Source organism: Bactrocera dorsalis, chromosome 1, assembly GCF_023373825.1.
Source record: "Bactrocera dorsalis isolate Fly_Bdor chromosome 1, ASM2337382v1, whole genome shotgun sequence".
In the NCBI taxonomy this organism is placed as follows: domain Eukaryota; kingdom Metazoa; phylum Arthropoda; class Insecta; order Diptera; family Tephritidae; genus Bactrocera; species Bactrocera dorsalis.
In genome coordinates, this window is record NC_064303.1 from 20,484,363 (window position 1) to 20,742,362 (window position 258,000).

General features: G+C 36.1%; 24 protein-coding genes, 1 long non-coding RNA gene, 20 other non-coding genes and 14 pseudogenes across 62 annotated transcripts in view; 48 read left to right on the top strand and 11 right to left on the bottom strand.

The window, feature by feature from the left end:
* Window positions 1-36,870, top strand: part of LOC125776582 (uncharacterized) — a 187,825-nt gene extending 150,955 nt beyond the window's left edge. The window contains exon 2 of the long non-coding RNA XR_007421831.1: window positions 36,795-36,870. This is a non-coding gene — a long non-coding RNA (uncharacterized LOC125776582). The remainder of the gene's footprint in view (window positions 1-36,794) is intronic.
* LOC125776019 (5S ribosomal RNA) lies at window positions 7,196-7,321 on the top strand (annotated as a pseudogene).
* Window positions 7,687-7,812, top strand: LOC125776020 (5S ribosomal RNA; annotated as a pseudogene).
* LOC125776021 (5S ribosomal RNA) lies at window positions 8,179-8,304 on the top strand (annotated as a pseudogene).
* On the top strand, window positions 11,191-11,316 carry LOC125776022 (5S ribosomal RNA; annotated as a pseudogene).
* Window positions 11,671-11,796, top strand: LOC125776024 (5S ribosomal RNA; annotated as a pseudogene).
* On the top strand, window positions 12,151-12,276 carry LOC125776026 (5S ribosomal RNA; annotated as a pseudogene).
* On the top strand, window positions 12,635-12,760 carry LOC125776027 (5S ribosomal RNA; annotated as a pseudogene).
* On the top strand, window positions 13,115-13,233 carry LOC125775864 (5S ribosomal RNA). The gene has a single exon (XR_007421423.1). It is a non-coding gene; the product is annotated as a 5S ribosomal RNA (ribosomal RNA).
* On the top strand, window positions 13,583-13,708 carry LOC125776028 (5S ribosomal RNA; annotated as a pseudogene).
* Window positions 14,062-14,187, top strand: LOC125776029 (5S ribosomal RNA; annotated as a pseudogene).
* LOC125775978 (5S ribosomal RNA) lies at window positions 14,540-14,658 on the top strand. Its single transcript, XR_007421442.1, has one exon. It is a non-coding gene; the product is annotated as a 5S ribosomal RNA (ribosomal RNA).
* LOC125776023 (5S ribosomal RNA) lies at window positions 15,011-15,129 on the top strand. Its single transcript, XR_007421456.1, has one exon. It is a non-coding gene; the product is annotated as a 5S ribosomal RNA (ribosomal RNA).
* LOC125776034 (5S ribosomal RNA) lies at window positions 15,484-15,602 on the top strand. The gene has a single exon (XR_007421458.1). It is a non-coding gene; the product is annotated as a 5S ribosomal RNA (ribosomal RNA).
* Window positions 15,959-16,077, top strand: LOC125776044 (5S ribosomal RNA). The gene has a single exon (XR_007421465.1). It is a non-coding gene; the product is annotated as a 5S ribosomal RNA (ribosomal RNA).
* On the top strand, window positions 16,429-16,554 carry LOC125776030 (5S ribosomal RNA; annotated as a pseudogene).
* LOC125776031 (5S ribosomal RNA) lies at window positions 16,909-17,034 on the top strand (annotated as a pseudogene).
* On the top strand, window positions 17,396-17,514 carry LOC125775870 (5S ribosomal RNA). Its single transcript, XR_007421424.1, has one exon. It is a non-coding gene; the product is annotated as a 5S ribosomal RNA (ribosomal RNA).
* Window positions 17,870-17,988, top strand: LOC125775882 (5S ribosomal RNA). The gene has a single exon (XR_007421428.1). It is a non-coding gene; the product is annotated as a 5S ribosomal RNA (ribosomal RNA).
* Window positions 18,338-18,456, top strand: LOC125775893 (5S ribosomal RNA). Its single transcript, XR_007421429.1, has one exon. It is a non-coding gene; the product is annotated as a 5S ribosomal RNA (ribosomal RNA).
* On the top strand, window positions 18,802-18,920 carry LOC125775905 (5S ribosomal RNA). The gene has a single exon (XR_007421431.1). It is a non-coding gene; the product is annotated as a 5S ribosomal RNA (ribosomal RNA).
* On the top strand, window positions 19,270-19,388 carry LOC125775916 (5S ribosomal RNA). Its single transcript, XR_007421432.1, has one exon. It is a non-coding gene; the product is annotated as a 5S ribosomal RNA (ribosomal RNA).
* On the top strand, window positions 19,755-19,873 carry LOC125775927 (5S ribosomal RNA). The gene has a single exon (XR_007421435.1). It is a non-coding gene; the product is annotated as a 5S ribosomal RNA (ribosomal RNA).
* Window positions 20,231-20,356, top strand: LOC125776032 (5S ribosomal RNA; annotated as a pseudogene).
* Window positions 20,703-20,821, top strand: LOC125775938 (5S ribosomal RNA). The gene has a single exon (XR_007421437.1). It is a non-coding gene; the product is annotated as a 5S ribosomal RNA (ribosomal RNA).
* LOC125775949 (5S ribosomal RNA) lies at window positions 21,189-21,307 on the top strand. Its single transcript, XR_007421438.1, has one exon. It is a non-coding gene; the product is annotated as a 5S ribosomal RNA (ribosomal RNA).
* Window positions 21,663-21,788, top strand: LOC125776033 (5S ribosomal RNA; annotated as a pseudogene).
* On the top strand, window positions 22,135-22,253 carry LOC125775960 (5S ribosomal RNA). The gene has a single exon (XR_007421440.1). It is a non-coding gene; the product is annotated as a 5S ribosomal RNA (ribosomal RNA).
* Window positions 22,598-22,716, top strand: LOC125775972 (5S ribosomal RNA). Its single transcript, XR_007421441.1, has one exon. It is a non-coding gene; the product is annotated as a 5S ribosomal RNA (ribosomal RNA).
* On the top strand, window positions 23,066-23,184 carry LOC125775984 (5S ribosomal RNA). The gene has a single exon (XR_007421444.1). It is a non-coding gene; the product is annotated as a 5S ribosomal RNA (ribosomal RNA).
* Window positions 23,528-23,653, top strand: LOC125776018 (5S ribosomal RNA; annotated as a pseudogene).
* On the top strand, window positions 23,999-24,117 carry LOC125775995 (5S ribosomal RNA). Its single transcript, XR_007421448.1, has one exon. It is a non-coding gene; the product is annotated as a 5S ribosomal RNA (ribosomal RNA).
* LOC125776017 (5S ribosomal RNA) lies at window positions 24,467-24,584 on the top strand. Its single transcript, XR_007421454.1, has one exon. It is a non-coding gene; the product is annotated as a 5S ribosomal RNA (ribosomal RNA).
* Window positions 24,949-25,067, top strand: LOC125776007 (5S ribosomal RNA). The gene has a single exon (XR_007421450.1). It is a non-coding gene; the product is annotated as a 5S ribosomal RNA (ribosomal RNA).
* On the top strand, window positions 25,433-25,551 carry LOC125776016 (5S ribosomal RNA). Its single transcript, XR_007421453.1, has one exon. It is a non-coding gene; the product is annotated as a 5S ribosomal RNA (ribosomal RNA).
* Window positions 28,635-32,755, top strand: LOC105225632 (protein hook). The gene is made up of 12 exons (XM_011204181.4): window positions 28,635-28,814; window positions 28,907-28,972; window positions 29,026-29,450; window positions 29,694-29,978; window positions 30,041-30,292; window positions 30,376-30,565; window positions 30,643-30,764; window positions 30,826-30,944; window positions 31,709-31,761; window positions 31,830-32,006; window positions 32,068-32,170; window positions 32,244-32,755. Exons 1-12 carry the CDS (start codon window positions 28,736-28,738, stop codon window positions 32,374-32,376), a joined length of 2,004 nt encoding a protein of 667 aa, XP_011202483.2. The 5' UTR covers window positions 28,635-28,735; the 3' UTR covers window positions 32,377-32,755.
* A 28-nt stretch (window positions 36,871-36,898) lies between the features above and the next one.
* On the bottom strand, window positions 36,899-49,845 carry LOC105225633 (hairy/enhancer-of-split related with YRPW motif-like protein). Its single transcript, XM_011204184.4, has 6 exons — window positions 48,212-49,845; window positions 39,920-40,222; window positions 39,608-39,857; window positions 39,339-39,507; window positions 39,133-39,276; window positions 36,899-39,058 (listed from the first exon to the last, which is right to left on the bottom strand). Exons 1-6 carry the CDS (start codon window positions 48,258-48,260, stop codon window positions 38,396-38,398), a joined length of 1,578 nt encoding a protein of 525 aa, XP_011202486.1. The 5' UTR covers window positions 48,261-49,845; the 3' UTR covers window positions 36,899-38,395.
* Window positions 49,846-81,357: 31,512 nt separating this feature from the next.
* On the top strand, window positions 81,358-82,892 carry LOC105225634 (uncharacterized). The gene is made up of 5 exons (XM_011204185.4): window positions 81,358-81,740; window positions 81,797-82,082; window positions 82,141-82,444; window positions 82,502-82,569; window positions 82,630-82,892. Exons 1-5 carry the CDS (start codon window positions 81,460-81,462, stop codon window positions 82,822-82,824), a joined length of 1,134 nt encoding a protein of 377 aa, XP_011202487.2. The 5' UTR covers window positions 81,358-81,459; the 3' UTR covers window positions 82,825-82,892.
* A 701-nt stretch (window positions 82,893-83,593) lies between these two features.
* On the bottom strand, window positions 83,594-84,538 carry LOC105225635 (COP9 signalosome complex subunit 8). Its single transcript, XM_011204186.4, has 4 exons — window positions 84,380-84,538; window positions 84,160-84,221; window positions 83,929-84,107; window positions 83,594-83,873 (listed from the first exon to the last, which is right to left on the bottom strand). Exons 1-4 carry the CDS (start codon window positions 84,434-84,436, stop codon window positions 83,617-83,619), a joined length of 555 nt encoding a protein of 184 aa, XP_011202488.1. The 5' UTR covers window positions 84,437-84,538; the 3' UTR covers window positions 83,594-83,616.
* An 841-nt stretch (window positions 84,539-85,379) lies between these two features.
* LOC105225636 (serine/threonine-protein phosphatase PP2A 65 kDa regulatory subunit) lies at window positions 85,380-89,186 on the top strand. 4 transcript variants are annotated; one of them, XM_049461782.1, is made up of 10 exons: window positions 85,389-85,677; window positions 85,749-85,902; window positions 85,975-86,393; window positions 86,455-86,529; window positions 86,586-86,723; window positions 86,885-87,226; window positions 87,293-87,578; window positions 87,642-87,914; window positions 88,004-88,132; window positions 88,718-89,186. In XM_049461782.1, exons 1-10 carry the CDS (start codon window positions 85,594-85,596, stop codon window positions 88,720-88,722), a joined length of 1,905 nt encoding a protein of 634 aa, XP_049317739.1. In that variant the 5' UTR covers window positions 85,389-85,593; the 3' UTR covers window positions 88,723-89,186. The 4 variants fall into 4 exon arrangements, with proteins under 4 accessions (XP_011202491.1, XP_049317739.1, XP_011202489.1 ...); XM_011204187.4 differs by having other exon boundaries at window positions 88,779-89,186; XM_011204189.4 differs by lacking the exon at window positions 88,004-88,132 and having other exon boundaries at window positions 85,380-85,677.
* Window positions 89,187-93,443: 4,257 nt separating this feature from the next.
* LOC105225637 (lipase member H-A) lies at window positions 93,444-106,499 on the top strand. 2 transcript variants are annotated; one of them, XM_049461981.1, is made up of 8 exons: window positions 93,444-93,972; window positions 98,476-98,508; window positions 101,745-101,811; window positions 104,487-104,736; window positions 104,802-104,959; window positions 105,136-105,350; window positions 105,734-105,902; window positions 105,977-106,499. In XM_049461981.1, the coding sequence occupies exons 2-8, from the start codon at window positions 98,481-98,483 to the stop codon at window positions 106,116-106,118; spliced, it is 1,029 nt and encodes a 342-aa protein (XP_049317938.1). In that variant the 5' UTR covers window positions 93,444-93,972; window positions 98,476-98,480; the 3' UTR covers window positions 106,119-106,499. The 2 variants fall into 2 exon arrangements, with proteins under 2 accessions (XP_049317938.1, XP_011202492.2); XM_011204190.3 differs by having other exon boundaries at window positions 93,444-93,620.
* A 997-nt stretch (window positions 106,500-107,496) lies between these two features.
* LOC105225639 (WD repeat-containing protein 82) lies at window positions 107,497-108,667 on the top strand. Its single transcript, XM_011204195.4, has one exon. It carries the CDS (start codon window positions 107,594-107,596, stop codon window positions 108,545-108,547), a length of 954 nt encoding a protein of 317 aa, XP_011202497.1. The 5' UTR covers window positions 107,497-107,593; the 3' UTR covers window positions 108,548-108,667.
* Window positions 108,587-109,863, bottom strand: LOC105225638 (mitochondrial ribosome-associated GTPase 2). Its single transcript, XM_011204194.4, has 2 exons — window positions 109,717-109,863; window positions 108,587-109,653 (listed from the first exon to the last, which is right to left on the bottom strand). Exons 1-2 carry the CDS (start codon window positions 109,861-109,863, stop codon window positions 108,673-108,675), a joined length of 1,128 nt encoding a protein of 375 aa, XP_011202496.2. The 3' UTR covers window positions 108,587-108,672.
* A 99-nt stretch (window positions 109,864-109,962) lies between these two features.
* LOC105225640 (haloacid dehalogenase-like hydrolase domain-containing protein 2) lies at window positions 109,963-111,858 on the top strand. Its single transcript, XM_011204196.4, has 4 exons — window positions 109,963-110,117; window positions 110,187-110,483; window positions 110,543-110,762; window positions 110,822-111,858. The coding sequence occupies exons 1-4, from the start codon at window positions 109,963-109,965 to the stop codon at window positions 110,984-110,986; spliced, it is 837 nt and encodes a 278-aa protein (XP_011202498.3). The 3' UTR covers window positions 110,987-111,858.
* LOC105225641 (alanine--tRNA ligase, cytoplasmic) lies at window positions 111,776-115,283 on the bottom strand. 2 transcript variants are annotated; one of them, XM_011204197.4, is made up of 3 exons: window positions 115,130-115,283; window positions 113,903-114,914; window positions 111,776-113,828 (listed from the first exon to the last, which is right to left on the bottom strand). In XM_011204197.4, exons 2-3 carry the CDS (start codon window positions 114,895-114,897, stop codon window positions 111,920-111,922), a joined length of 2,904 nt encoding a protein of 967 aa, XP_011202499.2. In that variant the 5' UTR covers window positions 114,898-114,914; window positions 115,130-115,283; the 3' UTR covers window positions 111,776-111,919. The 2 variants fall into 2 exon arrangements, with proteins under 2 accessions (XP_011202499.2, XP_049317689.1); XM_049461732.1 differs by having other exon boundaries at window positions 115,136-115,236.
* Window positions 115,284-115,786: 503 nt separating this feature from the next.
* LOC105225642 (uncharacterized) lies at window positions 115,787-116,703 on the top strand. The gene is made up of 2 exons (XM_011204198.4): window positions 115,787-116,296; window positions 116,356-116,703. Exons 1-2 carry the CDS (start codon window positions 115,997-115,999, stop codon window positions 116,623-116,625), a joined length of 570 nt encoding a protein of 189 aa, XP_011202500.2. The 5' UTR covers window positions 115,787-115,996; the 3' UTR covers window positions 116,626-116,703.
* Window positions 116,596-117,116, bottom strand: LOC109579495 (dolichyl-diphosphooligosaccharide--protein glycosyltransferase subunit DAD1). The gene has a single exon (XM_019990039.3). The coding sequence runs from the start codon at window positions 117,012-117,014 to the stop codon at window positions 116,676-116,678; it is 339 nt and encodes a 112-aa protein (XP_019845598.1). The 5' UTR covers window positions 117,015-117,116; the 3' UTR covers window positions 116,596-116,675.
* Window positions 117,117-118,150: 1,034 nt separating this feature from the next.
* On the top strand, window positions 118,151-122,241 carry LOC105225644 (proton-coupled amino acid transporter-like protein pathetic). Of its 3 annotated transcripts, XM_011204202.4 has the most exons (7): window positions 118,152-118,575; window positions 118,665-118,730; window positions 119,314-119,461; window positions 119,517-119,862; window positions 119,941-120,483; window positions 120,632-120,804; window positions 121,884-122,241. In XM_011204202.4, exons 3-7 carry the CDS (start codon window positions 119,332-119,334, stop codon window positions 122,126-122,128), a joined length of 1,437 nt encoding a protein of 478 aa, XP_011202504.1. In that variant the 5' UTR covers window positions 118,152-118,575; window positions 118,665-118,730; window positions 119,314-119,331; the 3' UTR covers window positions 122,129-122,241. The 3 variants fall into 3 exon arrangements, with proteins under 3 accessions (XP_029405812.1, XP_011202504.1, XP_029405811.1); XM_029549952.2 differs by lacking the exon at window positions 118,665-118,730 and having other exon boundaries at window positions 118,151-118,575; window positions 119,520-119,862; XM_029549951.2 differs by lacking the exon at window positions 118,665-118,730.
* Window positions 120,825-125,790, bottom strand: LOC105225643 (protein fuzzy homolog). 4 transcript variants are annotated; one of them, XM_029549953.2, is made up of 5 exons: window positions 125,631-125,790; window positions 124,989-125,552; window positions 124,426-124,934; window positions 124,256-124,309; window positions 120,825-120,891 (listed from the first exon to the last, which is right to left on the bottom strand). In XM_029549953.2, the coding sequence occupies exons 1-5, from the start codon at window positions 125,706-125,708 to the stop codon at window positions 120,840-120,842; spliced, it is 1,257 nt and encodes a 418-aa protein (XP_029405813.1). In that variant the 5' UTR covers window positions 125,709-125,790; the 3' UTR covers window positions 120,825-120,839. The 4 variants fall into 4 exon arrangements, with proteins under 4 accessions (XP_029405813.1, XP_049317849.1, XP_011202503.1 ...); XM_049461892.1 differs by lacking the exon at window positions 120,825-120,891 and adding an exon at window positions 121,543-121,606; XM_011204201.4 differs by lacking the exon at window positions 120,825-120,891 and adding an exon at window positions 121,739-122,368.
* Window positions 125,791-126,969: 1,179 nt separating this feature from the next.
* LOC105225645 (exportin-1) lies at window positions 126,970-132,782 on the top strand. 4 transcript variants are annotated; one of them, XM_029549950.2, is made up of 7 exons: window positions 126,970-127,252; window positions 127,590-129,246; window positions 129,904-130,274; window positions 130,340-130,819; window positions 130,904-131,236; window positions 131,312-131,677; window positions 131,917-132,782. In XM_029549950.2, exons 2-7 carry the CDS (start codon window positions 127,734-127,736, stop codon window positions 132,064-132,066), a joined length of 3,213 nt encoding a protein of 1,070 aa, XP_029405810.1. In that variant the 5' UTR covers window positions 126,970-127,252; window positions 127,590-127,733; the 3' UTR covers window positions 132,067-132,782. The 4 variants fall into 4 exon arrangements, with proteins under 4 accessions (XP_029405810.1, XP_011202506.1, XP_011202507.1 ...); XM_011204204.4 differs by having other exon boundaries at window positions 127,607-129,246; XM_011204205.4 differs by having other exon boundaries at window positions 126,970-127,248; window positions 127,607-129,246.
* Window positions 132,783-138,415: 5,633 nt separating this feature from the next.
* LOC105225646 (alpha-N-acetylglucosaminidase) lies at window positions 138,416-145,427 on the bottom strand. The gene is made up of 4 exons (XM_011204208.4): window positions 145,279-145,427; window positions 141,532-141,692; window positions 141,048-141,448; window positions 138,416-140,586 (listed from the first exon to the last, which is right to left on the bottom strand). Exons 1-4 carry the CDS (start codon window positions 145,328-145,330, stop codon window positions 138,921-138,923), a joined length of 2,280 nt encoding a protein of 759 aa, XP_011202510.2. The 5' UTR covers window positions 145,331-145,427; the 3' UTR covers window positions 138,416-138,920.
* Window positions 145,428-150,462: 5,035 nt separating this feature from the next.
* Window positions 150,463-152,128, bottom strand: LOC105225647 (uncharacterized). Its single transcript, XM_029549937.2, has one exon. The coding sequence runs from the start codon at window positions 151,976-151,978 to the stop codon at window positions 150,470-150,472; it is 1,509 nt and encodes a 502-aa protein (XP_029405797.2). The 5' UTR covers window positions 151,979-152,128; the 3' UTR covers window positions 150,463-150,469.
* A 1,650-nt stretch (window positions 152,129-153,778) lies between these two features.
* Window positions 153,779-164,749, top strand: LOC105225649 (A-kinase anchor protein 200). 2 transcript variants are annotated; one of them, XM_011204218.4, is made up of 4 exons: window positions 153,779-153,992; window positions 161,315-161,486; window positions 162,134-162,526; window positions 162,610-164,749. In XM_011204218.4, exons 2-4 carry the CDS (start codon window positions 161,331-161,333, stop codon window positions 164,620-164,622), a joined length of 2,562 nt encoding a protein of 853 aa, XP_011202520.2. In that variant the 5' UTR covers window positions 153,779-153,992; window positions 161,315-161,330; the 3' UTR covers window positions 164,623-164,749. The 2 variants fall into 2 exon arrangements, with proteins under 2 accessions (XP_011202520.2, XP_011202521.2); XM_011204219.4 differs by having other exon boundaries at window positions 153,781-153,992; window positions 162,143-162,526.
* Window positions 164,750-169,784: 5,035 nt separating this feature from the next.
* On the bottom strand, window positions 169,785-189,695 carry LOC105225650 (chromodomain-helicase-DNA-binding protein 1). 2 transcript variants are annotated; one of them, XM_049461652.1, is made up of 10 exons: window positions 189,150-189,695; window positions 178,383-179,329; window positions 178,145-178,312; window positions 176,939-178,049; window positions 174,897-176,363; window positions 171,937-173,792; window positions 171,356-171,552; window positions 171,244-171,277; window positions 171,050-171,175; window positions 169,785-170,907 (listed from the first exon to the last, which is right to left on the bottom strand). In XM_049461652.1, the coding sequence occupies exons 1-10, from the start codon at window positions 189,156-189,158 to the stop codon at window positions 170,682-170,684; spliced, it is 6,141 nt and encodes a 2,046-aa protein (XP_049317609.1). In that variant the 5' UTR covers window positions 189,159-189,695; the 3' UTR covers window positions 169,785-170,681. The 2 variants fall into 2 exon arrangements, with proteins under 2 accessions (XP_049317609.1, XP_011202523.2); XM_011204221.4 differs by having other exon boundaries at window positions 171,244-171,552.
* A 506-nt stretch (window positions 189,696-190,201) lies between these two features.
* LOC105225651 (DNA repair and recombination protein RAD54-like) lies at window positions 190,202-194,316 on the top strand. The gene is made up of 7 exons (XM_011204223.4): window positions 190,202-190,383; window positions 190,445-191,708; window positions 191,772-191,925; window positions 192,469-192,612; window positions 192,690-192,951; window positions 193,018-193,181; window positions 193,253-194,316. The coding sequence occupies exons 1-7, from the start codon at window positions 190,381-190,383 to the stop codon at window positions 193,581-193,583; spliced, it is 2,322 nt and encodes a 773-aa protein (XP_011202525.2). The 5' UTR covers window positions 190,202-190,380; the 3' UTR covers window positions 193,584-194,316.
* LOC105225653 (protein ABHD13) lies at window positions 194,202-196,195 on the bottom strand. 2 transcript variants are annotated; one of them, XM_011204224.4, is made up of 4 exons: window positions 195,747-196,192; window positions 195,108-195,691; window positions 194,868-195,046; window positions 194,202-194,655 (listed from the first exon to the last, which is right to left on the bottom strand). In XM_011204224.4, exons 1-4 carry the CDS (start codon window positions 195,895-195,897, stop codon window positions 194,544-194,546), a joined length of 1,026 nt encoding a protein of 341 aa, XP_011202526.2. In that variant the 5' UTR covers window positions 195,898-196,192; the 3' UTR covers window positions 194,202-194,543. The 2 variants fall into 2 exon arrangements, with proteins under 2 accessions (XP_011202526.2, XP_019845592.2); XM_019990033.3 differs by having other exon boundaries at window positions 194,483-194,655; window positions 194,851-195,046; window positions 195,747-196,195.
* Window positions 196,196-196,604: 409 nt separating this feature from the next.
* On the top strand, window positions 196,605-198,911 carry LOC105225654 (myotubularin-related protein 2). The gene is made up of 2 exons (XM_011204225.4): window positions 196,605-198,253; window positions 198,321-198,911. The coding sequence occupies exons 1-2, from the start codon at window positions 196,708-196,710 to the stop codon at window positions 198,635-198,637; spliced, it is 1,863 nt and encodes a 620-aa protein (XP_011202527.2). The 5' UTR covers window positions 196,605-196,707; the 3' UTR covers window positions 198,638-198,911.
* Window positions 198,912-223,933: 25,022 nt separating this feature from the next.
* LOC105234129 (mucin-2) lies at window positions 223,934-226,493 on the top strand. The gene is made up of 2 exons (XM_011216439.3): window positions 223,934-224,081; window positions 224,163-226,493. Exons 1-2 carry the CDS (start codon window positions 224,066-224,068, stop codon window positions 226,352-226,354), a joined length of 2,208 nt encoding a protein of 735 aa, XP_011214741.2. The 5' UTR covers window positions 223,934-224,065; the 3' UTR covers window positions 226,355-226,493.
* A 3,104-nt stretch (window positions 226,494-229,597) lies between these two features.
* LOC105225655 (beta-1,3-glucosyltransferase) lies at window positions 229,598-245,817 on the bottom strand. Of its 2 annotated transcripts, none has more exons than XM_019990025.3 (9): window positions 245,734-245,817; window positions 242,942-243,029; window positions 238,639-238,949; window positions 236,962-237,095; window positions 231,801-232,083; window positions 230,534-230,666; window positions 230,247-230,442; window positions 229,920-230,184; window positions 229,598-229,823 (listed from the first exon to the last, which is right to left on the bottom strand). In XM_019990025.3, exons 2-9 carry the CDS (start codon window positions 243,003-243,005, stop codon window positions 229,656-229,658), a joined length of 1,554 nt encoding a protein of 517 aa, XP_019845584.2. In that variant the 5' UTR covers window positions 243,006-243,029; window positions 245,734-245,817; the 3' UTR covers window positions 229,598-229,655. The 2 variants fall into 2 exon arrangements, with proteins under 2 accessions (XP_019845584.2, XP_011202528.2); XM_011204226.4 differs by having other exon boundaries at window positions 245,378-245,817.
* Between the last annotated feature and the right edge of the window lie 12,183 nt (window positions 245,818-258,000).

Below are 258,000 nucleotides of genomic sequence, written 5' to 3' on the forward strand. Positions count from 1 at the left end.
TTCACAATGTAAAACATCAAAACTACCATAAATCCAATTTATAACAAGTATGGAAGGGCTAAGTTCGTGTAGAACCGAACATTTTATACTCTTGCAACTTGCAAGAATCAAAGTCGGGGAAATACATTTAGGTGGAAAACGTCAACCAGAGAATCGGAATCTAAGCAATTTTATAAATACAAATGTGTAGTATATGGGAGTTGGGGTAGAAACGACCCAATTTTATCTATTTTTGTCAATACCACATACTATTAAAACGCCACATACTAAAGAAATATTCCATGGGCTTGTTTAAGGTAACATACACACACACACAATCTCCAATCATATGGAGTAGAGTCAATCGAATGTTCGAAAATCCTGATAAGACTCTCTCTGTGGCTCTAAGTCAAGTTTTCACCAGACTTTACTCCATTAAAGCCATCACATACCATCTCACGTGGAAAACTTAACATCTCTGGCGTATATAGTCATTGATTTACGCCGCTTTTATTAGTTTTTATCAATAGCGTTATATGGGGAGTGAGCGGGGCTATCATCCGATTCCATCCTTTTACACACTGACGGTAGGAGTTCTTATATAATATTTGATAGGCGAATTTGGCTGTTGTAGCTTTAGTGGTTTAGGATATATGTATGTATTAGGGCGGGTCGATTTAAAAATCGCTCATTGCTCTATGAAAATCGTATTCTAGGGATCAAAATAAGAAACTTTGCCGAAGGAACCATACCTCTAAAACGAATTTTGATGTCCCCCAATTTGGGTCGAACTTTTGGGTAGGGGCAAATTTTGAAAAATCCCACTTTGACCCATTTAGAGTGCTCCAATCGAGTCCAAATGTATGACCGACCCCCACTAACTTTGGACGACCGATCCACGCATGCCAGTGGCACACCCCCTGGAATTTTCCTGAGGGGTTCCCCATACAATCATTTCAAAAAATCACCATTTTTGGCCTTTACATGAAAAAATCAGCTAAATGGCTATGTTTATACTCTCGCAACAAAGTTGCTAAGGAGAGTATTATAGTTTTGTTCACATAACGGTTGTTTGTAAGTCCTAAAACTAAAAGAGTCAGATATAGGGTTATATATACCAAAGTGATCAGGGTGACGAGTAGAGTTGAAATCCGGATGTCTGTCTGTCCGTCCGTGCAAGCTGTAACTTGAGTAAAAAAGTTCGAAGATGGGCAAAATCGGCCCACTGCCACGCCCACAAAATAGCGGAAACCGAAAACCTATAAAGTGTCATAACTAAGGCATAAATAAAGATATTAAAGTGAAATTTGGCTCAAAGGATCGCATTAGGAAGGGGCATATTTGGACTTAATTTTTTTGGAAAAGTGGGCGTGGCCCCGCCCCCTACTAAGTTTTTTGTACATATCTCAGAAACACAAAATTTTACGGAAAAAAAATTTTAAAAATTGAAAATGGGCGTGGCGTCGCCCACTTATGGACCAAAAACCATATCTCAGGAACGACTCGACCGATTTCAATGAAATTCGGTATATAATATTTTCCTAACACCCTAATGACATGTACGAAATATGGGTGAAATCGGTTCACAACCACGCCTTCTTCCAATATAACGCTAATTTGAATTCCATCTGATGCCTTCTCTGTATAATATATACATATGTACATTAGGAACCAATGATAATAGCGGAATAAAACTTTACACAAATACGGTATTTGAGCTGAGGTATCCCTTGTGGAAAAATTGTCGTGATCGGACTATAACTTTTCAAGCTCCCTGATATCGAACACGAAGAACTCGGTGCCTAACCTAACCTAACCTAATTTTTCACCGAAAATGTCGGTAAATCTCTCAGAATTTAATTCGAATTAATTTTACAACAAAAAAAAATGTGTAAATAACGGATAATGAAATCTCGATTATCACTTTATCATGCGAGAGTATAAAATGTTCGGTGACACCTGAACCTAGCCCTTCCTTACTTGTTTTTCTTTATTTTTATTTATTTATTTATAATAATATCTACTTTTTTCTCTAGAGATATTTATTTAGTCAGAACATATGTAAATGAAAAAAATAATTTAAGTGAGTTATAGAAAAAAAACTAAAAAAAATTATTGTTTGAAGTCTTTTTTACTTTCAAGTCTGGGCAATTTCGCACGGCTCTCTAATGTCGTCGCCATAACAGCCTCTACATTTTCCGGTATAACCCGTTTGGAAACGCTAGCTAGCAATTGAACATGTCGTTCCGTTCCTTGTATGTGTAATGGAATTTTTGGATCATTAAACGGTGGGGGACATCAGAATTCGTTTCAGAGGTATGGTTTCTTCGGCAAAGTTTCTTATTTTGATCCCTAGAATATGATTTTCATAGAGCAATGGGCGATTTTTTTGCCTCCCCACAATTCGACCCGGCCTAGTATGTATATATGTACATTAAACTTATTATAGGGCGAGTCCAAGCTCACTTTTTACATTTTTACGATTATCCGGATTTCAACTCGTCTCATCATCCTGATCTTTTATAAATATACAACGCTATATTTATCTCGATTAGTATTAGGTGATATTTACAGCTGTTAGCTGAACAAAACTATAATATTGTTACGAATTTACTCTTGCTAGTTTACTTTGTTAGGTTCGTATCTCTGGATTGACAAATAAAACCAACACTGTTTAATTTAATTCAACAATTCTTTATTTCACAACTCGTCTGCACTATAGCAGTTTACTCTTAGCACTGATTCATTACGTTGGCGCTGCCACGGCTTATATAGCCACGCACTTCTCGCTGATGCTGACGTGTCCTTCTAGAATATCGCGTCTGGAAATTACCAGAACATACGGCTATAGCCACGCACTTCTCGCTGATGCCGACGTGTCCTTCTAGAATATCGCGTCTGGAAATTACCAGAACATACGGCTATACGGCGCCAGACGCAAGCAGACAGTCGCGGCGCCAGACTCAGCAATTGTTTAACTAGACGAGCAGACAGTGTGGCGCCAGATGTCTACAACAAGACAAATGCTATTCCATATACCTACAGCTATTGTTCATAATCAGGGATGCATATAGTAATACAAATACAACTTAATACTACTTTTTGTAACACTGCCCTCCACTAAAGCCTAATCGTCCCGATTAGGCACAAATCCTCTTGAACCAAATGGGGCAAGCCTCTCCAAATGTACTACTTTCATTTTACATCGTGCTTTCCCATTTCTTTGTATGCGGTATACCACGTCATTAAGTCGTTTCATCACCATATAGGGTCCTTCCCAGGCTGTCTGCAATTTCGGGGACAAGCCTTTCTTTCGAAGTGGATTGTACAACAGGACCAGATCACCTTCTTCAAAACCTTTTGAATTTGCCGCTTGATCGAACCGGTCCTTCATCTTATTGCTCATCAGATGCGTATGCTGTCTTACCATTAGATGCAATTCATTCATTTCTTCCTTTAAGGCAGAACAATAATCTCCATCATTTCTTACAGCTGTAGGATTCGTTCCAAACTTAAGATCAGCAGGGAGTCGCAGATCAGATCCGAAAATAATCTTTGCTGGCGTGTAACCAGTTGTCTCGTGCTTCGCTGAACGATACGCCAGCAGGAACATCTGGATGCGCTTGTCCCAATTCCGTTGGTCTTTATCAACGATTTTCCGCAGATGTTCTTCGAGCGTTCGGTTGAATCTCTCTACCATCCCATCTGATTGTGGGTGTAACGCTGTTGTCCGTGTCTTGTGGATGCCCAATAATGTACAGACTTCTTGGAAAATGGAAGATTCGAAATTTCTGCCTTGATCTGAGTGTAATTCGACGGGCACTCCGAACCTTGTTATCCAATTTTCTACAAACGCTTCGGCTACTGTCTTCGCTTCCTGGTTTGGTAAGGCATATACTTCTGGCCATTTACTGAAATAGTCCATGACAACCAGTAGATATTTGTTTCCGGCCGTACTGGTTGGGAACGGACCTGCAACATCCATTGCGACTCGTTCAAATGGTGATCCCACGTTGTATTGTTGTAGCCTACCGCGACTTTTGGCTTTAGGACCTTTAGCTGCCATGCACTCTACGCAATTACTTATCCATTCTGCTATGGAATCTCGACAACCGATCCAGTAGAACCGTTGTTTAATCTTCTCTATAGTTTTTGTAATTCCAAGGTGCCCTCCACTAGGTCCATTGTGATATTCTTTCAATACTTTCGGGATCATGGACTTCGGTACTATGATCAGCAGACGAGACTGTTTGCCATCTTCGCTTTCCCAGGTACGATGAAGGTATCCATTAACGAGGTTTATGCTGTTCCATTGGGCCCAATATGCTTTTGCCGTTGGACTCTCGCTACTTATTTGTTCCTTTGGTGGTCGTACCCCATTTTCTTTGGCTATTATCAGCTTTGCAAGATCAGGGTTCTCCAGCTGATTGATTCTGATGCGGTGAGGAGTCCAATCATCTTCAGGTTCTATATTCAGTAATCGCACGTCGATTATACCTTCTTTTCCTTCTGATTTGGAGCAATGTTTACATTCCAGTGGACAAGGGCGACGTGATAATGCATCCGCATTTTTGTGGTGAATCCCCTTTCGATGTTCCGTTGGTTGATTCCGTTTTGATGGGTTTACCTTTATATTGCAATTACGAACAAAGTGACCCGCTTTTCCACAGTTGAAACATCTGCCTGTTGTATTTACTCGCTTTGCAGCAATTGTCTTCAGAGTCTTCAATATTTCTTCCATCAGCGCCGGTTGTTCCATTTCAACCCTTTGTACCTTGTGTGCTGGTTTACTTAGTAGGGAAGCTGTTTCCTGTGTGAGGGCGTGCGAAACCGTTTCAGCAAACGTTCTTTTTGGCAATGCATATGTGGCGCGTTTGGTGTCCACATCACGAATTCCATTTATGAAACATTGAATTTTTACCCTCTCAATGTAATCCACAGGTGCATCTGCATTTGCCAAATGAGCCAGTCGTTCTATTTCAGTTGCGAACTCTTGCAATGACTCGTTCATTTTCTGACCCCTGTTTTGCAGTTCGATCTGGTATATTTGTTTCCGGTGCTCACTACCATATCGTCTTTCTATCGCACTCATCAATGCCTCATAGTTGTCCCGTTCACAGTCTGGAATAGTCTGAAGGATTTCTGCCGCAGGCCCTTTCAATGATACAAACAAGGACGCCACTTTGTCCGCTACATTCCAGTTATTGGCCATTGCTGTCTTTTCAAACTGAAGTTTGAAAATTTGAAATGGAATACTTCCATCGAATGTGGGTGCCTTCAATCTTGGATTATTTGTTGATGGTGCAGGGCCATGCAGTTGCAGTTCTCGCATACGATTACTCAGTTGAAGAAATTCTGATCTTAAATTTTCTTCGTCATTTTTTATTGTGCTTAATTCGTCTTCAAATTTTGAAAATTTCTCTTGCACTTGTGTATTATTTTCTGTAATCTGTTGTACCAAACGCTTTTCTAACTGCGTATTATTTTCAGTCATTTGTTGTGTAAGGCAAGACTTTAACAGCGATGTATTTTCAGCTATTTGTTGTGCCAGACGATTTTCTGTTTGCACTGCATTTTCTGCCATTTGCTTAATAGCCACTAACAACGTGTTCATGTCTACACTTGATGATGTTCGTTGTTCTTCTACTTTCTCTTCTACCTTTGTAGAAGTTTCTGGCCCAACAAATTCGAACTCGTCCACATTAATTCCATCCGCTTCCATTGCTTCACGTAATCGTGCCTGCAGATCCGCCTTTTGCCCGCTTATCGGCAAATTACGCTCCTCCAGTTCCTTTTTTAATTGCTGAATTCTCAATTCTCCGAATTTAACCATCTTGAATTTGGATTATTTGACAATCCCACTTCTGACACCAATTGTTACGAATTTACTCTTGCTAGTTTACTTTGTTAGGTTCGTATCTCTGGATTGACAAATAAAATCAACACTGTTTAATTTAATTCAACAATTCTTTATTTCACAACTCGTCTGCACTATAGCAGTTTACTCTTAGCACTGATTGATTACGTTGGCGCTGCCACGGCTTATATAGCCACGCACTTCTCGCTGATGCCGACGTGTCCTTCTAGAATATCGCGTCTGGAAATTACCAGAACATACGGCTATACGGCGCCAGACGCAAGCAGACAGTCGCGGCGCCAGACTCAGCAATTGTTTAACTAGACGAGCAGACAGTGTGGCGCCAGATGTCTACAACAAGACAAATGCTATTCCATATACCTACAGCTATTGTTCATAATCAGGGATGCATATAGTAATACAAATACAACTTAATACTACTTTTTGTAACAATATTCTGTAGCAACATGTTGCAAGAGTACAAAATAATCTACCTATTTATGTAATTGAGTCGAAAACCGGGATAGATACTGAAATTTAATAAAAAACTTGGTTATATTTGAACTATTCTTCAACTAACACCAAATTACAGTTGAATAAAATTATATACATACATTGCCTAGCTATTTACATGTATTTTTTTACTCTTGCATAATGCTGCTACAGAGTATATCACCAGTCTGTCTGTTCGTCCGTCCATGCAAGATGTAACTTCAATAAATATTGAGATATCTTGATGAAATTTGGTACACATTTTACGAAAAAGTAAGGATGAATAGAGAACATATAGTAATATGAATTAACGTCAATACACTCTATCATAATATTTACTATTAGCAGTTTACACCTACGACCACTATACTTGCAACTCAGAATCTTTAAAACAAAGTATCTTCACCTAAATTTTATATTACAGAATACTATACACTAACTACATATGTACATACATATGTATTTGAATGCCACAGAAACAGTTGAGCGTGTTGTTGGCTCCCAACAACCTTTTTGTTTTAATTTCCTATTTCTTATTTTCGTTGTTGTTTTTTTTTTTTTTTCAACAAAAATATTTACATACTTATATGTATATATTATATAAATTTATCATTGGCATTGATAGCAGCACAATTGGCACAATACGTCATGAATTAGTATATTAGTATAGCACAGAAACAGTTTAACAGTTAAGCTATTAAACCGTTAAAAAGTTGAGCGGAAGAATATTCTATGAATCCTGTGGTAAAGACGGAATAAAAAGAATACCCCAGCTGTAGTTCCAATCCCGGTTGCCTATCTTTGAAAACACACTTTTTCTACGTGATACGTGGGTTACTCAAGTAGTAAACTGAAGGAAGTTAATATGCCAACGACCATACCACGCTGAATACATCGGTTCTCGTCCGATCACCGAAATTAAGCAGCGTCGGGATAAGGGCGCGGTTAGTACTTAGATGGGGGACCGCTTGGGAACACCGCGTGTTGTTGGCTCCCAACAACCTTTTTGTTTTAATTTCCTATTTCTTATTTTTTTTTTTTTTTTTTTTTTTTTCAACAAAAATATTTACATACTTTTATGTATATATTATATAAATTTATCATTGGCGTTGATAGCAGCACAATTGGCACAATACGTCATGAATTAGTATATTAGTATAGCACAGAAACAGTTTAACAGTTAAGCTATTAAACCGTTAAAAAGTTGAGCGGAAGAATATTCTATGAATCCTGTGGTAAAGACGGAATAAAAAGAATACCCCAGCTGTAGTTCCAACCCCGGTTGCCTATCTTTGAAAACACACTTTTTCTACGTGATACGTGGGTTACTCAAGTAGTAAACTGAAGGAAGTTAATATGCCAACGACCATACCACGCTGAATACATCGGTTCTCGTCCGATCACCGAAATTAAGCAGCGTCGGGATAAGGGCGCGGTTAGTACTTAGATGGGGGACCGCTTGGGAACACCGCGTGTTGTTGGCTCCCAACAACCTTTTTGTTTTAATTTCCTATTTCTTATTTTTTTTTTTTTTTTTTTTTTTTTTCAACAAAAATATTTACATACTTTTATGTATATATTATATAAATTTATCATTGGCGTTGATAGCAGCACAATTGGCACAATACGTCATGAATTAGTATATTAGTATAGCACAGAAACAGTTTAACAGTTAAGCTATTAAACCGTTAAAAAGTTGAGCGGAAGAATATTCTATGAATCCTGTGGTAAAGACGGAATAAAAAGAATACCCCAGCTGTAGTTCCAACCCCGGTTGCCTATCTTTGAAAACACACTTTTTCTACGTGATACGTGGGTTACTCAAGTAGTAAACTGAAGGAAGTTAATATGCCAACGACCATACCACGCTGAATACATCGGTTCTCGTCCGATCACCGAAATTAAGCAGCGTCGGGATAAGGGCGCGGTTAGTACTTAGATGGGGGACCGCTTGGGAACACCGCGTGTTGTTGGCTCCCAACAACCTTTTTGTTTTAATTTCCTATTTCTTATTTTCGTTGTTGTTTTTTTTTTTTTTTCAACAAAAATATTTACATACTTATATGTACATATCTTCTTCTTCTATCTTCTATATAAATAAAAATGAATCGCCAAAATGTATGTACGCGCATCACTTTCATACGACTGAACCAAATTTAATAATTCTTTTTTTAAAATGTTCGTTGAGGTTCAGGGATGGTTTATGCGGAGAAAAAAACTCGAAAAATTGCCGGAAAACCCCTAAAAGCGGCCCTTTTCTTTTTCCCATAGAAACGAATGGATGTTTGTTTATTAGCAACGCTAAGAGAACGACTGAACCAATCTTGATGAAATTTGCAGAGAATGTTCTGCGTGGATTGGGGAAGGTTTAGAAATAAAAAAACCTGTATGTCATTCATGAGGAAAAGTCGGAAAATTGAAAAATATCAAAAAGTTAATTTTTTCCATACAAATTTTTTATTCAATTTTTTTGTTTTGGTTTTCAATTATTTAAATCTTTCAAATTTGGCGTTTGCTTCAAAAATTTTCTAAAATTATACAGTGAAAATGTTATGTGTTTTTCACACAAAGTGATCAATTATAGATTGAAATTTGTCACGATGCCATGAAGAGGTCGCGCTAATATCGGTCGGCGTTCTTTTTGGCATCAACACATTAGCAGCCCAAGGCACATGAACGAGTGCTCCCAGGATGCGATGACATTCGTACGGTATTATGGGTCGCGATCAATCAGAAAGCGATCGTCACGATGTCACAGCAAGACTTTTCAAGCAACAGCTTCGATGGACATTATCTTGAAGCAACGCATATATGGTGCTGTTAGATGCTAGATGTACCCTGTTGAGTGGCAAAAGAGAGGTTTGCCGCACGCACACATTTTTCTTTGGATGGTGGAAGGTGATTACACCAGATCAAATTGATGAAATCATTCAATCATGCGGCAATTCCTGATGCAAAGAAAGATTCAGTATTATACGAAGTGATGAAAACCAATAAGATTCATGTCAATAAATGCACGAAACAGTATCCACGTACTTTTCTTTCGGAAACACAAACTAGAAATGATGGATATCCACTCTATCGGCGTCGCTCACCAGACGACAACGGCAGAACATTTAGCATTCAATTAAGAGGCGGGAGTATCGAAGTTGACAACACATGGATCGTACTATATTCTCCACTGTTGTCTAATTCATATTCAAAACTCATATCAATGTTTAGTATTGCAGTTTGGTGTAATCGATAAAATACGTTTGTAAGTACGTCGCCAAAGGACGCAACATGGCGATTATTGGTCTTGAACGATACGGTCGATACGTGAACTGCAATAAAGCGCTTTGTAGGATATTTACTTTTGCAATTCATGAACGTTTTCCGACTGTTGTGCGTCTCGCAGTTAAAATTAACATTGACGAGTTTTTTGTCAACTTTCGTCAGTGATTCGTTTGTGAGAACATTGCTCTATTCGAAAATGCCTTGGTATTATACATGGAATGCATCGTCGAATAGTTACGCAGAAAGCAAGGCCAACCAGTAGATTGACATCCAGGTGTCTTATCAACTAATGCATTAGGACGAATTTACACAATCCACCCGAAAAACGACGATTGTTTCTATCTTCGGTACATATTGATTAATGTACGCGGTTCAACTTTATTTGAGTCATTGTTTACTGTGAATGGTATATGGGAATATGTGAAAGTTTTGGAGAAGTAAGCCAGCAATTACAAATGCTGGAACACGTTAATCACTGGAATGAAAATTAAGTTCGCATACTTTTCGATATAAACATCGACATTGTCAAAGAAGTTTTACATCGTCTTCGCTAAAAATTGGAAATGGTACAATATCGGTTGATACTTCCGGTGGTTCGATATCAAATCCATCTTCCCTTTATCAATTCACGAAAGATGAACTCATCACAAATGTTCGGACATTGGCCAAATTATCGTAACTGCGATTCCTTAAGTGCACGTGCAATGTTAGCTGCCAAAAATACCGATGTTGTTGAATTCAACTGGAAGATTCAAATTCAAATTCCCGCAGACTTGCGCTCATACAAATCGATCGATCGTATGAAGACGACGCCGTGAATTATCCAGTGGTAGTACTAAATTCTTTGGACAGGCTTGGTATGCCACCGTATCATTTGCGTCTCAAAGTAAGATCCGTCGTTATTATATTTCGCAATCTTCAAGCGCCGAAAGTGTGTAATGGAACCTGACTGATTGTGACGCACCTATCGAATACAAGGAGGAGAATGCTTGATTCTACGAATTCTTTTGAGGTCTAAGGATTTCTCATTTAAGTTCAAACGTATTCCGTTTCAGGTGAAAATTGAATTTGAGATGTCAATCAACAGGACATAAATATAGTCGCATAGTGTGAGGCATAAATTTGGAAATGCTATGTTTTTCACATGGCCGTGGCGTGCTCACGAGTTGAAAAACCATCTTTTCTGTACACCGGAACAGAAACCGAAAAATGTTGTTTATAAAGCTGCGTTACATTGAAAAAAAATGAAATGAGAAATGAGTCAGAACTTTCTTTTCATTACAAACCATATCATTTACATACTTATATGTATATATTATATAAATTTATCATTGGCGTTGATAGCAGCACAATTGGCACAATACGTCATGAATTAGTATATTAGTATAGCACAGAAACAGTTTAACAGTTAAGCTATTAAACCGTTAAAAAGTTGAGCGGAAGAATATTCTATGAATCCTGTGGTAAAGACGGAATAAAAAGAATACCCCAGCTGTAGTTCCAACCCCGGTTGCCTATCTTTGAAAACACACTTTTTCTACGTGATACGTGGGTTACTCAAGTAGTAAACTGAAGGAAGTTAATATGCCAACGACCATACCACGCTGAATACATCGGTTCTCGTCCGATCACCGAAATTAAGCAGCGTCGGGATAAGGGCGCGGTTAGTACTTAGATGGGGGACCGCTTGGGAACACCGCGTGTTGTTGGCTCCCAACAACCTTTTTGTTTTAATTTTTTTTTTTTTTTTTTTTTTTTTTTCCAACAAAAATATTTACATACTTATATGTATATATTATATAAATTTATCATTGGCGTTGATAGCAGCACAATTGGCACAATACGTCATGAATTAGTATATTAGTATAGCACAGAAACAGTTTAACAGTTAAGCTATTAAACCGTTAAAAAGTTGAGCGGAAGAATATTCTATGAATCCTGTGGTAAAGACGGAATAAAAAGAATACCCCAGCTGTAGTTCCAACCCCGGTTGCCTATCTTTGAAAACACACTTTTTCTACGTGATACGTGGGTTACTCAAGTAGTAAACTGAAGGAAGTTAATATGCCAACGACCATACCACGCTGAATACATCGGTTCTCGTCCGATCACCGAAATTAAGCAGCGTCGGGATAAGGGCGCGGTTAGTACTTAGATGGGGGACCGCTTGGGAACACCGCGTGTTGTTGGCTCCCAACAACCTTTTTGTTTTAATTTCCTATTTCTTATTTTTTTTTTTTTTCAACAAAAATATTTACATACTTATATGTATATATTATATAAATTTATCATTGGCATTGATAGCAGCACAATTGGCACAATACGTCATGAATTAGTATATTAGTATAGCACAGAAACAGTTTAACAGTTAAGCTATTAAACCGTTAAAAAGTTGAGCGGAAGAATATTCTATGAATCCTGTGGTAAAGACGGAATAAAAAGAATACCCCAGCTGTAGTTCCAACCCCGGTTGCCTATCTTTGAAAACACACTTTTTCTACGTGATACGTGGGTTACTCAAGTAGTAAACTGAAGGAAGTTAATATGCCAACGACCATACCACGCTGAATACATCGGTTCTCGTCCGATCACCGAAATTAAGCAGCGTCGGGATAAGGGCGCGGTTAGTACTTAGATGGGGGACCGCTTGGGAACACCGCGTGTTGTTGGCTCCCAACAACCTTTTTGTTTTAATTTCCTATTTCTTATTTTTTTTTTTTTTTTTCCAACAAAAATATTTACATACTTATATGTATATATTATATAAATTTATCATTGGCATTGATAGCAGCACAATTGGCACAATACGTCATGAATTAGTATATTAGTATAGCACAGAAACAGTTTAACAGTTAAGCTATTAAACCGTTAAAAAGTTGAGCGGAAGAATATTCTATGAATCCTGTGGTAAAGACGGAATAAAAAGAATACCCCAGCTGTAGTTCCAACCCCGGTTGCCTATCTTTGAAAACACACTTTTTCTACGTGATACGTGGGTTACTCAAGTAGTAAACTGAAGGAAGTTAATATGCCAACGACCATACCACGCTGAATACATCGGTTCTCGTCCGATCACCGAAATTAAGCAGCGTCGGGATAAGGGCGCGGTTAGTACTTAGATGGGGGACCGCTTGGGAACACCGCGTGTTGTTGGCTCCCAACAACCTTTTTGTTTTAATTTCCTATTTCTTATTTTTTTTTTTTTTCAACAAAAATATTTACATACTTATATGTATATATTATATAAATTTATCATTGGCATTGATAGCAGCACAATTGGCACAATACGTCATGAATTAGTATATTAGTATAGCACAGAAACAGTTTAACAGTTAAGCTATTAAACCGTTAAAAAGTTGAGCGGAAGAATATTCTATGAATCCTGTGGTAAAGACGGAATAAAAAGAATACCCCAGCTGTAGTTCCAACCCCGGTTGCCTATCTTTGAAAACACACTTTTTCTACGTGATACGTGGGTTACTCAAGTAGTAAACTGAAGGAAGTTAATATGCCAACGACCATACCACGCTGAATACATCGGTTCTCGTCCGATCACCGAAATTAAGCAGCGTCGGGCGCGGTTAGTACTTAGATGGGGGACCGCTTGGGAACACCGCGTGTTGTTGGCTCCCAACAACCTTTTTGTTTTAATTTCCTATTTCTTATTTTTTTTTCAACAAAAATATTTACATACTTATATGTATATATTATATAAATTTATCATTGGCATTGATAGCAGCACAATTGGCACAATACGTCATGAATTAGTATATTAGTATAGCACAGAAACAGTTTAACAGTTAAGCTATTAAACCGTTAAAAAGTTGAGCGGAAGAATATTCTATGAATCCTGTGGTAAAGACGGAATAAAAAGAATACCCCAGCTGTAGTTCCAACCCCGGTTGCCTATCTTTGAAAACACACTTTTTCTACGTGATACGTGGGTTACTCAAGTAGTAAACTGAAGGAAGTTAATATGCCAACGACCATACCACGCTGAATACATCGGTTCTCGTCCGATCACCGAAATTAAGCAGCGTCGGGATAAGGGCGCGGTTAGTACTTAGATGGGGGACCGCTTGGGAACACCGCGTGTTGTTGGCTCCCAACAACCTTTTTGTTTTAATTTCTTATTTTTTTTTTTTTTTTTTTCCAACAAAAATATTTACATACTTTTATGTATATATTATATAAATTTATCATTGGCGTTGATAGCAGCACAATTGGCACAATACGTCATGAATTAGTATATTAGTATAGCACAGAAACAGTTTAACAGTTAAGCTATTAAACCGTTAAAAAGTTGAGCGGAAGAATATTCTATGAATCCTGTGGTAAAGACGGAATAAAAAGAATACCCCAGCTGTAGTTCCAACCCCGGTTGCCTATCTTTGAAAACACACTTTTTCTACGTGATACGTGGGTTACTCAAGTAGTAAACTGAAGGAAGTTAATATGCCAACGACCATACCACGCTGAATACATCGGTTCTCGTCCGATCACCGAAATTAAGCAGCGTCGGGATAAGGGCGCGGTTAGTACTTAGATGGGGGACCGCTTGGGAACACCGCGTGTTGTTGGCTCCCAACAACCTTTTTGTTTTAATTTCCTATTTCTTATTTTTTTTTTTTCAACAAAAATATTTACATACTTATATGTATATATTATATAAATTTATCATTGGCGTTGATAGCAGCACAATTGGCACAATACGTCATGAATTAGTATATTAGTATAGCACAGAAACAGTTTAACAGTTAAGCTATTAAACCGTTAAAAAGTTGAGCGGAAGAATATTCTATGAATCCTGTGGTAAAGACGGAATAAAAAGAATACCCCAGCTGTAGTTCCAACCCCGGTTGCCTATCTTTGAAAACACACTTTTTCTACGTGATACGTGGGTTACTCAAGTAGTAAACTGAAGGAAATTAATATGCCAACGACCATACCACGCTGAATACATCGGTTCTCGTCCGATCACCGAAATTAAGCAGCGTCGGGCGCGGTTAGTACTTAGATGGGGGACCGCTTGGGAACACCGCGTGTTGTTGGCTCCCAACAACCTTTTTGTTTTAATTTCCTATTTCTTATTTTTTTTTTTTCAACAAAAATATTTACATACTTATATGTATATATTATATAAATTTATCATTGGCGTTGATAGCAGCACAATTGGCACAATACGTCATGAATTAGTATATTAGTATAGCACAGAAACAGTTTAACAGTTAAGCTATTAAACCGTTAAAAAGTTGAGCGGAAGAATATTCTATGAATCCTGTGGTAAAGACGGAATAAAAAGAATACCCCAGCTGTAGTTCCAACCCCGGTTGCCTATCTTTGAAAACACACTTTTTCTACGTGATACGTGGGTTACTCAAGTAGTAAACTGAAGGAAGTTAATATGCCAACGACCATACCACGCTGAATACATCGGTTCTCGTCCGATCACCGAAATTAAGCAGCGTCGGGCGCGGTTAGTACTTAGATGGGGGACCGCTTGGGAACACCGCGTGTTGTTGGCTCCCAACAACCTTTTTGTTTTAATTTCCTATTTCTTATTTTTTTTTTTTTTCAACAAAAATATTTACATACTTATATGTATATATTATATAAATTTATCATTGGCATTGATAGCAGCACAATTGGCACAATACGTCATGAATTAGTATATTAGTATAGCACAGAAACAGTTTAACAGTTAAGCTATTAAACCGTTAAAAAGTTGAGCGGAAGAATATTCTATGAATCCTGTGGTAAAGACGGAATAAAAAGAATACCCCAGCTGTAGTTCCAACCCCGGTTGCCTATCTTTGAAAACACACTTTTTCTACGTGATACGTGGGTTACTCAAGTAGTAAACTGAAGGAAGTTAATATGCCAACGACCATACCACGCTGAATACATCGGTTCTCGTCCGATCACCGAAATTAAGCAGCGTCGGGCGCGGTTAGTACTTAGATGGGGGACCGCTTGGGAACACCGCGTGTTGTTGGCTCCCAACAACCTTTTTGTTTTAATTTCCTACTTCTTATTATTTTTTTTTTTTTCAACAAAAATGTTTACATACTTATATGTATATATTATATAAATTTATCATTGGCATTGATAGCAGCACAATTGGCACAATACGTCATGAATTAGTATATTAGTATAGCACAGAAACAGTTTAACAGTTAAGCTATTAAACCGTTAAAAAGTTGAGCGGAAGAATATTCTATGAATCCTGTGGTAAAGACGGAATAAAAAGAATACCCCAGCTGTAGTTCCAACCCCGGTTGCCTATCTTTGAAAACACACTTTTTCTACGTGATACGTGGGTTACTCAAGTAGTAAACTGAAGGAAGTTAATATGCCAACGACCATACCACGCTGAATACATCGGTTCTCGTCCGATCACCGAAATTAAGCAGCGTCGGGCGCGGTTAGTACTTAGATGGGGGACCGCTTGGGAACACCGCGTGTTGTTGGCTCCCAACAACCTTTTTGTTTTAATTTCCTATTTCTTATTGTTTTTTTCCAACAAAAATATTTACATACTTATATGTATATATTATATAAATTTATCATTGGCGTTGATAGCAGCACAATTGGCACAATACGTCATGAATTAGTATATTAGTATAGCACAGAAACAGTTTAACAGTTAAGCTATTAAACCGTTAAAAAGTTGAGCGGAAGAATATTCTATGAATCCTGTGGTAAAGACGGAATAAAAAGAATACCCCAGCTGTAGTTCCAACCCCGGTTGCCTATCTTTGAAAACACACTTTTTCTACGTGATACGTGGGTTACTCAAGTAGTAAACTGAAGGAAGTTAATATGCCAACGACCATACCACGCTGAATACATCGGTTCTCGTCCGATCACCGAAATTAAGCAGCGTCGGGATAAGGGCGCGGTTAGTACTTAGATGGGGGACCGCTTGGGAACACCGCGTGTTGTTGGCTCCCAACAACCTTTTTGTTTTAATTTCTTATTTTTTTTTTTTTTTTTTTTCCAACAAAAATATTTACATACTTATATGTATATATTATATAAATTTATCATTGGCATTGATAGCAGCACAATTGGCACAATACGTCATGAATTAGTATATTAGTATAGCACAGAAACAGTTTAACAGTTAAGCTATTAAACCGTTAAAAAGTTGAGCGGAAGAATATTCTATGAATCCTGTGGTAAAGACGGAATAAAAAGAATACCCCAGCTGTAGTTCCAACCCCGGTTGCCTATCTTTGAAAACACACTTTTTCTACGTGATACGTGGGTTACTCAAGTAGTAAACTGAAGGAAGTTAATATGCCAACGACCATACCACGCTGAATACATCGGTTCTCGTCCGATCACCGAAATTAAGCAGCGTCGGGATAAGGGCGCGGTTAGTACTTAGATGGGGGACCGCTTGGGAACACCGCGTGTTGTTGGCTCCCAACAACCTTTTTGTTTTAATTTCCTATTTCTTATTTTTGTTGTTTTTTTTTTTTCAACAAAAATATTTACATACTTATATGTATATATTATATAAATTTATCATTGGCATTGATAGCAGCACAATTGGCACAATACGTCATGAATTAGTATATTAGTATAGCACAGAAACAGTTTAACAGTTAAGCTATTAAACCGTTAAAAAGTTGAGCGGAAGAATATTCTATGAATCCTGTGGTAAAGACGGAATAAAAAGAATACCCCAGCTGTAGTTCCAACCCCGGTTGCCTATCTTTGAAAACACACTTTTTCTACGTGATACGTGGGTTACTCAAGTAGTAAACTGAAGGAAGTTAATATGCCAACGACCATACCACGCTGAATACATCGGTTCTCGTCCGATCACCGAAATTAAGCAGCGTCGGGCGCGGTTAGTACTTAGATGGGGGACCGCTTGGGAACACCGCGTGTTGTTGGCTCCCAACAACCTTTTTGTTTTAATTTCCTATTTCTTATTTCTTATTTTTTTTCAACAAAAATGTTTACATACTTATATGTATATATTATATAAATTTATCATTGGCATTGATAGCAGCACAATTGGCACAATACGTCATGAATTAGTATATTAGTATAGCACAGAAACAGTTTAACAGTTAAGCTATTAAACCGTTAAAAAGTTGAGCGGAAGAATATTCTATGAATCCTGTGGTAAAGACGGAATAAAAAGAATACCCCAGCTGTAGTTCCAACCCCGGTTGCCTATCTTTGAAAACACACTTTTTCTACGTGATACGTGGGTTACTCAAGTAGTAAACTGAAGGAAGTTAATATGCCAACGACCATACCACGCTGAATACATCGGTTCTCGTCCGATCACCGAAATTAAGCAGCGTCGGGCGCGGTTAGTACTTAGATGGGGGACCGCTTGGGAACACCGCGTGTTGTTGGCTCCCAACAACCTTTTTGTTTTAATTTCCTATTTCTTATTTTTTTTTCAACAAAAATATTTACATACTTTTATGTATATATTATATAAATTTATCATTGGCGTTGATAGCAGCACAATTGGCACAATACGTCATGAATTAGTATATTAGTATAGCACAGAAACAGTTTAACAGTTAAGCTATTAAACCGTTAAAAAGTTGAGCGGAAGAATATTCTATGAATCCTGTGGTAAAGACGGAATAAAAAGAATACCCCAGCTGTAGTTCCAACCCCGGTTGCCTATCTTTGAAAACACACTTTTTCTACGTGATACGTGGGTTACTCAAGTAGTAAACTGAAGGAAGTTAATATGCCAACGACCATACCACGCTGAATACATCGGTTCTCGTCCGATCACCGAAATTAAGCAGCGTCGGGCGCGGTTAGTACTTAGATGGGGGACCGCTTGGGAACACCGCGTGTTGTTGGCTCCCAACAACCTTTTTGTTTTAATTTTTTTTTTTTTTTTTTCCAACAAAAATATTTACATACTTATATGTATATATTATATAAATTTATCATTGGCGTTGATAGCAGCACAATTGGCACAATACGTCATGAATTAGTATATTAGTATAGCACAGAAACAGTTTAACAGTTAAGCTATTAAACCGTTAAAAAGTTGAGCGGAAGAATATTCTATGAATCCTGTGGTAAAGACGGAATAAAAAGAATACCCCAGCTGTAGTTCCAACCCCGGTTGCCTATCTTTGAAAACACACTTTTTCTACGTGATACGTGGGTTACTCAAGTAGTAAACTGAAGGAAGTTAATATGCCAACGACCATACCACGCTGAATACATCGGTTCTCGTCCGATCACCGAAATTAAGCAGCGTCGGGCGCGGTTAGTACTTAGATGGGGGACCGCTTGGGAACACCGCGTGTTGTTGGCTCCCAACAACCTTTTTGTTTTAATTTCCTATTTCTTATTTTTTTTTCAACAAAAATATTTACATACTTATATGTATATATTATATAAATTTATCATTGGCATTGATAGCAGCACAATTGGCACAATACGTCATGAATTAGTATATTAGTATAGCACAGAAACAGTTTAACAGTTAAGCTATTAAACCGTTAAAAAGTTGAGCGGAAGAATATTCTATGAATCCTGTGGTAAAGACGGAATAAAAAGAATACCCCAGCTGTAGTTCCAACCCCGGTTGCCTATCTTTGAAAACACACTTTTTCTACGTGATACGTGGGTTACTCAAGTAGTAAACTGAAGGAAGTTAATATGCCAACGACCATACCACGCTGAATACATCGGTTCTCGTCCGATCACCGAAATTAAGCAGCGTCGGGCGCGGTTAGTACTTAGATGGGGGACCGCTTGGGAACACCGCGTGTTGTTGGCTCCCAACAACCTTTTTGTTTTAATTTCCTATTTCTTATTTTTTTTTTTTTTTTTTTTTTTTTTCAACAAAAATATTTACATACTTTTATGTATATATTATATAAATTTATCATTGGCGTTGATAGCAGCACAATTGGCACAATACGTCATGAATTAGTATATTAGTATAGCACAGAAACAGTTTAACAGTTAAGCTATTAAACCGTTAAAAAGTTGAGCGGAAGAATATTCTATGAATCCTGTGGTAAAGACGGAATAAAAAGAATACCCCAGCTGTAGTTCCAACCCCGGTTGCCTATCTTTGAAAACACACTTTTTCTACGTGATACGTGGGTTACTCAAGTAGTAAACTGAAGGAAGTTAATATGCCAACGACCATACCACGCTGAATACATCGGTTCTCGTCCGATCACCGAAATTAAGCAGCGTCGGGCGCGGTTAGTACTTAGATGGGGGACCGCTTGGGAACACCGCGTGTTGTTGGCTCCCAACAACCTTTTTGTTTTAATTTCCTATTTCTTATTTTTTTTTTTTTTTTTCAACAAAAATATTTACATACTTTTATGTATATATTATATAAATTTATCATTGGCGTTGATAGCAGCACAATTGGCACAATACGTCATGAATTAGTATATTAGTATAGCACAGAAACAGTTTAACAGTTAAGCTATTAAACCGTTAAAAAGTTGAGCGGAAGAATATTCTATGAATCCTGTGGTAAAGACGGAATAAAAAGAATACCCCAGCTGTAGTTCCAACCCCGGTTGCCTATCTTTGAAAACACACTTTTTCTACGTGATACGTGGGTTACTCAAGTAGTAAACTGAAGGAAGTTAATATGCCAACGACCATACCACGCTGAATACATCGGTTCTCGTCCGATCACCGAAATTAAGCAGCGTCGGGATAAGGGCGCGGTTAGTACTTAGATGGGGGACCGCTTGGGAACACCGCGTGTTGTTGGCTCCCAACAACCTTTTTGTTTTAATTTTTTTTTTTTTTTTTTTCCAACAAAAATATTTACATACTTATATGTATATATTATATAAATTTATCATTGGCGTTGATAGCAGCACAATTGGCACAATACGTCATGAATTAGTATATTAGTATAGCACAGAAACAGTTTAACAGTTAAGCTATTAAACCGTTAAAAAGTTGAGCGGAAGAATATTCTATGAATCCTGTGGTAAAGACGGAATAAAAAGAATACCCCAGCTGTAGTTCCAACCCCGGTTGCCTATCTTTGAAAACACACTTTTTCTACGTGATACGTGGGTTACTCAAGTAGTAAACTGAAGGAAGTTAATATGCCAACGACCATACCACGCTGAATACATCGGTTCTCGTCCGATCACCGAAATTAAGCAGCGTCGGGCGCGGTTAGTACTTAGATGGGGGACCGCTTGGGAACACCGCGTGTTGTTGGCTCCCAACAACCTTTTTGTTTTAATTTCCTATTTCTTATTTTCGTTGTTGTTTTTTTTTTTTTTTCAACAAAAATATTTACATACTTATATGTATATATTATATAAATTTATCATTGGCATTGATAGCAGCACAATTGGCACAATACGTCATGAATTAGTATATTAGTATAGCACAGAAACAGTTTAACAGTTAAGCTATTAAACCGTTAAAAAGTTGAGCGGAAGAATATTCTATGAATCCTGTGGTAAAGACGGAATAAAAAGAATACCCCAGCTGTAGTTCCAACCCCGGTTGCCTATCTTTGAAAACACACTTTTTCTACGTGATACGTGGGTTACTCAAGTAGTAAACTGAAGGAAGTTAATATGCCAACGACCATACCACGCTGAATACATCGGTTCTCGTCCGATCACCGAAATTAAGCAGCGTCGGGCGCGGTTAGTACTTAGATGGGGGACCGCTTGGGAACACCGCGTGTTGTTGGCTCCCAACAACCTTTTTGTTTTAATTTCCTATTTCTTATTTTTTTTTTTTTTTCAACAAAAATATTTACATACTTATATGTATATATTATATAAATTTATCATTGGCATTGATAGCAGCACAATTGGCACAATACGTCATGAATTAGTATATTAGTATAGCACAGAAACAGTTTAACAGTTAAGCTATTAAACCGTTAAAAAGTTGAGCGGAAGAATATTCTATGAATCCTGTGGTAAAGACGGAATAAAAAGAATACCCCAGCTGTAGTTCCAACCCCGGTTGCCTATCTTTGAAAACACACTTTTTCTACGTGATACGTGGGTTACTCAAGTAGTAAACTGAAGGAAGTTAATATGCCAACGACCATACCACGCTGAATACATCGGTTCTCGTCCGATCACCGAAATTAAGCAGCGTCGGGATAAGGGCGCGGTTAGTACTTAGATGGGGGACCGCTTGGGAACACCGCGTGTTGTTGGCTCCCAACAACCTTTTTGTTTTAATTTTTTTTTTTTTTTTTTTCCAACAAAAATATTTACATACTTATATGTATATATTATATAAATTTATCATTGGCATTGATAGCAGCACAATTGGCACAATACGTCATGAATTAGTATATTAGTATAGCACAGAAACAGTTTAACAGTTAAGCTATTAAACCGTTAAAAAGTTGAGCGGAAGAATATTCTATGAATCCTGTGGTAAAGACGGAATAAAAAGAATACCCCAGCTGTAGTTCCAACCCCGGTTGCCTATCTTTGAAAACACACTTTTTCTACGTGATACGTGGGTTACTCAAGTAGTAAACTGAAGGAAGTTAATATGCCAACGACCATACCACGCTGAATACATCGGTTCTCGTCCGATCACCGAAATTAAGCAGCGTCGGGCGCGGTTAGTACTTAGATGGGGGACCGCTTGGGAACACCGCGTGTTGTTGGCTCCCAACAACCTTTTTGTTTTAATTTTTTTTTTTTTTTTTCCAACAAAAATATTTACATACTTATATGTATATATTATATAAATTTATCATTGGCGTTGATAGCAGCACAATTGGCACAATACGTCATGAATTAGTATATTAGTATAGCACAGAAACAGTTTAACAGTTAAGCTATTAAACCGTTAAAAAGTTGAGCGGAAGAATATTCTATGAATCCTGTGGTAAAGACGGAATAAAAAGAATACCCCAGCTGTAGTTCCAACCCCGGTTGCCTATCTTTGAAAACACACTTTTTCTACGTGATACGTGGGTTACTCAAGTAGTAAACTGAAGGAAGTTAATATGCCAACGACCATACCACGCTGAATACATCGGTTCTCGTCCGATCACCGAAATTAAGCAGCGTCGGGCGCGGTTAGTACTTAGATGGGGGACCGCTTGGGAACACCGCGTGTTGTTGGCTCCCAACAACCTTTTTGTTTTAATTTCCTATTTCTTATTTTTTTTTCAACAAAAATATTTACATACTTTTATGTATATATTATATAAATTTATCATTGGCGTTGATAGCAGCACAATTGGCACAATACGTCATGAATTAGTATATTAGTATAGCACAGAAACAGTTTAACAGTTAAGCTATTAAACCGTTAAAAAGTTGAGCGGAAGAATATTCTATGAATCCTGTGGTAAAGACGGAATAAAAAGAATACCCCAGCTGTAGTTCCAACCCCGGTTGCCTATCTTTGAAAACACACTTTTTCTACGTGATACGTGGGTTACTCAAGTAGTAAACTGAAGGAAGTTAATATGCCAACGACCATACCACGCTGAATACATCGGTTCTCGTCCGATCACCGAAATTAAGCAGCGTCGGGCGCGGTTAGTACTTAGATGGGGGACCGCTTGGGAACACCGCGTGTTGTTGGCTCCCAACAACCTTTTTGTTTTAATTTTTTTTTTTTTTTTCCAACAAAAATATTTACATACTTATATGTATATATTATATAAATTTATCATTGGCGTTGATAGCAGCACAATTGGCACAATACGTCATGAATTAGTATATTAGTATAGCACAGAAACAGTTTAACAGTTAAGCTATTAAACCGTTAAAAAGTTGAGCGGAAGAATATTCTATGAATCCTGTGGTAAAGACGGAATAAAAAGAATACCCCAGCTGTAGTTCCAACCCCGGTTGCCTATCTTTGAAAACACACTTTTTCTACGTGATACGTGGGTTACTCAAGTAGTAAACTGAAGGAAGTTAATATGCCAACGACCATACCACGCTGAATACATCGGTTCTCGTCCGATCACCGAAATTAAGCAGCGTCGGGTTAAGGGCGCGGTTAGTACTTAGATGGGGGACCGCTTGGGAACACCGCGTGTTGTTGGCTCCCAACAACCTTTTTGTTTTAATTTTTTTTTTTTTTTTTTCCAACAAAAATATTTACATACTTATATGTATATATTATATAAATTTATCATTGGCGTTGATAGCAGCACAATTGGCACAATACGTCATGAATTAGTATATTAGTATAGCACAGAAACAGTTTAACAGTTAAGCTATTAAACCGTTAAAAAGTTGAGCGGAAGAATATTCTATGAATCCTGTGGTAAAGACGGAATAAAAAGAATACCCCAGCTGTAGTTCCAACCCCGGTTGCCTATCTTTGAAAACACACTTTTTCTACGTGATACGTGGGTTACTCAAGTAGTAAACTGAAGGAAGTTAATATGCCAACGACCATACCACGCTGAATACATCGGTTCTCGTCCGATCACCGAAATTAAGCAGCGTCGGGCGCGGTTAGTACTTAGATGGGGGACCGCTTGGGAACACCGCGTGTTGTTGGCTCCCAACAACCTTTTTGTTTTAATTTCCTATTTCTTATTTTTTTTTCAACAAAAATATTTACATACTTATATGTATATATTATATAAATTTATCATTGGCATTGATAGCAGCACAATTGGCACAATACGTCATGAATTAGTATATTAGTATAGCACAGAAACAGTTTAACAGTTAAGCTATTAAACCGTTAAAAAGTTGAGCGGAAGAATATTCTATGAATCCTGTGGTAAAGACGGAATAAAAAGAATACCCCAGCTGTAGTTCCAACCCCGGTTGCCTATCTTTGAAAACACACTTTTTCTACGTGATACGTGGGTTACTCAAGTAGTAAACTGAAGGAAGTTAATATGCCAACGACCATACCACGCTGAATACATCGGTTCTCGTCCGATCACCGAAATTAAGCAGCGTCGGGCGCGGTTAGTACTTAGATGGGGGACCGCTTGGAACACCGCGTGTTGTTGGCTCCCAACAACCTTTTTGTTTTAATTTCCTATTTCTTATTTTTTTTTTTTTTTCAACAAAAATATTTACATACTTATATTTATATTATGTATATATTATATAAATTTATCATTGGCATTGATAGCAGCACAATTGGCACAATACGTCATGAATTAGTATATTAGTATAGCACAGAAACAGTTTAACAGTTAAGCTATTAAACCGTTAAAAAGTTGAGCGGAAGAATATTCTATGAATCCTGTGGTAAAGACGGAATAAAAAGAATACCCCAGCTGTAGTTCCAACCCCGGTTGCCTATCTTTGAAAACACACTTTTTCTACGTGATACGTGGGTTACTCAAGTAGTAAACTGAAGGAAGTTAATATGCCAACGACCATACCACGCTGAATACATCGGTTCTCGTCCGATCACCGAAATTAAGCAGCGTCGGGCGCGGTTAGTACTTAGATGGGGGACCGCTTGGGAACACCGCGTGTTGTTGGCTCCCAACAACCTTTTTGTTTTAATTTCCTATTTCTTATTTTTTTTTTTTTTTTCAACAAAAATATTTACATACTTATACTTATATTATGTATATATTATATAAATTTATCATTGGCATTGATAGCAGCACAATTGGCACAATACGTCATGAATTAGTATATTAGTATAGCACAGAAACAGTTTAACAGTTAAGCTATTAAACCGTTAAAAAGTTGAGCGGAAGAATATTCTATGAATCCTGTGGTAAAGACGGAATAAAAAGAATACCCCAGCTGTAGTTCCAACCCCGGTTGCCTATCTTTGAAAACACACTTTTTCTACGTGATACGTGGGTTACTCAAGTAGTAAACTGAAGGAAGTTAATATGCCAACGACCATACCACGCTGAATACATCGGTTCTCGTCCGATCACCGAAATTAAGCAGCGTCGGGCGCGGTTAGTACTTAGATGGGGGACCGCTTGGGAACACCGCGTGTTGTTGGCTCCCAACAACCTTTTTGTTTTAATTTTTTTTTTTTTTTTTTTTTTTTTCCAACAAAAATATTTAAATAATTATATTTATATGTATATATTATATAAATTTATCATTGGCGTTGATAGCAGCACAATTGGCACAATACGTCATGAATTAGTATATTAGTATAGCACAGAAACAGTTTAACAGTTAAGCTATTAAACCGTTAAAAAGTTGAGCGGAAGAATATTCTATGAATCCTGTGGTAAAGACGGAATAAAAAGAATACCCCAGCTGTAGTTCCAACCCCGGTTGCCTATCTTTGAAAACACACTTTTTCTACGTGATACGTGGGTTACTCAAGTAGTAAACTGAAGGAAGTTAATATGCCAACGACCATACCACGCTGAATACATCGGTTCTCGTCCGATCACCGAAATTAAGCAGCGTCGGGCTAAGGGCGCTGTTAGTATACCGCGTTTGTTGGGTCTGAACAAATTTTTGTTCCTTTTTGTAAAGAATGGAAGTACTCCGAACGTTCGGAGTGAAAAAAGAAACACGTGTGTCGTTTAGTCCAGAGAACGTATATTTATAGAGAAGGTCCAACAACGGACAAAGCGTGTGACTGTCAAAAGCTAACAAAATGCGATGGGTGGCATTTCACCACAGCTGGCTAAAGAAGGAGAAACTTTAACAGTGGGCGCGTGAACAGAGCTGAGCATTCAATGAAAATTATGCTCAGAAAATATACATTCCTTATTACAGACGTATGTTAGTCTTTTGGATATAATTATACACGTTTACATGCAATCATATTAATTGATATGATTATCATTTTGCATATTTTTCTGATGCATGCAAAACTGATAACATTTCTAATAAAATTATGCTATTTTCAATTTTAGTTAATTTGCGAATAAGAGTTAATTTATTAAATATTTTATAATGTTTGATAATATTATATAATTTCATATAAATATGTATGAATATGGTTGTATATACATATGTACATATGTATATGAGATACCCTAAAACACTTAATATTATATATTACAACAATATTATACGTAAATCACATTTCATCATTTAAATTTTCATATGCATCTAGATATTAACACATAGTTACATACATACTTATGTAGGTAGAATTCAACTTCAAATATTATCATTTAGTAAAAAGTGTGCACGCACTGCTCTATATGTACATATGTACATATGCATATGTGTACGACATTGCCGAACAAATAGTGTATACACAAACCAACATACAAATATGCGTACACATGTAAATACAAGAATCGTTTCAAATAGCATCAAACATACTTATATGCGTACACATGTAAATATGTGCGTATGGCATTCCACACAAATAATGCATACACAACATACATACTTATATGCGTACACATGTAGATATGTCACCCGCAAACAGTACAAATATTGTTCTACAAAAACAACAATCGTCTAATATAGCATCAGCAGCGTCACCAGGTCAATATGGCAGCCAAATAGTCGATGCTCAAATTTGTAGGAAAGCACACAACAACAATATATTCATTCATGAACGCAAGCGCACTTTCAACAGGCAAACTCGCTTCATTTCGTAAAAGTAGACACCATTACATCCTCCCCGAGCACGCCTTTGCCAAGAAGCGTCTTTTCGCGACGATGGCAAAAGCTAAAAATCATAAATTGAACATCTTTCTGATGCTTTCTTCACAGAAAGAAGTGACAAAAGTGGCAACATAGGAGTTGTCGATTTATAATATTTGTCTAAATATTTTTCCGTGACTCGCAAAACTGCGTCGATATGTATGCAAGCTCATACATATGCATACATATTTACGCACGTTGGAAGGCGAAAGCTGTTACAGCGGCAAGGGAAGCGGTAACAATCGGCGATCGTTGTTAGTTTCTTTCGGGGCGTCTCGTCGCGTCAGTGCTTCGACAGATTGATGTGCTGAACACAGAACGCGACAGATTGCAAGCGCCATCTGAATCTGATATTGAAATACACACATTCTTAAGGACACAGTTATTTAGACAGCTGCACAACTACATAACTGTGTCCATATGAACGTGTATATTTTAATATTTGACAGATGTCGCTTGCAGTCTGCCCGCTCAATGTGTTCAGCATTTGACTCTTTGACAAAACGTCTGTTTCGGGCCATTGGTTGACCGTGAAAACAGAGATGCGAAAGATGCGTGCGACACTTGTTATTATGAATATATGTACATACATACATATATATGTGGCTCGCATTTGCTTTCGTAAACATACAAATGTGCCAAAGAAATAATATACATATGTTACATATGGAAATGATAACGAAATAATCCGATATGCATATTTCATGAAGGTCATCAATTTTCTTTGAAGAAATGAGATCATTTTGCACATCTTTTTCTACAAAGGTCTTGGTCTTTTAACTTGTTATCAAAACTTTTAAAGACCTGACCTGTAAATAAATATGTATGTATGTATGTATATATCTTATCAAACCTACATTAATTAAAGATTTACATCCATAGGTAATAATGCATGTATTTCCAAAGATTTTAAGGAATTCATCATGAAATAGCTCAATTTGTACGTACATAGATGTTTGTCTGCTTTGATATAAAATATATAGAAAATATACATACATATGTATGTTTGTATATAAATTATAAGCAGTCGTTTGCGCATTGTAAATATACCAATCTGTAAGCGTACATTTCTAACATTGAAATTACATATTTTTTCCCATTGGCTCTAATAACTACTCAGTTCTGTTATAGTCGTGCCCCTGATGTTAAGTGGTGAAATGCGCTAATAATTTTCTGTGGTGAAATGCACTCATCCAAAACAGTAAATATCCCAAAATTGAAATATCCCTAAATTTTTTGACATCGTGTGAACCTTCTCTATAAATATACGTCTCTGGTTTAGTCGAGATAGTGGGAAATGACTTGTATAGTCAAGTTTCAAACCAGAAAGGTAGTATAGACAGAGAACGTATATTTACGTTCTCTGGTATAGATAATTGCTTCATATTCAAGTTTCGAACCGTCGCAGAATTTGTTAAATTTATTATCGATTTTTCTGATAATAGGTTGGTGATGTTAATTATATCGATAGTCTTGCAGCTGTTTTACAGGAAAACTTCTCTCTATTTTAATATCTTTAATTGTTGCAATTTGTTTTGTTAAATTTTGTAAAGAAAATATAATGGAACGGGGTGATATGTGTCAAAGTTTAATTGAATGGTTTAAAACCCTCAATTTAACAGCTCCGCATTCCAATTTAGGTGAGACGAGTAATACTGAATAGAAAGTAGTGTCAATTTCTAAATACAGATGATTCAAACATACATATAAACTTCTTAAACTATATTTTTAGAGGAACTATCTGATGGAGTAGCCCTCGCGCAGGCATTAAATCAATTTGCTCCGGATGTCTTCACTGGTCTGTAATTATTCAAATTTAAATGTACAATATTATATTGACTAACGTTCTAGGTTCGTGGTTGTCGAAAATTAATTCGGGCATCAATTGGCGTTTAAAGATGAGTAATTTAAAAAAGGTTGTTGAAGGAGTGTATGATTATTATAGTGACGTATTAAGTTACTCGCTTGCGGACTTTGCACGACCCGATGCCCAGCGTATTGCTGAAAAATGTGATGCTGGTGAATTAGAGCGTCTGCTACAACTAATCCTTGGATGTGCTGTTAACTGTGCTGCAGGGCAAGATTATATTCGACAAATTATGTGTTTAGAAGAATCATTGCAAGCTAATATAATGCGTGCTTTACAAGATCTGGAGTCGACATGGCAGGGAGATTTCCCATCGCGCACGTCGCAAAGCATAACAAATTTTGATAATAAAATATTACAGGAAGAAAGAGACGCATTGGCTCAAAAATGTTTCGAAGCAGAAAAAAAGGTATTTCAAATATATTCTTATTTAATTAACTAGAGAACTTCCTCCTCGCTTTGCTTTGGCTAAGTTATACATTAATTATAACTATTCAATACAATATTTAATTCAATATAATATTTATGAATAAAAACGATTGAATTGATTTTTAACACAAAGGGATAGAAAGTATCCTATGCTCGGCCCCAGATTCTAAGCTATCTCCCCACCGATTTTCATAAAAATTTTAACACAAAATGTAACTTTTAGAATCTATTGCTGATAGAAGAAAAATCGAACATGCAGCAAGAGCTTGCAAAACTCCAGCTTGAAGTTCAACATCTACAGTCTTCAAAATCTGAAATTGGAGACGATGGAGTTTCTATCGGCCCCGTGCAAGCAGGATCTGTACGCTATTCCGAACTTAGGCGACAACTCGATCGTATGAAAGAAGACCTCTTACAGTCAGATGCCACTAGAGAAGATTTAAAATTAAAAGTTCAACAGCAGGAAAAAGAAATGCAAACCATGCAACAGCGAATCGATGAACTTACCGTAAGTAATACTATTGAAATTAAAAAAAATATATATTATTTTTTCTATATTTTTATATTTAGAAAAGTACTTCGGAATTAATGCAACTGAAAGATGAAGTTGACGTATTGAGAGAATCAAATGATAAATTAAAAGAATGTGAAATACAGTTAGACACTTATAAAAAACGTTTGGAAGAATATAACGATTTAAAAAAGCATATTAAAATATTAGAAGAAAGAAGTGCTGATTATGTACAGCAAATAGTGCAATTCGAAGAAGATGCTAAAAAATCTGCAACACTTAAGGGACAAGTGGAACTTTTCAAAAATAAGGTTTGCTATATACAACATTCATTGTTAGTATACATATATATATGTACTTATGTATGAGTAAAAAAAACATTACTTGCCTGCAGATTCAAGACCTGCATACACAACTTGATGGAGAAATGAGTAAAAATGTTAAATTAGAATTTGATAATAAAAATCTTGAAAGCAATATTTGTGCATTGCAACGTGCCAAGGAAAGTTTACTTAAAGAGCGGGATAATCTTCGAGAAGCTTTAGACGAACTTAAATGTGGGCAACTTTCGACAAGTTCTGGAAGTAAGTACAACTACACTTTAAAACTCCATTATAAATTACATTTCATTATTTTTTTCATCAAACATTTATTATTCAAGGCCTGAATGGAAACACAATGTCTAAAGAACTACAACCTACCGCACTTGTAGAAAAAGTACACCGTTTGGAATTGGAAAATAAAGCTTTGCGTGAAGGTCAAGGTGGTCAAACGGCATTAACGGTAAGTAAACATATATATGTAGTATTCCAACCATTCAGCAATGAAAATCTCTTGTATATAGCAACTTTTGGATGATGCAAATAAACGCAATGATAATTTACGCGAACAATTGAAGTTAGCCAATGAACGGATACTATCACTGTCGCATGCTTCACAGAGTGGAGATCCAAATCTCAAAGAGTAAGTTCTGTCTATACGCTCACAAGTATATATTTATATATTTATATCTTGGAAAGGGTAATTAGGTTTGCTAAACACAGAAGCAAATTTTGCAAACTTTTATATATACACTTATATAAATAATTAGCTTGACGAGCCATTAATTTATCCAAGTCCGTCGGTCTCTCTGTATATACGCAAACTAGTCCTTCAGTTTTCCAAATATCGATCTGTAATTTTGCACATGACCTTTTCTCTTTAAGCAGCTGCTCATTTGTTGGCATTGCCGATATTTTTGTTAAAAACAGGGCTACGATCTACGAACAAATCATTTCGATCAATCGCTATAGTAACAGCCGTCATACAAACTGAACGATCAAAATCAAGCCTTGCATGGAAACCTTATTTATTTGTAGAGATATTTACACGAAATTTGACATCAATTATTATTTAAAGCAATACATTTTTCGTTTTTTATATCGGATCACTATAGCAACTACAGTAACTGCCAAATAAACTGATCGATTAAAATTCGCTCCTTGTCACTAACTGTTAACTTTTTTATTTGTCGAGATATCTTCTCGAAATTTAACACGAATTATTGTCCAAAAAAAACCTACAAATCTCAGAACAAATGTTTTAGATCGATTCACTATAGGATATAGTTTACATACAAACTGAACGATGCAAATTACCTTCTTAAATGCGAACTTTTTTATTTGTGAGGGTATTATGGTTTTGTAGCAACCGAAGTTAATGCTTTTTCTTGTTCTTATTTATAACAGGTTTGAATTTGGCAAGCAAATTAAGCAACTAATGGAACTAAATGAACAAAAAAGTAAAGTAAAATACATAATCTTGCGAGTAATATTTTTGTTTTTAACAATTCAAAAACCTTTTTTTCAGCTTTGCAATTAGAGGAATCAGTTTCTCAAAATGTGTCTTTGCAAAATAAGATAACACAATTGGAAAATACACTCACCACTCGTGAACAAGATCTTTTGGCTTGTGATGCGAAATATAGAAAATGTGTGGATAAAGCAAAGGAAGTAATAAAAAGTCTTGATCCAAGGCTTGCCAATGGTATGCTAATTTCAAGCTGATTGACAGAATGAAAAAAAAATGTATGTTTCTTTTTTTACAGTTATCGATGTAAATCTGCTTGAGCGGTCGCAGGATTCTGAAGAAGAACCAAAAGCAGGAATGAGTACGTTGGAGGAGCAATTAATGACAACGGCTTTTTACAGGTCTTTTGATATAAATACTTGTTTTAGTTGTATTGCGTTCTGTTAACCTGTATTTTTATGTTTTATTTTACAGATTGGGCGTAAATGCACAACGTGATGCAATTGATGCTAAACTGGCTTTATTAATGGGACAGGGACAGACATTTTTAGCGCGTCAACGTCAATCTGCGCCCCGAAAATCACTAACGACATTTAAGAACAAATAAAATTCCTTTATATATTTAGTATATTTCTTCAAGTTAGATAGGAATTATACCCCGAATTATTAATACAAGTTGGCAATAGTAATTATTTAATATCATATCCAAAATGAGCGTATATTTTGCGTACCTATTTTTTGTATAATTATATTGGACATGCATTAACATAATTATTTATACAAAACTCCACAAGTTTTATACAAAGCAAACTTAAGATTTGCCAATAAGAAATAATTAAAATATTTCTTTGAATTCTTTGAACAGATCTTATCTGTACGCTGTTACCTTCATAAACACATTTAATTAATATATTATTGGTTGTATTAATTTTATTATACATTCACAAGTATTAAAAATATACATATTATTATATTTATTATTCATTTATATTTGTGTGTATTTTTTTTATAGATAACTGCCTTTTCTAGCGGTTTCGCGAATAGCAAATAGCAGTTTATAATATAATAATTAATAAATACTCATTGGAGCAAGAAAAAAAAGTAAATTTCGGTTGTACCCTTTGCAAACAAAAAAGTTTTCCATACAAGAATTTGGTTTTTATCTGTAATTTTTTATGGCACTTATGAGCTATAGTAGGCCAATAAGTACAATATGGTCGAAGAATATACCGTGGATAATATCCATGTTAAATTGGTTGAATATACAATTCGTCAAATAAAAATGTGCCACAAGGCAATAATTTTTGGCCGGTCAGTCTGTGACAGCTAAATGGTATCGGCGGTTAAAAAAGGACGTTTGCAAAATTTTATATCGATATCTTCGAAACCAAGAAACTATAGGTTGTGTATATACAAATAGACAGACAGAGGAGCATGTCCAGATTGACTACGATTTAATCGCCAACAACAACAACGGATTCTACGATATTTCGCCCCAAGGAGTGCGATCATTGCTTGGAGCTGATCCTATTAAATATAATATCTAAAAGTCAAATTTCTTCATTTTACGCAAAAGTTGTTGAAGAGCATAAAGAAACAAAAAAGTACGTTCACGAACACTTACTTACCTCACATTAAGCCTTGGGAGTAATAAACCAAGGGTTGCTACATGTTCTGTTATATAACACTGATAACTTATTTTCCTTTCACTAAACATAGTTTATTTTAATGCTAACAGCGTTCATAATAGAGCTTATTCCGCATTCAAAATCGACAATGATATATGTAGCACACTTGAAAATTATAACTTTTCGTTTTGCTTCCCGCAAGACATTTTTCACAATAATTAGTTGCAACGGCTAAGGCGAATTCAATTTGAAGTAACTCTGAATTCGCCTCGCCTGAAACTAAAGCTGAAACTTCATAATTCGCAAAAAAGGTGCCTTACTTAAATGGATGGGTAGAATATACACAAGTTTCTATAATTTATTATTTAAAGGAATTTACATAACTAACATTGTTTTGATTTTTACTCCAAGAGGAATACTTGAAACTACAAATAGCAAAAAAAAAATCAAAATTCAGCAGTCTTTGATTTCTGCTTAATTTATTCGCAGCATTCTAACTAGAAAGTTCTTATTGGGAAATTTTCAATGACGAATAACCTATTTACGCTTTTTAGATCATTTATATGTATGTATTTGTTTTTTAATTTTGTCTGGCACTCGAATTTGACATTTTAATACACCGGTATTTCCACAAAAGCCGTTTGAAACACATATGATAACATTATCTCTCATCGATATTAAAAATATTTTCATAATCAAATTATAATTATGAATTTAAACCATGGAATTAACATTTGATTTTTTGTTTAATTTTGTAATCCCCAAAATCTTATCTAAAACTAATTTTTAATCGCAAAGCCGTATTGAAAAATGTAAATGTATTTGGGATACGGGTTTAAAAAGAAATTTAATATGAAAAACCGAATTAAAAATTAATTTTTTAATCCGAAATACCAGATTGAAAAATAAAATTATAATTAAAAAAATATTTCCAAGCTTATAATTAAATACAAAAAAAAAAAAAATTGTTTCAGAATTAAAATTTGTTTGAGTTTGCATACTATTATTTTGAACCTTCAGTTTGCACTGGGCCGTCATCTCCAAGGATCACTGGTCGACAAGCTTACACATTCAAACAATTTATATTCTATAATTTTCAAGTTCTAATTTTGGGGTTAAAAATATAATTTTTAATTTTAAGTATTAAATTAAAAACTAAAACTTTCTAAATTAAATTTTTTTATTATAAATATATTTTTGAATTTTTAATTCTAAATTCATAAGAATAAAAATTGAATATTTTATGTCTAACCCCAGATGTTAGAATAATTAAAAATATAATTTTTAATACAAATTTTTTTTATTAAAAAATTTGCAAACCTGATTTAAAAAATGAAAAGTTGACGAAAAAATTAAAACCCCTTTCATCGTACAAAGTAACCGTCTAAAAACTTCTGATTTCTTTTCACAAAGACAATGTTACTTTCCAATTTTCACGTTTATCCCTTTAGAAGCCGCCTTTCAACAATACAATTGCAACAATTTTGTTTATAATTTTTTGGACAAATATGATTTATTTTATTTATTTTACATACATTCAATTTAATATCTTATACACATATGTTTATGCTAGTATGCCGCAACTAAAGTTGTGTATATGTATTTGTATGACTATATCTATTTTATGTACTAGTCTCTTTGGCACTGGTACGTTTCTACAATATGTAAATACAAATCTATATAGTCTAGCTTGTTAATAACATATTTGTAAACAAACCCTTTACTCATATATGTCTTTGTATTTTTTAAGTATCTTTATCTTTCAGATATCAATACTACACACATATAATATATAGCTGCTAAGCTTAAAATTAATAAAAAAATAAATAGCAAGTGATTTCAATTAATCTGTACATATGTACATATAGTATATTCATACATATATGATTAGAAAGTTTTTTGAAAATAAATATTTAACATAAAGCAACAGTCATTTACAGTAAGATTGTTATTATTATAAATTATGCCAATACATGTTCATATGTACATGTAACTATAAATGCAGATAACGTATTCTTTGGTGATTTTTAACAAAAAATTGCTTATTAATTAATCATATACAATAATATAACACAACTATAATTTTATTAATAGACATATGTACATACAATTTATATATATTTATGTTTTTTTTTTTTAATTCTAAACATAGTCTACAGTGAGTCACAAAAGGTTACAGCTACAATTCTCAAATTAAGCCATAACTTAACCAGAAATATACATAAACGATTTTTTATACAAATTTTTCTCAACTTATTCAAATATTAGGTTGTCAAATATCCCTTCTGCTCTTTTGCTCTTTATTCAATGTTTTATAAAAAGTATTACAGTGATCAGATTTAGTTCAAGTAGGCAGCGTTTCGTTCGTTAATCTGTTTCCACCTAAACGGCAACTTCATAATGCCGTCCTCGTAGAAGCCCCCCTTCCTATTTGCGAAGAACTCGAACAGCCACTTTTTTTGAGTTCAACTTTACACCAACAAGGGCTTTTGCCATGGACACGAACAGGTGGTAATCACTTGGCGCTATGTCCGGGCTATATGGTGGATGCGATAAAACCTCCCATCCGCGCTCCCGTAGCTTGTGACGAGTCATCAACGAAGTGTGTTGTGTGGCGTTGACCTGGTGAAACAATACACCCTTCTTGTTGGCCAATTCTGGCCGCTTCTGGTCGATCGCCTGCTTCAAGCGGTTCAGTTGTTCGCATTAGATGGTAGAATTAAGCGCCTGGCCATATGGGAGCAGCTTATAGTGGATGATTCCCATCTAATCTCACCAAACACACAGCAAAACCTTTCTGGCCGTCAATCCTGGCATGGTCACTGTTTGAGACGATTCACCGGCCTTCGACCACCACCGTTTTTGCTTGATATTGTCGTATGTGATCCATTTTTCGTCGCCAATCATCATCCGCTTCAAAAACAGGTCGAGTTCGTTCCGTTTCAGCAGGCGTTGATTCGGTCCAGAAGGTTTTTTTGCGTCAAATCATGCGGCACTCAAGCATAAAGCTTTTTTGCGTATCCAGCCTTCTGCAGATGGTTTAAAATGGTTTGGTGACTAACTCCCATGATCTGGGCGATGTCACGAGATGTCACATGCCGGTCTAACTCGATGTTTTCCATGATTTGATCGGTATTCGTCGTCACAGGTCATCCGCCGGCTGGCTTATCCATGTCGTTTTCATTTCACCGCTTTGAATCGTCAAACCAATCCTCCGCAGTTCGAAGTGATAGAGTACTATGCCCCAAAATAACATTAATCTCACGGAACGGATTTGCTTTTAAGGAAGGAAAACTTTAAAATAGCGCGATTTTCGGCGTTAGTGAACTCCATGTTTACACGTCTATAACTGTTGAACGCAATATCCAAACTAATCATGCATAGCGTCGTGTTGTAGGCTATGTCAAGACCTTTCAAAGGTCTTAGTATTATAGTACGAGTATTGCCTGATGCGAGCTCTGTAGCGCTTTATACATAGCCGCGAAATTCAAAAGACACAAAGGCGGAAAGGAGATTATTGACAACCTAATAGATATTATTTTTGCCCTGTAACGCAGAGTTCTGTTGCGATCGCGTAGCACATAATTATTGCCAGTTATCATAGATTATCTGATCTTGCTGATCTTGTACAAAAGTAGTTGATAGCTAATGAAAGCAGAGGAAATTAATCAGTTACCCTGATTCGAACGAAATGTTGACATCAGATTAAATAAAGCTTTTAGGTTAAGTACGAATTTCTGTTCACATTAGCTGTGATTAAGAGAATACTGTGCGAAACAAATGCAAGAAAAGTGGAACTATATAGAATTTTGCATTTGATCGTTTTTGGCATAATTTTAAGAAGACCAGGTTATACAAAAATTCAATCAAACATCAACAAACAAATCATGAAGTGCTAAGTTCGTGTTGAACCAACTGTTTATACTCTAGCAATTTTCAGGGATCAAAAGCGAAAAAATACCTTCTGTTATTGGTGACTAAATTGAATATTTTCGGCAAAAATGAGGAAAGAGTCTATTAGAGAAACTTATATCAATATATAGGGAGTAAGGGTCTTCAACCATGGTATAAGCCGGTTTCATTCATATGAAGGGCTAAGCCACATTAGGTTTAAGAAAACATATACATTTCATTGAAATGTCACATACGAGTATACGAGTTTATTGACCAACATAAATGGTTTTAAGTCAGTAGGAAAGAAATCATTTTGTATTACCGGAAGTTTGAAATTTTTATATTAGGTAACGGCTGTTTTCTTTTTAGATGTGTGGTTTTTAATGAGGCTTTTTCGGAGTTGGTCTATTTGAGAGCTGGTACTTGATTTGTACACAATTTGGTTTGCTGGTTCATTATCAACAGACTGGATAACGTGCTGCCTCAGAGACTCGCCCAAATGAGAATCGAAAAATATCGCTGCTATAAAGCAGAGTATCGGAGAAGACCCGAATGCACGCCATGATTATGATTTTTCGTGCTTGAATTGGAGAATATTGAAGTGGACGACCATTGGTCTCAACAAGGCGGCGCTACACAGCCAACGAAACAAACAAAGGGATAAGAGGCATATTAAAATTTCTCATCAAGAAAATAATTAGTGGCATAATTTTCACTCGAAATTATTGTGTTTTGTGCATACTAATCTTTAACCTTTCGAGCTGTTTAATAAGTATGTTATAATTTTGAAAATTTAGCAATAAAAAGAACATAAAATTATCCAAATGAGTTCCTGGGCAAGGTGCTGCCCTACCATTTTCATGTAATGCACAACGCTGATTAACTTTTGTGATAAGAATATAACATTATATGCAATTAATAATATATAAGACTGTACGAAACGTCTTTAAATTATTAACAAAAACGTATTTGTTTATAATTTACACATGTCTCTAACTTTAAATATATGAAAGTGTTTATATATAAGAAATCTTTGGTATTTACAATGTCACACGCTTGAAGCTTTGAATTCTGCATTTGAAGTAATCTGCATATTTGCACTGCTCACCATGGCCTCCACATATTTTCATCCTGCGGCTGTTGCTCTTGCCGTGCTAGAGCTTCATTGGGTCGCAGTAGATGCAACTGGTGTTGGGCGGCTGCTGCTGCTGCTGCTGCAGCTGCAATATTTGCCGAAAGAGGATTGCTAACCATGTTCAATTGTGCTGCTTCTACTGTCGATATTGCACTAGCGTCTAAGCGGGCTAGCTGATGTTGCTGTTGTGTGGCATTCTTCTGCGAATCGGTTGATGTCATCGAGCTCACAGAGGTTGAAGCAACAGAAGTTGCATTAGAGAGCACAGAGGCAGGACGTTCCATATTGATGTTACTAATCACTGGCGATGCTGTACTAGCAGCTGGCATACCATTTTCTTTTGCAGCCATAGTAGTAGCTGCATAGGCAGCAGCGGCATGTGCGGCCTCTAAAGCACCGGGTAGAGAACCATATGTGCTAAGTTTGCCGGCTATTTGAGCTGACAGTGGAGGCACGTGATTCATTTCGATCAGCCGTTCGAAGTCTGTGCGTGTGGTAATTGCATCCATGACAGGATGGGTATTTAGACCCAAGGCTGCTGCTAATTGAACATAGTGTGGAGGAAGTACAAGGATCCCTGTTGGGTCATTTACTTTAAGATGTTTGTATGTGTCCAAAACATTTGAACACAGCTATGTAAATAAACGAATAGATATTTAATTGATTAAGGTTTTTGTAACGGATAATTTATTAGACGCTTTCTCACTTTACTGCGTTCTTCAAAGTTCTGCACAGCATTGATATCGATTACGTTCGGTATATCGCCAGCAGAAATCATTGGCCGCATACTTGCATCACTTCTACTTGATCCTGCACTACCCTGAGGTCCATCGGGATTATTGTTCTCATCCTGTGTAGAAAATTAATTCGAAAGTTATTTTGTGTTGTCCTAAAAATATCGCATAGAATTACTTGTGAACCTAGGCGCTCCGAACAGGGTGAATTTGTGGAATGTGCTACGGGCGTCCCAGTAGGACTAACAAAATTTGCTTTGGATGTTAAAACATTCGAGGCGGCTTTACTGAAATCTAATGGGTTTGAGTCTTGGCTGCTATAGTCCAACGAGTTATCGTCCGGTTGACTGAAAAAGGTAAAGAAAATCATGTTTTAATATGGCCGTTTTAGGAGACACTACAAATCGTCTTAATAAGATAAATATTATTAAAGAATGCTAAACTTACGGTTTCTTTGGCGCAGTGTTGATATCGTAACAACTGCTGGATGGACTATCGGCATATGTCGCTGTGGAATGTGGGCATATCTCAATGTCAATTTCAGCAATACATTGGTCCAAATGTCGTAAAAGCCGCGCTTTTGACCCCGGTTCCGACAGCGAAGGAATATTTCCCAAAGGTGGCGGTTCGGGCGTGGCCAAGTAACGTGCAACCTCTCTAGCGCAGTCCGTATATCCGGCTCTATATTTATTGATGGCTACAAAGGTATACAATTAAAAAATAAAAATATGAATATAAAATAAGAGCATTTTGCTGTACTTGTGTCATCGAGATTACGGTGCCGCTGAAAGTGTCTCACTGTTAATTCGAGTATATCAGCTTTTTCCAATTTCGTGTGTTTGGTTTGTCCATCTGTGGTTTTTGACTGATTCTTTGTCGATTCCAAAATCAGAGCCTTTAGTATGGCCAAACTTTGATTGATACGTGCACGTCGTCGCTTTTCCATAAGTGGCTTGTTTGTTCGTTTCGTAATGTCCTGAGATGATGTTACATTTTGTGATGATGTGACTAGACCTATTGATTTTACTGCTCCTGTAGATGCTGACGCAGAAAATCCTGTTCCTGACAATTAAAAGCAAATTATTAAAAGTAATGTTAATTAAATTTTCATAAAAAGTGTTATACAATTTTTAAACGCAATAAAAATCGAATTTTTTATTACATACCATCTATGAAAATAGATGGGTCTATAAAGCCTTACTTAAAAAACGGAATATCTCGAGAAGTGTTAATGATAGCGATTTTGACCTCAAACCTTTTTTATAGCAAATAAAATTTCCTACAAGTTTGTCATGTACATTTGTTCTATAGCTCTTGTCATTTACGAGATATATATATATATAAATGTGGATTTCGTGGAAAAATCAGGTTAAGAGCTCCGTACTATCACGCCGGTGTGAGTTTCGACTTTGTCTCAATGGACAATTTTGTAGAGCGTTCAATTCTGAGGAATATGTGTCTAAAGTCAACGCCTCTGAGCTATAGAAATCTAAATATAAAAAACGATTGTCGTGTATTTTCAATGGAAAATTTCATGATGGGATTGAAAAAAGTGAACATCTAATCTACATATTTATTGTATATAAAAATTATGTGTCTTCTTGTTTGTCCGCGATGGACTCCTAAACAACTGAACCGCTTTGAGAAAAATTCAGCACACTGTGTCCAGTTCGAACCAACTTAAAAGATAGGATAGTAAAAATAATTCATAAATAATAAAATAAAATACAAATATAAAATAAAATAAAATACAGTATCAAATGAACGCTCTATTAAGTGGATATCTCCATTAACCATACACATTGGTCCGTCCCACAATTAGTTGATGTTTACTAAGTACAATCTATTGTATAAAGCGGACAACTCTATTAACTGGACAGAAAGGCTGATAACCAGACATTGAGAAAGCAGCCTTAAATTCGTTATTTCGTTCCTCAAATGATTTCGCCCTTATTCCTAAATAAATTTTTCACTGCATTATTAACTTAATATATGAATAATAGTATAAAATGTATAGCACAGCAACGCGTGGCCGGATCTAATTATCTAATCTATCTAATTTCAGATCGTTATCTCAAAAACTGAAGGACTAGCTCGTATATATACAGACAGACAGACAGACGGACAGACCCACATGGCGAAATCGACTCAGCTCGTCATTCAGCTGATGATTTAGATACATGTATATTGTATAGGTATACCGACGTTCCCTTTGACTTGGCTTGCCATTTCAATAAATGGTGGTGGTTTGACCCCTACACCCTTTGGTTTCAGCACAAAACATCTTACGTGCTGGGAAATTTTACTATCATTTTCGGTTTCAGCAACCCAAAATTAACAAGAAGCAGCCTCTAACATCAGAGCCACAAATTTTTTGCTTGTTGCTACTAAGTATAATAGTTTTGTTCACTTAAAGGTTGTATGTATCACCTCAAACTAATCAATCGATCGGTAGGGTTATACACATTGCCAAAGCCTTCAAATACAGTCAAACTCTCTCTAACTCGACTCCTTCCGAAAAAGCTGAATTTTTATCCAAACGGAGTATCGTAAACAGGTCTCTTTGAAGTTGCTTGATTGTGTGAATTCCGATCCCACATTCATGGAGAGCATCAGAACTTCCGATGAGACATGGGTTTATGAGTTTGACATTCCAACGAGTCAACAATCATTGAAATGGAACCCGCTTTCAGTCGATCGAAGAGATAAAACAAAAATCGCTGAAGGAGTTGAAGGTCATCCTAAAAAGTGCTTATGGAAAGAGTTTCGAAAACTGCAAAAATCGTTGGCATAAGTGTATTACATCTGGTGGGGATTACTTAAATAGAAGGTGACAAAAAAAAATATTGATGAATAATTAAATATTTTGCAATTACCGGGTACTTGCAAGCTGTAACTTCAGTAAAAATTTAGTTATCATAAGGAACCTTGATATACACTGTGCCAAAAAAATAAGGTGACATTTGAATTTAAACTGCGCGCGTCGAAGGATTTGAAGAATTATTTTTTTTTTTAGGTTGGTAGTACTGTCAGTCACATTTATGTCAAATTTCATGTCAAAATATTCATTAGTGTTTGAGATACGTGTAGATTTGTAAGCTGTTAAAAGTGAGTGTACCGTTTTTTGCGATGTCGAAATTTGTTGAGCAAAGAATTTGCATTAAATTTTGTTTACGGAATCAATTTTCTGCTGCGGATACGTTGAGGATGGTGCAGAAAGCCTTTGGTGGTGAGGCTATGTCTAAAAAAAATGTTTACAAGTGGTATAGTGAGTTCCAAGCCGGCCGTGAACGTGTCGAAGACGAAGAGCGTCCAGGGCGACCATCAACCTCAACCGACGAAGCTCACGTTCAACAAATCAAAGATTTGGTGTTGAAAAACCGTCGATTAACAATTAGAGACCTTGCTGATGAAGTTGGCATATCGAAAGGCTCAGCCAATACCATTTTGAATAATTTTTTGGGCCTCAAGCGCATCAAATCTCGACTTGTACCGAATACATTGAATTTCTTGGAAAAAAGGCGTCGCGTTGAAATGTGTGAAACGATGCTTTCCGACTACCAGGGTGTCATGAAATGCATTATAACTGGCGATGAGACTTGGATCTATGCATACGACCCCGAAACAACCGATCAATCGAGCGAATATCGTGTCAAGCTGAGACCAAAAAAATCGCGCCAAAGTCGCTCAAAAATCAAGGTCATGTTGACTGTTTTCTTCGATTATCGTGGTGTTGTGCATTATGAATTCCTTCCAACCGGTCAAACAGTCAACAAGGAATATTATTTGAACGTTATGCGTCGTTTGCGTAACGCTATCCGCCTAAAAAGGCCGGAATTGTGGAAAGACAATTCTTGGTTTTTACACCACGATAATGCACCATCCCATACTGCCCTCGTAATTCGTGATCATTTCACCAAAAACTCAACCCATATCGTTCCGCAACCACCGTATTCACCTGATCTGGCGCCGTGCGACTTCTGGCTGTTCACCAAGCTCAAAAGACCGCTCCGGGGACACCGTTTTTATACGATAGAGGAGATTCAAGCCGCAGCGAAGACGGAACTGAAGGCCATCCCGGAAAGTGACTACAACCAGTGTTTCGAAGATTGAAAAATCCGTTGGCATAAGTGCATTGCATCGGGAGGGGATTACTTTGAAGGGGATGAAATTGATTTGGAAGAATAAATAAAGAATTTTCAAAATAAATACAATGTCACCTTATTTTTTGGGCACAGAGTATATGTATATTCCTTTATTTAAGGGGTTAAGGGTAGTTAGAATTAAAAAAAAAATTTTGCATTTCGTTAAGTGTAATATCTTAAAAATATTCTCTGAAAATTTCACGTTGATCCGATAATTAGTTTTTGAGTTATTCGACAAATAACAAAGAGAGCTCGGGCACTTCAAAGCGCTAGTGTGAAACTTTAAACGCGTTTTTCTCAAAACTATGTTTTTTGAACTGGTGACAACTGTAACTCGAAAACCGCTCAGTAGATTTTAATGAAATTTATACAGCTTTTAGAATACATAATAAACTCGGGCCTGATCGAAGGATTTTTTTTCAAAAATTTCGATTTTTTAAGACCAATTAACTGTTGATTTTTTCGCAAAAATTTAGAAAAAAATTTCCTAAGGCCGCCATTTTATTAACACAACTATAACTTTGGAAAAAATTTTTTTTTTTTTTTTGAAATTCAACACATTCTATAATAATGCCATATTACTACTTTTGTAAAATAACACGATTTAATAGTAAAAAAAAGATACTGAAAATTCTCATTTTTTCGTGCCTCTGACTACCCCTAACCCCTTAAAAAAGTATGGACGAGTACGTAGATGGGCGTAACCGGATCACTGCCATGCCCACAAAACGTCAATAAAGTGAAACCAATAATTGGTTATTGAATATTGATTTGAAATGTAATTTGGATAGAGTATCGCAGTAGTAAGGAGCACCTGTGGGAAAAATATTTAAAAAAAGTGGGCGTGGCAACCTAATACGTTTAATGTACATATCTCTCAAATCGTTCAAGCAAAAATTACCAAATTCACTAACATAATTCTTATAAGAACTCTTAACGATAGGGTGCAAAAAAGAATGAAATCGGATCATAATCTGACTTACTCCCCATATAACGGTACTGTTAAAAACTACTAAAAGCGCTATAAATCAATAACCAAAAACTCCAGAAACATTAAACTTAACCAGCGAAATGGTATTATACATATTTTTAAGAGCCGGTGCCAAAATTGGAAACTGGGCGTGGCACCGCAGTCTTTTAGGTGAAATTACGTACTTCGGGACCTGCTCTACCAATAGCAACGAAATTCAATGCATGACAAAGTCTGAAAATCGGCGAAATAGGACTACAAAGGCTCCTTCTTCCCATATAAAAAAATTTTAAATTCCTTTTGATTCTTTCATATATCAATATAACGAGATAAAACTTTGCACGAATTGTGCTTTGAAGTAGGCAACCTTATGACAAAAAAATGTCCGAATTGAATCGCAACTGTCAATCCTCTAGGCGCCGAATATTCGGACCCCACTACCTATAATTGACTTTTGACAGAAAATATCGGTCAATGTGTGAGATATATATTTGAAATTTCAAGAAAATTATTTTTCGAACTTTCGGGTGACTTTATACCGCATTCAAGGTGCGTTATAAGGTAAACAGGACTTTAAAAAAAAAAAACAGAACAAATATTTTTTTCGGCTAAATCAATTTATTTTATTCAAAATAGTCTTAGTCAAAATAGGCTTCAATATAGCTTTTTGCACGGTCCTGAAGCATATCGAACGAGTTTTTTAGCTCGTTAGACGGTATGGCCAACAGTATGCCGGGCAAGCCTTTTGAATGGCCCCTACGTCTGCATAACGCTTTTCTTTCATGGGTAAATGCTTTTTTCCGAAAAGGAAGAAGTCGCACGGTGCCATATCAGGTGAATACGGGGAGTGGTTAATGGTTAAAATGTGATTTTTGGTCAAATAATCATCTTTTGAATGTTGGATTCTGAGCTATAGTAAGTCGATCTGAACAATTTCTTACATTATTATCTTAAAACATAACCTGCGCCAACTTTTGTGAAGATTCTCAAATGTGAAAGTTTTCCACACAAGAACTTGATTCCAATCGTTCAATTTGTATGGCAGCTATATGTTATAGTGGTCTGATATCGGCATCCGACAAATGAACAGCTGCTTGAAGAGAAAATGATGTTTGCAAAATTTCAAAATGATATGTTAAAAACTAAGGGACTAGTTCGTATATATGCAGACGGACATGGCTAAATCGACTCAGCTCAACATCCTGATCACTTTATAGGGTCTCCCACGCTTCCTTCTGGGTGTTACGTGACTTCGTGACAAACTTAATATACCCTGTTCTGGGTATAATAAAATTAGCATAATCCGTATTTGGGAATATGTTCTAAAATTTTTTGGTCTACATATGTTCTACAAATACTGTTGTGCGTAAGTGAAAATGAAGGTAATTCGTGACCAACAGATACTCGTAAACGATTACTTATAAATAGACCGAACTATAAAACTTTCGCAACCGATGTGAATTAATGTAATTTTCTGAGTAAGTCACTCTACAAAAAGTAACGGTTATTTGATATTTCCCCAGATTCCGACATATCCGAAACTCTGCTAACAATTATGTCAGCTGATGACAGAGTTATCTAATATTGATTATATGAACATAACTCGATATTACTAGTAAGCATTTTCAGAACAGAAGATACTGATATTCCATTATTAACACAAAAAGTATATGGATGGTGATCACAAACGTATTTGGTGATTAATATTCTATTAATCAGGGAAATTCAAACAATTTTCAAATATTACTAATTCTAATAAGAAATAAATATTTTTTTGAAAGGATGTAATATATAAGTTTTATTGTTTCTTGTGCTTAAAAATTTGCCGCTTAAACTTTTTGCCGCAAAACATAAAAAATGAATTCTTCCAAAGTGGGATCTCAACATACTCTATTTTAAATTCGATGATTTTAAGATCTTTGAATGTTTAATTGTGTGTTTTATCGTGAGTTTTTTTTTTGTTTTGTTTTTAGAATTTTTGAAGGATAAAACATACTGATGTGGTGGATATTATATATAAGACAACAAAAGTATTGAGTGAGGACCAAACGCGCCATTGTTTTAAGTTATTTATTATTGGTAATTTTAGTAGCCTTCCTTATTCCTTACTATAATAAATTAAGATAGTTAATTTATGCGTAATTTGTTAAGAATGCAGGTAAAAAGTCAAAGCCAAATTGATTGCTAAATTAATACCGATTTTTTCGTATTTCACCAGGCTATATCTTTAAAAATAACGTGCAAGTTTTTGAGTGCCAGCCTTCTGAATCAGTTCAATCAACTAGATTGGATTATCTGTAACCCGCGTTATTCCCAGAACTATATTTATACTCTCGCAACAAAGTTGCTAAGGAGAGTATTATAGTTTTGTTCACATAACGGTTGTTTGTAAGTCCTAAAACTAAAAGAGTCAGATATAGGGTTATATATACCAAAGTGATCAGGGTGACGAGTAGAGTTGAAATCCGGATGTCTGTCTGTCCGTCCGTCCGTCCGTGCAAGCTGTAACTTGAGTAAAAATTGAGATATCATGATGAAACTTGGTACACGTATTTCTTGGCTCCATAAGAAGGTTAAGTTCGAAGATGGGCAAAATCGGCCCACTGCCACGCCCACAAAATGGCGAAAACCGAAAACCTATAAAGTGTCATAACTAAGCCATAAATAAAGATATTAAAGTGAAATTTGGCACAAAGGATCGCATTAGGGAGGGGCATATTTGGACGTAATTTTTTTGGAAAAGTGGGCGTGGCCCCGCCCCCTACTAAGTTTTTTGTACATATCTCGGAAACTACTATAGAATGTCAACCAAACTCTACAGAGTCGTTTCCTTCAGGCATTTCCATATACAGTTCAAAAATGGAAGAAATCGGATAATAACCACGCCCACCTCCCATACAAAGGTTATGTTGAAAATCACTAAAAGTGCGTTAACCGACTAACAAAAAACGTCAAAAACACTAAATTTTACGGAAGAAATGGCAGAAGGAAGCTGCACCCAGGTTTTTTTTAAATTGAAAATGGGCGTGGCGTCGCCCACTTATGGACCAAAAACCATATCTCAGGAACTACTAATCTAATTAATTTTACAGCAAAATAAAAAAATATGTAAATGACGGATAATGAAATCTCGATTATCACTTTATCATGCGAGAGTATAAAATGTTCGGTGACACCCGAACTTAGCCCTTCCTTACTTGTTTTAAAATTAGTATGTTTTGATTAAATCAAATTTAAAAAAACCTCTTTTGTCGACAAAAATAAAACGAGAAAAAAAGTTAGCTGCGGCAGCACCGAAGCTAAAATGCATTCACAGGTGCATTTCTTAGGGCATACCTGTATAAAAAAATCTTAATCTTGAATGTGAACGGTTTGTATGGCTATATGCCAATTTCGTAAAGATATATCGTCAAATAAAAAAGTTTTCCATACAAAGACTGGATTTTGATTGATAGTAGCTGTAGCTATAGTGTTCCGATATTGGCGGTTTAAACAAATGAGCAGTTTCTTGAGAAGAAAACGACTTGTGAAAATTTTCTGATTGATATCTCAAAAAACTGAGGCACTAGTTCACTTATATACAAATAGACGGACATGACTAAATCGACTGTGTTCGTCATACAGATCATTTATATATTTTTTTCTAGGCTCTCCCAAGTTTTCTTCTTAGTGTTATAAACTTCATGATAAACTTAATATACCCTGTTCAGTGTATAAGGAATGGTCTAAACGGATATTATATATGTACAATCCAAGAATGTAACACACTAAGTTAGAACACAGAAATATATGAAAATGTATCGTTATATTTTTGAGTTCTTATGCCACAATTTTAACGAGCACAACAAACCAATTATAATCAATGATCCTGTTATCAATCACTGCAATTTTGTGTTTAGAAAATCATAATCACAAAAAATATTATACTCTTATTACCAGTTGATGTTTTACTTTTAGCATAATCCTTGTCGCGTTTTGCTGTCATATTGTCATGTTTGCCGAAAAGCGCCGCGTATCCGTAACTAAACAAAGAAACGAAATGTTGCAGATGCGTCCACGGTACACATGATCACCACACTGTTAAGAATCCACTTAGTCCATTAGCAAACAAGGCAAGTGGCTATCAAAGCCAACGTCACTTTGTCTTTGCCGTCTTAAGTTTGTGCGGAAATAGCAATGTCACAATCCGAGTACTCTACAAGTGCGTATGCATTGTAGGCGAACAACCGTCGCAAGTTAAACACAACGAAATTGAAAGCGCGCTGCTGACTCGTGTGTTTTAAACAAACTTGTAGGCTACAATTAAATACTACCACCCGCACAACTGCACCATAACCCGCATTGAGGCCAGACACAAACGGCAATTACGTCTGTAGTTACACTAGCACTGTGTCAGCGACGGTGCCGACGATAACGTGGTTGCGTTAAATTGCTTTAAGCACAATGCGTTCAAATGGAATGTTTCGCTAAACGATGTTAACCACGAAAAATAAGCAAATTCGAACGAAACGAAACGAAAACGTATCGAAGCGTCCACACGCCAAGACGTCGCACGACGAACTAACAGAATTTAAATCAAAACTGAATCATTATCCTTGGTGCTTTTCTAAATATCCTGGCCGCGCCGACGACTGCGACGACCATGCGCCACATACAAACATACAAATATTCATGTGAACGTATATACATATGTATGTACATATGAATGTGTATGCATGTGTGTCGAAGCGAATCACAACAGTGGCATGCTATGCCGCATGTCGCATACCGAGTCGACTCGAGTTCAGTTCAGTTCAGTTGAGTTGAGCTGAGCTGAGCGCGGCAGATTGGAGTCAGCTAACCACCAGCAAAACAACAGAAACGACTATAACAACAACAACAACAATAATAATAATAGCAACAACAAGTACAATAACAACAAAGAATACAAGAATGGCGCGAGCAATGCCAGTAGCAGTAGCAACATGCGCCAACGCCAAGTAATGGCAACATTCGCCAGTTTGTTGGTTGGTTCCTTGGTTGACTGGTTGTGGCAAGTTGTGTGCACGCGGCTGTGCCACTGGGGCGTTTGGGCGGCAACCGTTGGGACTTAAAGCCCGTGCAAAACCACGACGACGCAACGACTATGCCATCGACTTACGACCTGACACCAACATCGGCGTTGTTCAGCAAAACGAGAGCACCGCCAACACGGTGAAGAGGATGATGATGACGTATGTGATGTACAACGTCTGGCACTAAAATTGCAATATGACTACAAAGATTAGCTACATACGTACGTACGTACAGTAGTTTGATGTATGTCTCCGATTCGCCAGCAAAAGACAAGCAATGCCAATTGACAAATGCATTAGTTTAAAGCGATATACCCAATGCCATTCATTGTATTAATCTTTAAAACACTTAGTTGCATTAATAGTTTAGCATTTTATAATGTAGATCGTGATAGAAACGCATCATTTCGCATAATGTTTGCCAAACTAGCCCAACGCCCTCACAAACAGCATCACTTGGCATACACTGACTTTAAAGACAAATAATACAATATGCGTCGACTGCTGGGCTCCAGAGATGTCGTGTGGCTCGTCAAGCGCTTACACTACAGCCCACCTATTCCCATATGTGTACATACATATGTATGTATATACATACAACCGTTCAAATTTATAACAACGCAGAACGACGTTTAGAGAAACAAAAAAAAAACGTCAACATTGCGGATCTGCGATCCACACTGTCTAACACAGGGCCATACACACATTATGGTTTGGTAGCTTTTACAATTGCTGCTGAAGTTTCGTCTGCGTCTACGCTTTTCTGTTTCCCCGCCTCCGACACCTTCGAAACTGAAATTGCCGTTTACGTTATTTGCCGCCGCTGCTTGTTGAGCTCTTGGTGTCAGGGTGGAATTCCCTTGGCGTGTGTACTCAAATGTATTTCTCTGCTTTCCCTTCAACGTCTGACGCTTCTTTGCTTTTAGTCGCTATCGTCGCGCCTACTACCCAACCAACCGTGTAACATATATACATATGTATGTATATACATTCATACCTATAACGACAAGCCGTCCCAAACCGAAAGAAATCAACGGACCAACCTGACCAAACCAAACCGACGCATATCAAAACGTAGCCGACAAAACCCATTCAATTGACCGACTCACTGTCTCATCGTTCCACCAGTCTACCAACCCAACCCATATGCTTATACGTATGTATGTGCATATCCATATAGTCTTGTTAAACTACCCTTGCTTGCGTATGCCGCCCCTTGATGTATGACGTGCGCGCCAATACTCGTGCATCCCAAAAAGACCAGGCTGCTTGCCATCAACGCTACTGTTGAGTCGACGGCCGACGGTCGACCAAAAGCCGGGTGTGACATGAAAAGACGGGTCGGTGAAAATTGTGAGTAACTGGCGCACACTGCCAGTGGCTACGACCTATACCGCAAACACACACATATACATATTTATTGGTAGAGAGATACTACAGAGGCCAGCCGACACGCCGTCCGCATTGAACACATACATTATTCCGCACAAGCCAAATACACGTGCACACAAACTTGCACAGCAATTCACACACAAAACCTCATCCATACGTATGTTTGGATGTCCGTAGAGTCGAGTACACAGACGGTGTCGCACGAGCCAAGTACCTCAACAATCCGCCATCAACTTGCTCGTCTGCGGCCCGACCACCCGCATCCATAAGCACTACCCACGTTCAACCAAGTGGCAAACATAGCAGCGGGGCAACACAAGCGTAGGCACATTGCATGCAATCTAACAGCAAAAACGGCAAACGGATGCGCAAGCTGACTGCTTGCCTGCCAAGTGCTGCTTAGTCGAGCTTACAATGCACATAAACACAGAAACCCGAGCTTCACAGATCACATACAAGCAAACATAACTGAAGGCATTGGCGTGCGCACACACAAATTGTACATCCCTTGCCACAATCATAGCGTATAATTTAGAACCCGCGCGCACTTTGGCCTCCCCGGTGTTAACCTCTTTCCGTCGTTGCGCTCCTTCTTGTTCCGCCTTCAATTTACCGACTTGAACGACTTCACATCTGAAAGTGGCGTTCTGGGATGAAAACAGCAAACATAACACCATCCCCATAACCGCCACCAGCAATAATGCCAACAATAAAAACAACAACAACAACATAACAGCAGCAGCGACTACGACAACGACAACAACAACAAAAACAAAAGTCAGTGAAAACAGCAGCCAACAGCCAACAGCTCACTAGACTGCCATCCAAACCATGCAAGCATGCAGCCATCTAACCATTCAACCAACTGTGCACGTAGCCAGAAAGTAGGTAAGCAACAACCGCCGAATACACAGGCCACCGACCGCCGACCGCCGATCGCGACTATGATGTTAAGCTTTAGCAAACGACTCGTCTCAACTCAACTTGACTACCATTTACCATGAGCCATGTGCCGCAATGTCAGCCATCGAGGCACACGCTACGATAACAACCAAAGTACCGCAACAAATAAAGCAAAAGTTTAGCACAGTGCTGCAGCCAAGAGTTGCGCGCTACACACGGTATCGTTTATTTCGTTACAAACAGTGTCTGTGATGCTATATAGAGTGTTAAAATGTAGGAATAATAAAACAAACCTTGGGTATATAGAGCTTCACAGCTCAAATTAATACATACTAAACTTTTATTCAAATGAGCGTCACGGCTGTCTCCAATAAATTCCAACTGAACGTTGAGATTTTCGACCACTTTTTTCAGCAAAAGTGCGGCGTATATTCTCTTCAAAAGTGCCAATCGCCTCGGGCTTATCTGCGTAGACAAGCGACTTCATATTACTTCACAAAACATAGCAGGGGGTAGAAAAAAGTTGGAACTAACATCGACATTCACCTCCTTCAAGTCAGGCATTGACTGTAACAAAATCACCGACTTCATTTTTGAGGAAATATTTGTGGTCCAAACTGTGACTTTTTGAGGTTCTAGCGGCTCGTAGATTATCATCACTCCAACTTTATTTTGTTTATTAACGGTGGCCATCCCGTTTTAGGATCATTCATTGATTGTGCTACGCGCTTGATGGTCGATCGGCACCAAGATTTTCCGCAAAATCTTTAATTAAATGGATGAACGTTGCTGCAATTGTTACGCGCGATATCGGATGGAATCATTGAGGTCTTCTTGGATACTCCACAAGCAACAATAGCGTCTGCGATACGCACTGTATGGTGTTTCTGGTTATCTACTAGAGTAAAGGTGATGCTAAACAGATCCATGGTTTCTGGAATTACCTAATCTGCTGAGCGATTATGTCGACCGAAGTTTTTACGCAGCGCATTGCGTCGTGCAAACCGAACCAATATTTTGGTAATAAATTTACACCAATGGCAAACGTTTTTCCAAAGTAAGTGTGTTCCTTATGAAATGGCAAACCAAGCTGATTTTAAGTCAGCTGTCAAAAAGACCAACTCCGAAAAAGTATTGCCTCATTGAAAACGACACGTTTTAAAAACACCAGATAGGTTCATTATTGTTTCTATAAACTCCTATTCTGAGAAATATATACAAAATGAACAGAGAGCATCCGGTCGTTTATGGAACGAATGGGAAAAGTTTATATCATGGCTAAGCTGAAATTGTTTACAGTTCTGGGAATTTTGTAAAAAAGTGAACAGACTCTTGTTCGAATTGTAGGACCATTACTTGTGCATGTAAAATAGCGAAAAAAGGCTTTGCTTTGTATGAAGAGTAAAAAAGTGCCAACCAACAAAAAAGGCAAAAAATAAGAACATATCAGCAAAAAATAAAAGCAAACAACAAAAAAGTTGGAAACATTTGTAAGGGCAGAAAGAAAGTTATGCGACGGTGGGGTTGGCGGCGACTGTAGAAATATGCGGCACGGCATGGCATGGCATGGCATGGCAAGAAAGAAAAAATAAAATAAAATAAACGTACAAAATCGAATAAAAGATCCCCACAGGAAAAACGTGGGGAGGTACATATTGCCGCAACGGCCGGGGCATTGAGTGCACCAAATGCTGCCAGAGTGCCAGAGAGAAAAATGACTAAATCAAAGGAAGTGCGGTCGGAGTCCGGTATGCGACGAAGGGTGAAGAATGGAGTGTGAAAAAAAATGTGAAATTTGTGTAGCTGACGTCTGTGCGTGGCGTTTCAGTTATATGAGCGTGTGCATACATACCAACATACATTGTATAAATGTGCGTGTAAATGTGTATGTTTGATGGACAAGTGGGTGTTAGTTGCTCTGTTTGTGTGCGTGCGTGTGTTGGTCTGTTGGCGCTCGTTTGTTGTTTGGCAGCAACGTGCTTTTATGGGGTTTGTGCGCTTGTGCCTTGTAATGAATGTGTTTGACTGTGCGTTCATTTGCACACGTGGGCGAACTGCTGGCGCACTTCAATGCTAATGTTGTGTCGACTGTCGACTGCTGGCTGCCGACACTCAAGCCATAAGGCAACATTGCCGCGTGACGGAAAATGTCGGCGAGGCAATTGAATGAATTGCATGCACGTTATGTGTGTGTAGAAGCGTGTGTTCGACTTTTACTGGGCGCGTGAACTGAGGGTGGTTGGGCGCCTAATTCGTTTGGTATGAGAAACGGACGAACTGATAGTCTGTCAAATGAATGGTTGGTTGCCTGGCTGCTTTGCTGATCAGGAGAGTGGAAGAAGGAATGCGTGTTATGGCTGTAGAAAATGTGTACAGTGGTTAATACCGAATGAATATTTGTTATATTCTCAAATATGTTTATAGAATACATAGCAAAGAGTACAAAATTACTAATCGGTGGGGCTACGCTGGCTAGGTCATATCGTCCGCATGGACGAAAACACTCCAGCTCTGAAAGTATTCGACACAGCACCTGCCGGGAGAAGCAGAGGAAGAGGAAGACTACGTTGGAAGGACCAGGTGGAGAAGGACCTGGCTTCGCTTGGAATCTCCAATTGGCGCCATCTTGCGAAAAGAAGAAACGACTGGCGCGCTGTTGTTAACTCGGCTATAACCAATTATGGAAATTGGATGAACAATTTATCCTACTTCGATCCACTGAACTAAACGCTATACTCATTGCGTCGACAGTTTTCTCACCCCGGTCTTTTGAGATGACTACTGACTTAGCTATAACGCGCACCTTCAATTGGCGGTCTGGCAATATGAGATCGTGTACTCTACTTTTGTCTCGCATTCGTGGTAACCGGTGAAAGACCTCCCGATATTACTCTTTCTCTTTTTTTCCATTTTGGTAAAATTGTCAGAGGTACACTCAGGCAAGCGGTCACAACAAAACTAGGACTCCGTTTCGGCTTAAAACTAACAGTATCCGTCTATTAGACTATTCAATAGGAAATCTATTTTCCGATATAAGTTCTTATTAGACCGCTTATTTGCTTTACATCACATAAGCACGAGTATATTGATTAATATCAAACTTACCGTGCGATTCTGTAACGTGAGACAGTCTCAAGTCTCTAAATTTGAGATTGAGTCACGAAATCTATTACATTTCATCATTCAGAGATGTTTTTACACTTGAATGAAAATAATTATGTCGATAACAAATATTAAATTTTCTTTAACATAGTCAAAGAACATAATTACCAATAAAAATATAAATATATGTTCACCTTGCTTCATAATATTTACGAAATTTATGTAAAATTGATTTATTTTTAACCTTTTCGTGTTTGAGCTGTTTACAACATATGTATAAAAAAAAGACAATCGATTAATATCTATGATGATCTCTATTCAGTATATTCAAAATTGCAGACAAGAGTTCTTTTTAGTTTTGTGACCTGCTAACTATCAGGTCTCAAATTTGAGGCTATGTTTTGAGACTAACGCTAGAGACTTTTTAGTGAATAGTAACTAGTCACAAATTGAGACTTTACCTCAAAATGTCTCAAATAGAGACTAGAGACTGGTTACAGAATCCCGCTATTAATTAATTTACTAAAGTTTGAATAAAAAAAAATTTGTGGCAAATTAAAAAAAAAATTTATTTTTGTTTTTACATTGTTGAGAGATACTTTTACGTTGATCCCACTGTAGTTATAGTCATTTGGTCGGTCGCGTAGAAACGGTCGGTCCGTGCGTTGTGGGCTGTGATGAGGTGGGTCGTTCGCACGTTTAAACTGTCAACGATTGCTGGCTGCTTTGCTTAACAACTGCGCTGTTCAACTGCAGACGAAGCCCCGGATGAATGAACAAACAGGCCAACGAGGCAAAAACCAAATAAAAAAAAAAGAAAAAATAAAAGGCAAAACACAAAACAAGGGAAGATGCAAGACGACTGCGGCAATATAGTCTCGGCACGACTGTTATAAGGACGCCAACAAAACAACAACAACGCGACAACAATAATGCCAAAAAGCAAAAACAAGTGGCAAAAGTAGTAGGTGGCAGCAATGGCAGCCAGTCAACCATCGTTTGTCGTTTTTTGGTATTTATAAGTAGTGTCGTTAAGATGGGGAGGGCGCATGAAATTGCGTTCAGCTTCGGGTTGTAGGCTTGTGGGTTCGGTATTAGAGTCAAGTACGGTGAAAAAAGCACGCGCGCGCTTCACACCAAAACAGACCAAAGAAACAAATGGCGATTGTGTGTGACACACGCCTGCACACACCCACACATACGCACACGCGCCGCTACACACAACTGCACTAAAGTATGCAAACAAACTTACAAATAAGGATATGTGTGTGCGGTTGTATGAATGCTTTGGCGTTTTATTTATGTGATTGTACAGTGAGCATTGTGTGTGGACAGACGACTCTGTGGTGCTGATCTGGTGCCAAATGTTTCTCCTGCTGTAAAATGATATCAAGTTATCCATGCGGGGAAACGTTCGTACTTTTGCACGTTCACGTATGTGCGTGTATGTAAGTGTCTTCAGCCAGCCCCACAAGACTGCACAATTGCGGCTATTAGCGTATTCCTTTTTGTTGTTGTTGGATTAGAGACGCAGGATTTTACCTCTGGAAGACCGTTCTGCAGATAGTAATGCACGGTGCTTGTACACATGTGTATGTATGTATGTACATATATGTATATGAATGTACCTATGTACATATTTAGACTCGAGCAGAAAAGTTGCTAACTTCTACAAACTAAATCGCGGATTAACAATAATTATAATGCACATGCGTTTTTGGAACTTCATTTATTGAACTTTGTATATGTTGAAAAAAAAACCCAAATAAACTTATTTCCACAACTAAAATAAGGTTTTCTTTTCTTTCCGGCATTCGAAGTGTAACCAATTAAAAGAAACATAAATTCGGTTTGGAAAATTATTTTTATTTATTTTATAGTGCAAAATGTGTGAAAATAATCATAGATTCAGGACTAATTCACTTTTGCTCGATATGACCACCTTTTGCCTTAACTATGGCCTTGAACCGGTCAAAAAACGAATCGCAAGCTGCCCGAATGTGACTTTCTGGCCACTCACGGACAATGGCTTTCTTCAGCATCTCGAGACTGGTGTATATCTTTACTTCGGACCTTGCTCTCCAAAATGGCCCAGAGAGAATAATCCATTGGATTCACATCTGGTGAATTCGGGAGCCATTGAGTGGTCGTAATGAAGTTCGGATGAAGTTTTTCAGCCATTCTTGGTTCATTCGCGCTTTGTGAGACGGTGCTGAGTCTTGTTGAAACGTCCATGATTTGCGACCGAAATCTTTGTTTGCCCACGGCTTCAAAGCAGCCTCCAGAACACTTTCCCGATAATATGTCGCATTTACTTTGACGCCAGGCTCGATGAAAACAATTGGAGAGCGCCCATCTGCGGTGACAGCGGCCCAAACCATTATTTGTGGCGGGTGCTGCCTCCTGGTGGCCAACCGATGACTTAGATTCTCGTATGAACGGTCGGTCAAGTAAACCCTATCGTTTTGAGAGTTTACGAATTGCTCAATTGAAAGAATGTTTTCATCAGAAAACACAATGTTCGGAATTTGACCGCTTTCGGCCAAGCGAAGCAACTGCTTCGCTCTCTCAAGTCTTACTTGTTGCTGCTTCGGTGTGAGATCATGGGCCTTTTGGAACTTGTAAGGCTTGACCTTGAGCTCATTTTTCAGTATGCATCGGATGCTGACTGAATTTTGTGTATAGTTTTAAATTCCATCTGATTCTTTCACTTTCCAGTACACAAATAGAAAAATAAAATTTACTCTAATAATTCTTCAAACAAAAATGTTGAAGGCCCCAAATACCAAAAATTTCGAATTCATTTCCCACGAAAACCCATTCACCGAATTTTTTTTTCTAGGTTGGTATGATAGTGTAACATCATATAATAATCATTATACATATATAGTACACACTTGTCTTTCTGAAGTACATAAACAAAGGTTTTTTGTGCGGAATCAAATCTGGTGCCGAAACATTCAGAATGCTGGAGAAGGCTTTTCGCGAGCAAGGGTTTTTGATTTTTTGATTATTCATAGAGAGCCGAGAATGCGTTGACGACGAACCACGTCCAGGACGGCGTTCAATACAATATTAACTGATGATCAACACGTCAATAAAATAAAGGTATTGGTGCTTAAGAATTGACGATTAATATTCAGAGATCTTACCGACATTTTTGGAATATTAGAAAGATCAGTGAAAACCATTTTGAAAGATCATTTGGGCCTAAGAATAGTGAAAGCACGATTGGTTCTAAGATCACATAATTTCAATTTTTCGTGAAACAGCGTCGCGTTAACATCTATGAAACAACGCTCTCCTACTCCTCTACAAGGATGTCATTAAACGTATTATTACTAGTGATGAGTCTTGGAAACAGACGATCAATTGGCAGAATATCATGGCAAAGGTGAGCCGAAGTCGAAAACACCACGTCAAAGCTGGTCAAAAATCAAGGCTTTGTTGAAAGTTTTCTTCGATTATCGAGGTGTGGTGCACTCCAACAACAAGCAACAAATGACAATAAAGTGGTCATCGAGTTTTAGATGATATGGTAAATCAGTTAAGCAATACTCACTTCAATGGAGCATTTTATCTCCTAACAAGATTCTGCTCCAGCACACGCGGCAAAAAGCAATGATTCAATTGCACCAATTGCAATGCAATTTGTCTAAACCATCATATTCAACAAAATGATTCCGACGTTGAAGTTGTAAAAGGTATGCTCATACCTACTAATGAATAATTGAATTAAATATGTCTGGTTTTAATTAGGTCAAAATAACTGACAACAAAAACTGCCTCAACGAAAATCTGTTCATCAAACAACAGGAAAAGTGATCAAATGTCGATATAGTAGCAGTGCATTTCAAAAACTGTCGTAAATTTTTGATATCAGATGATTGGTAACCCGTTTTCCCTATAGATGGTGTGAACAGGTAATTTTGACAGCTGAAAACATAATTATTTTTTTAAAAAATGAAAAAATGAATAAAAACAGAAAAATTCCAGTAACAATTGCGGCTCTATGTCGTTAAAAGTTTGGACTCAGCAGTGGTGGATTAGGCCACAATCAAAGAATCGTTCCGCCTGTGGATTTTATACCACATTTAGATCCAAGGTGGTTTCTGAGTTCACTAGTTCCTGAGGATGACTGTGGAATTTTTATTGGCGTGCTTTATCCCATTTGTTTACAAAAAAATACAGGGTTCCGTTAAGCGATCTTGGTCGGTGAAAGATTGGCGGTAACACTAAGCTATGTAGCCATGGGCAATAACTTTATGAGCCTGGTGAGTGCATTTCTATTCGAAAAAATTACCAGTTGTCGTGTAGTGCATAAGTGCAGTTGAATCTTTTCGTGCATCAGGAAAAATAGTAAAGTGGATTCTAATAACATTCCCAACATTCATGAGGAATGGACAAATATATCGGAACGTTTTTACCATTGATGGAATTTCCCTAAATGCTGTGGAGCATTGGATCGGAAACACATTTCATGCGATTCATTGTATCTCAACTAGTATAAGAAATAAAATAGCATTGTTCTGTTCTCTATAGTTGATGCCGACTATACATTTTTGTTTGTAGAATTTGGAGCTTAGGGTCGTTAATCTGATGGAGGTTTTCGCAAGGTAATACTACGAGTATTACAAAATAATAAAATTTAGTGTAAAAACGAGTAAGAAAGGGCAAAGTTCGGGTGCAACCGAACGTTTTATACCTTGCAACTTGTAGGAATCACAGCCAGGGAAATATTTAAGGAGTAAAACATCAACCAGAGTATAGAAATCCAAGCATTTTTATATATACATACGAGTATACTAAATATAACTCATACATTGTCCGCAATAAGCTCTCTCATATCATCTCGGTGGTAAAATTTAATATCTGTAGCGTATTAGTTATTGATTTATCGCGCTTTTAGTAGTTTTTAACAGCACGGTTATATGGGAATTCAGCGGGATTATCCTCCGATTTCACCCACTTTAACACCGTCGGTAGAAGTTCCTATAAGATTTCCACTGAGCCAATTTGGTTTTTGTAGCTTGAGTAGTTTAGACGATATCTACATTATACTTGGTAGAGGGGGGCCACGACCTCTTTTTCAAATATTTTTTTTTACAGGTGCCCATTGCTACTGCGAACCTCTTTACTAATTTAGGCCATATAAAGGATCGCAAATTCGGTGTGAGATTCGTGGTGGGAGAGACACTCCCTCGCCGAGTACTGGCATTCACTCCGATGGATAAACGTCTAGTAGCCATAATCCGCATCAGAGCGAAACTCTTGAACATATCGCTGATTTGTGCCAACTCCCTGATGGAAGAGAAGAAGCGCAATTATGAGAGCTGTTCCGCCACGATATCAAAATCGTGGTTGGCGACTTTAACGCGAGGGTGGGCAAAGAAGGTATCTCTTTCACAACTAACGGTAAATTCTGCCTCCATGATGAAACATCTTCAAATGGGTTGAGGCTGATCGACTTCGCCGGAATCCGAAATATCATTATCTGTAGTACTGGATTCCAGCACAGAAAAATTCATCAAGCTACCTGGCTGTCTCCGGATTGAAAAACCACCAACCAGATCGATTATGTTGTGATAGACGGAAGACCCGTTTCCAGTGTTCTAGACGTGCGTACGCTCCGAGGTGCTAACATCGACTCGGACCACTATCTTTTTGCATCCAAGACACACACCCGACTCTATACAGAAAAACCACCAACCAGATCGATTATGTTGTGATGGACGAAGACACGTCTCCAGTATTCTAGACTGTTGCAGCCAAGACACACACCCGACTCTATACAGAAAAAAACGTACGACAACAAATACAAGGAAGGATTTTCTACTCCACTTGCACTCCTGCTCTCTGAGAGCACTCATCAACAACTCAGTATAAGGGAACTGTGGGATGGCATTTCAGGCTCCATACGTACAGCTGCAAACGAAAATATTAGTTTTCTGAAAAGGTAAAAGAACAGCTGGTACGTTGAGGTGTGCGGTGTCTCGCAAAGAGTAAGAGGCCAAAATGCGTGAGTACGAAGAGCTTAATAAACTGGTCGATTGGAGTAATGCTCGAAAACTCTACGAAAAGATATGGCGACTAACAGAAGATTTCAAGTCTGGACCATACTCTTGTAGAAGCTCCAAAGGTGATCTAGTGGTCGGCCGAGCCATTCAAATACGGCGGCGAAGAACTGAAAATGCATTTGGCTGAGTTTGGTATCCCTTATCCTGCGACTTCTTCAATCTACTGATGGAGAAAGTTATTCAAGCTGTAATTGAGAAGTAAAGTCCTCTTTTGACGAACAAAGACCAAACTTTACAAGTCAGTTATTATTCTCGCCGTGCTATATGGTGGACGATGACAACATCTGATGAGTTGACGTTACGAGATTTCGAGGCAAAGGTTCTGCGGAAGATTTATGGTCCTTTGCGCATTGGCAACGGCGAATATCGCATTCGATGGAACGATGAGCTGTACTAGTTATACAACGACATTGACATAGTTCTGCGAATTAAGAGACAGCGCATACGCTGGCCAGGTGATGTAGTCTATTTGGATGAAAACACTCCAGTTCTGAAAGTATTCGACGCATTACCTGCCGGAGGAAGCAGAGAAAGAGGGAAAACTCCACTTCGTTGGAGAGATTAGGTGGAGAAAGATCTCGCTGCACTTGATATCACCAATTGGCTCAAAATTGCAAGAAGACGAAACGATTAGCGCGCTGTTGTTAACGTGCCTATAACCGTCTAAGCTATGTCTACGACATAAAGTAAGAAGAAAAATTAAAATATTTTAACACATTCAGATGTGCCCTTTTCACCACCAAAGCCACTTCCACATGAAGGTGTTGAAATGTAGTTTGTCATCGCAGCTGACAACGCGTTACCCTTAAATTGTGAAACTATTCAGCTTCCGTAATCAAGTGATGTCGGACAATATATTTAATTATAGGCTATCTAAAGTTAGAAATGTGGTTACATATGCGTTTCGTATACATATGTGCACCACTTTTTTGGATCTTCGGAAGACCAATGGACGTTACTCGATCACATGCGACAGCTATTGTCCTCGAGATTTGCAGATTACATAATTAGTGTGTGTGTGTGTATGTATCAGCCGTAGACAAAACCACAAATAGCATTACTAATCCACGTAATTGGTGAATGGTGTTGGGAGAAAATCGAATACTTCCATCAATTCGGCCAAGCAGTGTTTTGGGTAGGCTAGCAGTCAGAGCGATAAATGTCCGTGAAAGTTTTATTGAGTATTTCATAATTCCTAATGTAGAGATTGAATGGCAATATAATATTACGATTATATATTTTATAAATGTAAAACATTTTCATGGTTTAAGTTTGAATTCTATTTATCTTTATATAATTCATATATTATGTAAATAGTTATATAATTAATTTTATTTATTAATTATTACTATTCGCATAAGATGAAATTATTGCTAATTGGTTAATCCGCATACCCCATTGCTTCAAAGCTTTCGGAAACTCATTGGAATATGCCAAATCGCAAACGGCTTGGATGAATTTAGACGACTTCGGGAGGTACAATCGTTATTGTCCAAGGTGGGTGGTGTTGGCGACAGCAGTGAAGACATCGAAAATGGGAACGATAATCAAAATACGGAAGATGACGCAGAACGTTCGAAATTGTAATGTGAGATACAGCCCCGCTAGGGGAAATGTTGGATTTTATGTATTTTTGGCATTAAATTCCATTATCTTCAAGCAAATACTCTCTCTCAATTTCATTCGATTCCGATATCTCGGATATCTCACATATTGACCGATATAGACAGTATAAAGACAAACAAAACTTGGTAGTATATGGTATAGAAGTTAGGGGAAGTATTGACCTGATTTCAAATGTTTTTGACAGCAGAGCACATTATTATTAGGAAAATATTCCCTCTGAATTACAATATTATATCCATACCATATCCATCGATATTTTCGGTAAAAAGTCAGCATTGAACTTAAGTCCACAGATTCTGGTTGAATTTAGTAGAGTTGTTCCTTAGATATTTAAGTATAGTGGTGTCATCCATATCTACCAATGTTTACATCGCTTCATATGAAACCCATTCATACCATCTAGGTTGTGAAATTACAGCGTCATGAAATGTAATGCATAAAAATTATTTTTTTTTCTTTCAGTAGTTTTTAACATAATTATTATTTTGAGGGTGGTCGTGGTTAAGCAAAGCCATGTCAGCAAACTTTATCCCAAACCAGTTTTTTGAGTCAGCTTTAATTATTTGTGAGATATATACCTTAAATCTTTTGACCACTTTAAAAAAAATTTTGATTCAATTTTGCATTCGAAATTTCCACCCTCTTAAATGCATTGAGTAACGTAGAACTTCTTGGAAGACATTATGGGACACAAGAACATTCGATTTGTATTTAATGAAGCCACCGTCCACTATCATTCACCTCGATGACAGAATACTTCACCACAATCCACATATGTACAAGAAAAATTTTTCAACATCTAGCTTCCTTCCGTTTACGGCCTGTCGGATGGTGTATACCAATGGTACAAAGTCAACTCGAAGTTCGAAAATCTTTATATAAGTATATGGTGGCTAAGGGAAGTATTGGTCCGTTTGAACCCATTTTTGACATACTGACATACCATTATAAGAGCAGGATTATCCCTCTATTTCAGTTATACTATATACATATATCACACATTGACCGACATTTTCGATCAAAGGTCAACTATAGGTACCGGAGTGTAAATATACGGTACCTACGGGCGTGAACAGTTTTTATTGGATTTAAATAATTTTTAGTCAAAAGCTGGGACACATTTAAGACATTATGTGCAAAGTTTTATCCTGTTATATTAATTGCTTCTTGATTTGTGTACTGGAAACTGAACGAATCCAGTGAAATTTTGCTTTATGGAAAGTTGGCGTGATTGTCGTCCGATTTCATCCATTTCCGCAATGTGTCATAAAAATGTAAGAAGAATATCGCGTACTAAATTTTGTCGAAATCGGTTCGTCGGGTCCCGAGATATGGGATTTCACCATCGTCCAATTTTCTCACCAGCTCCCATAAAGCTCTCTGATAGTATCTCGGTGGTAAAATTTAATGTCTCTAGCATATTTAGTTATTGATTTATCGCGCTTTTAGTAGTTTTTAACAGTACCGTTATATGGAGAGTGAGCGGAGTTATTATTTGATTTCATCCACTTTCACACATTGTCAGTAGAAGTTCTTATAAGATTTGTACTCAGCAAATTTGGTTGGTAAAGCTTAAATGGTTTAGGAGATATGTACATTAAACTTGTTGACTCCCACTTTTTCATAAAAAAAATGTCCTCTGTACCAAATTACAACTTTTATTTTTAATTTAGTGCTTAGTTATGGCACTTTATATGTTTTTGATTAATGGTGATTTATGCGTCCGATTACGCTCATCTACGAACTCGATTTTTTTTGTACCAGGAACTTGTGTAGGAAATTTCATCAAGATATCTAAATTTTTACTCAAGTTACCGCTTGCATGCACCGGATTTCTCTGATCATTAATATATACATCTATCTATATAACCCTATATCTATTACTATCTTTCCAGACACTAATCCGTTGAAATCAAATCAACAATGGTATTCGAAAATAGCATTTTACTGACATGGATCCCTGGGCATATAGGCATCAGTGGAAACGAGCTAGTCGATCTTTTGGCAAAAGAAGCTGCAGAAATCAGTGCGATCGTACTGAAACCGTTCTCCGCTATGGGCACTTACACTTTACGAGAAAATTTACAGATAGAAGCTACTAGAAAACTCTTCCGGTAACCAGTGCCTGTGCTTCGAGAGGGGAGGCTGCTTCTGGGGAAATGTTAATACAAAAGGTACAAGAAACTAATCGATCTTCCAAGAAACAAATTAAGTCTGTTTTTGGAATTTTGAAAAGATCACTTCAGGCTAAGTTATGACCTGCATTGATTATGCTACAACTCCATGAATATGTTTAGCTTCTGTCACCAAAGACCATAGACACCAGAGATATACTCCTTGGTTGCTCCGCAATCGCAGAAAGAAAGAGTCAGACTATCGGGCAAATAATTCCGGTGAAAGAACACTTTCCAACCATTAACGCAGCGGCTTTACTGAACCTCTTTGATTTTACTCTGTTAAATTAAGTGTTGTGACGACAGCAGAGGACACAATAGACCACAGGCCACAGTGCATTCCTCAACTTTCAACTGGCTATCTATCTTTCCAATAGAGAATATTGAAGTCTTTTTATGGTATGTACGAGTATAGTAATTGAAAATTATATACACATTGTAATGTACTAGCTCGAAACAAGTATTTTTCTTAATTTTCTAGTTTACTGTTTATACTTAAGGTCTATAATGCTCTCAATATCACCGATACATCCGCCTATCCTGTCTTTAATTGCTGCTGCGAAACAAACAAATTTAAATAATACTACTTGAATATAATCTAACTGTAGTATACTATGTATTAGAATTCACTTCTTTATTTGATTGATTGCCTAACTCATCGCCTCTCACTATACTGTAGGTACTTATATTATCATACGACCGATTACCATCGTCGCATTGTGAGAAGTATGCGTACAGTGAAAGTAAACAGAAAAACAATTTGACCACAAACCGTAGCGACAGGGGAAAGGGCATTTTTAGCAAACAATCCATGTAAATGCGCACTGACGCCACTTAATGTTATACTTTCGCACCACTGGCGCCCGCACGCCACACACCAAAAGAGCGTGCACCACAACATTATCGAAATCATGAACATTGCTGTACAAGCGCTCCACAGTATAGCTGAATAGAGCCATGAATGACCTCACCTTCAACAATCAATTCCTTTATAATTACTACGCATCACGCCTGCCTTCTCGGTCCTTGCACGCCATTCAACTGCCAACGCCTGCGTTAATTCCCCTCACACGTACGTATGTATGTATGGATGTGTACGAAGCAATCGTGATGGCAAGCAGAAAATTTCGGTCGAACTCAAGCCGTTAGTTGGTGTCATGCGAAACAAAACTGACGCGTGTCTTGTATTTTATGAAGGGGTGGAAACGCGGATCCCCTGTGCCACACTCAAATGCTGCTTAATGAAGCAACGACTACGGTTCCTGTTTTAGCCAATTTGGTATGTAATTCTTTTACCATTACTGCTACTCTGACTATCCACAAGACCATTGCCCCATCCACAAGCGTAGTCATAAACATCGCTAATGCTGTTGTTGCAGTTGTTGCTGTCGTCTCTATTGACACCCGCCCATTCGTTGCGGCATCTTTTTTTTTTTTTTTTGATTCTATGCTCGTGTTGAATACACAAAAATACTAATGCAGCATAACATTGAAAGTTCACCCGCCATTACATTGCCCTGCCGACAGCACTTTTTGTCGTTCTTTTTGTTTTCAGTGTTTAAGCATTTTGTTGTTGTTGTTTGTTTTATTTTTTTTGTTTTGCCCTGTTTGGCACGCTCTTAGCTTCGTGCTCATAGCGTTAACGCCTGATGTCTGATAAAATGGCGTGCGCTGACGCGCCAAACCCTTGTCGTGCATATCCCGCTTAAATTTATACATTCGTCGCAAGTCAACCATCCATTCCATTTGCACAGCAACACTGTCGAGGCCACAGTTAGAAGCGCGTGACTAACAATCAGGTTCGGTCTGAAAATGAAATGTCCCGCAATTACCGCTGAGGCCACATCTAACGAAGCCGATGATTCCTTTGACAATTTCCCCCCACACACACATACATAAATTGCGTTATGCCGCCCCCTTTACATCCGTTTCTAAGTCCCAACACATGATGTCGCCAATCGTCTCCACCAACAATTTTACTGCGCTGTTGTTATCATGTCTCCAGTTCAGGAAACTTTCTCAAACCCTTAGACGGGTCAAAATGCCTACGCATAAATGGAAAATGTACAAATGTCTGTGTGCCCATACATATTTATATAAATAAGTGCCTACGTGGATACGTCCTTACACACAGATATATACATATGTATTTGCAAAAGTTCGTGCCACTGACTCGTTTGAACTGAGATAGCTGTGTCGACACAGACGCATCATTCGAAGCAACGACGGACTATGCGACCTAACCAGCGGCAAGCTAACTGGCTACTCGGCAGCTCGACAACCCAGCAGCCCAAGTTGACTGTTTAATCGAATAGTCCGACCGCAGTGCCATGGTATACGCATTGAAAGCCGTATCCTTTTCCCCATCTTTTGCATTGCCGTAAATGGGGTGGTGGGCTTAAGAATACTAGCCTTGTCATGGCACTGCTGTATAGCGAGAAATCAAAACACGCGCATCGTACTTTGGTATTTTTGAACAAAATTGTAAAGCCAACAATTACAATTCGACATACTATAAATACATACAACCATATGTATTGTAGTTTGGAGTTAGACTCAGTTTCAATTCATTGCCATTTCAAAAAAATCAAATTTAGAATTGAACAAACTTCCTTCCTTAAAGCTTCTAAAAAGAGGAACTGTAATATCGAGCTTGAAGGTTTAATCTCGAAAAATTCGTAAAATTGTGATTTGATTGTTGGGATCTTTGTATAGACGTTTAAATCAAATAAATTAAGAAATTGGCCTACTTATAGCCCAACGTGATGTCTACAGATCGTCACAGCTATTGATATATTGGTTCTCAAATATCTCTCTTCCATTTTTTGCTCTCTATTCAGTGCCTTATAAAAAGTGTAACAGTGATCGGATTTATTTGAAATATGCGCCGTTTCGTTCGATAACCTGTTTCCATCTAGACGACAACTTCATGATACCCCCTCGTAGAAGCTCCCCCTCTTTATTTGCGAAGAACTCGGACAGCCACTTTTTTTGAGTTCAACTTTACACCAACAAGGGTGTTCGCCATGGACAGGAACAGTTGGTAATCACTTGGCGCTATGTCCGGGCTATATGATGGAAGTGATAAAACCTCCCATCCGAGCTTCTGTAGCTTCTGACGAGTCATCAACGAAGTATGTGGTCTGGCGTTGTCCTGATCGAACACTACACCCTTCCTGTTGGCCAATTTTGGACGCTTCCGGTCGATCGCCTGCTTCAAGCGGCCCAGTTGTTCGCAGTAGATAGTAGAATTAAGCGTCTGATCATATGGGAGCAGCTCGTAGTGAATGATTCCCTTCGAACCCCACCAAACACACAGCAAAACCTTCCTGCCCGTCAATTCCGGCTTGGCCACTGTTTGGAACCGAAGGCCGGTGAATCGACCGTTTTTGCTTAATATTGCGTATGTGATCAATTTTTCGTCGCCAGTCACCAACCGCTTCAAAAATGGGTCGAGTTCATTCCGTTTCAGCAGGTGTTGATTCGGCCCAGAAGGTGTTTTTGCGTCAAATCATGCGGCACTCAAACATCAAGCTTTTTTGTGTATCCAGCCTTCTGCAGATGGTTTAAAATGGTTTGGTGATTAACTCCCATCTTCTGGGCGATGTCACGAGGTGTTTTAATTTATTGCCATATCAAATAGTTTCTGTCATTATATTGTTAGAATTCATTAACACACTGAGTCTTTTTAAAACTTGTCGGATTATTCAAGACTGGAGAGAGAGTACACAAAGTTCTTCATTTATTGTTTATTTAAATTATATTTTGTTCCATTTAGACCATGAACCATATATCGCGTTACGAGGTTATGTTTCGAAAGTTGTGACAAATTTGTACAGGACTCGATGGACACATGGTGCCTTAGTTTTTATTGTCTCAAAAGTTGTCCAGCTATACGGCCAAATTTGGGGCTGGCAATGTGTTATTTTCGGTTCCGATGTCTTCAGAACGAAGTTTTGAAATCTTCTAAAACTACGATTTCTGCAATATCTTGTGTACAGCAATATTACTGAAAACTCCTTCCCTAAGCTAGAGGTCTTGGCCTTCGTACCGAAAATGTGTACTAAATTTGTTTGTGTGTATATTGTTGAGACCGAATTATAAGTGCCGCACTTCATGCCAATCTCAAAAGAAATCTACTATACATACATATAGACGTACATTTGTTTATTTGTATATGTACATACATACATTCCGCTTGACTGTCTTTCGTTCAACCTTTTTGCTTCGACAACCAACTGCCCCGCAGTAACGCCCGTCTTTCGTGCTGCCTGATCAGCGCGTCTGATTGCGGCGTCACAAACCCTTGGCATTACAATTTCTCGCTTCACATGGGCGCACAAAAAGCCCAAGCGCCACACACCGCATTTTAGCACCCTTCAACAATAAACAGCATGTCACTTAGCTCAAACTTCAAAAGGACTGCCACACGGCTAACGCCGCCGTCGTCATGTCACGGTACGCCAATGCCGCAATCGCCTCTGGCATGCTCTCTCTGCTTTCTACATGGCTGTGTGCTTGTCTACCTTGTTGTTCGGTTTTGTTGTTGTTACGCCTAGCCTCCGCCCTCCTTAACTGTTGCTGTTAGCACATGACTACAACGACTGGTGTTATCGTCCTTGTTCTTGTTGTTTTTGTATTGCCACTGCTGCAGTTGCTAAAGGCTCAAAGGAGCATTGACAGCACGATTGCTAACATACAGTGGTCGCGGTAATGGTGGGAAACGGTAGTTGGTCCGGAATCAAGCGATAATAAACGTACACACAATCACTTATGTATATATGTATGTGTGTTTGTGTGTGTGTGTGTGAATATTACTCTTAAAGTGAACAGGACGTGTGGCAAGGCGATACTCAAGTGTCTGATTACAGGAAGCGTGTGCGCCATACAGTGAAGCAAGCGAACGATTCCTTTAGTTTAAACATTTAACCCATATATTTGTTATAATTTGTGTATCCTCGATAATAATATTCCAAGTGATTGAAATAAGTCGATTTGATTATAAAATAAGAAGAATAATCATCATATGTTTGTAGGGGTAAAAGCAGGGCCGTGCTGAAAAACCAGTACCCGGCTACGATTATAGTAAATATTTGATGAAAACAAATCTCGAAAAAATTAGACCTTTTTGAGAATTCTGTGTCCAGCAAGAATTGTCACCAATCCCTCCCTCTCTCTTTCACTGGGTATCTTCACATAATAATATTACTCTGAACTAAAAATAAAGCAGAGACATTACGAGTATGTTCGAATTATGAAATTGTTTGCAATGAACATACTTTCTTGATGTTCAGAGGAACGCTCCGTGGTAATATATCAAATAAAAATAATTTTCCTTCCAGAATGAGTGTTTTTCCAATGCGAAAAAGCTTTTGCGATTAATTACTTTTCAAGTGGGCAGACAATTTCTTCCACAAGCTTTCCGAGTTGGTCTGGGATGACTGAAAATGTTAGCTTCTCTGGAGAAAGAACTTGTATTTTTAAAATTATGAATTGTTGACTGTTATGGACCACCTACTTGAAAATTGTAGAAAAATTAACAGCTGCTGAGATTTATCTCTAATTGGAAGACCTCGATTCGCCTATGAAATATTTCATAATGATACATAGACAGATTCATTGCTTCATAAAAAAATATATACTCTTTAAGATTTAAATGTCGTCAACAACGCGGTATAGGGGAACTGTGGGAAGGCATTTAAAACTCCAAGTAGAGAAGGACCTGGCTTCGCTTGGAATATCCAATTGGCGCCACGTAGCGAAAAGAACACACGACTGGCGCGCTGTTGTTAACTCGGCTATAATCGCGTAAGCGGTACCTACGCCAGTAAAGAAGAAGAAGAAGCTGTACAATATTAGGATTTGGAAAAATAGTAAATATGGAAAAATATGTGTATACATTTTTTCAATTTGTTCCACTTCTAACTAACCACATGGAAATAAGTCGCTGCGGCTGCTGTTGTTCAGCTTATGCGCTGCCATTAACGATTCTGGGTATAAGGATTCCAAGTTGCACAAAACCGCTCACACTAAGAGCATTTACATTTACGCAAAAAATTGTAGTAATACCTAAACGGAGTCGAACAAGATAAGATAATACAGAAATTCTTTAAATTAATACCTTTACCAATTTCGTAAAGAGGCTTGAAAGTCACAATATATACAAAAAAAAACTGTTAATTATTACGTGATCTTAACACCCCTTTTGGATAGCTATTATTATCTTAATTAAATGAACATCTTCTTCTTAATTGGCGTAGACACCGCTTACGCGATTATAGCCGAAGTTTTCATTGGGTGTTTTTTTTTACGTGGCGGGTCCCAAACCTAGCGCACAACCCTATGTAGGGGATGTTTCGCCTTCTCACTTTAGCTCGCCTTAAAACGGATGTTCTTAGGCTACCCAGAGGATACTTGGCCAAAGACCGGAAGTCGTGAGCTGCTTGAGCCATATGTAAAAGAATCGTTTCTGGCCACTCCCAAGTGAATGGCGATCAGAGAACTTTCCTCACTTGCGTGAGCTTCTACACATGACCCCAACATATATTAAGAAAAACATAAAAAAAATTTATAAGAAGAAAATACTTATACATATTTAGGGGATTCACACATTGTCATAACAAACCGTAAAATCATATATTTTTACACTTGTTCAAAAAACGCTGTGTTTCCGGTTTCTTATTACTTATAACTTTATGAGACTATATGAAACCCTTAATTAAATTGTTGATACTGAAGAACTGAGTTCTTTTTTTTTAAGAGTTTTAATGGAAGTAATTGTAGGTGCCTCAGTCTCTTAAGTCTCACAACGTTTTCGTTTTAACACACACTGTTTGACTAGCCTTGGCACATTTGAATTCTTGTATAGATTCTTCTGTATTATCAATTTCAATATTCGTGGAATAAAAAAGGTCGGACGTTTTTTAGAATTCGCAATTTTTACAAGTTTAATTGAGATGTTAGATGTATCGAATCGTCAAATGTTAAAAAAAAATACTCAAAGTTTTATAAATATTCAATTTTTATCCTATTCCTAAATTCGTTCAGTCTAAATGAGTAACATCTCTGTGTAATGTAAGTAAGAATTCAAAATGGGCCCTTAGGTAAACAATCCCTGAGTCCGGTATGTGTCCCAATAGCCTTGATGGTTTGAATAACACTTATGCACGCAGAACGAATAATCTTCTCTAAAATCCATTGGCTTTACTTGCATTTCACACTTTGATGAACTTGAATCACTTACGTTTTCCAGGCTCAATGCTAGGACTCGCCTACAAAACTACTAGAGAGTTATCTACAATATTGAGGGTCGTACAAACTTTTTGCTCACCGCTGTACTTATAGCACATTTGGCCCTTTCCTAACTGCACACTTGTCAGTTTGCAAGCTTACTGCTTGCGTGCCTGTCATGACAATTCAGAAGCATTCATCGTCGCCGATCCCCCAAGCGCCACTCGTATATGAATGTCTGCGGTGTTTCTAAGTTTGCTGTGCACATATACACTTATACTAGCGGCAGTAAATGTATTGCTGTTCAACGATTTTGAGAGGACTATGTTGGGGGCCTATACACCCCCTTTTTCATCATTAGATTCTAATGCATTCTTTCCTCGGTGTTCTTACAATTAAATAGCCTTTAAACTTCTGATACGTATTTCTTGTGAAATGGCTCTGTTTGGAGGCGGCTTAAACTTTTACGTCCAGCTACTATAATTGGTTCGAAGTTTTAAACGAAATGACTTGATTTGTAATAATATATTCAACGGTGAAGTATTGGTTTGCTGAAATTAGTTATATACTTATATGTATTTATAATGTATAAAAAGTGCAACTTAAGAGAAATTCTGCAGGATAATTTGAAAGAGATTTTGTCCCTTGAAAATTTCATGAAATTTGTTCCTCGGGCCGATATGGTATATCGTCGTATCCTGTAACCACCTGATCTCGTCTCCAATCTCGGTTTAGTTTCGAAAACAACGATCAAAAATCAATATTGAAGGCATATTAGTACCCCAATTATGTATGTATATATTATATGTATATATTTTTCTTCGCAAACCGGAATTTTCAATAAATATTTTGGTTGCGCCTAAGAAATTCAAACATATACTACATACATTTACATTTGACATATAGACATACAAATAAACGTATATACATACCATAAAAACCAGCCAACACAACAACAATACCAACAGTCATAATAACAATGACAATAACAACAACAACAGCAACAGCAACCACTAGACGGCAACAGCTATAACACAAACAGCCACAGAAATAATGCTAACAAACACAAAGAGGCGAGGCGCGTAGCATCTGCACATTTTCTGATTCTGGCACTAACACTGACACTTTCTCTTTACACTTCGCGTCCCTCTCCTTGGCTATCAACTGCCGCCGCATTAATTCTCCCATTTAAGCTGTTGCTGTTGTTGTTGTTGTTCGATTGCTCCAAGTGGCTGGCAGTGAAACGACCGACTGACTGACTAACTGACAATCCGGCACTCTGACCCGCTGTCGTAGTCAACGACTGCCGTCGGTGGCGACAACGTGCTCCCGAACACCCTAAAGCGTGCAGCATACGAGATTATCGTGCGGCTGATGATGGCCGTGCGCTTGTGCATACACTTGTCGTTACTACCTTTGTTACTTATGTTGCAGTGAATGTTCGTGCCCGTGTATAAGTGTGTGTGTATGTACACACACAAAACCTAGTTTATACGCGTGTGTTCGCAACGCTTGACGAAGGCGACTAATTGGGTGTGGATGTGGGTGCTTAAATTGGTTATGGACTGGGGTGAGAAAAGCTTGACGGCAGCAGGTCGTCAGGCGGCCGCACACACACACACACACACACACACGCGCGCGCGCGCATACAACACAACAAATACTATTTTATAAGCGGCACGTAAAACTTTGTGGTGGCAACAAAGGACGCGCGGGTTGAATTACCATTTGGCAAGCCACAGTTGTTGCCAACACCAAGAGGTTTTGCACGCCGTACTCACCAACTCCTACGTGAGTAACTACGACTATTTTTTTGCGGCGGTGATGTCGATGTTGATATTACCATTGCTGCCATTGTTGTTGACGTTGCTCTTGTTTTTATGGCTGCCACTGCTGCTACCGGCTACCCACAGCCGTTTGGGATTTGCGTTGTGCTTATGCATGGACTGTTTCGTTTTTCGTTGCTTCTTTTTTGCTGAACTTTTATTCCATTTATGTATGTGCCTACACTGCGCTCCGCACCGAACCGACTGTCTACCACACACAGACTCAATGGTTTCTAGGTACTTGTTGGAGTTGGAGCACGTAACTGCTGCTGTTGTCGGCGTTATGGCGCTATAAGGCGTAGAAAAAAAGCAAAACGGCACCACTTGAGTGGTGTGGGATAGCAACACAACAGCTATGCTGCAGGGTATTCTGAACGAAAACAAAAATAAAACGAAATAAAAGCTTGGAATAAAGAAACAACTTGCAGGAAAAAGGAAAATAATAATAAATAAAAAAAAATGGGGATACGACTTTCGAATTGCGGCGAGTGCTGCAGCAGGTGCTGGAAACGCGCAGTTTGCCTGTCAGCCGCGAAATTGCTATGGGCGATTGCTGAGCACAGTAGGCGGGGGTGTGTTCGTAAATTAGGAACTGCACATCGTGCGGTCCGTCTGGCTTCCTACAAACAGTGACACATACATATACACACATCACAAAATTGTCGACACGCATCCATACATACATACATACATACATATGGACATTCATATTTATATGGATATAGAATAGGCGGCCTCCATTGAAAATTCGTACAAAATCACACCTTTATTTGACGGCTTCGTCTTTTTAAAGTTTTTTTTTTCATTTGTAGGCCAAACGCTAATTATGACATGGGAATATGTTAAATTGCCCCATTTATATGCTATATTCAAAAAATTAACTTTAAAATCGTAAGTTTTATGCAATTGCAATCGTGCATAATTTGATTCAAGTTTATTTTTGAATTATATTCCTATTTTATTATCCAAAACACCACTAGCGATTTTAAACAGAAGAAATCTTTAAGTATTTTACGACAATTTTGCAACGGTTGTTTTCGCTGGTCAAAATGAAGAAACTTTTGCTAACCAATCGGCATCAGTTATTTCGTCTCAACTTCGTCAAAAAGGAAATGACCTTCAATTTCGATGATTGGAAAAACATAATACTGTCCGATGGGAAATTGAATTGAACAGAACTACTTCGGATGGAAAACAATGGATATCGAAAATGAAAGCAAGCTGGTAGACGTGCAAGGCCTATTAAGCGCTCATTGAAGTTTGTCGGCGAAAGCCTGATAATTGGGGTTTTATAATTTCAGAAGATGTTGGGAAGCTGAGGAGAAGTGTAAAAGCGTTACATTGCTATTTTTGAGGATATACTTAAATAAAGTTTGGATTGCTTAGAAAAAGAGGTTGTTGCCCGGCATGTCTGGAAAACAGAGGAAAAAATTTTGTATGACCAGCGAAAAAAAAATTTTGACCTGTGGATTGACTTTAAATGCCGTATGAACATCTAATTTTTTTGTTGAAATCTTATTGACAGTAACTATTATTTGCAACAAAATGTTTTTCATTCCATTTTTAGACTTTAAACAGGGTTACGTTTGGCACAAAGTTTGTAGCACCAAGAAGGAAATGTTGGAGACCCTATACAAAATATATATGTATGTACATATGTATATTACAGCGGGTCGATTTATAGGGAGCCAAAAAACGGATAAATCACACATGCGGATAATGTTCTACTAATCGTTCTGAGCAACTTTGCCTTACAGACTATGGGTCTGAAACCGGTTTCCAGCCAGCTATTTTTGGAGCAAAGTTTTTAGGGATTATAAAAATTTGTTCATCAGTTTTTGAGATATTCGAATGAAATATAAAACGCAGGTGATTTTTGATATTCTATTGATTATTTGTGGAACTCGACCAGACTGGACAACTATATCACATATGTATATCCCATATAACCGATTATTCAGACTTTTAAACTTCGCCTTTACTTTTTATATGGAATATTTTTTAACTTAGCTATCCGTTTTTGAGTGGTTCAGCGATATCGGAAACCAACTTATAAAAGAGTGGATTTATTGAATCAGCTTATGATCGTTTTCTCAATACCCAGTTAATATTATGCTTAACCTCGGATAGTCAAACTGGATAAGAGCTTTAACTGACAGAACCATTTTCACCAAGTAGTATAGCCTTGACAGATGGCAGCGTTAATCCGGATTAATTCAGGAGTTAGTGAAGTTAACTCCGTTGCTTGCTTCCAATTAATCCTCAAATATTAGAGAGTTAGTAATAATTTATTGTGCATGAAAAACAAGCAACACTGACAGTTGCTTTTCAAGTTTTCAATAATAAAGCAAGAAGTTTTATGTTATGATGCAGTTATGGTCGGCTAACAACTGCAATGTTTATCTTATATCCATTTTTATTGAAAATATTATAAAAATGGCAATCAGTTGTTTACGAGAGTTTCGCAACTCGCATAGCTGGCGTCTGTCCCCTACAAATTTGGATCAGCTTAAGAGCGAAGTTAATCCGGTTTAACGCTGCCGTCTGTCAAGCCTATTACCTGTGGGGCGTAGTATGATCATAGTGAATGCGTGAGGAAAATAGTTGCATTGTAAACACGCAAAACAATGCAAACGGCAGGAGCCATGCATGTGCATGTCCAGACGAGGACTCTTTTTGCCGCCGTTTTTTGTAGCCGAGGGGCTAACGAGGAAAGACGAAGAGCTCGTGCTCGGGTGGCACGGTTTGTATTCTTTCAGGTAACAGCTCATTGCTACGCAATTCGGCATTTCTTTTCAGTCTAAAGTTTACCAGAAATGAACTGACAGATGGTTGCTAACCACATGTTGATACAACCATTTTTCAACATGTTGCCGATAAAGCTTTGGTTCAGTAAATCATTCCAAAGAATTTAAGATCTCTGTTTATATCTTGTACTCACGTAAATTAATATAATTTTTTCGTTTCCAAGCTGTCGGCTGTTGCAAAAGAGTATGTTTATTGCCTAACTTCCACTTTGGGGGCCTAAAGTCGTAGAAACAGTTTTTAATAAAACCTACCGTTTCTCATCAGAGATATTCAAACCTCCGAGATTATTTCGGCCACATAAAATACTCGTGGATCCGTCCACGCGTTGCTGTGGTATACATTTTATACTATTATTCATATAAACTATTCAATACAGTAAAAATTTTATTTACGAATAAAAGTGAAAAAGTGTCGGTGTAAGAGCCCAAGGAATTGTACTTGAGGTTTAATTTTGAATATGTTCAAAAAATAAATTTCATTAGGCTGCTTTCTCAATGTCTGGTTACCAGTCTTTCTGTTCAGTTAATATAATTGTCCGCTTAATATATTGGCACTTAATGAACATCAACAAATTGTTAGGCCGACCAGTGTGCATTTAATGGAGATGACCGCTTAATAGAGCGTCCATTTAATAGAGTTTTCACTGTATTTTTGATTTATGAATTGTTTTTACTATTCTATCTTCTAAGTTGGCTCGAACTGGACACAGTGTGCTAAATTTTACTAAAATCAGTTCAGTAGTTTATGAGTCCATCGCGGACGAACAACGTGACACGTAATTTTTATATAAAGGTTGTACTAAAAATCAAACATGGAGATATTTAGAATAACAGTCTACAAAATGTCCTGTTTTATTCAATGGAAATTTCGCTTTTGTATCAAACTTGATTTACATGGACTACTCAGAAACAATAATGTCGCCAAATATTCAAATATTGACACAGTCTATCAATAGATATGATTAAGGGGGTGAAACAATTACACTAAAGTTTTTTTCTCTAAAGGAATCTGTAATCAAGTTAGGATTGATAAAACAATTTGGAGGTATAAATATATTCTTTTATTGACACTCGTAAAATTTTTCGATGGAAAAGCTGAAAGGTGAACTCTCTGTTGGTCCTCAAATACGGTGATTATTGAAAAATACAAATGTTTAAACTGTACCGGAAAGTATACCTTGGAAAAGTTTAGTGTTGATAATCGAAATTTTCCAAGGTAACCATCAAGCACCAAATTATGAAGAAATTGTCCAAAATATGCTGACAAACTTTAAGATTCTAAGAGGAAATATGAATAACAAGTTAGATAATATTAGCAATAATATGGATATGTTTTTGGATAATTTAGATATTTATAGTGAGAAACTGTGAGAGCTATACCACTAGGATCTAAAATTGATGAATGAAAGTTATCAAGGATGATTGGATCGTTCAATTATGGAAGATTTCTGATGATCCTTAAAACGATATATTGTATAAAGATTTAAAAATAAATGAGTACAAATCTTACAAAATCATTGATAGTGTCAGGAATGTACCCAAACAACAAAACAACTGCAGACGAGTGTAATTTTTTCCATTAATGCAAAAATTATCACTTTTTGCTTTCATACAATGATTCTAAAGATTTTTTTACACCCTCCAAATTTTCTGAGGGTTATTTGAGAGGTCACGTATCATTTTACTTAATTAAAACTTCTACAATAGTAAACTTTTTTATTAGTAAAAAGCATAGGATGATGGAGTCATGTGTAGAAGTTCACGTTAGTGAGGAGAGTTCTGTGAACGCCATTCACTTGGCAGTGGCTAGAAACGATTCTTTTCCATATGGCTCAAGCAGCTCACGACTTCCGGTCTTAAACCAAGTATCCTCTGGGTTGCCAAAAAACATCCGTTTTAAGGCGAGCTAAAGTGAGAAGGCGAAACCTTCCCTCCCCAAGGTTTTGCGCTGGGTTTGGGACCCGTCACGTAAAAAACACTACCAATGAAAAGAAAAAAATAGCCTTGGATGAGAGACCCCCCTTTTGATCACGACCCCTGCCCTGTTAAGCATTACGATTTAAGGGCATGTACCTGGGATGTTCGGTCAGTTAATTAAGAAGATGTCGTTGCCCAGCTTGATGTCCTCGTTAGATAAAGGCTCTCATCACCGTCGTCCAAGAAATGCAATAAACGGGCTGTGGACTGAGGCGAGTAGATCCTTATGGCATTTACTACAGTGGTCATATAAAGGAGCACAAATTCGGTTTGAGATTCGTGGTGGGAGAGAGACTGACATTCACCCCGATGGATTAACGTCTAGCCACAATCCGCATCAAAGCGAAGGTATTCAGCATATCGCTGATTTGCGCTCACGCCCCGACGGAAGAGAAGGACGATGAAACCAAAGATGCCTTCTATGAGCCCTTGGGGTGCGTCTATGAGAGCTGCCCCAGCCACAATGTCAAAATCGTGCTTGACGACTCTTCTTTGGGCAAAGAAAGTATCTCTGACCCAACGGTCGGTAAATTCAGTCTCCATGATGAGACATCCTCAAATGGGTTGAGGCTGATCAACTTCGCCGTGGTCCGAAATATCGTTATTTGTAGTACTGGATTCCAGCACAGAAAAATTCATCAAGCTACCTGGCTGTCTCCGGTTCGGAAAAAAACCAACTAAATCGATCATGTTGTAAAAGACGGAAGACACTTTTGCAGTATTTTCGACGAGCGTACGCTTCGAAGTCCTAACATTGACTTGGACCACTATCTTGTCGCAGCCAAGATACACACCCGCCTCTGTGCAGAAAAAACCCACGTCAACAAACACAAGGAAGCTTCGACGTCGAGAAGCTCCAATCACAACAGGCAGCTGAACGGTTTCTAATCGACTTGCTCTCTGAGAGCACTCGTCAGCAACTCGGTATAAGAGAACTGTGGGACGGCATTTCACGTGGGATGAGATAGATACCGAGAGTTAAAGAGGCAAACACGACGCATTTGCAGACAAAAAAGTGAGAGGCCGGTATGGGCAAGTACGAAGAGCTTGACAAGCAGGCCGACAGGGGTAATGTTCGAAAATTCTACGAAAAGATGCCGCGTCTAACAGAAGGTTTAAAGGCCGGAGCATATTCTTATAGGACCCCCAGAGGTGATCTAGTGATTGATGCCCAGAGCATACTACTACTTTTGTTGACTCGGCTATAACCGCGTAAACGTTATCTACTCCAGTAAAGAATCAATGTTACCTTATGTACATATTATACAAAGGAACCAAAATTCCCATTCTGCATTAGCGGTTTTCCGCCGCCTTCGGTCTAACACCAGGGTGGCCTCAGTTTTTTCTCGTTGAGCTTCTTTTTTCATTTGGGGCCTTCAGCCAACAATAAAATAAATTAAACAAAATAACCGTAGTCTCAAGTTTTTTCTCGGAGAACTCCTTTTTATGTTTTCGACCTTCGACCACGCTCTTAAAAAATAACCCTGATCGATCTTGGTATTATTTATCAAGAGAAAAGAAATTGTGAAAAATGTTGCGTTACTCACGTTAGGAATTTTTAATTGCCAGTATAATTTTCTATTTCATTCATTTGCAAAATATGGTAACACTTATTTTTTGCTTGCAAACAATAATTTTGTTATTGTTTGAATGGATTTGAACCAAAGTTAAATATAAAAAAAAAGTTAGTTATACTCTATTAAATACAACACAAACGTCTAGAAACGAATTAGTGAAGTGTTGCTGGATATAAGTATAAATAAAAAAATAAGTTATAAATCAAAGAAGTGCGGTTCTTAAATATTAGGGGTATTCTCTTGCTCTTGCTAGATTGCAGATTGCAAAAATACTACACCGAAATATACAAGGGCACGAGAGCACCCATTGCAGAATCTAGTGATATATGAGCGACTGATTCAGTCAATTTATTGTAAATGACTATTGTGCATGGCTATTGTGAATTGGCGCACCTTCTGCATACATTTTTAACAAAAAAAAACTGTAACAAAACTTTATAATTTAAATAGAAATTATAAAATCTAATAAAAATTTACCTTTCTCAACAATTTAATACTATGTTCAGACCGACACTTAATCACACGATTTCGGCTGTTGAATGGATTATCCCACTAATCTTAAAAATTTATCAAGATTTCGCCATACAAAAATGACAGTTCCAAATCACTTCATTGAAATGATTTGAAACTGATCCACGCTAAATCTGTCCGTGCGACTCTGATTTTGCGCAATCTACTTGTCAGCACTGGAAAAATACTAGTCAGCACTGGAAAACTGTTACAGCTGATTTAGACACTACAAAGGGAAAAAAATGTAAACAAACAAATTTTTTTTAAAGCAATGAATCTAATTTCACCTGAAAATCGACGAAGCAAATGAAAAAATGCATCCATTATTTCTATTATATGGAAAATATTAAAAACAGACGGCTTTTATTACAAAATACTATATGACAATATTTTCTTTTGAGAAATATTAAGCGATGTGAATTCTTGAGTGACAATAACAGCTGTTTTTTGATCTTTTTAACGGCAGTGAGAACACTGTTGGGTTATGAAATGCTTAAATGTAATCTAATCTTTGAAAATTTCGGTCTGAACATAGTATAACGACGTAATATGTCTTTATGTAAAATGGCAACTACAACAGGTTGCAATTTTTTTTTGCGTGACATTGCACGCAAATATACATGGGTTTTGGTCTGACATATTTTACAGCCCTTGCAAATATTTTTCTGCGTGTGTTTGTTGTTGTGCCGTTGTAAATCTGCAATTCTTGCACCGTGCACCGGGTTTTGCAAGAGAAAGAGAATACCCCTATTGAAATTTTGAACTTTTAATGTACACAATATATGTATATGTATGTATATACGACCGATGTGGCATCCCTAAATAAAAGCGGCATTTTAACGTCAAATGTCAGAACTGCTAACTTGAGTTAAGGTTTTAAAATTTTTACAAAGAAAAAGTATTATTTGTTATCAAACATTTGAAAAATTATGGATGACATTGACGTTCTGGAAGACTTACTAATTTTAAAGGTGATTGCAAGTAGACAACGCCATGGAAACCAGGAGATTTTTAAAACTCGTAATAACCATGGATTTTACTCAAGCGGAGTTCATGTATTGGCCAAAAAGAATCCAGAACAATTTATCGAATCTACTAGGTTTACTTATGAGCAGTTCAAAGTATTGTTGAATTTGGTTGAGCCATATCTACGTAAGTACTCCCACAGAATTCCCATTGAGGCAGAGCAGAGATTGTACATAACTTTACAGTAAGTGCATTGAAGTAAATTGGTTTACTTTATTGTTTATTTTATATTATTCCTAGTTATTTAGCTCATGGCGGACCTGTTCGCGTATTATCTATAAAGTTTCGAATTGGCTTAGCGACAGCCAGATCCATAGTTTTAGAAACGTGTGATGTATTGTGGCGTGTTTTGGAAAGCCATTACATGAGCCCACCTACTGATGCGGAATGGAAACAAATTTCAGAGGATTTTTGGAATGTAACCAAGTTACCACATTGTTTAGGGGCAATATATGGTAAACATGTGCCAATAAAAGCCCCACCTAATGTACGTGCAAAGTATTTTAATAAACAACTTAAAAGCATCGTAAGTACATGAATGCCAAGATAACTAAAATGCCAAGATAAAAATTTTGCGCACATAGATTTTACTTGCAGCTTGTGATACCAGTTATACTTTTACTTTTGTGGACGTTGACGAAGATGGCGATGAAAGAGATGGTGGTGTGTTTAAGAATTCCCAGTTTAGAAATATGATTTTAGATAAATCTATGGATGCAACAAATTTGCCCAACTCAGACATAGTATTTCCTTACTACTTCGTAGCTGATGTCGCATTCCCTTTAGAGAGAAACATAATGAAACCTTATGAAACAGTTAGTGATGTCAGTGAGGAAGTGTTCAACCAAAGATTGTGTTGGGCTATAATGCGAATTGAGACTGCTTTCGGTAAAAAAATATACTGTACAAATGTATTGCATAATTTTCACAAATTTTACTTTTAAGATTTACTTACTTCTCGATGGAAAGTTTTGAGCAGACCCATATCCTTTTCGCCAGAAAATGCCAAAAAGGTAGTAGTATTACCAATTTGATTAAAAAAAAAAAATACAAATTCGTCTCTAATTTTTCAGATTGTATTAGCAACAATAGTACTTCATAATTTCCTGACATCCGGTAATGTGAACCATACTGATGCAGAGAAAACAAACAATCACAATTTAACGAGTGTAAACAGACACGATTTACTAACTTCTAATACGTCGAGTCAATTAGCTCTTAATTTAAGAAATGAACTTTGTGAATATTTGAATTCTTCTTTAGTATAAACATATGTATGTTTGTATATCAATATTAAAAATAATATAAATAAGAAAACGATTTATTTTAAAGTTAATATTTTAAAATATTTTTATTGTTTAAAAACTCTTACATTTAAGAATACCTCCGTAAATATAGAAATTGATGACTACGTACATTTGGCACACTGCTGTCCTCATCCTGGCAAATCCAACCGAAATGATTTTTGTTGATTGGCTTCTGTGGTATCGAAGTTCTAATACTCTTTACAAACACAAAGTATTCCATACAAGAAATTGATTTTAATTAGTCAGTTTGTATGGAAACTATGTATGGGGATGTTCGAGCAAGCGAATAACCGCGGCAATATTGCGACAGTGGTTTTTCTGCAGATACTCAGCTGATACTTATATTGCAACATTTTTGTGTCGAATATGATGCCTTGCTATACTGCCGCAGTGATTGAGACTCGAACATCCCCTATATGATAAGTGGTCCGATCTGTACAATCGATCTACATGCACTCTTTTACTCAATTCCGTGGTAGAACTTTGGTGGTAATTTTGCTTGTAAACCTTTTTTTTATTTTTTAACAGGGTTTAATCATAATAAGAAAAAAGTGGTTATAATAAGTTGACGGTATCAGAGCTTTCACGAGTTTATTTTTCAAATATTTTCATATTTTTTATATATTTTCAATCAAAAATCATTAAAAACAATTTTTTTAAGAAATTTACCATAAATACGTCATCATCCACCCGACCATATTTTTATATTCAATGATTATATACAGTACAATTTAACTTTCGAAATTAAAGTTTTTAATTTTCCAAAAATGAAACAAAGTCTGTTAATTTCAATAACAAATCTTCCGAACTTGCTGTGAATTCGGTATTTGGCGCTGGTTTTTTAGGAATAATTACTGCCTTTTGGTCTTCATTTTCGTATTTCCAGTCTAATGCATGGCAGGTTTGTTTTAATTCATCTCGAGATAAATGGGTAAGTTGCATCAGCTCATGTTCGAAAATAGATATATAAGCTTGACCAACTAATGATAATACATCACTCCGCATTCGCTCTAAAATATTATATTTAGATAAATATCAGCGATATAGGAATAAGTTTGTCATTACCAAAAAGATCCTGCATTATATGTTTAATATTTCCTGGCCAAGGATAATCCACTTGTCTGAAAAATTCGATGGCATTGTTAGCGATTAGAGCGCTCATTACCAAATTCAATCTTTCTAATTCGTTATTGTCTTTTTTTAATGCTTGTGGTATTCTTTTCCATAAAAATTTCGCATCAGCTCTGAAATTAAGACATATAATTTCAATGAATTTCTCTTATTATAAAAACTTACATTTTGTCCTGATAAAGATAAATGGCCAGCAGTTGAATGTAAGAATCCACGTCGATGTTCGTCTGCAAAATAAGAAATAATCATAAACTTCACTAATGTGTGTAAATATATAGTTTTAAAAACATATATCATACGGGTAATACCAAGTATTGTAAATACTATACATGACACGTAGAATTCATTAGATATTACCTCATATATCCTTATACACGATACTTACATTTAATTCCTCCAATTCTATTTTCTTCATTAAATCACTATATTTATTTTCCTGCATTTTGTAAACAATTCAAGTTTGCCAAAATATGCAAATGTTGATCGAGCAATAACAAATTATGGATTATAAACAAGAATCGATTAAATCAAAATATCGATAAAAATAATCAGACGTTTCCACCAAAAACAATGGTTCGTTCTAACGACTGTAAGAAGTAGAAGCCAAGAAGTAACAACCGCCAAGAAGTAGCAACGTCCAAGAAATTATTTACACCAACGATTGTAATAAAAATTACAATGTAAAGACAAGAAAATTAATCTTTACACAATGTAAGATGTGTTTTGAGTAATTTTTTAATTTTTTTATGCAATTTAACTTTTTTATCCTTAATTACCTAAGTATGAGACCGAACATGAGTTCAATATTAAACTTAAACTTTTCATAACTTTTTCCACTACAATTCTTGGTTTAAACAAGAATATTCAATAAAACTTCCATTACGTCTTCGTAACGGAACGTATTGTCCAATATTTTATATATGAAATAAATTCGAAAACAGGTTTTCAATATACATTTATAAAAATATACTATAACTAATTGACTAATGCTAGGAAAAATAAATTCATTTTCATCAAGTACATATGCGAATATTTAACTCCTTATTGGCTCAGTGAAAATAAAGAAAAAAACGATCTTAATGCTATTAATAATTTATTCCTATAACAATTATCGAAACTAAACTTTTGCTTTTTTCGAAATAATGCTGCATGGAATGGAAGCTCCAATCATAGCAATTTTGCTATAAAGTTCTGCTCAGAAAACATTGCGCTTTCTAGCTGAAACTCCAAAAAGAGGCGATAAGGATTGCTTTTGGTTAAAAAAATAAAAAAATAACTCATAAACATTACAATTCATTTACAAAACGTAATATTGATGGTAGAACACCATTCATTCGGACTATTGTCCGAAAATAATTTCTCGATTACTTTGTCGAGTATATCTTCCCTGCGTGCATGCATTCGGAATCCGACCCTCCTTCGGGTTTACATCAATCGTATGAAAGCATAAGAATTTAGTCTGAAAATTTTTCGGTGGATTAATTTAATCAATTTCTCAATTCGATTTATCTGATCAAATAATAGAGAACAACATTATACAAATTGTGCAGCAGTACAATAAATTTGACTTCCTCAACAGAAAATTGAACTTGTGAAAAAATGGCAGCAAGCGACAAATCTGTCGATGACTCCCTCTACCCGATCGCTGTACTAATCGATGAGTTGAAAAATGAGGATGTGCAGGTTTGAGAAATGCTTTAATTAATTTAGTTATATATGTTACCTTGACATATATTATTGTTTGTATTTATTAGTTACGATTGAACTCTATTAAAAAACTGTCGACAATTGCTCTTGCGCTGGGCGAAGAACGTACACGTTCCGAACTGATTCCGTTTTTGACCGAAACAATCTATGACGAAGATGAAGTACTTTTGGCATTGGCTGATCAACTCGGCAACTTTACAAGTAGGAATTACTTGATTCGGTCTAGAGAAATATAATGTGTGATTACATATATGTATATTTTTTTTTGTTTAGGTTTGGTGGGTGGACCAGAATATGCCATGTATTTAATACCACCTTTGGAGAGTTTAGCAACAGTTGAAGAAACTGTTGTGCGTGACAAAGCTGTAGAATCATTGCGTACAGTGGCAGCAGAGCATAGTGCCCAAGATTTGGAAATACACGTTGTACCAACATTGCAACGTTTGGTTTCAGGTGATTGGTTCACTTCACGTACATCAGCTTGTGGCCTTTTCTCTGTATGTTATCCAAGAGTTACCCAACCCGTAAAAGCAGAATTACGCGCAAACTTCCGTAAGTTGTGTCAAGATGAAACTCCTATGGTACGCAGAGCTGCAGCTAGCAAATTAGGAGAATTTGCAAAAGTCGTTGAAATTGAATATCTCAAATCAGATTTAATACCGAATTTTGTGCAATTAGCACAAGATGATCAGGTATGCAGTTTTTTGTGATGAAATCAAATGATTTTTATTAATTTTTTGAATTACTTTAAAGGATTCTGTACGTTTGTTGGCCGTAGAAGCCTGTGTTAGCATTGCGCAATTGCTACCTCAAGAAGATGTTGAGCACGTAAGAAAACCAAAATATTTATCCATTTAGACTGTTGCTTAACTTATTTATTACAGTTGGTTTTACCGACTCTACGCCAATGTGCCAGCGATTCTTCTTGGCGGGTTCGGTATATGGTGGCAGAAAAGTTTGTAGATTTACAGAAGGCTGTTGGGCCGGAAATTACACGTGTTGACTTGGTGCCCGCTTTTCAGGTTAGTGGACACAAATTTAACAATTATTATTACATTTTGTTGTTTGAGATTTTAAATTTAATTTAAAGATATTCATATTTCTCTATATATGCTCGGAATGTGTTATTTGGTCTGACTTTATATCCATGTATATACACAAATATTTTTGTTTGCCATTTTAGTATTTACTGAAAGATGCAGAGGCTGAAGTTCGTGCTGCTGTTGCCACAAAAGTAAAGGATTTTTGCGCTAATCTTGATAAAACCAACCAGGTCCAGATTATCATGAATTCAATATTGCCATATGTGCGCGATTTGGTGTCAGATCCCAATCCTCATGTAAAATCTGCTTTGGCGTCAGTTATTATGGGATTAAGTCCTATGTTGGGTGCGTACAATACTGTAGAACACCTTTTGCCCTTATTCCTTATACAACTGAAAGATGAATGCCCAGAAGTTCGTTTAAATATAATATCTAACTTGGATTGTGTTAATGACGTCATTGGTATTCAACAACTGTCACAGGTGATAATTAATTTGTCGCATTGGATTTTTTTATCCTAATTAATTTTTTTTTTCACTTTCATCTAGTCGCTATTGCCAGCTATTGTTGAATTAGCTGAAGATTCGAAATGGCGAGTACGTTTGGCAATTATTGAATATATGCCCGCATTAGCCGGTCAATTAGGGCAAGAATTCTTCGATCAAAAGCTTCGTGGCTTATGTATGGGTTGGTTAAATGATCATGTGTACGCCATTCGAGAAGCAGCTACTTTGAATATGAAAAAGTTAGTTGAACAGTTTGGTGCCCAATGGGCTGAGCAAGCTATTATTCCCATGATCTTGGTTATGTCACGTAATAAAAACTATTTACACCGTAAGCAATACTATTATTATATTTATTTAAAATAAGAGTTAAAAATACATTGTTTATTCATAGGTATGACTTGTCTTTTTTGCTTAAATATGCTCGCTGAGGTTTGTGGAACAGATATCACAACCAAATTGCTGCTACCTACAGTACTTCTATTGGCAGCAGATCCAGTGGCCAATGTTCGATTTAACGTTGCAAAAACACTACAGAAAATTTCACCTTTCCTTGAAGCTAGTGTTATTGACTCACAGGTGAAGCCAACACTTGAGAAGCTAAATGCAGATCCAGATGTCGACGTAAAACATTTTGCGTCAGAAGCGATTGCGGGTATCGCAGCAGGTAAAGAAACACTTTCCGGCGAACATATCTGTCGCTCACTGCATATGTACATAAGGATTTAGTTATTAATAACTTTCTATAATGCTTAGAAATGGAATTAGACATATTTAGAAGTGTTATTCCACCAGTTGAGGGTAAAGTGAATTCTGCAGCCTTAATGGCTAAATTGGCTGTCCAGCCGCCAACAGAACGTACCATAGAAGACGACGCATTTAATTGTTAGTTGAGTGAAATTTGAATTTATCTTTTTTATATATGTACATATTCATTCTGTTAAAGAATAATCTCATTTTAATTGTTGCAATCAATGTATTAACTGTCCGTTTTCCAATATGTGTCTGTTGTGCATTTTTACCATATGTGTTAGCTGGAAATTCCCATTGAATTTATCAGCTTTTAGGATTTGTCTGATATCTAGGCTAAGGCATTTCTATTGCAATGATTATTTACCAAAGAAAGTTAAAAGGGCAGTAATGCAAACATGCTTCTATTAACAATAATATTTTTTTTTGTTAATACCTTAGTGTTTGTTTTATCATTCTTAACGATAGATAAGTGTGTTAGGAATGACTGTGATTTTCGTTGTTAGAGAAAGTAAACAACAAGAGAACTTAAATGAAATAAGTCCATACAATATACAGGCGTTTATTTACTCGAAAATATATGGGTGTTTTATGTATAATAATTTTCATGCAAATGCTTGCATTACATACATACTTATGTTATCCATATTTTGTCTAGTCCTATTTGTTTTTGAAAGTGACTGTTTTAATGTTGTTTGTTTCTTTTTCTTCTATTTGCAGCGTAATCACTTAAAATTCAACATTTTCATTTAAATTTTTTTATCATTTTTTTTTAATTTAGCCGAAGTAAAAAATGGCAAGGATTAAATAATAATGGCTCAAAATGAACAGTATAAATTTAAATACCATCGCGAAGTCAACATACATTAAGAGCTGGTTTATTGAACGTTTGCAGATTATTACTGTACGAAGCAAATAATAAGAATATTACATATTTAAGCATTACATCAAATTATAACGATACAAACAAACAAAAAAATAAAAACGGATTGCACACAATCTTTTATTATTTAATATAAACTGAAATAAAAGTAAAATTTTAAGAAGTAGTTCACTCAAGTGCATACAATAATACAAATAAAACTAACTACAAATTGATGTTATTTATTTAATGTATTATTTTATATTTAGCAAACAATTGGGTATTAAATAAAGCTTACATTGCATTACAATGCGTCCGTAAATTATATGTGACATGTTCCTACTTAGCGTATTTTGTGAAAGATTAAAGCCTTCCGTCAACAAACTGATTGGACATTCTCAGTGTGGCTTTACACCTGAAAAATCAACAACTGACCATATATTCACCCTACGCCAAATCTTGGAAAAGACCCGTGAAAAGAGAATCAACACACACCACCTCTTCGTTGATTTCAAAGCACCTTTTGACAGCACAAAAAAGAGCTGTCCTTATGCCAGTATATCTGAATTTGGTATCCCCACAAAACTAACACAGTTGTGTAAACTGACGTTGAGCAACACCAAAAACTCCGTCAGGATCGGGTAAGAACTCTCCTAGCCGTTCGATAACAAAACGAAGTTTCGGACAAGGTGACTCCCTTTTGTGCGACTACTTCAATCTACTTTTGGGTAAAATTATTCGAGCGGCAGAACTAAATAGAGAAAGTACCATCTTTTATTAAAGTCTTTAGGTCCCCGCGTACGGCGATGATATGAGTATTATTGGCCTCAACACACACGCCATTACTTCTGCTTTCTTCAGACTGGGTAGGTAAGCGAAGCAAATGGGTCTAGTAATGAATGACGATAAGGCAAATATCACCATAAAACAAACAGTCGTCACACTCGCTCCACACATTGGCTCCCAAGCCACTATTGGCAGTCATAAATTCGAAGTCGTAGATAGTTTCCTCTATCTTGGAACCAGTATTAACACCAACAGCAATGCCAACAGGTGCTATTTCGGACTGAGTAGGCAATTGAGAAGAAAATCACTCCATCCTCCTCATTATTGCCGTTGTTGTTGTTTTAACGGGAATACTAATCCCCGTTTGGATGGTAAGGATCATTTGTGTTGTCGTCGACGTCATCTAACGGTAGGCCCAGGAAACGTGCTGTTTCAACGGTGTCAGACCAGAGGGAGGAGGGTGTTAGATGTGTGGGGTTTGTGGGGCATGCAAAGAGGTGGCCAGTGTCATGCGGAGACTCGTTGCATGCAGGACATACATTAAGTACATCAGGATCAAGTCTGGATAAGTAGGTATCCGGAACGAAGTTGCGCAAGGGTCACTCGCGTTTCTCGCGGCAGCTGGAGCTCTTCATCTGCTATAGGTGGTGGTTTGACTCCAAGAACGCCATTCACGGGAAGGGAGTCGGTGAAGGTGTTGATGGCTCCACTGTGAATGGCGGTCAGTACCTGTCGAAAGTCAGTTGCGTTCGAAGTCCGGTCGGCGTACGATGTCGTCGACGTAATTCAGGAATGACCTTTTGATGTTCCTAGGAGGCGGTTCCGCTCCAAGCAGGTGGCTGCAGGAGTGGTTTCTGCGAAAACATCCCAGCAGGAACTGCCTGGAGAGGAGTTCATTATGCTCCTTAACAGGGAGCATAAGCGTCTCACTATGTAGATGATCGATGGGAGACATCAGAAGGCATCCTGTCGCTGTCCGGAGTGCAGTATTTTGACAGGTTTGTAATTTCCTCATCTGCGTGCCACTGCATCCAGGCGACAATACGGGTGCTGCGTAATTGATTACCGGCCGGCTGTTTGCCTTGTATGTTGCCAACAACGTTTCTTTGTCTTTTCCCCATGTGCTGCCGGCTAGCGACTTGAGGATTTTGTTGCGGCTCTGTACTTTGGCGATAATCGCGGTCGTATGAGGAGAGAAGGAGCATAGACTATCGGGGGTTACACCTAAAATTTTAGAGTTATTGACAGTCGGAATTTTGACGCCGGCGACTGCAATATTAAGTTCAAGTCTATACTCCTACGTCCAGTTCGTAAATATGGTCGCTGTGGATTTGGTGGGGGAGAGTGTTAAATTCCGTGCAGTGAGGAAAAGAGAAAGGTTGGTGAGGTAGTTGTTTACCTTCGAACACATGCCATCGATTCCATTGCCCGACGTCAGTATCGTACAGTCATCAGCGTACGAGGTTATGGAAACCCCCTCTGGTGGTTGAGGAAGTTTCGAGATATACATAGAAGTTAAACTGTAACGGGAACCCCCTGTTTAATTCTTCTCTGTTTAGATGTTTCACCTCGAAATAGTACGGATGACTGACGACCGTTCAGATAGTTCATGGTCCACCTCTTTAGCCCTATAGGGAGCGTGGTTTTTTCGATGTCCTGCAGTAGCGTTGTGTGATTGACCGTGTCAAAAGTTTTTGACAGGTCCAACGCTACGAGGATCGTTCTTTCGCAGGGTCCACCTCGGTCATTATTCCCGTCCTGCTATATGGTGCAAGAGCATGGACGATCACAATAGCTTTTGAGTAGACGTTACGAGTTTTCGAGAGAAAGATTCTGCGGAAATTTATGGTCCTTTACGCATTAACCACGGCGAATATCGCATTCGATAGAACGATGAGCTAACCTAGATATACGACGACGTTGACACAGTTCAGCGAATTAAAAGACAGCGACTACTCTGGCTAGGTTAAGTCGTCCGAATCGACGAAAACGCTCCAGCTCTAAAAGGATTCGACGCAGTACCCGCCAGGAGAAGCAGAGAAAGAGGAAGACCTCCACTCCAATGGAAAGACCTAGCGGAGGAGGACCTGGCTTCGCTTGGAATCTCCAATTAGCGCCACATCGGCTATAACCGCTAAGCGGTGTCTACGCCAGTAAAGATGAAAAAGATGTTCGCAATTAAAATATATTGCAAACATTGAAGCTATAGAGTTAATTACTTTTATTTAGTTGATTTACTGAATCTAGCGTAGATTAAGTTTTCAAATAATTAACGCATATCAATTCGTAACTCCAAAATTGTTTGGAGAGTATTTGTTGTCGCTACAGCAACACTGACAGCCACCGTAAATCCATCATTGCAGAAGGAAAGACGTTTAACAACCGATAAAATGTAAGCCAGTTTTCTAAAAAAACTGATTGCTACTCGTTGTTGTTCTTTGAAACCGCTGAACTCTTGACGCTTTGTAATTCGTTGAGCTACAAATATGCTTCAATTGCGCTTTAAATAGGTACTGTAAAAGTTTAAACTACTACCTATCGACCATAGGTGTGTTTTATCTACAACGAGACTCTGCATAACATTAACCGTTTCTTTAAATGTCCTCGCAAAAACTCCCATCCAACACATCTTTACCTGTTACCTCAGCCCGCTGAAACAAGTTGACAACAATTGTGTTGATCGTTAAGTGTAAATATTCGTTTTTTCTGTAACCTTGCAAAAAAGAAACTAATTTAAAATCAGCAAGTTACGAGTATTACTAAACCCCTTGGATCCATTTTTATCAGAGGTGAAAAGTGTGGGAGTGTAATAATAATGATGTTCCATCATGAGATCTTGTTAACGGTGTATTGAAACTGTTGAGAAAAATTGCTATCACATAAAAAAGTTTTCCACAAAAGAACTTGATTTTGATCGGTTATCGTCTCATCAGATGTTATTGTTCGTGCATGGTGGAGAGACAGGACAGGAATAATGAGTGACTTATACGAGAAGAGTTTGGTTTTGGTTTATCGACAGAAGACTTTACTTCTCAGTTGCCTACTCAGTCCCATGTAGCACCTGTTGGCAAGAGTTATTCTGCGTTGACTTTCGACTTGACCTTGTTGTTGATGTTAATACTGGTTCCAATATAATCGAAATTATCTACGACTTCGAAGTTATGACTGTCAACAGTGACGTGGGAGCCAATCGCGAGTAGAATGACTGTTTGTTTAATGACAGGAGATATTTCGTCTTGCCCTCGCTCACTGCCAGACCCATTTGCTTCGCTTCCTTATCCAGGATAGCGAAAGCAGAACAATCAGCTAACTAACTAACTCTCTTGGTTTGATAATATTTTTAACTTTTTTAAATGAAATAAGACGTCTTTATCTGGAGTAGTTGGAGCACCGAACCGTTAAAGACGAAAGCTGTTTAAGGTATAAAAGGAAAACATGTATGTACTCAGAGATAGTTTAAGTGCTTATGATGCAGATGATAAAAGTGTCAGATTTCTCTATGAAGACCAAACAAATTAATACAAATTTTTCTCCACCAAAGGTCAGCATTCCAAACAATACTTCTTGGAAATCTAAACCCCAGTAACTCTAACACAAGTATAATACGAGTACTTATTCAATGAAATTCATTAAAATACTTAGGACCTTTGAATTTTAAAGTCTAAATATTTGATCACCCTATTGTCGATAATATTGACATACTTATTTAGTATATAAAAACGTTTAAATGCTCTCGAGAGAGCTCCAAATATGGAGCAACAAATTCCGGTTGGTTGCTTGCAATAGACATTCGTAATACAATGTGATCAGTGCTTGCTCAAATCTGCGACCGGTAACAACTTGTTGAGCAAACGCGTATATTTAAATTATTGTAGCGCGTAGAGTGGCACACGAAATTGTTTTGGCGTATTTTCCAAGTGAGCAGTGCCCAACATTAGTTAACAAATCTCAGAAAATATATCAAACAATTAACAGGTACTCATACATAAATATGTACTCAAGCATACTTCTGCTTGTCGCGTGTATTTAAAAGTTTATTTGTGGAAATAAAACGTTCATTTATGAGAGCGTATAAACTACTGTATATACATATGTACATATAAGCGTACATACATATGTATTTATTATTAAAGTTTAATATTACTTTATTGTTATTGGATCATTATGTAGAAACTTATAACAAACCAATAATTAAGTTGCCAAACCGAAAACTGATTAGTTCAGACAGCCTGTTATTGAAACGAATAACTGTGCAAGAATTTCACTGTGAGGTTGTATGTCTGAGCTAAGTTTCCTCTTCGTTGAGAGCTCAAATATAAGGACAGCTGTAAGTTGGTTAGAAACTGTAGCGGCAAGGTTAAATATGTAAATATTATTAAAAAATTGTCGACTTCAAAAGCCGAGTCAGCTAATTCAACTTTTAGTTTTTAACATGTTTTTCACAGTATCAAAATTGTATGGTAATGAACAAAATATTACTGAACTAATGGTTTTTTATTTTGTATGTAATTAAACTTGTGCAAAGTTCATTGTCTTATGAGCATTAAATGCAAAACGTTTCGGCGAAAGACTCTGCACATCATTGTTTTTATCTACACACATATACATATGTATTTGTACTTATGCATTTATTTATATGTACCTACTTTTTATACCATATTTATATATCCTCAAGATGTAAACATAAGAATGTGAGTATATGTACAGCTGTTGACAGCTAATTAGAAGCGCGACTTATTTTGAAGCAAATGAAATTATTTTCGAATAAAACACTTATTTTTACCGTTTTTTCACGCACTTATTAAACTTAAACTTTAATAGTAAAATTTTTAATTTAAAATCCGTTTTTTTTTGAAGATTTTAACAAAAATGTATGGAGTCAACGATTTGAGTGTGACAACTAATTAGAAGCGAAAATTTTTTATCAGCAAAAAATACTGCTATTAAAAAATATTGCTTACTTTCAGTTAGTATTTTGTTGCTTAACCCTTTTTCTTTAAAAGTGCTTCACATCGCCTGCGAATTGACGTTATAAGATTCTGACAGCCCAACACTAGTGTTGCTTGCCATGCCGTCCTAATTTCTACGAAAAGGACTTATATATTTGTGATATTTTTGATACCTATAGCTTTATGACATCAACCCAGATGTGTTCTCTTCAGATCACTCCAAAACATTCATGGAATTTTCAACAAAACACCATGACTGATCCTCCACCATGCTTCACTACGCGTGAAGAATATCAAGGATCAACTTGTTGATAGATTGGTCGGCAAACATGCCTTCGATCGTCAGGATCTTTGCGATTTATTTTGGTTACATCGCTCCAAACAACATATTTCCATTTATTTGTTGTCCAAGATTAAAAAACGTTGGAAATGTCTACGCATTGTTTAATATGAATTTTGATCAGACGTGGTTGGCGGCAAAACGATCTTCGCTGTTTTTTAATATTCAGAAAAATACTTCAATAAATTAAAAAAAAACTCCAATTCGGGCAAAAATTCCTGCAAATTGTGTCAAAAGCGTACAAGATATAGGGCGAAAATGGGTTTTTTCTATGGCTTTTAATAAGATGTCATGTAAATTTACTATCAATTTCCTCAAAAACCGTATTGTGAGAATTTCGAATCTTCAGAATTAGCGTGGCTTCTAGTTCCTAAATTTTATATACTTAATATCGAAGATATTTTGTAAAAATTCACTTTTGTTCGAATCACCTCATGAAACTTGTAGGTAGCTAGATAAAGGGGGGTGGCAGAACATCCTTGTCCCCGGGCGCCCGAAGTTGTACCTACGCCACTGCTTGAATTTTATGTAGAATGTCAGTGGAACTCTTTTTTTTTTTGGTCTCCTCGTAGTAATTGTGCGATATACATATTTCTGTTGAAGTTGTTCGGGTTTTTTCTTTGCGAGCAAAATTTAAAATGGTTTTAAAATTCTGTATATGCTTAAGGGCATTGAAAACAATTCCTTTTGAGCATTTGACATGTTTCTTTAAACCACTGTTTCTAATTAGCTGTCGCACTTAATTCTAAAAATAAAGAAAAAATAAAAGAACTTTAACTTGACAACTACAAAACAGAGTGAATTTAGTAGGACATAGAGTAACACAAACCATGCAAGACTTTTAGGAATATAAATAACGCTATATTAATAATTTTTATCATTATACTCATCAGCCACCTACAAAAAAGGGAGGGTTTCTAATTAGCTGTCAACAGCTGTACATATATGTACATATGTATATGTATATGCATTAGGGTGTCGGTTATTTCCCAAGTTGACTTTTTTCTTTTGCCATCTATCTTCTCTTTTATTTTCAATTTAGACCGTGACAAAATCATATTTCTCTTCCCATGAATATAATATAGGATATAGGATTGATATCAAACATCATTAAACAAGTAAATCTCCAACTTATGATTGACATATTATTTTTTCGTACAAACACAAATTATAAGTATATTCTGAAATTGTAGGCCAAACACATCCCCTTACCAAAAAACGGGTATGTGATATAAAGTTAGCTAACAAAGGCCAAAAACATAATAATGTGCCTTTGACTAGAGATATCACATGCACTAAACGATATATGTACATACTTATGTACGTATGCAAGGTATAAAGTCAAATATTCCATCGCTTCATTTGCAATGAACGATAGTCAGATATATTGAAATCAAATAGTCTCGTCATTCTAATCATCAACTACAACACTATATGCATAAGGTTGCGTGCGCTTAAACACTCCAAAAATAGGGTTTATCCTAATATATACATACATACATATATTGCAGTATGTGATTATTTAAACATACATAATATATTTTCATATTATGAAAATGTAATAAAAATACATATTTGTTGTTGAAATCGCATTGCACATTATCAAACGAACACCATGGAATTTAATCTTAAGTTTCGAATAATAAAAAAAAAAATGCAATTTATTACATTATAACTTTTTTTCGTACGCAAAAAATTGGATTTTTAAGTTTAAGGTTACTTAGTGCCGTCAGCGATTGTTCAATATTGTAAAATAGGGATCGGTGCCGCCGTGAAAAGTTCTTCAGACGCACTCGCCAAATATTAGATTTTTAGTGTTTCTTATCTATGTACATACATATACATACATATTTGGAAAATCACCGCCGATAACCTGAGGTGAAGTGGATTTGTTTATTATTTATAAACGTATTTATATATTTTTATGTACATTCATGAGTATGTGAGTAAGCAAATTAATTATCGCATATTATTTGAAATCTTAAAGATTACCTCACATACTATTTTCATCTGCCTTTTAAAGAAAAGGTAGAGTAATTTATAATTTTACATAATATGTTTATTATCCAAAATATGTACATATTTATATTTACTATATTTATACATTAATAAGGAAAAAAATTAATATAACGGGCTGTTGTAATTAAAAGATATGCACGTACACATGTACATACATATGTATATGAGTTGAATAGTATATATTATAAGTATGTATAAATACCAAAAAAAAAAACATTAATAATAATAAATTCGTAAAGTATCGATACTGAGTACTACTGGGATTCAGAACTAAAAAGTTCTTAAGTGCCCATTCACATACAACTTTCTCGCTTTGTGTGGCAGTCCATACTGAAACAACGAACGCATAAAAAAAAAGGGTTTGCCACAATGAACGCTTTCGGAGTTTCTCTGTAACAAAAATGCCGACGTTTGCTTTGCAAAGTGTAAAAAGATAAGCGTTGTCCAATATTTTGCGCCAAAAGTTTTTGTGGGATCGTACTCATACAAAACCGTACATCGAACTCTTCTCTCAAAACAAATGTCTGACGCAAAGCGGAGCAATAATCCTATGTGAATTGGTCATAAGAGTGCTTAAATTTTTAAAATATATCTTTTCCTAGGCACTTTTGGAAGATTTGTATTACAGATGGGCTATAAGTAAACTTCAAATTAAGACACAAAACTGTGCTACCGCCTCTGAAAGGTTTAATGTACATACATATCTCACAAACCACTAGGAAATACAGCTACACATTTAAATGTAAATCCTTCGTTATTATGTTCAGTGTACAATTTTGTTTTTGTAAAAACAAAGAATACCAGACCTAAGAGCTTTTAGGCGTCAAATTATTGTATTTGTACTAAACTTCCATTAAGACATATTTCCTGCCAAACTAAATAGTGAAAAAAGTATGCTGTTTTGGACGACAAGTATTTCATAAAAACTAGCTTTTCCGGGCATTTGAACATATTGAAAGGTGTTGTACACTTTAGTAATTGAAAAAGTTAACTCAATCATTTCATATATTCCCAAATACAACCTAAATAATGATTTCCGACTTTCCTGCTGTTTTAAAGCCGTTTATGTTGGTCAGTGTACTTACGTGATATTGACCGTAGTCTAATCCTCATACTCCTAATATAATGATGTTAATTACGATTCTCTGGTTGACTTTTTGCTCATATGCTTAATATATTGAATTTAGCCACCTGAAACACCTGAAAGTATTTCTCAGGCTTTGATCCTAGCAAATTGCGAGGAGTATAAAATGTTCGTTTGTTCCTCACTTTTTTATCATGCACTCTCGGAAATAATTCCATTTTTACCATAATTTTTTACGGTTACTTCTTTCATTTTTAATTTCGTTTTATGTAAGATCAGTAAATGAGAGTGTTGGTTGAAAAATCTATTACAAACGATGTTTAACTAGTTACACATCAGATTAATGCTTTATCTATAATCACAATTTATTCATTTATTACGTATGTAAAATTAGTATTACTTATTATTGTAATTAATTATTTTTATTATCTATTTTAGCCACTATGTTCAAAGCTGTCAAAATCAAGTCAAGTAAGTACCTAAAATTATTTATGCAAAATTTTAACTAAAAATTTAAGTAAATTGACTCTTAAACTAATTTCGAAGTTCGTAATGACTGACTGCACTTAGCAAAATAAGCAGAATATTGAAACTCACATTGGTATTTGGATTTCGATACTTTGTTGAACAAATTCAAAATCGATCGTTATTGTTTTTTGTAGCAGTATAAAAATATTTAAAAAGCTTAAGGCTCTGATGTCCAGTGGACTACATTTTGATACTGACTATCATAGACAATTGAAAAATCAAATGCGAAGTACAGTCGACGCTCAAACATTAGAAACACTTTGTTTTTGAGATACAAAAACTATTAAATAGTTTAAGGGTCTACTGTTGAGTTAAGGGGTTATATACATTCTTTGTTGAAGAAAAAAAGGAAAGTTTAGAATTTTTTTTAGGTATGTAGCAATTATTTCATTACACGAATGTTTTTATTTTTCGATAGTACACTTTATTAACAATGTTTGTGCGAAATTTCGTGAAAAAATATCAAATAGTTTTTCCTTGTGCTTGAACGATCGTTTTTATGTTTTTTTGTGCACACGGGAACGTTTTATGCAAAAAATGAACTTTTTGGTCACTAGAAATTTCAAAAAAAAATTAATTTCGGCGAAAAAAAGTTTGTGCGTAAAAAGTCGATCGTTCAAGCACAGAAAAATTTCATTACGAACATTAAAAAAAAAAAATTGAAGAAAATCGGTTCAGTATTTTTCCGCCAATCCATGTCACCGCAAAGTCATTTTTCAAAAAACACCATTTCGAGATATTCGTTTAAAGTTTCAAGTTCAGTTTGGGGCCGCGAGGAGGCGCGCGGTTAGAAGTGCTGTAACTTTTTTTCTACTGCTCGAATCTCTATGAAAATTTGAGAAAATGTTCTCAAGGAGTGGTTCTTTAAGATAAAGCAATAACAAAATTTCGATTTTTTGAAATTAAAAAAGGTATATAACCCCTTAATAGTCCGTGATCTAATTAACGCATATATTTTTATGTAACTAAAAAAATTAAGTAAATTTAGACAAATACGATAATTTTTAAATCTAAGAAATCACGTTCGTCGTTTTGAAGTTTATCAATTGCTGCAAGCACAGTGTTATCAATAAGCAAAATAGTCTTCGGTTGCAAATTATTTTCTTGAGGAAACCATTTGACCCCACAAAATTTTTAATAAGAACAGAACTTAATTTTTCTTCTTCTTTATTAGAAATTTTGTGAAAACAATCATGAAAAATCCAAAATGTCGTCTCATATTGTTTTTAAGTTGTAATGAGGTAGATTATTCTATTCAACAGTAGCACTGATTTATGTAATCCAGCAGTGTTTGCTCTAAGTAAGATTGGAAATCGTTCCTTCTGAATTTTATATCCAGGGTCCTGTTTTTCGAAAAAAACAGGCACATCTTTATACTGATTTTATTGTTGGGTCACGATCGGTGTGATTAAGCGATTTACTTTTACTATTAAACAGATTCAGTAGAGTTGAACTAGCCAAAAATGTACATACACTCGTGACCACGCAAATCTTACCACTCAAAATTTTCAAGTGTTGTGCATATATGACAATACTATACATATAGCGGTACTTTTTGCGGTATAGAAATTTTTTATTTAGAAATAAGTTACTAATCAAAAATATTAAAAACTAAAAACAAAACACATTCAGCTATAGATGAATCAGTTGAAAGATAGTGAGCTTTACAAAATGATCTCGAAAAGTAAGAGACTGACTTGCGATGAAATACTTTTTTATTTTTTTAATTTATTTTCATTTACACTATAATCGAAATTAATATTTTATTTTATTTCTTTTTTTTGTTTGAATCACGGAGTTTAGCAGGTATATCACTTTAAAAACAATAAAATCGGCCGTTTTTGTATAAGCAGAGAAAAGCTTTTTTTCTTGTTTTTTGTTCCTGTTACACTTGCTCAAAAGACAACTCTTAACAATTTTCTTACTCACATAATCATCAAATAAGTACAATGTGCAAATTGCTGAGATAACATAGCAAAGAATCTGTCAAAACTAAAGTTCAATCTGTAATGGTAAAAGTGTAGTAAAATTTTTGTTAAAATTTTATTTTTTGTTCGTGTGAGTGGAGTAAAGATCAGATATAAAAATCTTTTTATAACTCTTTTATTAGCTTCACCTGAATGTTTGTATTTTTGTACGTTTGTATATATGTATATTTTTAATGTTGTAGTGGCACAGAAACTGTATGGGACTTTGACAAAGAATCAACATTTTGATACCGCAAAAACATACAAAAAATGCCCCTTAAAGAATGCAATTAAAATCATCAACTATTCTTGCCGCCATTTGAATAAATCCTTAAAGAAAGTGATAACACCAGAGGTGGCTAATGGTTAAAAAAACTAAAAACAAACATATAAAACAAAAGCATATTTTACTAAAAAGTGAAAAATAGACAAAAAACTAAAAAGCAAACTTTCAAAACTCTTCAAACTCAAATGTAAAAAATAATTCTTAATATAAACTGACATTAATATTAACCGACGAATAATTGTATTACTTTGAGAAAAGTGCGGATTGTTTTGTACCATATTTTTCGTATTTATGCCTCATTTTTCACGAAATAAATTTCGGTCAATATTACTGTCAGTTTATATTAAGAATTATTTTTCACTTTTTAGTCTGAAGTGGTTTAAAAGCGTGTGTTTTAGTTTTCCAAACTATACTTCTAGTGATTCAAAATATCATCGTTATTTACAAAGAAAGGAAAATTGCATAGATTTTATGCGACAAATTAGTACACATACATATACAAGATTCCTACTCTTTCTTTCGTAATTAATGTAGTAGTTGAATAAGAAAAATAAAGATAAAAAACTATACTATGATAAAAATGACATAGTCAGTCCAGCTCATTCGTACCGTCCTTTTATATTCGTGAGATCTATGTGTGTTTCATGTTTCATCGAAATGCCTATATGTATATCCATTTATTAGTTAACTGTCGAAGATGGATTCGAAAAAAACCCATTTTAATCTGAACATGAAGAAATACTCGGATGGGTTGAAACTGAATCGCATACCAGACACACATCGATTAAAATCATGGTTTTTTACCGACAACGTAAAATAAAAATTGGCAATAATGAAGTGACGAAGTGGATACAATTTAAAGTTATTAGTTTCATAAAATATATTTTATAATTAAACGATTCTAATCTTCATATAATTTCTTACAGGATTATTAATGGGCTTGAAAACTGCTCATGCGGATCTGACAATTGCGAAGTTAATACACTTTTATGGGTAAGTTTTTATACCATCGCATCACGTTGAATAATACTTCCACTAGCCCCATATATGTATGTACATACATATAAGATAATAATTTTCAATCTTCTGTTTGGATTTATACCCATATATCGGCCAATATGTTATCTTAGCAAAATTAAGCATTTTATAATGTTTGGCATGTGATGTCGAAAATGAGTGAAATTTGTCCGTGAATGCCGAATATATTGGTCACATTATATATTATGCTGATCCAGACGTATTATATTTTATTGAAATTGAGTTGATATATTTCATCAAACGTAATATGGTTTAGCGTTTAGAATGTATCAAATTAGTCTATACCTTGATCTGGCACCCTTTCGCCAATTTAATGATATTGACTTGCATAATACATTTCTTATTAACTCAATTGAAAGATGGGTTTAATGAAGGAATTTAGTATAGGTTCTGAAACTGTTTTTAAGTGGAGAAATATTCATTTAATTCAGTGACATCATACTTCAGATTTATGTATTTAAGTTAAGATGTATAAACATTTAATTTGTCTGAATAATTTTAAAACCCTGGCCAACCTTGGCTCAAGTTCTTACGTGAATACTTTCAAATGAAAAGTTCGAAACCATTTGTCTCTTCTTTAACTAAATGCATTGCTTCATGCAAAAAACTGAGAGGGTTTGAGAGGGCTTTAAAGAAGCCGGTGTAAAAATTGGACGACGGGCGTGGCACGCCCACCCTTAGGTAAAATCACATACATATCTCAGAACCTGCTCGACCGATTTCAACGAAATTTGGTATATAACATTATATTTTCATATGGACGAAATCGGATTGCAGCCACTCCCACTTGCCATAAAACACAGTTCAAAAATTGATTTTTTCACCTCTTGAGCAAATTTTTTCAAATCAAACAAGACCTGTTTAAGCTCCTAAGGACATTAAAAAAACTTAGAAACTCCTTTGCTCACATGGGTGGGATAACTTGACTCTTCTCGTCATTAATAGAGGTACGCGAGCAGATATCATCAAAGCATGTTTTATATCATCGCCCTTATGGACTTCGATTGAAAATATAAAATTACGGGCAAATATGAGAACTCATCTTCATGGAATCACTGAGAGTGATTTTCCACAGCAACTGCTTAAACTTGGGGAACGAATTTTTCTCACTCCAAATTTAAACAGTAATTGTAATATTCTTTTGTATGAGTCTCTAGGCCAAATACCTGTAGTAAATAGTTGAGAAATTTTTATAGATGCAGTTCATTGGTTGAGTTCTAGGGCAATAGTGTCACCCAGAAATGATAGTGTCAACGAAATAAACAATCTAATTATTCAAAAAGTTCCCGGAGAAATACAAAAATACAAATCGATAGACACCGTGACTAATATCGAAGCAGCAGTCCATTATCCCCAGGAGTTTTTAAATTCATTAAACCTGGACTGCCACCACATGAATTGGCTTTAAAAAGTGGAATTCCAATTATAGTTTTGAGGAATTTAAGTCCTCCAAGTATGCGCAACGGGACGAGGCTGCTTATTAAGGAATTTAATATATCGAGGATTCCGATAATCTCAAGTGAACTGCCAATCCCATTTAAACGGCTTCAATTTCCAGTGAAAGCATCTTTCGACCTAACTATAAACAATTCCCAAGGTCAAACTTTCGAAATAGTAGGGCTTGACCTATTAAAAGAATGTTTTTAGGTTGGAGGTTCTAAGAATTGCTGCCACAAAATAAATTAACATCAAATATCTCAATAATTTATTTTTCAGGAGCAGAGAAAGTAAAATATATAGTAAAGGCCTTTTTACAAAAATTAAAAAAAAAAATAATAAAAATACAAAAAAATATACTTTGATATTCGAATTTCCTTCATTTAACAAATTTTTAATGACCTCACGCAAAAACTAGAAAGTATGTGTGGAAGAGTGTGTAGAAAATTATAGCTTTCGAAATGAAGCCGTGGCGGGCTGCTTGTTAATATATAAAATAATTTATGATAAATATAAACTATTATGAAAAGAAAATATTTGATTTAAAAAAGTTTATGCTTTTTGTGTTGAAAAACACCTTATTTTTCCAAGTGATGCTCTTATCGATATTATCTAAAATGCTATTGAGTTCTCATAGAACTCTCATAAACGCGTTCAGGATTTCTGACTCTTCTTCAGTAAGAACTGAAGATGCTGGAATTGTTGTTAGAAAAGATTATGGTAATAACATCTCTATATATTTTCATACAAAATTTGAATATAGAGCTCTTGGAGTATTAAAATATTTCGAATCGCATATTTGTGTAATATTGTGTGATCACTTAATTTTCGAAAATTAATTATTATTAATTTCTGTATTTCTTCATCATTCAAACCCTTTTTTATTACCACATATGTATATTAAAAGGTTAATGGAAGAAATCGGTTTTAAAATTATGGCATTGTGGTCACATTTAACGTTGCTAAATATTACATTTCAAGTTCAAGAAAACTTTTGGTAGTTTCGAACATTACCGCTATATGAAAGGTGGAAGTTATCTCAATTTCTTCTCAAGTTACTGCATGTGCTTACAGACCAACGAATAATGGGATAAACGAAATTCAATTCTTTTCATCACTTTGATATGATATATCCATTTCGAAGTAATTGAAAACTGTCAACACTAACAACATTTTCAAAAATTATATTACAGTCCAACGTATGCCGACAGCAACATTTTTAATATAGATGACTACAAATCATTGTTAGAAGATTCTAACTTCTCTAAAACAAAGAATACAGTACTATATATACATGGTTATCTTGAGGACGCGGACATTGAGAGTGTACATGTGATTGTGGATGCGTATCTTCAACGAAACGATGTCAATCTAATTATATTGGATTGGGGTGAATTAGCCAATGGAAATTATATGTTTGACGCTGTAGTCAATTGTAAGCAGGTAATTGATTTGATTAAAGCAACCGCAGTTTTATTCAAACACAATTAAACCAAAATTAATTAAAGCTTGCGTCCGTTTTGGCGAGAAATTTAATTGCCATGTTTGAGATGGGCTTGGACATAGACAAGTTTCATATAGTAGGACATTCACTAGGCGGACAAATGGCTGGCATAATCGGACGAGAAGTGTTCAGGCGTAACGGAAAAACGAAAAAACTTCCCAGGTATTGCCCGAAGTAGTACTTTTATGTAAAGGTATTCAAGTATTTTAAACATTTTTAATGTACTAATTTCGAACACTAGGAATACTAAAATAGAAAGTATACTTAAGACGTAGCAATTGTAAAATCTCCCATGTTTTGTAGTGTATAGTATAACTTGTTCTTAAATTTTTTCAAAGGCTTTCAGCATTAGATCCTGCATTTCCTTTATTTTATGGAACGTTCTCGTATCATTTGAGTAAACATGATGCAGAATTTGTTGATGTAATCCATACTGACGCCTGGATATATGGGGCTCCGGTAAGTACTGGGACCGCAGATTTTTGGCCCAATGGTGGTACGACATTACAACCCGGCTGCCCGAAAAGAAATTATAAGCTTCTTTCAGATAACGGTGAGTTATGTTGCGTTTCACATAAGATTATTATATAATCATCTATTTATAACAGCAATGTCCCTGAGTGACTATTCCGTAGTAAGAGATCAAAGCTTGTGAGATAATTTGAACATTTCACGAAATACAAAAACAAGCCGTTTGAAGAAAAAATTTCCAAGTTGCAAATGACAAAAATCTATATATTTTAAAAATAAAATTTAGACACCCCATTGGTCCATTTTTAACTTAAATAATTTTTTTATTCAAATTAATGTTTAATTTTTGTCATTGAAACGTAAAATATATTTCTTTGAAATGTTAAAATCCCTTAACATAAGTACTTCTTCATCTCCTATTTGCCAGGAACATTGTTAATTAATTCGACTTACCGCCTTTTCCAGATTTATCTAGTCATCGCCGATCTTGGTGGTTTTGGGCCGAAAGCGTCAAGAAGGAATTCCCGCACCAATTTTATGCTGTTAAGGCAAAGAACTGGGCCGATTTTAAAAATGGCAAATACGTCGATAATGAGGAGCAGCGTGTTGTGATGGGTCATGACTGCCCCACGAAGTACATACATACAATATTTTCTTTGAACAATGTGCAAATTTTTTTTATTTAAATATTTTATTTACATTTTTAAGCATTACTGGAGACTATTATTTACAAACTAATGGCATACAACCTTATGCAAGAGATATAGCTGGCATAACCTATGTTCATCCTGCAAAACTGGTTGGAAACAGTCCCACGGAGAATGAAGGCGTTGAGCCGTCGAAAACATAATACTTAGATCTTCTGCTAGTATTAGTATATGTCCAACAATTCTCATTTTGTATATAATCGTGTAAATATTTTAATGTGTATCATTTAATAACTTATATGTATGTATGTATATATTTACATTTTTACATCGCGAATTTTGGCATAACTTTTTATATACATAAATCTAACTATGTCACATTTCAAAAAAAAATTAAAAATATTTTAATTATTTTTAGTTAGTCGGCTATGTTAGCGGTGATCCGCCTTCAAAGCTCGATATTTTAAAAACAAATATAAATGTAAACTTCGATTGCACCGTTGCTACAGTACCCTTCACAAATATAAAGTTTCCATACAAGAACTTGATTTAGATCTGTCAGTTTGTATGGCAGCTTCATTCTATGGTGGTCCGTTCTGAATTTTGTACAGCTTCTGGGGAAGGAAAGGATGCGTACAAAATTTCAGATCGATATCTCAGAAACTATTGGTCTAGTTACGAAAATTAATAAATAAAAAATTAACACAATAGGATTTTTATGTTCCTTCAAGAACACAAGCACATAACATTACTAAAGATTAATCAAATCGCACTCAATATTGAAAGCATATCAAAGAATATACTATTGTAATAAATGTTTCTGAGTAAATACCCTGGAAGTCACGGTTACTAAAACTTCAATACATTGAAAAATTTGCAATAAAAATAAAATTTTCATATTTTAATCCCGGTGTTGAGATTAAAATGTTAGATTTTCATATTTAAATCTCAAAAAAATGATAAATGAAAATTTAATATCTATGCCAAGACATTTGGGCTTAAAAATTGAAAGTTGTATTCATTTTTTTATGAACGCAAACGCAAAAGAATTTATTCTAAAACAATTTTTAATCACATATGTATATGTATGTTTGGATTTCATTTCATTTTTTAATCCCGTAGTTGGAATTAAAAATCAAAAATCTGGTTTGTAATTTAAATTTTTTTTTTTAATTTTTAATCCAGTATGCGGAATAAAATTTTTATATTTTTAAAATTTTTTTAACACCGTATTTGGGGTTACAAAATAAAGAAAAAGAAATTTGATTGAAATGTTAAATCAATTTTTTTATGAGTTATTTGCAATCTTGGTTGCAGGGTATATTAATCGGATAGGCATTACACAATTTTATCGAAACATGATTGAGACTGTAGAAAAATTTATATAACTATTTATTTATCAATAATATCTCATAATTAGTCGGACTCAGTAAATTAATTAAACTGATTTGGTTGCATCTTCAAATATGTGTTATTAAAATCGTATTTTCAGAGAAATGTATGAATGAAATAGAAATGAAAATATACATATACATATGTATATCGATTGTCAGGTAAAAACATGACATCGTTAAAGTTATCGATAGCCGTGTGGTTATTGGACGAATCAGTTTTAATTGGCATTTCATCATTTACTACTAGTTGTTTACGTTTTAAAATAATATAAAAGTACGCCAAAATGAAAATGAAACTTATAGATTCCGTTGTGAAAAGTTTCAAGGTGGCAAAAGTTTTCCGTGAAAATACCGACAAAATTAACGCAATAGATTTTTCGCCGAATGGAGAACATTTGATTTCATGCAGCGAGGATGATCAAATTGTAATATACGATTGTGAGAAAGGAATACAATCTCGAACAGTTAACTCCAAAAAATATGGCGTGGATCTCATAAGGTTTACGCACGCTAACAATACTGCAATACATAGTTCAACGAAGGTCGATGACAACATTCGTTATCTTAGCCTCCATGACAATAAGTATTTGCGTTACTTCCCTGGACATACTAAGAAAGTAATTTCACTGTGTATTTCGCCGGTGGAAGACACTTTTCTCTCCGGATCATTGGATAAAACATTGCGATTGTGGGATTTGCGCTCACCGAACTGTCAAGGTTTGATGAATTTACCTGGTCGCCCCGTTGCGGCATACGATCCGGAAGGATTAATATTTGCTGCTGGTGTCAATTCTGAAAGCATCAAATTGTATGACTTGCGTTCATTCGATAAAGGCCCTTTCGTAACTTTTAAGTTATATCAAGAGAAAGAGTGTGACTGGACTGGTTTGAAATTCTCAAGGGATGGCAAGATAATTCTTATCAGTACAAATGGATCCATTATACGTTTAGTAGATGCCTTTCATGGCACGCCCTTGCAAACCTTTACTGGTTATCCCAACAACAAGGGTATTCCCATAGAAGCGAGTTTCAGCCCAGATTCTCAATTTATTTTCTCTGGAAGTACAGATGGACGAGTTCATATTTGGAATGCTGATACGGGCTGCAAAGTGTGTGTTTTAAATGGGGACCACCCTGGACCAGTACAGTGCGTACAATTTAACCCCAAATACATGATGCTTGCATCGGCATGTACGAATATGGCTTTTTGGCTACCAACTGCCGAAGATGACCAATAAAATATAACCAAAATAAATAAATGGTCTTATATACTACTATTACTTGAACTTAAGCTCTTAGTTTTATTTACTACGTATGACTGAATGAATAACAATAAACGTTGATTTTTTAACAAGTTATTATCTTATTTGTATAATTCATAATACTCGCGCATAACTCTTAACAATTCCGACAGATTTGCACCAGTTTTAGCACTAATAGGTATTACCTTTACTTTGAGTTCGTTTTGAAGATCTTGAAAATTATTTTTAGCTTCGGGAATATCCATTTTGTTCGCTACAATTATTTTTGGCCGTTCTGCTAAGTTTTTACTGAATTTTCTTAACTCATGCATAAGTTGTTCGTATTGGAGGGAAGGGTTATCTAAACTAGCATCCAAAACAATAAGTAACACTTTGCATCGCTCTGCATGCTTTAGGAACTGTATTCCGAGGCCTTTATTCAGATGTGAATCACGTATTAAACCTGGTAAGTCGGCAATTGCCAATTGAGTAAAGTCATCATATTGTACCATTCCAACGTAGGGTCGAAGCGTTGTAAATGCGTACGGAGCAACTTTCGGCTTCGCTCGTGTTATTGCATTCAGCAAAGTACTCTTACCAGCATTTGGTTGACCAATAAATCCTATATCAGCCATAGTTCTTAATTCTAAAATGTATGAAATATCTTCGCCTTCAGGGCCATACTCTGAAATTTTTGGACTTTTTTGAACTGAAGTGGCAAAGAATTTGTTTCCTTTACCGCCAACACCACCACGAGCAGCTACAAACATTATATTAACTTCACTTAAATCACCCACTATTTGGCCCCCTCTATTCCGTACAACCGTCCCCACTGGAACTTTCACAATTGTGTGCTGAGCATTCTTTCCGTGACAATGCTCACCTCGACCATTTTCTCCGGGCAATCCTCGGATTTTACTTAGGACATGATTAAAGTTACGCACGTCGGTCGAAGTTTGAAAAATTACATGACCTCCATTTCCGCCATCACCGCCGTCAGGACCGGCTCTTTCATTGCACCAGAGTTGTAAAAACGAGATGCAGCCATCGCCTCCCTTTCCCCCGATAACTTGTACTTGTTTGGAATCCACGAAATAAATTGGCTATTATAATTATCAAATTTTATTTAGAAACACATACATACTTATGTATTTATTTAAACCAACCTCTTTTCTGTTAGATTTCGGTTTTGTCGAACGCAACGCTTGTGGTACGGAATGTGTCTCTCTTCGCAATACAAGCCGTTTAGAATTTTTAACAGGAGAAATTAAAGATATTTTTCTAAAATATAGCAAACTTCGAGCAGCAAACATTTTGGTTTTTTAAACAACAATTGTTGCTATGTATGCAACACCCATGTGTTGTTCTGACTTGACATTCTTACCATAATCGAAATTTTGTTATCGGCTATTATGAGTGTGGGATTTGGATTTGGAGCGAGCATTTGTAAACATTTCTATTCGCGAAGAAGTTTAAACATGGTCATAAAAGCGGCTCTAATTGATTTAAGTGGCACTCTGCATATAGAAAATGAGCCGACTGCGGATGCTGTAAACGCATTAAAAAGGTTTTTACATAACAAATAAGCAATAAGCAAATAAGATATAAACTGCAACATCTTAATTATAACCTACAGGTTGCGCGATACGGATATTCAGATAAAATTTGTAACTAACACTACAAAGGAATCTAGAAAAACACTTCATGAGCGTTTACGAAAAATTGGATTTGAATTGGAAGCACATGAAATTTTTAGTTCATTGAGTGCTGCTGCAAATTACGTTGAGAAGGAGAAACTTAACCCACTGTACTTGTTAAGTGAAGACGCAAAATCAGATTTTCGTGCCTCAGATCCAAATCTTGAATTGGATTCAGTGGTAGTTGGATTAGCTCCAAGTGAATTCTACTATGAAAATTTGAATAAAGCGTTTAAGTAAGTTAGGCTCATAATAATGCAATACATTGTTTAGTTCTCATAGTATTTATCTACAGTTTACTTATGGCCAATAAGAATAACCGACTTGTAGCCATACACCAAGGTAAATACTACAAAAGAGCCGATGGTCTAGCCTTAGGTCCAGGAGCGTTTGTTAAAGGGTTGGAATATGCAGCGGCAGTAAATTCTATACTGATAGGAAAACCCAATGAATATTTTTTTAAAAGCGCCATACCTGAGGGTATATGTCCGGAAGAATGTGTTATGATCGGAGATGTCAGTAACATATTTATTCCATGAATATATATTATTAAAGCTTATCGTATTTTTTACAGGATCCGATTGACGACATTGCTGGTGCAATGAAGATAGGGCTCATAGGAATTCAAGTAAAAACAGGAAAATATTTACCAAACATTATAGTTCCGGAGCAACCAACAGTCATAGTAGAAAACTTTTCAAAAGCAGTGGACTGGATAATAAAGACTAATTTAAATTAAATTAAAAATGCAAACAAACTCGATACAATTTATTACGTATATTATATATAAAATTTAATTACTAAAATTTTAGTTTAGGGTTTTAATTCCAATAGTTAAAATTAGTTATTTTGCTTTGTTTTTATAATTCAGTAATATATTTACATATATTAAGGGTAATATTAAGGTTGACACGAAGGTCGCACATACCCATCAAATAGGGAACATTAGAGACCCTTTGAAATATGTATATTTTACATATATAAATTAGTAGCGTAACGTGCTGAGTTTTTTTTTAGCCGTGATACGCGAACTAGTCATGGAAAATTTGTTCACCTGCTTTTCTCAAGGAAATGCTCATTTCCCGGAATTTCCGATATTGGATCATTGTGGGCTATAGCTGCAATACAAACTGATCGATCATCCATCCAAACTCACCATTTTAATCTAAAACTTGTTTATTTGATGCATATTATTTATCGATACATTCTTCGAACAATCCTTCAGATCGGAACCATAACATGTAGCTGATATTCAAACTGATCGATCAAAATCAAGATAAATCTATTTATTTTTTATTAAGTATCCCCGATTCGACTTGAAGTGTGTTTGTACCTAAAAATGTTGCTAGAAAAAAACTAGAAACCCCTTTCTTTTTGATGCAAACCGTTGTCCGGCTACGTTGTCCTACCGAGGGCTTTTATTTTTAAGGGTGAGATCCCTTTTTGAATAGGGGCTGGATGATCATGTATTTGCTTTATATCCATGTTTATAATTCGTTTACTATAACCAATTACATGAAAAACTACATTTTTACTTTCGAATGTTTGTATAAGAAAGGCATATTTTTATTAAATGCAAAAGCCAAAAAATAAAATATTTGAAATAAATTATATCGCACAATTTTAATTTCTCAAATTTTAAATAGTAATTCCTTATAGGTTATTAACTTTATTAAGCACCAACTTTGAGTTTTGCAAATTCTGTAGCTACACGTATGACCTCATCTACATTTTCGTAATTTGTGCCAGAAGCTTGAGCAGATTCAGGTTTTCCACCTCCTTTTCCACCAATAACTTCACTCAACTGCTGCACCCATTCGTTGGCCTTTAGCCCCTTATTCACAGCACTCTTTGGCACTGAAGCCAAACAAAATATTTTCTTCGAATCGGGGTCAACTGATAAAAATAAAGCAGCTGCGTCAGGGCATAAGGCACGAACTTGCTTCAAGGCACCATCGAGTGCTTTAGTATTGTTATAAGCCTCAAATTGCTTTACTAACAATGTGGCTTTGGGGTTTTCTTGACAAATTTCCTTTGTTTTTTCAATTACTGTTACAGAAACAGCAGCCTTCAACGTTCGCTCCTTATCGTCGAGTGTCTTTTTTAATTGCTTTAGCAGATTGCGCATTTCGTCTTTCTTCACATATGGTATGATAGCTTGAGACACCTCTTCGGTCAATTCGACAATTTGTCTCACATAGTTCTTGGAGTTCTTGCCATCTTTATCATCTTCAATTGTAGTTTTTAACGTTTGTATTTGTTTATGAAGTTGATCATATTTCTCTAAAGCTTTTACTGCTTCAGGACCAGTAAGTGCAACGATACGTCGAATGCCTTTAGCGATTGCTTCCTCGCTAGTAATTACAAACTCCATCATATGACCCGAACGTTGTAAATGTGTACCGCCACAAAATTCTACTGATGTTTTCTCTCCGGCATCGCTATCGAGATTATTTTCAAGTTCTTCAACATTCACCCCAAACGATATAACACGCACTGGGTCGGGGTAGACCTCATCGAATACAGAGCGTAGTCCACGGATCTTCTTTGCATTGGCCAACTTTGTTTCTTTTGCGTATATAGGGACATTTTTATAAACAATATCTCGTGTTAATAGTTCTGCCTTTGCAACTTGCTCGATTGTCATAGCAGATTTGCTACTAAAATCAAAACGCAATTTATCTGGTACAACTAATGATCCTTTCTGATCAGTCTCTTTGCCTAGAACTTGAAGCAAGCTATGATTTAGAGCATGAGTGGCGGAATGGTTTTTCATGGTCAACCAACGCCGCTCAGTATCGATTTTAAGATCAATTTCATCGCCTACAGTGAACTCTCCATCAGCTACTCCAATATGTAAAATGTAACCGCCGCGGTTATAAACAGCATCAACAATGAATTTATCATCGGCATTATTAAGTTTAACAAATAGTCCCTTGTCATATATTTGACCACCACTTTCTGCATAAAAATTTGTTTGGTCTAAAATGATACCTGCCTTACTACCAGCTTCTATCTTATGCACGAATTGGTTCCCAAAACGTAATGCAAGTATTTTGGCAGTGCATGAAGTAAATTTGTAAGGTGAATCCAAATTTTCGGATTCAGCTTCATATTTGTATTTAAAGGAATCATTTGTGATTTGAATGGATTTAGATTGCAACTCGGAAATGGCATGTACATCTAGGTCGATTTCATCAGCTTTGGTAGTGCTCTTTCCTTGTGACATAATGTATGCAGCTTGTTTCGCTAGTTCATACTCTTCCATATTGATTTCAAGGTTTTTTTCTTCAGCCATTAACTGAGTCAAATCAACCGGAAATCCATATGTGTCGTATAACTTCCAGGCCAAATCACCAGGAATTACATTTTGGTTACTCAATTTAGCTACAGTACGATTGAAAAGATCTCGGCCGCGCGAAAGGGTTTTCAAAAACTGTGCTTCCTCTTCATTAATTATATCAATTATCTGTTGAGGATTTTTTCGTACCTCTGGAAACGCATCTCCAAGTAAATCTACCACAGTGTGAACCAGTGACCCAAAGAAGCCGGGCTTGGCATTTAGTTTCTCAGTAGCATACCTAAAGTAAAAATATAATAAATGTTCATTTTTTGTGAAATGATCTTGTTATCATCGCAAGGGGTTAATTCTTACCTTACAGCACGGCGAAGTATCCGTCTAAGTACATATCCTCTTCCGGTATTATCTGGCGTGCCACCATCAGCGAGTGCAATGGTTATTGTTCTGGCATGATCTGCCAGCACACGGTATGCCATGTCTATACCTTCCACATCTTCAGCACCCACACGACCTGCATATTCTGGTGCACCTGTACCCTCTTGTATGGCTTTGAAGAGCGGTACGAATAAATCAGTATCGTAGTTGGATCTTTTATTTTGAATTACAGACACTAATCTCTCGAAACCCATGCCACAATCGATATGTTTCTTTGGTAGTGGTTTTAGACTACCATCGGACTCACGGTTATATTGTATAAACACTAAGTTCCAGATTTCTAAAACATCTGGATCATCTACATTTACGAGTTCGGGTACACTACGACCACCAATTCTATCGAAATGCAATTCGGAGCAAGGTCCGCATGGTCCAGTTTCTCCCATTTCCCAAAAGTTGTCCTTCATACTGCCAGGTAAGATATGCTCGGGGCATAGCCCGAGATCTAACCAAATTTGTTTGCATTCAAGATCTGGTTCAAGCCCAGAAGCTTTATCTCCACCAAAATAGGTAACATATAACCGGTCCTTCGGCAGTTTCATACGTTCCGTTAAGAATTCCCAAGCCCATGTGCATATTTCTTTTTTAAAATAATCTCCAAATGACCAATTTCCAAGCATTTCAAAGAATGTGTGATGGTACACATCTTTGCCTACATCATCCAAATCGTTGTGTTTACCACCGGCTCGTATACACTTTTGAGTATTTGTGGTACGAACCCATTTTGCCATTTCACTATTAGGATCTGCCGTGCCCAAAAATATTGGTTTGAACTGGTTCATGCCAGCGTTGGCGAATAGTAAAGTGGGATCATCTAGGGGTATTGTACTAGATGAATGAACGTAAAGATGATCCTTCTCTTTAAAAAAGCCTAGAAAGGCCTCACGGATTTCATTTGCGGTTAAAACTTTCATTTCAGAAATGTTATGTTCTGTAAAAACAATATCAACAAATAAAATTACCACTTGCGACACGTGCTCTAAATATTGCACTTTCTATTGTGAAAGTGCATTCGTGTCACAGCACACATTCAAAATACTAATCAAGTGTTTTTTTTGATTTAGAGACGTTTTTAACTAATCAACTAATCGACTTCAATGAAAAGTATTTTGAAATGTGTTGCTGAAATAATTTAATCATGCTCACTTTTACCACAATTTCCAATAGTATAATTATTATTGAATTTCAGCAACCCGAAGGATGACTACTTCGATCATTTGGATATAAAAACGATATTGGTTTAAATCAGCTGTGATTCCATTAAATGCATATCAAAATCGATTATAACGAAATTACAACCATGCTAAAGAGTTTAAGAAACCTTACACAGTGTCTTCATTGTCGATAAACCTATAAATCGATTAATTTGACTAATTTATTAAAATCAATGTAAAAGTAATTTTTCTGATTCTATTCCTCCTCAAACTCTCAAAGAAAGATGTTCATGTCCGATCAATCAGTATGTGTGCAGGTGAGATTTTCTTGTGTAAAGGCTTTAAGTACGAACGTAAAATGAATTTCAATGTCGTGTAGTGCTCCTTATAACAAATTGATTTTTTTTGTTTGCGATTTGATTGTTTCAATAAGAGACAAGGATATTTATTGACTAGAAAATAGTGTTTTACTTTAATAACTGAATTTGCAAAACCTTCGGAGGTCATACCCCTCACAATGGTTATAGCAATTGCAAAATTTAACTGTGGTTGATAGAAAGCATTCAGACTAATAACTTTTTTTTAACGCGCGCCGAAGGCCACCAACGCGAATAGGAGACTATTTTACTATTGTGTAATTATTTAAATGTGGCCTTTTCACGTTTTTAGTTTCTGTTAATCCTTTGAACTATTTTATTACAAATGTATTATTGTAAGTTTGGCAAAATTTGAGATAATTATCTTTGTAAAGTGTGTAACAACCGTAATGAAGAACATATTGAAAAAGTGATTATCGGATTTTAAAATACAATCGATAAAACAAAAACCAACTTTAAAATTTTATATCAATATATTTACAATGTCCAGTAAACAAGGAAAATCTATCAACATTATTAAAAAGAACATTTCTCGAAAGTATGAAGGTAATCCTAACTTGAAATTAAAATGTGTAAAAAGTGACACGGATCGAATCAACCATATAGAGCTAGTAAAAGAGAAAGTTAATATTTGTCCTAATGAAAAACAATATAAAACACCTCAAATGAATACTATTTTGCGTGAAGTTAATCAAATTGAAAACGTTCAGTCTTTGCGCCCACAAGTATTTAAAAAGGACATCGATTTAACACCACGATCAAAAGCTATAATTGCTCCCAAGGTAAAAACTTCCATACATTTGAATACAGTTTTAAAATTTCAAACGATTTAATTTAACAGGTCACTCAAAGGCTGAACTTTAACACAGACCAAGTGGTGTTTAAAAATCTTACACCAATTAATGTTAATGACACAATATTGATTCAGAAGCAGTGCAGCGCAAATCCTAATAAATACAAAAAGACTAACAAAACACCATCGCCGGATCTCTGTCACTGGCTCGATCGCATACCATCGTTAAGACATGAAATACCCGAACCAGAAATTGCTTTAGAGTTTTGTGAAATTGAAATCGATCCATTTGAAAGTTATCTTCAGTTGATAAATTGATATTTTTTATTATTTATATATTTATAATGTACCATTATCTCATAATATATTTATCCAATAAAATTCATAACTACTAAATGTAGTATAACGTGGGCAAAAATAAAATCGGCAAAACCTCGTTCCGGAGAAATACCTACAAATATCGCTTTATTTTGTGGATTCGCCTGAAGCCGCAAACAAACTCCCAGTACGAAGCAGCTTACAGTACTTATAAAGCCTGACAGGAACGAGTTGAAGGGGAATGTGCCGACTAAACAACAATACGCGAACTGAATAACGCCGGTAAGGAGTACGTATGCCAAATAGGTGTCCACCAACTTTAGTTTCCGAGGGGTATTTTCGACATAGTCGTTATAATATTTTGCAACTATGCCTTTAATTCCAGTCATTGTGTATTTTTACGTCGTTCAACAAAAATATATATGCAGCAACAAATTTAAAAGACACGTAGAAATCAGGGTGGTATTCAATTAGAGATGGTAACTTTTTATCTAGCTTGTTGATGAAACGTCTTTAGCATGTGTCTACAATATTGACTCTATATTTCAATAGCAACCATATCTCAAACTCATATATTTCTAACTATAACAGCCCTATTCTGAAAAAACCTCACAATTTATTTCTGAAGTTTGTTTGTGAGCTTATTCTTGCTCAAACCTCACAAGAAAAAAGCACAGTAAACTCAGCACCATGAGGTGAAAAGCAATTTGCTGTGAACCAGGTGTTTTACAACAACAAATAAGCCAAAATAAAGAAATGGGTAGCCAATAAAAGTAATTTTGCAAATCTATTAAATTTGCTGCATATGTATAATTTAATTTGTTTTTAAAATTTCAAAATGTGAAAAACCAACTTAGCAGCAAGTGCATCATTACAACAAATTATTTAAACATAAATATCTTTTTATTCGCATGCACTAATATTTACAAATAAAATCGTGTCTTGTCTTATTTCTATATAAATATGTATGTGTCTTTTTATTCATACTCAGAAAGAAGTAAAATGTAGAAAAACTGTACGTTACATATTTATAGTAATACTTATATTTGTAATAGATAACGCAATTGGAACAAACACAATCGTTTGTGCATTGCGAGGTTTACTTTCAGACATCACAAATTTGAAAGGTAATTGTGAGCATTTAAGCAGCATAGGGAAAGCCTCGCAAATCACAAAACCCTCTCAATAGTGATGGTGATGGTTTTTGAGAGGGCACGAGGACAGGGTAATTAATCTAACAAAATCATAATAAAATAGGGAGACGATAATTGGCGGTATTAAAATTTTCTCATTGCAAAATGTAGCAAATGCTTCAATAATGGCCATTTAGGAATAAGAATTATTTCACTCTTCTCATCATTTAGCATTTTTAAAACTATTCTCATTGTTACGTTGTGTTAAAAATTTTGGTATAATAAACTAATAGAGATAGCTTCTTAATTTTTTCCTTGTGCTTCGTTCTGATATGCGGCGAAAATGACATCATCCTCTATTTGGGTCATGACGGGTTAAAAATGTGTTAGATGAATGGTAGCACTGGAAATCTTTTGTGTTTATTGTGGGAGTTGCAATTAATAACAGCAATCTGCGTAAATATTCAATGCTGTTATATTTTTTTGCTAGGTTTTAACAAGCCAGAATAAATATTTGTTTTTTCTTCGGGTGCAGATAACATAAAACTTTACCATTTATGTTGAATGCAGACAGTATCAAGCAGAAAATTTCCACTTTGCAACAGTATCAGTGCCAGACAGTGTTTCGCATTTAGTCATCGTTCTTATTGTTTTGGTATTGTAGCAAAATCGGAACTTGTAATTAGTAACTTTTTGGTGATAATTGAAGAGGAAACTGGGGAACAAGCTCCCACCTTGCTTCAAGGATTTTAATTTAAATATCATAATTAACAAATAATCAATGGAAGATATAACTCCTCTTACAAAACTTCAACAGGTTTGATAATTGATTTAATCAAAATCTTCTTTAATTTGGATATGTGCCTTTTTATTTGTTAATTATAATTTATGAATTTTTTATTCCAGTTGTAGAACCATAATAAATCTGTGATTATTACTTCCACATCAGTTTCGGTTTCTTTAAAATCAGATGTAAGTTTTAAATACTATTTTCTTTGCTACATATTGATTTTGTCAAATTTGTTTATCGCATTACAATAAACACTTATTTGAGTTTTATTGTGTTATCTTTATCAATTACACCCTTATTTTTATTTAATATTTAAAATGTAATTAGGGCGTATAATTGTAGTTTATTATATTTGTTCCAATAACACTAAAAAATTTCACTATTTGTTAGTTAATTATACTTAAAATTATGTGCACTATAAACAAATGAACTGTCTGTACGCAGCATATTGTATACATTACGTAAACTATTATCTATAGCCTTGGTATTTGCTATCCAGTATCTATTTGCTGTTAGTTATCACTCTGTGATATATTTAGCTATTTAATCACTTAAATAAGATAATTAACGTCTCTGTCTTTTTTATATAAAGAATATTCCTTAACAATAATTGTTTTCTGAAAATTCACAAAATTCCAAAAAGATATATGCATTTACCAATATTTATATTTTTTTTTTTTTTCGTTTTTAATTTGTATTATTTTCCCGAGTTTGATTAAATTACAATATTTTTGTTCTCCTTTATCATCCCTCATATTTTCATAGCCAATAAATAAGAAGAAAATGACCGAACGTCAACCTCTTTTGCTTCAGTCGGAAAATACTGCGTCGGAAGGCAGATATCCACCCCGACCAGATGTTCGAAATTCTCCTGAAAATACATTAGTAAATGTTCAAAGTGAAGAAAGCATTGGTAGTTTACGGTTACTTAATTTTATTCTTTGTTATAACATTCTTATTTCAAATAGCAGGCTCAAATGAGAGTTTAGACAAGTCCACCTATAATCCTTCTTTGCATCGGACTTTGGAGCATCCCACCTCGAATTTTGACACGTTAGTGCATTTACTAAAGGGTAACATCGGCACAGGAATTTTAGCAATGCCAGATGCTTTTAAAAACGCTGGCCTTTATGTGGGACTATTTGGTACGCTAATAATGGGAGCGATTTGCACACACTGCATGCATATGCTGGTCAAATGTTCTCATGAGCTCTGTCGAAGACTTCAACAGCCATCACTCAGCTTTTCGGAAGTAGCGTTCTGTTCATTCGAGACAGGACCCAGTGGCTTAAGACGTTACTCGCACATTGCACGGTAGGGTTAAGTTTTCCAACGTATAACCAACAATTACTTTTAATATATGCATATAATATCAAAACATCTTTATTTTAGGCGTATGATAACGACCTTCCTATTCATCACCCAAATTGGATTCTGCTGTGTATACTTTGTTTTTGTGGCATTTAACATAAAAGAGGTGGTGGATCATTATTTTCCACACAATTATGTAAATGTTAAAGTTTACTTAACACTTATTTTGCTTCCAATGATACCTCTAAATCTTGTGCGCAATCTCAAATACCTAACACCAGTGTCATTAGCTGCAGCAGCACTTACCGTATTAGGTCTAGCATTCTCATTTTTTTATATACTACAAGATTTACCTGACACGGACACAGTAAAGCCTGTTGCATCTTGGGCTCAGCTACCATTGTATTTCGGCACAGCAATATATGCATTTGAGGGAATTGGTGTAATATTACCATTAGAAAATAATATGAAAAGACCTGAAGATTTTGGAGGCTCAACGGGCGTATTGAACACTGGAATGACTATCGTGGCATGTCTGTATACCACAGTTGGCTTCTTCGGTTATTTGAAGTATGGGGAGAGTGTGAAGGGCAGCATAACTTTAAATTTACCTCCCGATCAATTGTAAGTTATGAGCATTTAAAATTAATATTATTATATGCAACAAATTAAAAAAAATAATTAGCTAGTGTAAGGCAAAAGTAGGCTCAGCACAATTGCAATAACTTTAATATTAATTATACATGTTTATAAAAGCCCATTCTTTTTATAGCATTTCGCAGATGGTACGCATAGCTATGGCCGTAGCAATATTCTTATCATACACTCTGCAATTCTATGTACCTGTTAATATTGTTGAGCCCTTCGTTCGCAATCAATGCGAGGACCAACGCACAAAAGATTTAGCATCGACGGCTCTACGGATTGTATTAGTTATTTTTACATGTAAGTAATCGTATATACATTTTTTTGGTCCGAACTTATTCAAAAATCTTGCATATTATATTACGACATAATTTGATAGCTCCATTCCTGGAATAGTGAAATAGTTAAACAGTTGCTTTAGACTTATACTTAAAAAATCGAGACATTTCGGTTATGTGTTTGCGATGAAGGTGAATGAATAGAGCGTCAATATCAACAACTTGCATGATTTTTTTTTTTTGGAAATTTCGCGTTTAAGTGACACTGATAACATGTTCATTAAATTAAGTTAGCCAATAAAATAGTTATAAGTAATATTTAAACAAAAAAGCGGTTATTTCGAAGTATTTTTCATATTAATTTAAGTATTGGAGTATTTGTAATTTTATACTCCTTTGAACACCATAAACTGAAAATAAGAAGCTATTTAGAATATGTCCTAAAAGCCACTGCACAGATTTAGGGTGTCGATTGGTAAAAAAAAAATTGCACGATGAAGGAAAAACGTATAAATTCCATTCCATTCACATCCATTCGCCAAAAAACGGCCCTTACTCGGTAACCTAGACCCGTTGTTGTTTAAATTGATAAAGTAAAACGTAGACGAAGAAGCTTAAGACATGCCAGAACACTGCACTCCGGCCTGTAACGGACTCTTGAAGTCTCCGGTCCAAGCACGACCTCGTATGCAACTCTCTTCACGTTTCCTGGGCCTACAGGAATGCTAAATAGTTATTCTTATTTCGTTTTAAAACGATTGCGGAAATAGTGCGATTAAGTTTGCCATGAAGTTTGAAACATTTGGAAGGAAACGTCGGAGACCCTATAAAATGTATATTTACATACATAAATTATCAGCATTTTAAATACTTTTGATAGCTTCTTATTCCTTTGAGTTAAAGTTCTTCACAATGTGTGTTATTGTCCCTGCGTATTTAAAAGCCATAAATAATTTATTTGTATGTATATATAATCTCGTAAAGTTACATGAACATCTAACAAAGTAATTTATATCAATATATTGTTGATCAATAGGAATAAATAGAATTATTTGGTAAGGGCAAAGCTGAATTTTATTAAAATTTATTGTTTATTTTTAGTTCTCCTGGCTGTTTGCATACCAAATTTGGGGCCAATAATTTCTTTAGTGGGAGCTGTCAGCAGTTCGGCGTTGGCGCTAATTGCTCCACCAATAATTGACATAATCACATTTTATCCTGTGGGTTTGGGCAAGTATAATTGGATATTATGGAAAGATATTGCAATTCTGCTCTTTGGCTTATGCGGCTTTTTCTTTGGCACTTATGCAAGCTTAGATCAAATTCTCAACCCTGGTATAAATTAGTTACTTATTTAAAAGACGAAACATGTATAAATTTAAATGTATCTTATCGAAAGCCGATAAAGTATAACCTACCGAGAATTGTAAGTAAAAAGTAACTCTTTACAAAAATAAGTAGTGTAAACAAAATTATAACAAACATATATGCTATGAATTATCTTAATTTTGAGCTGTGAAGTGCTATTTTTATTAAAATAAATTATTATATTGTTGTCCAGATGCATAATTTAGTGGATTTAATCTCTTTAAAAGCACAAAAAAACAATAATTTCTATTTATTAACCATGTTTTAATTAACAATGTAAGCTAAATTCTTTATTTATAACAAAAAGAAGCAATTAAGCTTATATTAGTTGCATAAATACAACTTCTGCACGTGCATGAGTTATTTAGAAGTTTTAACTTCCACAAATCAGTAAATGAAGTATATATAATATTCCAAACGCTATCCTTACTTCAGATTTGATGGAATCTGTATAAAATGTACAATGTGCAATAGCAAATTTAAAACCACAAAACAAAAAAGAATTTATATAAACAAGTAATAAAAGTACAAGCGCCAAATGCATGTGGATAATATGACATCTTACAAACCAAAGCATTAAATGTTGTAATATAAGTAGAAAATATAAGACATTACAAGAGTCACCCTGAATTCTCATTGTGTTTTAAGAATAGGATATTGTATTAACCCTGCCTACTCGATTTGATTTAAATATTGATTTCCATATTCAATGGTAACATTCCGTTCAATGTCAATATATAATTTATTGCTCAAATTCATTCATGAATATTGAGTAAGAGGCTATAGAAAGACACATTTTTGAAGTTCAGCCACTTGGAAAGAGGTACTAACAATATTAAATATGATAAATGCCAGTAAGTCAGATATCGACGAGAAAACTTATTTTGTAACAATATTGATATAAAAAATCCATACACGCAGGTGTTTTCTATCTGTATGTATTTTAATGTAAATTATATTCTCATTAGATTTTCCAATCAATACTCAATTTTATCTCTGTACTCTATTTATAAATATTTATTATTCGATTTTATTCGCATTTTTATAAAATTTTAATTCATATACTACGTGTAGAGAATTATTTTTCTAATTTATGATGTCAATCAAATAGAAATCGCATCTTGCCAAATAACGTTGACACTGATAATAGAGTTCTGGCAGGTTGTGTTACCTTGGACCATATATTCTTTTACAAAAAAAAATTTAATAAATAATGTCAAAAAACTTTTTTGTTTTTCTAATGAATTTCCAGTTTACATTTTGACGATTTTGTGTAATCTACAATCAATACTCAGTTAACACTCAAAAAACACATTTTCATTGGTTGAAATTCATAATTCAATTATATAAATCAAAACGCTTTTTCAATGATTGAAATTTTTGAATCATAAAAACAACACAATACCAAAGAAAACGGCTAATTTTCACATTATGGATCAAATTAATTTTCACGAATTGTTGTTTTTGGGCTATCAACACAATTTTACACATATTTGTCTTTGTTTTTGAGTGATAACTGAATCCGAATAATCATCTTCAAAATGTAAACAGAACATTGATGAAAAAGCAAATGATTTTGACATTAGGGAGACAAACACTTCTTTTGTAAGAGAAAGCATGCATGCATCGACACAACCTGTTTTTAATTAAATCAAGGTTGAAATATTTGAAAAATGTTATTTTAAATTTTAAAGCAATACAAATTATCAAAAAAAAAAAGAAAATTGGGAATTATTACATTAAAATATGAAAGCAACTGAGGAAAAAAAAACGATTTAATGTATTTTATGATAGTAACGTTTAAGTAATAATTTGGTATTATTTTTCCTCATTGTGCGCTAAAAATATTTAACAAATTGATAAAAATTTACGTCTTATGTGGTTATATACATATAGAACACTGACAATAACAATTTCCAAAATATTATACAGACTGTATCAATGTAAGAAACGATAGTTTTAATAGCTAATGTATTCTCAGACAATAAATTATACCTAAATATTACATGTATTAAATGTATACGTATATATGTTATATAAAATGATATATGTTCCACAAAATATATTATTTCAAATAATAATTATTATATTAAATTATAATTTACCAGCTAATTGTCTTGTCTTGTAGAATTGAGTATAGAAGTTTTTGGGCTATGAATCTGAAAAAAAGTAGTAATATGATATTAAAAGAGCTATGATTACTACTAAATATCTCACACATTTGTATACATACTTCTTTTCCTTTTAATATACTAATTTCTGAAATATAACATACCTCATTGCTGGTGTTGGAACTGATGACATAAATAAGATAAAAATAGTGTTTCCAATGGTATCGTAATGAGCATAACACTTGTGGTAATCCAAGCACCAATATTGGTCCACTGGTTCAATACAACGCGAACGTATTTGATCTTCTGTATGCACACCACTAATATTTTTATTGTATTGAACGGTTTGATCGAAAATTTTTTTTAATAAATCTAAACGTAGAATGCCTCCTCCTATGGTCCTTTTTCCACCTGTAGCTTGGATGGAATTAGGTGCAAGTATACATTTTTTAATGCTCAGATTAGCTACAATTATTGCCAGAACACACTGATCGATCTCCAATTGTTCCGGTAAGCTGCGCGTTAGGCTTCGTTCCATGTTCTGCAATAAGCTTTCTGAGCAAAATGCGTCTTGGGCCATAGACCGCAATTCACGAAAACTAGGGGCAGCTCCGCATATAACACAAATAACACTACTTGGAGCCAATGGAATTGTTACGAATCTATATGCTAACTTTTAAAGGAAACAGATACCATTATGTAACAAATTAAGTACATTTTTTCCTACCGTTGCGTCCTTTTTCGGCAAATAAACAGGAATATCATTTTGTAAAGTACTTGAAGAATTCAATAAAAGCAGAAGTAATTCACGATCTATAACATCCAAATCCCACCAACCTTCTGTACCGACCGTAACATTATTCCCCACTACAAGGCAACAAAAGAGTGAACCGCAAAGACCACTAAAGTCGTTTAATCGCTGGCCCAATTGTTGGTTTTCAGTTGATAGTACACAATTCGTAAATCCCAATATGCGTGTTGTGCAAGCTTCAAGTGCAGCATCTACAACGGGCATATAATTTCTTGCTTCTTTTTTCATTCTCTCTAATAAAGTTAAATCCACAAGCTCATCAATATTAACAAAAAGTGATATTGATCCAAAAACAATTTCTGCTAATGTCTGCAATACTCCTTCTGTCATAGACCGTGCACAAACAATTAAAGTTACGGCATTGTGAAAATCTCTCCAAACATATGTCCAATCTTCGGAATGTGTTACCTCTAACGTTATGCCCAACGATTTAAAAAACATATGAAAACCATTTAATGAAGCCACAGTAGAAAAAGGTAGCTACAAAAGGAACACGGAATTAATCAGTTTTTACATACAAAGTTTTTAGAAAAATTAATAAGAAAAGATTTCGCTCACATTGTCACAATCTCCTTTTTTACGGGTAAAGACCGGTAGACCCCCATTTGTTGTTAAACAAAGTATATAAATCGACATAGTTTTAAAAAATAAAAGCCAATTAGAACTCAAAAAACATAAATACAAAGACAGTGTTGCCAGATTAACAAATCTAAAATCGGGTATAAAGGCTGTGTACCAAACGGTAACATTTTTGCTCTGTGTTGAATAAGGCTGTAAACAAATTTTACATTTTGCTTTGTCAAATGGAAAATAAAATTTTAGTACTAGAAATTCTCAAATGTAAATGCGAACATACCTTTTCTGACTTGTTATTTAAATTATTAAATTTATTCGAAAAATCGATTAGATTAAAAAAAAAATACATCTCTATGTTAATAATAATAATAATTAAAAGTAGCAGTAGAATACAAATAGAAATTGTATGTTATGTTATGTATTTTTTTAACATAGGCAAAAAAAATTATTCCCCATTCACGTACGGGTGAATTCCATCGTAGTGAGGTGAGTTCCCTGGTTGAAATTTTACAAATGTTCCCTGTCGAACCTGCACCTTCTCATTGTTTTATATTCTCTGGTTTAGTTCGCAGCAGAAATGAAGTTGGTTTTTTGCATTATGTAAATACATATTATTATTATTATTGAAATATAAGAATATTAAATTTATGGATTAAAAACCTTTTTCCTTGATTTTCTTCGCAGTCGTATTCTTTTTGATAGCTAATAGCAGTTAAGAAATAAAGCAATAATTAAGAGTAAATCCTCGTGTGAACTAAGTGTTATTATTTTTGATCATATCATAATAAAAACTTGCATTGCCTTTTCCTAACTATATATGTATATAACTGACTATAACCAGTTGTCCCAATGATATGTTGAGTATATAAAAGTCTTTATTTTAAATTTTTATTATAAATTTTATTCCACGGATTGCTAATTTATGCTATGTTATACCAATAAAACTATCGGTTTGTTGTTGATTTATTCTTGTTTTCTCCTCTTTGGCTCTTCTTCACGCATGGCTCTTGCACAGATTGCCAGTGTGGTAGAGTTTTTAATTCAAAACGAAACCGATTACCGCTTAATAATCTTAGCATAATTCTACAATGTTTTTTTTTCTCAAATTTATTCATAAAAAGTAGTTAGTTCAATGTTTAAATTTTAGTTACATTTACTTATAATATAGACTTTGCGTCTGGATTTCATTAGAGAAACAATTAATTAAGTTGTTCAGTGTAGTGACAAAATAGCGTGTTCGTCCATTTTAGTAATTTCAAATACAACTCTGGGACGCGTTATTCTTGGTATTATGTTAAAAGACGAATTTTACATCAAAGGAAACGACGAAAGTGAAGATTTTCTAAGTCTGAGGATTTGTGTGAGTTTCGTTTTGCGGTCATCAGCGTTTTTTAGTAGAAAAATCGCTAATATTTTGTTAAATTTTATAAATTGTGAGTGTGAAAGAGCGTAGTGAGTTCACTTAAGGATTTGAATGAAAGATTACGAGTGAAGTTTCGCCATTTATAAAAAAGATATATCGTCCATTAGTTTTCTTTTACTCTTTCGCATTTTTAATTAAATTCGAGGCGAGCACTATAACGACGGCTGCTGATACTTGGTAGGTAAGTGCGATACATAAAGCAAAGAAGAAGAAGAGTGTATGTGATGGATGTATTTGCGGGGCACGCACATTTTCCTGAAAACTTTAATATTACTGAAAAATGTACGAATGTTCTTTAAACGACTTAAAAGTATATAAAAAAGTACAAAAACATTTATATTAACCAATTTTAAGAGGCAAAACGCTTGCAAACAAAATCATATGGAAATGTAGAATGTCGCATGCGACGCAATTGCCTGAAAGGGTCACAGAATAATGGAGCATATAAAAATATATATATAATCACACATTTTGCTCAATGATTTATAAAATAAACCGTTTCAACGTTTTCATTTTAGTTGTTTTTAACTTTCAGATTCATCTGTGAAATAACATACAATACCTAAATATACAAACTCCCTGAACAAAAACTTGTCTTCAACAAAATTAATCCTAACATCAACGATAGACGCAGACGAGAGCGCTGCTTTTATTATAAGGCAATGGCGATGCTTTCGACGGAGGAAGCCAGCAAATTGTTGGACTTTTCTCAGAAGCTTGACATTAGCTTATTAGACAAGATTGTAGAATGCTTGTATACGTCGCAGGGAGAGCAGTTGCGCCTTGCACAAGATATTCTTACAACATTGCGTGAGCATCCAGATGCATGGACGCGAGTCGACAGCATATTAGAATTCTCTCAAAATCAGAGAACGAAATATTATGCACTGCAAATACTGGAAGAAGTAATTAAAACTCGTTGGAAAATTTTACCCCGCAACCAGTGTGAGGGAATCAAGAAATATGTTGTTGGACTTATTATTAAAACATCCTCAGATCCTGAAACAATGGAGGCAAATAAAGTTTACTTAAACAAGTTGAATTTAATATTGGTACAGATATTGAAACGTGAATGGCCTCGGAACTGGGAGACATTTATTAGTGACATTGTAGGGGCTTCGAAGACAAACGAAAGCCTTTGCAAGAATAATATGGTTATTTTAAAAAACCTTAGTGAAGAGGTTTTTGACTTTTCTGCTGGGCAAATAACTCAAATGAAGGCTAAACATCTAAAAGATACCATGTGCTCAGAATTTTCGCAAATATTTCAACTTTGTTCTTTTGTTTTGGAAAGTTCTATGAACGCACCTCTAATCCAAGTTACTTTAGAGACATTGCTCCGATTCCTGAGTTGGATTCCATTGGGTTATATATTTGAGACAGCATTAATTGAAACACTGATTTATAAATTTTTAAGTGTCCCAATGTTTCGGAATGTTACATTGCAGTGCCTCTCTGAGATTGCAGGCCTCTCTGTGCCCGATTATAACGAAAATTTTGCGAGGATGTTCAAGGATACGATGGTGCAATTAGATCAAATGATTGGACAAAATCCCAATATGAGTCATATTTACGCTAATGGCAGCAGCACTGAACAAGTTTTTGTTCAGAATTTGGCAATGTTCTTGTGCACATTCCTAAAAGAACATGGTAAACTTGTTGAGGACGTCAAATATATCGATTATTTAAATCAAGCTCTACTTTATTTGGTAATGATATCCGAAGTTGAGGATGTTGAGGTATTCAAAATTTGTATGGAGTACTGGAATAATCTGGTCGAGGATCTCTATAACAGCGAAACATTTGTGGGCGCTACAACGCATATTACTCAAACTGACGCAGTATCGTTAGCCAAACGTAATGTTTTTCCTCGACGTCGCTTTTACGGGAATATCTTATCTAAAGTTCGATATATTATGATTTCAAGGATGGCTAAACCTGAAGAAGTACTTGTTGTCGAAAATGAAAATGGCGAAGTTGTCCGAGAATTTATGAAAGATACAAATGCCATAAATTTATATAAGAATATGCGCGAAACCCTTGTATTTCTTACCCATTTGGATTATGCTGACACAGAACGCATAATGACATTAAAGCTAATGAATCAAGTTAATGGTACAGAGTTCTCATGGAAAAACCTTAACACTCTTTGCTGGGCTATAGGATCCATATCAGGTAAGCTTTCATTTAAAAATAATTTTTTATTATTATATTAAATTCCATATTTTTGGGATTAGGTTATTATGTAGGAATGTATTCGTTTGATATTTTTCTACCTTGAACAGGGTATGTTAAGATTTTTACGAAGTTTTTAAACCAAAATGAAAGTTCGGAGTGCCTATAAAGCATATATATATATATATTTAAATGATTAGCATGACGATCGGAGTTAATTTATCTAAACCATCTGTCTGTGCGCCGCTTTCATATATGCGTACTATTCCCTCAGTTTTGAAACTATGCAAACGTAATTTTTCCCTCCAAAAGCTGCTGATTTGTCGATTCGGATCACTATTACATATAGCTGTTATAAAAACTTTTCGATCAAAATCGCCTTGTATAGTCAACTTTTTTATCTCTGGCTTCATTTTTTTCAATAGAAGCAGTACGCTTTAATCTCATTTGGCTATATCCGGTTTCTACAAGGTTTAATCCGTTCTGAAACTTTTTCGTTGTCGTTTATCTTTTATTATCAATATTGTTATACCATTTTACAATTTAAATTTAATTTTCTTTTAATATTTTACCCAAAAAGTATTGAGTAGAAAAGAGTGTCCTTTCACTTAATTTTATTTGGTATATAACTTCAATCCTCTGTAAACTTATTTGTAGGTGCTTTCTGCGAAGAAGACGAAAAACGATTCCTCGTTACAGTTATTAAAGATTTACTTGGCTTGTGTGAACAAAAGAAGGGTAAAGATAATAAGGCTATCATCGCCTCGAATATTATGTATGTTGTTGGACAGTACCCACGTTTTTTGCGTGCTCATTGGAAATTTCTGAAAACTGTTGTGAATAAACTTTTCGAATTTATGCACGAAACGCACGATGGTGTGCAGGATATGGCTTGCGATACATTCATAAAAATTGCCATCAAATGTAGACGCTACTTTGTGACCATACAGCCTAATGAGGCATGTACCTTCATCGATGAAATATTAAGTACCATGAGCAGCATAATTTGTGATTTGCAGCCTCAACAGGCAAGTAGTGATTAAAAATGTGTGTGTAATCGTATTGTTTAACTAATTTAAATGCTTACCATTAGGTACATACGTTCTACGAAGCAGTGGGCTACATGATATCCGCACAGATTGATCAAGTACAGCAGGACGCCTTAATTGAGAAGTATATGTTCTTGCCAAACCAGGTTTGGGATGATATAATCTCACGTGCCTCCAAGAATGTTGACTTTCTCAAAAATATGACAGCTGTAAAGCAGCTGGGTAGCATTTTGAAGACGAATGTAGCCGCATGTAAGGCTTTAGGGCATGCCTATGTAATTCAGTTGGGACGCATATATTTGGATATGCTTAATGTCTATAAAATAACATCTGAGAACATAATTCAGGCGATTGAGGTAAACGGTGTCGTTGTAAATAATCAACCGCTTATAAAATCAATGAATGTTGTAAAAAAAGAGACTTTGAATTTAATTTCGGAGTGGGTATCGCGTTCTAATGACAATCAATTGGTTATGGATAACTTTATTCCGCCACTACTCGATGCGGTTTTGTTAGATTACCAGGTAAAAATCAGTAGTACATACACATATTTAAAAACATAAATACATACGTACATATTTATATGAAATAACAAATTTTATTTACAGCGTTGTAAAGTGCCGTCTGCCCGAGAACCAAAAGTGCTTAGCTCAATGGCCATAATTGTGCACAAACTCCGCAATCACATCACAAACGAAGTACCAAAAATATTTGATGCCGTCTTTGAGTGCACTCTAGATATGATTAATAAAAATTTCGAAGATTATCCACAACACCGCACCAGCTTTTACGAGTTGCTGCAAGCCGTCAATGCGCATTGCTTTAAAGCATTTCTCAATATTCCACCGGCACAATTTAGGCTTGTGTTCGATTCCGTTGTATGGGCTTTTAAGCACACAATGCGCAATGTTGCTGATATGGGTCTGAACATCTTATATAAGGTACTGTAAACTTGAAACAAGCACACATTAAGTAAAATTTGTAAAATACAATAATGTATGTTGTTATTTCTACAGATGTTACAAAATTTGGAACAACACCCACAGGCTGCGCAGAGTTTCTATCAAACGTATTTCACTGATATTTTAATGCAAATATTCTCCGTTGTCACTGATACTTCGCACACAGCAGGACTCGCCAATCATGCTACAATATTAGCATATATGTTCTCATTGGTGGAGAATAACAAAATTACTGTTAGCCTTGGCCCAATACCGGACAACACCATTTTCATACAAGAGTATGTGGCCTCTTTGCTGAAATCAGCTTTCAATCACTTAACTGATAACCAGATAAAGGTCTTTGTGACTGGTCTTTTCAATCTGGACGAAAATGTGCAAGCATTTAAAGAGCATTTGAGAGATTTCCTTATACAAATTAGGGTGAGTTAACACGAAACGAAAACAACAATTATCTCTTAAGCTTAAAGGCTGCAAATTAAAAAAAAGTTTTTTAGTTATAATTTATTTTATAATAAATATTTTATATGTATGTAATTTGTATGTAGAAATATAGAACTCAATTTGAGGTTTTGTAAATCTTATAACAAAATTTGTAGTGTATCGATTTAACCTGAATAATGTTAATTTAATTACAAACTAATGTATGTCTCTAATTTTAGGAAATAACTGGTGAGGACGATTCCGACTTATACTTAGAAGAGAGAGAGGCAGCACTTCGCGAGGAGCAGGCTAATAAGCGTCTGATGCAGCGTAATATACCTGGCATGTTGAATCCGCACGAATTGCCGGAAGATATGCAGGATGAGTAAAAATAACAAAACAATATCAACATTTGAAAGATGTTATGAGTGAAGAGCGAATGTTTTAATTTACGTGAAAAAGGAACAAGTGAAAATCCACACAAAAAATTATTATTCAAATGCATCTTTTTATAATTAATACCCGTATGAGAAAATTGAATAATTCTAAAGTTATGTTTGAAATGAATATTTGTCGTCGAAGTATGAATGTTTAAGAAATCCAACATCATAAATCTATATAAATATTATTAGACTATTTAATATAATCAACAAAGCGAATGATTGCGTTTCTTTATTAAATTTAGAAATAGTTTGTATATTAAAGAAAACAAAACATCAAAAACACACACACACTGAATGAGAAACAAATGCAAACTACATTAAAGAAAAAGAGCAAAATGCGTTAATTGTTATATAAATCACAAATGATTGTAAGCGTATGTGAGTGAAAATGAATTATACCAACAAATATATTATGCATATACAGACAAAATGGTCTTGAAATATGTGTTTGGTAAAAGAAAAATATATATACTAAATATAAAATCAAACTTAACGAAATATTGTGAAAATTATGCGTTATGAAACATATTCATTTGCAAAGAGCGTGATGAGATGACATAAATACAATAGTAAAAAAATACGATTGCTACTATTTTACCATTTGAACTAAGCAATTATACATAGAACGGAATAAACCTTTGAAATTAATTTCACAACTAAAACTCAATGTTCTTATCATTACTTGTTTTCTTAATGTCTAATTTATTATAAAAGATTTCTCATATACATATATCTTTTTTTGCTTTTTATGTGCGAATCGCGCGAGTTCAATACTTGCTTGGAATATAAATAAAAAACGGTGCAAACCAGCGAAAGACGACAAAAAGCGGAAAATTTTTATTTCAACGTTTTAGTCGGATTTCCGATTGTGATAGGTAAAGTATTTATTAAACAAACGTTGCTTTCAAATTCCCTTGTTATTGCTGGCGAATTTACAGTTTTTAGCTGCATACAAATATTTCACTAACAAAATTTTTCGAAAATTAGATTTGGCAGCCAAGTTTGAAGTCTCTGATTTTTGGTTGGGAATGAATTGTCATCGTCCATGTCTCTGCACCATATAGCAGGATGGGAAGAATGAGTGACTTATAGAGTTTGGTTTTTGTTTGTCGAGAGAGAACTTTACTTCTCTATTGCTTACTCAGTCCGAAGTAGCACCTGTTGGCAAGAGTTATTCTGGATTTCCAAGCTGACATTGTTGGTGGTGTTTATACTGGATTCAAGATAGACTAAATTATCTACGACTTCAAAGTTAATGACGTGTCAACAGTGACGTAAGAGCGAAGTCCCGAGTGCGGCGACTGTTTGATGACAGGAGATATTTCGAGTCGTCGCACTCGGGACTTCGATTGGAGAATCGGGTTCACCTTTTCCTGGCGTGGCGTTATACTTTCACTGCTATTCAGCAAGCTGGAGAAGTGTTCCCTCCATAATTTAAGTATTCTTTGGGTATCGGCCACTAGACCACCTTTGGGGGTTCTACCAGAGTATGCTCCGCTCTTGAAACCTAAAAGTCGCCGTATTTTTTAGTAGAATTTTCGAGCATTACCCCTGTCGGCCAGCTTGCCAAGCTCTTCATACTCACGCATTTCGGCCTCTTTCTTTTTCTGTCTGCAAATGCGTCTCGCTTCCCTCTTCAACTCTCGGTATCTATCCCATCCCGCACGTGTTGTGGTCGATCGTAACGTTGCGAGGTAGGCAGTCTGTTTTCTCTTCATTGCGACCCAGCACTTCTGGTCGTGCCAGCTGTTCTTTTGCATTTTCCGAAAACAAATGGTTTCGGTTGCTGTACGTAAGGAGTTTGAAATGCCGTCCCACAGTTCCCTTTTACCGAGTTGTTGACGAGTGCTCTCAGGGAGCAAGAATGCAAGTCGAGTAGAAAATCGTTCAGCTGTCTGCTGTGATTGCAGCTTCTCGACGTCGAAGCTTCCTTGGCGGATACGAATCTTGGCTGCAACAAGATAGTGGTTCGAGCTTAGATTAGAGTGAATTAGAGTATACTACTTTACAGTATACTACTATACTGTAACTGCCAGAATACCAAAATGAGACTCCTGACTAACAGAATCACTAAATTACTATAGTCACTATTAGAGACATGAGACAATCGTCTCACGCAGAATACCGATATAAGTTTGCCACGAAGTCTGTAACACCCAGAAGGAAGCGTCGGAGACCCTATAAAGTATATATTTAAATGATCAGTATGTTGAGCTGAGTCGATTTAGCCATGTCCGTCTGTCCGTCCGTCTGTCTGTATATATACGAACTAGTCCCTCAGTTTTTAAGATATCGTTTTGAAATTTTGCAAACATCATTTTCTCTTCAAGCTAAAAAGGGACTTATCAAGGCGTGTCTGGGCGTGAAAGTATTTTGATAACGCCCACCCACGAACTCGTTCCCTCTTTTTTGCCAGGAAAAACTTGTACCAAATACAAAGCACAAAAGCTTCCTTTATCAAAGCTAACATCTTGCACTTTTTTAACAAATTTAACGGTACATTTCCCCGTCCAAAAGCGGTTTTTTCTCTCTCACTTAGATACAGAATTTTTAGACTTTTGCAACCAGTTGCTACAGGGTATTATAGCTTTGTTCACCTAAAATACGTATCACCTAAAAGGATGACGCAACGAGTTGAATTCCGAGCGACTGTACGTCCGTTATAACGATAGCTTGAGTAAAAATTGAGATATCTTATTGAAAGTGGGTACACATGTTCCTTGGTAACAGTTCGAGATAGACGTAATCGGACCACTGCCACGTCCATAAAACGCCATTAATCGAAAACATATAAAGGGTAATAATTAAGCTGAAAATTTTACACAGAATTCAGAGTTGGCACAACGAATCACATTAAAGAGGGGCACCATATCATCTAAATTTACACAGGATCAATTCTTTCAACCCTTCTTACGACAGTGTGAAAATATCTGATGATAACTCCGTCCATTCCCCATATAACGGTTTTGTTACAAACTACTAAAAGTGATAAATGGAAGCCGGTGTCAAAAATTTGGGCGATGGACTTGGTACCACCCACTTTTAGGAGAAGTCACATATCTCGAGACACTCTCTACATAGGCTGCTATATATATTTTTGGACTAGGCAACACTAAGTGTTTTTTTCACAACTTCCGCCGTGGATTATCACGACGAGAGTTCATCGATGAACTAAAATCTTTGTATGGCTATGAAGCACCATCCTATAGCACTGTGAAAAACTGTTACAACGAATTCAATCGTGGCCGACGCTCGCTCAAAGACGAATTCCGTGAAGGTCATCCAAAAACAGCCGTTGTGCCAGAAAACATCGATGCCGTACGTGAACTGATAATGCAAGACCGTCATGTAACATACCTTCAGATAGAGGCATGCCTATGCATTTCTCCCACCAGCATACATTCGATATTGCATGAACACCTGGCCGTAAAAAAGGTTTGTTCTCGTTCGATCCCGGCCAATTTGACAATCGCTCAAAAAAAGGCTCGTGTGGATTGGTGTAAAGAAATGCTGAAAAAATACGATCGCGGTGCTTCAAAAGACGTTTATAAGATCGTCACAGGTGACGAATCATGGATCTATGCGTATGAGCTCGAAACAAAACAGCAATCGACCGTGTGGGTCTTCCAAGACGAGCCAAATCCAACGAAAAAAAAAAAAAAACATTTTCGTTGATAAATATTCCTATTTTCATTATTAGGCCAGAAATATATATAGCAGCCCTCGTACCAATTGCAGCCATAATCGGTATATACAATTCTTCAAAACTTTATATGTTACAGTGTGAAAATGGTGGAAACGCCTACTTTCCATATAACACAATTTTAAATTCCATCTGATTCTTTCATATTTTAGTATGTAAAAAAAGAACCAATTAAAATAACAGGATTAAACTTTGAAGTATACCAAAAATTGTTTAAATCGAGCCAAAACTGTTCAAGCCCTTAGTTATTGAATATGTGGACCCAGTGCCTATAGTTGACTTTTTTCCTAAAATATCGGTAAAATTCGAAGAGAATCATTTCCTCAGAATTGTACGAGGTGTGTTATTTATTTATTCATGAATATCTATTTTGTCCCCTTCAAAGTAATCCCTATGAGATATTATACACTTGTGCCAACGGTTTTTCCAATCTTCGAAGCACTTCAAAAAAAATCATTTTTTTTTTATCTTCTTCTTCTTGGCAAAAGCCAATTTTTGTTCTTCCACAAGTCCGGGCGTTTCTGGCGGATTGCTTCGCGCAAATTGCGCATAACTTGCAGGTAATATTCCTTATTGACCGTCTTCCTGTGGCAAGACTCATGATGCACCACGTCCCTGCAATCGAAGAAAACTGTCAACAAACTGTCGCGATATTTTTTGAACACACGTCCGCTTCATCGTCATCGATTGGGGAATCGGATTCGTCTTCTCCTGGTGGTTTGCTTTCACTGCCATCCAGCAGGCTGGAGAAGTGTTAACTCCATAATTTTAGTGTGCTCTGGGCATCAGTTACCAGATCACTTGTGGGGTTCTACAAGAGTATGCTCCGGTCTTGAAAACTTCTGTTAGTCATTGCATTTTTTTGCTCTTTTTCTGTCAGCAAATGCGTTTCGCTTCCCTTTTTAACACTCGATATCAATGGTGGGATGGGCACGGGTTGTAGTCGATTGTAACGTTGCGATGTCCAACGCAGGATAATTCTTGCGAACAGGTGCTACTTCGGACTGAGTAGGCAATTGAGAAGCAAAGTCCTCTCTCGACGAACAAAAACAAACCTCTATAAGTCACTCATAATTCCCGTCCTGCTATATAGTGCAGAGGCTTGGACGATGACAACAACTGATGAGTCGACGTTTCGAGTTTTCGAGAGAAAAGTTCTGCGAAAGATTTATGGCGCCCTTTGCGCGTTGGCCACGGCGAATATCGCATTCGATGGAACGATGAACTGAATGAGATATATGACGATATTGACATAGTTCAGCGAATTAAAAGACAGCGGCTATGCTGGCTAGATCATGTTGTCCAGCTCTGAAAGTATTCGACACAGTACCTGCCGGGGGAAGCAGAGGAAGAGGAAGACCTCCACTCAGTTGGAAGAATCAAGTGTAGAAGGTCCTGGCTACGCTTAGAATATCCAATTGGCGTCACGTAGCGAAAAGAAGAAACGACTGGCGCGCTGTTGTAAACTCGGCTATAATCGCGTAAGCGGTGTCTACGCCAATTAAGAAGAGAAGAAGAAGTATACTTCATGTCAAACGTGTCAGTCAACGTGCGAGTTATTTTCAAATAAATACTTGAGTAATGCCAAAAGTTATTGAAATCTATCCGGAACCTCCCATATCCCCAATATACCCGACTTTTCAAATAACTTTAATCCATTTTTGTATGTCAATATGTGAGATATTTTACTGAAATTCAGTGGAAATTTTATTTTAAACATTCTTTATAAGTAATTTAACTTGGTTTGAGCAGCCTAATATATATTATTTTTCCTCTTATACGCAAAAGAAATATCTCCCTTCCATCTTTTTTTGCTCTGTATTTAATGCTTTATAAAAAGTGTTACAGTGATCGGATTTAGTTTCGTTCGATAATCTGTTTCCATCTAAACGGCAATTTCATAATACCCCCTCGTAGAAGCCCCCCTCTTTATATGCAAAGAGCTCGAATAGCCACTTTTTACAAGAGTCTTTTGGGTTCAACTTTACACCACAAGGGCGTTCGCCATGGGAAGGAACAGGTGGTAATCACTTGGCGCTATGTTCGGGCTATATGGTGGTTGCGATAAACCTTTCATCCGAGCTCCCGTAGCTTCTGACGAGTCATCAATGAAGCGTGGAGTCTGGCGTTATTCTGGTGGAACACTACACTCTGCCTTGTGGCCAATTCTGGACGCTTCTGGTCGATCGCCTGCTTCAAGCGGTCCAGTTGTTCGCAGTAGGTGGAAGAATTAAGCGGCTGGCCATATGGGAGCAGCTGATAGTGGATGATTCCAATCTCACCAAACACACAGCAAAACCTTCCTGGCCGTCAACCCCGGCTTAGCCACTGTTTGAAACTATACGAGTTTATGCCGTAGAATATAGATTAACAAGATGCCAAATATGATTCATTTGCAACATTATGTAATATGCATTTTTGCAACAACTGCAAATACTTTACCGGCTTTGAGCCTCACAAATACAGAAGTGTTACACCTGAACGTTACCCATCCTAACTTATTTCTCTAGGATACTTGGGTTGAGATTATAATGATAATCACAAGCCTTTTAACCTTTCTACTCTTCTGTGACGCAAGAAATGTTAAGCAAATTTAATGAGATGATGTTTTTTGTTTTAATTAACGTCTTATGCCAGTTTAAATTACGTTAGATCAATCTAAAATTTAGTTTGGAACAGAACATTTCGACACTTAATAAACTCATGTCCAGATACAAATTTTAGGCGAACCCATTTATTCATAAATTAGTCAAAGTTCGGAAATGTGTTTAACCACGGTAACGGCGAATACTCATACATACTTATAAGAATGGTACAACTGATGGCTTTAAATATTTTTTTACAAACTATCAATTGTTATAAAAATGAGCGCATTCAATGAGCACTCCTTGAAAAACACTATTATCACGGATCAATCAAGTTCTATTCACGATCGGCAGTATTGACAAATATGCAAGTCATTGTCAAATTTAGAGTACATTAACTGCAGTGTCATTACAATATAAATAATAAAAACGTTTTACAACAGGAGTTACAAAAATATATGTTTGTACCTAATAATAATTTATCTTCGTAATGAGTTTTGTCATATATTAGCTCATACATATCGGATAGATTTAATGCAATACTTTTTAAAATGGGAATCGTCAGCATATGTGGTCCATTTGAGGAAAATTCGCTGAGCAACGGTAAAACTATCGCCAACCGGTTCTGATGGGTATACTTTAGTGCTGATACTGAATGGATTTTCAATCTCCTGACTAACGGTACGTTTAAATGCTTCTTCATTAAATTTTTTATTAGACTCGAGACTTTTTTGCAACATTTGTAGAAATAGCGCCCAACGTGGCCGAAAGTAATCAATAACAATACCGGACCACTGTTTCGTTGCATAATCTAAAATTTGGCCGTTAGGCCCCCATGCAGTTATTTGATTCCGTGCATTCATTTCGTAAAGCTGTTTCTCCACCGGCGTTCGTCCCAAATTCTTTGCTGCTTCTAACCATCGACTTAATGAGAAGTCCATATTTGTGGCTAATATTGTTTCGAGATCATTTAGAGCCTCCAGCATTTTATCTGCTATAAAAACGTACTTCTCCATATTTTTACTTGTATAGGCAGCCATTAAATTCACGTAGAGTTGGTCGAAGGTTATTTGTAAAAATTGTCTAGTAATGTCAACAAGGTCATGGGAGACAAACGGTAGATTGTGTAGAGGAATGGTAGTATTTCCTATAACCGAAATCATTTGAGCCCAAGCAATATAAACATTCGAAGTGTTATACCAAACCCATGGACTGAGGTTTGTGGAGGGTCTTCTTGCAATAGAATATTTTCCTCGAATTTTTAATAATCCTTTGTAGGAATAGACAGATTGACGGAGTAATTGCCAAGCACTATGCAAACGGGTTTCCCGAATACCGTAACGTACATCAGCATAAACTTCAAACCAATTATTTAAATCAAAGTCATCTTTCATCCAACCGCGTTCCAAAGCCAACTCGTACATGGCATAGTTTTGATTGATACCTTCCGCTGTAATACCGACACCTACCATCGACGTGTTTACCATATCTCTTGCTAAACGTATTTGCGTATTGACAATATCAACAGATCCATGCATTCCAAGGGTTCCACCGAAATTATGCAACATACACCAAATAAATGGTTGACCATGGAACGAATGTGTACGCTCATATTGAGGAAATTGTTCACTTTGCAGGTCTAATACTAGCATTTTGCCAAGCGGCACTGCCAACAGAAAAGCTTTGATCAATTCATCTGTCCAAAAAATATTCTTCACAAACATCCATCCTTGTAAGAGCCAAATCGCCGAGTTGTCAACTAAACGCATAGACTCGTAAATATGAAATGACGTGGCATTCATATATTCAGCATCTGCGAACCTCGGCTGAATTTCATTGAAGGGATCACAAAAGTATATATTATCACTGCCGTAATTATCAATGGTCTTGTTAAGAAATTTGACTGCAATTTGATTAAATAGCGGATCGCTAGGATCGAGGAAAAGACCACAGCAGTATTTATCTGGAAAGTGGTTCCAACGTTCGACAGCTGTAAAAGTGTTGTTCGGAAAAATTCGTGTCATGGCGACAGGTACATGTCCCGCAAAGGCCGGCAAAGCTACACGTATACCAAGATCACGTTCTGCTTTCAAAATTCGCTGTTGCAGTATTTTTTGCATACGTCTATATGAATGTGGTATCGGTCCGCCCCAGCCACGAATGTTTCCCATGCGCTGCCTGTAATCAATATAAGAGTTGATATGTGCAAAGTTAGGAAAGAAACATTTTGTATGATTTATTTTATTTTTGTTCATCTTTTCTCTAAAGACCTTTCTGGACAATATTGATAGATTTATCAGCCAAACAGATCAATGATAATCGGATATACCCTATTACGGGTTTCAACTAAACTGGATTCTAGTTGAAATTTTTAATTTCGATATTTACGATAGCTATGTCAAGCTTTATTATTATTAGTTGGAAGGTTAACTCAAATTTATTAACTTTAAACAATTTAGCTTTAGGAGTTTGGTCGAAACGTCTTAGAAAGTTTAGAGGGCATGCTTTTTCAGCTTGTCTGTAAATTTGTTATGAGTACTTTCTAAATAAAATACTCATAGGTTCAAAAATGAAAATCGCATGCGATACTGCGAATTCGGAATCAAAAAAAAAAAAGGTTTTCTGAATACCACACTTACCACGCTTGAAAAGCTGCGCCTGCAAAATGCTCATCTATTTCATCTTTCGTCAGGCCCATTTCAACATAGACTTCGTGCCAAATGTATTCTTGAATAGGTGCTAACGTTAAGGTTACACCCATCATTGCCATCCAATCGATGTGGCGGCGCCAATTGGGAAAGGTCCACCATGCAAAACTGTAGCTCCATGTACAAACATTTTGATAATAAATGAAGTTGCTGGCAGATTTAGAGAAAATCGTGGCATTTGGTAGCTGAATTGGCAATTGCAACTCAACTTTAGTGTGGGTCCAGTCGATGTGCTTATGCAAGTAATACTTGAGATAATGATGAAAACCTTTAGCCACTGCAACACCGTCTGACCCAATAATACTTAACGTGGATGCTTCTGTCTTCTTAATCTAAGATGATTTCAAAAAATTACAATTATTTGATATACTTCTAAATATAATATTTAAATAAGAATATATATACTACAGCTTACTTGAAAACTTCTGGATGGCATTGTCTTATCAACATGTACAACGAAACTTTTTGAGGCATCTTCGCCAATTGTGCGTATAATTAAATCTCGGACGGCGATTTCTTGTGTTCCTGTAGGTGTTTCAACATCACCTAGATCAATGACAGCAGAGCTTGAGCATTCTGGAAAATATGTTACAAAGAGCTGAGTTACTAAATTATAAGCATAGCTTTTTTAGATCTAAAAATATTTCTTATATTTTATCCTTATGTAATACATACTACACATATTGTAATCCCATACAATGGTTTATATTTAAAGTGTAATAATTGTCTCATCAGTAAGCCACAAAAAATGATTTTGATAATACGAATTTTTCGCCTGCACTTGTTAAAGAATTGGTTAACACAATATATACTACTTGACTGGTTTGCAACAACTTTTTAGGTAACTTGCTTTTACAAAAGAAATAAAGTATAAAAGAAGATACGGATACAACACAAAACTTTACATAAATATCTGATTCTGAAAGCCTTATCTTAACCAATATAATAATTTTCGACATTTAAAATAACTTTATACTTTATATTATATTGTATATCGGTGAATATCTTAATAATATGTTTTATTGAATATAAATAGTACGAATTTGGTACAAAAAACAAGTGATATCAGTTTAAATGAAGTGAAATGGATCGACCAGATTAAAGTCAAGATTTATTCGAGATAATCTCCACATAGAAGCCTACCGTCGGTCCCACGAGTATTCTGACAACGCGCTTAAGGCAAATTAGGCTCAACAGATGCAAGCGCTTTCTTCAGAGTCAACGGCCATGAAAATATCCTTTTCATAGAAGAATTGAAACTGGGGATATGTGTACCAGCAGAAAGGTTTAAAAATCGATTTTTATACCCTGAACAGGGTATATTAAGTTTGCCACGAAGATTGTAACACCCAGAAGGAAGCGTCGAGACCCTATAAAGTATGTATTTAAATGATCAGCATGTTGAGCTGAGTCGATTTAGCCATGTTCGTCTGTATACATACGAACTTGTCCCTCAGTTTTTAAGATATCGTTTCGAAATTTCGCAAACGTCATTTTCTCTTCGAGAAGCTGCTAATTTGTCGGTACTGCCGATATCGGACCACTATAACATATAGCTGTCATACAAATTGAACCATCGGAATCAAGTTTTTGTATAGAAAACTTTCACATTTGACAGTGTATCTTCACAAAAGTTGGCACAGGTTATTTTCTAAGATAATAATGTAATATGCGAAGAAGTTGTTCAGATCGGTTTACTATAGCATATAGCTGCCATACAAACAGAATGATCGGAATCAAATGCTTGCATGGAAAACTTCCTCATTTGACGATATATCTTCACGAAATTTGGTATGAGTTATTGTTCATAGAAATAATGTAATATCGGAAGAAATTGTTCAGATCTTCTCACTATAGCATATAGCTGACATACAAACCGAACGAACGGATTAAGGGCTTGTATGGAAAACTTTCGCATTTGACGTGGTATCTTCACGAAATTTGACAATGCATTACTGCTTAAGATAATAAAATAATCTCCGAAAAAATTGTTCACATCGGATTACTATTGCATATAGCTTCCATACACCCCGAATGATTGGAGTCAAATGCTTGTATTGGAGACTTTTCAGTTAACGCCTGGTTAACACTGTCCGGTTACGTCTTAAGATTTACTTTAACACATAGTTACTAAAAGAAATGCACCTGTGAAGGGTATATTAGCTTCGGTGCAGCCGAAGTTAACGTTTTTTCTTGTTATGTTTTTCCCTTGCTACGTCCTCAGCACAAATTTCTCGTACTAGCAAATGCATGCCATTTTATCTGATGACTTCAATAATGATTTAAAGAAATAGGAGTCTGCTCCACTTGCTGATTACTTGAGAGAAGTATGTCCTTAACATTGAAACGAAAAATTGTAGAAATGTACCAACTACAATAATGGTACTATGATTGGTGTAGTTTTCACTAGAAACATTGAAAATGTAGAATTGTTTATTTTTTAGTTTCAATGAAATACATATATTAACTGATTCAAGGCTTAAACATCGTTGGCTCTAAACCAGTTTTAGACCCATAGTACCAAAAAAATTTTTTTTTTTAATTTTCACAAATTAAATTAAATTTATAATTAAATTTTTTATTTAAACATTTGTATTTAGAACATATTGTTATATTGTATATTATTTTTGATCTCATGGGAGATTAAAAATATAAGTCAAATTATGGTTTTGTTATTAAATTTGCTTATTATTTACTAAAATAGATTGCAAATAAAATGTATTTAACAAAACAAAAAATTTCACATAAATTTTGAGGTTATTTGAAAAAGTTATAGACATTTTCATTACTTATAACATTGTCACAAAACTTTTTTTGTAGGACTCGTAGTTTTACCGGAAATTGTGATGAACTGTTTATAACTCTTAAAAGTTCAACCATACACATCCTCTTTCTTTTCTCAATTTCAGATCGCCCGCAAATTATTTTTTCCTTAACGCTGGTTATTTTATGCTTCATTTCCGGTGAGTATCATCCTACTTTGCATTTTTTTGAACGGTGGTTGAAACCCGTTTCACGGCTGTCGATTGGACTCAGGTGTATAATCCATTGTCACAAAACAAAGCACAAACTCTTTACGAATTTTCGCGATATTTTCTGGGTCTACGGCCTCTTGCGAATTTAATAAACGGGGTGCATCATTTATGCTGGTATAGTTACAACGGATTTCGGCAAATCAGTCCTTGATCGTTGAAAATGTCGGGTCCAAAACACTTATCCACTTGCTATACATTAACACTTCTTGTTTCAATTAGTAAACAATGTTTGCCATTTTAACAAATATGTATATATAAAAGAGGTAGGTCGGTTTGAGGTCAATAACATGAGAACGATTGACATGATCGATGTTAAAAGAAATTTGGGTGTATTTTTCGTAAAGTTAGTACTCTAAGACAAGGCTAGAGGTTTTTTGTCGAAAACTTTTCAGAACATGAGTATAGGCTAGAACGGGTCGATTTTTTCCATAAAATCGCGTTTAGAAAAGCTGAATAATCCGTCGTATGGGAGATATGTAATATAGTTGTCCGATTTGGATCAGTAGAATATTAAAATAATGCACCTACGAATTAAATTTCGTTCGGATATCTCAAAAACTGACGAACAAATTTTTATAAACCCCAAAAGACTCGCCTTAAAAATCGCTGGCTCTTAGGCAAAGTTGTTCAGAATGATCCGTAGAACATTTCCCCCTACACTCTAGTGTAAGCAGCCCACAAGCAACTCATCTCTATCTTAAAACCAACAGCAAAAATACGTATTAAAATCACTCAGCGCAACTAAAGTTATTTTCGGCTGCAATTTTTATTTGAGTTAACTATAAAACAAACTGAATTGACTAGGATATAGCTTAGGGAGAAGTATCTGGTCCTGTCAATTGCAGACATGTTTATAAAATGCATTTAATCTTTAAGTTTAATAAACTTAATTTTTTTTAAATTTTTTCTTTTGAACATTTTGCAATTAGTAATACTTTATTATCTTTTAGTATAACGGTTTATATATATTCGTTTTTGTTTATAAAGCAACTGATATGTTTGCTCTCTTAATGTTATTTTTTATTTATTTAAATTAATATTTAAGTTTATGCTCCTCATTATATACATACATATGTACACATATATGTACATAAATACCTTAAACACAATTATTATTATTTACTTACTGCAAAAGAAGAGAAGTGCAATTGTTGTAATAAGAATTATGATCAACCTCATCGTTCGGAATTAAAATAACAACTGAAGGTGTGCGAGAAGTGTATTTGGATCTGACACGAGTATATAAATCTCAATGAGCATATGTATTTTGATTGTATTCAAGTTTAATCATTTATATATGTATGTATTTTGCTCACATATATGATATAATTTACAGTATTCACGTGCAAGGTCGCATTTAAGCGAGGAGATATAAATCTTCGAACAAAAAACAAATAGGATCTAAGATAGAAAAATTAATATTCCTTTTCAAAATATGCATAATAAAAGGACAATTCCGGCATCACTCTTCTTAATTAAAACCGTCAGCCTTTCGGTGGCTTAATTTTTCGGTCATCACCGAAATGTTTATTACAAATTGAATCTCTTTAAAATATTTAGAAAATTTTGTAAGCTATTGAAGAAAATAGTATGGATCCATCATTTCACAGAACACGTACTCAGAGTTGGGTTTTCTGCATTTAAAAAGATGGATTGGAGGATAAATTAGTTCAAATAACTTGCATAAAATGTAAGCAGATTTCTGTAGAGAATCCGAAGAATGAGTTTTCAATAAAAAAGTTGTGTGATTTAGCAGTCGTTAAATTATCTCTAATGACAACCGGGGTATATGTACATATTTGTCGATATTTTTATACTATTGAAACCTGTTGCTACAGAGTATTATAGTTTTGTTCACCTAACGGTTGTACGTATCACCTAAAACTAAGCGAATTAGATATAGAGTTGTATATTTGCAATCTTTAACTTGAGTAAAAATTGAGATATCTCGGTGAAACTTGGTATATGAGTTCCTTAGTACAAAAACAAGAAAAAACGTTAATTTCGGCTGCACCGAAGCTAATACACAACTCACGGGTGCATTTCTTTTAGTAACTATGTGTTCAATTTATATGGAAGCAATATGATATAGTAATTCGATCTGAACAATTTTTTCGGAGTAATCCATGTCAAATTCCGTAAAGATACCACGTCAAATGCGAAAGTTTTCCATACAAGCACTTGATTCCGATCATTCGGTTTATGTGGCAGTTATATGCTATAGTGAACCGATCTGAACAATTTCTTCGGAGATAATAATCTATACCAAATTTCGTGAATATATCTTGTCAAATGCAAAAGTTTTCCATACAAGAATTTTTTTCCGATCGTTCAGTTTGTATGGCAGCTATATACTATAGTAAGCCGATCTGAACAACTTCTTCGGAGATTACATTGTTGCCCTAGAAAATAACCTGTGCCAACTTTTGTGAAATGCAAAAGTTTTCCACATAAAAACTTGATTCCGATCGTTCAGTTTGTATGGCAGCTATATGTTATAGTGGTCTGATATCGGCAGTTCCGACAAATGAGCAGCTTCTGGAAGAGAAAATGACGTTTGCGAAATTTCTTAAAAACTGAGGGACCAGTTCATATATATACAGACGGATAGACAGACGGGCTTGGCTAAATCGACCCAGCTCAACATACTGATCATTTAAATATATACTTTATAGGGTCTCCGATGCTTCCTTTTGGGTGTTACAAACTTCGTGATAAACTTAATATACCCTGATCAGGGCATAAAAATACGAGTTCGTAGATGGGCGTAATCATACTATTGCTACGCCCACAAATCGCCATTAACCGAAAACACATAAAGTGCCATAACTAAGCACTCAATTAAGATATAAAAGTCTTATATGGTACAGAGGATCGCAGTAGTAAGACCCATGGGCAATTTTTTTGGAAAAAGTGGGCGTAGATACCTCACCTATTATCACCAATCATTACTCCATAGGTTGATCAGTAAACACGCTCTCTCACATGCTGGCCTACATATGCGGTATAAAGTCACTTCGAAGTTCCAAAATCGCTGTTCTAGGTATATGGGAGCTAAGGGTGGTATTGACACGATTCAATTTATTTTTGACACACCGTTTCACTAGAATTGTCTCCTAAACTTTAAACGCGTTTTTCTCGAAACTACTTTTTTGAGTTCACTGAAACGATTCCTTTGAAATTTGGTATATATCTTCTTTATACAATGCTCTATCGTGTCCGCCTTGGATTTCCAAAAAATTTTGATTTGAAGTATTTTAAAAAAATTCGAAAAGGTCGAAAAAATCGGGTCAAAAACTTTTTTTTCAAATCGGCGCCATTTTGTTATTTTTTTTTTTGTTTTTTTGAAAATGGTCAACCCGATAACCACATCCTTAGATGAAAGAAGAATTTTCTTGTTTTCTGCGTTTTAGATCTCTACAAGAGTTGAAATCACGTCAACCAGGATGCACCGTTTTTTTTTTTGAAGCCACCACTCCACCGGCCCGTATCTCAATGAATTTTGGTTTTTTTTTTCTTGCAATTTTTTTTTATATTATTAAAATGTCAATAAAAATCTTATAAAAAAATGGATAGTAAAACTGTCATTCATTTTTTTATCTTAGTTTAAAAAATGCTAAAATTACGCGTTTAGACCAGAATACCCCCTTAAACCACGAAGATAGGCGACCTCCTTAACATGCATACATGGGGAGGGAACCACAAGTTAAGTGGTCCCGTGCTGCCAACGCACAACTGCTTCTCTACAATTTTACCATTGCAAAGCAAACACAATTTAACTGCAAGAACAAGGAGAGAGCCGGGTTAACAGCCATATAGTTTTTCTGAGTCGATCAGGTTTCAATGGAATGTTAGGTCGTAGTTGACCCGTCAGGCAATATTGAGCACGAAATACTTATATAAACATCCTCCCAGTTACATGATGCAGGATATCACCCGAACAGAGGTGTGCTACTTCGTGGTGATAACCGTTTAGTACTTCGCTATCATTTCCATATATAGGACTACAATTTGAATATTCACCAACTAGTAGGGGTGGACGCCGCCTCCAGTCCAAATATTACCCGAAGAGCATAAATACGTTGATGCTAAATCTGTATGCTCGACAGGAATAAATTATTTCACCAAGGTTCTCACCCAGTATTGAAGATACTTGGCAATGACCGCCATGGGTTCCTTAAGGGGTTAGTAGGGTAATATGGCCTGTTTTATAGAGGTATTATTATTTTTGGGCCTTTTTCGAAATCTCCCAATGGTAAAGTGGGTTTCTACATTAATTCTAAGGGTATAAGGGAACAGAAAATGCAAAATAATTTTTTTTTATTTAAATATTACCTTACTGACACCTTAAAGTCCTCAAACATCCGTACTATTTCGAGGTTAAAATTCAAAGTGAAGAGGAATTAAACATGGGGGTTGGCAGTGTGGTGTCCTCTCGCCGTTACTGTTAAACTTTTTATCTTAGAACTCTCCCTACCACCACAAGAAATTTCCATTACCTCATACGCTGTTGATTCCACGATATTGACGTTGGGCACTGGAATCGATGCCCTCCCTGTATATGTAAGTGCTCGATCGGAGTGCACTTTGACAGTTAATGCGATCGTATGGGGAGTGAAGGAACACAGACTGTCGAATGTTACACCTAAAACCTTAAGATTATTTGTCGGAATTTTAACGTCATCGACTCTAATGTTAAGGCCCAGTCTGCACTCTTTCGCCCAGTTCATGAATATGATCGTTGTGGATGTAGTGGAGGAGTGTTAGGCTCCTTGCCGAAAAGAGAAAAAGATTGGATAGATAGCCGTTTACATGCGTTTCAAAGTGAGCGCACAAAGGTTGATAGCCACTTAAAAGACAATGGGCTAGCGGTTTATAAATTACGCAGCAACAATATACATAAGTATGTATGTATTTGCCAACATATAGCAGCAAGCAGCTAAAGGAAGATTTAAATGTGCCAACATCGCACTTCGGGCAATTATCGAATGTCTCTAGATGTGTGGTCTTCACACGCCAAACAATGGAAACATGCATTTGGTTCATTGATTTTAGAGTTTATAAATTGTAGATATCATTAAAAATAAATAGAATTGTTCATTTTAAATTACAATTTTTATTATTTTTTTCTTAAATACATTCAATTGATATTCATATACATACATTGTTTTTGCAAATGTATTTCTTTCGGCAATAAAAATACATCCGTAACAAATTTATGATAAATTTTAATGTATTTTATGAGTACTTTGGCATTTTTGCTACTACAGCTAATAAAACACAGCTTTTAAATATATGTATATAGATGCACTATTTGTAATAAATGAAAACAATATGGAAAAAATAACAATTTAAGTACAAATTTTTCAAAAGTTTTTGAAAAATAAAAAATATAACAAAATCTGGCTTAAGTACATAATAAAGATTTTAAACACTATAAATAGATACATAAGATAATAAATTAATTGAACAATTGCATCAATACGATAATATTAGTTTAGTGTTGAAAAAATTATTAAAACAAGTTACTCATTCAATTATTTTATATATGTATGCAGATTGATAAAATATGTACATCCAGTATACCTTTATTTCTGCTCTGTATGTGATAAATACAGACACTCGGTGTCGGCATACATATGTATATGTGTATTAAAAATCTCTAAACGAATTCCAAATCAACTTTAGGTTTCTTATAACTATATTGTTGTACTAAATGCTGGTACACTGTACTGCAATAGAAAATGTTAAGATTATATACATACATTGACATGTTCATGGATTATATATGTATGTATGTATACGCACATAAAAGCAAGAAAGTTCCAAAGAGGACAATTCACGCTGCATTTCGCCGTTTGAAAGAATAAATAAGAAACCATTGGTAACGCAAAATTTGGCTACATTACTTTTGTTTTGTCTTATAAATGCTCGAATTTTTGAAACTAATGAACCTGACAGCAACACATTCATTAAGCTTTGATTTTTTCTACTTAAATAATAATTCATTTTTTTATATCGCCCAATTGTAATAACTTAGATTATAAGTTTAGTACATTTATGGCATGAAAAAGTTCCTTGAAAATGCACAAAATTTCGAAATACAAGTGTAAAATTTTTAAACAAGGCGAACAATGAAATGTGAATTATTTAATTGTACATACTTATTAACCCAGCAGATCCAGAACGTACCTTTTTTAAATCACGAAACGTGTTCTCGCAATATTAAAGCGCTATTTAAAGTGAAAGTCATTTAACCATGTAATAATTTAAAATGCTTTGTTAATTGATCATTTACCTGAGAAAGTACCAATTTTTCTATTCACTAATAGAGTAAGCTTTTCGCACACATTTACTATGTCGGGTTATTCTGCTTTCTTCATTGCCTGGTTCCGCATCAAAATCTGCACCGTGAGTTGATGATTTAATAAGTGCACAAGTCTTTATAAAATCTATAGTCGAGTAACCAAGCGTAGATTCTTCCTTCTTTTCCAATTGCTCAACACTACCACTATTTTGTTTCGTTGTATTTGTCACGTTTGTAATCGTTGCTGTCGTAATAGCCATTGGATTAGTCGTTGAAGTTACACTAGTATGTGTTGAATCAGTAAGTGATTCTGTTTTTGAAGCCAATTTCATACTTCCATCAGCGCCATCAACGGCAGTTAAAGAAAGACCACTTCCTACTTGTAGTTTGGGGGAACATTGTGTGGGACTTCGAGGTTGGTCTAAATCAAGAACAATATAATTGACTGCATTTGTTCCTGCTGATTTCGTTTGCTTTAATTGAGGGTCACAGGGAATATCTATTCCGCTATGACTCCTTCCGGGCGTAGAAGACGACAAATTTTGCTTTGGTAGAATTAACTTCATCTCTTCACTATTTAGATTTTCATAACAGCGTTCTTGATCTCGTATCAGATTACGCATTCCTGCTATGCCACCAAAACCAAAATTATTGGCAGCAAGTGAACAGCTATCAACGTTTGCATACATGTGTAATGCATCCGATGGTGGTGTAAGCATAGGCGCAAATTCATCTGGTGGAATATCTAGAGAAGAGTGCTTCACCAAATTTTTTCGAACTAAAGTATTAAATACACCATTGGAAGCGTTTGATAAATTATTGTTGTGTTCTACGTGCGACCGCAGAGGATATTCCGAGTACACATTGCTATTGGGAACTGGCATAGATGTATTCGGGGTATTCACATACATACCGAGACCAGAAGGAAAACGTGGACTTTGAATATGCACTACTTCGCTTGTGGCAAATGATAAACTTGGAACTGAATCTGGCGAGTCCAAACTTAGCGGACTACTACTGAATGAATCCCGAAGCACTCGAGAACGCTGTAAAATCGAGACTGCAGCCCCTGAACTTACTACCGGTGCAGGTTCCAAATAGTTATTTGCATTTTGAACAGTTTCTGGTCTACCCACTGTATGTGATGGATGGTCACGCTCCCGTTCGCTAAATGTAAATGCATCGTCTGTCACAAGGGAAACTGCATTTATATAAGTTTGAAATATATGATACAATTGCTCCGCTCGTTGACAACGAAAAGTATAAATGCCAGGGCCTGTGATACAACGACGCCCAGCTTCAAATGAGAATACATCGCCATTAAGCCCATATCTGCGTAGATGTTGCAAAGCCCATACAACACGTTGATTAGACCCCGTACGAAAAATAAGCTCCCTTGGTGTTAATTCCAGATATCCTGTGCGTCCTTGATCTGCCACTTCGGAGTGAAGTCTCACAGCACGAAAAACGTTTTCGCTTTTTAAATCGCCTAATTTTTTTGTACTGTTGATGCATCCCATTAGACACGCAAAAACGGCTTCGGAATACTAAAGCAAAACATTATTAAAAAAATTAGTCCGGTTCATAACCATGAGATGTCAAGTGCAAGTTTTCTACGACAAGTCGTACGTCAATGTTCACACAAGAGTACAAATCGTTTGATCTATTAATACATTCCTTTAAGGCTTAACCCCAACTTATGCGTTAGATAAATATGCAGCAATTTTCCTCAAAATCAAAAATCAAATCACACACAAGGGTACAAGTCGTTTGATTTATTAATAAAACCCTCTAAGGCTTAAACAATTTGTTTATGAATGTTTAGCAATTGATTTCTAGATATATGTCATGTCATTCATTGCTAACAGTGTACTGTGGTGATTTGACAGACCGATTTTCATTTCCATAAAAGTTTTGAAGAGGTGACAAGTACATGCCTGGCTTCGATCGGATGTTTAGAGCAAAAATAGAATGCTAACGCCCCAAGTTTCGTAAACTGCATTTTAGAAAATAAAATCCAGAACATAATCTTAACAAAACATGGAAAATAGTAATGTTTATTTACCAATTAAATAATAAATTTAATATGAGCAATGATATTTAGATATGCCAACAAATATAAAAATATTAACCATGAATTTTAAGTTAGAGACAATTTTTGAGACTTGAGACGATTTTGCTATTCTGTAAGTGACAGTCACAAAATCTATTACATTTCATCATTCAGAGATGTTTTTACACTTGAATGAAAATAATTATGTCGATAACAAATATTAAATTTTCTTTAACATAGTCAAAAAACATAATTATCAATAAAAATATAAATATATGTTCACCTTGTTTCATAATATTTACGAAATTTATGTAAAATTGATTTATTTTTAACCTTTTCGTGTTTGAGCTGCTTACAACGTATAAAAAACGACAATCGATTAATATCTATGATGATCTCTATTCAGTATATTCAAAATAGGAGACAAGAGTTCTTTTTAGTTTTGTGACCTGCTAACTATCAGGTCTCAAATTTGAGGCAATGTTTTGAGACTAACGCTAGACACTGTTTAGTGAATAGTAACTAGTCACAAATTAAGAATTTACCTCAAAATGTCTCAAGTAGAGACTAGAGACTGGTTACAGAATCCCGCTATTACATACATTTGGTAAATATTATGAAAAAAGTCAGCTTATGTTTTTATTTTTATTGATAATTATGTTTTTTGGCTATGTTATAGAAAATAAAACATTTGCTTTTGACTTATTTATTTTCATTCAAGTGTAAAACTTCTCTGAATGATGAAATGTAATAGATTTTGTGACTGTCACTTACAGAATAGCAAAATCGTCTCCAGTCTCAAAAAGTGTCTCTAACTTAAAATCTCAAATTTAGAGATTTGAGACTGTATCACAGTACAGAATCGCACGGTTAGAAGAATTATATAGAGCACTTATCGCATTCAAGTGGCAACTATTAGAAAAATGCAACACTGTGACGCTATAGATATCGAATTCGAGAATTTTTCGAAAATGGAAAGGCGGTGTCGTTTTGTCGCTGCTCTAGTGATTGCCACCTACTTTGAAAATAATTTTTGTTTTTAAACTGGAAAGTTAAATAAATCTTTTGTTGAGTGTATATTTAATAAATCATTTAGAAATATATAACGATAAAATTGTTTTTTTTTTTACTTTTGTTGAAACTAAAAATATTTATCACGATCTATTTGGAGATAGTCTGTATTTGTAGCAAAACAAAATTGCTAACTGCAATTGATAATTTCCGTGTGCATTGTCCGGCAACGCTTATTGGCGTCTTTGTCGTCGCATTATATGCACCGCCTTTGGATCAAGCAAAGCGTTTCAATTCTTCAGTTACGGTCGAAATAAGCAGACATTTTTGTTTGAAACACTGTGAAGTGTGAAGAGAAAACGAATATAGAAAAGAAAGTTTTTGGAGTTGTTTCGAAATTCGGGTGGAAAGTGATATTTATTATAAAGACGCCGAATAGAATTAAGTTTAATATAATCTGAAAGGAGCAGGTAATTAGAAAAATTTGATTTGCAAAATTGAAGTTTTAGAATTTGCTTTGGTTAAGAATGGTATGAAAAGTGAAGTTTATAAAAGGAGTAGTGTATGAGAATTGAAAGAAAATTCTGTATAACGATATGTGTTATTAAAGAAAATAGCTACCCACGGGAGAGGCAAAGTTATAGCAATGCACTTTTAAAGTTAATTCGTTTTTCTTTGTTTAGCTGAAGAAAATTTGACGTTATAGGTAAAAGTAAATTAATTTACTTATACCTTTAGTAAGTAGTTATAACCGGAACATTGCTAAGTAGCATCGTACTACTAGAAATACAACACGACAAAGTGGATTGTCGACGGACTGCCGTGTAAAAGTCATCTTCTCCCCTCCTTGATTCCTGTCGTTCATTGTCGTTTTAAGAGCTGTGAAATGTGTTCAATTTGGGTGTGCCTTCCGCAGCTCTGCCAGAGTTGCGGTCGCGTCGTCGCCAAAGGCGAAGTCACAGGCGCCGGTATAGTAGCAAGTTGGATTATACGGCTTTGTTGTTGCTGGTGTATTGCACTCGAGTCGAAGTCGACCATCGCTGTCGCCTTCGCCTTAATACTTCGTGTGTATTTTCACTCGTTTGTTGCGTCCATATGCTAAGTTCGTTCATTCTACTCGTTATTTATCGTTTATTCGTGCAATCGCTTATTCCTTTTTGGTCCTTTTTGTTTGTATTTTCTTTGTATTTCTACTATTCATATATATACTTTTTTATTTAAGAGATAGTGTTAAAATAGCAAAATTTATATGTGAAATACTTGAAACAATCATAAATGTAGTTTGTTATATATATTGGCTTTATGTACTTTTACATACTAAATAACGTATACATATATACTATCTATGTACAGCTTTAGATTACAAAAACATTTTTAAATTCACATAAATTAATGAAATGAGTAATCGAGACAATATTATAAGATATATAACATTTTCCTAAGTAAGAGTAAATATTACTAACATTAGCGTCATATATTACAATATTTATCGTAACCAGTTACTTACATTCAACAAAAGGGCGTTATTCCTCAAAATAAGTTTTCATATACACATATGTATGTATGTATGTATCAAAGTTTATATGTATGTAAATTGCGTAAAATATTTTGCTCAATTTGCATGTAAAAAAAAAAATAGTGAATCGGGTTAACTCATATGGTCAAATAAGTATGTATTGATCCTAATAAAAATATAATTTCCTCATTTCATAATAATTAAAAATAACGGAACAGTAAAAGCTAAATATTTGTTAGGACTATTCATATTAGAGGGTAGAGTTACTTATAATCTATAGATATTATATTCTAATACAACTGGTTATCAGTACATATGTACATATGTAGTTAAGCCACTGATAACTAGGCCTGACTAAGTATTTATAGATTTGAGTTATTTTCACACATTTCTTGCCGAACTACACAATTATTTCAAAACTCAAAAGCGATCTTTCAACAATTCCTTACTATTAAATTCTTAATAGAACTCTTCCTAGGAAATAATAATCGCTGTAATAGAATATCTACATCCTGCTTTGGATACATTTAATTTAATTGGCTTGTTTTTGTTGTTGTACCCAGTTTGTGGAAAGCATAAAATTAGTTGTTATCGAAAACACACGAAAGAAGTTGTTTCAATGCGATCGTATTAAAGTTCGTAAGATAAATACAAATTTATATGTAACAAGTAAGGTAGAGCTAAGTTCGGGTGCAACCGAACATTTCATACTCTTGGCACTTGCAAAAATAAAAGTCAGGGAAATACTTTAAGGTGTAAAGTGAGCCGGATGTTCGAAAATCCTGATTTAGTTATATAGGGGCTAGGCCAAGTTTTGCTCAAATTTATCTATTTTAGGTACAAAGATACACTGTTATGAGTAAAACACGCCATTTTCATTGAGATAACTCATATACTGGCCGATTTATGCGGTAAAAAGATTTAAACAATTTTTGGTCATAAGAGATATGGGATTTAACCAAAAAGAGGACGCTGCCACGCCCATCGTCCAATTTTCACGCCGTCTCCATCTCGGTGGTAAAATTTAATGTCTGACATATTTAGTTATTGATTTATCGCGCTTTTAGTAGTTTTTAACAGTACCGTTATTTGGGGAGTGAACGGGGTTATCCTCCGGTGTCATTCATTTTCACACTATCGGTAGTAGTTCTTATACGATTTGTACTCAGCGAATTTGGTTGTTGTAGCTTGAGGATATAGTATGTATGTAAGTATGTACATTAAACTTGTTAGAAAGGAGGGCCACGCCCACTTTTTCAAAAAATTTCGCCTATAGGTATACCTTTATATCCTAATTTAGTTAGTAATGACACTTTATATGTTTTCGGTTATTTGCGATTTCTGGCCGTGGCAGTGTTCCGATTACGTCCATTTTTTTTTTTTTGTACTAAGGAACCCATATACCATGAAACTTTCGTTTGCGTTGTTTAATCGGAGTTTTTCATATATGAATTTAAATATTTTTAATAAGTTAATTTTTATTAATTTGAAAAGAACAATGTCCTTTAAAAAAATTAAAAATTTAATTTTAACGCTTTTTTATGATTTTATTCATTTAAATATCGACAAGATAGTTTCCGTGCTTTAGTTTTGTCGCAGACTGTATGTATGCACATTTGTTTGTATGCATGTATGTACCAAATATACCTTATAGCTTATAGATATAAGGTCTTAATCACATAAAGACGCTAACACAAGCAATATTGTAATGTGATCAGTTATATCAATAAACAACTTATAATCCAGGAACGATTGGATATATTATATTGTTTATCAATAATCTATTGTGGTTGATTTTTTTGTTCAATAGATTTGCGAATAATGCTGCTCGAACTTGAAAATAATATTGTATCAACCACTAACTTTGTTTATGGTTACATAATTTTGTTATGAATTGAATTCCATTTGCCTTCGTTATACTTAGGATGTTGGTCTTACAAGTTTTTCTAATTTAAAATTATCATTATAATTAAATTGTCAATACATTAAAATAATTCATAGCAGTGCAAATTTAAGATTTTTAGTATATATTTATTTATTTTAGTCTTGATGTGAGGAAAGCAATGTGTAATGTGTATAAAAATATATTCAAATAATGTTATAACTTTTGCAAATAAAGAATTGAACAATAATCATAAGAACACTTCAAATATGTAGAGTTAGGTTTATGTAAAAAATATTTAGTACCCTTGACGTTTTATTGTTGATAGGTAATAACTGTCAATTACAAAAAAAAATTTAAATAATTTTTAATGTTCATATCTAGTTATCTTTATATATTATCTAATATTATTCATTTAAAAATTATATTTCACACATTGATTAGTGTCGCAACGAGTAAAAAAAAAACTTTTATTTTATACTTTGCTGTGCGATTTCATAGCTGTGGCGGGATTGATTAAGGCTTAGACATTAGTTATCCGTATATACAATAATCAATACATACATATATACGTGCCACATATACATATGTATGTGTGTGTACATTTATTATATTGGTCAATGAACGTGCAAGAAAATGCTTTGCGTTGGACTTTTCGCTTACGAGTTCAATCACATGAACTCGCGTGGCATCTGCTTGCCGGCTCTAATTTACATACATAGATACAAATTTCAATAAATTTTTGTGTATGTTTGTACATATATATGTATGTATGAACATACGTTATAGATAAATTATACATAAATAGTTATACGTACATACATATGTACATACATATACAGATATGCCTTAATGATCATACATATAGAAGCGTGTGTCTTCGTAAATTGTTTTGACTGCCGGTTAACTTGTCGGATTTTCTGTTGCTCATATTTTGGCGCTTAACTCCATGTGAAGGTCAGTCATATGAAAGTTACGTGCTAGTTGCTTTTTTTTATTTTATTTTAATAAGTTGACAAAATAAAAATTTATGCAACGGTTCTTTTTCGTTATAAGCGACAGAGTGACTATTGTACTTATGTATATATGATTCCCTATTAAAATAATACATAGTTATCTTCACCCGCAAAAGCAATACTTGATGTCAAGGCGGTGGCGTAACGGCAATTAGTCACTATAAAATATCGTTTCATACATACGCATATAAAAAATATGTACATATCTACACACATATTTGTTCTATCCACCACCGCAATAGATATCAAAACGGGGAAAATTGAATACAACCAACCGGAAGTAGTGAGAATGGTTATGAATTATTGAATAGTATTAGCCATTTTATTTCATATACTATGGTCAGTTGTCACAAACCAAATAAAAAATAACATTTTTCATTATACGAAAAAAAGCTGAAGTAATAAAGTATTTTAGTGTCAAATATGAAAGTTTCTGTACAACTATTTATCTGTTAGGTGAATAACCGTTAAACATGCCGTGTATTTATACATACATACATACATATTTACCATCATCAACCGAAGAGGATTAATGATAAACGTCAACCAAAGGATTGAAATTCATTATATTAGCGATATAAGGCTTAGACCGATATCAATTACATTTACATATATTGAGCGCCAAATCATTAATATATGTATTTATGTATATAACTTTAAAGAACATATCTGTTTCATTAAAATGTGACACAATTTGACTAACCTAAACGGTTCAAAAACGCGTGTAAAGACAGAAATCATTAGATAAAGTACTTGTATTGAGGGCATTTTGATTTTGACAAACCCACTTTGTGGGCGTGGCAGTGGTTCGATTACACCCATTCAAATTTCATTAAGATATCGTAATTTTTTATTCAAGCTATCGCAGACGGATGGATGGACACATAAATATATATCTCAGTATACATATGTACATATGTATGTTATGCATTCACAAGTATGTGTGTGTAGTATAGTAAAGCGGATATTACTATTTGAATACTTCCTAAATGGTTATGACTTATTATGTTGAGAATTTAAAGCAATAATTCATATCAACGACGAAGAATGCGCAGAAAAAAGGAAAAAGAATACACTCTTCACTGCACACTTCGTGATTCTTTGATATTGTAGACTCGGTAGACTCAAGCTCTTTTGATGCGTCTTTGGATTATTAATTTTATTTTTTAGGTCTTACATATATGAATATACATATGTATGTATGTATCTAACGGAATGAATTGTGAATAATTTTAAATAAATAACTATATTGAATATATGTATAATATACAATACGTTTTATATGTATTTGTACATAAATATGTACATACAAAAGTTTATAAGTACTTTCGTTAAAATTTATCAGGGTTGAAGTACGATTTTATTTATTATTTTTTCTTATACAAAACTTATTACTATGAATAACAATAATGTCAGATGCATAATGGATGTAAATTTACAAACACCACAAAGTGTCGGAAATTAAGTAACAATGGAGGTATATCATGGCCTGTGACCACTAGAAATACAATTATCTTTGTTATTTGATATGATATTGTGTGCCGACTGACATGGAGATGAAATCATTTGAAGAATTTCGATTTCCTCCGTTTTTTTTTATCAAAAGCCTTGTTAATCTTCCAAGCAGTATAAATTTATTGCGTTTTGTTGAATCGTGCTTATAAATTAACTTTTTTTCTTGAAGTTTTGTGATAGTTCTGTGCAGAAAAATTCAGTAATTTATATCACTCGTTTTAATCATACTTCATTTCAATTTTTTTTATTTTAAATTTTTGCCTTATTTCAATAACAAAATAAAGCTACAAACAAACCAAATTAACTATATACAAAATTAAATATTATATAAAAATAATTAATTAATTAAAATATAAATAATCAGTTTACTCCACAAAAAGGAAACTATAAATTGTTTTGAAATTCATTCTGATTATTCAACTTACATTGACTAACACAACTAAAATTATATTTAGGCCCTGCTGAATGCTAGGTATGTTGTGTATGATTGTGGCGCATTTCCTTTCTTGATTTTAGCTTATGTTGTCGTAGAAGTGATTCATTGAACTCTCTCGCCTAAAGGGTGGTTTCTACAGTGAGTCATTTTCTCACCCCAATTAAATTTCATATTACAATTGCTTGATAGTCATTACACGCTGAATTTTTTCGGTTATTTTTCTTGTACATACATACATACAATGTAAAAATAATGTTACATACACTCATGTAATACTAAAAATAAATGACTCCGATGTACATTGTTATCTTCAATTTAATTAGCAGCCTTTTGTAGATTACTTATGAAAACAAAATAAACTTACCAGATCTATATCCATTCATGTTTCATTTTGATACGGAAGTGTAAAATATCGTGGAAGGTTGTATGTATGTGTTATGTCGCTCCCTGTGTATCTGATTGGGCGTTAAAATGAAAAATTAAAGAATCAATAATCAATTAATGAAATAAGTACTAAATTTTGAAGGCAAAGAAAAAAGTATCCACCGGAAAATATGTTTAAAGTTATACTCAGCGAGTTAAAACGAAAGTTGTTATTTGTCAATTTTTGCTTTGCGAAATACATACATACATACATATGTATATACTATATATTTCAACCAAGAATTTATTTATATTTGATAAAAGACATTATTATGAGGCCAAATGAGGTTTGCACTGTTTCGCAAGTTATCAATTTCGTGTGTCAGACTACACCAATGTTTATAAGAAATTGTAAATATGTACATACATATATACAGTCTTTTTTGCGTGTAACATGATTCATAGCACTTCAATACATGATATACTTATGCATGTACATACATATATTGTTTAATGTATTATTGTATTGAAGGTCCATATATTACTACGTACATACTTATTGTAGTACATAGAGTTGAAAATGTATTTCTTGCGATACGATTGAAACAAAGAGTCATGTACTCGTATTGCAATTCGTAATCAATTAGGCAGCAGCATTGCGAGCTATAATTTATTTACATACATCCGTTGCATTCTACAGATACTTGAGTTTAACGAATGCGTGATGCATATCGTACACTAAAAGCATACATACATACATAAGCAGGAATATACTATAGTAGATTGTGCTCACATTTTTACAGCATTCTCTTACAACAAGTTTGTGGCCTGATAAGAAACTTACAAAGCCAATGAAATTGTATTGTTTTCTTTTTTTATTCTTTTTTATTTACCGATTTACAAAATGTATTTTCGTCTGCTGGTAGATATTTTTATTTATCGAAACAGTCACTTATAAATAAACTAGCCTCATTCAGAATATTGCCAGTTTGAATGATTCTGGGTGCATTTGAATTTATCTGTAATGCTTCTCAGTATATTTGTATTTGTTATACGTTTTTCAGGCGTCAAAAAGACAATATGGGTAAGACTCAGAGCAAACGTTCAGTTGATATAACCACCGAAGCCAAGAAAAATCCAGATGAAGATGTTACCGGCAAGTTGGAAAAAATTGAAGATCTCGATCAAAAGCAGGTGAATGGCGATGCAAGTTCTCAGGAGAATGTTGAAACGGAGGTATATAACAAAATATATATTCTGTTAAATATGAATACACTTGCCTTAAAACTTACAATCAGAATTGCAATTTTTTTAATTTAATATGTTCTTAATTGAAGAAAAATCAGAATAGACTGAGTGAAAAAAGTATTTATCAAATTAATAGCTGGAATATAAATGGATAAAGAGGAAATATTTACATATTTCTAAATGAAACGCTATAATTAAAAGCAATTAAATATAAATAAGATAAAAAGCGGTGATTTATTAAAAATAGGTTTTTTTTTCAAAAGATGATAAAAGTTGAAACACACGAAGCGAAGTATGCAAACGCGAAATATTTAAATGCTGAAATTTTATTTTCTAGTTTCTAATGATAAGCCTGTGATTAAAATATTTCAATTTGGTATTTGGGATTAAACTTTTTTATCTTTCATTCTTGTAATTCAGATTAAATTTTTTTTACTTCAATTGGGTATTTGAGATTAAAGTTTTAAAATTTAATTGAAATTTTATTTCAATAATTTTTTTAATGCATAAATTTTAATTTTTAAATTTTTAGAAATTTTTAAAAAGTAGTATGTCATGGATTTATGTTTTTATATGGTCAAGTTTACAAAAGAATTACAGACACAAAATATTTATTGTTATTGTTTTTATTTGAGGCATTACAGAAAAAAGATGGTGATGAAACTGAAAATGACAAAGACTTGACAACTGAAAAGAGTGGTGGTGATAATGGTGCACAAGATGGTGGTGGTGACAGTAATACGGGACAGAGTAATGCAAGTGCTGCGGAGTCTGCTTCTAAGGAAGACGAATCAACTGGCCCAAAGGATGGTAATAAAAGCACTGAAGAAATTTCGCCCCTCTCCGATGAGAATAACAAAAAGCCCAAGAAGGAGAAGGTCAAAAAGAAATGGTCTTTCCGTAGCATTTCATTTGGAAAAAAGGATAAACAAAAGCCAGCTAAAGCCGAGGATGCAGCAACTGAAAATGCGGCAGCTACAAATGGTGATGCCGCAGCACAAGTGGGTAATGGTGCTGGCACAGAAGAGGTAAATTTGTAGTTAATTGTTAATTGCATTATTTAATTTTATTCGTATATTTAACATACCTACTCTATTTGTTTCTTTAATAGACGGCTGAGAAAGTGCAAAAAGATGGAGCTGCCGGAGATTCGGAGGAGAAGAATTCTAACGAGAAGCCCACTGAAAATGGCGAAAGCTCTGAGAAAGAATTGAATGGTGAAAAAACGTCAACTTCTACTACACCAGTTGAAGAGCAGGCTGTAAAGGAAATCTCTTCCAATGAAAACACCACCAACATCACAAACAACACCACCGAAACCACAAGTTCAGTTGTAATTGAGAATAGCTCAACCACTGCCACTGAAAATAATCAGACTGAGAAGCAAACTACTGCCACTACCACTAATTTAGCCGCAGAGACTCCTGAAAGTGCACCTGCTGTCGTGAGTAATGGTGATACAATCGAGAATAACGGCACTGAAACGTTATCGACTGCCGATGACCAGAAAGATCAAGTAACAGACAAAGCAGCGGACTTGATGGGGGAAACGTCTGACGTTGCCGAAAAAATTAAAAGCATTCCAAATGTTGTAAACGAGATGTCCGATAACAAAGGTGTGCATCAAAATGGTACGAGCGCAAATGGTGACGAACTCGAAACTGAAAATGAGTCCAAATCACAAGTTGAGGTAATATTCCAAACAGATAAAGCTGCCCTCACAGATGAATTAGTTACTTTGAATACCGCTACTACTTCCTCTCCACCCAATACAACCCCTATTTTAATCCCTGACCCCACAATCACCATCGAATCGACGTTGAACGAAATTAGCGAGAAAGTTGCAATAAACAATGAAAGCATGATTACAGATTTGACTGATAAACAAATAGAAGAAGCAGCAGCGGTTACTGCTGATTGTGCTACAAGTGCTGTAGTAGACATGAAAATCGAGGCAATCGAACCTGAATCAACATCTACAGTTTCAGTTACAGATCAAACTGAAGTCGCTAATGTTGATACAGGTAAGGTTGCGTCCAACGAGCCTCAAGCGGAAATTGATACGAATGCAGATCAATACAAAACCGAAAGCCAATGTGAAGATACAATCGGAGATTTAATTGCTGCTGTATGTGCAACGTCAACGGCTGCTGAATCCCCAAAACCTCCTCCGCTACCTGTTTCCCCTCCACCTTCACAAGTATCAGTTTTTGCGTTCAATGATAATAATCAAGTTGAGGAAGAGGGAATATGTGGCACTTCCACGCATATTGCTGCTGAAAAGGAAACATCAGAGCTATCAACATCCGCCACAATACAACAAAAAGATGTCGATGACATACCCAATTCACAAATTTGTACTGAAGAACCGCAACTATGCGCTGAGGGTGTCGAACCTTGCACTGAGAACTCTCAACCTTCTATTGAGCAAGTCAGCCATAACGAAGATACTAAAAGCGCAACTGTTCCATCTTTAACGGAAAATGCTCCTGTAACAACTGCGCAAAGTCCTCCATCCTATGTCAGTGAGCATTGTGAAGTTTCCGAAGCGCCAAAAGCTGCTATGGAACAAGTAGAAGAAATTCAACATAATGTATTGACCGTCAAGGAGGATATCGCGAGCGATAGTCTTCCCAATTCGACAGAAGAAGTTGTAGCAGTTCCTGAACAAGTTTCCGATAACACTGAAGACCAGTTTGTAATGGCGGCCGCAGCAGTTGTAGATGAGATAACTGAAAAAGCTGTGGAGTTAATTCAACAACAAAAAGATATCGAAGAGAATCATCCGGATATTAATGAATCAAACAACATAACAACAAATGAAGCTATTAAGACTGATAATGAAGATATCGAAATGAACCCAGTTGAGGATGATATTGAAAATAGTGAAGTCGTCACCTTTCATGTGAAGGGAGTCTCGATGGAGGAAATTATTGAGAAAATGGAATCGTCAAATATTAATTGCGAGAAGACAGATTCGGATAAGAATACGCAGTTAACTATTGAGTCACACCTACGTGATAGTCTAAAAATGACTGATAACCACATAGTGGAGGAGGAAAAAGACTTTGCTACAGAAATGTGTAATCAGACTGTGGTCAGCGTTAATGAGATACAAAATTAATGTTCAAACGATAAAGAAACACAAAATTTTATATATATATAAATACGAACTATAAATACAGCACTTTATAAAAGATATGATTAAATTCGTATTCGAAACGAAAACAATTGCTGTTTGGGCATCTAAGGTGAATACCAAAATTCAAAACTAAATAAACTAATTGCATTGTAAGAGGTTTAGAAAAAAATTCAAACAGAATGACATTGTTTGCTAGAAATAAACACATACATACATGCATATATATATCATATGCCATTTTGTTGTACTTGCTTTTCGATAACTGATTGCATGGTTCATAGCGCTGTTATTCGTATTTGATGAATTGTTTGGCCGATTGATTTAAAGAAAGCACCAAAAATATTCTCATTTCGGCTAACAACATAAAAATATCCAAAAATGTTTGTCCATTTAGTACTGTATAAAATTACTGCAAATATGTGGGATAATTTTTTTATTTAGGGTAATAATATAATTAAATTGTTTGGGTAACTAAACCTACAAAAATATATGAAGTTAAGTACTAAGTTATTTTAATACATACATATACTTGTATTTTGTAGAGCAACACTTTTAAACGCGAACTAAACGTTCAGTTAATTGAGAAAAAATTACAATAATTAATTGGTCAACAATTCATTCGTAAAATCGTTACTAACAAACGCCTTTGTATAACATTTTCGAGCTACGCAACTAAGTAACATTTTTAAGATGTGTAATTAACCACTTGTTTATCAATAAATCAATATATTGAAAATATTGCATAGTAATATGCAGCGAATGGTCTTATACGGAACATATTTAATTTTTTGCGTTCTCTAATTACTTGAAACTACGAATTTCTATATACTTATTAAAATCACTATGTTTATCTTGTTAATCAAAATTACAATTAATAAAATTCATCTTCCGAACTCAAACATTTTTCTACGAATAATTGTGCGCATTTCAATGCCCTGCACCAATGCAATCACTCATATTAAACGTAAAAAAAAATCTTCAAATGTGCTGTATTCTATTCGCCTTACTCCTCATCCCGTAAGTGTCTTATTTTTTTTTATTTACATGTGCTAACTCTTTGATTAGTGCCAAACTCCTAGACGCCTTTCCCTTTTCTATATTTTAACATTTTTGTAGGAATAACATTGACGCATTATTCATATGTTAAATTTAAATAAGAAAACGTTTTTTTTACATGATGTTTATTTATGTTTCATTTAAATAAACTTACTTCTAGTTTGCTCTTATAAAACTTGTTTCTATTTTCTCTCAATTTGTTTGCACAGGATATTACTAATGCTAAGGATCTAAAGGAGAGTGCTGCGGCAGAGGTCACAACACAGGATCTTCCCGTTATATGCGAATAATCCTATTCATAATTATATTATATAAACGAAAAACAAAAAAAAAACGAAAGAAATACATTTTTAACATTTACATATTTTAATCATTTTGTACAACTTCATATCCCTAATCCAAGATTATATGCAAAATAAAGTATACACAAAATTTCTAAAAACAAAACTTCGCTAATCTGTTGATACCACTATCATTCCTATGTAGCAGGCGGTTAAAGTGATGCTACTGAACGAGTTTCATCTTCCAAATGGGAATTAAGATAATAAAAAAAGTAGCTCGATCTTACTTAGCTTGACGCCTATATATTTGTTTCAATTATTTCTGTATCTGTGAGGTATATTATTGAAATTCAGTGAAAATATTTCTTTCATAATAATATGTAAACCCTTGTGTTAAAAGTGGTTTAAATCGGGTCAATCCTTCCCTGAGTCCTCATATATACATATACTTAATACAAAGATTTTCGAACTTCTAGAATGCAGCATATATCGGCCAAAGTGGGAGTTATTTTAGTTCGGAAGTTACGGTTACCCGTACTTCTTTACTATTTTTAATACTTACATTTTTAAATTCGTGACATCTTTCGAATGGAATGTCCGAATTGAACAATTCAAAACGTTATACAAGTATAAGGGTATTGAATTGGTCTTTAATGAAAAGAAATTAATTTTGATTTATGCTAAGTTACAAATTAAGAGTTTCTACAGAGGCGTCATTTTAATTATTCTTTTTATACTCTTTCAACCAGTTGCTACAGAGTATTATAGTTTTGTTCACGTAACGGTTGTACGTATCACCTAAAACTTATGGAGATCCATATAGGGTTATATATGTATATATATATATAAATGACGACAAAGTTGTAATTCGGTTGACTGTCCGTCCGTGCAAGCTGTAAGCTGAGTAAAAATTGAGATTCCTCGATGAAACTTGGCATGTGGGTTCCTTAGAACAAAAAAAAATCCAGTTCGTAGATGGACGTAATCGGACCACTGCCGCGCCCACAAATCACCATCAACCAAAAACATATAGTGCCATAACTAAGCTCTAAATTAAGATATAAAGCTGTAATTTTGTACAGACGAATGAAGTAGTAAAGGGCACATATGGGCAAAATTTGTTGAAAAAGTGGGCATGGTCGCGCCCTCTAACAAGTTTAATGTACATATCTCCTAAACCACTAAAGGTACAACAACCAAATTCGCTGGGTTCAAATCTTATTAGAACTTCTACCGACAGTGTGAAAATGAATGAAATCGAAGGATAACCCCCCTCCTTCCACTATAAAGGTACTTTAAACTAAACCGCTATAAATCAATAACTAAATACGCCAGAGACATTAAATTTTGCCGACGGCTTTATGGGAGCCAGTGTGAAAATTAGACGACGGGCGTGACACCGCCCACTTTTTAGTAAAATCCCATTTCTCGGAACCCGACCAACCGATTTCGACAAATTTTAGTATGCGGCATTCTGCTTACATTCTTATGTCACATTGTGAAAATGGAAGAAATCGAACAACATCTACGCCTACTTTCCATATAGCACAATTTTATATTCCACTTCATTCGTTCAGTTTCCAGTACTTAAATCAAGAGGCATTTAATATAACGGGATACAACTTTGCAGAAATAATGTCCTTGGTGTGTGCCACCTTATGACCATAAATTGTTTAAATCCAATAAAAACTGTTCAAGCCCTTAGGTACCGAATATTTAGACCCCGGTACCTATAGTGGACTTTTGATCGAAAATGTCGGTCAATGTGTGATATACATATGTATGTATATAACTGAAATTAAGGGATAATCGTTCTCTTATAATGGTATGTCAAAAATTAGTTCAATCGGACCAATACTTCCTTTAGCCCCCATATACTTATATAAAGATTTTCGAACTTGAACTATGATCAATATCTCGGTGCTAGTTTCAATACCTTTCATAAAGGTATAGTATTTGGTTCCTTGACATTTCGCTAGAATGTGAATGGAATAGGACTGATTGCCATTTCATAGCGTAAAAATTAAAAGGGATATAACTACGCGATTATTTTTTACAACTTTCGTCGTGGATTAACACAATAACAATGCCCCGATGTACTCAATTTAACTTTTGGCGATGAAGCTCCATCAAAGACCAGTGTTTATCGATGGTATGGTAAATTCAATTCGTATTCGTAGAATATTCAAAGACGAATTTCGGGGAGGTCGTCCAAAATCAGTTGTTGTTTCGAAAACTATTGATGCTGTGCGCAAACTGATATTGCCAGAACGTCGTATGACCCATCGTGAGATAGAGACAACTATAGGCAGTAATGGGACTAGCATACATTCAATACTGCATAAACATTTGACTTTAAAAAAGTTTGTTCACACACTTTGTCAATCGCTCAACAAAGACTCGTGTCGATTGGTCGAGAAAAAATGTTAAAAATACGATAGTGGTGATTCGAAACACGTCTATGACATCGTAACAGGTGATGAATCGTTGATTTACGCGTATGAGCCTGGAAGTAAACAGCAGTATATTGTATAGGTGTTCCAAGACGAGCCGAACACTTCCAAGCAAATGATTGCCTATTTTTTTCGTTTGCTAGTTGTCTTTCAAGAAATTAGGAAAGCCAACCGCCGGAAACGGATCACTCTAGACCATGATATTGCTAGCTCTCACACCTTGACTAAAAAAACATTCATTTTTGAGCATGCAATATTAAATTTGATGAGACATCCTCCGTATAGTCCTGACCTGGCGCCGAATGACTTCTTTTTATACCCGTTCTTAAAAAATAACGAACGACACCTGAACAGGCGGTTGATGCGTTCAAAAGGCATGTGTTGGAAATATTTAAATCAGATAAGCAAAAGTGTTTCGACAGTTGGTTCAATCGCATGCAAAAGTCTATAGATATCAACGGAAATTATTTTGTAAAATAATCAAGCGAGCCGGTGTCAAAATTGGACGGCGGGTGTGTCACCGCCCACTTTTAGGTAAAATCATATTATATCTCGGGACCTGCTCGACCATATTCGATATATAGAACCACGCCAGTTCCCAAATAAAAATTTATAATACCTAATAAAAAGGTAAAGGTCGAACTTCCGGACTTTATACCGCAAAAATTCCTGACGCTCATAGATTTTGTAAGGGTTACATCGCGTTAAGAAGTCAAGTTGGCTTCAGAAGACTATGAAATTGTAATTTGTCTCAAAAATATCTTGTAGCGCGATATTTAATGCATGTACAAACGGATTTAAGTATTATTAATAAACTAATTCACCGCCTCAGCATTAACGTTGGGCGGCAGAAAAGCACCCCTCAACGCTTTTATTTAAGTATGTCAGTAAGTCAAAGTTTATAGGGCTTTTCTTTTATTGTAATATTTGAATCGTGATCCATATACTTAGATGATTGAGGGATCACGATGCTACACGTTCAATAATCATCATGTCGGTATTTATTTGAAATTAACCGTGTTTCTCAAACAAAGATGTTAAAATATAGTTTTGTTTCATTTTGTTTAATAAATGTCAGAAAGAAAATCTAACCTAGGTTTTTATGGTTACTAGCAAACTTTTGAAAGAATTCACCGGACATTTAATATAATAAAATTTTGATATAAATAAATAATACAATTTCAATAAAACTTTCAGTTATTTTCAGTAATTTGTTTCGAAGATTTCGAAGTTTACTCATGTTTAATGAAGTTTAAAGTTAATTGGCATCCCCTTTTACTTATTCGCAGCATAAATTGTCAAATTGTAATTATAGACATAGTCGTTCATTATAGTATAAACATGAAAACGAATATTTAAAATGTATATTATAATTAGGTTTTTATTTATTCATTGTCTTATATCGACTTTCAATCACATGCTTACAACAATGCGACTGCAACTGAACCAAACAAAAAAATCTAACTATGTTATGTATTAGAAAAAATAATGTTACCTATGTGATTGTGGTGCTTATATCTATGTTTAATATTTGTTGAAATTAATTTAAAAAATAGCAAGTTATAATTTCCTTTGTACACATCTAATTACAGTTTTACAAGTTAAATTGTTGCTTTATGTTATTCTAATTTTTTTTCTTATAAACTTATGCGTTAACTATATATGTATATATATCATATCAGTTGGCTACAGTTATATTGTATGTATAATGGAATTAATGCTACAATAAAACTTAATAATGTTAAGTATAAATACAAAATAATTATGCTCTTTAATTCATTATACATATTGATTTCATTCTACTCATTAAAGTACTAATTTAATTAATTTACATCACCCACATATTTAATTCATAAGATTTATAATATTAAATGTTTACGTAGAAAACTTGTTTTTATGCATTAAATATAAACAAGTGTACGCATATGTTTTACAAAAAAGAGTTCAAAACAAGTGAAATGTAAAGCGCTGTTGATTCCAATTTGGAAATCTTAAATGAAAGGATTGATTGGATATGCTTAAATAAGTTTATGACTACTTTACTTTTTACAGATTTATAATTAATATTTTTTTTTGTGATTTAGAAATAACTTGATTTCATATTTCTTACAACCACTTATCCAATAGTTTCGGCTTGCGGTTTTTGCGTTTGTAACATTATAGTAACTATAGGCATATGACGAGAAATTATGATCATAACACAGTACAAAAAATGTTTAGCAGTATAGTGCTTGTGATGAACTGGCAGAATTTATGATTGCGGACGCCGTTCGTAGTCACCTCTACGATAATCGGGAGGAAAATCCATACGACTGTCCCGTGGCCAATCGCCAGTAGATGCATAGCGCGGGTCACCCCGATATGGGCCATGTGGTGGTGCTGCACCCGGTGGCAAACTACCGTTGCCCATGTAATAGTTGGCAGGCATGTGATAACCAGCATATGGCAGGGGAGGAGGTGCATGAGGAGGGGGATATCTAAGTGAAATAAAATTTGAATTGACAATTATGAATTTGCTTTGCATAAGAACTTAAGATCGAAAATTGGAATTAATTTAGGATATACACCTGAACTCCTTGAATACATACAAATTTAATCTTATACTTTGTACTAACTTACCGTCTTTTATCAGGTCTTCGATCTCTATCACGGTCGCGATGATCACGGTGATAACTACCACCGCCTACGCTGCCACGGCCACTATAGTTATCGTAACGCTCTCGTTTGTAATCTGCGTTGCCGTAACTAAAAAATTTAAGTATTGCGATTATTATAAGAGTTTACACTCAAAAATTAAAATCAATATAGCTTACCGATCACGACCATGGCCCCAACGATCATTGCCATCTACATAAGGAGAAGACATATTACGTGAGTCGGATGCCCCACCAGTAGAGTTATAGTTGCCACTGCCAGCTACATTACCTGGGGTTCCTGGCACAGTAGGCGGCATTCTTGGATTACCACCGTGTATACTACGATTATTTTGCGTTGAAGGCGAGTTCATGGAACTGCGTCGATCGCCACTACCAGCAGGTGTCATACCACTGTTGCCACGATTTGTAGAACCAACGCCATCAGTGGTGTACTGTTTTTTCCGTTCATCATTGCGATCGCGATTTCTAGAAAATATATTTATTATGAAAGTAATTACCATTTCGCTTTTGATCATCTTTTTTATAATTTTTGGAATAGTAGCAGCATAATGGCTAAGTACATTGTATATGTATATTTTATGAACACAACGAATGATTATGCTTTATCAATCGAATTTAACGAAGTGATGTAAATCAGCTACGAAAAACATTTTGCTTATAGCCCGAAGAAAAAAGTAATTTGTGAAAGAAAAAATACGAAACGTGAAAAAATTGTTTGCAAATCAGCGCTTGCAAAGCTTTTGAGTACAGATGTCGCCATATATTGTTAGAGAGCGCATTTAACAGAGAGGAATTTGATTGCATACGAGTATGCATATAATTGTATAATTTAATAGCTATGAAACTTACCTACTAGCAACGTTCATATTTTGACGTTTGTACGACATTCCCTTGCTATCGCTAGCATTTCCGCCTACATCGTTTTCATCCCGCTTTCTCTTCAACGATGGATCTATTACAGGCATGCGCTTCGATTTATCCGCATTTGGGCCAACGCCAAGTTTCTCCTTCTTATCACGTGCCTTGTCCTTCTCTTTAGCTTTATCTTTCTCTTTGTCTTTCTTCTTCTTCTTTTTCTCACTAACCGCCGTGGTGCCGTTTTCAACTTGAGCTAAAGTTTCACTGCGTGGGCGTTTTTTGGGCGATTGAGAATTCGCTTTGGCACTTTTCTCAGTTGAATTCACAGCGCTCGCACCACCAGCAGCACCATTACCTGCTCCTGCCTCCTCGGCATTCTTTGATGTATGTTTGTACAACTTGAATAGTTTTCTCGCATCAAATTCAGTAAATTTCGACACAAAATACCATAAATTACTCCGCCATTCTTTCTTTTCGGGTTCCTTGTAAGCTTCTAAGCAAGCATCGATTTGACGGCCGATGGATAACAGACATTCGCGGGTGTGTCGCTCTTGTTCCTGACCGGAGAGACTAGTATCTGGTCGGTCGAGAGCAATTAGAGCTTTCTTCACAGGTCGCATTTTTTCTTTGCATTCGTTAAACACGTTGGGATCAAGATCACCGAGTACTTCGAGCGCACGTGGTTCATTGTTCGCTGTAAAATGCATGGGTTTGTTGTTCGCCGTTGCTTCGGATGCACTTGATTTTTTTGTGCGGCCACCAGTTTTACCTTCTTTTCCTGTAGAACTGCGTTTGGATTTCTTTTTTATAGTTGCAGCTGCAGCAATATCTGTAGACTCTGCAAGAGTTGTAGTTGCGTCATGGTCAACGCTTTCAGTTTTGGAAGTACTATCACGTGAGCGTGGTTTACGTTCTGCTCCTTCGTGTGCTGACTGCGATGCATCGTCTCCAAGGTGGGACTCGGATATGTGTCTTGGCTTACGTTCGGGTGTGAGGGAGACATTTGCATTAGTGCCGGCAGTACCGCTGACTTTAGCTTCTCGTGGCTTACGCGGTTTACGTTGTTTGCGTTGTACCCCCCTTTTTAGTTCAACATTCTTTTTAATAATTTTTAACAAGTATTCCGCTCTCGATTGCAAATGCTTCGCTTGTGGCTTACGAGAATCATTGAATAGAATTTTTTCAGTCAGTTTTAAACTTGGATCCATTTTCATCTGCTCCCATGAGCCTATACCATACTGATAAATGCCGCATAATAACTTAGAATCTTCTTCGACGCCCCAGTCCGTGTCGAAATTCGCAGGTCTAGTTTTAATGTTCAGTTGCCAACTGTAGCGTTCACTCGTCGCACTTGGTACGATATCATTGAGCGGCTTCAGTTCTTCTTCGCATGATAATAACGTTTTGGCGTTAAACGAGACACCACCCAGCTTAACGGAATATGTGGCACGGGTGCGTCTTTGTTTTGCAGCGACAGTGTCATCTGTTGGATTTTTGGGCAATACTGGAGGGTCCTCCTTGTGTTCTTCAAGAAATTGCACGCATCGATCATGTAGCATCTCGCCGATCCTTTTTAATTCTGCCAACGGTTTCTCTTGCAGCTCAGCATCACATGCGATCGCTTCTAGACGTTCAAGTGGGGCGGGGAATTTCTTATATGACTTGATAAAACGCCTGATTTCAGCATCGGTAAATCCAGGTATTTTCTCTTTATTCGTAGGCCGACCACGTTTCTTTGGACGACCGTCTTCCCCACTAACATCCGAACCAAGTTCATAATCTGAGTCCGCACCTGACTCATCCGGTTGACCCTTCTTTCCACCGCGTTTAGATGACATATTGGAATCCTTAAAACATAATACATTTTCGTTACATGAATATACATATATAGACAATACAAAACTAATATGTATGTACATATATGCATACATCATTCAAAAAATTGTAAACCATCCCTATTTGATTTATAACTGTTTTTTTTTTGTTATATATTATATATGTATATTATTTACCACTCAACTAACTTTTTTTTAATATACACTGTGACAAAAAAGTACCCGAAAATTGTATAAAGCGCAAAATATTTAATTATTCCTAAATATTTATTTTGTCGCCTTCAAAGTAAATCCACCTGATGTAATACACTTACGCCAACGATTTTTCCAGTCCTCGAAACATTTTTCATAAGCACTTTTTGGGATGGCCTGCAGCTTCTTCAGCGAATTTTGTTTTATCTCTTCGATCGAGTGGGATCGGAATTCGCACAATCAAGCAAGTCCAAAGAGACCTTTTGACAGTACTCAATTTGAAAATTCAACTTTATCGGGACGAGTCCAGCAAGAATTCGTTTCATACCTAAAGTATCTATTAAAATCATTCGAATTGACTCGCGAGAGATGTCGACCTCTCTTGCCATCACTCTAACACTTGCCTGACGATTTTCAAACACCATATTTCACTTTTTTAATATTTTCTACAGTTTGAAAAGGTGGAAAGTCGTCCAGAACGAGGTATGTTTTCAACGATCTCTCGACTGTCTTTGAATGCTTTGTACCAATTCCAAAACTCCTTCGAGAGTGGAAACCGTTTTGAAAAACACTATACTGGGAAAAATGTGTTTAAAGATTGGAGTCGCTATGTTACCTTTCTTCAAGATACGCTGTAGCGACCGTAATTTGAATTTCAAAATTTGAGAGAATGTTTATTTCAGTGTATACTATCCGATAATGCAACAAAAAAATCGATTACTCCAAAATTTCACACTCAGAAGAGGCCTTAAGCAGCTGACATTATATATCGCGCTCATATTTGGTGTAGTAATTAAGGACAACCAACTTAGCAAACTATATATTTTTGAAATATCCTTTCATTTCGGGGAATTTAATTACAATTTCGGGTGGTTTTTGCCACAATGTATACGAGTTATTATTATAAAAAAAAACGATACCCACCTGGTTTGCTGCAGCAGTCTTTCTTCGTGGAGGTAAATACAGATCTTCCATTTCTTTAACGCGTTCTTGATCTTCGACTTTCTTCCTGAAATCCTCCGGTATTATATCATCCCAATCTTTGGTATCTTCCTCCTCGCCACCCATATTATCGTCGTCTTTAGTCGCTTCACTGGGTTCCTCCTCAAATGTAGCGATACTAGCAACTTTAAACGCAGATAACAAATCATCGCCCGGCATTTCAGGGTCTTCATTTCGCGTTTCGGCACGCCGTAAGATTTCATCAATATCGCAAACTAGCTCATCGTCATTCTCCTGTTCATCTTTAAATAACTCTTCGGCACCAAATTTTAAAATTGCTGACAAATCATCTTTATTAAATGGTGTAGCATTGGATGAGCTCGCACCACTTTTGTCCAAAACAGTACGACCTGTAGTGTCCATACGCTGTATAACAAGATGATCAAGTACCATTTTCTGTTTCGCTCGTTCCACGATTTGCTCCTCAACTGAACGCGCTGTCACCAAACGATATATATTCACTTGATTTTTTTGACCAATTCGATGTGCACGCGCTTGTGCTTGTAAATCATTTTGTGGATTCCAATCGGAATCAAAGATGATAACTGTATCGGCCGTTGCTAAATTGATACCCAAGCCACCAGCGCGCGTGGACAACAGGAAACAAAAGTCCTGACTACCTTCGGCATTAAAGTGGTCTAAAGCTTGACGTCGCATTTCACCTTTTATGCTGCCATCAAGGCGTTGAAAAGGAAAATGTCGTTTTTGCAGATAATCAGCTAGCACGTCCAGCATGCGCACCATCTGCGAAAAGATTAACACTCGATGGCCGGTCTCTTTCAGGCGGCACAATAACTTATCAAGAAGTACCAATTTTCCGGAACCTTTTAGCAAGGTTTGTAGTGCTTCCTCCTGTTGTAGACCTATCAATTCGAATTCTGATGGCCGAATGAGCGAAGCGTGATTGCAACACTTCTTTAATTCGATTACAATATTCAAGAACGTAGAGGTGGAGCCCTTTTTGCCTTTGCGTAAAGCGTCAAAGTTTTTCGTCAAAATCCATTTGTAGTATTGCTTTTGCATTAATGTCATTTCGACTCTTAATATTTGTTCTACCTTCGCTGGCAATGATTTTTCGACGTCTTTCTTCACTCGCCGTAATATGTACGGTTCAAGTTGTTGATGCAGTTTTGTATAACCCTTATCGGCAGCATTTCCATGCTGCAATTCGAACTCTTCCCAAGTAACAAATCGATCGGGCATAATGAAGTGAAGCAAGGCCCATAGTTCTTTTAGTGAATTTTGTAGGGGTGTACCAGTGATTAACAAACGATGATTCGTTTCGAACTCCTTGAGAGATTTATACAACAAAGAATCATCATTTTTCAAGCGGTGAGCTTCGTCAACTAGTAAAGCGGCCCATTGCAAGGTACCTAGGAATAATTTATCCTATTGACAAGTGAAGAAAATAAAGCAAAAACTTTGTTATGAGGCTATTAGTTATAATACTAAAATGTTCACAATAAATATTGCAAATAAAAAGGTTTCAAAAGGAAAATTAAAATTATTATTTTTTGAAGTTCACATCAGTGCTTTGTAATGCCAGAATTGTAGACGCGAGAGCAATCGCTTGTTTTATTTATTTTATATATATATATTATTTTTTATTATATTAATAATAAAACATAATGAAAATTTTAATCTTCTATTTATATTAGTCGAGATTAGGGTTAATTAAAAGCTTTAAAATCTAATTGAGTTAACATTTCAATTTTTTTTTAATTTTTTTTTATTTTGAAATTCCGAAAATCTTAAATAAAAATAATTTTTCAATGTTTAAAATACCGAACAAAGAAAATTTATTTCTGATTTTGGGAAATTTAATTATTAATCACAATCGTCGATTAAAAATTGTCTAATTAAAAAATTTTAAACCCTGCTCGAGATGTATTCATTTCCTATTCACATATTTAACTTTAACTAAATTTTTAATTTTTATTAGCTTAAAAATTGTTGCACATTACCTTCAGCACAATCTCATATGTTGTAAGAATGCAGTTGAATTTCAGTCTTTTCGAACCATCGAATTGCCATTCATATTGGCGTATCATTTCACGCGATTTTACATCACCCAAATATGTCACGACATTCATATCGGGTGCCCAGAGATCAAATTCGCGCTGCCACGCTGTCATAGTACTTAGCGGCACGACACACAAAAATGGCCCATATAAGTGATGCACTTTAAATAATGAGTAAAGAAAACAAATGGTTTGTATGGTTTTACCAAGACCCATTTCGTCGGCAAGTATAACGGAATTCTCTTTGCACCACGAATGTAGTAACCAATTGAGACCATCCATTTGATAATCCCGCAAGGTTAAGCCTTCGCTTAGAAAGTCGGGTTGATCGCGTATTTTGTAGAATTTTGGTCGATACTTCAGCACCTTACAGTGGCGTGATGGTGTGCATTTGGATATTTCTCGCTCCTCATATTGTTCTACACATCGTTGCCATTTGCGTTGAACTAATGAACCATCTTCCCAAGTTGCCTCAGCATATGGTAACGATTGCCATTTACATAGGTATTCAGACATGCCATCTGGCTTTTCGTTACGCGCTATGATACGATCTACATTATTGTAAGATTTGAGCAAATCGTTTTGTAATTCTAATTGGCATTCAAAGTAATCAATATCTTCGGGGCCAGCATACCGACGCCAATAATCAATATCTTGTTCCTTTTTCACAAAATTATCAAGTTTCTTCATGCCTTTAACTTTTTGTTCGCGTAGCGTAGTTTCTGACTCCCAAGTGTTGTGTATGTATGACCAACCCTTCCATTTGATCAAATACTGCGTTTCAGTATTTGCTAAATCGTTCTCATCGACACCGTCATTAGGATCGACGCCATGCTCCTCTATGGCATAAATTGTGGTTGGGTTTCCTGTACAACCTTTTCGACCTTGACGCTTCGCTAAGATACGCTCTATTGTTTCACATTTCTCCTCTTCTTCTGCAACCGCCGCTTGACTCTCATCATATTCGACTTCTAAGAGATCTTCCGAGTCTGTTTTATCATCTTCTGAAGCTTCTTTGTAGCTAACCGCGGCTGCAGCTCGTCGCGTTCCAAACCTAATAAAATATCGAAAGTACAAAATTTCTGGCATAATTTTTTTATGACGAGATTTGTTGAGGGTATCGTAATTTAAACGCATAGGTAATCTTACCTTTTGCTATCTTCCTCACCATCATCACTTTCATCGCTGGAATAGGAAGATTTTTTCCCACGACGCTGTGATACCTTGGTACTGCCCGCCTTTGTGTTCACTTTTCGTCGGCGTGGCGCTGACATATCGCTGTCCGCATTGCTTTCATCACTCTCGTCTGAGTCCCAACTAAACACAAACAAAATTTGGTCTTAAATTATAGACTTTTGTCTCCCTTAATAAGACTGTGTTTAATTACTTTTGTTTTTTCCGTTTTTTTATCGTTTTCTTAGCGGTCTTCTCTGCTGTTGTTACAATTGGTGGTTTTCTAGCAGTGCGCGTACTTCGTTTTGGCTGGTAGTCGTCTTCATCGTCTTCGCTGCTACTGCTACTGCTGGCAGTTGGTGACTCTGCAGCTGACGAGTTAGAACTCTTTTCGACAGATTCTCCAGAGTCCGATGCTTCGCCGTCGTCATCATCATCGTCTTCTACATGTTGCATTTTTTCAACACTGCGTTTGGATAATGTTGTGGTGGCTGCTAGGGTTGACTGGGATACCATATTTGGGTTCGATGTTGCCACATTGTCGGTTCTAGTTTTGCTCTCGCTACCTTCGGCTGTGTTATTGTGGTCGACCTCATCCTCGTCTCCAAAGCTTGTGTCTCCTTCTTGCGAGTCTTCTTCGCCGTCGTTTGTTGCATTTGAGGTATTGTTGTCTGTTGTTGATGTGTTTGTAGTGGTATTAACTGTTGTTGCCGATGTGTTGTTGGTAAGATTGTGTGTGGACTTATTTTGTTTAATTTCTGCACCTTCATTTTCCTCATCTTCGTCTTCATTGCTTTCTGAATTAGAGTCGGAATTCGAAACGCTCTCCGAATCGTTGTCATCTGAGTAACCATTGGTTTTGGTATCCTCTTGAGCTGCTGCTGCCGTTGGCGGAAAGCCAGAATTATCGACATCTTTTTTTGCTTGTTGTTGGGTATGCCCATCTTGGGCATTATCATCGCTGTCATAACTTTGGTCACTGGCATGCGAAGCGCGGTCTGGCGAACTATGTCTTCTGCTTGAGTTAGAAGATGATGTTGAGCTATCTGAATCGGAATCAGATCCTGAAGAACTGCCACTGCCACTTCCAGAGGCGTTCGGATCTTCTTGGTTGTCGTCATTTTCTTCCGATCCTATGCTATTGATGGATTCATTGTGTACCTAAAATATAATACAGGAAATTTTGTTAAATAAGTGGGAAATTATTAAAAAAATAAAGCCGATTTATTATATTTTGATACTGTGAAGGTGAGCGGATTTTTAAACCCCACACAAAGTTTGTAACGTCCAGAAGAAAAGGTTAGGGCTAGAGTAATAAATTTTTGTTCATAATCGCGAATTGATCCGTTACTCTGTCTGATTCTGTCAATTCGATTCATGTATGTCTTCGAATCAGCGATAGAGAACAACTTTGAATCACTAGCTATCAGCTTATAAATTTTTGTTTGTAGGTGTTTCATATACAACTGTGTTCGAAATAATACCAGTGGCTTCTGAAAACTAACATTGTTAGTTTTACACTTAAACAATTCTTCTTATTTAATTTTTTTATGCCAGAACATGGACCCAAATATTGCCACTCTGGGTTTAAATTGTATTTTGATACAGTTATCACATTCTTGCAGTATCGTTATTTTTTATGCTCCGTATTTTCTTTTTGCTGTGATTTAAAATAGCAGTGCTAACGAAATAATCATATTGTTTCAAAGAATTTGATTGAAATGCGAAAATTTTAATTAATGTTAATTCAAACAACAGTTCATTAGTGAATACATCACTCTTTAAATTTTAAAATATTTTGGGCAGAGCCAAACATTGTTCTAAAGAAGAACGAAATCTCATGCAAAAAATGGAAACAAAATCCCGAAATAAGAGGACGAAAAGAAGCTCTTTCGTGGACACAGTAGAGGAAAGTAGTGGCTTTGACCCACATAAAATGGCTTTTCTCAATTTATACCTAAAAAAAATTAAAGATGAGTTAAACCTTAGTGTTGCTGCTTCAACAATAAGAAAAAAGTTGATAGCAGCTAAGCTCTATGGCATGAGCCCAAGAAAGGTGCCAATACTCAAACCCCGACATGTGCAGGCCAGAGTTCAATTCGCGGAAGAGCACCTGCATTGGTCAGTCGAAAAATGGCGCATTTGGTTCCCTAATGTACGGAGGCCAGTAAACGCTTCATTTGATCCTAAATATGTTTCACGGGGTGTTTCTCTTACTATGGTACAGTTCCGTTATTGTGGATTAAAAAAACATGGATGCCAAATTGTATGTTCAAATAATGGAGTCGACTATGCTACCACACGCTAAATGGAAAATGCAGTTAAGATGGGTCTATCAACAAGATAACGACCCCAAGCATACCAGCAGGTTGGCAAAACAATGGTTTGCTCTAAATGGAGTTGAAGTTATGGGTTGTATATAATGGCTCAAAAGACACAACGAATCGGTCAAGAAATGGTATCATAGTTTTAACCTGGCCCCCACAATCGCTATACTTTAATCCGACAGAAAATTTATGGCAAGGGGTTAAAGAGGCTCAAGAGGCAAAAATTAATAAAATAAAGAGGATTTTTGGTGGCTAATGAAGTAAGCAATGGCATAAAATTCCAGCTGTTATGTGCCAGAATTAAGTGAATTCTATGCCCAGACTTTGCACAGCAGTTATAAAAAAAATGTATATTGCACTAAATATTAAAATATTTATTACAGATTATCCTTTATAATTATTTAATTAAGAATTAGATTTAAAATCACCTGAAAAAATAAATTTAAATAACTTCTATTGGTTCTATTTCAAGGCCCCGCCGAGATAGGTTAAATAAGTTTTCGATTTTCATTTTATACTTAAAACATTCGTTTCTTTTGCACCAATTAAATAATAATAAAATGAGCAAAAAATAGTAAGACTTTGCTCAAAAATAAATCAAATCAAAGCAATTCTCGAAACAGTTATTAATGTCAATTTCTTGAATAGCCTTCAATGCTCAAAGCGATTCACTTTTAAGGAGTTACATGGGAATATTGTCCTAAATTTTCAAGTAGATCCGAGTAATAGTTTCGGAGATACAGCCTTGAGAACTTGTTCGCTCGAGGCTAGCTAGGCTAAGTGCGCCCTCTTAAAACGCGTTTTTTTCGAAATTGTGTTTTTGAAGTCGGTTGGCAAGATTTTACACGGGCCTTTGAGATAGAATTCTTAAAGACATGGACGTAGTATTGTTTTCGACTACAAATATTTGAAAAAAAAAAATGTCACGAAATTTTTGTTTTTTTTGTAAAAATGTCTGCCAAAAATCCAATCTTTTTTTCTTCGTCCAAGTTCTAAGTTAGATGATCCTTTAAGGGGTTACGTGCCAACGCGGGCACATCTTTTTTCCGAGGTGTCACCGGAATGGCTGTGTTTAATATATTTTTTTCCAAAAATGTCACAATTTCTAATAATAATTTTAGTAGTGTATGTTTGTAGGTCATGTCGTCCGAATGGATGAAAAGACTACAGCTCTGAAAGTATTCGACGCGGTACCCGTCGGGGGAAGCAGAGGTAGAAGTAATATTGTTGTTGTTGTTATAACGGTTATCAATACCTCTTAGATGGGTGGGGTTGGTGGGACATGCATAGAGGTGGTCAGTGTCATGCGGAGACTCAGGGGCCGAAATTGAAAATTTTAAAAATTAAAATTTTTTTTGGAATCTAAGTGTCGTTTTCTCAATGTCTGGTTAGCAGCGATTTGTTCTGTTCTTATTAAAAAAGGTTACCGAAAGAAGTCTTGGTTAAGATAACCAGAAATTAACTTAACCCGCCGTCATTGTGGCTACTAAATAGAACTTGTCCGTTGTGGCCGGGTGTATTTTACCCGTGGACATTGCTGAACACTGAATCAATGTAATGTCAATACTAGTATGCTACATTAAATAATTGGCTAATAATACATATTACTTATAATAATTAAACATTTATTTATTAAAAAATCAACAAAACAATCAAACAAAAAAAAAAATATTTATTCTGAGATCAATCAATTTTAAAATTGCTCGGCTATCAGATACCCGGCAACAATGACGCCGGGTTAAAGATTGTTGCTAGCCAGACATTGAGGATAAGGCTTAAGAATACATTTTGAACACAGATTTTTGCCATGCCATATGTGGCCTGCTCCCATAGCCGGATAAAACCATTGCTACGGTGGGTGTCCGGTTATGAAGAATTTAAAATGTATTTATTTATGTTTAATTTATGTTATTGACTTTTAAAATGAAATGCTATGGGAATAAAAGGTAACAATTACGTCAAAGCTAACTAGACCAATACTTGGTCATATATTTTTTTTATAACTGTTTTACAATAACCTGGCATAAACTTGTTCATGTGTTCACAATGTTCGCTGTTTTGTCTTCAAATATCATCAATATCGAATACACAAGTTTTTCTGGATTTGGTATGCTGGCCGACGTATGTATGTATGTACTTGGCCTCATTCATTTATTCCGAAATCACTACTAGTATTAGCTGATTCGGACGTTTTGCTCATTATTGAGTTTAAAAATCATTTCACAGACATATTGTAACTTCATATGGTACGTAGGTTACCTTTTACATTTATTAGTAGCCGGAACGGACCCGGATTTTTTATTCGACCAAGGACTGTCAGCCGCTATGTCTGAATTTGGTATCCCCGCAAAACTAATACTGTGGAAGCTGACTTTGAGCAACACCAAAAGCTCCGTCAGGTTCGGGAAGGACCACTCCGAGCCGTTCGATACCAAACGAGGTTTCAGACAAGGTGACCGTGCGATTCCTTGAATCTGCTGCTGTAGAAAATAATTCGAGCTGCAGAACTTATTCGAGCAGGTACAATCTTTTATTGATCTTGATATTGATATAATCGGCGTCAACACCCGCGCCATTAGTTCTGCTTTCTCCAGACTGGACAAGGAAGCAAAGCAAATGGGTCTGGCAGTGAACGAGGGCAAGACGAAATATCTCCTGTCATCAAACAAACAGTCGTCGCACTCGCGACTTGGCTTTCACGGCACTGGTGACATAACTTTGAAGTCGTAGATAATTTCGTTTATCTCGGAACCAGTATAAACACCATCAACAATGTCAGCCTTGAAATCCAACGCAGGATAACTCTTGCCAACTGGTACTACTTCGGACTGAGTAGGCAATTGAGAAGTAAAGTCCTCTCTCGACAAACAAAAACCAAACTCTATAAGTCACTCATTATTCCCGTCCTGTTAAATGGTGCAGAGGCTTGGATGATGACAACAAGTGATGAGTCGACGTTGCGAAAGATTTATGGTCCTTTGCGCGTTGGCCACGGCGAATATCGCATTCGATGGAATGATGAGCTATATGAGATATACGACATTGACACACTTCAGCGAATTAAAAGACAGTTGCTACGCTGGTTAAGTCCGAATGGACGAAAATACTCCAGCTCTGAAAGAATTCGACGCAGTACCCGCCGGGGGAAACAGAGGAGAGGAAGACCTTCAGTAGCGAAAAGAAGAAACAACTGGCGCGCTGTTGTTAGCTCGGATATAATCGCGTAAGCGGTACCTACGCCAGTAAAGAAGAAGAAGGCAGAACTCTGCCACTACAACAACAACAAGGACTGTAAGCTCGGCAGAATACTGCCACTAAAACAAGAACAACCTACTTTTCATTATCAGCATCATCCGTTCCAGAAATCTATAGGTTTTGTTTTGCGTTAACTCGTGTGGCACCCGTAATAAATATTTCAAGAGGCAGCGAGTCTTACGACAGTCGACTATACGTAACCAGAACAAACCTTGATAATTCTCCGGACAAGAACAATAGCGAACTACGGTCTCCCGCTACAAAAATCCTGAATGGTCCTATTTGGCGATATGGATGAATCTTGCTCCTCAATTGAAGCTTGTTTTAAAAAATAGTTGTACCCCCCTTAAAAAGGTCTGGAGCTTAATGTTTACCACGTATACTGGCTCAGATATTGCCGACTGAGCCTCACGATTTTCATCGATGATGTAAAAATTCCAACAGTAAAAATAAGTCATAAGGCTCATTCACCCCACTGACCACCCCAGTTACATTCAAATAATATTGCCGCATCAATAGCAATATTTTCTAAATATTTAACATAAAAACACGTTGATCCGATAATTAGTTTTTGAGTTATTCGAGAAATAAGAAAGAGAGCTCGGGCACTTCAAAGCGTTAGTGTGAAACTTTAAACGCGTTTTTCTCAAAACTATGTTTTTTGAATCGTTCGGATCTACTTTATAATTATGCGAAAGTTGTACCACCCTGTGCCAGAATAAATACGTACAATTTTCGTTTTTGCTTTCTACAACTCAAAAGCTAACGAATATTTTATTCGAAAATTGGCTTGAAAATCCGAAAATCGAGTTACAGAATATAAAAAATCCGAATTCTAGTATATTTTTTTTCGAATTGAGTTACAGAATAGGCCCCCTGATCGAAGGATTTTTATTTTTTCGAAAGTTTAGATTTTTTAAGACCGATTAACTGTTGATTTTTTCCCAAAAATTAAAAAAAAAAAATTCCTGTTAATTTTGAAAAAAAAAATCCTTCGATCAGGCCCGGGATTATATATTTATAAAACTAATTTTTTTTGTCCGATTGTTTTTAGATGAATCTCCAAGGACTTATGCTTGTCACCGCAAGTACCTTTTTTGGAACAGGGTCAACACAAACAACTATAACTTTGGAAATTAAATTTTTTGTTTTTGAAATTTTCGTAACTTCAAGTTAACACATCCTATAATAATGCCATATATATTACTACTTTTGTAAAATAACATGATTTAGTGGCAAAAAAAAAATACTGAAAACTCTCATTTTTTCTACCCTTAACCCCTTAAGAGAAGAGAGCCTCAGAGTGGAGTTCTGGTAGTCAAACTAAACCCATTACAAAAGAGGAATATCGATTGACATCCAGTTTCAATTACTTTAAAATTACATTCAGACTTGTAACCCAATGGTCTGACCTCGTCGGAACAGCTTTGTTCCCACAACTGGACAAGGACTTTCAACTCGATATTACATGAAAAATGTTACTTCCTAACAACACCGTTGTTGTTGTTGTAACACAAGATACAATCCCTGAAATAATTTGAAAAGATCGTGTCAAGTTGACAATCCATACACGGATAAAAATCCATGTCCGTTCCAGAGACGTAGACCCAACTGTCAGTTTGGCTCTTTGTATACGGAATTTATTCAAGGGATTCATTTACTGATTATACATATAGTAGCCACTCAGTTTTCTTGGAAGGTATGTTGTTGCCGCTATTGTAACGGTTAGCTAGTTTGTAAGGAATAGGTAAATTGTCATCGAGGTCAACGGTAGGCCGAGTAAACGTGCTGTTTCGACTGAGTCGGACCATAGGGAGAGATTTCAGATGTGTGGGTTTAGTAAGGCATACAAAAAGAGGCTCGTTGCACGCTGGACATACATTTTATATGTCAGGATTGATTCCGGATAAGTAGAAGTTTAACCCGCTACAGTATCCAGAACGTAGCTGCGCAAGGGGCACCCTAGATTCTCACGGCAACTCGAGCTCGTTGTTGTTGTTGTTAACGGTTTGCTAATCCCCGTTAGGATGGTAAGGCTTGCTTGTGTTGTCGTCGAGGTCATCTAACGGTAGGCCCAAGAAACGTGGTGTTTCGACGGGGTCGGACCAAAGGGGGGAAGGTGTTAGATGGGTAGGGTTTGTAGGGCATGCAAAGAGGTGGCCAGTGTCATGCGGAGACTCGTTGCATGCAGGACATACATTAGGTATGTCGGGGTCGATTCTGGATAAGTAGGAGTTTAACCTGCTACAGTATCCAGAACGAATTTGCGCTAGGGTCACTCGCGTTTCTCGCGGCAACTGGAGCTCTTCGTCTGCAATAGGTGGTGGTTTGACTCCAAGAACGCCATTCACGGGAAGGGAGTCGGTGAAGGTATTGATGGCTCCACAGTGAATGGTGGTCAGTGCCTGTCGAAAGTTTGTTGCGTCCGAAGTCTAGTCGGCGTACTGTTCGATGTCGTCGACGTAGTCGAGGAATGACCTCTTGATGCTCCTGGGAGGCGGTTCCGCTCCAAGCAGGTGGCTGCAAGGGTGATTCCTACGGAAACAGCCTAGCAGGAACCGCCTGGAGAGGAGTTAATTATGCTCCTTTACAGGTAGCATACGCGTCTCACGGAGGTGTTCAATGGGAGACATCAAGAGACATCCCGTCGTGGTCCGGAGTGCTGTATTCTGGCAGGTCTGAAGTTTCCTCATCTGCGTACCACTGCATATAGGCGACCGTATTGGTGCTGCATAGTTGAGGACCGGCCGGCCGATTGCCTTGTAAGTTGCCAGCAACGTTTCTTTGTCTTTTCCCCATGTGCTGCCAGCTAGCGACTTGATCATTTTGTTGCGGCTCTGTACCTTGGCGCCAAGGTGCAGAACTCGAGCTCGTCGTCTGCAATGGGTGGTGACTTGACTCCAAGTACGTCATTCACTGAGAAGGAATGTGCGAAGGTTTTAATGGCACCAATGGCTATTGACATGGCCAGTGCATGTCTGAAGTTTGTTGCGTCCGAAGTCTGGTCGGCGTATTGTTTTATGTTTTAGACGTAGTTGAGGAAGGACCTCTTGATGCTTCTAGGAGTGCGGAGTGTAATGTTTTGTCATGTCTGTAGCTTCCTCGTCTGCTTTTCACTTTGTATTTTGCAAAGGACGTTTCTATGTCTTTTCTCCCTGTACCGCCGGCTAGAGACTTGAGGATTTGCGGCTCTGCACTTTAGCAATAATTGCGGTCGTGTGAGGAATGAAGGAGCACAGGCTGTCGAATGTCAAAGCCAGAATCTTAAGGTTATTGACAGTCGGAATTTTAACGCCATCGACTGCAAATTAAGGTCAAGTCGGTACTCCTTCGTCCAGTTAGTGAATATGGTTATAGTGGATTTAGTGGGGGAGAGGTTTAGGTTCCGTGCAACGAGGAAGTGAGAAAGGTCGGAGAGGTTATTAGCATACGAGGTGACAAAAATTCCTTGGAAGGTATAAATCTTTGACGTGAGTGATTTTCATCTAAAACGATTTATGTAGAACTATAGTGATGAATCGTCAAGGGTCCCTAATGAAGATAATTATTGTTCTCTAATTAGACCATCTTCTCGATTATCACACCGATTAACGTATAGTTTGTGGGCCAGATCACATTAAGAATTGAATAATCTTAACAAAATGGGATTATACTTGGGTATCGAAGAACTACCAACTATTTCCGAATTGACTGATATTTGGAATTCTGGAAATTGGAAATATCCGCCTAATAGGGAGAGTGACACGTTTAAAAAAAATTTATTAGAGAAATTTTCGAGTTATCTACATAAACTTACAATCCTTAATATACATAGATTTTTAAGGGTATTTACACTACGTATTTTTCTAAACCGAGGCTATCTCTTTCAGTTTAAATATATGTATTTCTTGTAATATTATTTTAATAACAAATGTTATAACGCTCATCACTCAATTGTAAAACCTTTATTTTAAAGAAAAAAGTTTTAACCCAACATATAAAACATAAGCTATTAATTTTTGCCATTAAATAAGTGATCGTATTACGCATTTTTTGATAGAATATTAAAGATAATTTTACTTACCTTAAAATTGATGAAAATTTGAATTAGTATTAAAGGACTTCTTGAAGTCTACCACACCATATAATATGTATTTAAGCTAATAAATTTCTTGTAAGCATAAAAGGAAGTATCTGAGTATATAGTATATGTACCTTCCTAAAGTTGTATACATTAAAAAAAAATGTCTTAGATGTGATCGAACGTATGTTTTAAAAGAAAACTACTTATTAAATTTAAACTGTTAATGATAACTTGATCACTTTTTAATACAAATATTTTTTATTATTATCAAACTCTTGAAGATCATATAAGATTACACCAAATATACAAAAAAATAACTAAAATTATCAAAAACCGATTCAATATATTAATATAATAATAAGTATTGCTACATATACACAAGCCAAAACCCGACTGTAAGATATAATATAGAGACCAGGTCCTACAATAAACAAGCCAATCCTTTCAAGAAACATAAAAATATATATTTTTTTAAAACAATTGCTCGGTTTTATAAAACCATATTATGAGTCCATATTTGCAGAAAAAGGCTCTTAACTGAATGAATGATGAATAGAAATAATTGCATATACTTTCCTTTTAACAAGAGCAAATCCTCACTAGCAATGGCCAATTAGGCAATATTACAACTGAATTCCTTCAAAAATACCATGGTATTTAAATAATACTCTACAATTTTTAAAAATATGTTTAGAAGACCAAAAAATCATTAATTTAGAAAAAATTTTAATGGGATGTACATGCAAAAGCCTTATAATATTATCATGGTCTGAAGAGGATTACTTAAAACCAATCTTTGTACTCACTAAAACTAAAATCCAGACTTTAAAAAAATTTTCACAATGCTTCGCCAGTTACGTAACACGTGGAAATTCTTTAAAACTGAAATTATACGTGAAATAAACGGTGTTTTACACCATTTTGTAGATAATTTACTTGCAGATCGTCCAGATTCTCTAAATTTAAACTAAAATAGCAAAAATGGGTCCCCAATGAAAATTCTAAATTTTGGTCCCATCGGAAACGTAGATCTTTCTAGAATACATAGAGATCAAGAAAACGGTGAAACAATATAATTTAGTTAAAAAAAAATACATTTTTATAAAAATACCCGCGTATTTAAGTCTTAATACACCTTTTGCCAAAGGAGCCCCAATTGAGACTCCAAAGAAATAATTTGAATTGTAGCCACACCCTAATCGCGGAAACACCATCTTTATTTTCAATATAAAATTTACACTTTCTTTTAACACGATTTATTAAAAATATCATAATATTTACATTTTTATGCGGTCAAATATACTATTTTCTGAACTTATTTCAATGAGGCACTCACCTGGCTCATGATATTTTTGTCTCAGCAAGCACCTTTTTCTTAAAGCAGACATTAAACATACACTATTATCTTTCAAAATAATAATTTTCTTTAAAAAATTTCACTTTAAATCTGATAATTGCAAATGGAAAATTTTTTCTCCAACGCAGCACAAAAATTCACGTCGTCCTCGTCTCCCATTCACAAGTCATTTGTCGAAAATCGCCATTTTGTCTTTTCGTAATTGCACTCAGTGTTGCCAATTATTCGAAGCAAGTGTCGAACTTCGAATTTTCAGCCCGGATCGAAGGGAGATATTCTGCAGCAACTCACGTCGATATATGGAAATGAAAACTGAGGCAAATTTTCATGTTCGTTTGAGAATGGTTCCAACTTGTTATGTTTGTGTGACATCCACAGTTGTCAAAAATGTACATCCCATCGAATTTTATAATTTTATAACTTTATTTTCACTTCCTATTATCTAAATGTTTGGTTCTTGCACTGATAAATATAATAATGTTGCGCCAGCTCCTATCGCTTGTCTTCGTACACGAGTAGCCATTTTGAATAATCTTCGAAGTTATACTTCGAAAAATTATTGTTCATTGGAAAACACTTGATATAGCTAAAAACAGAGTTGCAAATATTTTGTTTAATAAATATCTTTTATGTACATATGTATTTATATTTGTTAGAAAAACTTTTAATACCGTAAGGAAATGATATCATGATAACATGCCATTATCCGCTTAAACATAATCAAAGTTGTTTTCATATTCAGTCATTATTTTCAAACTGTATTCAACACATACTCAGGTTTTACTTATGGAACACAGTATTAAATGTCTTCAGAACACACTAAATATTTATATTTTCTAAAGCAATATTTAGTCAACCACATCGCAAGTGTATTAGAAATGTAGATTACAACTATTTGCCTCCGTTACTTGTTTGTAGGAGCATCGATCTAGAGAGTTTAACATATTAAATGAAAAAAATTTAATTTTTACTTACACTTTTTTATGAATGACCGATAATTTAATATACCGTTATTTAAAATCATTGCAATTAGTAAACATTTCAGTTTCAAAACTTTCACAAATATTAGAAACAGAGTTGTTATTTGCATTAATAGTTTATCAAAGTGTACGTACATTCAATAATATATAAAATGGGATGAATGGAAATATTGGCAACGTCGTTGTATGCCGCCAATATAAAAATAAATTTATTTTAAATTCTATGAAAAATGGTAAATATGATTTAAAAGAGTGCAGTAAGAAAAAGGTATTAAATAAATATTTCATCCGCAGCGACGTAGCTTGGCTCCTAGCCAAAATCGATCTGTAAAACTGCGCCCAAGTTGCGATTTTACGCCGCCCCTTCAAAATAAAAGAATTCGTAGTTGTCAAGAGCAGCTTGATCGAAAACAAAAACAAAATAAACGGATAGTACCATTAAGTGAATATGAGCTCGCTATTGCCAAAGTACTTTCGCGTCCATTCAAAGTTCCAATTGCGGATTATGTGCCAGATTACAATGGAGGTAACCGGTGTCTTGGCATGCGTCGTAGCAATGTACGAAAAGCATTACACGACCCACAAGCATGTAATGCTTTAGTCCTGTATACACCTCCAAATTATACAGAACATGAACGTCTCACAATGGATTCGAACAAAATACAGGTACATGTGGTTGTAGATCCCCTATTAAGCAATATTCTGAGGCCACATCAACGTGAGGGAGTACGTTTTATGTATGAATGTGTAGAAGGCCATCGAGGGACATTCAATGGTTGTATAATGGCTGATGAAATGGGGTTGGGTAAGACCTTACAATGCGTTACTTTGGTTTGGACGTTACTGCGTCAGGGTCCATATTGTAAACCTACTATTTCTAAAGCTATCGTTGTATCTCCGTCCTCATTAGTGAAAAATTGGGAAAAGGAATTTAATAAATGGTTACACGGGCGTTTGCATTGTCTTGCCATTGAAGGCGGTTCAAAAGAAGATACCATACGCGCTCTAGAACAATTCATAGTTGATAGTGGTCAACGTTGTGGTACACCAATACTTTTGATAAGTTATGAGACGTTTCGAATATACGCAAATATACTGTGTAGAAACGAAATGGGTATGGTTATCTGTGATGAGGGACACCGCTTGAAGAATAGTGATAATTTGACATATCAAGCGCTAATGGGATTAAAGACGAAACGGCGAGTTTTGCTCTCAGGAACACCAATACAAAACGACCTTACAGAATATTTTAGTTTAGTAAATTTTGTAAATCCCGCAATGTTGGGCTCAGCTGCCGATTTCAAACGGAATTTCGAAAATCCTATATTACGTGGTCAAAATGCAGACTCCACAGATAAAGAGCGTGAACGAGCTGTAGAGAAAACACAAGAACTAATTCGCCTAGTGAATACATGTATTATACGACGCACCAATCAGATACTCACAAAATATTTACCAGTTAAATTTGAAATGGTAATCTGTGCTAAATTAACTGATACACAAATGAGTTTGTATAGAAATTTTATTAAGTCTGATAAAATCAGAAGAAGCTTAGCCGGTATGTATATCTGTAATGAGTTTATATATGTTACACGTGTAAAGATAAATTTTGTATTCATAGATTGCAATGAAAAGGCTTCATTGACTGCGCTTGCTGATATTACTACGCTGAAAAAACTGTGCAGTCATCCAGATCTTATTTATGAAAAGGTTTTGGCACGCGAAAATGGATTTGAGAACTCACATGATTTGTTCCCCTCAAATTATAATCCCAAGTAAGTAACTTAAAGTTATAAAATTACTATACCCTGAACAAGGTATGTTAAGTTTGCCCCCAAGTTTATAATACCCATAAGTAGACCATATAAAAAAATCGATATAAATGATCAGCGTTACGAGCTGAGTTGGTTTAGCCATGGCGGTTTGTCTGTATATACGCTAACTAGTCTTTCAGTTTTTCGTTCTGAAAATTTACACACATATGAAGCTGATAAACTGCCGTACAACTGAACGATCAAAATTACGTTCTTGTACGTTGTTTTTTGGCAGTATCTTTACAAAATTTGACTTAAATTATTGTCCAAGGCAACGCAACAGTACCATACAAACACCGAACAAATTTTTCAGATGAGATCACTATAGCATGCAGCTGCCATACAAACTGATAAAAATCAAGTTTTTGTAAGGAAAACTTGGGTTCTTTATTCTTTGCTTTATTTTAAAATGAAATAAGAACGGATCATTTCTCAATGTTTAAGTAATATAATATAAGACTTTGAATATTCGTGTACTTACAATTTTCCTCATCTACCTTTCAGAGATTTCAGTCCTGAGATGAGTGGCAAGTTTATGCTGCTTGACTTTATGTTAGCTTCAATACGGGCAAATACTGATGACAAAGTGGTGCTTATATCGAATTATACGCAAACGCTGGAATTATTCGAGAAACTTGCACGAAAAAGGTAAAATTTGTACAACTACATATAAATATTACTACATAATACTCTTATTTTAAATAATTAAATTTTGGTTTTGGTAGAAAATACAGCTATGTCCGGCTCGATGGTTCTATGACAATAAAGAAGCGCAGCAAAGTGGTGGATAAATTTAATGATCCTGAATCCGACTGTTTTCTCTTCATGTTGAGTTCGAAAGCAGGTGGTTGTGGTTTAAATTTAATTGGAGCTAATCGTCTCTTCATGTTTGATCCTGATTGGAACCCCGCAAACGATGAGCAGGCAATGGCTCGGGTTTGGCGTGATGGTCAAAAAAAGCCATGCTATATATATCGTTTGGTAGCCGTAAGTTTTGCTAAATTTATATGTTTGTGTTTCTTTATATTTGCAACGATTCATCTTTAATCGTAGACTGGCTCGATTGAAGAGAAAATTTTGCAACGACAGACTCATAAAAAATCATTATCGAGCACAATAATTGATAATAATGAAAGCAATGAGAAACATTTCACACGCGAAGATCTTAAGGATCTTTTCCGTTACGATGCTGATATCTTGTCCGATACGCATATTAAGTAAGTAGAACGTTTTCTGATTAAACATTGATACATTTCATTAATATCCTTTTATATTTGTAAAACGATAGGTTAAAGTGTAAACGTTGTGTTAATAATATACAAATGCAATCGCCCCCTGAAGATAGCGACTGCACTGCACATTTGTCACACTGGTATCACTGTTCCAACAACAAAGGGCTGCCGGACACCATTTTATCCCAGGCATGGCTCTCGAGTAAAAGCGTTTCCTTTGTCTTCCATCACCGGTCGCAAGGAGAGGTAAAAGTAAAAGAGTGCCTCGATAAGGAAAATATATCGGGTCAATGCAATAGTTCCAAAAATAATAGAAATCATAATGAGTGCGACGATATTGATTCTGACTATGAACCGGATGACCAAGCTGATAGTGATTACGCTTAACCTTAGTTTAAAGCTGAAATTTGAAAGCGAAAAATTTGTACAAAACTATATACATATGTAATTTTTCAATTAACTTCTTCACCAACCATAATATCTGACTTCAATTTTCCTCTGTTTTCGTGTATCATTGTGATTGGTGCATAATTGTGATTAAAACCTAAGAACGAGGATTCTTTTGTCGCCTAAATCGGTGTTCGAAGGAAACGTGCCGCTTGCGCTGTTGTAACGGTCTACCGCACCAGCTTTGTGTTATTTTTCATGACAGTTTGATGCACCGGGTAAATTAAATGTGGAAAATCGTTATCGGACTCGTTGCTCGCGTGAACGGAATCTGCAGCATTAAAATAGAATTTGTGAAAATGAGCGACAAAAGAGTCCGCATGTAACCCAGTCTAATACTGTAAACCAATAAAGGGAATGATGTATTGAAAAGTAAAATTTGTGACAATCTTATCGCACATAATTTTGTATCCCGAAGCGGAGCAGTTTTCAATGTATTGGCAATTAAATCTTGTTTGGTTTATATATATATTTAAAAATCAGAAATTAATTAGCTTATAAGGTACATATATAGTACTATTGTAACTGTAAATATATTTTTACTGTCCTAAAAAATACTTTTAAGTTAATGCATTACATTTATTTTCGCTGTTTGTTACTGCAAATTATTATAATTTATTAAATTTACTGAAATATAATATAATAAATAATTGAACGAGTTGCTCTAATTCAATACCATTTTTAGTTAACTTTTAAAGCTATGCGTCATAATGAGTGAAACACCTAAGCGTTATTCCACACATTTTTTAAGTATATCAAAAGTATGGTAAATCGCTCACATTAAAAACATGGAATTATAGTATATAGTAAGTTATAGTGCATTTATATGTGTCACTTCGAATACTCAGGATATAATTAAGTAAAGATCCAAAACCCTGAACCGCATTAGATATCGACGAGCTATACATCCTGTATTTCATGCCACACATTGCTTTTTTCAGGTGGTTTTTCTAATGGCGCTGTTGATATACTTTGACATTCGACTAGGAATTGATGAATACCTTGATAGTAGCTGAAAAAGAAGCAAATAATGTAAATCTTTCGGTAAAATCGGTGTAAATCGTATGGTGCATACTATAAGCCGAAATTCAATGGCGTATTATTTTTGAATATTTCCTAAATCTGTTTCGCAATATACGGTAACAATTTTAATAATTCTGTACTCGAACGTAATATATTTTCGGTTTTATGTCAATATGCACCACACCTTGAAATTTGCTATACCCGTCCATTATCCAGGTATCATTGTGAGCACCTCCTATGAATTCGAGTATGCGCTTTTGTTCACTTCCACACTTCATATATAACGTACGCATCATACGTGGAGGTACAAGGTTATCTGCTAAACCTGATATAAATAAAAATGGTACTGAACATTTACCAATTTTCCATGAAGATAAATACTGAAATATAAAGGAAGTATGTAAATATTACACTATAATATTAGTTATTCGACTCGCTTACTTTATTTTTAAAGCAACATCTTGGTATTAGATTGGCGGATGGATGAACCAATTCAACGGCCATTTCTGGTATGCTGGTAAATGTGTTTTCTACAATTGCACACATAATTTTTTGACTATACACCGTATCTGCCGCTACATCAATCACCACAGCACCGCCTAATGAACGACCGAATAATACTATCTTTGTATGATCTAAATCGTTGCGTGTATATAAGTAATCTATTACAGCGCGAGCATCTAATGATAAACCCTTTTCGGAGGGTACACCAGTTGAAAAGCCGTAACCACGATAATCTATCATTAATATGTTACAGTGAAGATGATTAAATATTCCCCAAATATTTTGCATACGATGACCCATATTGCCAGCATTTCCATGAAAATAAACAAAAGTTGGCACCGCCTTTGAACGCTCCTTTGGCTGCGACACCCAAAATGCGTGCAATGTTACTTTATCTGGTGTGTGAATACTGACAGATTCATGTGGCAGGTTATGCATTTTCGGTATAGGCACATAAATGCGAGAATTTGCGGGGAGATCAGGATGATATAGGAGCATGTCTTGCAAGTAATATAAACAAACTGGAAAGCGGTATTTAAATTATTGGATAATTTAAGTTACTGTTTGCATACTTACAAGATGTAATAGTGAAAAGTAAAAGGATGGTTAAGAGACTTCCATAGTAGTAATAAAATAATAAGAAGGCCAAGAGTACAGCTACAACTACGGCATAAATGCTGCGTGACTTTGGCAAGGCAATTGGCACGCCGCCGAATTCTTGCGACATTGGGTGTCCTTTCGCGGCTAATGTGGTTAAGTAGTTCCCGTGGGATAAACTGATATTGCAATGTGTGGAGAGTCATCAAGCAAACGGACACTGTTTAGCGTGTACCCAACAACATTTCGATGTTTTTCGTTGTAAACAATGAAAAGTTGTAATATGTTATATTCTTTAGAAAGGACATTAATGTTTTACACACTAAATATATTGTTTTCTTTTTTTGTTAATATTCTCCAACGAACTACAATTCAGGATTACTATTTACAACAATTTACAGCTGATTTCGTTCCTTCACATTGGTATCGATATTATCGATTTATATACCATTTACGTAGATTTATTCTTGATACTGTTTTACATCACTAACACTTGTCTTTATTAGGGTCCAAAGGATTAACAAAAATTTAAAGTCAGTCAAATCTGAACAAGTGGAAATCCTTTCGATATGCAGGACATACATACATGTTTCGCGTTATTTTGACAATAAGTAAACACGAACAGATTGGGGATAATGTATATTTCATATTTTATTCAATATGTCTTAATTTTCCCTACTTTTAACTTTGCAAATGAGCAATTGGGCGAATAAGTGAGTAAATTTCAGATACAGATCAAAACACATGTAAGTCGTGGATGATACTTTTGTATATATAAATATAAATTTTTGTAAATTTTATATTTAACAAATATCTAAATATAGAAACCATGGTAACTCTGTATGAAACTGACAGCTTTCGGTAATTGTTTATTGTAGAAAAGTGCATCTTGTTGAAATAAATTTGTTAAAAGACATTTGTTTGAAAACATAAAATTGCAATGGATAAGGCAGAAACATTAGATGCTTCAAACAGTTTAGCTGATAAAATTGCAACTAAAAACGCCAGCACTAATTCTCTGGATACAGCTGACTCAAAGTCTAGTTCAATTGGTTCGAAGCAGGGGGTAGACGTAGGTGCAGCACGCGACACGCCCTTTGTTTATCTCGATGGCGAGGAAGACCAAGATCTAAAAAATGATGTTACATATGTTTGCCCATTTAGGGGTCCAGCATTTGGTGCTTTAACAATTACCAATTATCGCTTATATTTTCGTTCTTTACGTGACCATGATCCACCTGTTGTTGTCGACGTGCCATTGGGTGTAATTGCACGAGTGGAAAAAATTGGAGGTGCAACATCTCGTGGTGAAAACTCATATGGAATTGAAATATTCTGTAAGGATATGCGTAATTTACGTTTCGCGCATAAACAACAAAATCACTCACGACGTACCGTTTTTGAAAAGTTACAATCTTATGCTTTCCCACTGTCGTTCAGTGGTAGGCTGTTTGCGTTTGCTCATGCTGCAGCATCTGGACCATCACCGTCACCAGCGGAAAATGGTTGGGCTGTCTATGAACCATTGGCAGAGTTACGTCGTATGGGTGTACCAAATGATATGTGGCGCATAACAAAATTGAACGAAGCTTACAGTGTTTGCGATAGTTATCCGGTAGTATGGGCTGTTCCCAAAGCAGCGTCTGATGAATTTTTGCGCCGTGTAGCTCAATTTCGTTCACGTTGCCGTTTGCCGGTACTATCTTGGATACATCCACGCTCACAAGCAACTATAACACGATGTTCACAACCCTTGGTCGGGGTAGGAGGCAAGCGCAGTGCAGATGATGAACTTTACCTCAGTTATATTATGGAGGCAAATGTACAATCAGATAAATTGGCAATCATAGATGCACGGCCCAGTGCCAATGCTATAGCTAATAAAGCTAAAGGTGGTGGCTATGAGTCGGAAGAAGCATATAAAAACGTGGAAATCCACTTTCTCGATATACACAACATACATGTGATGCGTGAAAGTTTACGAAAAGTAAAAGAGGCGTGCTATCCAACCATAGACGATTCTAAATGGCTTTCAGCGATTGATGGCACATTATGGTTGAAGCACATTAAATGCATATTAGCCGGAGCAGTGCGTATTGTCGACAAAGTAGAGACAATGAGTACATCGGTAGTGGTGCATTGTTCAGATGGTTGGGATAGAACTGCTCAGCTCACAGCACTATCTATGCTATTGTTGGATCCATATTATCGCACCTTGCGCGGCTTTGAGGTACTAATTGAAAAAGAGTGGCTTTCTTTTGGCCACAAATTTCAACAACGCATTGGTCATGGTGATAATCGCCATTCGGATGCGGATCGTTCACCAGTTTTCTTGCAATTCATCGATTGTGTTTGGCAAGTTAGTCAACAATTCCCAAATGCTTTCGAATTCAATGAACACTTTCTGATAACGATCATAGATCACTTGTATTCTTGTCGCTTTGGCACTTTCTTGTACAACACAGAAGCTGAGCGCGTAGCGGAAGGTTTGTTACAATGTTTTACAATATAAATCCAGATCGAGTTATTAATTTCTAACGAATTTTATTACAGATCTTAAACACAAGACTGTTTCACTTTGGACATATATTAATGGCTCACTGAATCAGTATTTAAATCCGCTAGCTTTTTCGCATGGAGCTCAAACTGTACTGCGTCCAATTGCTAGTATGCGTTATGTAAAATTATGGAAAGGTCTATATTGTCGTTGGAATCCAAGCATACGACCGCAAAATCGCATATACCATCGTACTCGTGAATTGCTCGCTTTACAGGATCAGCTCATTAAGCAAGTGAGCGATTTACGTATGAAGACAAGTTCTCGTCAAACGGCGCAAACTTCGACGCGACTGGCTTCACCAATGCATTGAAGCATCTTGAGCATAGCACCTAGTAAAAAAGTATTTATATTATATCCATGTAATAGTCCCATATATTTTGTACAGAATTTGCACTTACGTTCATATGCATATGTACTATATGCATATATTAGACATGCATATAAAATTTGAATATGATAAGTGCGCTTGACACTTCTTTAATTTCATATAATCCTCAAGCTTTATATTATGTAAAATCTTAATAATTTATAAAGCATTATAAATATATACAGTTTCATAAATAATAACACATAAATCACTTTAATCGTTTAAATGTTTTCAAAACTATTATTGTTCTTTCGTCGGGGTCGGACTATAGGGAGATGGGTGTCAGATGTTTAGGGTTATCTGGACATGCAAAGAGATAGTTAGAGTCATGCGAGGAGTTGTTGCATGCTAGACATATATTTGATATGTCGGGGTCGATTCCGTATAAGTAGGAGTTTAACCTGCTAAAGTATCCAGAACGAAGCTGCGCAAGGGTCACTCTTGATTCTCGCGGCAACTTGAGCTTGTGCTTACAAGTCTGTACTTCTTTGTCGCCGTGGGTTTGGAGGTAGAGAGTGTTAGGTTCCGTGCAGAGAAGAAGCGAGAAAGGTCGGAGAGATAGCTGTTTACCTTTGAACATATGTCATCGATTCCATTGCCCGACGTCAACATCGTGCAATCATCAGCGTACGAGGTTATGGAAAATCCCTCTGGTGGCTGTGGGAGTTTCGAGATGCAGAAATGAAACAGTAGCAGGGAGAGAACACCACCCTGCGGAACCCCCCGTTTAATTCTTCTCGGTTTAGATTTTTCTTCTCGAAACAGTACGAATGATTGACGACCGCTCAGGTAGTTCATGATCCACCTGTTCAGTCCAGGAGGGTGCGTAGTTTTTTCGATGTCCTGCAGTAGCGTTGTGTGATTGACTATGTCAAAAGCTTTTGACAAGTCCAACGCTACGAGTATCGTTCTCTCACAGGTTTGGTTTCTGGTTGAGGCCACGAGCTATCTCACGCTAAATGCTGTGATGGTACTGTGCACTTTTCGGAATGAAGGCCGGGAGAAGGTCGGCTAAAATAGCACGCGCACGTCTTCAGGGGCGCAGAGAGAATCATGTCGCTTCGGGCTAGACACAGCTTTGCCAGTAGTCCAAAGGTTATTCCCGCCGGTGGAGAGGTCGCAAGATTTTAGGTGCTCTATTAATTGCTACCATTTGCCGAATCTCCAAATTGAGATCACTCTGTGCTCACAGGGATTGGCATGGTGGAGGGAGTCGTGCTCATTAGCTAAAACAGCTGCTTCAGCTGTCGGTAAGTTCTGTTAAGCCGACCCAGTTAGTTTAGTTAAAGTTAACAAAGAAACACACACACACAGAAATAAAGTCGGTAGGTTTCTCGATCGAAATAATTATGGATAGATAGTCTAATAAGAGAGTTAGCTTTAGGTTGTCAGGTTATGGTAATTATCAGATCACAACTAGCGATGGTAACATACTTTACATACTTTCGAGGAATGCTGGATGTATGGATCACTTCCGTTATTTAGACTCGACTGTCAAGTAAGTAATTCCAAAAGAATAATAATATACACTAGATTACATTTGTCCATTGACAATTTGAAAAGGTAAAGGGACAACCCCTTTACTGGACAGTGAAACTATTGAGGAACAGATACTTAGGCCGAAGAATGTTCATTAAGGTGCGGAAAAACGCCTCAAATGCCGATTGGGTAGTTGCTAAACATAAATCTGAGGTTAGGAATGCCAAAATGTTTTTTTGTGTCCTACAGGTTTAGACGTATTGTCGCTTAAAGTGACATTCGCCTAAAGATTGGTGAAAACCCGCACGTCACTGCCAAAGGCTATCCGTTTGTGTTAAAAACTTTGGGGGGCCCAGTGAACCAATATACAGATACCGAATTTTCAGGAACAGGATGTGAAAAGCTCAACGGGTGGCACCCACGTAAGTGGTAATCTACCCACAGTTTCGGCTGTGGGGCCCCAACCCCGCTCACAGACAACGAAAGAGTTCGCCAATTCGACAGGAGATGGAAAACCTAAGGAAGGCTAACAAATGCTCCGGAGCTGCTAGACGCGTGATACTGGCTGCTGGACGGTGGGGTCTCCCTGGAAATAAAAAACCTCCGGAATCAGGGGAACGACTCCGAACTCATGAGCGTACTAAATGTTCAAAAAGAGCGAAGTATCACACCTCTTGTAAGAGATCGACTGAGCGGGACAGTAATGTACCATCAGTTTAAGCTACCAGCAAGAAGAGAGCTACCAGTAACGAGGCAGTTGGGAAAAAGAGGCTCAATGCGAAGGTGATCTGTCTATCCAACTATATCAACGGAGTACGCAGAGAGAAGAGGTATGAAAATCATTATAGAGGTATAGTATTCCTTTTCCGACCACAGATGCATTGACTTCAATGTTAAATCCAATACAAACTGGAATACATACGTAACTGAACTGGGTCACTCCATTAGTACCTTCTCAGTACCTGACCCGATAAGTTCCACGTCAGACAGAGACTTAGTGGTAGAAAGAGTCACATAATGCATCATTGATGCTTTTGAAACAGCATACCCCTTCGAAGGTCGGGTTATAAACTATGGATTAAATGGGAACTAAACAACAGCGTAAGTGGAACAGCAAGAATGAAAAAAATTTATCGAAAGACCATATGCAGACACACTAATGGTAGACAGCCAAGGACACGAGGAGATAATTATTCGAAAACGGCAAAGATTTGAAGATTCCACAACTCGAAAAGGAGCTGAATCAACATGGGCGAGCAACTAATGGAATATACGCCGAATATGTCTTTCAATTGGAATTATAGGAAGATACCATGAAGATCGAAGAAAATGAAGACACTCGACGCTCTTCCAACGCTATGGACATAAACATGATTGTGGCTGCAATGTCGCAGATGTCAACCAAATGACAGAGCAAATATCGCAGATGTCAACGCAAAGAAAGCAAAGGTGACTTCACAAGTGGGAAAGGTGTCATCACAAATGTTGGCTCAGTTGGATGAGCGGCTTTCAACGAAATTGGGAAAGTAGTTCGCAGCGCATGAAGTACGTTACTTCAGCAGCATTCGAAGTCTATGCAGAGCGTTTGTCAGAACAGTTTCAAACAATTGGAGCGTGTATATCAGGTCAGGAGTCCTCACAGTGTTCTCACAGTTGGAAAACCAGTACAAGGGATCTCACTGTCGGGTTGAACAAATTTACAACGAGAGGAGAAATAGCTGCAGGCAGCCCAGGCGCAAAAGCATTTTGGGGAAAGTTACGATTTTTCCAAAAGTTGGATTTCCGAAAGTTCCAAGCGAGCTGTACAACGGTCTAAGTGGAGGGCACTTGCGAATCACGACCATATGAATTAGGAAACATACAAATCTTAGAAAAGACCCGTGAAAAGAGTGTCGACGCGCACCACTTCTTCGTCAATTTCCAACCTGCTTTTGACAGCACGAAAAGGAGCTGCCTTTATGCCGTGATGCCTGAATTTGGTATCCCCGGCTGTGTAAACTGACATTGAGCAACACCAAAAGCTCCATCAGGATCGGGAAGGACTTCTACGAGCCGCTCGATACCAAAGAAGGCTTCAGACTCTCTTTCCAGTGACTTCTTCAACCTACTTCTGGAGAGAATAATTCGAGCTCTGATTGTGGACAGAGAAGGTACTAGAGACAGAGAAGGTACCATCTTCTATAAGAGTGTACAGTTGCTGATGTATACTGATAACATTGATACCAACCGCGCCGTTAGTTCTTTTTCTCCAGAATGGATAAGGCAACGAAGCAAATGGGTCTTTTGGTGAACGAGGGCAAGACGAAATACCTCCTGACATCACAAAAATAGTCGTCGCACTCGCGACTAGGCTCCCAAGTCACTGTTGACAGTCACAACTTCGAGGTAGTCCTTTGGCTTTGGTAACGGCGAATATCGCATTCGATGGAACGATGGGCTGTATGAGTTATACGACGACATTGACATACATAGTTCAGCGAATTTAAAGGCAGCAGCGGTTATGCTGGCTAGGTCATGTTGTCAGAATGGCGAAAACACTCCAGCTTTGAAAGTATTCGACGCAGTACCCGCCGAGGGAGAGCTTCCACTCCGTTGGAAGGATCAGGTGGAGAAGGACTTGATTTCGCTTGGAATATCCAGTTAGCGTTACGTAGCCAAAAGAAGAAACGACTGTTGTTAACTCGGGTATAACTGCGTAAGCGGTGCCTACGCCAGTAAAGAAGAAGAAGTGTATCATTCAGCCTTTTTATCTCTAGGGTGTTTTCGAAATTTTAATTGCAAACTAACTGGATTAAAAATCCCCGCTATTTTCTCATAAGGTGCACAAATCGAAGGTGAGCACATATTTATGTTTTTATTGTACTCTTATTTGCGGCAATATGCAGTAGCAATTTTATAATTAAACAAGCATACTCGTACATCACGGCGTACTAAACCTATGTATTAAATATTGCATGTCATGGCGCGCAGAAAGTGCTCCATGAGTTTAAAATGTTACAATTACTTTCATAAATTATCACAGGCTTCATGTTAAAGGTTTCAAAGACTTGGCTCCATTCATGTTACTTTTAAGTAATACAAGTATTAGAATAACTATAAGATATATATGTATATGTACGTGCTTGCATCTTTTTAAATTTTTGCAGCCAGTTGCTACAGAGTGTTATAGTTTTGTTCACCTAACGGTTGTACGCATCACCTAAAACTTATCGATATAGATATAGGGTCTGATCATTTATATATATATAAATGATCAGAATAACGACAAGAGTTGAAGTCCGGTTGACTGTCTGTCCGTCCGTAAAAATGGAGATATTTCGATGAAACTTGGTATGTGGGTTCCTTAATACAAAAAAATTACGAGTTCATGAATAGTATGCCCAGACTACTGCAACGCCCACAAATCACCATCAACCAAAAACATATAAAGTGCCATAAATAAGCACTACATACATATATTAAGGTATAAAGCTGTAATTTGGTACAGAGAATGGCAGGAGCAAGGGGCAGCTGTGGCCAAAAATTAAAAAAAAGGTGGGTGTGGCCCTGCTTTCTAACAATTTTTAATATTATGTACATATCTTCTAAACCACTCAAGTTACAACAACCAAGTTCGCTGGATTCAAATCTTATCAGAACTTCCACCGACATTGTGAAAATGGATGAAATCGAACGATAACCCCCCTGATTCCCCATATAACGGTACTTTTAAAGACTAAAGCGCGAAAAATCAATAACTAAGTCGCAAGAGTCATTAAATTTTACCACCGAGATGGTATGGGAGAGCTTTACGGGAGTCGATGTGAAAATTGGACGATGAGGGTGACACCGATTCGTTCAGTTTCCAAATACACAAATCAAGAAGCAATTAATATAACGGGATACAACTTTGCACGAATATTGTCTTTTAGTGTGTCACCTTATGACCAAAAATTGTCAAAATCCAAGAAAACTGATCATGTCCCTAGGTTCTGAACTTTTAGACCCCACCACTTATAGTTCTATAAGCGCCGCAGAGGATGATTTAGAAAGAAACGACGACTGCGCGGATTTCCTGTTTCCTTTACTTAAAGATATTTTGGCCTCAGAAAAGATACCAGACGAGTTGAAAGAAGGTGTTATTACTCTTCTTCCGAAGAAGGGAAATTTATCGGAATGTAAGAATTGGAGGGGAATAAACACTATTAAGTATGGTGACATAAAATAATAACGCACATTAAATTCACAAAAGGTTATCTGATTCGCTGTTTGCATGGGCTACGTAAAGAACAAGCTGGTTTCAGACCCCATTGCTCCATGTGTCGATCACATCAACACTTTACGAGTGATTGTAGAGCAGTCGGTAGAGTGCTGAACTCCTCCCTACCTTCGCTTTTATCGATTTTGAGAAAGCGTTCGACACTCTCAAGCATGATGCGATTTGGAGAGCCCTAGTGCCCAAGGAGTTCCGGAAAAATTAATTAACCCTAATAAAAACAGCTGTACTCAGGAGCTAGTTGTCGAGTAAGGTGTGGAAATATTTTAAGTAGCGGCATCCAAGTTAGGACTGGTGTCAGGCAGGAGTGCCTGCTATCTCCCCTTTTATTCAATTGGTATTGGATTTGGTGATGCGACAAGCTTGTGCGACTAATAGAGGAATATCTTGGGGTTTAAGCGGTAGCTTGAAGATTTGGACTATGCGGATGATATCTGTCTGTTGTTCCACAAATATTCGCACATGTTCCGTGAAACTTGAAGCTGTTAGTGATCTCGCCGCACAAACTGGACTTAAAATTAGTATAGCGAAGACAAAATTCATGCGCATCAACACAACCGAAACGCCCAAACCTACAGATCGCTGGAAACATGCCTCGAAGAAGTCGACGAGTTTTGCTATTTAGGTTAGCATCATATCTAAAAACGGAGGATCAGCAGGCGATATACGAAACCGTACATCCAAAGCTCGCGTTGCCTTCGGAATGTTGGATATAGTCTGAAGATCCACACATATATCCATACGTACGAAGCAAAAAATATTCGATTCAAGCGTGAAATCCGTTACATTATATGGCTGCGAGACGTGGAATATTGCAGCGAATGCTTTACAATTGCTGAAATCCTTTTTTAATCTGATGTCTTCGAAAAATTTGCGGATATTCTGCCCTAAAGTTATTAGCCCCTCTTCTTTCTCCCTTTCAAATGCTAACCTCTGGACCGTAAACAAAACAGCTACCGGTCCACATCGAAATACGACGTCGTAAATGGAAATGGATCGGCCACACTCTGCGTAAACCTCACGACGACATTAATAAATTATTCTTGGAGAGAAATTAAATTTATAGCTGTAAATTAAATGAATTATAATTTGTTTATTAAAGCCCTATGTTCCACCTAAGAACTACGGGAAAATATATATGTATATATATTACTTATAGTTGACTTTAGATCAAAAATATTGGTCAATGTGTGAGATATATAATTGAAATTCAGAGAATCCTTCTCTAACAGTGGTATGTCTGTGTGTCAATTCTTCTCTTAGCTTCAATATACCTAAGATAAAGATTTTCAAGCTTCCAGGTGACTTTGTACCGCATACATCGACCTATATGTGGAATTGCGAAAAATAGATAGAATCAGGTAGAAATTACTCCATCTCCCATATACTACATATTATGATTTTCATTTTTTAACAAACCTTATGTGTCTGTAAGTGTATGTAAGTGTATATATAGTATAAATATATGTATATGAAATTGCTTGGATTGCGATCCTCGGGTTGACGTTTTACACCTTTAAGTATTTCCTTGGCTTTGATTTTTGCAAGTTGCAAGAGTATAAAACGTTCGTCTGCACCCGAACTTAGCCCTTCCTTACTTGTTGTTTTCAACGTGTCAGGCTTATGTATTGCTGAAACAGTTTTCTGTTAATTTTAAAAACTCACAATTGGTTGGACCGGTTAATCAGTAAATTTTCCGCACGGTATCGCAACTTTTGGCTTTTAAATGTTCTTCTCATAATAAATACTTCAAGACTGGTATTGTGCTCTAGGGCATATATGTACATATGTATGTAGTCACATAAATATGTTAGAAATGACATAACATTTGTTTTGCTCCACGAAGTTTCCAGGAAGTTCCCAGGGGGGCCAAATCTTGGTTGTAGGGAGGCTGCTTAAGCGTTGGGATGCCGGCCTTGGTTAGGTAGCTCACAAGAAAGGCGGTGTGCACTGTTTGTTAGTGAGCATTTTTGGGACCATCTTCGCGCACACCTTGCGCATGTTCAAGTCTTCTGTCACAATGTCCATGAGCCACAAAATTTCATAAATTTAACATCTGGGCAATTAGACGAAGACTTAGTCGACGGTCTAAGTTGTAGGTCTCCCAGCACGGTCTTCATCAGCGACTTTCTCTCAGCCCTCCAAAAAAGCCTGGTGCCACTGAAAGCCTGCTTGATCATATAAAACGTTATTACTTTCGGGACAAACCTTGTATATGTATATGTATATACTTGGTCGCGAATATTATGTTTTTGAGTGTATTTAAATTTTGTGACTCTGTATATAAAGGTAAAATGAGTGAAATTGATACTAAAAAAGGACTTACTTGAAAAGTTTTGGTTTATTACTATTAAGACTATTGAGAAATATTTACCATGGCTTTTTATAAATAAATTAAATACTTTCTAGTATATTCAAAGTGAAAATGCTTATCTAGTCATGTAAGTGTGTGCCTACATAAATGTTAAAAATGTTTACCATAGATATATGTACATATAACTTTTATATTTGTGGCATTATTTTGCACTATAGTCTGTATAGTCTGTGTTTGCTACCCAAAAATTAGTTTTTAATCTAAGATGGTTCATTGTCCGCGAGCAAAATGAAATTGTCAGTGCCAAGCTTCTTAATCTTGGTCAACTCTGTGTTCCCACGTAATGTTAGAATTATGCAAAATACCTTACAAATTTCTCCACCTCCACTTAAACAACACAGAAGCATAGTTGAATGCTCCTTAAAGTGTGCAAAAATGGAAGTTTGTATCAAGTTCTTATTTATGCATATACTTAAAAGTATGAACAGGCGTACATATGTACTTGCAGCAACATGGTTTGTTTGTAAGTAATGAGATTAAGAGATTAAGTTTCTAAAACTTAATACGAGGTACCTCTGCATGTTTAGTGGATACGTATTAGTTTGAATATGATTAAATCTAACACAACTCTTCGTATGCTTTTTAAGATTCATACAGTTTTTTTTTTCAAATCATAATGATCTGAACTATTTTTTTTGTAGAGTACATCAGCTGAGCGTCTTTAACGAAGTCTACTGAAGTGTGATGTTTCAGAGTGAACGGCAAGTATTTCTGTTCAATTATTGTGAAATTGGGATATTTCATTAAATCGTTAGATTCATTTTCCAAATGGCAGATTCATGCTTTTGAACCATATTCTATAAACGAATAATGTGAACTTATTAAAATCATGACATATGCGACGAAATTGTTTACAACTGTTTGCAACAGACACCTTACTTCAATTGAACAATAGTACATACGAGTATATGATTTAAAAAGCTTTATGCCGACCACATATAATAACATTTTTGAGAATTCTATTTCAGAAGAGATATCGATAACATGTAACAAGAACAGAATCGAGCCGAGATGACTATTTTGCGAAACTGCTGCAGAGATATTGATTAAATCTGAAAGAGTATTCTCAAATATTATTCGTTGCATTCCTTACAAAGATAAGAATATACCCATTGGGAAATCTTGGTTGAAAGTCCAGAAGATCAAGTTTATGTACGAGAGTCGAGAGGTTTACAGTGTATTAATTTCAGTGCTTGTGTTACCTAAAGCCCGATGATACATGTTTTACATTTTCAAGTAAATTTGTTGGAGCAGATTTCCCTTTACAAAATCCATGCTGAGAAGAAAAAATTAGTTGAAGTCGAAATACTGCTCGGACGTTTTGATGATAAGATGGACACGCAGACCATTCAGAATGTACTATACCTTCGCCAATAGGTTATGGGAATGGTTAAATTCCAAACATATACCAAGCGTTATCTTCAGTGGGCTTCAGTGTGGTAATACAAATATATTTGCTTTGATACTAAGATTTTAAATCCTGTATATTTTTCTTATATTATAATATTTAATTAGACTCCGTAAAGGGTATATTAACTTTGCCACGAAGTTTATAACACCGAAAAGGAAACGTCAGAGACCCTATAATGTATATAACGAGTTGTCCAAGTAGAAGTACTTTCTTCAATAGCATTTTCTTGACAGATTACGTATAACAATGGTTGTGGCCCTATGGAATCATCGGTCCATATTTATTCAAAAATGCTGCCAGTGAAAACGCAACCGTCATGCCCAAAATTGAAGCTTGTGATCTTGGCGGCATTTGGTTTCAACAAGACGTGACGGGCTGACTCGATTTTATCGAGTCCGTCTGTCGATTCGTTCGTCGGTATACATATGTGAATTTAGTCCCTAAGTTTTTAAGATATCGACCAGAAATTTTGCACACGTATTTCTCTCACCAAGATGCTGCTTCTTCGTCGGAACCGCCGATATCGGACCACTATAGGATATAGCTAGTATAGAAAGCCTTGCCATTCGACAAGATATCTTCAAGAAATACATATGGCTTGCAATGTCTAAGATAAACATCTTTTTATACTCCTTTATGCTCTAAAAAATACATCAATATTATGGCTTTGGTTTAGCCGATGTTAACGATTTTTTATTATCAATTCAATCAATCAACTTGTAAGAAAACTTTTTAATTTTTGTTATTTTGTAGTGAAATTCGATCACAATTAAGGGATCGTCGCAGTGTGAAGTTTTCGAGAAATCGATTTTTTCTGTTACATTATCGGATAGTATACACTGTATAAGCATTCCCTCAAGTTTTGAAATCGAAATTTGAATTATTACGGTCGCTCTAGCGTTTTTTATAGAAAGAGAGCACAGTGGGAAACATAGCGACTCCAATCGCGTTTTTCTTAAAATGGTGATTTTCAAAAGGTTTCCAGTCTCCAAGGAAGAGTCTTGAAGATATCTAGTTCCAACTTGGAGAGAATATTTTTAATGTCATTCGCTATTTCCCTCTCGAAGCTTTTCTTTTTTTTGAAATCTTCCTATTTTTTTCTACGAAAAACTGTCGAAAAAAGGTCCAAAATCGATACGTTTTGTTCAATACGTTTTGTCAAATTTCAAATAAAAAAACACAAAAAAGCTTTCATAGCGCGATAGCGACTTTCCTACAGATTAATAATCTTTTTGAAATTTTTGTTTCGGAATTTAGAAAATTGAAATTATAGTTTTTTTTCAGACTTGCTAACATATTAATAACTATATACATATATATTTTGTTTATACCTGATCGGCGGTTTGAGTTTTTGTCTTGCTAAAATTATTTGGGGTTGCTAAAATCGGAAATGATAGTAAAAATGTTCTAACACGTGTTGCGTTGTAGTCAAGTACATCACTTGACATCACTCAGCGGTCAAACCACCATCATTTACTAAAATAACCACTATATCATAAGCACATAGGCTGATCGATCAAAATCCAGTCCTTATATGGAAAACTTTTTTTATTTGACACAATATCTTCACGGAATTTACACTTGGCATAGATAGTTTTCCAAAGCAACGGTGCAATCTCCGAAGAAATTGTTCAGATCGGACCACTGTAGCATACAGCTTCCATACAAACTGACCGATTAAAATCAGATTTTGTAAAAAAATGTTTTAATTACATGAATGATGTAATATTACTAATTATACAAGGAGCGTTCCAAAGTAAACAGGCATTATGCAGACGTAGAGGCCATTCAAAAGGCTTGCCTCGGCATACTGGCGGTTATCTACACATACTTCATGAATGGAAGAGTTTGCAGTTCCTTACTCTTGACTTTAATTGAATTTGAAATTCCGGGTCGCTTTTCGAGGCAGAAAAAAATTCGGCAGATATAATTTTGTACTAAAAACTTTCTAGCCTCGGCTAATTCTACACACGTGCGGTTGAGCCTCTGCCGTCGGAGTTCCTGTTGGGTTATCATTGTTATTAATATTATAATTAAGCGAGAAAATTTGCTTTAGAAACATATGATTAATATTGACTTTCGTAAGTGATGTTGATTTTAAAACAGGTATTGCGGGAAATGATAATTTAATCAAGTAGTGTAAATTGGTAGAATATTATATAATCGGTGGAGCTCGAACTTATGAGGGAAATGTTAATATTTCATATGCTTATTTTGAGAGCTTGGTAAACATATTTATATTACCAATTAGTATTAGTTGTCAGATTGACTTCACACGCTTCTAATATAATATAATGTTAGCTGATCATATGCAATATAGCCAACCGTTGGGACAGTAGGAAGTATTTATTTATTTGGTTTTCGTATGCTCGGTCACGGCAAATAAGCACCAGCGACCATATGACGTCCCATTGCAGTAAAATCAGAAAGTAGAAAAATTCTAGACAAGATGTACCCAAAATCTAACTGTAAACTACACAATTACGGCAGACATTGGCAATGAGCATGCCATGCAGTACCGTTAACTATGCACTGCACATACTATATGCGCCTTTTTGTTGTTACATAGGGTTGCTAGCCGTTGTATTATATTTGTTATTATTGCTTGGATAGCAAAGTTTTTTGTTGTTGGCTCATTACATGCATGCATACATTGGCCGAAAGCACGTATTTTAGGTTTTGGTTTGCGGTTTGAAATGTTGTTGCTCAGCTCGACTGTGCCGCGTTGCTCATACGCCACGTCGCCAGCGGCACGAGTATACACTAGTATAGTTAGTCTAAATATAAATTTTAATTGTTGATCAGTGTAAAAAGTTCGCATTTTAAATTTGTTCCAACACTTTCGGCTGTTGCTTATTGTTTTGGTTTTAATGTGTACAAAAAAATGTGTTGAATCATTTATTTCAGTAACAATTTTGTGGTTTCTGGGTGCGTTGTTGTGGCGAATTTTTTGTTGGTTAAAGCAATTGTGCCATATGGCTGTTTTCACAAATAGTGTCCACAATTTACGGTAGAAATATGAAAGCATACATTTTTTAGAAATTTTTTGAGTGTGAAAATTTAAATAGTTCATCATAATATGTTTTCTTGTAGAATAATCAGTTTTCTGGGTTTAATACGAGTTAGCTAAGTAGGTTTCTCATAGCTAAACATGTGGGTGTGTTTTTGTCATAACCTTATCAGAACCATTCAAGATCAAATTTGAATAGGACATGTCCATTTAATCTGATCATTATTTGATCTATATGTATTAAGTAGTGTGTCATTGGCAGATTGGCAACGCGAACAGTTTGTCTGGCGATTTTTATATATTGGGTCAATAGACGTGGTCTCGGAAGTACATTTTTTAGTTTAGAAAACAGAAAAAAAGACTGAGCCAAATCTGCTGAGTACGATGGCTGAGCAATGACTCTCGATTTGTGTTGACACGCTTCATACCCAAAATATTAAATAAAGTGGTGCAGACGATTCATATAAGATTTTGAGATCCTCTGCTGTCTCTCTGATGGCACAACGATTTTCTAGCACTGTTTCTTTGACTTTTGCTATCGTCATTAGCAGAGTTGGATGGACGACTCGCAAGAGACAATTTCTTAAATACTTGTGTTCGCGAAAAAATCGTCTTCTTCTTCTTTTTTACTGGTGTAGACACCGCCTACGAGGTTATAGCCGAGTTAACAACAGCGCGCCAGTCATTTCTTCTATTCGCAATGCGGCGCTAATTGGAGATTCCAAGCACCTCCAGGTCCTTTTTCACCTGGTCTTTCTAACGGAGTGGAGGTCTTGCTCTTCCTCTGCATCCGCCGTAGGGTACAGTACCCGAATACTTTGAGAGCTGGGAGTGTTTTACTTAACTGTGTCAATGTCATCGTATATCTCATACAGCTCATCATTCCATCGAATGGGATATTCGCCATGGCCAATGCGAAAAGATCTATGATCCTCCGCAGAACCTTTCACTCGGGGACGGGGATGATGAGTGAATTTGGTATGTCGAGAGTGGGCATTACTTCTCAATTGCTTACAGTTCGGGGTAGTACCTGTTGGCAAGAGTTATTCTGCGTTGGATTTCGAGGCTGACATTGTCGTTGGTGTCGTTGATGGTTCCAAGATAGACGAAATTATCTACGACTTCGAAATTAGGACTGTCAACAGTGGCGTGGGAGCAAAGTCGCGAGTTCGATGACTGTTTTTTTTATAAAAGGAGATGTTTCGTCTTGCCCTCATTCACTACCAGACAGACAGAAAGCAGAACTAAAGGGTGGAGCCATGTTCATGCAAGTGCGGAAAGTTCTCTGAGCCACTCACTTGAGATTGGCCAGAAACGATTTTTTCACTTATGACTCAAACAGCTCACGACTTTCACGGCAATAAAGAAGAAGAAGACGGCTTCGTACTTATCGGCCCGCCTTTGTGATTTATATAGTCTTAAAGCTATTTTTCTACTTTTTTTCAATTTTGCTAAATTTGCAACCATGAGGAGATTGTTGTTGTTGTGATGAACATTTTCCCACAATTTTATACATAAATATATGTTATATAGAAATATGCTATATATCTATGTTGGTTATGAATATAATAGCATAGTACGCTGCAATGCTCAGACACACACCAGTTGCAGGTTTTAATTCACAAAAATGAAGAATACCAAAGTGTATAAAATTAATTACGTTTCGGCACAAAAGTTGTGGTGCATTGCAGGCAAAGACTATGTCCTGCTTGACGTCGTACCGTTGCAAAGTCCTTAAGTCGCCTTGCCGTAAGAGTGATAGTAAGCGCTAAAACTGACGATAATCATGGTGGCGTACCTTTATGTGATTGCTGCAAGAGTGCCACGAGTTTATTTATAAGCGTGAAAAGCTCGCCTTTTCCAATGGCAAACAAATTAATTCCACTGACAGCTTAACTTTGCGGAAATGCAAAGCAAATACCTAAACAAACACACAAACATGTATACATGTATGTAGATATGCCTGTTTCTGACATTCAAAGCCTTTCGCGCAACTGTATACAAGTATATGTGTATATCGTCACCTGAAATGCAAATTAACGTAACAACATTTTCAGAAATTTACAGTGGCATGAATGAAACATGGAATAAAATGGAACATGAGTGAAACAAAATATTAATATTGGTTAAAACTGGTTTATACATGACCGCAGAACCAGAAAATGTTAAACATATTTAATATTATGTATATAATTTGAAGTAGTGAAGCGTAATCAATAAGACACTCAATTTCGAATTTTTTGATGATACGTTATTTTGCATTTCAGGTGACGATATGTACATACATATGTGCCAGGTGAAAAGGCTTTTGCCACCTGCGGCATAAAACAAATGTTCGACGTTAATTTACTCTGTCGCTAGTTGTGTGCAATCTGGTGCACACTTCCTTTTCGATTTGATATCAGCGTACACGCACACACGCATACCTACACAAGTACAATACTATACATGTCCTTGGCGTAAATATTTTGGCTTGCACTTTCTACATAATAATCATGTGTGTTAGCAAATGTGCGAACGTTAACGCCACCTATTTATAATCCTCCATTAAATACCCATACAAACATAGACTACGTACATATGTATGTATGTTTGTGCGACGGCGGATGTTGGAATATTAGCTCAGGCGAGTTGAAAAATGTCTACAAATAGTCGCAGGTTCAACTTTTCTGTTATTTCGTTATCAGATCACGTGCTCGCTCGCTTCCTAGTTCGTGAAGCGTATCCAGTTTTAGACTTTCATGTTTGCATGTGTGTGTGTATAAAAGCTTTCAAGCACATACAGTTGGAAGATTACGTTTGTTTGCCTGGCAGCATTCAAAAACAAAAGACTTCCGACTAGTCAAATGATAATGAAGAAAACCTTAGAAGCTCCCTTTTTGATCTACATACATGCAGGTGTGAATTTTTACTGAAAATGATCAGCGGTAGGTGGCGCAAAAATAACCTTCCGATGTTTTTTGGATGTAATTTTTTTTAATGAAAAACTTTGATTCTACGTGGATTATTTTTATTTGGTCTTTTAAATTTTTTTACATCAAGTCGAGAATATGATATCATGTAAATGGCCGCCGCCACAGTTAATTGTCATTTGAGCCCTTTTTATGGCATTTTCCATCACTTTGACCAGAACTTCCGGCGATAGGTTCTCACATTCTTGACGGATATTGTCTTTAAGAGCTTCAAGAGTCTGAGGCTTGTTGACATAAACCCGGGATTTCAAAAAGCCCCACAAAAAGAAGTCTGGAGCGCTCAAATCAGGCGATCTAGCTGTAGCTGACCTACATGTTTTCCAATTCCAATTCATCAAGCTGCGGCAAAAAGAACTCGTAGATCATTGCTCTGTAGCGTTCATTACTCACAAGAACCGTTTGGCCCGCGACGTCTTCGAAGAAAAAAGGTGCGATGACTCCTTCGCCGAAAACAACACACCAAGCAGCACTTTGAGCGGCTGTAATGGCTCTTCGTGGGTTACACGCGGATTTTCAGTGTCCCAAAAGCGTAAATTTTGCTTATTTACGTACCCGCTTAGATGGAAATGGGTCTCATCACTCATGATTATTTTTGATGAAAAATCATCTTTCTCTTGGTGGTGATTAAGGATGGCTTGAGCGTATGTTAGACGCGATTGGCGGTCAGCAGCTAACAGTTGATGTATTTCGCATGTGCTTACTACACAAATATCAAAACTGACATTAGAGGACAACTCCAAAATTTATAGCATTCTCTATACAAATCGTAATTTTCTTCAAAGCACTTACCGTACTTCACATACTCTGCGTTCTATTAAACTAAATAAGACATTTTTAAAATGGATACTCACATTACATATTGTATTTTATGGTGCTCTGGGATAACTGACCGAAGTTAGCTATAGGGTATTCTTTTAAACTACCGGATCACTACAGTATATTTCAAAAATCGGTTTTTGCTTTTGAGAAAGCCACCGAGCTAGCCTCTAATGCAGCATCACGTGTTAACATATTAGTACGAGTATACGTGGACAGCCAAGCAGCAATCAGGGTAATTACTTTGTTTCGTATATCGGTTCGTACTTGGTTGTCAGGGCTGCAATAGCGAGGATCGCAAGGAACAAATGACATTACTTCTACTGGGTGCCAGGTCACAAAAGCATCGAGCTTATTGAGATAGTGGATGAGATTGTTAAGAGTGGTGTATAGTTGTCATCTGAAAACGTGTCGGATATTGGAAAACCCATGCATAGACTATACCATGATCTAGATAGTAGCATGTCAAAGTAGATCAAAATACGATGGAATGATCTACTGGGGGCACGACTGCAAAATTCAAGTGTAAAGCGGTAGATTAGATATACATGAAGTTCTTACTGGCACACGAGTGAAGAGACTGTAGGAACATGGTTGGAATGCTCATTGGTCACAGTTTCGTGGCGGCATATTCCTGTAGAATAGTTCTGTGAGTTCAAGAAGAAATATGAAGAGCAAAGCTTCTACAATAAGCATCTTTTGTACACTTATCACGCATTAGCAAGGTAATGCTTTAAGCATTTAGGGCCCTAAAATGTTGTCTATCTTGGGATAAGTATAAGCAGCGAATATAAAGACAACTTAGTAGATAATTGAGAAGTGAAGTTCTCTCGCGTTGGTGCAGAATCCCATGAGGAATGACAAGCGAAGGTATGAGAAAGTATCAAATCTAATGATAACCAAGTCCATCGATATGTATCCTTTGAAGCTCATAAAAATAGTTTATTCCAATATGTAAATGTTTGTCATTGTTCTTACATATGCTTCCTAGTCCACAGAAAAAAATATTTCGTTCTGAGTTCAAGTGATGCAACGGAAAAAGATTTTATCTAAAGCGATCCCCACTCTGGTGACAATATACTTTGACATATTGAATAAATCAATCCCGTACATCTATGATGATATCGGACTGCGTACCAGAGCCTCTTTACTGATCTTTTCAATATTTTGGAAAATTTGCAATTTTACTTTACCGTACCCTTCCGCCGTTATGTTCAGTAAGATTAGGTGCTTTCTTTGTTTAATCACCATATGGAATGGGGTGGATTGCGTATGACTTCCAACGCGGACGTTTGAAACGTTTTTGAGAATTTCTGCTGGCTCCTCTACTCCATATTATTAGTCTCATGATCGTGATCTTCCTGAACTTTATGATTCCTACTGTGAAGTACCCTACGTCATAAACTAAATTATATGTAATTCGCGATCTTTTTTCTCTCATTCGTGGTAATTTTGAATGTGGACTCCTCTTACTTACAACCTGTTGGCTGTTTCGTTTGGTTTCTCACTTCGGAAATCGGAAATTTATTATGTCACAAAAGACAACGCCATTGGAGTTTAAAATTTTCGTTTATTCGCTTCATCTAACACCGATTTCCTCTGACGTTGAAGATACTTTTAGTTACTCATTACTCATGATCTTGGGTGTATTGATTCTGTTAGTTAGTTGGGAGGACAGTTCGCGTGCATAATTAAGATGGACTACCGCGGTAAGGACACTCCCTTTCGTTTTACTTTTACTTACTGGGATATTCTCAATGTGCAAACCGAACTCACCTGAGTTACTTACGTTGCTTACATCTTTGATATAGCCACAATGCATATGGAGCGAAAACCTCAACAGGAAGTTGAACCACAAACATTTAAGCAAACCAACAACAACATTTACCCCGATAGCCACACTCCATCACACACACAATTAAGTCCTACTCCAACAGTTAGGATTTTAAAGCCGAAAGTTGTTGCACATGCCATTCTACTACTAAAACGTTTCCGCAATTGATGGGTGGACAGTACCGTTAACTGTGTCGCACTGCTGTTAGTTGTCTTCACTTCACTTCACAGACACACACAACACACACAAATACCTGTAAACAAGTTAATATGCACGGCGCATAGTTGCACCGGTCTAGGCATACCATATACGTTTGCCGAGCACGACGACTGCTAAGGAAATCGCTCACGTCTGCATTTAAACGTGATTTATTCCACTGTGAAATCGCAGATCTTGCAATCAGCTCATTTTGAAGCGACTGCACGCTCGAGTGCGTATTAAAAGTGTTGTGGCATTGTGGCAAGTTTCCCATTGAAAGCGCAAGGTTTCTTCAGCTTGGAATGTCGCCGTTCCGTCACCTGTAAAAATCTCCTCAAACGAGTCGAGTTTGACTCCACAGTTTCAGACGGCATGCCTAATGTTACTGTTTTGTCGTCTAACTGAATTTTATTAATTTGATTCATTTTTAATGGACAGCTTTAAGGTTGCTTACCCAAATAGAAATATAATGGATGAAAATTGAAAATTACATATTGAAGGTTATAATATGTGTAATATGATTATAATTTTGAAAAAAAAAAATAATTTCGCGTTTGCTAAAAAAAAAATCACTACTAACACTACTCGCTAATATCAGATAACAGTGACCATTTCTTATGACATATTTTGGTTGATTTTTAAAATGTGTACGTACTATTATGTGAGATTGGAGTAACTTGAGTTGAGTGGAGTTTGAATGTCTTGAACAGCATAAGTTGAAGGATCAAGATTAAGAATTTAATACGATTTTACATCGTTCCTCTGCGAATGGTAGGCACCTGGACGTGGTGCAAGGGCTTAACTGCAATGCATTTTCGGCATCTCCCAACCTTCATGAGCGATGCTGCTTGGCATCTCTCCTGGAGGCTGGCAGAATGCATGTGTGCGGCGACCAAGAGCTATCAGCTCCTCATCCAGGGTGTTATGCGACTCTCGTGCTCATTGGATGATTTGCAGCCAGGATGTTAATTGGGTTGTATTCGAACGGAGCCTTCCCAACAACGGGCCGAATTGGGAAGTATCTGTGGCCTTACCGCGTCAAGGGGCTCTGACGTGGCGGACCTTTAGTTCCCCTTAAGTAACGTAGACTGGACAGCTCACCGCGTTGAGCCAAAGGTCGTAAGAAGATGTGTGACAACTCTAAACAAAAAAAAAATATTAGAAATATCGGTGAAAACCGTTTTGAAAGATGATTTGATTCTAAGAAAAGTGAAAGCACGATTGGTTTCAAAATCACTGATTTTTTCGAAAAACGGGGTCGCCTTAACGACTGTGAAACAATGCTTTCCGACTAAAAGAATGTCATGAAACGTATTATTACTAGCGATGAGTTTTGGATCAATGCTTATGCCCCGGAAACCGAAGATCAATCGAAAACGCCATATCAAAGCAGTGTCGACAGTTTTCTTCGATTTCGGAAATGTGGTACACTCCAAATCCCCTCCGAGCGGCCAAACTATCAAGAAGGAATATTTATTTGTAAAAAGAGGCCGGAGTTATGCGCCAATAACTCTTGGTTTTTGCAGCACCATAATGCACTGTCGCATACCATTTTGGTTATTCGTGAGTTTTTCAGCTAATATCGTGCCGCAACCACCGTGTTCGCTTGATTTAGTGCCGTGTGACTTTTGGCTTTTCAGCAAACTCAAACGACCGCTCCTGGGACGCGAAACGCTACGCGCATTGAAGGCTATTCCGGAAATTGACTTTAACAGAACTTTTTACATAGATATCCAATCCATTTTTTTTTGTGTTAAGAACTTCGGCTATTTTCAGTTGATGCTGGTGTTGGCATTCTTAAAAATAAAGATTTGGCATAAAACTGAATCGTATGTTTATTGATTGAAATCAATGTGTCCGGATAAAACTTTGCATAAATATTGTCATTAAGGTATTTCACTTATTGTCAAAAATAGTAGAAATCGGAAAATAACTTTTCAAGAACCTAGAAGTCCAAATATGCGGCTTCAGTGCCACAATCACTTATCAATCTTTAAGATCCTTCAACACGCCTTTCGGACTATTATCATGGACTTTTCAACATGACAATGCTCAGATTAATATAGCCAAAGTTATGAAAGGATGTATTCAGCAACAAAATTGTAATCGAGTGGCCAACCATTTCCCTGACTTCAATAAAATGGAGAATGTGTGAGGATGGTTCAAATCACAACAGTTATACACCTCGGATAGACAATTTTTAGTTTTATAACCAGGTATGGATGCTATTAACAGCGCCTGGAACAAAATAATTCTTGACAGGCCGTATATTACGTGACTATATGATTCATTACCTAACAGATTTACGAAGTATTTTCCAACAAAGGAGGTCACACGCATAAATACGCTTATATACATTTTTATACTGCAACATGTTGCTACTGAGTATAATAATTTTGTTCACCGAACGTTTGTCTGTATCACCACAGAATAATAAAATAAGTTAGATAGATCTTGAGTAAAAATTAAGATATCAAAATGAAACTTGGGACAAGTGTTTCTTGGCAAAAAAGTGAGGATTAAGAAATAGAGCAGTAATTTGACACAGCGGGTCATAGTAGAATCGGGCATTTATCGTATACAATTTGTGAAAAAGTGGCCGTGACTTACCACCAAGTAGCCCGAACTTAGCTCTACCTTAGCTTTACCTTATTTAGTTTTAATAGGAAATTGGATTGTAATTTATTCACAGTTTCGTCGAACAATGAAGTTGAACAATTTCGCAAAAATATTTAATATAGCCAACACCTGTAATTGTTTAGCCAGCTTTGATTCTTGCAAGTTGCAAGAATATAAAATGTTCGATTATACTTTAACTTAGGTCTTACATACTTGCTAAATAAACTGTTTTTCCAACACTTGAATATATCTCCGCGGCTTTGATCTTTACAAATTGATAGAGAAAATTTCGATGGCGTCTAAAAATTGCTCTTTCTTATTTGCTTTTTAATAATCTTTTGCCAAATCGATTACAACAGAAGACGTATAGTATACCATTCTGAACAATCCGAGCGCATGAAATGCACAATGCCGCTTTTTATTATCGAATAAGAGCCTCGTGATTGATTTCCACTATCCATCCATACCAGTTGATTTCAAAAGAAGAAATATTTATTTTATAAATATTTAAAAATTTAAAATACAATTTAACACCACCAAAATCATTTTGGCGAACTCTCCGACTCATTGTAAAAAAAAGTATTGCAAATAAGATAATCCTTCGGAATGTGCTCGCTAAGTGGAAAATTAAAGGAACATGTATGTATATATGTGTATACTTGTATATATGAAATTAATTGGGGAAAGGGCTATGGATACATGCAATAAATACAATAACCAATCGGACAATTGAAAAATACAAAAGTGAAACTCATGAAAGAATTACAAATTTAATCCTCTTTCACTAATTGTGCAAACAATTTAAAATATAATTGATTTTTTTTTTATTTAAAAATGATCTTAAAGAAACTTTACTTTGTAATTTTTTATTAAAGAACAGAGAAATGGAAGATGTATACGTAGTTAAATATTATGACTATGTATACATCTTCCACTTCTCTGTTCTTTAATAAAAAATTGCGAAATATTCCAATTATTAGTTAGTATCATAACCTAAAAATTTTCGGGAAAAAATCAAAGATTACCAGAGTAGGTTTTTTCAAATTTCGTTTGCAAACTGAAAAAATCGGCTGGTTGATGCAGTTTTTTGGAACCTGGAATATATGTAAATATCGGAAATGTATTTTAGTTAGATTAGGTAGGTAGGCAAATGTAAGTTAGGTTAGATCGACTGATAAATGCAGTCTTTTGTGAAGCCATTGTTTCTACCGTATATTCTTCCAAAAAGCTTCTGCTGACAATAGCAGAGTAGCCAGTTAAAAGCCCCACAACTAGGAAGACGCTAGCCTTACTGAGGACAAAAAGATCGCTAGATCTCCTGCGATCAATCTTGGGCCAAAAAGCTTTTGCGACTGCGCAAGTATCGATAATGGCCCATCGTTGGCCAAGCATTCGCGAGACCCAGCTGTTCATTAATCGAATACAAGAGGATGAGAAAGCACGGACCCGTTCTTATTCTGCCGATAACGATTCTAGGGTGCTTTTCCTTGTTAGCAGCAAATCTGCTGCTACCTTGATGATTGCAACCTCAGTCTGGAAGACTGGAAGTGTTCAGATACGCGTTATTTTAAGAACCCACATTCTCTAAGTCTAATAACTACCTACCTTCGCGGCCATATACCTTCCGACGATGTCCACGGGCATTATGTTCAAAATTGCGGCTTCCACAAAAGCTTGCTACCCAGGATGAGCCGTAAATATTCCAATGTATCCGCCAGTTGCAGGTGAATACCTCATATTAGCAGTAGCGGTGCCTCCGGGATTTTATATCTTCTAATGAATAAAACCATTTCGGTTTCATTTGGGACGATGGCGAGACCACTTCCGACCGCTCTGTTTGTTACAACTCTGAGGTACCGTTTCATCATCTGTATAGGCAATCACTCGACAGCCACGATCCTCGAGTTTTTCGTGCAGGTCGTTAGCGACCAGAATCCATAGAAGAGGAGAGAGAACTCCACCCTGTGGAGTATCCCTACTTACATTTCGCCGCGCGCTTTTTACCATTTTCTCTTTCAATCACTCTGTCGCACAGAAGACTGAGAATGAGGTATTTGAAGTTCGATTCAACCCCAAGACCCTCGAGAGCAGTTACGACTGCCTCCGGCAGGACGTTGTTGAAAGGTCCCTCGATACCAGGGAAGGTTCCAACAGCGAAATCCTTAACCTTAATGCCTTCCTCAAGCCATGACACGATAGTATGCAGCCCAGTATCCACTGACCTGCCTTTACGATTAGCATGTTGCGCTCCTGATAAATAATCTCTGGGAATGCGCCTCCTTATGTACCAGTCCATCAGTCTCTTCAGAGTTTTAAGTAAGAAGAAGGAGAGGCTGATGGGCCTGAAATCCTTGGCTGTAATATGGGAACGAGTGCCGGGAAGAACGTAGCTCTGATTCGTCTCCAGACCCCCGGGATGTAACCTTGTTTACATCCTAATTTGGCCAACTCGTCTGCCTTTTCGTTACCTTCCTTGGGCGTTCTCCGAGCGATTTCTTTTCTGTGATGTGCTCTGCTTGTTGATTTTGATGGTAGTTTTTAATTGTTAGCTTTTCAGGAAACTTTAGTACTCCAGCTCTATCCGTTTTTGGTGCTTTAATTCCCTTTCGTCAATTGAGATGCTGACAGCCTGGTATTTGACAATCTTGCCTATTATGAAGACAGCTCTTTGGTAACAGCTTTTTTTTGCGTTATTTGATTTAGGGACTTCTTTCTCTACTTTCGCTGATCCTCTTCTTTAGAAGCCAGTGATTTTGATTTTACAATATATGTATAGTACGAGTATATCGGCAGTATGAAACAAATTGAAATTAAATGTACAAATAATGTTTTATGCAATTTGCGCTATTGTAATCGTTTTCTAAGCTGTTAATATTATATTATCTACATTCGATTTATTCTAGAGAATGCAAAACCAATATAATTTACAGAAAACAGAGACAGGTTTGTTAGCCTCTCATAAAAAATCGAATGCAAAGAAAAAGCAGAGAAAATAAGTTTCCTGTTACGTATGTACATTAGTTGTTAGTTACATAATGTAAATATGTATATAATGTCTATAGAATAAATCACTACTACTAGTAAACATAAGATAACGGCTCGATACATTCGTGATCAAGTAGGGCAGTCTAGTTCTTCCAAAGCAAGAAGAATTTTTTTCTTTTTAGGGTTTTAAAATGTATAAATATACATACGTACATATATAAGAGTAACCGTTATTTTCCAAATTGATTGTCTTTTGCAAAGGGCCTCTGTCTTTCAGTCGTTGTTCTACAAAATGGACCAAACGAAAAAATCACTTTATTTTCAATTTCAATCCTAATTCTATTTTTCCACTATATATATTTATCGTAGGACCTCCAAGTCAAAAGATGATATTGTAATACAAAATTTCCGCTATAGAAAACGGACCCCAGTGTATAAAGTTTGTATTTTTTTACCAAAATATCGGGCAATGTGTGTGACATATAATTGAAACTTAGATCCTTTCAATAGTTACGTTAGCCCCCCTATAGCTAAAATAAAGATTTTCAAACTTCCATGTGACTCTATACCAACAATATGCTAGTTGTCTTAATAAAATTGAGAGAGCGTGTTTTTCTAATAATGGCACATCTGTGCACTTAAAATGAAGAAAAGCGTGTGAAATCTTGTCCTAAACCCCATATAACTTACAAGCCTTATGTACTTGAAGGTATCACCTCGGCTTCAATCCTTGCAAGTTGCAAGAGTATGAAATATTCGGCTATATGATAACTTGGCCCTTCTCTACTTGTTATGAATTGTCTAAGGTTTTGTAAAAACAGAAGAAATAACTTTTCTTTTAAGAGAGAGAAAAAGGAAATTTTAAGCTCATCGTTAAGCATAAATAGCAAAATCATGTAACGTTTTTCTACAGTTTGAACAGAGACAACATTTCTCTTTTTTTCATCCGCTTATCAGTATAAGTATCAGCATTGATGGCGATCTAACGAAACCTCTCACTGGTTTGAACTGATCACACACATACACACAAATATATAATTGGTCTTTTGTTACAGATAATAATTGGAAATTCGAAGAAGTGTACGACGAGCAAATAAATTGATAAACATAGTATGAATGTAGTTATTGATATCATTTAAAAAGCGTGTAAGTACAAACTTTTGCTAAAGTGAAATTTCAAATTACTCTAAAATGTGAACATATGTAGGAGTATGTACAAATATATAAATGTTTTATTAAAACATGCACCTGTTTTGTATACTCCACACTTCATATTCGTATAAAATGATGGAAATTTCACTAGTGTCTGCACAGTGTTAAGGCTAGCTCCACCTCAAACACTATAAATATATATAAGTAGCAGCTGCAGTTGGTCGCACTAATTCGGTGGCTTTTCTTATTGAAAATTTCATTTTAATATGGCGAAAATTTTTGGTAAGTAAATGTCAGACGCAAAGGTATAAAAACTATAGAAATATTTACAATAACTTTTCCATTTCGCTTTGGGGAGAATAGAGTTTCTCAGCGTGCTGATAGCCATTTTGGCTATAACCAATGCTGCATCGGTGGATTTAACAGCATGTGAGACTACAACAGCGCCTCCGTGTTCTACGACTCCTCCTCAAACAACTCCTTGTATAACAACAACACCTTCAGTAATAACCACGTTACCGCCAACCACCGCAACTACTACAACGTGCACTACAACTACCATTATTCCAACTACAACTCACACCACGACTCCAAAGACAACAACAACCACAACTACTCCAAGCACAACAACTACTACCACTACAACAACTACAACTACCACTACTCCAGCGACAACAACTACTCTAATCACAACTACAACGTGTAAAACAACTACCAGCACTCCAAGCACAACTACACCAATTACAACAACAACGACTACTCCAACGACAACAACAACAACTACTCCAAAGACAACAACAACCACGACTACTCCAACGACAACAACCACTACTCCAAGCACAACAACTACACCATGCACAACAACTACTACTACTCTAACGACAACAACCACAACTACTCCAAAGACAACAACAACCACAACTACTCCAAGCACCACAACCACAACAACTACACCGTGTACAACAACTACTACTACTCTAACGACAACAACAGCAACTACTCCAAAGACAACAACAACCACGACTACTCCAACGACAACAACCACTACTCCAAGCACAACCACCACAACAACTACGCCGTGTACAACAACTACTACTACTCTAACGACAACAACAACGACTACTCCAACTACAACAACCACTACTCAAAGCACCACAACGACCACTACTCCAAGCACAACAACGACTACTACTCCAAGTACAACCACAACGTGCACAACAACTACCAGTACTCCAAGCACAACTACTCCAATTACAACAACAACCACTACTCCAAGCATAACCACCACAACAACTACTGTTGCTCTAACGACAACAACAACAACTACTCCAAGCACCACAACCACCACTACTCCAACGACAACAACCACTACTCCAAGCACAACAACTACACCATGCACAACAACTACTACTACTCCAACGACAACAACCACTACTACTCCAACGACAACAACCACTACTCCAAGCAAAACCACCACAACAACTACGCCGTGTACAACAACTACTACTACTCTAACGACAACAACAACGACTACTCCAACTACAACAACCACTACTCAAAGCACCACAACCACAACAACTACACCGTGTACAACAACTACTACTACTCTAACGACAACAACAGCAACTACTCCAAAGACAACAACAACCACGACTACTCCAACGACAACAACCACTACTCAAAGCACCACAACGACCACTACTCCAAGCACAACAACGACTACTCCAAGCACAACAACGACTACTACTCCAAGTACAACTACTCCAATTACAACAACAACGTGCACAACAACTACCAGTACTCCAAGCACAACTACTCCAATTACAACAACAACCACTACTCCAAGGACAACAACAACAACTACTCCAACGACAACAACCACTACTCCAAGCACAACCACCACAACAACTACGCCGTGTACAACAACTACTACTACTCTAACGACAACAACAACGACTACTCCAACTACAACAACCACTACTCCAAGCACAACAACGACTACTACTCCAAGGACAACAACTACTCCAAGTACAACTACAACGACTGCTCTAACGACAACAACCACTACTCCAAGCACAACCACCACAACAACTACAACGTGCACAACAACTACTTCTGCTCCAACGACAACAACAACCACCACACCAAGGACAACAACAACCACTACCCCAAGCACAACCACCACAACAACTACAAGCACTACACTACTTACAACAATTACTACGCCGTGCACAGAAGCACAAACGACGCCTCCACCAGCAACAGCTTGTACCACGACTCCAGCACCAACACCATGCCCAAACTCATTGTCCGTCAATTCTAATAGTAAACCAATGGCTTCCCCACAGGGTATGGTATCGAACGTGGATAACTATTTGGAGAGCATTTGCTTAGATAAGAGGAACGGCTTTTTGTTGCCTTCGTTGAGAAATTGCAATGATTACTACGTCTGCCGCAATGGAGTTGCTGTCGAACTCAGCTGTGCTAAACTTCATTTCAATCCATTGAAGGGAGTCTGTGATCGACCTGAATATGCTGGTTGTCGCCTTGCTTAAAATGTTATTTTCAAGCACAGTAATTATTGAAAGGGAAATTTGCGATTAAAAAACCCTCATTATACACACACACATATATTCCTCTAAATAAATGTAAAATGTGTTGCTAGAAATAAATGACTTCGCTACTATTATCATATTAGATGGAATTTCAAATTTCGATAAGCGGAAAGTAAGTGTATTTGTAGCCTAATTTAGGTCATTCTGTGGGTAATGACCTTTGCTCCAAATTAGTAATTCGTAAGATATATTTATACCCTGAACAGGATATATTAAGTTTGTCACGAAGTTTGTAACACCCAGAAGGAAACGTCGGAGACCCTATAAAGTATATGTCGTATACATACGAACTAGTCCCTCAGTTTTTAAGATATTGTTTTGAAATTTTGCGAACGTCATTTTCTCTTCAAGAAGCTGCTCATTTGTCGGAACTGCCGATATCGGACCACTGCAACATATAGCTGTCATACAAACGGAATGATCGGAATCAAGTTCTTGTATTTTAACTTTCACATTTGACAATGTATCTTCATAAAAGTTGGCACCGGTTATTTTCTAAGATAATAATTTAATATACGAAGAAAATGCTCAGATCGGCTTACTATAGCATATAGCTGCCATACAAACTGAACGATCGGAATCTAATGCTGGTAGGGAAAACTTTTGCATTTGACGTGGTATCTTCACGAAATTTGGTATCGATTATTTTCTAAGGCAACAATGTAATCTCCGAAGAAATTGTTCAGATCGGTTAACTATAGCATATAGCTGCCATACAAACAGAATGGTCGGAGTCAATATCTTGTATGGAAAACTTCCTCATTTGACGATATATCTTCAAGAAATTTGGTATGAGTTACATACAAACCGAACGATCGGAATCAAGGGCTTTTATGGAAAACTTTCGCATTTGACGTGGCATCTTCAGGAAATTTGATATGGAATACAAATTGGATTTGGTAGCCGTCCGATCGCCAGGAGGACATACGAAAAATGGTGTTTGGTGGAGATGATGATTTTTCAACTTAAAGTAAGTAAATAAATAAACATTTTATACTCTTGCAAATTGCAAAGATCAAAGACCGAAAGACTCACAAAATGCTAACTGGGTTTCATTAAGGTACACTCACCAATCATATGGAGCAAAGTCAGCCGGATGTTCGAAGATCATAGTTATATGGTCGCAAGGTTAAGTTTTCACCCAATTGTATCTATTTTAGGCATAAAATATGGTACGCTCTCTCATTTTCATTGAGATAATTCATATATTGGCCGATATATGCGGCATAAAGTCATCCTGAAGTTCGAAATTCTTTATATTAGCTATATGAGGACTCAGGGCAGTATTGACCCGTGTTAACCCATTTTTAACACACAAACATATTATTATCAGGAAAGGATTTACTAAGAATTTCAATTATATATCTCTTACATTAAGCGATATTTTCGGACAAAACTCAACTAAAGGTACTGGTCACCACTTATTCGGTACCTAGGGGCTAACAGCGTTGTTCCAATTTGGAAAAATTCTAGTCATAATATGGCATTCTTCATTTTTTGCAAGGTTTTATCTCGTTATATTAAATTCTTCTTGATTGGTGTTGTACCTTAACACCCTATTCATTACAGCTTTATATCTTTATTTGGTGGCATTACATAAATTTTCGTTTAATCGCGTTTTTTAAGCGCGTTTACGCCTATCTACGAATTCGTCCTACACCTTTTCCGTAGGAACACGTATATCAAGTTTCCGATATTTCGATTTTTTATTCAAGTTACAGCTTGCACAGACGTACGGATTGACATACATACATACCGATTTCAACTCATCTCCTCATCCTGATCATTTATATACATATAACCTTATATCTATCTCGATTTTAGTTTTGTAATGATAAAAAACAACCGTTAAGTAAACTAAACGTTATACTTACTCTGTAGCAACATTTACCAAGAGTATAATAATCTCCAACAATTTATTAATACTCTAGTTAAAATCAGGTAATGATCGAAGGAATTTTCCAAATTTTGACAAAATGACGGCTTCCTAAAGTCGGTTGTTGTGAAAAAATCTATATTTCACTTGGCTTACGTTAGGTACATAGCTCGTTGGGTTGATCCAAAATCAATGGATCTCACATGGACAAATATTTGTCCATTGTGTTACACACAAACTGTTTAAAGTGCAGGACCTAAGGATCGACGAACCGTTATAGGCTTATGATAAATTTTTTAGGTCGATCAACATTAATCCCAGCAAATTTGACAAAAGCCGGGCAATGGAGACGAAAGTGACTTCCTCCATACACGAAGAAGAGCGTCCGAAAAGATATATATGCCGTACTGCGGATGTACCTATTGGAAACTGTCCAGTCAGAATCACTACAATAGCTTGACTTTATTAAAAGCAAGTAGTTCGAAGGACCTCTTACAGTTCATTTTGTGCCAACGGGATCTTGCAGTCGCACAAGCTCTAGTTTTTGAACCCTGCTTGTCAAGCTCAGATGAAACTGGGGTATGGATGCCCTAGAAAGCTCACCGGCTTTGCAGTTTTTAGCGATTCCTCTGTGACCGGGCACCCATACATGTTTAATATGGAAAACTTCAAGCTGTTCCTAATGATTTTATGTACTCCTTAACAAGTTTTGAGCCGGTAATAATCATCCTAAAATATTGGTTCATTAAAGTCCAAACGATAATTAACTCAATAAACGGTACGCGGCAAACCCATTACAAAGTAAATTTTATCGAGTGTCTCAAAAAGGAATATTGGAACGTTCGAAGGAGGAAATTTGGAAAATCGAACTCTTTTAAAGAGAAGACAGTCATATGAATGCACCGTACAACACGTCGAAGAAAACAGTGGCAAAATATCATGAACCGAATTTTTTCTGCATTCTTCATATAATTAGACCCCCATCTAGGTCTCTTGTTCTCGCCTCAAGACAATGGTCGCTGTAAAGAAATTTAACGGCAATAAAATGATATTTTCATATAAAATTTATAATAGCGGTCGTTCTACTGTCAAAGAACATTTAATCAAACTTACTAGTGTGTTTCTGATTTGAAGATTTTCTACTTTTTGAATATTGACGCTGAAATTTCTTTCCCATCATACTTACCGCTTGTAATTTATATTCATGTAGTGTGAGTCGTCGTTTTCACTATATTAGGAACTTCATAAAGGCAGTTAATCATTGCAGTTACTAATAAATATTTTAGGACATTAGAAAAGCAAAACTAAGAACTTTTTTTTTTTAATTTTGCTCAAGTTTTTATTTTGATTGTTTCAAATTAGACGTTATTTTTGATTTGTATAACTTATCTCCTTCGTAGTTAGTAGCATTTGTTGAGTAGCATTGGCAAAATAGTTATTATATACAGAGATTGGATCTAAATCGTAAAATTTATGAAATGAGATAGGTGGATCAAGAGCCAACAATTCGGTTGGATAGTCCTGTGGACGGAGCTAAAAAATAGAAGGTAAAAGTTTTTAAAAAGCGTATACAAATTGTTGCAGAAATTTACAGGTAGACCCATATTTTATTGGCTTTGGACAACGAACCTGATGAAACTGCTGAGAGTGTATGATTGGCACTTCCAGATTGGTGAAGCACATGCCCAGCAACATATCATCGGCATCTTGTGGATGGGTGCAGTGGCAATGAGCGAGTAATTTACGTACAGCGGGTAGACTCATAGCAACACCACCGCCACTGGTTATGTAATTGAAGCCGTTGTTTATGTTGTGATGGAACCCGTAACGTTCGCCGAGATAAATATCGTTTGTGTAGTTGAAACAACCGAGCAAAGCGCATAGGTTTGGAATGCTAAATTTATCCATAAAGTTAAAAATGGTTATTTAGATATATAGTGTAATACTTGTACGAACCTTAGTAACGTATCATCATCGGCTAAAACCAGCCAATGTATACGAGTGTTTTCATCTTGCTCAGGTACCAAATTTTCCAATTTTCTATTAAAGTCATCGATCTCTCGTAAAGCTAATTTCAATATTGTCAGTGTTTTATTGCAATGACCGATCTCAGTGTTGGGTATACCGGTAGACATTGTAGGAATTTGTGGATCTGACGATAATAAGAAGAAAAAAAATATGAACATTTGCAATTTTTGTTTGTTACAAAATACGTATGTATGTATATATTGGTTTGGATTCACCTGCTACATCGCTGTAATAACGAATATGTGATGCTATGGGAGCCCAGGTTGCTTTAATAATCGGTATTCGATCGAAATGAAAGCGTTTACATGTTTTGACAGCAAAGAAAATGTTTTGCGGCCTCACAGTGTTCTAGAAGTTGAAATTGAGTAAATATAGTGAAAACTAAAATATACATACTAATGTAATAACTGTAAATGGAAACATTTAATATGTACTTTCACAGGAATAAAAAAATGTTTTTTTTTTTTTCAATAACTTTTGTAGCGCTCTTATTGAAAACCACGTTATATTAAATGGTCTTTGACTGGAAAGTGGAACAATTTCAATGAATTTGAAGTTCAGTTATACGAGAAAGAGGCGTGGTTTTTATTCGCTCATTATATTTATCATAGGTCGAGTAGATCCTGAGATATGGGTATCCACCTATGAGTGGGCGGGTCCACGCCAATCGTCTCTGACGCACTTAGTTATTGATTTATCGCATTTTTACTATTTTTAACAAAACCGTTATATGGGGAATGGGAGAAATGATTTGACGTGCGCAAATTTAAGTGATACAGCTTGAATGGTTTGGGAGATACAGGTATACACAATACAATTTGCGTTCCAAAGTAAACAGGACTTTTTAATCTAGCGCCCCTCGGTGGCTCCATCTATATGTCTGATGCGTTAGAATCTGCCATTTTTATCGATTATCTAGTGAGAATTGTAGAGCATTTCATTGATTTGAAGTGGAGTTAATGCGTTTTAAGTGTCAGTATATTTGTGTTTTCGGTGCGAAAATTAGCTTCGAACAAAGAGCCAAGATTAAATTTTGTTTTAAAATTCATAAAACTTTTACCGAAACGAGAATTAAATAATATAATGTCAGTTATGTTTATGTTATAATGCTTCTAATTGACAGAGGTGTTTCATGATTATTATTTAAGTGTTGTTCAATAATATATATATATATAGATTGTTACAATTTTGTTCAAATTTTTTTAATTGAGGCCATTCTTAGAATTATGGTTTTTGCAGTTTAAATAATCTTTGTGACAGTTTATTGTTTTAGTCTTAAGAAAAACACGAATGAGAAATTAATGAAATATATTTTTTAGACTTTTTTTAATGTCGCCAAAAAAAGACATATGGGCCTGTTTTCTAATGGCTTAAAGAACATCTTTTTATATAACATTATGAAGGCAAACGGGAGGGTGACCTAATCGAAAGTATACAAGTAGTATTTTCTACATACAAACTTCTTCAGTGGAATTTACTCACACAGTGATTCCTTTCCATTGGCTTTGCATACATTGCACACTTGTTGTCAGCGTTGCCCTGTACATATTCGTCCGATCGCGAACAAATGTAGTGCGCTTTGCGCATCAGCATCTTTTGCATAGCATTTGACTTCGTGGCAGCGGTGAGCTCGTCTTCGCTGAGCTGAGTTTCAAGAGCAACTGATTTTACTTCGTTATAAATGAATAGCGCCAGCTCGTGTTCCATATCAATGATAAAAGGTGAACTATAAATATTTGCTGTTTCTAAAGCTTCTGCGGTCTTGCTAGTTTGGGTGGTTAAAAGAAAAGTAAAGATGCATATTGTATTTGAATTTGTATGTGTTTATACTATATATTGATTATTGCTGTTTTCAGTGTTGTAATCAAAAGTGCATTATGTATACAGCGGCATGATTTAACAGATAAAAAGTTCTTTGAAATAAAACTTCTTTAATTGCATAAACATGTTTTTATTCAATCAAAGAAAATTTTCGCGAGCAACACTTTGGCAAACATTTTAAAACAACACAATTTTCAATGTCGTAAAGTACTATTTTAATAAACAATTGTGTAGTCGATTGTATAATTTGAAAAGTTTTTACTAAAGAAAAAACCGGTATGATTTTCATACAGTCAAGTTATTTTTTTATTTGGATTCGATTTTTCATTTGTAGAAAGTGAAAATATAAACTTTATATGCGAAAATTGTTATTTTTTTAAGATTACTGAGACAAGGTTGCTATTTAAACCATAATGGTATGCTTATGAAATCATTCTCACGCAATTTCATTGAGATATTGTATATAAAGTATTATATAAAGCCGTTCGGAAGTATGATGTCGATTATATAATATTTTTTTAGCAGCATAAGATCTGTTATCAGGGTAAAAAGCTTACTTAATTTTATTAAAATATTTCACTTATTTACTGATACTATATTCGGTATGAAGTCAGCCATAGAAATATATACTATAAATACTATTTACATATAAATTGAGTTAATGTGGAAAACGTCAACCAAAAGATTGCAATTCTTTATATTAAGGATATGAATCTTAGGCTAAGGTATAGACCAGATTTTGTTTCATTAAATATATCACACATTTTGACCAAACGGTTTATTATTAGGCATTTTATGGTGTATATTGGGGGCAGGGGAAGGACTCAAGAACAAATTTTGAAGAAATTGTCTATATAAATAATATCAATTTCATACTCTTGCAACGATTAAAGCCGGGGTAATACCTTCAGGTACATAAAATATAGGGGTCAAGGGGAAGTTTTCACCCGATTTTATTCATTCCAAGAACAAATATGCACAGTTATTAGAAAAACACGCTTTTCAATTTTATTAAGATAACTCACATAGGCCGATATATGAGGTTTAAAGTCATCCGGAAGATCGAAAATCTTTATATGGGGGTTAAAAGGAAAAGATTATCTCAAAATTTCATTACACAAGGTCTGTCGCAAAAGAAACAGGACTGTTAAAAAAAAACAACAAAAAATTAATATTTTTCAAAAGTTATGTTTTTTTATTCAAAGTAGTTTCCTAGTGCTTCGATACAGCGTTTAGCCCGGTCAATTAGCATTTCAAATGAGTGTTTAAGGCCATTTTCGGAATGCTCTTGAGAATATCGGTCGTCGCCTTTTGGATAGCTGAAATGTCCTGAAACCAGTGTCCTTTCATGGGCAAATGAAGTTTTCCACATAGGTACAAATCACAAGGTGCCAGATCAGGTGAGTAGGATGAGTGATTAATGGTTAATATGGAGTTTTTTGTCAAAAAATCAGTGACAAGCGTCGACCGATGACACGGCGCATTATCGTGCAACAGGCGCCAGGACCCTGCCTCACGGTATTGTGGTCGAGCACGACAAATGCGTGACAAAAGATGCTTCATAACACCAAGGTAAAACACAGTAAAACACATTAATTGTTTGGCCAGGTGGGACGAACTCTCGGTGTACAAAACCCTCGGAATCGTAAAAACAAATCAGCAGCAATGTAACATAGGAATACACCGCATTTGATGGAAGTCGAGCAGGTCCCGGGAACTAGAATTTCCCCTAAATGTAGGCAGTATCACGCCTGACGTCCCCTAGCTCGTTTAAAGCTTTCTCTTAGCATTACGAGAGTCAAATTTAATATCTCTGGTGTATTTATTTATTGATTTATCGCACTATTAGTAGTTTTTAACAGTACCGTTTAATGGGGAGTGGGTGGGGTTATTCATTATTCATCTTTTTTCATACTGTTTGTAGGAGTTCTAATAACGGGTGATTTTTTTGAGGTTAGGATTTTCATGCATTAGTATTTGACAGATCACGTGGGATTTCAGACATGGTGTCAAAGAGAAAGATGCTCAGTATGCTTTGACATTTCATCATGAATAGACTTACTAACGAGCAACGCTTGCAAATCATTGAATTTTATTACCAAAATCAGTGTTCGGTTCGAAATGTGTTTATCGACAAATTTTGTTCAGCGATGAGGCTCATTTCTGGTTGAATGGCTACGTAAATAAGCAAAATTGCCGCATTTGGGGTGAAGAGCAACCAGAAGCCGTTCAAGAACTGCCCATGCATCTCGAAAAATGCACTGTTTGGTGTGGTTTGTACGCTGGTGGAATCATTGGACCGTATTTTTTCAAAGATGCTGTTGGACGCAACGTTACGGTGAATGGCGATCGCTATCGTTCGATGCTAACAAACTTTTTGTTGCCAAAATGGAAGAACTGAACTTGGTTGACATGTGGTTTCAACAAGATTGGCGCTACATGCCACACAGCTCGCGATTCTATGGCCATTTTGAGGGAAAACTTCGGACAACAATTCATCTCAAGAAATGGACCCGTAAGTTGGCCACCAAGATCATGCGATTTAACGCCTTTAGACTATTTTTTGTGGGGCTACGTCAAGTCTAAAGTCTACAGAAATAAGCCAGCAACTATTCCAGCTTTGGAAGACAACATTTCCGAAGAAATTCGGGCTATTCCGGCCGAAATGCTCGAAAAAGTTGCCCAAAATTGGACTTTCCGAATGGACCACCTAAGACGCAGCCGCGGTCAACATTTAAATGGAATTATCTTCAAAAAGTAAATGTCATGAACCAATCTAACGTTTCAAATAAAGAACCGATGAGATTTTGCAAATTTTATGCGTTTTTTTTTAAAAAAAAGTTATCAAGCTCTTAAAAAATCACCCTTTATTATAGTATTTGCTTTAGGCGAACTTGGTTGTTACAGCTTTAATGGTTTAAGAGATATGCATATTAAACCTAATAGGGAGCGGGGCTACGCTCACTTTTTTAATATTTTTATCCCATATATCGTCCCCTCAATATAACAATAGCGTATAATTTTTTTTGGGTTTTGAGAAAATCGAGTTTAAAGTTTTTGTCAAATCAGATGTCTATACACTTATTGAAGGAAATTTTTGAACATGAAATTATACACCATTTTTTCTAATGACATTTTGACCCACTTTGTGGAAGTAGAATTTGACGAAATTTTTACCAGACATAGAATCAATGATGGAGATTCTAAATATGCAATAAAAAAATAATGGCGTATCAGCACATACGCTATTGTTATATTGAGGGGACGATATATAACCCTATAACTTTTTCGATTAGTGTTAGGTGATTCCAATAACCGTTAGGTGAACAAAACTATTATACTATGTAGCAACAGGTTGCAAGAGCATAAAAACAAAGGCATGCAACTGGAATGCCCGGTCCCTTAATTGGGAAGGTAGCGCTGCCCAGCTGGTTGATGTCCTCGTAAGAGTAAAGGTTAACATCAGCGCCGTTCAAGAAATGCGATGGACGGAACAAGGACTGAGGCAAGTAAGTCCGCAAATTGGGTTTGGCGCAGATTCGTGGTGGGAGAGAGACTCCGTCGCTGAAAAAAGACTGCCTACCTTACAACGTTACAATCGACTACAACACGAGAAGGAGGGGGTAGATAACGAGAGTTAAAAAGGGAAGTGAGACGCATTATAAATACAATGCCGAAGAACTGATAAGGAGCATGCATCAGCTTCTTTGTACAATATTGTCGGACGAAAGCATGCTTGCTTTCTACTTAGGGTATCGACTGTGCTGCTTTTCGATTATTCATACACGGATTACATCCCACTGATGGATGGAAATGCAGTTATCTGGCATAACTTTAAGTATCTCAGAACACTGATCCAATTTAACCATGTTTTCAGAAATGGCTGGTGAACCAAGATTACTTATGAACCACTTCCTTCAGTAGCGCATGAAAAAAAATTTTAGAATCTGATATACAAGGTGTATTCCAAAGTAAACAGAACTTTTTGATGCTAGCGCCTCCTCCTGGCGCCACTACCATCCTTATGTCGACTGGTGCGTTAGAATCTGCTATCTTTATCGATTGTCTTGTGAGAATTTCATGACATTTTATCTATTGGAAGTGAAGTTATTGCTTTTTAAGTGTCAGTATGTTTGTGTTATCGGTGCGGAAATGAGCTTCGAACAAAGAGCCAACATTAAATTTGGTTTTAAAATTGGTAAAACTTTCATCGAAACGTTTCAATTGATGAAACAAGTTTATGGCGATGATAGTCTATCCCGTAGCAGAGTGCATGAGTGGTTTCAACGTTTTCAAAGTGGTCGTGAGGACATAAATGACGATCAACAGTGGGCCAATCAAAATCCGTGATCACCGAAAATTCTGTCGAACCGTGCGTGAATCAAGAATCAAAAGGCTTGCACCGGCATACTGGCGACCATACGGGTCAACGAGCTAAAACACTCGTTCGACATGCTTTTGGACCTCCAAAAAACTTGCAAATAATTAACAGAAGAAGCGCTTCCAAAATATAACTGTGCAGCTATAAATGAAATGAATGAGTGCCGTAATTTCTCACAAGAATTATAGAGAACGGTGAAAGTAATATGATTTGCAAAGGAAGTAAACGCACTTACTTAGATAACAGAACTGATAAGGTGTATGTTTCTTGTTTCTGAGAAACAGACAGATGAGATTCTCATGTATTATAAGAACTTTCATATGTTTTGGAATATAAATATGTTCTAAGGTAAAAGTTATAATTTCAAGGGCACATGTTCAAGGTGGAAATAAAATTAGTTTCTGAATTATTTCTTGAAACTGAATTTTCATTATTACTTACATGATTAGAGCTCTTGAAAAAACAATACCGGCTCGTTGCAATGGAAATGGAAACCACTCGGAATCTTTGTGAAAGGCAAAGTGATGCCTAATATTAGCCTGATCATCATACAGCGCATGACCCAAATAAAGGCACTGAAAGTAAAATAAAATTTATAAAGGACTAACATAATTGCTTAAAGTAAATTTTGCTTAAAAGCCGATGTTGATGTAAAGTTTCGAACAAATCTCAGATTGAAAGGTTGCGGTGTAACAAAAATTTGCCCAATACAACTTAGAACAGCAAATAGCGTGTAACGAGACGTATTGACTTTTGAAATATCACAGTACAATTCGAGCTAGGAAACACATATCCAAGCGAATAAACGGTGTCACTAACAAAATTTTTTTAAGGATTGCTTTCAAAACTTTTCTTAAAGGAGTCGTGATAAAAGAACACAGTTTCCTTACAAATGAGGACAATTACAGGACAATACTTCGTAAACTGAGGCACTACTTGGCAGACAGATGAACATGGCTAAATCGACTCAGTTCGGCTTGCTGATCATGTATATATAATATATATTTTATATGGCCTCCGACGTTTCCTTTGGGTGTTACAAACTTCTTGGGAAACTTAATACGGTACACCCTGTTCAGAGTATAAAAAAAGGTCTGATAGAGTCAGGTCAGGTGACCTTGGGTCAGCGGGAAGTGGAGTTTTTTGATATTAATTTGTTTTAAAAATTTCGTTGGAGCTTCGCAATAACCGGTCTGACTATATGTGAAGCTGCTTCATCTTGCTGGAAACCAAACGCTATTGCAACGGATACGTCTTCTGTGCAGTTCTGGGTAAAAAAACCTCATTCAACGTCTTTATATAACGGTGCCCATTGACAGTTCATTATTACACCGTTTTCTTCAAAAAAGTATGACCCGATAATACGCCTTGATGAAACTGCGCACCACATAGTGACTCGTTCTTGATGAAGTTCCGTCTCATGGATTATTTCTGAATTTAATTTGCGATTCGAAACTCTTGGATTTGTTTAAATTGACGATGCAACAGTCGGATCTGTTTCTGGAATACGAACATACGATTCTCGATGGTACGGTATTCTTGCGAAACTTCCAAATTCGGCGAACATGTTTACTCACACAGAAAAAAAGTTGTTCCACTATTTTTTGTTATGGTATGTCACTGATAAATTTATTTATAGATATATCGCGCCTTAAGTAATTTTTAACAAAACCGTTATATTGGGAGTGGAATCATCCGATTTCATCCATCCATTAGTACCGGTAGAGGTGTTTAATGAATTTGTCCTGAACAAATTTGGTGATTGTATCTTAAATTGTTTAGAAGATATGTGCATTAAATCTCTTAGAAGCTGGGATAATTTTTTCACAATTTTTAGCGCATGGCAACTACGACTCGTTCCCCCTTTTTTGCCCAGCAACTCACCAAGTTCCATTACTAAAATTTTACTCAAGTTGCAGACCAACATCCTGATTCCAACTCGTCTTACCATCCTGATCATTTATATATGTATATACATATAATCCTATATCTATCTCGATTAGTTTTAGATGATACAACCGTTAGCTGAACAAAACTCTTATACTTAGCAACATGTTGCAAGAATATAAAAATGTCGCATATTTCAGTTACTTTCGTTTACTTAAGCTTCTCCCTTACCCGAGTGGCATCCTCCAGCGCTAACTGCTCCAAAAGCGCTTGCAGTAATACATGTGTACTCTCCTCCAACCAAACCACCCATTTGACATGCTCGCCAAGTAGCCTGGAACGCACCAAGGGTATTGCATTCTTTATCGCCCAATAGCTTGGAAAATTGAATATTTCATGTAACATATGAACTGTGATGATGTAGTCTGTATTGGGCAATTGGCTTTCGGCTTGGTTAATAATGTCATCGCGTAGACGTGCTGCTAATGGACGATGGTACGTGGTATCCTGACTGGAGATGAGGAACAATACCCCTGTGGGTTCTATACCGCCATGAATATACAAGTTGTATGAAATATTAGATTCAAATTCTATAGGTATGTAACATTTTTGCTTGAAAATGAGGTAATGTTTAAAGCAAAATATAATATATTTGTACTCTCGCAACATGTTGATACAGTGTATAATAGTTTGGTGCATCTAACGGTTGTTTATATCACCCAAAAGTAATCGAGATAGATATGATATACATGTAAATAATCAGGATGACGAGACGAACTGAATTACGAGCGACTGCCTGATGTTTGTCCGCCTGTGCAAGCGATAACATCAGTAGAAATTGAGATATCTTGATGAAACTTAGAACAAATATACCTTGGCACCTAAGGAGGGCTGGCATTGCAGATGGACGGAATCAGATCATTGCCACGCCCCTAAAACACCATTAATGAAAACCAATCAAGTGAATTAACTAAGATTCACAATAAGGTACAAGGCTGTTACTTTGTATAACGAATTGCATTAAGGAGGGGCATCTACGGTAGAACTTTTTTATTAAAGTGGGCGTGACATCGCTTCCTAATATGTCTAATGTACACTCGGCGAAGAAAACACGTATTTTGCAGACACGTAATTCACTGAACGTATAATATTGAATATTTAAGGTCGAAAATATTTGGAATTGGTTCACGAATTATCCAAACCTCCACACACTACATATCATTTTCGTTATTCTAAAAACATTTGACAGAAATTTTCGGTATGTTTTTGAGGTATACAAGTATATTTATAAAATTGCTTAAAAATATGTTTTCGAATACACCTGTGTAATGCCCGCCTTTTCTGCCCCCAAACGGGTTGTAGTGGAATAATTTTAAACCTAAGACATAGTATAAAAGTTCCCGTGCCAGTGAGACAAAGAAGTGCCCGTAGTACCGAGAATATTGCTGGCGCTAGCCAATGATCCGGATTTTCATCGAATAATAATCTTCAGCTTCATTTCTGGCTGAATGGTTTCGTCAATAAACAAGATATGAGTTATTAGGCAGGTAGCAAAAAATTACGGTTTGGTGGGGTTAATCAGCCGGCGGCATCATTGGAACGTATTGCTTTCGTGACGATCAAGACACGTTACAGTGAATGGGAATCCCTATCGCTCAACGATTACTGAAATGTTTTGGCCTGAATTGGATGATACATATGTGGTTCCAACAGGACGGCGCCACAAGCCACAAAGCGAATGTCACAAACGATTTAGTGAAAACCAAGTTTGGTGAATATGCTATTTCGCGAATTGACCGTCACGGTGGTGCGATTTGACGTCATTAGACTATTTTCTGTGGGGCTACGTCAATTCTATGATCCTTGCTATTAAAGCCAGCGACGATTGATGAACTTCGTACGAATATCGAACGTGAAATTGCAGCAGAATCGACCGATTTACGTTTGGAAACGATCAAAAATTGGGTTCCGCGTCTGGACTTCTGCAAGTGTGACTGTGGTGGCCATGCAAAAGAAATCGAGTTCTATAAATAATGGCATCGAATGCATTTCTCTAAATGTGAACTCAAATATTTTTACATTTTTTCATTCCTGGCATTATTTGATATCGGCAATATCGATTTTCAAAATTTCAAAAAAATGCGGTTGAGTTGGAAAAAGTAATCTTCAATAATACCCATAAGGACTAAAATGGTTGCGAAAGTGTATGTTTTTTTTTAAATTGAGCTTATTGCTTTTTTGATTTCTTTTAAAAACTTCTTTCAAGAAAACTTTAATTATTTTTATTTCAAATGAAATATAATGTGTGTGGTATATTATTTATAAATAAAAAAGATTTTTTCAAATTATTTATTCATTAAATTTTTGCATTACGATTCAATAAATAATTTAGCTGTAGCTATAAGCAGATCCTTCCGGTGGCTTAGACGATTCTTAGAATCAAAGTAATATAATTTCAGTAATATAATTCCATTGGTTTCTTTTTAATTCATCCAACCCTACTCTTTCCACATACGTTTTCGTCCGATTCCAAACAAAACCCCTTGAATTTTGCCTTGCATTATTTTTTTTAGCTGGTTGAAGTCAATTAAAAGTGTTTGCTTTTACAAACCGCAGTGCAAATATTTGTATTGTGTATTATTGTATTATCAGCAATGGAATCAATGCGCACATAAGAGAAAATTAGTTGAATCCGTAAAACTAAGTTAGATGAAATGAATTTATCATATTTGCTTAAGAAGCTACCAAAATTTGTTTAAGTAGACAAGTAAAGTGTTCCGTTTGAGGAATACAATGGTGCATCTATTAATACATACATACATATATAAATGTATTGCAACAAGTAAAGGGAGTGAAGCTTAGCGTAAAAATTGCGCATAGTTTAACAAATAATTAAATTACAACAAAAAAATTCTATATTATATGGACTTTAAGTGTTGAGTTTTAGAAAAAAATATGTTTAAAGTGACACCTGTGGGGAGTATTGCTGGCCAGGTTAGGCCATGTTTGGAGCATGATCTGGTAGTAATCAGAAGGTATTTTGCTTAATGTAAGTAAGTAAAAAGTAAGTTAATAAAAATGAAATGAACGAAACTATTATATTATATGAAAATCGTAAGGCAACTAAGACTGTTTTATGGACGTGTGGTATAGATACGATCCGTGGCTTGTACGGGCGGACGAATCAGTCTACTGTAAATATCTTCAGTAATTTTAAGAGAGAAAGCGACCCCTTTGCATTATTAATAAAGGTAATAAAGGAAGTAAGGAAGGACTAAGTTCGGGTGTTAGCAAACATTTTACACTATACCAAGATCTGACCGATTTTAAGGCTTTAAAGGGAGAGACAAAACGGATGGAAATCATGGTGACTAGGGTAAGATCTGGATAGACTGGAAAGTAATAGGACTGAGTTAATTTAAAAAAATTCATTGAATCAATCGTTACAATTCTTTAAAAACTTTCAAAATAGGCGCCTTCTGCGTCGATACAGCGCTACCAGCGCGATTTCCATGCATTGAAGACGTCACTGAAGGCATTCGCCGAATTAGCTTTGAGGGCCGAGGTGCATGCTGCTTGGATCCCCTCTGTCGTCTCAAAATGCTTGTATTTCATCGGACTTTTCAGGCAAGGAAACAAAACAGTCCGTGGGCCACATCAGGGCTGTAGGGCGGTTTCGTAAGCATTGGGTTGCCGACCTTGGTTAGGTAGCTGTTCACAAGAAAGGCGGTGTGAGCCGGGGCGTTGTCGTGGTGCAACTTCCAATCGGCTGCGATGTCTTGTCGGACCCGATTGACTCATCGTTTGAGTCTCTTGAGGACTTCCACCTAAAACTTAGCGTTGACAGTTTGTCCAGGAGGAACAAATGCGTGGTGATTGATGTCTTTGATGTCAAAATAGACAATGAGTATCGTTTTCACTTTGTATTTGCTCATTCTTTCCTTTTTTGTTCAAGGAGACCGTGTATCACTCGGAAGATTGCCTCTTTGTCTCGGCATTATACTCAAAAATCCATGATTCGTCACCTTCGTCACTTACGTTATTCAAACGTCTTTGTCGCAAATTTACCGAGTTAACCTGTATGTACAATAAACTCAATAATTTACGAATTTGTTAAACCACATACATATATTTATAATAAAAAATTTGTATCTAATTGTTGAGTTTAACTATGGCACTTTATTCGTATATGTTTTCGAATAGCAGCATTATGTGGGCGTGGCAGTGGTCCGATTCCTTCCATCTGCAGCACGAACACTTTCTTGGTGCAAACAACACTGACAGTCACTCGGATTACAACTCGTCTCGTTATCGTAACTATTTATATATATGTATATTATAGATGTATATAACCCTTTATCTATCACATTCAGGCTTAGGTGATACAAACAATTGCTATGCGAATAAAACTCCGTTGCAAAATGTTGCGAAAACATTAAAGTTAAGATTTCAATACTAACCTCTAATCGAATATTTTGTTTTATTCGAATTCAATCTTACTACGATAGCTATTTATTATAATTTTTTTACTTACCTGTTGAAATATTCGAAGTTCCGAGCAATAATACGGCAACGAAGGTATTCAAAATCCGATACATGGTTTTTTAATATATATAATCGTGCTGGAACCAAAAAATCAGCGTCAGTCTATTTTCTTGATTTAGGAGAATGTATTTATGATGAATGAAAGAAATAGGGATTAAGACAGTTTCATCGCGTTGCAATATATGATGGGATGATTTTGTTTATAATTACTAAGTTCGATAGTTCAAGTAAGGAAGGGCTAAGTTCGGGCATAACCGAAAATTTCAAACTCTTGCAACTTAAAGCATTAAAACCAGGGTAAAACCATCAGGTACACAAGGCTTTTTAGTTATATGGGGTCTAGGGTAAGTTTTCACTCGATTTAATCTTAATTCTATTTACTTTAGGCAATTTCGTTTTTTTCGCTTTAGAGGTTTAAGAGATAAGTACATGAAATCTAGTAGACGGCGTTGCCGCCCGTCTCAAACTACAGTTCTATATCATAAGCGTGACAGTGATTCGATTACGCCCATCTACGAATTAGTACTCACTTTTTTGCCTGAGAACACATCATTATGATATCTACATTTTTACTCACTTTATCGCTTGTAAGTATGAACGGATGGACGGACGAACTGATAGACAGTCATTCGGATTATAATTTTCATAGATTTTTTACTACATACCATCTATAAAAATTCTATAAAGCCTTACCTTAAAAGCCGAATATCTCGAGAAGTATTAATGATAGCGATTTTGACCTTTTTATAGCAAATAAAATTTCCTACAAATTTGTCATATACGTTTTTTCTATAACTCCTGTCATTTACGATATATATACAAACATATATACAAAAAAAATGCTAAATTTTTGGAAAAATCGGGTTTAGAGGCCCGTATTACCTCGCCGGTGTGAGTTACGACTTTGTTCTTTTGTAGAGTGAACAATTCTGAGATATATGCGTATTAAGTCAAAGTGATGCCATAAAATACCTCTGATCTGTAGGAATTTAAAGATAAAAACCCACGGTTGTAGTGTATTTTCTATGGAAAATTTTTACAGGCCTTGGTCCAATTCTTAATGTTAATATTAAGGGCTAAAATTTTCAGGAAATTTTTTCAGGGTATTTCCAAGGAAATTTCTTGACGGGTCTGAAAAAAATTAATTGTTCAAAAAAAAACACCCTAATGTACATATTTTATATAGCATCCGAAGTTTATAGTTGAGTGTAACTAACTTCGTCACAAACTTAATATACCCTGTACCTTGAACATAATAACATAAGTAATTGTATTTATTTAGATAGAATTGCTGCAAATAATTAATCATATTTTCAAAAATGCAATTTTTTAGTGTACAAGGTGCGTTCCAAAGTAAACAGAACAAATGCTTTTTTCGGCAAAATTAATTAATTTTTTTCAAAATAGTGTCCTTCTGCTTCAATACAGTACACCCCAAAAGCACGTCGAACGAGTGTTTTGTCTCGTTTGGCCGCCAGTATGCCGGTGCAAGCCATTTGAATGGCCTCTACGTCTGCATAACGCTTTTCTTTCATGGGCATATGTATTTTCCGAAAAGGTAGAAGTCGCACGGTGCCATATCAGGTGAATACGGGGAGTGGTTAATGGTTAAAATGTGATTTTTGGTCAAATAAACCTCTTTAATGATGTCCTTCGAATGTTGGATTCTGAGCAATTTTTGGTCGTCAGTCAATTTGTGCGGAACAAACCGTGCACACACCTTTCGTAAGCCCAAATGCGATAAATCGATGTTTTGGAGATGTTCAATTCCATTTCCATGAATTTCAATGATGATTTCGGCTGATTTTTGATGAATTCACGCACAGTTTCGATGGAATTTCCGGTGATCACGGATTTTGATTGGCCCACATGTTGATCGTCATTTATGTCCTCACGACCACTTTGAAAACGTTGAAATCACTCGTGCACTCTGCTACGGGATAGGCAATCATCGCCATAAACTTGTTTCATCAATTGAAACGTTTCGGTAAAAGTTTTACCAATTTTAAAACAAAATTTAATGTTGGCTCTTTGTTCGAAGCTTATTTTCGCACCGATAACACAAACATACTGACACTTAAAACGCAGAAATTCTCACTGGACAATGGATAAAGATAGCAGATTCTAACGTACCAGTCGACATATAGATAGCGCCACCAGGGGGCGCTAGATTCCTAGTTACTTTGGAACACACCTTGTATTATCCATATACAATATGAGTGCTCACTTAGTTGTCAGTAACACAGTGAATTTGACTGAAATAAGATCATGTTAAAGGACAATGATGTTAACGAGTTTACTTGTATTATCAAATTTACTTATGTTGTTACGCCGTTTATTATTATTATTTTTTTAAACTAATGCAATATTAATATACTTTAAATTAATTTTTATTAATTTGACAGTGACACAAAAAACCGTTTACTTATAAAATTTCAGTTGGATATGCATTGAAGCACAGCGAGCGCTCATTAAAATGACAGCAAGAATTTCAAAAGTGCATATAATCACAAAAACGATAGTTCAAGTTCACCATTACAATGTACATTGTAAGTATTTGCATATGAAAGGTAAAGTAATAATGCGCTCAATGGACCGCTATGATGCATATTATGCTCTCACTATTTTTATTATAAATTCACATTTAATTGGATTGAATTGAAAGTTGGTTGATGTAAAATACTTTAACACACTACAATGCTGCATTTACAACTGTATTGTCATTTCTTCAACTATTTTATACAATCTCTTCAATTTTGTACGCAACCAAACAATTAATACCGTTATTGACTGCGCGTCGCTCGAGTCACATGTCAGAGCAGCCCGTTAGACAGCCAAACGAGATGTGACTTACAAAGTGCACGCCAGTTTGTCAACTAACTGTAATATGCGCCAAAATGCAAAATGTCCAGCGATTCGCCACGTCCACAGCAAATCTCTCAATTTTCCACTCAAATAGCGTTGAATGCAGTGCGTCGGCGTGAAAATGCACATTTTATGAATGAAACTGCACGCGCTACGACCGAACAACTCAACCATCGAGTGAAATTTTAATGAGTGAGTTTTCTTTTAATTGGCGCGGGGAGGCTGGGGACGTGCCTGTATTTGATTATGTTTATGTTTACAACAGTTTGATGCTGCCTTGGTGACATTTTTTGTATCGAAACTTTTTTCGTAAGCGGTTTTTAAGTGTTCTTGTTAGCATTCGATTTTAGCTGGAGGCGATCGCCTATAATTGGCGTAACAGAAAATACGCCCAAATAAATTTTAAATTACACTCACGTACGGGAAAGTGCAAAACCGCAAATTTGTACGGTGCGGATACTTGTGTGGAAATTATAAATTTTTGAATTTAACCTTCCATACAGATGTACATATGTATGTACGAAGGTTGTAAATAAATGTACAGGATGCACAATCTTTTGTAACTGTATGTCACATATTTTATGAGAGTTTTTTACAAGAGCTTTGAAATCGCTTTTTTTAAAATTCTGAATTCTTTTAGGAGTATCTCCTTAGGTAAATAATCAAATTTTGGCTTACAATTGTATTCCTTAATGGCGCCGGATTATATTATATTAATAATATCTCCCTTCCGCATTTTTGCTCTTTATTCACTGCTTTATAAAAAGTCTTGCAGTGATCGGATTTAGTTGAAATATGCGCCGTTTCGTTAGATAATCTGTTTCTATCTAAACGGCAACTTCATAATACCCTCCTCGTAGAAGCCCCTCTCCTTATTTGAAAAGAACTCACAAGCCTCCTTTGAGTTTAACTTTACACCAACAAGGGCGTTTGCCATGGACAAGAACAGGTGGTAATCACTTGGCGCTATGCCCGGGCTATATGTTGGATGCGATAAAACCTCCCATCCGAGCTCCCGTACCTTCCAATCTCACCAAACACACAGCAAAACCTTCCTGGCCGTCAATCCCGGCTTGGTGACTGTTTGGGACGATTCACCGGCATTCGACCATGACCGTTTTCACTTGATATTGGCGTATGTGATCCATTTTTCGTCGCCAGTAACCATAGGCTTCAAAAATGGGTCGAGTTCGTTCCGTTTCATCAGCATATCGCAGGCGTTGATTCGGTCCAGAAGGTTTTTTTGGGTCAAATCATACGGCACCTAAACATCAAGCTTTTGTGTATCCAGTCTTCTGCAAATGGTTTTAAATGGTTTGGTGACTAACTCCCATCTTCTGGGCGAAGTCATGAGATGCCAGATGCCGGTCTAACTCGATGTTTTCCATGATTTGATCGGTATTCGTCGTCACAGGTCTTCCACCGGCTGGCTTATCCATGGTGTCGTTTTCACCCGCTGTGAATCGTCGGAACCAGTCTAAAAGAGGTCGTTCCTAGCTAACGAAGGAGCGGCTGGTCAGTTGTCTCCGAGCACCTGGAGCAAGCCGAAAATGCAGCGTTCGTTAGAGCAGAGGTACGCGATTAAATTCTGTGTGAAACTCGGTAAATCTCGGCGGTAAATCGGCAGAGACGTTTGTGTGTTTTGTTCGGAGAAAAGTGGTGTGTTTTGGTGACACTAGGTCTTTTAGGAGGAGCGACTTTCTTGTGAACAACTACCTAACCAAGGCCGGCATCCCAACGCTTACGCAGCCGCCCTACAGCCCAGATGTGTCCCTCGGACTTTTTGTTTCCTTGTCTGAAATACCCGATTAAAGGTAAGCATTTTGAGAAGACAGAGGAGCTACAAGCAGCATACACACCGGCTCTCAAAACTATTCGGGAGAATGCCCTCCGTGACGCCTTCGATGGTTGGAAATCGCGCTGGCAGCGCTGCATCGACGCAGATGGAACCAATTTGGAAAGTTTTTAAAGAATTGTAACGATTGATTCAATGAATTTTTTTAAATCGACTCAGTCCTACCGGACAAGCCCTGCATGTGCGTTTGTTGTTCGAAATATTCTTCAAGCAGTGACAATATAAATATTTTGAATATCGACAAAATCCTTTCCTTATATTTATTAAATCGTTGTGTACTTCATTTATGGATACGTATACAGGCGATATCTATACTTTAATTTGTCTTTCAGAATAAATGCCCCATAGTTATAACTTTTGATGCACAGCGACAATAATTTAGGGTGATGTCAGTATCAAGTTTGGAATTTGAAAAACACGTCTTCTCTAAACAGGTCAAATATTTAAACTAAAGACACCAATATTAAATAAAAAATATGCCGCACCCTGTATGCTAACATTTGTAATGTAAAAATTGTACTGGCAGTAGCCAATCTTAGCTTCAATAAAAATATGCAAAGTGGAACGCTAATGACGGTTTGGATTAGTTTTGGTTTATAGTATAAACATTTGAACATTTTTGGTGTAACTACAAGTATATTAAAAGTTACATAATACATCATTATTGCTTAACGTCGGCTCAGGTATATTGAGGCCTTTCCTTTTACAACTCATTAAGTATGACATTTTGCAGTTATGTACTTTTTGAGCTATTTTCTTGCCCATGTAAATCCATCTAACTTTTTTGAATTTCGAAGTTTGTTTTTAATGAGTTTGTAATATCACCTCTACATTTTCTTCTTAAAACAAAAACGTGTCCAGTGGCATCCTCTTCTTATTAGTCTCTCCAACAATACAAGTTAATCTGTTACTATGACCAAATATTATTATACTCTCGCAAGATGTACAACAGTTAGGGTTTTGCTCACCGAACGGTTGTTCGAAATATCTAAAACTAATCGAGATATGTGTAAATAGTTAGATTTATATAAATGATCACGATGACAAGACGTGTTGAATTACATCCTTTTGCCTGTCCTTTGATGATCAAGATAAAAAAATGTAATTTGGACAGCGAATCACTGGAAAAAGTAGCATCTGTGATTAACAATTTTTAAAATGTGAGTAGTACACTTGCTGAGAAGAAATCTGTCAAGCATCAACCATGATAACCACGCCCACCTGATATAATGGTTTCGATAAAAATCGCAATAATTCAATTAATAAATGCGTCAGGGAGATTATGTTTTATAGTCAGCATGATACGAAAGGCAGCCGGTATCAAATGGGAGTGGCACTGCCCACTTTTACTTGAAATCCTATATATATCAACTGTTAGACCAATTTCAACCAAATGCATAACATAACACAGATATGTTACATTGTGGAAATGGGCGAAATCGGCCTATAACCACGCAGACTTCCCTAATATCATAATCTTAAACTCCATATGATTCTATGGAAATAACAGCTCTTTTAAGGTATGTCATCTAGCGTCTAAAAATTGCAGAAATCAGATCACAAATATTCAATTCAGAGAGTATATTTCTCAATAAAAATTTGTCTTTTCATCAAATATGGTTAAAGTCAGATCAACTCTTCCCTAGTTTTTTTAAACTTCCGGGCGGCTTTAAATTGTATATATCGGTCATTATGTTAGGTATCTTAAATAAATTAAAATAGCATTAAAAAGAGTGTGTTATTAGGTATATTTTGGATAATACCTAATTCATGAATTTCTAACCTAATGTTGAATTAATAAATTTCGGTCAATAAGCAAGATGTTTTAAAAAAATTAAATAAATGTACTACAGTTTGTTTCCAAAACTTTGAGAAATATCCCACGTTGTATATATACATATGTATGTTGTCTTTATATTTCGGGATTTGAGAACAAAAATCAACTTTATTAATCGAAAATTGCTTTATTGCTTTCAAAATATTCTCCATCGACATCTATACATAGACTTTTGTCACTGCCTATTGAACACCTCTTCAGATGTCAAAAAATGTTGGCTTCTAAGTTTTTTTATGAACCGGAATAAAAAGAAGTCATTCGGTGCTAGGTCAGGTCTATGCGATGGATGACTTCTCAAATTATTTCAGTGTATATGTGAGAGCTAGCATTTTCGTGTTGATTTTTCTGATTTCTTGAAAGACAACTGGCAAATAATTTACTATTTTGCGTTGTTCCAGTTGTATGCTTGCGACATACCCAGTTTTGCCAAAAAGCTGGTAACCATTTGCTTCGAAGTGTTTCGTGCGCGAACTGTTGGATTCGTCTCATCATGAAACACCCAGTTTTGCAGTTTTTTGTTCACATTTCTTTCGACTAATGGATGCAATTTGTGATTTTCCCTAAATCCAAAATGAAAACTTTGTTAATTTTCGCTCATGCCCTAACGAAAGTTCTTCTTTGTATTTTGTCCCCTTGAGTTGAAGTTTTGATTTGTCACCAAACCGTAAATGATACATCGCGACTCTTAAGTTCGTTGGCTGAAACTCTTGCTATTGCAGTGTTTCATTTTCTTTTCACTTCACCAAACGTATTTATTTCACACTTCTGTCTATCAAATCAATTCAATTTTCACATTTTTTATTTGCATACGACAAACCGCATCAAAAATCTCTTTTTCCGTTTGCTTTGCTCGTTGGTGTCAAAAGGAGAACCGTCTTCTTACATTTTTGCGGTTTAAGGATAATGCCTTCCTTACCAGTATTTTCTCATTAAATGTAAATGAATCTCTACTTGAAATCTATTTCATGGAAATTCTGCATATTTGTCGCTAACGATGACTTTTAGTTGATCAATATGTTTAACTTTATATGTAGATGTATGTATGTAAGCATATATTCGAAGTGTGGCCGGTGAAAAGAGTGGAAGGTAAATTAATTGAAGAGAGTCAAAAGTTTATTTTCAAACACAAGCAACTCACATTAACTTCTTGCTCAATTTCGTGAACCCCAAAAGTTAAGCGACTTCAACTACAAGTATTTCTCAAGCTCCATGAAAAGCTTGTAAGGGAGGCCACACTCGTTCTCTCTGGGTCCCTTGTGAGTTCGAGGTAAAAACCTGTTGGTTCGATGCAAAATTTCAATAGGTCCGTTGAACTATTTACTCGAACCAAGCTTCATTTCAATCAATACATACAAGTATGTTTATTTCTGCTTAGGCTGAAAGACTATTTTATTTTTTAATGAGAATTTTGATTCAACTTTAAGTGACTCCCCGTCGCTGGTTTCATTTCCAGTCGTTACTTAACTGCGCTTGCTAACGCTGCGACAAAGCCTTTATACTCGTACTATAGAAATTTACAGTCGATACTTAAATATTAGTTATTTTAGATACGCCAAGCTGGGACAGTATTGAACATACCTCCTTGTCACCATACAAATTGATTACTTTAAATCATGCTTCATGCGTCTTTAATTAAAGCTTAACTGAATCTTAAGATATTATGGCGGAGTTGCGGTGTAATGGTGTAACTTGCAATACATATATTTAGGTATATTATTTGTCATCAAATCTCAATAAGCTCTTTATTTTCAAATGGCGTGAAGGTAAGATTTGTCGTGGCGCGAGCATGGAAAATGAATTGGCCGCCGAACACATGAAACACTATTAACGCCTCCTAACATTAACTGTAATAATGGGCAATTGCGTCGTTTGATCACTTTCGCGATAAGAGCCGGACATTGACAGCACTTCGATAGTCGAAACAGGAAACAGGCGTTCACGGAGCTACACAAAATCCAGTTCGAATAAGTTGTTGGCGATTTAAGTGGCACAAACAATGGTTCGATTAACAAAGCCTACCAACCAAGTTTGGTAGAGGTACGGGTAAATGCCGATACATTTGTATGCTCAATCGATTCCGCTCGCAATTTGTAAGAAGTAGCTAAAGGTTAAAAAAGTTTTCTCATTAATTACGTCCAACAAATTGAGCTATTCGACGAACGCTACTCGCTGATTATATCCAAATCCAATGGGGATACAATAAAAACGCCCTGGGTATTTATGTACATATTATATGTTTGTACTCCATGGTATGGAATTTGTAGATTTTCAACTTAAGTTAAAGTTAAAGTGACGCCGAAACCATTTACATTACGAGTACTATGTCCATGTGATCGGTGTGACATAGCAATAAATTGTCGAAGTAATTTTTTTCCTTTCATTAACTATTTTATTAATTTCTTTTTATACAAATATCATGTAAACTTCTAGTTATAAATCAGGGTACAGTAATGCAAAGCTTGTTTATTTAGAATAGCTTGGTTGTATCAGCTCGTTTTCATGATATAGATATTATTCACTTGGCGCTATGCCCGGGCTATATGGTGGATGCGATAAAACCTCCCATCCGAGCTCCCGTAGCTTCTGACGAGTCATCAACGAAGTGTGTGGTCTGGCCTTGTCTTGGTGCAACGCTACACCCTTCCCGCTGGCCAATTCTGGACGCTTCTGGTCGATTGTCTGCTTCAAGCGGTCCAGTTGTTCGCAGTAGATGGTAAAATTAAGCGTCTGGCCATATGGGAGCAGCTCATAGTGGATGATTCCCTTCCGATCCCACCAAACACACACCACCAAATCCTTCCTGGCCGTCAATCCCGGCTTGGCCAAAGTTTGGGACGATTCACCGGCCTTCGACCATGATCTTTTTCACTTGATCACATCCATTTTTCGTCGCCGGTCACCATCCGCTTCAAAAAAGGGTGGAGTTCGTTCCGTTTCAGCAACATATCGCAGGCGTTGATTCGGTCCAGAAAGTTTTTTGCGTCAAATCATGCGTCACCCAAACATCAAGCTTTTTTGTGTTTTTATGCATCCAGCCTTCTGCAGATGATTTAAAATGGTTTGGTGACTAACTCCTATCTCCTGGGATGTCACGAGATGCCACATGCCGGTCTAACTCGATGTTTTCCATGATTTGATGAGTATTCGTCGTCACAGGTCTTTCGGCGTCTGGCTTATCCATGGTGTCGTGTTCACCCGTTCTGAATCGTCGAAACCATTCCTCCGCAGTTCGAAGTGATAGAGTACCATCCCCCAAAAGACCATTAATCTCACGAAACGTTCCTCTATGGGATTTGCCTACATATAACGAAGGAAAATTTTAAAATAGCGAGAATCAAAGCCAGGGAAATACTTTAAAGTGTAAAATCACATAGAATTTAGTCAGCCAATGTTCGAAAATCCTGATATTAGTTATACATATATGTTTTCGCTCAAATTTATGAGTAAAACAACTCACATTTTGGCCGATATATGCAGTATAAAGTCATCCGGAAGTTCGAAAATCTTTATATTAAGTATATGTGTATGGGGGCCAAGCCAAGTATTGGTCCGATTCAATCCATTTTTGACATACGGACATACCATTATAATAGAAGGATAATACTATAATTTCAGTTATATATATCACACAATGATCGACATTTTTGATCAAAAGTCAACCGGTATCGGAGACTAAATAAATATTTGGTACCTAGGGGCTTGAACAGTTTTAATTAGATTTAAACAATTTTTGGTCATAAGGTGGCACACTCTCAAGAATTATTTGTGCTAAGTTCTATCCTGTTATATTTACAAATTGCTTATTGATTTGTGCACTGGAAACTGAGCGAATCAAGTGGAATTTAAAAATGCGCTATATGTGAAGTAGGCGTGGTTGTCGTCCGATAGTCGAAAAAGTCTTTTCGTATTTTGTCAATAGATATCGTTGCAGTCGTATATCTCCAGTGTATATCGAGTCGGCAGTTACTCACAATACATATGTTTTCCTTCAAACCTGTATTTTGCAACGTGAAAAGACTCAATAAACGAAACTCAGCTAAAATCCGCAAATTTACGAGCTATTCATGCGTATATGGAGGATGCCTTGGCACAACAATCGAGCATCGCAGCAGATCAATAGCGTTAAAAAGTCATTCATACTGAATTACAACTGATGGTGGGAAAGGTCGTCCTCCACACATTCATCCGACATGATTTTATTGGCGACAAGCAAAATACTTGGGCAATCAGATCTCTTTTAATACCACAATACTTAATAAATTCAACTCAATTGCAATTGTCAATGCGGTGTGGTGTAATTTCTGTTGCAACATTGCTGTATGCAACGAAATGCAAAGTTACTGCTGCAAAGGTGTTGTGGTTGCACTGTGTACGTAGCTTGTAGAACCGCATTTTCAAAGTTTAGGGAAGTCACTGCGTCTGAAGTGCGACCGCACAGACAAGCAAGTCTCTTGACGCGTCGGCACATGCAAACAATTTGAACGAAGTTGCTGAGGAAATTAAGCAAAGTCCTAAGGTGTGTCTGTTGACGGCGGTGTAACGGTATGTGTTAACTGAATTTCTTAGATAAAAGCGTTGAATAGGCGTCTTATATGGGAATATATGTAGGAACTTGGCAACAGTAACCTTTGTTTGTGAAAGTTCGGCGTTGTGCGCCTGTCTGTTGTATTCTCAGGTGGGCTCTTGTCAGCGAATTGCTTAAAGCAACATTTTTCGGCAATACTTTTTCATGCTGTGTCAGCGGTAAAGTGATGAGTTATAATTGCTTTTTAAAAAGGATATGTATGGGAATTGTTATACAAATAATACACTTAATCTATGTGAAAGCGAAAGTAGGTAGCTAGACTGATTTGACGAAGAAGTAAGTGCATGGTGTTACAAAACAAATAAACATAATTTCAAAATTTTATGAATTCGGATTCCAATTCACCACATTTGACGGATATGACCTCAACGACATTTTTTTGTCTCCAAACCTCAAGGTATGCTCACTGGAGAGCTTTTCAACCAAAATCTATACATATGTACGTATGTACATACTACGTAAAACTACAGAAAGGGTATTGAAGACTTGAAAGACCGCCATTATATGTATGAGTGATGCTATATATCGAAAACAACTATATACTATATACATATGTTGAATAACAAAATTTAGTCTTGCTTAAAAAGTTAAGGGGCAGCCTGCTTTGGAGGCATCAAAAATTCCATTTTTTTTGAGGATTTTTTTGGAAAGGAAAAAAATAAGTGAATAATGCCAAATTTCTAGGTTTTATAGTTATATATTTCAACATCATTCACAAATTTTTTGGATACAAAATCTTTGATATTCTGCTTTTGGGAAGCAATTGTCCGATGCATCTCGCATGTGTATTTGTCGGACGGCGGGCAGGATGCAGGTTGCAATTTCTATCGGAAACAAAAAATTCAAAGAGCTTTATATTTTTTTAATAATACATCTTCTAGATAAACTAAAAAAAAATCAAAAATTCAAAAGTTTAAAATTTTATAAATTTTTTGAAATTTTGTAAAAATTCAAAAAAGTGGTTTTTGACCAAAAATTTTTCTTTACGTTGTTTAAAAATATGTTCAAACTTGACTTTTATTAGTTTTTTTAGTTTAAATAGAAGATAATTGAATGCCAAAGATCATAAATTTTGCCCCAATTCCACAGGACGTTTAGTTTTTTTTTGGATCTTTCCCGCCAATTAAGAATAATCGTAAAAATGAAAGACCGAGAAATCGCGCGTCAAAGTTATCGCTCAATCAATTGCCCAATCTCCCATAGATCTGCTAGACGCTCGGCCACTATTTTCCTTCTAACTTCCATGGGGACATATTGTTAGATTACTTTTAAAGAGATTTAAGAAAAAAAATGAGATTTTTTGAAGCTTCTAAACCAGGCTTCCCCCTTAAAAAAGAAAATAATGAATATAATAACATATTTAGGCTAATCAAATTCCATGCATTTGATCCACTTAATGAAAGTGCGCACTTTGAAAGCTTACTCCAAGACTCATTTGTTAAATATAAAGATAAATGACTGAAATAAAATTTTGAGCGAATTGTTCATCATTGATTCTAGAAATATTGAGCTGAATATTATTTTTCTAAATTTTTTTATAATATCCCCGCAAAACTTTTACGGTTGTATAAACCGACGTTTAACAATACCAAAAGTTCCGCCAGGATCGGGAAGGGGCTCTCCGAACCGTTCGATATCAAACGAGGTTTCAGACAAGGCGACTCCCTATCGTGCGACTTCTTCAATCTACCGCTGCAGAAAATTTGAGCTGAAGAGCTGAACAGAGAAGGTACAATCTTCTATCAGAGTCATCATTGGCCCTAACAACCGCGCCGTTAGTTCTGCTTTATTTATGTTGGACAAAGAAGCGAAGCTAATGGGTCTGGTAGTGAACGAGGGCAAGACGAAATATCTCCTGTAAGATATTTAGTGTGAGAATATTAAAATATAGTGGTATTGCAACATAGACGATTGTTTACACTTGCGACTGGTAAGTATATATTTGTAACAAGTAAGGAAGGGCTAAGTTCAGGTGCAACCGAACATTTAATACTCTTGCAACTTGCAAGAATCAAAGCCAGGGAAATACTGAAAGGTGTAAAACGTCAACCAGAGGATCGAAGTCCAAGCAATTTTATATATATATAACTCGTACATGGATCGACATATTTGGCATAAGATTTGTTGGAACAAGAAAAAACGTTAACTTCGGTTGTATCACAGGTGCATTTCTTTTAGTAACTATGTGTCCAGTTTGTATGGAAGCTGTATATTATAGTTAACTGATCTGAACAATTTTTTCGGAGATTACATTATTATCTTTGAAAATAACCTGTGCCAACTTTTGTGAAGATACCACGTCAAATGCGAAACTTTTCCGTACAAGCATTTGAATCCGATCATTCAGTTTGTATGGCAGCTCAATGCTATAGTCAACCAATCTGAACAATTTCTGGGTAATAAAATAATTTGTGCCAACTTTTGTGAAGATACATTGTCAAATGTGAATCTCTTCCCTATAAGAAATTGATTCCGATCGTTCAGTTTGTATGGCAGCTATATGTTATAGTGGTCCGATATCGGCAGTTCCGACAAATGAGCAGCTTCTTGAAGAGAAAATGACGTTTACCGAATTTTAAAACGATATCTTAAAAACTGAGGGACTTGTTTGTATATATACAGACAGACAGACGGCCATGGCTAAATCGACTCAGCTCAACATACTGATCATTGACATACATACATATATACTTTATAGGGTCTCCGACGCTTCCTTCTGTTTGTTACAAACCACGCTATCTTATTTGCCTTGAGATAACTCTCATATTGGCCGATATATGCGGTACAAAGTCACCCGAGAAGTTTTGGTCCGATTCAACATATTTTTGACATACGGACTTCTCATTGTCAGGAAAAGAATATCACTTAATTTCAACTAATTATCTCACACATTGATCCGATGTATTCGATAAAAAGTCAACTATAGGAACTGGGGTCCAAATATTCGGTAACTAGGGGCTTGAACAGTATTTGTTAGATTTAATTTTATTTTTGGTCATAAAGTGGCATGCAATAGAGATATTATTCGTGCAAAATGTTATCCCGTTGTATTAATTGCTTCATGATTTGTGTACTGAAAAGTGAAAGAGTCAAATGGAGTTAAAAATTCTGTTATATGGAAAGTAGGCGTGGTTGTAGTCCAATTTCGCCAATTTTCGCATTGTGACATATGAAATCGGTCGATCGGGTCTCGGGTCCCAAGATATGGGATTTTACCAAAAAGTGGGCGGTGTCATGCCCATCGTCCAATTTTCGCACGGTCTCCAATAAGCCACTTGGGAGTGGCTAGAAACGATTCTTTATATATATGGCTCAATCAGCTCACTACTTCCGGTCTTAGAATAAGTATCTTCTGGGTAGCCAATAAAAGCGAGCTAAAGTGAGAAAGGCGAACCATCACTCACCAGGGTTGTGCGTTGGGTTTGTGACCCGCCACGTAAAAACGCCCCCAAGGAAAACCAATAGACAGCCTCGGAAGAGAAACCCCCTTTTCATGATGACCATGGCAAACGCATTAAGGATAACGATTTAAGGGTATGCACCTGAAATGTCCGGTCCCTTAACTGGGAAGGTGCCGCTGCCCAGCTGGTTGATGTCCTCATGAAAATCTGAAATCACCGTCGTTCAAGAAGTGCGATGGACGGGACAAGGAGTGAAACGAGTAGGCCCTTGTGGCATTTACTACAGTGATAAAGGTACGCAAATTCGGTATGGTATTCGTGGTGGAAAATAGATTCCGTCGCCGAGTACTGTCATTCACTCCAGTGGATGAACGTCTAGCCACAATTCGCGTCAAAGCAAAATTTTTCAACATATCATTGATTTGCGCCCACGCTTCGATGAAAGAGAAGGGCGATGTTACTAAAGATGCCTTCTATGAGCGCTTGGAGTGCACCTATGAGAGCT

Bases quoted from the DNA above. Each gene is read 5' to 3' on its own strand.
- LOC105225632 (XM_011204181.4), top strand. From the start codon at position 28,736: ATGGAACGGGGTGATATGTGTCAAAGTTTAATTGAATGGTTTAAAACC. The intron at 28,815-28,906 runs GTGAGACGAGTA...CTATATTTTTAG, and splicing joins AGCTCCGCATTCCAATTTAG to AGGAACTATCTGATGGAGTA. The intron at 30,765-30,825 runs GTAAGTAAACAT...TCTTGTATATAG, and splicing joins GTGGTCAAACGGCATTAACG to CAACTTTTGGATGATGCAAA.
- LOC105225633 (XM_011204184.4), bottom strand. From the start codon at position 48,260: ATGACAGCAAAACGCGACAAGGATTATGCTAAAAGTAAAACATCAACT. The intron at 39,858-39,919 runs GTACAGCAAAAT...ATACCTTTGTAG, and splicing joins CCGTAATCTCGATGACACAA to CCATCAATAAATATAGAGCC. The intron at 39,277-39,338 runs GTAATTCTATGC...TTTTCTACACAG, and splicing joins CGGAGCGCCTAGGTTCACAA to GATGAGAACAATAATCCCGA.
- LOC105225634 (XM_011204185.4), top strand. From the start codon at position 81,460: ATGGATGACATTGACGTTCTGGAAGACTTACTAATTTTAAAGGTGATT. The intron at 81,741-81,796 runs GTAAGTGCATTG...TATTATTCCTAG, and splicing joins AGATTGTACATAACTTTACA to TTATTTAGCTCATGGCGGAC. The intron at 82,445-82,501 runs GTAAAAAAATAT...TTTACTTTTAAG, and splicing joins GCGAATTGAGACTGCTTTCG to ATTTACTTACTTCTCGATGG.
- LOC105225635 (XM_011204186.4), bottom strand. From the start codon at position 84,436: ATGCAGGAAAATAAATATAGTGATTTAATGAAGAAAATAGAATTGGAG. The intron at 84,108-84,159 runs GTAAGTTTTTAT...TCTTAATTTCAG, and splicing joins TATCTTTATCAGGACAAAAT to AGCTGATGCGAAATTTTTAT. The intron at 83,874-83,928 runs GTAATGACAAAC...ATAATATTTTAG, and splicing joins TATAATGCAGGATCTTTTTG to AGCGAATGCGGAGTGATGTA.
- LOC105225636 (XM_011204187.4), top strand. From the start codon at position 85,594: ATGGCAGCAAGCGACAAATCTGTCGATGACTCCCTCTACCCGATCGCT. The intron at 87,227-87,292 runs GTGATAATTAAT...ACTTTCATCTAG, and splicing joins GTATTCAACAACTGTCACAG to TCGCTATTGCCAGCTATTGT. The intron at 88,133-88,778 runs GTTAGTTGAGTG...TTTTTAATTTAG, and splicing joins AGAAGACGACGCATTTAATT to CCGAAGTAAAAAATGGCAAG.
- LOC105225637 (XM_049461981.1), top strand. From the start codon at position 98,481: ATGTTCAAAGCTGTCAAAATCAAGTCAA. The intron at 98,509-101,744 runs GTAAGTACCTAA...AATTTCTTACAG, and splicing joins AGCTGTCAAAATCAAGTCAA to GATTATTAATGGGCTTGAAA. The intron at 104,960-105,135 runs GTATTGCCCGAA...ATTTTTTCAAAG, and splicing joins AAAACGAAAAAACTTCCCAG to GCTTTCAGCATTAGATCCTG.
- LOC105225639 (XM_011204195.4), top strand. From the start codon at position 107,594: ATGAAAATGAAACTTATAGATTCCGTTGTGAAAAGTTTCAAGGTGGCA.
- LOC105225638 (XM_011204194.4), bottom strand. From the start codon at position 109,863: ATGTTTGCTGCTCGAAGTTTGCTATATTTTAGAAAAATATCTTTAATT. The intron at 109,654-109,716 runs GTTGGTTTAAAT...TAATTATAATAG, and splicing joins CGAAATCTAACAGAAAAGAG to CCAATTTATTTCGTGGATTC.
- LOC105225640 (XM_011204196.4), top strand. From the start codon at position 109,963: ATGAGTGTGGGATTTGGATTTGGAGCGAGCATTTGTAAACATTTCTAT. The intron at 110,484-110,542 runs GTAAGTTAGGCT...ATTTATCTACAG, and splicing joins AATTTGAATAAAGCGTTTAA to TTTACTTATGGCCAATAAGA. The intron at 110,763-110,821 runs GTCAGTAACATA...TATTTTTTACAG, and splicing joins AATGTGTTATGATCGGAGAT to GATCCGATTGACGACATTGC.
- LOC105225641 (XM_011204197.4), bottom strand. From the start codon at position 114,897: ATGAAAGTTTTAACCGCAAATGAAATCCGTGAGGCCTTTCTAGGCTTT. The intron at 113,829-113,902 runs GTAAGAATTAAC...TTTTTACTTTAG, and splicing joins ATACTTCGCCGTGCTGTAAG to GTATGCTACTGAGAAACTAA.
- LOC105225642 (XM_011204198.4), top strand. From the start codon at position 115,997: ATGTCCAGTAAACAAGGAAAATCTATCAACATTATTAAAAAGAACATT. The intron at 116,297-116,355 runs GTAAAAACTTCC...TTAATTTAACAG, and splicing joins AAGCTATAATTGCTCCCAAG to GTCACTCAAAGGCTGAACTT.
- LOC109579495 (XM_019990039.3), bottom strand. From the start codon at position 117,014: ATGACTGGAATTAAAGGCATAGTTGCAAAATATTATAACGACTATGTC.
- LOC105225644 (XM_029549951.2), top strand. From the start codon at position 118,540: ATGGAAGATATAACTCCTCTTACAAAACTTCAACAG. The intron at 118,576-119,313 runs GTTTGATAATTG...ATATTTTCATAG, and splicing joins CTCTTACAAAACTTCAACAG to CCAATAAATAAGAAGAAAAT. The intron at 119,863-119,940 runs GTAGGGTTAAGT...TCTTTATTTTAG, and splicing joins CGTTACTCGCACATTGCACG to GCGTATGATAACGACCTTCC.
- LOC105225643 (XM_029549953.2), bottom strand. From the start codon at position 125,708: ATGTCGATTTATATACTTTGTTTAACAACAAATGGGGGTCTACCGGTC. The intron at 125,553-125,630 runs GTGAGCGAAATC...TTCCTTTTGTAG, and splicing joins AAAAAGGAGATTGTGACAAT to CTACCTTTTTCTACTGTGGC. The intron at 124,935-124,988 runs GTAGGAAAAAAT...TTCCTTTAAAAG, and splicing joins TGCCGAAAAAGGACGCAACG to TTAGCATATAGATTCGTAAC.
- LOC105225645 (XM_029549950.2), top strand. From the start codon at position 127,734: ATGGCGATGCTTTCGACGGAGGAAGCCAGCAAATTGTTGGACTTTTCT. The intron at 129,247-129,903 runs GTAAGCTTTCAT...ACTTATTTGTAG, and splicing joins GGCTATAGGATCCATATCAG to GTGCTTTCTGCGAAGAAGAC. The intron at 131,237-131,311 runs GTACTGTAAACT...TTATTTCTACAG, and splicing joins GTCTGAACATCTTATATAAG to ATGTTACAAAATTTGGAACA.
- LOC105225646 (XM_011204208.4), bottom strand. From the start codon at position 145,330: ATGAGGTTGATCATAATTCTTATTACAACAATTGCACTTCTCTTCTTT. The intron at 141,449-141,531 runs GTAAGCTGTAGT...AAATCATCTTAG, and splicing joins TGCCATCCAGAAGTTTTCAA to ATTAAGAAGACAGAAGCATC. The intron at 140,587-141,047 runs GTAAGTGTGGTA...TATTGATTACAG, and splicing joins GGCGCAGCTTTTCAAGCGTG to GCAGCGCATGGGAAACATTC.
- LOC105225647 (XM_029549937.2), bottom strand. From the start codon at position 151,978: ATGGGATGCATCAACAGTACAAAAAAATTAGGCGATTTAAAAAGCGAA.
- LOC105225649 (XM_011204218.4), top strand. From the start codon at position 161,331: ATGGGTAAGACTCAGAGCAAACGTTCAGTTGATATAACCACCGAAGCC. The intron at 161,487-162,133 runs GTATATAACAAA...TTTTTATTTGAG, and splicing joins AGGAGAATGTTGAAACGGAG to GCATTACAGAAAAAAGATGG. The intron at 162,527-162,609 runs GTAAATTTGTAG...TTTCTTTAATAG, and splicing joins ATGGTGCTGGCACAGAAGAG to ACGGCTGAGAAAGTGCAAAA.
- LOC105225650 (XM_011204221.4), bottom strand. The intron at 171,553-171,936 runs GTAAGTTTCATA...TATATTTTCTAG, and splicing joins AATATGAACGTTGCTAGTAG to AAATCGCGATCGCAATGATG. The intron at 170,908-171,049 runs GTAAGTTAGTAC...TATTTCACTTAG, and splicing joins CGAAGACCTGATAAAAGACG to ATATCCCCCTCCTCATGCAC.
- LOC105225651 (XM_011204223.4), top strand. The intron at 191,709-191,771 runs GTATGTATATCT...TTGTATTCATAG, and splicing joins AATCAGAAGAAGCTTAGCCG to ATTGCAATGAAAAGGCTTCA. The intron at 192,952-193,017 runs GTAAGTTTTGCT...CTTTAATCGTAG, and splicing joins ATATATATCGTTTGGTAGCC to ACTGGCTCGATTGAAGAGAA.
- LOC105225653 (XM_011204224.4), bottom strand. From the start codon at position 195,897: ATGTCGCAAGAATTCGGCGGCGTGCCAATTGCCTTGCCAAAGTCACGC. The intron at 195,047-195,107 runs GTAAGCGAGTCG...TTTATATTTCAG, and splicing joins GATGTTGCTTTAAAAATAAA to TATTTATCTTCATGGAAAAT. The intron at 194,656-194,867 runs GTATAGCAAATT...CTTCTTTTTCAG, and splicing joins GATACCTGGATAATGGACGG to CTACTATCAAGGTATTCATC.
- LOC105225654 (XM_011204225.4), top strand. From the start codon at position 196,708: ATGGATAAGGCAGAAACATTAGATGCTTCAAACAGTTTAGCTGATAAA. The intron at 198,254-198,320 runs GTTTGTTACAAT...ATTTTATTACAG, and splicing joins AGCTGAGCGCGTAGCGGAAG to ATCTTAAACACAAGACTGTT.
- LOC105225655 (XM_019990025.3), bottom strand. From the start codon at position 243,005: ATGTATCGGATTTTGAATACCTTCGTTGCCGTATTATTGCTCGGAACT. The intron at 232,084-236,961 runs GTAAGTAATAAT...CACCCAAACTAG, and splicing joins TTTTCAAGAGCTCTAATCAT to CAAGACCGCAGAAGCTTTAG. The intron at 230,443-230,533 runs GTGAATCCAAAC...TATTATCGTCAG, and splicing joins TTATTACAGCGATGTAGCAG to ATCCACAAATTCCTACAATG.